We start from the raw sequence: 285,122 nt of genomic DNA, 5'->3' as shown, positions 1-285,122 counted from the left end.
GCTGTGACCTAAGTGACTAGAGGATAAGTGAGATTTTGAATCTCTGCACACACTTTTGGACACTGGACACTTTTGGATTGTGTGAGGCCCACTGATATCTGAGCGCTATGTGACAGGCTCGATGGCACAGCTGTGACCTAAGTGACTAGAGGATAAGTGAGATTTTGAATCTCTGCACACACTTTTGGACACTGGACACTTTTGGATTGTGTGAGGCCCACTGATATCTGAGCGCTATGTGACAGGCTCGATGGCACAGCTGTGACCTAAGTGACTAGAGGATAAGTGAGATTTTGAATCTCTGCACACACTTTTGGACACTGGACACTTTTGGATTGTGTGAGGCCCACTGATATCTGAGCGCTATGTGACAGGCTCGATGGCACAGCTGTGACCTAAGTGACTAGAGGATAAGGGAGATTTTGAATCTCTGCACACACTTTTGGACACTGGACACTTTTGGATTGTGTGAGGCCCAATGAATATCTGAGCACTATGAGACAGGCTCGATGGCACAGCTGTGACCTAAGTGACTAGAGGATAAATGAGATTTTGAATCTCTGCACACACTTTTGGACACTGGACACTTTTGGATTGTGTGAGGCCCAATGAATATCTGAGCGCTATGTGACAGGCTCGATGGCACAGCTGTGACCTAAGTGACTAGAGGATAAGTGAGATTTTGAATCTCTGCACACACTTTTGGACACTGGACACTTTTGGATTGTGTGAGGCCCACTGATATCTGAGCGCTATGTGACAGGCTCGATGGCACAGCTGTGACCTAAGTGACTAGAGGATAAGTGAGATTTTGAATCTCTGCACACACTTTTGGACACTGGACACTTTTGGATTGTGTGAGGCCCACTGATATCTGAGCGCTATGTGACAGGCTCGATGGCACAGCTGTGACCTAAGTGACTAGAGGATAAGTGAGATTTTGAATCTCTGCACACACTTTTGGACACTGGACACTTTTGGATTGTGTGAGGCCCACTGATATCTGAGCGCTATGTGACAGGCTCGATGGCACAGCTGTGACCTAAGTGACTAGAGGATAAGTGAGATTTTGAATCTCTGCACACACTTTTGGACAGTGGACACTTTTTGATTGTGTGAGGCCCACTGATATCTGAGCGCTATGTGACAGGCTCGATGGCACAGCTGTGACCTAAGTGACTAGAGGATAAGTGAGATTTTGAATCTCTGCACACACTTTTGGACACTGGACACTTTTGGATTGTGTGAGGCCCAATGAATATCTGAGCGCTATGTGACAGGCTCGATGGCACAGCTGTGACCTAAGTGACTAGAGGATAAGGGAGATTTTGAATCTCTGCACACACTTTTGGACACTGGACACTTTTGGATTGTGTGAGGCCCAATGAATATCTGAGCACTATGAGACAGGCTCGATGGCACAGCTGTGACCTAAGTGACTAGAGGATAAGGCTGGTTTCACATTAGCGCTTTTTCAGCGCACGCACGGCCGGGGATAGCTCCGCCCCCGAGCCGGCTCTCTGCCCGGCGTGCCCGCCCCTTGCTTGTAGCGCCGCCTACTAGCGGACAGCGGCGCCTGCGATCGGCGCACCCTATCTTTAGCATAGGGTGCGCAGATCGTGCGCAGGCCGTGCGCTAGTTGCGCTTTGACCTGCGCTGCGCACTTTTGACGGTGCGCCGTGCGCGCCAAAATCAAACTTTTCGGATTTTGGCGTGCACGGCGCACCGTCAAAAGTGCGCAGCGCAGGTCAAAGCGCAACTAGCGCACGGCCTGCGCACGATCTGCGCACCCTATGCTAAAGATAGGGTGCGCCGATCGCAGGCGCCGCTGTCCGCTAGTAGGCGGCGCTACAAGCAAGGGACGGGCACGCCGGGCAGAAAGCCGGCTCGGGGGTGGAGCTACCCCCGGCCGTGCGTGCGCTGAAAAAGCGCTAATGTGAAACCAGCCTAAGTGAGATTTTGAATCTCTGCACACACTTTTGGACACTGGACACTTTTGGATTGTGTGAGGCCCACTGATATCTGAGCGCTATGTGACAGGCTCGATGGCACAGCTGTGACCTAAGTGACTAGAGGATAAGTGAGATTTTGAATCTCTGCACACACTTTTGGACACTGGACACTTTTGGATTGTGTGAGGCCCACTGATATCTGAGCGCTATGTGACAGGCTCGATGGCACAGCTGTGACCTAAGTGACTAGAGGATAAGTGAGATTTTGAATCTCTGCACACACTTTTGGACACTGGACACTTTTGGATTGTGTGAGGCCCACTGATATCTGAGCGCTATGTGACAGGCTCGATGGCACAGCTGTGACCTAAGTGACTAGAGGATAAGTGAGATTTTGAATCTCTGCACACACTTTTGGACACTGGACACTTTTGGATTGTGTGAGGCCCACTGATAACTGAGCGCTATGTGACAGGCTCGATGGCACAGCTGTGACCTAAGTGACTAGAGGATAAGTGAGATTTTGAATCTCTGCACACACTTTTGGACACTGGACACTTTTGGATTGTGTGAGGCCCACTGATATCTGAGCGCTATGTGACAGGCTCGATGGCACAGCTGTGACCTAAGTGACTAGAGGATAAGGGAGATTTTGAATCTCTGCACACACTTTTGGACACTGGACACTTTTGGATTGTGTGAGGCCCAATGAATATCTGAGCACTATGAGACAGGCTCGATGGCACAGCTGTGACCTAAGTGACTAGAGGATAAGTGAGATTTTGAATCTCTGCACACACTTTTGGACACTGGACACTTTTGGATTGTGTGAGGCCCAATGAATATCTGAGCGCTATGTGACAGGCTCGATGGCACAGCTGTGACCTAAGTGACTAGAGGATAAGTGAGATTTTGAATCTCTGCACACACTTTTGGACACTGGACACTTTTGGATTGTGTGAGGCCCACTGATATCTGAGCGCTATGTGACAGGCTCGATGGCACAGCTGTGACCTAAGTGACTAGAGGATAAGTGAGATTTTGAATCTCTGCACACACTTTTGGACACTGGACACTTTTGGATTGTGTGAGGCCCACTGATATCTGAGCGCTATGTGACAGGCTCGATGGCACAGCTGTGACCTAAGTGACTAGAGGATAAGTGAGATTTTGAATCTCTGCACACACTTTTGGACACTGGACACTTTTGGATTGTGTGAGGCCCACTGATATCTGAGCGCTATGTGACAGGCTCGATGGCACAGCTGTGACCTAAGTGACTAGAGGATAAGTGAGATTTTGAATCTCTGCACACACTTTTGGACACTGGACACTTTTGTATTGTGTGAGGCCCACTGATATCTGAGCGCTATGTGACAGGCTCGATGGCACAGCTGTGACCTAAGTGACTAGAGGATAAGTGAGATTTTGAATCTCTGCACACACTTTTGGACACTGGACACTTTTGGATTGTGTGAGGCCCACTGATATCTGAGCGCTATGTGACAGGCTCGATGGCACAGCTGTGACCTAAGTGACTAGAGGATAAGTGAGATTTTGAATCTCTGCACACACTTTTGGACACTGGACACTTTTGGATTGTGTGAGGCCCACTGATATCTGAGCGCTATGTGACAGGCTCGATGGCACAGCTGTGACCTAAGTGACTAGAGGATAAGTGAGATTTTGAATCTCTGCACACACTTTTGGACACTGGACACTTTTGGATTGTGTGAGGCCCACTGATAACTGAGCGCTATGTGACAGGCTCGATGGCACAGCTGTGACCTAAGTGACTAGAGGATAAGTGAGATTTTGAATCTCTGCACACACTTTTGGACACTGGACACTTTTGGATTGTGTGAGGCCCACTGATATCTGAGCGCTATGTGACAGGCTCGATGGCACAGCTGTGACCTAAGTGACTAGAGGATAAGGGAGATTTTGAATCTCTGCACACACTTTTGGACACTGGACACTTTTGGATTGTGTGAGGCCCAATGAATATCTGAGCACTATGAGACAGGCTCGATGGCACAGCTGTGACCTAAGTGACTAGAGGATAAGTGAGATTTTGAATCTCTGCACACACTTTTGGACACTGGACACTTTTGGATTGTGTGAGGCCCAATGAATATCTGAGCGCTATGTGACAGGCTCGATGGCACAGCTGTGACCTAAGTGACTAGAGGATAAGTGAGATTTTGAATCTCTGCACACACTTTTGGACACTGGACACTTTTGGATTGTGTGAGGCCCACTGATATCTGAGCGCTATGTGACAGGCTCGATGGCACAGCTGTGACCTAAGTGACTAGAGGATAAGTGAGATTTTGAATCTCTGCACACACTTTTGGACACTGGACACTTTTGGATTGTGTGAGGCCCACTGATAACTGAGCGCTATGTGACAGGCTCGATGGCACAGCTGTGACCTAAGTGACTAGAGGATAAGTGAGATTTTGAATCTCTGCACACACTTTTGGACACTGGACACTTTTGGATTGTGTGAGGCCCACTGATATCTGAGCGCTATGTGACAGGCTCGATGGCACAGCTGTGACCTAAGTGACTAGAGGATAAGGGAGATTTTGAATCTCTGCACACACTTTTGGACACTGGACACTTTTGGATTGTGTGAGGCCCAATGAATATCTGAGCACTATGAGACAGGCTCGATGGCACAGCTGTGACCTAAGTGACTAGAGGATAAGTGAGATTTTGAATCTCTGCACACACTTTTGGACACTGGACACTTTTGGATTGTGTGAGGCCCAATGAATATCTGAGCGCTATGTGACAGGCTCGATGGCACAGCTGTGACCTAAGTGACTAGAGGATAAGTGAGATTTTGAATCTCTGCACACACTTTTGGACACTGGACACTTTTGGATTGTGTGAGGCCCACTGATATCTGAGCGCTATGTGACAGGCTCGATGGCACAGCTGTGACCTAAGTGACTAGAGGATAAGTGAGATTTTGAATCTCTGCACACACTTTTGGACACTGGACACTTTTGGATTGTGTGAGGCCCACTGATATCTGAGCGCTATGTGACAGGCTCGATGGCACAGCTGTGACCTAAGTGACTAGAGGATAAGTGAGATTTTGAATCTCTGCACACACTTTTGGACACTGGACACTTTTGGATTGTGTGAGGCCCACTGATATCTGAGCGCTATGTGACAGGCTCGATGGCACAGCTGTGACCTAAGTGACTAGAGGATAAGTGAGATTTTGAATCTCTGCACACACTTTTGGACACTGGACACTTTTGTATTGTGTGAGGCCCACTGATATCTGAGCGCTATGTGACAGGCTCGATGGCACAGCTGTGACCTAAGTGACTAGAGGATAAGTGAGATTTTGAATCTCTGCACACACTTTTGGACACTGGACACTTTTGGATTGTGTGAGGCCCACTGATATCTGAGCGCTATGTGACAGGCTCGATGGCACAGCTGTGACCTAAGTGACTAGAGGATAAGTGAGATTTTGAATCTCTGCACACACTTTTGGACACTGGACACTTTTGGATTGTGTGAGGCCCACTGATATCTGAGCGCTATGTGACAGGCTCGATGGCACAGCTGTGACCTAAGTGACTAGAGGATAAGTGAGATTTTGAATCTCTGCACACACTTTTGGACACTGGACACTTTTGGATTGTGTGAGGCCCACTGATAACTGAGCGCTATGTGACAGGCTCGATGGCACAGCTGTGACCTAAGTGACTAGAGGATAAGTGAGATTTTGAATCTCTGCACACACTTTTGGACACTGGACACTTTTGGATTGTGTGAGGCCCACTGATATCTGAGCGCTATGTGACAGGCTCGATGGCACAGCTGTGACCTAAGTGACTAGAGGATAAGGGAGATTTTGAATCTCTGCACACACTTTTGGACACTGGACACTTTTGGATTGTGTGAGGCCCAATGAATATCTGAGCACTATGAGACAGGCTCGATGGCACAGCTGTGACCTAAGTGACTAGAGGATAAGTGAGATTTTGAATCTCTGCACACACTTTTGGACACTGGACACTTTTGGATTGTGTGAGGCCCAATGAATATCTGAGCGCTATGTGACAGGCTCGATGGCACAGCTGTGACCTAAGTGACTAGAGGATAAGTGAGATTTTGAATCTCTGCACACACTTTTGGACACTGGACACTTTTGGATTGTGTGAGGCCCACTGATATCTGAGCGCTATGTGACAGGCTCGATGGCACAGCTGTGACCTAAGTGACTAGAGGATAAGTGAGATTTTGAATCTCTGCACACACTTTTGGACACTGGACACTTTTGGATTGTGTGAGGCCCACTGATATCTGAGCGCTATGTGACAGGCTCGATGGCACAGCTGTGACCTAAGTGACTAGAGGATAAGTGAGATTTTGAATCTCTGCACACACTTTTGGACACTGGACACTTTTGGATTGTGTGAGGCCCACTGATATCTGAGCGCTATGTGACAGGCTCGATGGCACAGCTGTGACCTAAGTGACTAGAGGATAAGTGAGATTTTGAATCTCTGCACACACTTTTGGACACTGGACACTTTTGGATTGTGTGAGGCCCACTGATATCTGAGCGCTATGTGACAGGCTCGATGGCACAGCTGTGACCTAAGTGACTAGAGGATAAGTGAGATTTTGAATCTCTGCACACACTTTTGGACACTGGACACTTTTGGATTGTGTGAGGCCCACTGATATCTGAGCGCTATGTGACAGGCTCGATGGCACAGCTGTGACCTAAGTGACTAGAGGATAAGTGAGATTTTGAATCTCTGCACACACTTTTGGACACTGGACACTTTTGGATTGTGTGAGGCCCACTGATATCTGAGCGCTATGTGACAGGCTCGATGGCACAGCTGTGACCTAAGTGACTAGAGGATAAGTGAGATTTTGAATCTCTGCACACACTTTTGGACACTGGACACTTTTGGATTGTGTGAGGCCCACTGATATCTGAGCGCTATGTGACAGGCTCGATGGCACAGCTGTGACCTAAGTGACTAGAGGATAAGTGAGATTTTGAATCTCTGCACACACTTTTGGACACTGGACACTTTTGGATTGTGTGAGGCCCACTGATATCTGAGCGCTATGTGACAGGCTCGATGGCACAGCTGTGACCTAAGTGACTAGAGGATAAGGGAGATTTTGAATCTCTGCACACACTTTTGGACACTGGACACTTTTGGATTGTGTGAGGCCCAATGAATATCTGAGCACTATGAGACAGGCTCGATGGCACAGCTGTGACCTAAGTGACTAGAGGATAAATGAGATTTTGAATCTCTGCACACACTTTTGGACACTGGACACTTTTGGATTGTGTGAGGCCCAATGAATATCTGAGCGCTATGTGACAGGCTCGATGGCACAGCTGTGACCTAAGTGACTAGAGGATAAGTGAGATTTTGAATCTCTGCACACACTTTTGGACACTGGACACTTTTGGATTGTGTGAGGCCCACTGATATCTGAGCGCTATGTGACAGGCTCGATGGCACAGCTGTGACCTAAGTGACTAGAGGATAAGTGAGATTTTGAATCTCTGCACACACTTTTGGACACTGGACACTTTTGGATTGTGTGAGGCCCACTGATATCTGAGCGCTATGTGACAGGCTCGATGGCACAGCTGTGACCTAAGTGACTAGAGGATAAGTGAGATTTTGAATCTCTGCACACACTTTTGGACACTGGACACTTTTGGATTGTGTGAGGCCCACTGATATCTGAGCGCTATGTGACAGGCTCGATGGCACAGCTGTGACCTAAGTGACTAGAGGATAAGTGAGATTTTGAATCTCTGCACACACTTTTGGACAGTGGACACTTTTGGATTGTGTGAGGCCCACTGATATCTGAGCGCTATGTGACAGGCTCGATGGCACAGCTGTGACCTAAGTGACTAGAGGATAAGTGAGATTTTGAATCTCTGCACACACTTTTGGACACTGGACACTTTTGGATTGTGTGAGGCCCACTGATATCTGAGCGCTATGTGACAGGCTCGATGGCACAGCTGTGACCTAAGTGACTAGAGGATAAGTGAGATTTTGAATCTCTGCACACACTTTTGGACACTGGACACTTTTGGATTGTGTGAGGCCCACTGATAACTGAGCGCTATGTGACAGGCTCGATGGCACAGCTGTGACCTAAGTGACTAGAGGATAAGTGAGATTTTGAATCTCTGCACACACTTTTGGACACTGGACACTTTTGGATTGTGTGAGGCCCACTGATATCTGAGCGCTATGTGACAGGCTCGATGGCACAGCTGTGACCTAAGTGACTAGAGGATAAGGGAGATTTTGAATCTCTGCACACACTTTTGGACACTGGACACTTTTGGATTGTGTGAGGCCCAATGAATATCTGAGCACTATGAGACAGGCTCGATGGCACAGCTGTGACCTAAGTGACTAGAGGATAAGTGAGATTTTGAATCTCTGCACACACTTTTGGACACTGGACACTTTTGGATTGTGTGAGGCCCAATGAATATCTGAGCGCTATGTGACAGGCTCGATGGCACAGCTGTGACCTAAGTGACTAGAGGATAAGTGAGATTTTGAATCTCTGCACACACTTTTGGACACTGGACACTTTTGGATTGTGTGAGGCCCACTGATATCTGAGCGCTATGTGACAGGCTCGATGGCACAGCTGTGACCTAAGTGACTAGAGGATAAGTGAGATTTTGAATCTCTGCACACACTTTTGGACACTGGACACTTTTGGATTGTGTGAGGCCCACTGATATCTGAGCGCTATGTGACAGGCTCGATGGCACAGCTGTGACCTAAGTGACTAGAGGATAAGTGAGATTTTGAATCTCTGCACACACTTTTGGACACTGGACACTTTTGGATTGTGTGAGGCCCACTGATATCTGAGCGCTATGTGACAGGCTCGATGGCACAGCTGTGACCTAAGTGACTAGAGGATAAGTGAGATTTTGAATCTCTGCACACACTTTTGGACACTGGACACTTTTGAATTGTGTGAGGCCCACTGATATCTGAGCGCTATGTGACAGGCTCGATGGCACAGCTGTGACCTAAGTGACTAGAGGATAAGTGAGATTTTGAATCTCTGCACACACTTTTGGACACTGGACACTTTTGGATTGTGTGAGGCCCACTGATATCTGAGCGCTATGTGACAGGCTCGATGGCACAGCTGTGACCTAAGTGACTAGAGGATAAGTGAGATTTTGAATCTCTGCACACACTTTTGGACACTGGACACTTTTGGATTGTGTGAGGCCCACTGATATCTGAGCGCTATGTGACAGGCTCGATGGCACAGCTGTGACCTAAGTGACTAGAGGATAAGTGAGATTTTGAATCTCTGCACACACTTTTGGACACTGGACACTTTTGGATTGTGTGAGGCCCACTGATATCTGAGCGCTATGTGACAGGCTCGATGGCACAGCTGTGACCTAAGTGACTAGAGGATAAGTGAGATTTTGAATCTCTGCACACACTTTTGGACACTGGACACTTTTGGATTGTGTGAGGCCCACTGATATCTGAGCGCTATGTGACAGGCTCGATGGCACAGCTGTGACCTAAGTGACTAGAGGATAAGGGAGATTTTGAATCTCTGCACACACTTTTGGACACTGGACACTTTTGGATTGTGTGAGGCCCAATGAATATCTGAGCACTATGAGACAGGCTCGATGGCACAGCTGTGACCTAAGTGACTAGAGGATAAATGAGATTTTGAATCTCTGCACACACTTTTGGACACTGGACACTTTTGGATTGTGTGAGGCCCAATGAATATCTGAGCGCTATGTGACAGGCTCGATGGCACAGCTGTGACCTAAGTGACTAGAGGATAAGTGAGATTTTGAATCTCTGCACACACTTTTGGACACTGGACACTTTTGGATTGTGTGAGGCCCACTGATATCTGAGCGCTATGTGACAGGCTCGATGGCACAGCTGTGACCTAAGTGACTAGAGGATAAGTGAGATTTTGAATCTCTGCACACACTTTTGGACACTGGACACTTTTGGATTGTGTGAGGCCCACTGATATCTGAGCGCTATGTGACAGGCTCGATGGCACAGCTGTGACCTAAGTGACTAGAGGATAAGTGAGATTTTGAATCTCTGCACACACTTTTGGACACTGGACACTTTTGGATTGTGTGAGGCCCACTGATATCTGAGCGCTATGTGACAGGCTCGATGGCACAGCTGTGACCTAAGTGACTAGAGGATAAGTGAGATTTTGAATCTCTGCACACACTTTTGGACAGTGGACACTTTTTGATTGTGTGAGGCCCACTGATATCTGAGCGCTATGTGACAGGCTCGATGGCACAGCTGTGACCTAAGTGACTAGAGGATAAGTGAGATTTTGAATCTCTGCACACACTTTTGGACACTGGACACTTTTGGATTGTGTGAGGCCCAATGAATATCTGAGCGCTATGTGACAGGCTCGATGGCACAGCTGTGACCTAAGTGACTAGAGGATAAGGGAGATTTTGAATCTCTGCACACACTTTTGGACACTGGACACTTTTGGATTGTGTGAGGCCCAATGAATATCTGAGCACTATGAGACAGGCTCGATGGCACAGCTGTGACCTAAGTGACTAGAGGATAAGGCTGGTTTCACATTAGCGCTTTTTCAGCGCACGCACGGCCGGGGATAGCTCCGCCCCCGAGCCGGCTCTCTGCCCGGCGTGCCCGCCCCTTGCTTGTAGCGCCGCCTACTAGCGGACAGCGGCGCCTGCGATCGGCGCACCCTATCTTTAGCATAGGGTGCGCAGATCGTGCGCAGGCCGTGCGCTAGTTGCGCTTTGACCTGCGCTGCGCACTTTTGACGGTGCGCCGTGCGCGCCAAAATCAAACTTTTCGGATTTTGGCGTGCACGGCGCACCGTCAAAAGTGCGCAGCGCAGGTCAAAGCGCAACTAGCGCACGGCCTGCGCACGATCTGCGCACCCTATGCTAAAGATAGGGTGCGCCGATCGCAGGCGCCGCTGTCCGCTAGTAGGCGGCGCTACAAGCAAGGGACGGGCACGCCGGGCAGAAAGCCGGCTCGGGGGTGGAGCTACCCCCGGCCGTGCGTGCGCTGAAAAAGCGCTAATGTGAAACCAGCCTAAGTGAGATTTTGAATCTCTGCACACACTTTTGGACACTGGACACTTTTGGATTGTGTGAGGCCCACTGATATCTGAGCGCTATGTGACAGGCTCGATGGCACAGCTGTGACCTAAGTGACTAGAGGATAAGTGAGATTTTGAATCTCTGCACACACTTTTGGACACTGGACACTTTTGGATTGTGTGAGGCCCACTGATATCTGAGCGCTATGTGACAGGCTCGATGGCACAGCTGTGACCTAAGTGACTAGAGGATAAGTGAGATTTTGAATCTCTGCACACACTTTTGGACACTGGACACTTTTGGATTGTGTGAGGCCCACTGATATCTGAGCGCTATGTGACAGGCTCGATGGCACAGCTGTGACCTAAGTGACTAGAGGATAAGTGAGATTTTGAATCTCTGCACACACTTTTGGACACTGGACACTTTTGGATTGTGTGAGGCCCACTGATAACTGAGCGCTATGTGACAGGCTCGATGGCACAGCTGTGACCTAAGTGACTAGAGGATAAGTGAGATTTTGAATCTCTGCACACACTTTTGGACACTGGACACTTTTGGATTGTGTGAGGCCCACTGATATCTGAGCGCTATGTGACAGGCTCGATGGCACAGCTGTGACCTAAGTGACTAGAGGATAAGGGAGATTTTGAATCTCTGCACACACTTTTGGACACTGGACACTTTTGGATTGTGTGAGGCCCAATGAATATCTGAGCACTATGAGACAGGCTCGATGGCACAGCTGTGACCTAAGTGACTAGAGGATAAGTGAGATTTTGAATCTCTGCACACACTTTTGGACACTGGACACTTTTGGATTGTGTGAGGCCCAATGAATATCTGAGCGCTATGTGACAGGCTCGATGGCACAGCTGTGACCTAAGTGACTAGAGGATAAGTGAGATTTTGAATCTCTGCACACACTTTTGGACACTGGACACTTTTGGATTGTGTGAGGCCCACTGATATCTGAGCGCTATGTGACAGGCTCGATGGCACAGCTGTGACCTAAGTGACTAGAGGATAAGTGAGATTTTGAATCTCTGCACACACTTTTGGACACTGGACACTTTTGGATTGTGTGAGGCCCACTGATATCTGAGCGCTATGTGACAGGCTCGATGGCACAGCTGTGACCTAAGTGACTAGAGGATAAGTGAGATTTTGAATCTCTGCACACACTTTTGGACACTGGACACTTTTGGATTGTGTGAGGCCCACTGATATCTGAGCGCTATGTGACAGGCTCGATGGCACAGCTGTGACCTAAGTGACTAGAGGATAAGTGAGATTTTGAATCTCTGCACACACTTTTGGACACTGGACACTTTTGTATTGTGTGAGGCCCACTGATATCTGAGCGCTATGTGACAGGCTCGATGGCACAGCTGTGACCTAAGTGACTAGAGGATAAGTGAGATTTTGAATCTCTGCACACACTTTTGGACACTGGACACTTTTGGATTGTGTGAGGCCCACTGATATCTGAGCGCTATGTGACAGGCTCGATGGCACAGCTGTGACCTAAGTGACTAGAGGATAAGTGAGATTTTGAATCTCTGCACACACTTTTGGACACTGGACACTTTTGGATTGTGTGAGGCCCACTGATATCTGAGCGCTATGTGACAGGCTCGATGGCACAGCTGTGACCTAAGTGACTAGAGGATAAGTGAGATTTTGAATCTCTGCACACACTTTTGGACACTGGACACTTTTGGATTGTGTGAGGCCCACTGATAACTGAGCGCTATGTGACAGGCTCGATGGCACAGCTGTGACCTAAGTGACTAGAGGATAAGTGAGATTTTGAATCTCTGCACACACTTTTGGACACTGGACACTTTTGGATTGTGTGAGGCCCACTGATATCTGAGCGCTATGTGACAGGCTCCATGGCACAGCTGTGACCTAAGTGACTAGAGGATAAGGGAGATTTTGAATCTCTGCACACACTTTTGGACACTGGACACTTTTGGATTGTGTGAGGCCCAATGAATATCTGAGCACTATGAGACAGGCTCGATGGCACAGCTGTGACCTAAGTGACTAGAGGATAAGTGAGATTTTGAATCTCTGCACACACTTTTGGACACTGGACACTTTTGGATTGTGTGAGGCCCAATGAATATCTGAGCGCTATGTGACAGGCTCGATGGCACAGCTGTGACCTAAGTGACTAGAGGATAAGTGAGATTTTGAATCTCTGCACACACTTTTGGACACTGGACACTTTTGGATTGTGTGAGGCCCACTGATATCTGAGCGCTATGTGACAGGCTCGATGGCACAGCTGTGACCTAAGTGACTAGAGGATAAGTGAGATTTTGAATCTCTGCACACACTTTTGGACACTGGACACTTTTGGATTGTGTGAGGCCCACTGATAACTGAGCGCTATGTGACAGGCTCGATGGCACAGCTGTGACCTAAGTGACTAGAGGATAAGTGAGATTTTGAATCTCTGCACACACTTTTGGACACTGGACACTTTTGGATTGTGTGAGGCCCACTGATATCTGAGCGCTATGTGACAGGCTCGATGGCACAGCTGTGACCTAAGTGACTAGAGGATAAGGGAGATTTTGAATCTCTGCACACACTTTTGGACACTGGACACTTTTGGATTGTGTGAGGCCCAATGAATATCTGAGCACTATGAGACAGGCTCGATGGCACAGCTGTGACCTAAGTGACTAGAGGATAAGTGAGATTTTGAATCTCTGCACACACTTTTGGACACTGGACACTTTTGGATTGTGTGAGGCCCAATGAATATCTGAGCGCTATGTGACAGGCTCGATGGCACAGCTGTGACCTAAGTGACTAGAGGATAAGTGAGATTTTGAATCTCTGCACACACTTTTGGACACTGGACACTTTTGGATTGTGTGAGGCCCACTGATATCTGAGCGCTATGTGACAGGCTCGATGGCACAGCTGTGACCTAAGTGACTAGAGGATAAGTGAGATTTTGAATCTCTGCACACACTTTTGGACACTGGACACTTTTGGATTGTGTGAGGCCCACTGATATCTGAGCGCTATGTGACAGGCTCGATGGCACAGCTGTGACCTAAGTGACTAGAGGATAAGTGAGATTTTGAATCTCTGCATACACTTTTGGACACTGGACACTTTTGGATTGTGTGAGGCCCACTGATATCTGAGCGCTATGTGACAGGCTCGATGGCACAGCTGTGACCTAAGTGACTAGAGGATAAGTGAGATTTTGAATCTCTGCACACACTTTTGGACACTGGACACTTTTGTATTGTGTGAGGCCCACTGATATCTGAGCGCTATGTGACAGGCTCGATGGCACAGCTGTGACCTAAGTGACTAGAGGATAAGTGAGATTTTGAATCTCTGCACACACTTTTGGACACTGGACACTTTTGGATTGTGTGAGGCCCACTGATATCTGAGCGCTATGTGACAGGCTCGATGGCACAGCTGTGACCTAAGTGACTAGAGGATAAGTGAGATTTTGAATCTCTGCACACACTTTTGGACACTGGACACTTTTGGATTGTGTGAGGCCCACTGATATCTGAGCGCTATGTGACAGGCTCGATGGCACAGCTGTGACCTAAGTGACTAGAGGATAAGTGAGATTTTGAATCTCTGCACACACTTTTGGACACTGGACACTTTTGGATTGTGTGAGGCCCACTGATAACTGAGCGCTATGTGACAGGCTCGATGGCACAGCTGTGACCTAAGTGACTAGAGGATAAGTGAGATTTTGAATCTCTGCACACACTTTTGGACACTGGACACTTTTGGATTGTGTGAGGCCCACTGATATCTGAGCGCTATGTGACAGGCTCGATGGCACAGCTGTGACCTAAGTGACTAGAGGATAAGGGAGATTTTGAATCTCTGCACACACTTTTGGACACTGGACACTTTTGGATTGTGTGAGGCCCAATGAATATCTGAGCACTATGAGACAGGCTCGATGGCACAGCTGTGACCTAAGTGACTAGAGGATAAGTGAGATTTTGAATCTCTGCACACACTTTTGGACACTGGACACTTTTGGATTGTGTGAGGCCCAATGAATATCTGAGCGCTATGTGACAGGCTCGATGGCACAGCTGTGACCTAAGTGACTAGAGGATAAGTGAGATTTTGAATCTCTGCACACACTTTTGGACACTGGACACTTTTGGATTGTGTGAGGCCCACTGATATCTGAGCGCTATGTGACAGGCTCGATGGCACAGCTGTGACCTAAGTGACTAGAGGATAAGTGAGATTTTGAATCTCTGCACACACTTTTGGACACTGGACACTTTTGGATTGTGTGAGGCCCACTGATATCTGAGCGCTATGTGACAGGCTCGATGGCACAGCTGTGACCTAAGTGACTAGAGGATAAGTGAGATTTTGAATCTCTGCACACACTTTTGGACACTGGACACTTTTGGATTGTGTGAGGCCCACTGATATCTGAGCGCTATGTGACAGGCTCGATGGCACAGCTGTGACCTAAGTGACTAGAGGATAAGTGAGATTTTGAATCTCTGCACACACTTTTGGACACTGGACACTTTTGGATTGTGTGAGGCCCACTGATATCTGAGCGCTATGTGACAGGCTCGATGGCACAGCTGTGACCTAAGTGACTAGAGGATAAGTGAGATTTTGAATCTCTGCACACACTTTTGGACACTGGACACTTTTGGATTGTGTGAGGCCCACTGATATCTGAGCGCTATGTGACAGGCTCGATGGCACAGCTGTGACCTAAGTGACTAGAGGATAAGTGAGATTTTGAATCTCTGCACACACTTTTGGACACTGGACACTTTTGGATTGTGTGAGGCCCACTGATATCTGAGCGCTATGTGACAGGCTCGATGGCACAGCTGTGACCTAAGTGACTAGAGGATAAGTGAGATTTTGAATCTCTGCACACACTTTTGGACACTGGACACTTTTGGATTGTGTGAGGCCCACTGATATCTGAGCGCTATGTGACAGGCTCGATGGCACAGCTGTGACCTAAGTGACTAGAGGATAAGTGAGATTTTGAATCTCTGCACACACTTTTGGACACTGGACACTTTTGGATTGTGTGAGGCCCACTGATATCTGAGCGCTATGTGACAGGCTCGATGGCACAGCTGTGACCTAAGTGACTAGAGGATAAGGGAGATTTTGAATCTCTGCACACACTTTTGGACACTGGACACTTTTGGATTGTGTGAGGCCCAATGAATATCTGAGCACTATGAGACAGGCTCGATGGCACAGCTGTGACCTAAGTGACTAGAGGATAAATGAGATTTTGAATCTCTGCACACACTTTTGGACACTGGACACTTTTGGATTGTGTGAGGCCCAATGAATATCTGAGCGCTATGTGACAGGCTCGATGGCACAGCTGTGACCTAAGTGACTAGAGGATAAGTGAGATTTTGAATCTCTGCACACACTTTTGGACACTGGACACTTTTGGATTGTGTGAGGCCCACTGATATCTGAGCGCTATGTGACAGGCTCGATGGCACAGCTGTGACCTAAGTGACTAGAGGATAAGTGAGATTTTGAATCTCTGCACACACTTTTGGACACTGGACACTTTTGGATTGTGTGAGGCCCACTGATATCTGAGCGCTATGTGACAGGCTCGATGGCACAGCTGTGACCTAAGTGACTAGAGGATAAGTGAGATTTTGAATCTCTGCACACACTTTTGGACACTGGACACTTTTGGATTGTGTGAGGCCCACTGATATCTGAGCGCTATGTGACAGGCTCGATGGCACAGCTGTGACCTAAGTGACTAGAGGATAAGTGAGATTTTGAATCTCTGCACACACTTTTGGACAGTGGACACTTTTGGATTGTGTGAGGCCCACTGATATCTGAGCGCTATGTGACAGGCTCGATGGCACAGCTGTGACCTAAGTGACTAGAGGATAAGTGAGATTTTGAATCTCTGCACACACTTTTGGACACTGGACACTTTTGGATTGTGTGAGGCCCACTGATATCTGAGCGCTATGTGACAGGCTCGATGGCACAGCTGTGACCTAAGTGACTAGAGGATAAGGGAGATTTTGAATCTCTGCACACACTTTTGGACACTGGACACTTTTGGATTGTGTGAGGCCCAATGAATATCTGAGCACTATGAGACAGGCTCGATGGCACAGCTGTGACCTAAGTGACTAGAGGATAAATGAGATTTTGAATCTCTGCACACACTTTTGGACACTGGACACTTTTGGATTGTGTGAGGCCCAATGAATATCTGAGCGCTATGTGACAGGCTCGATGGCACAGCTGTGACCTAAGTGACTAGAGGATAAGTGAGATTTTGAATCTCTGCACACACTTTTGGACACTGGACACTTTTGGATTGTGTGAGGCCCACTGATATCTGAGCGCTATGTGACAGGCTCGATGGCACAGCTGTGACCTAAGTGACTAGAGGATAAGTGAGATTTTGAATCTCTGCACACACTTTTGGACACTGGACACTTTTGGATTGTGTGAGGCCCACTGATATCTGAGCGCTATGTGACAGGCTCGATGGCACAGCTGTGACCTAAGTGACTAGAGGATAAGTGAGATTTTGAATCTCTGCACACACTTTTGGACACTGGACACTTTTGGATTGTGTGAGGCCCACTGATATCTGAGCGCTATGTGACAGGCTCGATGGCACAGCTGTGACCTAAGTGACTAGAGGATAAGTGAGATTTTGAATCTCTGCACACACTTTTGGACAGTGGACACTTTTGGATTGTGTGAGGCCCACTGATATCTGAGCGCTATGTGACAGGCTCGATGGCACAGCTGTGACCTAAGTGACTAGAGGATAAGTGAGATTTTGAATCTCTGCACACACTTTTGGACACTGGACACTTTTGGATTGTGTGAGGCCCAATGAATATCTGAGCGCTATGTGACAGGCTCGATGGCACAGCTGTGACCTAAGTGACTAGAGGATAAGGGAGATTTTGAATCTCTGCACACACTTTTGGACACTGGACACTTTTGGATTGTGTGAGGCCCAATGAATATCTGAGCACTATGAGACAGGCTCGATGGCACAGCTGTGACCTAAGTGACTAGAGGATAAGGCTGGTTTCACATTAGCGCTTTTTCAGCGCACGCACGGCCGGGGATAGCTCCGCCCCCGAGCCGGCTCTCTGCCCGGCGTGCCCGCCCCTTGCTTGTAGCGCCGCCTACTAGCGGACAGCGGCGCCTGCGATCGGCGCACCCTATCTTTAGCATAGGGTGCGCAGATCGTGCGCAGGCCGTGCGCTAGTTGCGCTTTGACCTGCGCTGCGCACTTTTGACGGTGCGCCGTGCGCGCCAAAATCAAACTTTTCGGATTTTGGCGTGCACGGCGCACCGTCAAAAGTGCGCAGCGCAGGTCAAAGCGCAACTAGCGCACGGCCTGCGCACGATCTGCGCACCCTATGCTAAAGATAGGGTGCGCCGATCGCAGGCGCCGCTGTCCGCTAGTAGGCGGCGCTACAAGCAAGGGACGGGCACGCCGGGCAGAAAGCCGGCTCGGGGGTGGAGCTACCCCCGGCCGTGCGTGCGCTGAAAAAGCGCTAATGTGAAACCAGCCTAAGTGAGATTTTGAATCTCTGCACACACTTTTGGACACTGGACACTTTTGGATTGTGTGAGGCCCACTGATATCTGAGCGCTATGTGACAGGCTCGATGGCACAGCTGTGACCTAAGTGACTAGAGGATAAGTGAGATTTTGAATCTCTGCACACACTTTTGGACACTGGACACTTTTGGATTGTGTGAGGCCCAATGAATATCTGAGCGCTATGTGACAGGCTCGATGGCACAGCTGTGACCTAAGTGACTAGAGGATAAGGGAGATTTTGAATCTCTGCACACACTTTTGGACACTGGACACTTTTGGATTGTGTGAGGCCCAATGAATATCTGAGCACAGTGACTGGTGTGTTGTGCAGGCCAAATTGCTATCAGCAGCAGAAGCAGTTTTTTTTTCTTCTCAGCAGGACAAAAAAAAAAAAAATTGGGCTTGCTTTTAAAAAAGCAGTTTGAGGCCCAATGAATATCTGAGCGCTATGTGACAGGCTCGATGGCGCAGCTGTGACCAAAGTGACTAGAGGATAAGGGAGATTGGATTGCTTTTAAAAAAGCAGTTTGCGGAGCAGTGGGTAAACAGCAATGCCAGCCTGTCAGGAAGCCTTAGAAGGCAGCCCAACAACCAACACCACTGATACACCACTATATAGCCTCCCCTTGCACTGCACACACAGTGACTGGTGTGTTGTGCAGGCCAAATCGCTAGCAGCAGAAGCAGTTTTTCTGTCTTCTTCCCTGCCTAACGCTCTCCCTACAGAATCAGCAGCAACCTCTCCCTATGCTAAGATCGGCAGAAGTAAGATGGCGGTCGGCGTGCACGCCCTTTTATACCCCCTGTGACGCCCACCAAAGCAAGCCAATCACTTGCATGCCCTTCTGAAAGATGGTGGTGACCCGTGCCTATGTCATCACGTTGCCCACAGTGTCCGTGGATCCTGATTGGCTGAAAAAGAGCGCAAAACAAACTTTTGAAACGCGACTTTGGCGCGTAAGTCGCCGACCTCGTGGCCGACCTCATCCTAGGGTCGGGTTTCATTTCATGAAACCCGACTTTGCCAAAAGTCGGCGACTTTTGAATTTTTTCGACCCGTTTCGCTCAACTCTAGCTGGAATATTTAGCGGTTGCCATGTTGCGTTTGGAGAGTCACTGTGTGCCGAAACATTGGAGCACCCCCACAAGTGACCCCATTTTGGAAACTAGACCCCCCAAGGAACTTATCTAGATGCATAGTGAGCACTCCGAACCCCCAGGTGCTTCACAAATAGAGCCATAAATATGAAAAAGTACTTTTTTTCACAAAAATTTTCTTTTAGCCTCAATTTTTTCATTTTCATATGGGCAACAGGATAAAATGGATCCTAAAATTTGTTGGGAAATTTCTCCTGAGTACACCGATACCTCATATGTGGTCATAAACCACTGTTTGGGCGCACGGCAGGGCTCAGAAGGGAAGGAGCGCCATTTGACTTTTTGACTGGAAAATTAGCTCCAATCCTCAGCGTACACCATGTCGCGTTTGGAGAGCCCCTGTGTGCCTAAACAATGGAGCACCCGCACAAATGACCCCATTTTGGAAACTAGACTGCCAAGGAACTTATCTAGATGCATAGTGAGCACTCCGAACCCCCAGGTGCTTCACAAATTGAGCCGTAAATATGAAAAAGTACTTTTTTTTTCACAAAAATTTTCTTTTAGCCTCAATTTTTTCATTTTCACATGGGTAACGGGATAAAGTAGATCCTAAAATTTGTTGGGAAATTTCTCCTGAGTACACTGATACCTCATATGTGGTCATAAACCACTGTTTGGGCGCACGGCAGGGCTCAGAAGGGAAGGAGCGCCATTTGACTTTTTGAATGGAAAATTAGCTCCAATCCTCAGCATACACCATGTCTAGAGTTGAGCGATACCGTCCGATACTTCAAAGTATCGTATCGGATGGTATCGGCCGATCTTTAAAAAAAGTATCGGTATCGCCGATTCCGATACCGGAAGTCCCATTCAAGTCTATGGGACTTCCGGTATCGGAATAAGAAAAACCCTTTCCTGCCCTTGTACAGCCTCTCTGGGGTCTGTACGGGCCTTTCGGGGGGCTGTGCCGGCCTGCCAGGGGGTCTGTGCAGGCTCCGGTGGTCTGTGCCGGCCTGCCGGGGGGCTGTGCAGGCTCCGGGGGGCTGTGCCGGCCTGCCGGGGGGCTGTGCCGGCCTGCCGGGGGGCTGTGCAGGCTCCGGGGGGCTGTGCCGGCCTGCCGGGGGGCTGTGCAGGCTCCGGGGGGCTGTGCCGGCCTGCCGGGGGGCTGTGCCGGCCTGCCGGTGGTCTGTGCCGGCCTGCCGGTGGTCTGTGCAGGCTCCGGGGGTCTGTGCAGGCATCGTCTGATGGGACTACAAGTCCCATCGGGCGATGCCTGCTACCATGACAGTGATTGACACATTAGCCAATGATGGGACAGTAGTAGTCCCATCATCCGGCTAATGTGTTAAATGTAAAAAAAAAAAAAAAAAAAAAATTACATGCTACATACATACAACATGCATACTACATACATGCTACATTCATACTACATACTACATACATGCTACATTCATACTACATAAATACTACATGCAACATACATACTACATATATACTACATGCATGCTACATACATACTGCATGCTACATACATACCACATATATACTACATACATACTACATGCATGCTACATGCTACATACATAACACATATATACTACATGCATGCTACATACATACTACATGCTACATACTACATATATACTACATGCATGCTACATACATACTACATGCTACATACATACTACATATATACTACATGCATGCTACATACTACATGCTACATACATACTGCATATATACTACATGCATGCTACATACATACTACATGCATGCTACATACATACTACATGCTACATACATACCACATACATACTACATATATACTACATGCATGCTACATACATACTGCATGCTACATGCATGCTACATACATACTACATACATACTACATGCTACATACATACCACATATATACTACATACATACAATACATTCATACAATACATACATAGACATACAGTACATATAACATAGAGTAACATACTTACCAATACTTGTCACATTGTTCCCCAAAGCCATTGTCTTTTCCGGAATAAATATTAACATAACAAACCACAAAAATACTCACCCACGATCCGAAGCAGTCAACGAGTGTGTCCCACGACGATCTTGGGTAGAGAACTGCAGCATCAGCTGTTGCTGCCGTTCTCTACGGGCTGCAGGAATCCAATGACGGAAGGTAGGTATCCTTCCGCACTGTATTCCTCCGCCACTTAAAAAAAAAAAAAGTCCCTAGTCTCACTTTATGCCATTGCTGTGTGGGAATTTCCCACGCAGCAATGGCATAAAGTGAGACTAGGGACTTTTTTTTTTTTAAGTGGCGGAGGAATACAGTGCGGAAGGATACCTACCTTCCGTCATTGGATTCCTGCAGCCCGTAGAGAACGGCAGCATCATCTGATGCTGCCGTTCTCTACCCAAGATCGTCGTGGGACACACTCGTGGACTGCTTCGGATCGTGGGTGAGTATTTTTGTGGTTTGTTATGTTAATATTTATTCCGGAAAAGACAATGGCTTCGGGGAACAATGTGACAAGTATTGGTAAGTATGTTACTCTATGTTATATGTACTGTATGTCTATGTATGTATTGTATGAATGTATTGTATGTATGTAGTATATATGTGGTATGTATGTAGCATGTAGTATGTATGTAGTATGTATGTAGCATGCATGTAGCATGTAGTATGTATGTAGCATGCATGTAGTATATATGTAGTATGTATGTAGCATGCATGTAGTATATATGTAGTATGTATGTAGCATGTATGTAGTATGTATGTGGTATGTATGTAGCATGTAGTATGTATGTAGCATGCATGTAGTATATATGTAGTATGTATGTAGCATGTAGTATGTAGTATGTATGTAGTATGTATGTGGCATGTAGTATGTATGTAGCATGCATGTAGTATGTATGTAGCATGCATGTAGTATGTATGTAGTATGTAGCATGTATGTAGTATGTATGTGGTATGTATGTAGCATGTAGTATGTATGTAGCATGCATGTAGTATATATGTAGTATGTAGTATGTATGTAGTATGTATGTGGTATGTATGTAGTATGTATGTGGTATGTATGTAGCATGTAGTATGTAGCATGCATGTAGCATGCATGTAGTATGTATGTAGCATGCATGTAGTATGTATGTAGTATGTATGTAGTATGTATGTAGCATGCAGTATGTATGTAGCATGTATGTAGTATGTATGTAGTATATATGTAGTATGTATGTAGTATATATGTAGTATGTATGTAGTATATATGTAGTATGTATGTAGTATATATGTAGTATGTATGTAGCATGTAGTATGTATGTAGCATGTAGTATGTATGTAGCATGCATGTAGTATGTATGTAGCATGCATGTAGTATGTATGTAGCATGTATATAGTATGTATGTAGTATATATGTAGTATGTATGTAGCATGTAGTATGTATGTAGCATGCATGTAGTATGTATGTAGTATTTTTTTTTTTTTTTTAACATTTAACACATTAGCCGGATGATGGGACTACTACTGTCCCATCATTGGCTAATGTGTCAATCACTGTCATGGTAGCAGGCATCGCCCGATGGGACTTGTAGTCCCATGGGACGATGCTTGCACAGACCCCCGGACATCAGCACAGCCCCCCGGCAGGCCGGCACAGCCCCCCGGCAGGCCGGTACAGACCCCCACAGGGTGCACAGACCACCGGCAGGCCGGCACAGCCCCCCGGCAGGCCGGTACAGACCCCCACAGGGTGCACAGACCACCGGCAGGCCGGCACAGCCCCCCGGCAGGCCGGTACAGACCCCCACAGGGTGCACAGACCACCGGCAGGCCGGCACAGCCCCCCGGCAGGCCGGTACAGACCCCGGGCAGTCCACACAGCCCCCCGGCAGGCCGGCACAGCCCCCCGGCAGGCCGGCAGAGACCCCCGGAAGGCCCGAAATGACGGCGCATCATGATGCTCACACACCGCGCATCATGATGACGTCAGTCTGTCAATCAACTTTGAACTTCCGATTCCGATGCCGAATTCCGATATTGAAAAAATATCGGAAGTCGGTATCGGAATTCCGATACAGCAAGTATCGGCCGATACCCGATACTTGCGGTATCGGAATGCTCAACACTAACCATGTCGCATTTGGAGAGCCCCTGTGTGCCTAAACATTGGAGCTCCCCCACAAATGACCCCATTTTGGAAACTAGACCCCCCAAGGAACTTATCTAGATGCATAGTGAGCACGCCGAACCCCCAGGTGTTTCACAAATTGAGCCGTAAATATGAAAAAAGTACTTTTTTTCACACAAATTTTCTTTTAGCCTCAATTTTTTCATTTTTACATGGGCAACAGGATAAAGTGGATCCTAAAATTTGTTGGGAAATTTCTCCTGAGTACACTGATACCTCATATGTGGTCATAAACCACTGTTTGGGCGCACAGCAGGGCGCAGAAGGGAAGGAGCGCCATATGACTTTTTGAATGGAAAATATGCTGCAATATTTAGTGGTTGCCATGTCCCGTTTGGAGAGTCCCTGTGTACTGAAACATTGGAGCACCCCCACAAGTGACCCCATTTTGGAAACTAGACCCCCCAAGGAACTTATCTAGATGCATAGTGAGCCCTCCGAACCCCCAGGTGCCTCACAAATTGAGCCGTAAATATGAAAAAGTACTTTTTTTTCACAAAAATTTTCTTTTAGCTTCAATTTTTTCATTTTTACATGGGTAACAGGATAAAGTGGATCCTAAACTTTGTTGGGAAATTTCTCCTGAGTACACTGATACCTCATATGTGGGGGGGAACCACTGTTTGGGCGCACGGCAGGGCTCAGAAGGGAAGGAGCGCCATTTGACTTTTTGAATGGAAAATTAGCTCCAATCGTTAGCGGACACCATGTCGCTTATGGAAAGTATGTAGTGTATGTCAGGTTGGTGTGTGATGTAGTATACACCACCCACACACACGACAACAACCTGACGTACACTACACCACACACCAACCTGACGTACACTATGCCACACACACCAACCTGACACTAGGTCAGGTTGGTGTGTGTGTGATGTAGTGTACGTCAGGTTGGTGTGTGGTGTAGTGTACGTCAGGTTGGTGTGTGGTGTAGTGTGCAGCACACATACTCACCAACCTGACGTACACTACGCCACACACACCAACCTGATGTACACTACACCACACACACCAACCTGACACACTACATCAGGTTGGTGTGTGTGGTGTTGTGTAGTGTACAGCACACATACTCACCAACCTGATGTACACTAGGCCACACACACCAACCTGATGTACACTACACCACACACACCAATCTGACACACTACGTCAGGTTTGTGTGTGTGGTGTAGTTTATGTCAGGTTGGCGTGTGTGGTGCAGTGTACGTCAGGTTGGTGTGTGTGGTGTTGTGTATGTTAGCCTAGTGTGGGTGAGTTCTGTCGTGGAATGTCTGGATGTGTTTAGTCCATGGACGTGTGATGAATTCTGAAGCATTCATTCAAACACAGTCCAGGTTTGTCAGGACACGTTTCACATTGGAAACGAGTCGTTTTTCTTGTTCCCCTTTTATAGCACACCCGGCACCTTTTTCTTGTTATCCCCTCACTGGGAAAATGTTGCCCTGGTACCATACGGGAAACTTGAGTTCCAGGGGTGCTGGGGCGCGCTCCGTCCTCCTCTCCAAAAATCATGGCCTTTATCACCACCTCCTGGAACACAAGGAAGGAGTGGTTCTGGCCTGCACATCGTGATAGCACGCATGCATTATACAGTGCCATTTGTACGAGGTACACAGCCAGTTTTTTGTACCACACCTTCGCCTTCCGCATGGCATTATAGGGCTGGAGGACTTGATCAGAAAGATCAACTCCCCCCATGTGATGGTTGTACGCCAGGACACAGTCCGGTTTGTGGACCGGTGCTGGGGTACCTCGAACGGTGGTGGCCGTGGTGCCAGGCCCATGGATTGTGGTCAAGACAAAGACGTCTCTTTTGTCTTTGAACTTGACCACAAGCATGTTGCCGCTACATTGGGCTCGGCTCTCACCCTTTCGGAGAGGCTGCTCAATTAGCGGCAAAGGGAGACCCCTCTGGTTTCTGCGCACGGTACCGCAAGCGACGGTAGCTCTGGCAGAGAGGGAATGAAATAGTGTGATGCTTGTATAAAAGTTATCAACGTACAGATGGTAACCTTTATCAAGCATTGGGTGGACCAAATCCCACACTATTTTCCCACTCACCCCCAAAGCAAGTGGACATTCTGGGGGCTGGATCCTACTGTCCTTTCCTTGGTAAACTCTAAAGCTGAGAGTGTACCCTGAGGAACTCTCACACAGCTTGTAGAGTTTTATCCCGTACCTCGCCCTTTTGCTGGGCAGGTACTGACTGAACTGAAGCCTCCCTTTGTAGTGGACGAGGGATTCATCCACACAAATTTCCCTTTCGGATATGTACACTTCAGCAAGCTTGTTGCTGAAGTGTTCGACGAGCGGCCGAATTTTGAACAGTCTATCAAAATTCGGGTCATCGCGGGGAAGGCTTTCAGTGTTGTCCCTGAAATGGAGAAATTTATGAATCGCCTCAAACCGTTTGTGAAACATAACCATGCCAAATACTGGAGTTTGATATAAAATATCGGTGCTCCAGTATTGGCGAATTTCTGGTTTCTTCACAATCCCCATGTGAAGGACCAGTCCCCAATATTTAATCATTTCTACAGAGTCCACAGGACTCCAAATAGAGAATGAAGAAATTGGGTGTTCCGCTAAAAATTGTTGGGCATGCAAGTTTGTTTGCTCCACCATGAGACTGACAATTGACTCCGAGAAAAAGACTTTGAAAAAGTCTATTTCTCTAAAGTTGGCAGTCTCAAACTGGATTCCTGATTGGGGAACAAAATCAGGAATCCGTGGAGCAAAATTTTCAGGGACGGGGGTCCAGGAGGGAGCACTAGTGCTAGGTTGGGCGTGACTAGCACTAGGTTGGGGGAAACTCACACTTGACTGTGGGACTTCCTCCAAGGTACCCGACTCTTCCTCTAAGGCCTCCGACTCTTCCTCCCTGGGCTCCGGACGATTTCTCGTCCTGCGACATCTTGGTGGTGGCAAGTCTATGTCATTTGAAGAGGAAGAGTGGGAGGTATAGAGAAAGGTGGGGTCCTCCTCACTATCAGTTTCGGAGGCAATAATTTCATATGCCTCCTCAACTGAGTAGACCCTTTGTGACTGGGATGACTGGGAAGAGCGGGACATTGTGTGTGTGCGTGTGTAAAAAAGCTTTATTATAGTGTGCGTGTGTATGTGCGAGTGTTTGGTGAAAAACTTTCTACTGCAGGACGGGGCTGTCAGGTGCGGGTTGTCAGGCGGGGGCTGTCAGGCGCGGGCGGGGGCTGTCAGGCGCGGGAGGGGGATGTCAGGCGCGGGCGAGGGCTGTCAGGCGCGGGCGAGGGCTGTCAGGCGTGGGCGAGGGCTGTCAGGCGCGGGCGAGGGCTGTCAGGCGCAAGCGGGGCAGGAAGGGACTGAGAAGATGCAGCAGCAGATGGAGCCGGCAGTAGCAGCAGGTGATCAGGGGGTGATCAGCGGGGCAGGGGGTGATCAGGGGGAGGATGGGGCTATCAGTTGCTGGGGGGGCAGAAGGGGAGCCGAGGACCAGCTACAGATGGATCCGAAAGCAGCAGGTGATCAGGGGGGCACGGGGTGATCAGGGGGGCACGGGGTGATCAGGGGGCACGGGGTGATCAGGGGGGGTGATCACCAGGGGAGGATGGAGCTGTCAGGCGCTGGGGGGGTAGGAGGGGAGCAGAGGACGAGCTGTAGATGAAGCCGGCAGCAGCAGTAAGTGATCAGGGGGTGATCAGGGAGTGATCAGGGGGGCACAGGGTGATCAGGGAGGCACGGGGTGATTGGGGTGATCACTGGGGGGGTGATCACCAGAGGAGGATGGGGCTGTCAGGTGCGGGGGGGCAGGAGGGTAGCAGAGGACCACCTGTAGATGAAGCCGGCAGCAGATGATCAGGGGGTGATCAGGGGGCAGGGGGTGATCAGGGGGGCAGGGGGTGATTGGAGTGATCACCAGGGGAGGATGGGGCTGTCAGGTGCGGTTGGGGGCAGGAGGGGAGCAGAGAACCAGCAGAAAATGTAGATGGCAGCAGCAGGTGATTGGGGGGGCAGGGGGTGATTAGGGGGTGATCAGGGGGTGATCACAAGGGGAGGAGGAGAGAGATGGAGAAAATGGAGCTGTCAGGCACGGGGGGGGCAGGAGGGAGGAGGGGAGAAAATGGAGCCTGCAGGAGGAGGTGAGAAAATGCAGCAGGTGATTAGGGGGGGCAGGGGGTGATCACCCGTTCAGGTGGTGATCGGAGGGGGGCAGGGGGGAAGGAGCGGAGGTCGGGGGGAGTGGAGGACAGGAGGGGGGAGTACCTGTCCTCAGCGGTGGTGCTAGCAGCGGCGGCGGGCAGCGGCGGCGGTGGCAGCAGTGGTGGCGGCGGCGGGCAGCGGCGGCGATCGCGGGCTCTGGGGGGCAGGTCAGCGGTCGGGCACCTCGCTCCTCGGCTTCCACAGATGGGATGAAGCTGAGGAGCGAGGCAGACATTGTTTTTCTCCGCCCCTCCACATCTGATTGGAGGGCTAGCGTCACATGGACGCTAGCTCCAATCAGATCTGAGGGGGGTGACAAAAAGGTCACCAGGAGTGATCGTAGACCCGGGGGGGCTAAGCCACCCCCCCTGAGGTCAAGTATAGGTCCCCCTGTACCTGCGGGCTGGGTGACCTTTCATTCATCCCGGTCACCCGGCCCGCAGGAGGGCGATCATTTTGTGACACAGGATATGCGTCACAGGTCGGATTGGCACCGACTTTCATGACGCATACGCTGTGTCACAGGTCGGGAACCGGTTAATGAACTTAATGAATTCATAAGGGCCTATATACTTAGGACCCGACTTGAATGATGGAACCTTAAGCTTCATGTCTTTAGTGGACAACTTTACTTTGTGAACAACTTGAAAATGAATGCCAACAAAACATCTTTCATCAGAGGTACAATTTTGTGTCTGAGCTTCCCTCAAATTCTTTTTCCTCACGTTGGATCAGAACAGTTTTAACAAGTTCCCATATCTGCCTACCAATGGAGTGTCAATATCAGAAACTGAAAAGGAACCAAAACTAGGATGATACTAAAGGTTATAGACAAATTGTGAGGCTGAGATTTAACATTGGTGTTGATTGTGAATTGCAAACTTGTCAGAGGAAGATGAGCCAAGTCAGATTGATGATCCCAGACACAACAGAGAAAATGTTCCAGATTCTGATGACATCGTTGATTTTATCCATTGGTTTCTGGATGATATGAGGAGGTGGAGAGTTCACCATAAGGTCTGATACAGAAAGCCTTCCAAAACTTTTGGGAATACCTTCATCAGAAATTATGTTTTTAAGAATGCCACATCATCTTACAATCTCTTTTATAAACAATTTGGACAAGGTCTATGACTTGGTCAGTCAGCATAAATGCATTGGAGCATTTTAGCATATGCACAGACACTACACACAAGAACATAAGCTCTACAATCCCTAGATATTGCGGACCATGAAAAAATGCACTAGAAGTGTCTGGGGTCTATTCCACAGGACTGGCGCATAGTAAATATGGTACCAATATTCAAAAAGGGCTCTAAAAGTGAACCTGGAAATTATAGGCCAGTAAGTCTTACCTCTATGGTTGGTAAAATATTTGAAGGGTTTCTGAGGGATGTTATTCTGGATTATCTCACTGAGGATAACTGTTTAACTCCATATCAGCATGTGTTTATGAGGAATCACTCCTGTCAAACCAATACAATCAGTTTTTATGAAGAGGTAAGCTATAGACTGGACCAAGGTGAGTCATTGGATGTGGTATATCTTGATTTTTCCAAAGTGTTTGATACCGTTCCACACAAGAGGTTGGTACACAAAATGAGAATGCTGGGTCTAGGGGAAAATGTGTGTAAATGGGTAAGTAACTGGCTTAGTGATAGAAAGCAGAGGGTGGTTAGCAATGGTATATTCTATAACTAGGTCACTGTGACCACTGGGGTACCGCAGGGGTCGGTGTTGGGACCTATTCTCTTCAACATATTTAATAACGATCTGATAGAAGGTTTACACTGTAAAATATCGATATTTGCAGATGATGCAAAACTATGTAAAGCCTTCAATACAAGAGAAGATAGTATTCTGCTACAGATGGATCTCGATAAGTTGGAAACTTGAGCCGAAAGGTGGCAGATGCGGTTTAACAATGATAAATGTAAGGTTATACACATGGGAAGAAGGAATCAATATTACCATTACACACTGAACGGGAAACCACTGGGTACATCTGATAAGAAGAAGGACTTGGGGATCCTAGTTAATGATAAACTTACCTGGAGCAGCCAGTGCCAGGCAGCGGCTACCAAGGCAAACAGGATCATGGGGTGCAATAAAAGAGGTCTGGATAGAGATGTTGAGAGCATTGTACTGCCTCTGTACAAATCCCTGGTTATACCGCACATGGAGTACTGTGTATAGTTTTGGGCACCGGTGCTCAGGAAGGATATAATGGAACTAGAGCAAGTACAATGAAGGGCAACAAAATTAATTAAGGGGATGGGGGAACTAGAATACCCAGAGAGATTAGCAAAATATAGGATTATTTAGTCTAGAAAAAAGGCGACTGAGGGGCGATCTAATAACCATGTATAAGTATAAAAGGAGACAATACAAATATCTCTCCGAGGATCTGTTTATACCAAGGAATGTGACGTTCACAAGGGGGCATTCTCTGCATCTGGAAGAGAGAAGGTTTTTCCACTAACATAGAAGAGGATTCTTTACTGTTAGGGCAGTGAGAATCTGGAATTCCTTGCCTGAGGAGGTGGTGATGGCGAACTCAGTTGAGGGGTTCAAGAGAGGCCTGGATGCCTTCCTGGAGCATAACAATATTGTATATTACAGTTATTAGGTTCTTTAGAAGGATGTAGATCTGGGGATTTATTCTGATGAATATAGGCTGAACTGGATGGACTAATGTCTTTTTTCGGCCTTACTAACTATGTTACTATGTTACTAAGTTAAGTTGATTGGTGCATTACAACCCTCGCTAACCAGCAAGTACAGAGGTATGAGCATTGCAGAGTATCAGATCAGTGGTCTGATACTGTACAGTGATGTCCCAATCTAGGACAATGTAAAAAGGTTATTAAAAAGTGTAAAAATATTTTTTTAAAAATCCCCAAATAAAAAACAAGAAAACAAATATTCCAATAAATACATTTATTTATGTAAATAAAAAAATAAACAAAAATGTACCGTATATACTCGAGTATAAGCCGACCCGAGTATAAGCCGACCCCCCTAATTTTGCCACAAAAAACTGGGAAAACTTATTGACTCAAGTATAAGCCTAGGGTGGGAAATGCTCCATAGATTATTCCCCCATATGGTGTCCCCAGAAGAAGCTCCATAGATTATTCCCCCATATGCTGCCCCCATAAGAAGCTCCATAGATTGTTCCCCCATATGCTGCCCCCATAAGAAGCTCCATAGATTGTTCCCCCATATGCTGACCCCAGAAGAAGCTCCAGATTATTCCCCCATATGCTGCCCCCATAAGGAGCTCCATAGATTGTTCCCCCATATGCTGACCCCAGAAGAAGCTCCATAGATTGTTCCCACATATCCTGACCCCAGAAGAAGCTCCATAGATTATTCCCCCATATGCTGCCCCCATGCTGCTGCATGTAAAAATAAAAAAAATGACATACTCACCTCTCCGTCGCTGGGTGTCAGATACTCACCTGTCCTGCGTCCATGGCTGCTCACCGCTATCAGCCATGTCATCAGTCAGTGACGTTCAGACTGCAGGGGGCGCGGCACGCACTAACCACGTCACCGCGCCGTCTGCTGTCTGAAGTCACTGACCGATGACAGACAGCAGGAAGCAGCCATGGACGCAGGACAGGTGAGTATCGCTATACTTACCCATCCTGACGCTGTGTATTGAGCCCCCAGCTTCTCCGCGCTCTCTCTTCCTGCCTTCAGCGGTCATGTGGTACCGCTCATTAAAACTCATGAATATGCGCATATTCATGAGTTTTAATGAGCGGTACCACGTGACCGCTGAAGGCAGGAAGAGAGAGCACGGGGAGAAGCTGGGGGCTCAAGACACAGTGTCAGGACTGGTAAGTATGACCTGACACCCCCGCCCCCCCTCCCCCTCCGACCCCCTTTGTATATGACTCGAATATAAGACGAGAGGGGGACTTTCAGCCCAATTTTTTGGTCTGAAAATCTCGGCTTATAATCGAGTATATATGGTACACATATTTGGTATTGCCGTGTCTGCAACAAACCGCTCTATAAAAATGTCCCACTAGTTAACCCCTTCAGTGAACACCAAAAAAAATGAAAAAGGAGGCAAAAAACAATTCTTTATCATGAAATTTATGAACAAAAAGTACAATAAAACGCAATAAAAAAGACAAATTGTAATAAAAATGGTACCCCTGTAAACATAATCTTGTCCCGCAAAAAAAACAAGCAGCCATAAAGCTCCATCAGCAGAAAAATAGAAAAGTTATAGCTCTCAGAATAAAGCGATTCAATAATAATTATTTTTTCAATAAAAGTTTTTATTATGTAAAAGCGCCAAAACATAAAAAATAAATAAATGGGGTATTGCTGTAATTGTACTGACCCAAAGAATAAAGCTGCCTTATAAATTTTTTCACACACGGAATGGTATAAGAAAAAAAAATCCTGAGTTGAAGGTTATTGTTCATTCTGTCTCCCAAAAATCGGAATAGAAAGTGATTAAAAAATGTCATGTGCCTGTAAATGGTACCAATAAAAACGTCAACTCGTCCCGCCAAAAACAAGCCATCACATGACTCTGTCGGCCGAAATATGGAAAAATTATTGGTCTCAAAATATGGGGATGCAAAAAACTAGTTTTTGCAATAAAAAGTATCTTTTAGGGTGTGACAGCAGCCAAACATAAAAACCCAATATAAATCTGGCATCTCTGTAATCACACTGATTCAAAGAATAAAGTCGTCTAATCACTTATACCGCACGAGGAACAGTGTAAAAAACAAATAAAACCAATTCTTCACCTCAGGAGCAGACACTGACAGCTTGGGGCCCCTGTGCAAGAAATGTGTCTGGGCCCCTTCCTTTTATGGCGACAAAGCTACATATATATATTAGGTACAAAATTCCCTATCACTGGAAAATAGCACAACTCAAATACAATATAATACATCCATATCCTCTAAAGATCACTAAAAGAAGAGAATATCAACAGTTTTTGTAGCTAAAATATCAAATTTTATTCTACATAATTAAGACACAACAGTGCATAAATACTAAATAGATGACACAGGGCAATAATTAATCTACCTTATAAGTCACACTATGAGTTAATAGCACATATATCTCAACCATAATCAGGTGTAAATTTCATATAGTAAAACATAAAAAAAGATTTATAAAGTGCACTCGTGCTATAGTAAACCAAAATTATATGCTAATTATACTTATACTAAATAAAGTGCAAGAAATTCATCCTATTACTGAATACTAAAAAACACACCTGGTTGTGTAGTTCCTGAAATCACTGAAAAAAGTGCATCAGTGCTTTAAGTGCCACAAAGGAACAGGCTGTATGCTTGTTCCAAGCACTAAGAGTGCATTAGTGCCTACAAAATATATAACAGTAAACTGTATTGTCCTATGTAGAGAATCAAAAGTGCTATAACGTATAAGGTGCCATCATAATGTGTAAAACTTGCATGTAATATGAGGTAACGCTGCCCGGGCCTGCCGCCCCTACGCGCGTTATGCGTAGCTTGTTCAGGAGGCGTGAAGAAGCTATGGCGTAATGCGCGTAGGGGTGGCAGGCTGGGGCAGCGTTACCTCATATTACATGTAGTGTGACTTATAAGGTAGATTAATTATTGCCCTGTGTCATCTATGTAGTATTTATGCTCTGTTGTGTCTAATTATGTAGAATTAAATTTGATATTTTAGCTACAAAAACTCTTGATATTCTCTTCTTTTAGTGATCTTTAGAGGATATGGATGTATTATATATATATATATATATATATATAGCCACACACATACATGTATATATATTACATACAGTATTCTCCTTTATTATGTATATTGCTGTCCCTTATACAGTGTCCTCTCTTGTTATGTACAGTACCGTCCCTTACATATTGGATTATATAGAGCCCTGTTTTTAATTACATACCGACCTGTCTTATTAGCTGTATAATGCAATGATGGCTGATGGAGCATGGGAAAGCTTCCTTTCTAATGGAGGAGCTGATGGACTGGTAGAATGGTCACCTGCTCCTCGATCAGCAGTCATTTTATATCTAAAAAGAGAGGGGACTATGTAATAAAAGAGGGCGCTATGAATAACAAAATTAACAATACACTATGTAAGAGACAGCACTATACATAACAGCAGAGGAAACTATATAATAAGAGACGGCACCATATATCACTAGAGAGGATGGTACGTAATAAGAGACATTGTTATACATAATAAAAGAGGAAACTATGTAACTAAGGATGGTGTTATACAGAATTAGTGAGTACACTATATGCTAAGGGACTGTGTTATACATAATAAGTACGTATACTATATGCTAAGGGTGTTATACATAGTGAGTACACTATATACTAAGGGACTGTGTTAGACATAATAAGTGAGTACACTATATACTAAGGGACTGTGTCAGACATAATAAGCGATAATGTCTTCCTCCACCTCACCCTGTTCCTAAGGTCATTATAAGTGCCCCTTCCTCCCATCCCAATCCCCCACACCCCTCATTGTCCTCCTCCCCCAGCATCCCATTATTGTACTCTCCCCCACCCCATCATTGCCCTCTTCGCCACCTCCATCATTTTCTTCTCCCCCACCACTATCTTTGCTTTCTCCCCCACCACTCCCATCATTGCCCATACCACCACCTCCATCATTTCCTCCTCCACCACCCCCATTATTGCCCTTTCCACCACCACCATCATTGCATTCTCCCCCACCACCCACATCATCATTTCTTTTTCCCCCACCATCCCATCATTGCCCTTTCCATCACCTCCATCATTGCCTTCTCCCCTACCACCCCATCATGGCCTTCTCCCCATCACCCCATCACGGCCTTCTCATCACCCCCATCATGGCCTTCTCCCCATCTCCCCATCATGGCATTCTCCCCATCACCCCATCATTGCCTTCTCCACCTACACACACACATGCACACATACATACACATATACACACACATATAGCACCTCTCACCTGTCCGCAGCATTACCGGAGCCCGCGCTTTCTCGCTCTGGCACAGCGGCTAGCTGGCCGCTGAATGATGAAGTCATCCAGCGGCGCTGCTCTCTGTGTCAGAGACAGGAAGCGCTGGCGCCGCCATGCTCCAACCACACCCATTTCACAACTAGTCACACCCATGTCCATGCCCCAACCACACACATTTAGCACTGCTGATCACACTGACTGGTACTGAGGGCACAGTGTCTGGCATTATGGGCACAGTGGCTGGTACTGTGGGCACACTGACTGGTACTGAGGAAAGGAATGAAAGAACAGAGAGAGAGAGAAAAGAAAACAGAAGTAAAGGAGAGAGAAAGAAAGAACAGAGATAGAAAGAGAAAGAAAGAGGGGAAAGAAAGAAAGAAAAAAGAGAGAAACAAACAGAAAGAAAGAAAGAACAGAGAGAGAAAGAAAGGGGACATAAAATAGAACACAGAGCGAAAAAAGAAAGAGGGGAAAGAAAGAACAGAGAGGGAGAAAGAAAGAAAGAAAGAGGGGAAAGAAACAATAGAGAGAGACAAAGAAACAGAGACAGAAAGAAAGATTCTATAAAGATACTATAGCAGCCCGACTCCCATTGTAAAGCTCACCTGAGCCTCCCGGTGAAGGACATACCATGATCCGTTTACATGGCCGACATCCCCGTGTCCAAGGCGATCACGCTGTCTGCGCTGTTGGAGGCAGTCACGGTGATGGATCTGAAGCATTCCCTGAAGTTCCTCCATGGTTCCGTCACAATCTCCTCCCGAAATTACCTCATTTCCGGCCAGCTTCTAGCACGTCACTTCCGGTGGAACGTCATGTGTGAATTTTAAAGTGCTCCTCGGTGTTCCGCCGTGTACTCCTGTGTCCGCGGGAAAAGTAAGCTCCCGGCCGGGGTAGTGGGGAAGACTCTCTCTCAAATTCGGGACTGTCCCACTGGATCTGGGACTGTTGGGAGGTATGAATACTCCCCACCATACACCTTGCATACGCATGGCTCCGCACACCTCATACATGCACGGTTCCTCTTTGTATGCCTCGTACACAAACGGCTCCGCTCCGTACACCTCGCACACACATGGCTCCACTCAGGACTCACCTGTCTCCACTTCGTACACCTCGTACACACGCGGCTCCGCTCCATACACCTCTCCCCTCTGTACACACACGGCTCCGCTCTGTACACCTCATACACACGCGGCTCCGCTCCGTACAATTCATACACACGTGGCTCCGCTTCGTACACACACGGCTCTGCTCTGTACTCCTCATTCACACGCGGCTCCGCTCTGTACACCTCATACACACGCGGCTCCTCTCCGCACACCTCATACACACATGGTTCCACTCTGCACTCCTTGTACACGTGGCTCCGCTCCGCACACCCGATACGCTTGCGGCTCCGCTCCGTACAGCTTGTACACGCGCCGGTCTGCTCCATACACATCATACACGCGTGGCTCTGCTCCGTACACCTCGTACACGTGCGGCTCTGCTTCGTACACCTCATACATGTGCGTCTCTGCTCTGTACACCTTGTACATGCGCAGCTCTGCTCCACTCCGTACACACACGGCTCTGCTCCGTACACCTCGTACACGTGCGGCTCCGCTCCGTACACCTTGTACACGCGCGGCTCTGCACCGTACACCTCGTACACGTGCAGCTCTGCTCCGTACACCTCATACACGCGCGGATCTGCTACGTACACCTCGTACACGCAACGCTCCGTACGCCTTGTACACGTGTGGCTCCGCTCCTTCCAACTTGTACACACACAGCTCTGCTACAGTCACCCTGTAAACCCCTCCTGACCCCACACATAAACTTCCCCTCATCCAGCACCATGACAACCAGCACATCAGAGTCCTGCATACACTGAGGGCTATGTGCACAGGACCTGTGATGAGGTCACAGGAGGGGAGGAGTCAGGGGTCACATGATCAGGGGCCTTGGACAGAGACCCCTGATCATGTGACCCCTGGCTCCTCCCCTCCTATGACTTCTTCACAGGTCCTGTGCGCACAGAGAAGCCCAGCGACGTCATTGCTGGGATTTATCAGTGAGGGGCTGCGGTGGCCGGTGGGTCTCTCTGTGAGGGCGAGGATGCGGTCGGTGCATGGGGGGGGGCGTGGCGGCAATATGTGGAAAATAAGTTCCCGCCTGCGACGGTTGGGAGGTATGCATTAGCCTCCCTGCAGGGGCCCCCCGGAGCCTCTGGCCCCGGTGCAGCTGCACCGGTTGAATCGGCAGTATGTCTGCCCATGCTTCACCTGCTGTTGATTGTTCCATTCAGCTTCCCAAAGATAGCAGTAAGGCTCGGCGCACATGTACCCTGCGCTCTGCATGAACGCTTACACCGGGATTTCTGTGTAAATCTCTGAAATACGTGATTCAGTGAGAACTTCTGGCAGAAGATTCCCTATAATGAGGCAGATCGAGGTACTGTGGATGCTGTCTGACCTGTGATCCAGTGGTGCCCATCTTTTTAGGCAAGCATAAAAATGCAGTCAACCACAGTTGGAGCCCACAGTAACTCTGCTGCCTCATTATACAGTAGTGAGTGGATGCCTCAGGGTTTTCATCTGAATCATGTCAGTCGGATATTTAGATGGAAACTCCAAAGTACATGCTTAGGGTAGAGCGCAGGATAAATGTGACCCCAAACGTTATGTAAAATGTTCCCAATAAAAGCTTCAATTCAATCCACAAAAAAGCAAGTTCCCACTCAGGTCCATCATCTGTTAACAGAAATATAGGGGGCTTCCACATTACTGTTAGTACAAAGGTTCTGGAAAAGCGAAATGGCTCCTCACACCTCAAAAGAAATTCAGCAAATTCCCAAATCCAAATGCCCCCCTCCGTTCTCAGTCCCATTATGTCTAAACCACATATGGCGCCCACATGTTTGGTATTTCTGTAGTTATGAGAGCCCGCCTAATTTATAGGTGCGTGTCTCCAGAAGCATGAGCTGGGCATAACGTACTGGTCACTACAACGTACTGGGCACTACAATGGCAGTTTGCAATTTTCACTCAGCCACATCCACTGCTGCTTGTTTATGGAACACGCCCATGGAGTCAAAATCACCACTACACCTGTAGATAAATTCCCAAAGGGCTATCTATTCTGCTTTTCTAGCAGTTAGTGGCTCTGTGTATGGAGTCCGCAAACTATTCTATGAAAATCTGCGCTCCAGGAGGCAAATAGCGCTCTGTCCCTCCTGAGTCTCTCCTTATGGCTAAGCAGTATTGTACAGCCACATATGGGGTATTTCTGCATTCAGCAGAAATTGTAAGACAAATTTTGGTGCTTTTTACTCATTTCCCAGTATGAAAATGTAAAATTTGGGGCTAACACACAATTTTGGTGGTAAAAATGTAATTATTTTTTCTTCACTGCCCAATGGTATAAAATTCTGTGACACACCTGTGGTGTCATTATGATCGCCGCACCTATACATGAATTCATTGAGAGGTTTAGTTTTAAAATGGGGTTACTTATGGGGGTTCTGCTGTTCTGGCACCTCAGGGGCTCTGCCAATGGGACATGGCACCCTCAAACCAGTGCAGCAAAATCTGCACTATAATATGGCGCGCCTTCCCTTCTGAACCTTGCACTGTGCCTGAAAAGTAGTTTTTGACCACATATGGGGTATCGGTGAACTCAGGAGAAATTGCACAACAAATTTTTGGGTAAATTTTCTTCTGCTACCCTTGTGAAAAATGTGATTTTTTTATTTTCACGGCTCAACGTTATAAATTTCTGTGAAAAAGTTCAAAGTGCTCCCCACACATCAAGATAAGGTCCCTGAGGGGTATAGTTTCCAAAATAGTGTTACTTGTGGGGGGATTCCTCTGTTTAGGCACATCAGGGGCTCTCCAAATGTGACAGGGCATCCACTAACTATTCTAGCAACTTTTACATTTAAAAAAGTCAAATGGCGCTCCTTACCTTCCAAGCCCTGTTGTGTGCCCAAACAGTGGTGGGATATCAGCATGCTCAGGAGAAATGGCACAAGAAATTGTATAGTGTAATTTCTCCAGTTACCCTTATGAAAATCAAAAAACTGGGTCTAAAGTTAAAATTTTTGTGAAAAAAGATATGTTTACTTTTTCCTTCCACTTTCCATTAATTCTTGTGAAGCACCTGAAGGGTTAATAAACTTCTTGAGTGTGGTTTTGAGCACCTTGAGGGGTGCAGTTTTTAGAATGGTGTCACTTTTGGGTATTTTCTGTCATATAGGCCTCTTAAAGTCACTTTAAATGTGAGGTGGTCCGTAAAAAAATGGTTTTGTAAATTTTGTTGTAAAAATGAGAAATCGCTGGTAAACTTTTATTTCTTATAACTTCCTAACAAAAAGTTATGTTTCAAAAATTGCGCTGATGTAAAGTAGCTATGTGGGAAATGTTATTTATTAACTATTTTATGTGACATGACTCTGATTTAAGTGCATATAAATTGAAAGGTTGAAAATTGCAAAATTTTCAAGTTTTTTGCAAAATTTCCAATTTTTTCACAAATAAATGTAAGTCATATCAAATAATTTTTGTCACTATCATGAAGTACAATATTTCACAAAAAGAAATCTCCGAATCAGTGGGATCCATTGAAGCGTTCCAGAGTTATTACCTCATAAAGTGACAGTGATCAGAAATGAAAAAATTGGCCTGGTCAGGAAGGTGAGTCTTCAGAGTGAAGGGGTTAATGTTTATTATATTCTTGCTGTTTATATTTTCTCTTGTTCCATTTTCTCACTATGTAGTACTGTGGATGAGATAAATCTGATTATTGGATATCATATTGAACTATGGACAGTACACTCTATACAGACTAGATAATATACAGTAGAAATATGTTTGCTACTGCATTCTGGACTCTTCATTGTTACATTTGGATCTGAGTCAATTACATTTTAATCACCATAATATTTTTAACTGATTATGACTTAACCAGAGTTATTGGTTACCTCCTACAACCATCTTTATGTACGCTAAATTTGTACAGCACCCGAGCTGCTCTGGTTTTCAATTTTCCTTCGATATGCAAGGCCTTGGGGGCAACCACAGAGTAGCTTCTGAATGGTGGAGTGAGTTGAGCAAGTTGAGGGTAGAATGAGTAGAACCATAGAAATGGGGATAATGACAAAATCAGATACCAGAGACATGATCAAAGGAATAGACTGTCAAATCCAGGAGGTTAGGTCATAATATGAGGCAAAAGAGGTCAAATCTAATCAGGCATCTTAAGGTTTAATCAGCAGTGTAGTGTGTTAAGAACTGAGTCTGGGTATGCCATTGCTCTATTAATGGTCTTTAGCAATTGACGGGTAAAGATGACCTGACATACATGATGGAACAAGGACAGGTTAAATTTTTTTCCACTGATATAGACATTCACTTACATCTCCATTCTTGAGCAATATACTGTTAATAGTAGTGTCAGGACTTATTGACTGTAAATATAGGACTAGAATCAGACTTTTGCTCCATATTTCAGGTAGCAATCCTGAAAGTCAATATCAATCCTTTAGCAAGCCTTGTCACATGACTTAGGAATTTAAACCAATGTCAGAGGCCTCTCCACCATCCAAATCAGACTTTTTGCTTTGCATTGATGAGGCGCAAAGACTACAAAACAAGTGTCTGCAAATCGAGAGTCTGGTTTTGGCTTTTTCTCCTTACTCATGTGGCAAGGCTTCTTAAAGGATCGAAATAAACTTTTAAGATTGCTACCCCCCAGAAGGTGGCTCTAGAATTCTAGTCTTATTCCTTTCTAAAGAGGATATATGCATATTTCAAACCCCGAGGACCATTGCATGGCCTATAAGTCTTAAGCAGGCTTGGCGCTCTCCACAAGGAGAAACGTTCCCTCTAAGATCTCATTGGCAGGAGTGACAGTGTTCATATTCAGTATCTATGTATCTCTATGTATCTATTAGTCAACATAGTGTAATATAAAGAAAACAATAATAACAGACATGCATAGTGTGCAAATATAATGAATATACAGTATATATAAAGCTGATTATAGGATAAATGTACCCTTTTCCCATACATAACACTTTTATATGGGGAAGGAACAAAGCAAAAATTGGGGGAGGGGAGTTTGGCTGCGACCTTACCTGAATTGTAAAATAGGTTCCTTCCTCTCAAAGTACAATAACAAGTGATCAAAAGCATTTTTGGGGGTTGTGGCTGCAACCTTAATTACCTGAATTATGAAATAGCTTCTTTCTGTAATGATGCTGCAGTGCAGTACAGTGCAACCTCCACCAGGGGGTGCTGGTGAGGGAAGAGAGATTGCCCACACAGTGCAGCACCACTGAGCAGAAGCACAGGTGCCACCTGGTGGCGAAAGAGAGGTCAGACGAGCCGAGTCAGAAACTTAGAGGGAACGAAGTACCAGAGGTCACAGCAATACATGTAGTCAAATATAAGCCACATGTCAGAACCAGATGGGAGCAAAGGTAACAGAGACGTGAGACAGTCAAACAGGTCAGAAGACAAGCCGGGTCACATACCAAGAGGTCCAAACACAGGAAGCGAACACTAAGGCAAGTGGGAAGGCAGGAAAGAGGACAAAACATGGTAACAAGGGGTCAGCTGCTCTAGCCTGGGAGCATGAACTATCACTGACATTGGTCTGCAGGCCACAGCAGACTGAGATAGCCCCACAGAACCCAAAACTAGGCAGAGAAGGTTAACTCCCGCAAGACTAGACCGGGGAGAGAATAACAAGAAACAAACCCGGGCCTGGATCATGACACTTTCCTCCCAAAGTTCATAACAAATGATAAAAAAGTCTTATGTACTCTCAAAATGGTTCTGATGAATGAGCAGCAAGGAGACTCAGTGGTTAGCTCTGTTGCTTTTCAGGTCTGGGGTCCTGGGAATAAATCCCACCACAGACAACATCTTCAAGGAATTTATATGTTCTACCCTTGTTTGGGTTTCCTCCCACATTCCATAGACGTACCGACAGGAAATTTTGATTCTTCCCAATGGGACTGTGATGACAATGTCTTAAAATGGTGTGGAATATGATGGCACTATAAAAACATAATAATAAATAATGATGAAGACAACAACATGACCTGTAAAGAAAACACCTCGTAAAGTTATGTTAAATAAAAGAAAAAACATTTTTTATAGCTCTTTGGAATATTTTATATTTATCTCTCAAGAAAAGGAAGGGGCATTGCTGTGGAAACCACTTTCCTGGGAAAGCTAATTTGGGGCGAAACACAAATTATCTCCATATCTGCCAGTGTTGGTCAAATTAAGAGTGATGCATCAGACAAGAACAAACACAGCTATACCTACCAGTGTCTGGTCACAGGTACAAAGTAAGAATAAGTTTTTATTATACCCACAGAAAAAAGGGGAATGGTTTGATAAATTACCAAAAAAGGATCTGTAAGGCTACTTTCACACTAGCGTTTTTTTGTGCTTCGTTTCTTGTGCACCTCAAACGCATGACAAAAACGCATACAAACTCTTGTAAACGCTGCTTTTTTTTGTCGCCTCATAGTGCGCGTTAAGCCCAAAAAACGCAGCTTTTATATGCGTTTTCAAGCGTTTTTCATGCGTGTGCTTCATTTTTGCACAAGAGTTAAGTTTCAAAGTAGGAAAATTCTAGAAAAATGATTGCAACAGACAACACCAATGGGACATGAGGGGGCTTGTGTAATGGTAATTCTTTATATAGACCCTGTGTACAGCTGAATTCTTCACATTTGCTTGCTTTTTCTCTGGACAACATGGATCTGCACTGGAAGTTTTCACTTCAACTTGGATCTGGACATCAGGATGGCTCAGGCTTCTGTAGTTGCTTGCCATCTGTGGTCATGGCAGGTACGAGGGATGCAGTGATGAGGCGCGAGATGGATTATACCTTTAGTAATAACTTTTACGGATTGATGCCGCTAGGTCTATCCTAAGCAACCACACAAAATAACAGAAATTGTCCTCGCAGGGACTCAGTACAAACAAACACTGGTTATAAGAACACGACTACTCTGGCAAAGGTCTGTCACTATAGGGCCGCGGTATGGCCGACTACGGGTCCTTAATTATGTGGTGTCACTTATCCGTCCTGACATCCCTCGGCGTCCTGGACGATGGTGCTTCAGCGTCGCAACCGCTGGGCCCAGCTACTGAGGATCTGGCGTAGTCTTCGGGTGTTCCGAAGCCCAGGTGAAGCAGGGGCATCACAGGCTCTAGAAAGGTTCTTTGGTGGGATGTCCCCCGGCAGAGGCAGCGGGACACAGCCTGGGGGTGGGAGAGTCAAGGCCGCAGCCCCTGTACGAGGGCAGGCAGCGGCAGGGCTGAGTGGCGGTTGGTAGGCCACTAGGGGATCCGCGGCGGGCGATGGCAAGGCCCTTGCCATGGACTGGAGCGAGGCGGTGGCGGCTGCGAGCGGCAATGGACAAGCCGAAGCTGCGGTCGGGAGTGGAGCGGCAGTGGCTGTGTGCAGCAGCGGGCAGGCCGCAGCCGCGAGCTGGAGTGAGGTGGCAGCGGCCACGGGTGACTGCGGGCAGGCCGCAGCCGTGAGCTGGGGTGAGGCGGCAGTGGCCGTGGGTGACTGCAGGCAGGCCGCAGCCGCGAGCCGGAGTCAGGTGGCAACGGCCGGGGGTTGGAGTGAGGCAGCAGTCTTCTGTCGGTCGGCTCGGCGCCGTCTCTCTGCAGTCCACCGTGAGCCTCCCTGTTGTGATTTCATTCTCTGGTTCACCAGTTGTGAGTTCTCCTTCCAGACTCCCTCTGGTGGTAACAGGAGGTAGTGAGGCTGATTTGATCGGTGGAGATCTGCCACCTGAGAATGAGGATGACGATTGGTTCTTAGGAGTCTCAGATTGGATTTAAGACAGTCGACACCCTATTCAGTTGCTGGTGATTCCTTCTGGCTTGTCAGCTCTTGGTTTTCAGCTCTGTTCCAGTCATCTAAAGCTAAGTTTTTCTGCTAATGTTCACACTTGATTTTTGTCATCGGGGAGCTCTGTGCAGCAGGTTAAAATTGTTATCTCCTTGCTGCGCGGCGATCCCGAGGATTGGGCTTTTTCTCTGACACCTGAAAATCCTATTCTGACTAATGTGGATGCATTTTTTCAAGTCTTGGGGTTGTTGTATGATGAACCTAATGCTGTTGATCAAGCTGAGAGAACCCTGTTGGCATTAAACCAGGGTCAGGATTCTGCAGAGTTAAACTGTCAAAAATTCCGAAATTGGGCGGTCCTTACTACATGGAATGATAGTGCATTGGCAGCTCTCTTTCGGAAGGGTTTATCAGAGACCGTAAAAGATGTGATGGTGGGATTTCCTGTTCCCTCTGATCTGGATGATTCAATGTCATTAGCAATTCAAGTTGATCGGCGTTTACGTGAACGTAAAACTACATGGGAGGCGCTGCCACCTTTTGAACAAACGTCTGAACATATGCAATGTGATGGGGTTTTGTCTAGGGCGCAACGTCAGGAGTTTAGAAGGCGTAATAAGCTGTGTTTTTTCTGTGGAGACGCCTCTCATATTATTTCTGTCTGCCCAAAACGAGAGAAACGTTTTGCACACACATTTGCTGTGGGCAGTATACAACCTAAGTTTCTTTTGGCAATTACTCTGATCTGCTCCTCATCCACGTTTTCCACGAAGGCTTTTGTGGATTCAGGAGCAGCGTTGAATCTGATGGATTTGAACTTTGCTAAATGTTGTGGTTTTTCCATGACGCCTCTGCGGATGCCTATTCCTTTGAGGGGTATAGATGCTACTCCTTTGGCGGAGAATAAATCTCAGTTTTGGACCCAGGTCACAATGCGAGTTGCCCCAGACCACCAAGAAAATTGAAAATTTTTGGTGCGGCATAATTTGCATGATACTATTGTTCTGGGTTTTCCTTTTTGCAAGCTCATAATCCAGTTTTGGATTGGAAATCATCTGGGTCTGTGGTGAGTTGGGGTTGTCAGTGTGTTCTTAGGGACGCTCCTGTTTTCTCCACCTCTCCTCAGTCTCATGATATTCCTGATTATTTAGCCGATTTTTCTGATGTATTTAGTGAGAGCAAGTCTGCGTCTTTGCCTCCTCATAGGAGTTATGACTGTGCAATTGAGTTGATGCCTGGGTGTAAATTTCCCAAGGGTCGGCTTTTCAACTTATCAGTACCCGAACATGATGCTATGCAATCCTATATTAAGGAGTCATTGGAGAAGGGTCATATTAGACCATCCTCATCACCTTTAGGTGCTGGGGTTTTTTTTGTGGCCAAGAAAGATGGTTCATTAAGACCGTGTATTGATTATCGTTCCCTTAACAAGATGACGGTTAAATATCAGTACCCGTTACCTCTGATATCTGATTTATTCTCCAGAGTTAAGAGTGCCTGCTGGTTTACTAAGCTTGACCTCAGGGGGGCGTATAATCTTATTCGCATCAAGCACGGGGATGAATGGAAGACGGCGTTTAATACTCCGGAGGGACATTTTGAGTACCTAGTGATGCCTTTTGGGCTCACTAATGCCCCTTCTGTCTTCCAGTCCTTTATGAATTATATTTTCCGTGACTTTGTGGATAAGTTTTTGATCATCTATCTGGATGATATTTTGATCTTTTCTAGTGATTGGGATTCTCATGTGGAACACGTCCGGACTGTGTTCCGGATTTTGAGGGAGAATTCCCTGTTTGTTAAGGGATCGAAATGCCTTTTTGGTGTACAGAGGATTTAATTTTTGGTATTTATCTTATCTCCATCGACTATTGAAATGGACCCGGCCAAGGTACAGGCCATTTATGATTGGGTTCAGCCTACTTCTTTGAAGGCCCTCCAGAAGTTTTTGGGTTTTGCTAATTTCTATCGTAAATTTATAGGTAATTTTTCTGGTATTGTCAAACCACTGACTGATCTGACCAAGAAGGGCGCTGATGTGCTGAATTGGTCTCCTGAGGCTGTCTCAGCATTTCAGGAGCTTAAGCGGAGATTTACTTCAGCTCCGGTTTTACGGCAACCTGATGTCTCACTTCCATTTCAGGTGGAGGTAGATGCCTCTGAGATTGGTGCAGGAGCTGTTTTGTCCCAAAAAGACCCTGTGACTTCTAAGATGAATCCCTGTGCCTTCTTTTCTCGAAAGTTCTCCCCATCTAAACGCAACTATGACGTGGGGAATCGGGAATTGTTGGCCATGAAGTGGGCATTTGAGGAGTGCCAATTTGCTTTTTGTCCCTTATTAGATTGGCCTCTTTTTTGCTCTGTCTCAGAATATTTCAGAGTGCTGATATAGTGGAAGAAGTCTAGTGACTTCAGGGTTAATTTTGTTATCAGAAGTGTTGGACATTTTTTGTAGGGTTTTGGGCAGATTGCAGACAGTGTCTGTCCTTTCCTCTCCTTTCTAGATAGTTTGGGCCCCATCGTTTGCTCAGCCTATTTTCCTACCTGTGTTTGTGTATTCATCTTGTTTCACCATCAATACATGTGTGGGGGCTGTCTATTCCTTTGGGGTCTGCTCTGGGGCAGTTAGTTTTCCCTTTTCTTGCTTTAGGCTTATTTAGTCCTCCGGCTGTGACGAGCCATCTAGGTTCATCGTAAGCACGCTCCACGGCTGCTGCTAGTTGTGTGGTAGGATCAGGGGTCTGCAATCTGCATAGTTACCAACCTCTCTGTTTTTTCTGGGCTTAGCATGTTTAGGTTTTTTCCTCCTCGGTGACCCATTCATAACACCTCCCTCCCGTTGCTGTCCTCCTCTCTGGTTTCTGCTCGTGGCTCTCGCTCCCTGGCGCTCCAACGGTCTCCTGCTCCTTCTCTCCCTTTCTGCTGACTCACCCTGACTGGCGTGCTCCGCCCCCAACCGTTCTGTCAGTCTCAGTGGTCCATCCCCTAACTCTGTTCCCAGAAACAGGCTCCCTAGGAACTGTCCCCTTGGTTCCGGCCCGGACACTCGGCGGGGGTCCTTCCTCCTACACATCAACAAAGGGAGAGAGAGAGACAGCGAAGACGGCAGCGGTGGAGTTTGTGGATACATCTGATTGTTGAACTCCATGAGAGCCATGGAGCGTACCACACCCTCTACAGTGAGCTACAGGCAAATTTAGTGATTACACACGGATGTCCCAACAAAGCTTCATATAAAGAGCGGGCATCTTGTTTTGGCATCATTTTGACAATGTAACAGCGCAGAGAGGCTGCTCCTGAACCTGGTCCTGGGTGCTGTTAGGTTTTAGTTAGTTAGCTAGGCGGTTGTTTCTAAGTTAGATAGTTTAGATAGCTAGTGTCCTGTGTGGCTGTGAAATCAACCTTCCAGAATTTTGTTTGTGCCATTACTGAGGTACACAGACAAAGACAGCAGCGCACATTTCATACAAGTGTGTTGTGCACTGCTTATGTTGTACTCCATGCACGAGTAGAATTTTCTTAATCTTAATTTTTCAGTTGCTAAATGTGATACAGAAAGGCATGTCACCTTGTAATTTAGTGGTAGTGACATTGTTCTGTGATAAGAGCCGTTGGCCAGGAAAAAAAATTGGGTGGGGGGAGGTTGTTGCTACCATGATTCAACATGCCATATCTCACCTTGTCATTTATTGGAGGTGAAATTCAACTATCAGCAAAGCTCATGCAGATTAAAGAAAAAAATGTTTTTCTGTTGCTAAACTTGATACAGCCCACCATATCCAACATTATAATTTTGTGGCTGTGAAATTGTTCTGTGTGTAAAGCTGTTGCACAGTAAAAAAATTTTTTGAGGGCTGTTGCTAATGTGATTCAGCACGCCATCTCCCATGTTGTAGTTTTGTGGCAGTGAAGTTATGCTGTCTGCATAGCTCATGCAGATTAAAAGAAACAATTTTTTTCTGTTGCAAACATGAAACAGCAGGCTAGATCTGAGTTTGAAATTGTTTTGAGCATAAATTCGATTGTATACAGGCCTCATCCACTGTTAAAAAATACTTTCTTCAGTTAGTAACGTTATACAGCAGGCTACATGTCGATTTTAAATTTTTAGGTGCTCATATTGTTTTTCATACAGGGGTATACATGATAAAATCAATTGGTTTTCTTACTACCGTGCTACTAAAAGCAGGCTACATTTCATCTTTTCATTCTTTGGTGCACATATAGTTTTCCATACAAGGGTAACATGGTAAAATATAAATTGGTTCTGTTTCTACTGGGCTCCAAAAAATTGGCCACATCTGAGGTCGTCATTCTTTTGTGTTCAGATTATGCTGTAGCCAAGGCTCATCCACAGTAACAAATCTAATTTTTTCTGTTGCTGCACAAAGCTCAGAAGGGAAGGTGCGCCGTTTGACTTTTTCAATGCAAAATTGGCTGGAATTCAGATCGGACGCCATGTCACGTTTGGAGAGCCCCTGATGTACCTAAACAGCGGAAACCCCCCACAAGTGATCACATTTTGGAAACTAGACCCCCCAAGGAACTTATCTAGATATGTGGTGAGAACTTTGAACCCACAAGGGCTTCACAGAAGTTTATAACGTACAGCGGTACAATTAAAAAATCATATTTTTTCCACAAAAATGATCTTTTCACCCCCAATTTTTATTTTCCCAAGGGTAACAGGACCCTAAAAGTTATTGTGCAATTTGTCCTGAGTATGCTGATACCCCACATGTGGGAGTAAACCACTATTTGGGCGCATGGCAGAGCTCGGAAGGGAAGCAGCGCCATTTGACGTTTTTGGCTGGAATTGAGACCGGACACCATGTCACGATTGGAAAACCCCTGATGTACCAAAACAGTGGAAACCCCCCACAAATGACACCATTTTGGAAAATAGACCCCCCAAGGAACTTATCTAGATGTGTGGTGAGAACTTTGAACCCCAAAGGGCTTCACAGAAGTTTATAACATACAGCCGTACAATTAAAAAATCATATTTTTTCCACAAAAATGATCTTTTCACCCTCAATTCTTATTTTTCCAAGGGTAACAGGACCCTAAAAGTTATTGTGCAATTTGTCCTGAGTACGCTGATACCCCATATGTGGGGGAAGACCACTATTTAGGGGCATGGCAGAGCTCGTAAGGGAAGCAGCGCCATTTGGCTGGAATTGAGATCGGACACCATGTCGCGTTTGGAAAGCCCCTGATGTACCTAAACAGTAGAATCCCCCCACAAGTGACCCTATTTTGGAAACTAGACCCCCTAAGGAACTTATCTAGATGTGTGGTGAGCACTTTGACCCCTCCAGTGCTTCACAGAAGTTTATAACGCCCGGGCGTAAAAATAAAAAAATCGTATTTTTTCCACAAACATGATCTTTAGTCACCAATTTTTTTATTTTCCCAAGGGTACCAGGAGAAATTGGACCCCAAAAGTTGTTGTCCAATTTGTCCTGAGTACACTGATACCCCATATGTGGGAGTAAACTACTGTATGGGCACACGTCGGGTCTCGGAAGGGAAGTAGTGACGTTTTGGAATGCAGACTTTGATGGAATGGTCTGCGGGTGTCATGTTGCTTTTGGAGAGTCCCTGATGTACCTAAATAGTGGAAACCCCCCAGAAGTGACCCCATTTTGGAAACTAGATCCCCTAATGAACTTATCTAGATATGTGGTGAGAACTTTGAACCCCCAAGGGCTTCACAGAAGTTTATAATGCCCGGGCATGAAAATAAAAAAATCGTATTTTTTCCACAAACATGATAAATTAGTCCCCAATTTTTTATTTTCCCAAGGGTAGCAGGAGAAATTGGACCCCAAAAGTTGTTGTCCAATTTGTCCTGAGTACGCTGATACCCCATATGTGGGAGAAAACTACTGTATGGGCACACGTCGGGTCTCGGAAGGGAAGTAGTGACGTTTTGGAATGCAGACTTTGATGGAATGGTCTGCGGGTTTCATGTGCGTTTGGAGAGCCCCTAATGTACCTAAACTATTGAAACTCCCCACAAGTGACCCCATTTTGGAAACTAGACCCCCCACGGAACTTATCTAGATGTGTGGTGAGCACTTTGAACCCCCAAGTGCTTCACAGAAGTTTATAACACCCGGGCGTGAAAATTTTTTATTTTCCTAAGGGTAACAGGAGAAATTGGACCCCAAAAGTTGTTTTGCAATTTGTCCTGAGTAGGCTGATACCCCATATGTGGGGGTTAAACACTGTTTGGGCGCATGGCAGAGCTTGGAATGGAAGGACCACTATTTGACTTTTTCAACTCAGAATTGGCTGGAATTGAGATCAGACGCCATGTTGCATTTGGAGAGCACCTGATGTGCCCAAACAGTGGAAACCCCCCAATTATAACTCCAACCCTAACCCCAACACACCCCTAACCCTAATCTCAGCCCTAACCCTAGCCCTAACCCTAGCCCTAGCCCTAACCCTAGCCCTAGCCCTAACCCTAGCCCTGGCCCTAACCCTAGCCCTAACCCTCACCCTAGCCCTAACCCTAACCCTAATGGGAAAATGGAAATAATTACATTTTCTTTTAATTTTATTATTTTTCCCTAACTAAGGGGGTGATAACGGGGGGTTTGATTTACTATTAATGACGGGTTTTTATGTTTGGCAGCTGTCACACGCTAAAAGACGCTTTTTATTGTAAAAATAGTTTTTGCATCACCACATATTGAGAGCTATAATTTTTCCGTATTTTGACCCACTGAGTCATGAGAGGTCTTATTTTTTGCGGGACGAGTTGACGTTTTTATTGGTACCATTTTCGGGCACATGACATTTTTTGATCGCTTTTTATTCCGATTTTTGGGATGCAGAATGAACAAAAACCAGCGTTTCATGAATTTCTTTTGGGGGGGTGCGTTTACACCGTTCCGCGTGCGATAAAATTGATAAAGCAGCTTTATTCTTCGGGTCAGTATGGTTACAGCGATACCTCATTTATGTCGTTTTTTTATGTTTTGTCGGTTTTATGCAATGAAAACTATTTTATATAAGAAATAATTATTTTTGCATCGCTTTATTCTGTGAGCTATAGCTTTTTTATTTTTTTGCTGATGATGCTGTATGGTGGCTCTTTTTTTGCGGGACAAGATGATATTTTCAGCGGTACCATGAATATTTATATGCGTCTTTTTGATCGCGCATTGTTGCACTTTTTGTTCGGCGTTATGATAATAAATCATTATTTTTGCTTCGTTTTTTATTTTTATTTTTTAAGCGGTTCGCTAAAGGGGTTAACTAATAGGACAGTTTTATAGGGCAGGTCGTTACGGACGCGGCGATACCAAATGTGTGTACTTTTATTGTTTTTTTTTTATTTCCAAAAAATGAATTTATTGGGGGAATATTTTTTTTTCTTTCTAATTTATTTGGCGATTTTTTTAAAAATTAATTATTTTAACACTTTTTTTTTAACTTTATTACATTGTCCCAGGTGGGACATCACTGTCCTGTGACAGATCGCTGATCTGTCACATCACAGATCACTGTGACAGATCAGCAATCTGTCACAGGCACTACACAGGCTTCGTCCTTGCCTGCGCTTTGCAGGCACTGAGGAAACCGGCTCCCTGCAGGCCCCCGAAGGTCCCCGTCGCCATCTTGGATTCGGGGGCCTGCAGGGAAGGAGTCCCTCGCAGCAGCGCTGCACATTGCGCTGCCATGGGGGGGCTCAGGGAAGCACGGAGGGAGCCCCCTCCCTGCCGATGCTTCCCTTTATCCCCCGGTACACCGCGATCGTGTTTGATCGCTGTGTGCAAGGGGTTAACGTGTCGGGGCGGTCCGTGACCACCCCTGACACATTGTGCCGGGTGTCAGCTGTGATAATCAGCTGACACCCGGCCGCAATCAGCGGCGCTTACCACGTGGGCGCCGCTGATCGCTATGACGTACTATCCCGTCCCTGGGAATTAAGTCCCAGGGCACATGGACGGGATAGCACATCATATGGGATTAAGGGGTTAAGGCATAACAAGCTTTATGCCAAACTAGAGAAGTGTGTTTTTGCCGTCCAGGAGATGCAGTTTTTGGGGCACCTGTTGTCATCTTTGGGTTTTCTGTTCCTCAGCCGGTCTCATCTGCATCTGTGGTTCCAGTGTCCCTGCATTGCCTACCTGCATTCTTCATCCCTCCTTTGGCCGTACCAGCCTAACTGCTCTAGGGGGTCAGCTGTCACCCTCTGTAGGTCAGCCCTGGAATATCACCTGGTGTCGCCTCCTTGTCCCTCCTTGGGTCGAGGTTTTTGCCTACTGCTGCTTATCCGTGGTCAGACTTGGTTGTCCACCTAGTTATGTCCCTCCAGGCTTTCTGAGGCTACAGCACAGTGGTTCTACTCTATTGCAATTGATGCCACTTTGATGGTGTCTGCCACAAATTTTTGGAAATGTGTAGACTCCTGATTGGGTCTCCTTCATGTGTGTTGCCTGTAGCAGTAGGCCTCTGAGACCGGCAGGTGACCACGTCATTTGAGTCAACTGCCCGTGTTACCATCCTTAAATTTTTCTGACAATGGTAGTCTGTGAAACTGATATTTGTGTGGCTGAGCATGAAAGCAGGTTGAGCTGTTGCATGTGGTATCAGGGCTCCTAGCACAGCAGGCCTACACCGATTCCTTACCCACACTCGTCTTAATTTGAAGTTCAACTCAAAGCTGTAAATGCTGGCCCAGACCTTGATACTTCATGCATGGCTGATTGCTGCTGTGCCATTCTTAAATTTATACTGTGGGTGAATTGAGGCCACTTTCCTGGTGTCTGCCCCTAATTTGATGTGTTTTGACAGCTTTTGGAAACATTTGAAGATGTGGTGAATGCGTTTGTTTTTGCCTCTCATTGACGCCATTGGCATTCGGCTGTGTTCGGCGAATATTCGACGAACAAATCAGCGAATATTCGACGAACAAATCAGCGAATAGTGCAAATTTGGCGATTGTAATACGAACAAAACATTGAAATATTCGCTCATCTCTAAAAAAGACTTCAACCACATGTGCTTCTCTATTTATACATTATTTGTAAGATACCACTTTCTCATTGAGATTTAGGCCACTGGTTCTGCTACTATTGGAGTATATCAGCATTTAGGTATACTCAATTGACCTTTAGTAATATACAGTGGGGCAAAAAAGTATTTAGTCAGTCAGCAATAGTGCAAGTTCCACCACTTAAAAAGATGAGAGGCGTCTGTAATTTACATCATAGGTAGACCTCAACTATGGGAGACAAACTGAGAAAAAAAAATCCAGAAAGTCACATTGTCTGTTTTTTTTTTCATTTTATTTGCATATTATGGTGGAAAATAAGTATTTGGTCAGAAACAAGCAATCAAGATTTTTGGCTCTCACAGACCTGTAACTTCTTCTTTAAGAGTCTCCTCTTTCCTCCACTCATTACCTGTAGTAATGGCACCTGTTTAAACTTGTTATCAGTATAAAAAGACACCTGTGCACACCCTCAAACAGTCTGACTCCAAACTCCACTATGGTGAAGACCAAAGAGCTGTCAAAGGACACCAGAAACAAAATTGTAGCCCTGCACCAGGCTGGGAAGACTGAATCTGAAATAGCCAACCAGCTTGGAGTGAAGAAATCAACTGTGGGAGCAATAATTAGAAAATGGAAGACATACAAGACCACTGATAATCTCCCTCGATCTGGTGCTCCACGCAAAATCCCACCCCGTGGGGTCAGAATGATCACAAGAACGGTGAGCAAAAATCCCAGAACCACGCGGGGGGACCTAGTGAATGAACTGCAGAGAGCTGGGACCAATGTAACAAGGCCTACCATAAGTAACACACTACGCCACCATGGACTCAGATCCTGCAGTGCCAGACGTGTCCCACTGCTTAAGCCTGTACATGTCCGGGCCCGTCTGAAGTTTGCTAGAGAGCATTTGGATGATCCAGAGGAGTTTTGGGAGAATGTCCTATGGTCTGATGAAACCAAACTGGAACTGTATGGTAGAAACACAACTTGTCGTGTTTGGAGGAAAAAGAATACTGAGTTGCATCCATCAAACACCATACCTACTGTAAAGCATGGTGGTGGAAACATCATGCTTTGGGGCTGTTTCTCTGCAAAGGGGCCAGGACGACTGATCCGGGTACATGAAAGAATGAATGGGGCCATGTATCGTGAGATTTTGAGTGCAAACCTCCTTCCATCAGCAAGGGCATTGAAGATGAAACGTGGCTGGGTCTTTCAACATGACAATGATCCAAAGCACACCGCCAGGGCAACGAAGGAGTGGCTTCGTAAGAAGCATTTCAAGGTCCTGGAGTGGCCTAGCCAGTCTCCAGATCTCAACCCTATAGAAAACCTTTGGAGGGAGTTGAAAGTCCGTGTTGCCAAGCGAAAAGCCAAAAACATCACTGCTCTAGAGAAGATCTGCATGGAGGAATGGGCCAACATACCAACAACAGTGTGTGGCAACCTTGTGTGTGAAGACTTACAGAAAACGTTTGACCTCTGTCATTGCCAACAAAGGATATATCACAAAGTATTGAGATGAAATTTTGTTTCTGACCAAATACTTATTTTCCACCATAATATGCAAATAAAATGAAAAAAAAACAGACAATGTGATTTTCTGGATTTTTTTTTCTCAGTTTGTCTCCCATAGTTGAGGTCTACCTATGGTGTAAATTACAGACGCCTCTCATCTTTTTAAGTGGTGGAACTTGCACTATTGCTGACTGACTAAATACTTTTTTGCCCCACTGTATAATGCACATGGTGAATATCTCACTAATGAGTTTGTTATGTGGGTCGGTGGTGCCATTCTGCGGTTTCACACTTTTGAAATCAGTTTTTAATGCATTTTTTTTATGTCCTACCAATAAAATGTATAGTTCTTTTCATTATATGTGGCTCTTGTGTACATTTTTTTATATATAATCTCACTGAGGAGCTCTGTATATGGAGTCTGCAAACTATTCTAGGAAAATCTGCGCTCCAGGAGGCAAATAGTGCTCTGTCCCTCCCGAGTCTCGCCGTGTGGCTAAAATACTGTACAGACACACATGGGATATTTCCACTTTCAGCACAAATTGTGGGTCAAATTTTGTTGCCATTTTTAATCATTTTTGTGAAAATATAAAATAATGGGCTAAAACAAAATTTTGGTGGCAAAAATGTAATTATTTTTTCTTAACTGCCCAATGGTATAAAATTCTGTGACACACTGCACCCGTAGATGTATTCTTTAAGAGGTATAGTTTATTTGAGGGTTCTGCTCTTCTGGCACCTCCAGGGCTCTCCCAGTGGGTCATGGCACCGACAAACCATAACAGTAAAATCTGCACTATAATATGCATTCCTTCTCTTCTGAGCTTTGCACTGTGCCTGAAAAGTCTTTCCCAATTACATGTAGGGTATTAACGCACTCAGAAAAAAATGTATCTCAGTTTGTTGCACAATTTATTCTTCTAGTCCTTAGAAAAAAATTAAAAACTTGGGGCTAAAACAACATTTTTGTGATAAAAATGTAATTATTTTTTCTTCACTGCCCAATTGTCACCTGCATCTTAAAAACATCTCCAGAATCCGACCTTTTCTCACCTTTGAAACTGCTAAGACTCTTACTGTCGCTCTTATTCATTCTCGCCTGGACTACTGCAACTCTCTTCTGATCGGTCTCCCTCTTACCAAACTTTCTCCTCTCCAATCCATCTTGAATGCGGCAGCCAGGGTCATATTTCTGTCCAGCCGCTTCACCGATGCCTCCATCTTGTGCCAGTCATTACACTGGCTACCTATTCGCTACAGGGTCCAGTATAAACTCATCTCTCTCACCCACAAAGCTCTCCACTGTTCTGCACCGCCTTATATCTCCTCTCTCATCTCTGTCTATCGCCCTACACGTGCCCTCCGTTCTACAAATGACCTAAGACTAACATCCCCCGTAATCCGAACCTCGCACCTCCGCCTCCAAGACTTCTCTCGTGCTGCTCCAGCTCTCTGGAATGCACTTCCCCAGGCGATCAGACTGATACCTAGCCCTGACCTATTCAAGCGCGCTTTGAAAACCCATCTCTTCAAACAAGCCTACCACATCAACTACCCAGCAAGCTAACTTTGCCCTGTTCCCTCCTTCCAAATATTATTCTGAATCTGCACCCTACTATTCATCTGTCTCCACACCCTTCATGCACATGATAACTGCACTTGATACTTGTCTATTGCACTTAAACACACGGGCTGATGACCGGATCATGCAGCTTTATATGAAAATCCCTATTATAATTGCCAGACCTGAATTAACAAGCATTTTTCACCTACTGTGTCCCCCCATTTCCTTGTAGATTGTAAGCTTGCGAGCAGGGACCTCACTCCTAATGTCACTGTTTGAATTGTCTTAACTTGTATTGAATTTATTGTCTGTACATGTCCCCGCTTAATTGTAAAGTGCTGCGGAATATGTTGGCGCTATATAAATAAAAATTATTATTATTATTATTAATGGTTTAAAATTTTGTGAGGCACATGTGGTGTCAGCATTCTCACCACTAGATGAATTCATTGAGGGTGTAGTTTGTAAAATTACATCACTTATGGTGGGGGTTCTGCTGTTCTGGCACTTCAGGGGCTCTGCCAATGTGACATGGCACCCTCAAACCAATCTAGCAAAATCTGAACTCCAATATGGTGCTTCTGAGCTTTGCAGTGTGCCTAAAAAGTAGTTTTTAGACCACATATTGTATATCTGTATAATCAGGAGAAATTGCACAACAAATTTTGGGGTCCATTTTCTCCTATCCTTTTGAAAATTAAAAAATTTGGGACTAAAACAACATTTTTGTTTGAAAAATATTTTTTTTTCATGTGCCCAGTTCAACGTTGTAAAATTCCCTGAAGCACCTGTGGGGGCAAAGTACTCACCACACAGCTAGATAAATTCCTTGAGAGGTTTAGTTCCAAAATGAGGTCACTTGTGGGGGACTTCCGCTGTTTAGGCACATCAGGGACTCTCCATATGAAATATGACACCCCGTAGACCATTCCATCAATGTCTGCACTCCAAAATGTCACTCCTTCGTTTCTGAGCCCTGCCGTGCACTCAAACAGTTTTTCCCCGATGTATGGGGTATCTGCATACTCAGGAAAAATTGCACAACAAATTTTGGGTTCTATTTTGTCCTGTTACTCTCGTGAAAATAAGGAAATGGGGGGCTAAAGAACATTTTTGTGGGAAAAATGTGATTGTTCATTTTCATGGCTTTACGTTATAAACTTCTGAGAAGCACCTTGGAGTACAAGGTGCTCACCAAGCATCTAGATACATTCTTTGAGGGGTCTAGTTTCCAAAATGGGGTCACTTGTAATTTGTCCACTATTTAGGCACATCAGGGGCTCTCCAAACGCAATATCGCGTCTGCTCTCGATTCCAGCCATTTTTGTGTTAAAAAAGTTAAACGGTGTTGCATCTTTTCCGAGTCCTACCATGCCACCTAGCAGTAGTTTTCCCCCTCATATGGGGTATCTGTGTACTCAGGAGAAATTGTACAACAAATTTTGAGATCCAATTTATCATTTTACCCTTGTGAAAATAAAAAATTGGGGTTAAAAAACATTTTTGTGGGAAAAATGTAATTTTTTTTATTTTCACGGCTCTACGTTATAAACTCCTGCAAAGCATCTGGGAGTTCAAGGTGCTCACCACACACATAAATATATTGTATGGTGCAATTTCTCCAGTTACTCTGAAAATGCAAAGTTTCGAGCTAAAAGTAATATTTGTAATAAAGTCAGTACTTTGTAGAGCCTTATTTTGCAGCAATTACAGTTGCAAGTCACTTTGGATAAGTCTCTATGAGCTTTCCACATCTTAGCACTTGGATTTTTGCCTTGTCCACATGGCAAAACTGCTCCAGCTCACTCAAGTTAGATGGTTTCTTTTGATGAACAGCAATCTTCAAGTCTAACCCCAGATTCTCAATTGGATTAAGGTCTGGGCTTTGACTAGGCCATTCCAATACATTTACACATTTCCTCTTAAACCACTCGAGTGTTGCTTTAGCTGTATACTTTGGGTCATGGGCTTATTGGAAGGTGAACCTCTGTTCCAGTCTCAAATCACTGACAGACTGAAACAGGTTTTGCTCTAGAATATCCCTGTATTTTGCACTGTCCATCATCCCCTCGACTCAGACCATTTTCCCTGTCCCTTCTGCCGAAAAACATCACCGCAGCATGATGCTGCCACCACTTTTTTCACTGCAGGCATGGTGTTCTTGGGGACATGAGCTGTGATGGCTTGGCGTCAGATATATCTTTTACTTTAGTGGACAAAAAGTTCAATTTTGGTCTCATCTGAGCACAGCAACTTCTCCCATACATTTGGGTGGTCTCCCACATGACTTTTGGCAACTTACACAGAAAAATTATAAGATTTGTTTTAAGTAAAGTCTTTTTTTCTGCCCACTCTTACATAAAGGCCATCTCTACAGAGTGTACAGTTTATTGTGGTCCTATGGATAGATATTTCAGATGTTTCTGCCAGGGAGCGTTGCAGTTTCTTTAGGGTTAACTTTGGTCTCTGTGCTGCCTCTCTGATTAATGCCCTTCATACTGAAAGCTTTGGTGGGCGTCTCTGTTTTGGCAGATTTGTTGTGGTACCATGTTCTTTGCATTTGATGATAATGGATTTGATTGTGCTCCAGGGGATCATCAGAAATCTGGATTTTTTTTATAACCCAACAGTGATTTGTATTTCTCAACAACTTTATCCCTGATTTGTTTGGAGATCTCCTTGGTCTTCATGGTGTTATTTGGTTAGTGTTGCCTCTTGATTAAAGGTGTTGCAGCCTCTGTGGCCTTTCAAAAAAGGTGACTATATACTGACATGTCATGTGACAGCCAGGTGGACTTCCTTTCACTAAGCATGTGACTTATTAAAGTAATTGCTTGCATCAGAAATTTTTAGGGGCTTCATAGCAAAAGGGGTTAATACATATGCACATGCCAATTTATAGTTATTTGATCCCATAAATTCAACTTATGCCTGTATTTTTCTCACTTCATTTCACTTCACAAACTTAAGACTATTTAGTGCTGATGTATCACACACAAATTGGATTACAAAAATATTTAAACACATGTGGCAATGTAACATAATAGGTAAAAAACCAAGGGGGCGAATACTTTCGTGAGCCACTGTAAATACAGTTAGGTCCATATATATTTGGACAGAGACAACATTTTTTAAATTTTGGTTCTAAACATTACCACAATGAATTTTAAACAAAACAATTCAGATGCAGTTGAAGTTCAGACTTTCAGCTTTCATTTGAGGGTAGCCAGATTAAAATTGGATGAAGGGTTTAGAAGTTTCAGCACCTTAACATGTGCCACCCTGTTTTTAAAGGGACCAAAAGTAATTGGACAGATTAAATAATTGTAAATAAAATGTTCATTTCTAGTACTTGGTTGAAAACCCTTTGTTGGCAATGACTGCCTGAAGTCTTGAACTCATGGACATCACCAGACGCTGTGTTTCCTCCTTTTTGATGCTCTGCCAGGCCTTCACTGCAGTGGTTTTCAGTTGCTGTTTGTGGACCTTTCTGTCTGAAGTTTAGTCTTTAACAAGTGAAATGCATGCTCAATTGGGTTGAGATTCTGGGTTGCTTTGGCTTTATGTTTTGGGTCATTGTCCATCTGCAGTATGAAACGATGACCAATCAGTTTGGCTGCATTTGGCTGGATCTGCGCTCACAGTATGGCTCTGAATACCTCAGAATTCATTTGACTGCTTCTGTACTGTGTCACATCATCAATAAACACTAGTGACCCAATGCCACTGGCAGCCATGCATGCCCAAGCCATCACACTGCCTTCGCCGTGTTTTACAGATGATGTGGTATGCTTTGGATCATGAGCTGTACCACGCCTTCACCATACTTTTCTCTTTCCATCATTCTGGTAGAGATTGATCTTGGTTTCATCTGTCCAAAGAATGTTCTTCCAGAACTGTGCTGGCTTTTTTTAGATGTTTTTTAGCAAAGTCCAGTCTAGCCTTTTTATTCTTGATGCTTATGAGTGGCTTGCACTGTGCAGTGAACACCCTGTATTTACTTTCACGCAGTCTTCTCTTTAAGGTAGATTTGGATATTGATACGCCTACCTCCTGGAGAGTGTTGATCACTTGGTTGGCTGTTGTGAAGGGGTTTCTCTTCACCATGGAGATTATTCTGCAGTCATCCACCACTGCTGTCTTCCGTGGGTGCCCAGGTCTTTTTGCATTGATGAGTTCACCAGTGCTTGCTTTCTTTCTCAGGATGTACCAAACTGAAGATTTTGACACTCCTAATGTCGTAGCAATTTCTCGGATGGGTTTATTCTGTTTGTGCAGCTTAAGGATGGCTTGTTTCACCTGCATGGAGAGCTCCTTTGACCGCTGGTTTCCTTCACAGCAAAACTTTCCAAATGCAAGCACCACACCTCAAATCAACTCCAGGCCTTTTATCTGCTTAATTGAGAATGACATAACGAAGGAATTGCCCACACCTGTCCATGAAATAGCCTTGGAGTCAATTGTCCAATTACTTTAGGTCCCTTTAAAAACAGGGTGGCACATGTTAAGGAGCTGAAACTCCTAAACCCTTCATCCAATTTTAATGTGGATACCCTCAAAAGAAAGCTGCAAGTCTGAACTTCAACTGCATATGAATTGTTTTGTTTAAAATTCATTGTGGTAATGTCTAGAACCAAAATTAGAAAAATGTTGTCTCTGTCCAAATATATATGGACCTAACTGTATATATGGTCTATAGCTACCATTTTCTGAATTCAGGATTACACAAATATATTTACGTTTAGAGCTTCATTAATTAAATGAATACCTTTATTCATTTGCATTTCTGTACCCAGTTTAAATGGATTTCAACCTATTATGTTTTAATCTATAAATGTTGCGTAAGTGTATATATAGATGCATTAATAGATATATTAATGCTGCATGCAGAGGCGTAGCTAGGGTTTTGGTTCAGGGGGGCTAAACTTCTGAGTGGGCCCCTAACCAGAGAACCTAAGCAGATGATCTCGCTGTTGCCAAAAATAATCTATATATAAAAAGACCAATATTGATATTACGTCCCCGCTGTGTGCCGGTCTGACTGCAGCGCAGCTCCTGACATCGGAGCAGAGTCGCCGCCGAAATCAGCGTGGGAGCGAGGAGGAGAGGTAAGTATAGTTTTTTATTTATATAGTGTGTCCTGGTTGCATGATTATGATACCCCATATGAGGGGGCAGCATGATATACCCCGTATGAGGACGGGGCAGCATGATACCCCATATAAGGGGGGTAGTATGATACCCCGCATGAGGGGGGGCAGCATGATACCCCGTATAAGGGGGGCAGCATGATACCCCATATAAGGGAGGGCAGCATGATACCCCATGAGGGGGGCTGCATTATATTCTGAAGGGGCTACATTATAGTCTTGGGGGGGTCTGTATTATACCATATGAAGGGGACTACATTATAGAGAAAGAAAGAAAGAACAGAGAGAGAGAGAAAGAAAGAAAGACCAGAGAGAATGGAAGAACAGAGAGAGAAAGGAAGAACAGAGAGAGAGAAAGAAAGAACAGAGAAAGAAAGATTAGAGAGAGAAAGAAAGAGGGGAAAGAAAGAGAAAGAAAGAACAGAGTGAAAAAAAGAACAGAGGGAGAAAGGAAGAAGGGAAAAAAAAGAAAGAACAGAGAGAAAGAAAGAAAGAAGAGAGAGAAAGAAAGAACAGAGAGAGAAAGAAAATAAAGATTAGAGAGAAAGAACAGAGAGAGAAAGAAAGTAAGAACAGAGTGAGAGAAAGAAACAGAGAGAGAAAGAAAGATTCTATAAAGATACTATAGCAGCCCGGCTCCCATTTTAATGCCCACCTGAGCCTCCGGTGCAGGACATATCATAATCCACTCACATGGCCGACAACCCAGAGTCCAAGGCGATCCCGCTGTCTATGCTAGAGGAGGACACCCCGTACACACGCGGCTCCGTTCCGTACATCTCGTACATACGTGGCTTCACTCCGTACACCTCGTACACACGCGGCTCCGCTCCGTATTCCTCATACACACACGGCTCCGCTCCGTACACACGCGGCTCCGCTCCATACACCTCGCACACACGCGGCTCCGCTCTGTACACCTCCTACACACGCGGCTCCGCTCCGTACACTTTGTACACACGCAGCTCCGCTCCGTACACGTTGCACACATGCGGCTCAGCTTCGTACACTTCGGAGCGGAGCCGCGTGTGTACGAAGTGTACGGAGCGGAGCCGCGTGTGTACAAAGTATACGGAGCGGAGCCGCGTGTGTACGTACACTTTGTACACACGCGGCTCCGCTTCATACACTTTGTACACACGCGGCTCCGCTCTGTACACCTCGTACAGACACACAGCTCCACTCCATTCACCTCGTACACACACAGCTCTGCTACATCCACCCAGTAACCCCCCCTGACCCCACACATAAATTTCTCATCCAGCACCATGACAACCAGCGCAGCAGAGTCCTGCAGACAAGGAGGCCCCTGATCATGTGACCCCCTGACTCCTCCCCTCCTGTGACTTCATCACAGGTCCTGTGCGGCACGCACAGAATAGAACATAGCAGAGCAGGGAGATGATCGATTCTCCCTGCTATGCCGCAGCGTAGCTCCGGCGGGTGGGCCCCCTCAGAGTGCGGGGCCCGGGGCCGCCGCCCCCTCTGCCCCCCCGGTAGCTACGTTACTGGCTGCATGACTCCATCAAAGTGTCATCCAGCATCAAAGCCACAAATCTAAGCGGTTCATATTGTTTTGGAGAGGTTCTTTTCAGCAGGACATTGCTAACATAGAAGAAAGGACAATGTTTCGCACTAAGCGCCAACCTGAAATTACTTGGGCAGTCATCAATATTATTATTTATAGTGGTATTATTTGAGCATTGCATGGCACCATTTTGTTGACAGTACATGGTGTTTATTTTAAGAGCAGTGAAAATAATTTATGGCAGGACGGGTCTGGTATCGATATGTTTAAATTGTATTGTACCATTGTAAAATTATTTGTATGTTTTTAAATCATAAAGTGAGACACCAACTAAGCAAAGTGAAAGTCTAGGGAAGCATGTATTTGTGCTGTGTTTGTTTGTTGGGATTTGTTGGGAAAGGCATCTTACACTAAGGATGGATGGAATGACAATATGACCAATATAACACTTTATTTGAAAAGCTCCGAAATGGCAATGTATTTAAATAAAATAACATTGGAACATTTCCTTGTAGGTTAGAGTATCGGACAATTGATTGTTTAGGATTAGAGATGAGCGAATTTGTTCTTCTGCTGACCCTCTGCTGTTATGCCAACCCATCGGCGTCCTCAGGTCACATGACAGGGGCACCAATGGGTGGGACTTTTGAGGTGCTTCTTCCAGGCGCATGTTAAATTCCACTGTCACTACATTGTGCCCTCTGTGCCGAGCAGTGCAGAGGGTCAGAAGATGTGTTGCAGAAACCAGAGCAGTGGGGAACACTGAACGGGAAAGGTATCTATTTATTTTTAATGTGGGGCCCATAATAGTGTACGGAGGACTATATGAGCTTATAATAATGTATGGAGGATTATGGTACATGGGGCCATAATACTGTATGGAGGACTTTATGAGGTCCAGAATAATGTATGGATGACTACATGGGACTTATAATGATGTATGTTGGATTATGTGGCATCTATAATAAGTTATGGAGGTCTATATGGGGCCAATATTACTGTGTGGAGGACTACATGGGACCCAAATTACTGTATGTAGGACTATATGTGGTCCATAATACTGTATGGATGACTGTATCAGGGGCCCATAATACTGTATGGAAGACTATATAGGGCCCATAATACTGTATGGAGGTCTATGTAGGGCCCAGAATAGTATGGAGGACTATGTGGGACCCATTATAGTTTATGTAGGACTATATAGAGCCCATAATACTGTATTGAGCACTATGTGGGGCCAATAATACTGTTTGGAGGATTATATGGGACCCATAATAATGTATGGAGGATTATGGGGCCTTAATACAAGGAGGACTATCAGAGGGCCATAATAATGTACGGCGAACTACATGGGACCTATAATGGTGTATGTAGGATTTTATGGGGCCTATACTAAGATATGGCGGACTATATGGGAACCATATTACTGTACAGACGACTATAAGGGACCCATAATAATGTATGAAGTAGTATATGGGGCCCATAATACTGTATGGAGGACTGCATTGGACCCAGAATACTGTATATAGGACTATATGTGGCCCATAGTAATGTATGGAGGAATATTTAAGGGGCCCATAATACAGTATGGTAGACTATATAGGGCCCATAATGCTGTATGGAGGACTATGTAGGGCCCATAATACTGTGAAGGACTATGTGGGGCCCATAACGGTATGGATAATTATGTGGGACCCATTATTCTGTATGTAGGACTATATGAAACCCATAATACTGTATGTAGGGCTATATAGGGCCAACAATGCTGTTTGGAGGACTGTCTGGTGCCCATAATACTGTATGGAGGACTGTCTGGGGCCCATTATACTGTATGGAAGAATATGTGAGGCCCATTATACTGTTTAGAGGACTATATGGGGGCATTATACTGTTTGCAGGTATATGTTGGGGTAATTATACTGTTTGCAGGTATATGTGGGATGGCCATTATACTGTTTTCACGACTCTATGGGGGGCCATTATACTGTTTGCAGGACTATGTGAGGGGCAGTATACTGTTTGCAGGCATATGTGGGGTCCATTATACTGTATGCAGGCATATGTGAGTGCTATTATGCTGTTTGCAGAACTACATGGGGGGGCAATATACTGTTTGCAGGGCTTTATGGGGGGCATAATATTATTTGTAGGGCTATGTGGGAACCTTTATGCTGTTTGAAGGGCTATACAGGCTCTGTTATAATTTTTGGAGGGCTATGTGGGGGTCATTATGCAAGCAATTATACAGTGTGAATTTTTTGTAGGGTTCATCATGCTGTGTAGAGGGTTGTGTGCCAATGTGCTATTTGCATTGCTGGGTGGGGGCAATTACACTGTTTGGAGGACTAGTGGGTGCAATTATGCAGTGTGGATGTTATGCTGGAGCCATCATACAAGAGGATGGGCGTGGGGACAGATATACTGTCCATTATAATGTATGGAGGGCTGTTGGGGAATCATACTCTGTGTGGATCACCATACTTTGCCAGGGCAGGGTTGACAGGGAGTGGGGTACAGTACGGTCATCATACCGTGTGTGTCGAGGGTACTATGGAAGAATTCACTGTGGGGGTATCATACTGTGTTTCGAAGGGGATACTATTGTTAACATCATACTTTATGGGTGCAATGAAAGGGCAATCTTGGCTCTTCAGTGTAAGGAAAATTACTTTATAAGGGCTGTAAAGTTGTGAGGTATGCTCTTGTTTTTTTGGGGGGTGGGGTCCATTTAGAACTTCTGCTATAGGGCCCTATGATTTCTATGCTCCTGACTCCATCCAGCTATCGACATTGTGCTTGGTAATATAAGGCTTGCATACAACTGCTCGGCTATGGAAACCCATGTCAGGAAACTTCCAGCTCATACATTTTTATGCTGATGTTGATACTAGAGGAGGTTTTGAACTATGCACTTACTGTGTTAACAGAGTGGTGGCGACTCTTATGCACTACGTGCCTCAGCACTTGGAGACCTTCACTTTGTAAATTTATGTGTCGTCCACTTCATGGCTGAGAAGCTGTGGTTCTTTAAGGCTCACTACTGCAGCTTTGTTTTGTGACCATTTTCAGGTAATGTGGATGAGCTCCTATTGAAGAGAATAGGAGGTGATCTACAGCACCTGTTAGCATCCACTAAACAAGGTATGAAACTGCAGTGTTCCCCTCCATACACTGTATATATCTGGCTGCCTAAGATGATTATAGACGAACATTGGAGGCAGGGGTGGACACTGACAGTGAAGGGCCACTGTGCAGGACTTGTATCAGGGCACCCCTATATATACAGAGGGAAGTGCACTGGTATATAGAGATTTAGCTCTGTGCACCCTTACAATATACCTGTAAAGAAGAATAACATTTAACTCTACATACCACAAAAATCCTACTAAATGTCAGCAAGCAGAGATATTGTAAACTGCGAGGAAATAAAACAGAATTATTTGAGGTGTTTATAACTTTTATTAATATGACGTGCTGAAGAGCCCGGTGTTGCCCGGGCATAGTACCTAACTGTGGGTCCCGCTGTCTTCCTTAACATCCCCACTCTCCACCCACCGTCCCGTTTTATCCCTCCGCAGCCGCGCTCTACATCCATGTCCCGGTGTCCCTCCACAGCCCCGCTCTCTTCTTCCACAGCACCGGTCTCTTCGTCCACAGCCCTGCTCTCCTTCCACAGCCCCGTTCTCTTCCTTCACAGCCCTGCTCTCCCTGTCCAAAGCCCCATTCTCTTCCTTCACAGCCCTGCTCTCCCGCTCTCTCCGTCCACTGCCCCGTTCTCTTCCTTCACAGCCCTGCTCTCCTGCTCTCTCCCTCTACAACAGGAGTCTCAAACTCGGCAGAGTAAATGGGCCGCACATAAAATAAAATTTGAGCTGGGGGGCCGTATTCCTTTTAAACTTAGTACACCCCGTACACGCGCGGCTCCGCACACCTCGTACACACGCGGCTCTGCTTCGTACACCTCTTGAACACAGGGCTCCACTCCGTACACCTCGAACACACAGGACTCCGCTCCGTACACCTCGAACACACAGGACTCCGCTCCGTACACCTCGTACACACTGGGCTCCGCTCCGTACACACACAGGGCTCCGTACACCTCGTACACACAGGGCTCCGCTCCGTACACCTCGTACACACAGGGCTCCGCTCCGTACACCTCGTACACACAGGGCTCCGCTCCGTACACCTTGTACATACAGGGCTTCCCTCCGTACACCTCGTGCACACAGGGCTCCGCTCCGTACACCTCGTACACACAGGGCTCCATACACCTCGTACACACAGGGCTCCGCTCCATTCACCTCCTGCACACGTGGCTCCGCTCCTTACACCTCGTTCACACAGGGCTCCGCTCCATACACCTCGTACACACAGGGCTCCGCTCCATACACCTCGAACACACAGGGCTCTGCTCCATCCACCCTGTAAACCCCTCCTGACCCCACGCATAAACCTACCTTCATTCAGTACCATGACAACCAGCAGACAGACAGCAGCGTCCGTCCTGCACACACTGAGGCCCCTGATCATGTGACCCATGACTCCTCCCCCTCCTGTGACCTCATCACAGGTCCTGTGCAGTGTGTGCACACAGAACAACAATGCCATCGCCACTCCTGAATGTGTGCCTTCCCCCTGCCTCAGGCAGTGAGACATGTGGTGCACCGTGGGCCGCAGATGCCTGCTTTAGGGGCTGTATGCGGCCTGCAGGCCACATGTTTGAGACCCCTGCTCTACAGCCCCGCTGTCTTCCTTCCTCCACAGCCCCGCTCTCCATGAACCACACGTGGTGACGCTGGGACCAGGAGAGAGAGGTGCGCAGATTGTTCGTGTGGGCAGAGCTGGGCGGAGCTAGAGCGGAGCTGCAGTGCATGTGATTGGGCGGCATGCGGTGGGCGTGGCCTAGCGTGGGCGGCCGGAGTGGGTGGAGCTTGACGGAGTGGGCAGAGCTAGAGCGGAGCTGCAGCGCATGTGATTGGGTGGCCTGTGGGGGCATGGCCTAGCGCTGTAGTAGGCCACAGTAGAAGCTGGGGACTAAATTTAGGCCGGGAAGCTGTAGGGGAGAGGGGGGATAGCGCAGTTGGCGACGGGGAGCGCCGACTGAGCCGGGACAGGGCTGGGAGGGTGCCGGCACTGCCTCAGGCAGTGAGACATGTGGTGCACCGCGGGCCGCAGATGCCTGCTTTAGGGGCCGTATGCAGCCTGCGGGCCACGTGTTTGAGACCCCTGCTCTACAGCCCCACTGTCTTCCTTCCTCCACAGCCCCGCTCTCAATGAACCACACGTGGTGACACTGGGACCAGGAGAGAGAGGTGCGCAGATTGTTCGTGTGGGCAGAGCTGGGCGGAGCTAGAGCGGAGCTGCAGCGCATGTGATTGGGTGGCCTGCGGGGGGTGTGGCCTAGCACGGGTGGCCGGAGTTGGTGGAGCTTGACGGAGTGGGCAGAGCTAGAGCGGAGCTGCAGCGCGTGTGATTGGCTGGCCTGCGGGGGCATGGCCTAGCGCTGTAGTAGGCCACAGTAGAAGCCGGGGACTACATTTAGGCCGGGAAGCTGCAGGGGAGAGGGGGGATAGCGCAGTTGGCGACGGGGAGCGCCGACTGAACCAGGACAGGGCTGGGAGGGTGCCGGCACTATTCGGCCCCTGTCCTGTAGACTGTCTTCATCACAGTTCTCCATGCACTGTCTTGCTGTATCCGTCCTCAGCCCTGCTCTCCAACCGCGTCCCACTCTGCTGCTTCGTGATTGGTTGGTGTTCCACTCTGCTGCTTCATGATTGGTTGGTGATATACCCACACACACACACACACCTGCCCTATTTCTTTAAGAAAAGAGTAGCATACAAAATAATAACTGACAAAGAAAAATCACTTTTTCTGAAAAAACACAATTTACATTCAACCATGTTACATTTCAAGGCATTTTTTAAAATATTGATTAAAATTAGTTATATGGATATGCATATTATATACAGTGAGTAAAAAGCTCCATGTTGTAATTCTATTACAGTTCAAAATTAGCAATCAAATTAAAAGTCAGAAAGAAACAGCAAAGAAGAAATAGAATTTTGTAAACCTTCGTTTTTGTCCATCGGTCACCTTTTCATTGGGTCGAAAGAGAAAATAAACAGGGGCTGGTCTGTTTATTATATATACAATCCTCAAGTTTACCCAAAACAGCGAGCCCTGTCTTGGTACAAACCAGAAGCTGAAGATAGAACTGGTTTTCTTCTTTTGTATGACTTAGTTAGTTCTGTAGTCTTAGTCCTTCTCTGCTAGTAAACATGCAGCTTCTGCCTGGGTTTCTCCTATCCTGCGTCTGTGCTTTAGGAGTAAGCTCTTTAAGCCACGTACCTGTCCTTCTATGGTCCACCGAAAGGTGAGTAGTTTGTGAGACGGCGATGTAATAGGTAAAGTGAATCAGTGCTATCCCAATTCCCATAGTAATTATATAGGTGCTAGTTTTCCGATTGATACAGATTGTAGACTATTTGTAGGATTAGAAGATTGTGCCTATCACCTGGTATTTCCCACTTTGCCCTATGAGATCCATTGATTCCTTAAAGATGCTATTCTTTTTGTATTACTGCATGCCAAGAGGAACTATAACCACATTTTTTCATGTTGAACCGGACACACAATGTAATAATGGTTGCAGAGCAGAATAAAACTTTGTTTTTTTATTTCATCTCTCTGTTGCAGATATATTAGGAGTAAGGTATTTGGCACCTAATGAGTTAACTTTTGTTAAGTCTAAGTGGGTGTTAACAGTTGGCGGCATGTGTTTCTAATAACACCTACTTGGCCTTAATAAAACTGAACTCATTAGGTGCCAAATACTTTTATTGCAAATATTTCTGCAACGGAGAGGCTAAACTAAAAGCAGACAAACAAGTTTTATTCCGCTCTACAGCCACTGGTACATTGTGTGTCCAATTCAACATGAAAAATTTGGTGAAAAATTCTTACCTATAACATACCGTATATTGGGGTGATAGATATGTGTAATTCTATAGTATTGTTTAGTTACAAAGAGATTTTTCAGTAAGACCCTATTCACACTGTGTTGTCAGCTGTGCATTTAGGTGATTCCGTCTGAATCCCCCTAAAAATGGCATTCGTATGGACCCCCAACGAGGTTATAGACTGTAATAACTTGATCAGAGTTGATTTTCTTGCGCCCGTTTGTCCTCAACTCAGGTTCTAAAATAACTTGAATGGTTTCAACTAAATTCTGTCGCTCGGTTATTGACATATCCGTATTTTACTCTCAAAAACAGCAACATTTTGTATGAGAAGGGGTCTCTTCAAGGAGTTGAACTCTGACCAGGAATAGTCATTTCAATGGGCTTTTGATATGGAACTTATTCTGATGTTATGGTGCTTGTGACTTCTGCTTTTTTATACAGACAGAACAGATGTAAATATCTAAACTAGTTTTGGTTAAAAGAACACTGAGCAAAGATATTTCCCTTTTCACACATTCATATCTTAGCAATTCTATATTAGAAATGTCTATATTGTTGCATACCTACTAACGCTATTTACACGGAACTTCATTCCACTACATTAGGGATGTGTTGATTTTGTTGGCAAATAGGAGGCATAACCAGCATGTAATCTAGAATATTACATCTACAGTGGGTACGGAAAGTATTCAGACGCCTTTAAATTTTTCACTCTTTGTTTCATTGCAGCAATTTGGTAAATTCAAAAAGTTCATTTTTTAATGTACACTGTGCACCTTAACTTGACTGAAAAAACACAAATGTAGAAATTTTTGCAAATTTATTTTAAAAAAATGAAATACCACATGGTCATAAGTATTCAGACCCTTTGCTCAGACACTCATATTTAAGTCACATGCTGTCCATTTCCTTGTGCTCCTCCTTGAGATGGTTCTACTCCTTCATTGGAGTCCAGCTGTGTTTAATTAAACTGATAGGACTTGATTTGTAAAGGCACACACCTGTCTATATAAGACCTCACAGCTCACAGTGCATGTCAGACCAAATGAGAATGATGAGGTTAAAGGAACTGGCCAAGGAGCTCAGAGACAGAATTGTGGCAAGCACAGATGTGGCCAAGGTTACAAAAGAATTTCTGCAGCACTTACGGTTCCTAAGAGTTATTCTTGAATCATTCTTTTGTAGAAAGACTTGAGTACTTTGGGTCATTCTCTAAAGGAAAATGTCCTGATATTTTCTTTTAAAATTTGTTGGTATGATTCCAACAATAGAAAGCATATTTATAGACTATGCTTTTCTACAGAATCCAATCTCCAGACTATGAATGCCTTCATACAGGAAGTGTGCATGCTTGTTTGCCGAGCTGCGCATTTCTTGATGGTCTATTGCTCGATTAGTTGGGGTTTCAGCCATCAGACCTCCACTGATCTGCAAGTAATTCAAGTGAAAAACCAAGAAGAGAGTTGAGTTATTCTTTAATGGAAATATTGAGAAGGAAAGTTCATAACATACACACGTTGTCAAAACTGTTGGTACCCCTCGGTTAATGACAGAAAAACCCACAATGGTCACAGAAATAACTTGAATCTGACAAAATTAATAATAAATAAAAAATCTATGAAAATGAACAAATGAAAGTCAGACAGTTATTTTCAACCATGCTTCCACAGAATTTAAAAAAAATAAAACTCATGAAACAGGGGTGCCAACAATTTTGACCATGTGTGTAGGTTTGGAAAAAAGAAAACTATGGATGTTGGTGAGGTTTCTTTTTCTACATGCCCAACTATGGTCACTAAGTATCAGATTTGTTGACTGAGAAATGTATAGGGTTTGTATCAAGTTTTAAAGTTATCACCAATCCATTAAATAAATGATGACTTGCTGATCATTCGGGGTTCAACCACTGGGACATCCTCTAATCCTATGCAAGGGGTTCTGTGGAGGCCTCTCTGGAGGGAGCAGCATTCAAGCTTTTCCATTTTTAAGGGACTGCTGGAAATAGTACAGCGTTTTGTTATCTCTGACCACCGCTGCAATCAGATCTTGGGAGAGTTCCTCAATTATCTCCTATCCAAGGAATAAGGGAAAACTTTAATACTTGATACAATCCTTTAAAGGGGTTATTCAGAACTATGTATTTTTTTACTGTGGGCCTGAGAATTAACAGGCAGGTAGTTGCTAGCAATTCTGCGGCTTCCGTTGATGTCACGTCGACAGACCATTGTCTTCTCTTCCGCTCTTCTCTATTGATGGGACGTGACTGCCTGTGAGCTTGCTGTCAATCAGTATCATGTCAGCCCCATTGACAGAGCAGCCCAGAAGAAGAAGAGCTGCTCTGTTGACGTGGAGCTGCTGAATTGCTGGCAGGAGCGGTCAGTGACCGCTTTGAGTTGGCACCAGATAGAACAGGTAGGTAGTTGCTAACTGGTTAGCAACTACCTGTCTGTTATCATTTTTCTCATGGTAAAAAAATAATTTAGTGCTCTGTAAACATTTTTTTATTTATTGGTGTCCTCCATAATAATGTCCTCCAAATATCTACAATTCCTACAATACTTCAAAAATGTTTGTGAGAAAAAGTCTGTTAAAAAAGTATGTATTGCTTTCAACCTTTTTTACATGCACATCACATCGACAATTCCACTAGAGAAACCTAAAAGAGTCTAATAAATGTTGGCTGAGTGATATAATAATCATTCTATTCAGATGTTTTGTGAAAAAGCAGACGGCTTATTGTCATTATTATGGATGTTAAAATAATGAGGTTTAAATTTTAATCCAATTAAAATTAAACTGTTCCTTTTGTTATTGCTTGCGAGATACAAAACAGCAAGGGGTCCAGTATAAAACACATTAGTCCTAGTTGAAGAGACCATCTGGTTACATGTCCAGATCTTTTCTTGTGATGGAGCAGACTTATGAAAAATGTATGGCACAGAATCTCATTCAGATGAATTTTTTATAAGATTTCTGTATTGAAAACGAGACCCAAACTTTATTTGAATGCATTGTAACTATAGAAGGTCATTTGGTATTGAAAAAAGAGAGCCTTAGAATACTAAAACTGGCCTGATCAGAAAAGTGGGAGTTCTTTTTTACATTAAGTGCAGGATTAATAATGAATAATCCCAATGTATAATTGGTCACTTTTAAAGCAAATGTCCAATCCTTAAAGTTTTTTTTTCACTTTATGCAAATAAAGCTTAAAGGGGTTGTGTATACTGCCCCTAGTCTTTGTTGACATGTCTGCAGCAGTGACATCATGACTACTGTTTGTGACTGCTGCGGCCAATCACAGGGTTCATAGGGTTAGTACCATCTATCTCACATGAGCACGTTTCTCCATTGTAAATTAGGAAGCTGGGTACAGGGAGGAGACTGGGGAGAAGCAAGGAGGAGCCGAGGACTGCAAGTGCACTGATGTGCCTACTAGTGCACTTATGTGCCTAATTGATGTAGAAAAGATAATTTTCAGTGCAACTAAGCACTGGAAAGCTATAAAATAGTGATCACTGCAAATGTTCAACCATGCCCTGTCCTAAGCTACTAGTGAAATTCTTACTGACAGGCACCCTTTAATTGTAACACTTCCTGCGTCATTCACTGTAAAGGGGGTTTTACACATAGCGATATTGCTAGCAATACTGCTAAAGCGTCAACGATTTTGTGACGTAGCAGCGATATTGCTAGTGATATCACTATGTGTAATACTTACCTCCGACCGGCTACCCAGCTGTCTGTCGCTGATAGCGCGAGATCGCGCAGCTCCATTTCTCGTCAGGCGCTTTCTGCTGGGCTTCCTGCTAGCGCCGACGAGCGACGCGTGGACGCAGACAGGAGGACGTCAGGACCGCTGTATCGCTGCTGCATCGCTGTGAGCTCTGCCTGTGTGGCAGCTCACTTGCGACCATTTAGCGATGCACCAGCGATCCTGACTGGGTCGTATCGTTGTCAGGATCGCTGGTGCATCGCTAAATGTAAAGGGGCCTTAAGGCTTCAATCCCTCTTACTGTGTAGAAATAAGCAGAATCACAATGTCTAAGACGAATTACTGCAGAGGTAAACCCATAATGTGTGTCAATGCAAGATCCCATACGTAGGAATGTATATGCCGTGTATATTTACATCACTGGCCTTCATATCATAGATCCTAAGTAAATTACCTGTGGCATGTCAAGCTGTGCTATATAGATCAATGAGATCATTACTGAGGAAAGAGCTTAAAGTATGCAGGGGATCTAGATATAGCAAATACTGCTTTAAGGTGGTCTTCTCTTCAGATTTCAGGTGCAATTTAGATTAAAATTTACAGGAAATGAATGAAATTAAAGGAAATTTACAGCTCAGCATTTGTCACCTGAGTGACGACAGTATTTTCTGAGGGATTTTTTTTTCATTTGCATAAACGGATTTGCAGACGTCAAATTTGGATATATACAAGAAAAGTGCTTAAACCAGAAGGTCGTAGAACAGTCTTTACACTAACTTCCTTTAATCTGCTTATTATTAATTCATATCTTGCTCAATATTGATATTGTGCCAGGAACTTTATTAAAAATTCCACTTCCTTATGACATGATCCTTTGTTCAAAAACCAAAAGGGGTCATGTATGTGATATTGTCTGTTTATGGAATAGTCTTTAGCTTCTGCTGATTTTGTCTATATCGTCTTAGTCATCATTACCAAGTATACTCATGTCCATTGTTAAAATGCTAAGACTATTGATTTAATAGGGAAAAGAATAAGAATAATTCTAGAAACATAATAAATATTTAACAAGAGCTGTGGGAGTCACCCCCCCTTAGGGTGTTACTCGCTCCTAATGAGATTTTACAAAAGGTCAGGTTTGCACACCATAGCTAGTCCAAGTAAACAGGGAAATCATATATATTTGTATATATATATATATATATATATATATATATATATATATATATACTGAAGGAAATAATTATTTGACCCCATGCTGATTTTGTAAGTTTGCCCACTGACAAAGACATGAACAGTCTATAATTTTAAGGGTGAATTATTTTTAACTTTGAGAGATAGAATATCAAAAATAAGATCCAGAAAATCACATTGTATAAATTATATAAATTTATCTGCATTTTGCAGTGAGAAATAAGTATTTGATCCCTCTAGCAAACAAGATTTAATACTTGGTGGCAAAACCCTTGTTGGCAAGCACAGCACTCAGACTTTTTTTTGTAGTTGATGAGGTTTGTGCACTTATCAGTGGGAATTTTGGTCCACTCCTCTTTGCAGATCATCTCTAAATCATTAAGATTTTGAGGCTTTGATCCGAAACGTCGCCACATCACTGGGCAATAAAGTCCATTTTTTGAAGTTTTTTTGTGCTGTTTCTTCTTTTTTAACTTGCATATACAGTATATATATATATATGTGTGTGTGTGTGTGTCTGTGTGTGTGTGTTTTCTTATATACACATACTGTATGTATATGCAGTGTGTGTATGCTAGATATATATTTATATATATATACTGTATATACACCACATGAACATGTTCATATGGTATATATATATATATACACAGTATATACTGTTGTGGTCGATTGGTTCACTCGTGTGCACACGGAGGTAGGCAATGTAAAACTGTCTCTTTAAGTCTCTCACTGGATTATTAGTGTTGCTGCATAAGCCAGTGCATAGTTAGCAAAAATAAACAAGGCCTTTCTGGCTTAAGGTAAAACAAAACATAACATACAGCACAGTCTATGTGGTTGCAGGGATCCGCCCATTCAGAAGAAAACAAAATACACAGGTTTAGCTTCTCTGTCAGGACACATAGCACAGGAGTTCCACTCTCCAGGCCTACAGAACAGTAAATGCCTCAGAAGGTCAACTATTTAAACCCCAAACCACACCCTGGCGTGGAGTTAAGGTGAATAACCTCCCACCCGTTCTATGGTTGTCCACAAAAACCCAGCTCTTAAAATGATTGATTATTAATTATACATATTTTGTGTATATATTCACTGTATCTACACATGTGATATATAAATATATAGTAGGGATCAGTTCTTTGCTAGTTGGCAGTGTTTACACAGGCACAAGGTTCTCGTAACAAACAGTGAGCACTTTATAAAATTTCCATAAAACAGTCAGTGCTCAGAACACAAATATAGCTTTTCTTGGCAATAAGACAAAAAGAAAACAAAACAGTTCATATGCCGCAGGCACATTGAAACAGTGTGGGCTCACCTGAACAACAATAGCCTAAACATTTCTGACTCTCCTGCCTCTGGCCTAGACTGATCAGCAGAACACAGTAGTAAGAGGTCTTTCCACCTCTCATACCCAGAGAAGGAATAAAGCAGCTGACCTGTCTTTAATTTTGTAGTTCAACTTCCAGGGTGAATAGATGGGAGCAGCCTGACCCGCCCATCTCTTTCTGACTGCTCCAGAAAATCCGGACGCATTCTGCCCTCTGAAAAAACTCTCAAATAAATGTGCTGGAGCCTGCTTTCTGCTCATTGAGTCTAACCACCTTGGTGGCACATATCTTCCATCACGGACCTGAGCGCTTGCCATCCTACAATATACATACAGTATACAATGGCATATAAAAGTTTGGGCACCCCTAGCCAAAATTGTCATTGTTGTGATCAGTTAAGCAAGTTAAAAATTAAATGATCTCTAAAAAGCCTAAAGTTAATGATGACACATTTTCTTTGAATTTTAGGCAAAAAAAAAATATTTTCATAGTTTACATTTCAAAATTTGCAAAAAGGAAAATGGACCAATGCAAAAGTTTGGGCACTCTGCATGATTAGTACCTAGTAGGACCCCCTTTTGCAAGTATCACAACTTGTAAACACTTTTTGTAGGCGGCCAACAGTCTTTCAATTCTTGATTGAGGGATTTTCATCCATTCTTCCTCTAAAAATTCTTCCAGTTCTGTGAGACTCCTGGGTTGTTTGGCATGCACTGCTACTTTGAGGTCTAGCCACAGATTTTCAATTGTGTTGACATCAGCGGACTGAGAGGGCCATTGTAAAACCTTCAGCTTGTACCTTTTGAGGTAGTCTATTGTGGATTTTGAAGTGGGTTTAGGATCATTATCTATTTGTAGAAGTCATCCTCTTTTCAACTTCAGCTTTTTTACAGATGGTGTTATGTTTGCATCAAGGATTTGTTACAATTTAGTGGAATCCGTTCTTCTGTCTACCCATTAAATGTTCCCTGTGCTATTGCCTGCAACATAACCACAAAGCATGATTGATCTACCTCCATGCTTAGTGGTTGTCGAGATGTTCTTTTCCTGAAATTCTGTGCCCATTTTCTCCACACATACCTTTGATCATTGTGTCCAAAGAGTTCTATTTTAATCTCATCTATCCACAGGACTTGTTTCCAAAATGCACCAGACTTGTTTAGATGTTATTTTGCATTCTTCTTATGCTGATTTTTATGATGAGTATGCAGGAGAGGTTTTCTTCTGATGACTCTTCCATGAGGGCCATATTTCTGCAGGTGTCTGTGAACAGTAGAACAATGTGCCACAACTTCAGAGTCTACTATATCTTTCTGAAGGTCTTTTGCAGTCAAGTGGGGGTTCTGTTGTGTCTATCTATCAAACCTATGAGCAGCTCTCACTGAAATCTTGCTTGGTTTTCCAGAACTTATCTTAACCTCCACTGTTCCTGTTAACTTCCATTTATTAATTACATTTCAAACTGAAGATTGGTAAACTTTAAAATGCTTTGCCATCTTCTTATAGCCTTGTCCTGCTTTGTAGGCCTCCACCATTTTAATTTTCAGAGTGCTAAGCAGTTGCTGAGAAGAACCCATGGCAGCTATTTTTTGGCACAAGGTTAGAGAAGGCTAGGTTTTTATAAATCTGAGAAATTAGCATTACCTGACCTTTCCTAACAATGATAGTGAACAAGCCGTAACCCTAACAGGACTTTTAGAAATCATTTAATCTTCAAATTGCTTAACTGTTCACAATAATAGTAATTTTGACCATATATACATATACAGTACATATATAGTATGTCACAAAAGTGAGTCTATCCTTCACTTGTTTGTAAATATTTTATTATATCTCTTCATGGGCTAACAATGAAGATACGACACTTTGATTCAATGCAAAATAGTCAGTGTACAGCTGGTATAACAGTGTATGATTGTTATTTGTTAAATTTTACCTGAAGAAATGTTGTTATATCTAATATTGCTCATATTCATCATCTGCAGGCTGCAGCCTAAGGCTACATTTATACATCTATGTCTATTTTTACATGCTTGTCAAACAAATCTGTTTTCTCTCATGTATCATGTTTTGTCTTCATTTTGCATTTATTTTTTCTCATCTGTTTTTAAGATCAGAAGCAAGTAGGCTGTCCCAAGTTTTATTTATCCATTGACTCTTAACAATGGATCAGTGAAAATGGTATGACACAAGGATGAAACTTTGAAGTACAAAGTATGGTCTCCATCCATTAAGACAGGCATAGTGGAGTCAGACGCTCCTGATTCATGAGGAGGTACATGCCTCTTCATGAACCAGGAGTGTCTGACAAGCAGCGTGCGCCTCTGTATGCCATGCCAGCCTTACCAGAAATTTTTCACCCGTCCCTGAAAGATGTAAGATTTCTGTCAAAGGGAACATCTCAGCTCATCATGGATTAGACAAGCTATGGCGTCATGCCAAGCCCAGCTCTACCAAACCACTCCCATTTTTGGTGTAGTTGGGAGAAAATGCAGTGAAAAACACAAAAGCCCCAAAATTGTGGAGCAACTTTGAGCTGAGCCAAAATTTTGTGACCTTTCAAGGCAATTTTTGGCAAAATTCTCTTGAAATTGCTTTGATGAATCGGGGCTTATGTCTTCCATTTTACATCTGTGTCTAACAAATTTCCATGAACTTGAATGGCTGTGTCTGATCTGCAAAATGGATGAGAATAGGACATGACCTGAGTCTCAAAAATCATATATAAGGATCAAGTAGTTCAAAATGGATGGGTGTACTGAAACTCTGTGTGTCAGTGTGCTGCCTTTTTAAAAAATGGCCCGCACACAGATGAGTACAACGGATGAGTGAATTTAGCCCAACATGTATGGGCATCTTGGGACTTCAGAATAATTAACACTATAATAATATTGCATTATGTAAAATCAAATCACAGTCTAAAAGCAATTTCCTAACAAAATTGAAAAATTGGCATTATATGCATACCATATAGTTTTCTATAGTGCACCAGCTAGGTTATCTACTCTGAGGCAACGATATGTCATAGATGTCAGCTGTCAGGAGCAGTTGTGTATGGATATACAGTATACAGTACATCCTAATAAATATAAAAATAAACATTTTAATCTAAGAACAATGTTCTTTTGTTTTAAAAACAAAAAGCCAGTGTGACCCTAGTAATGTGGCTCAGCTCCATTCACTTCACTAGAGCAGCCCCACAATACTCCTACAATCATACAATACCAGACACAAACCATGCACAACAATGGCATGGTTTTAAATGACGCAGACCTTTTATTTCAATCCTAGACAACCCTTTTAGGGTATTTTAAACTTCTGTAACTTTTTTTTTTACATGTTTAGGCCATTTTTATTCTCTTCGGATCTTGAGGCTCATACCAATTGCTCAAAAGTCATTTTAGGCTATGTTCCTACGATGAGTATTAGGTGATTTTGTGATGTTTCAGATTTTCTGCAGCATTCCTGCACCTATTAGGTAAATTTCATTGCAATTTGGTGTGCATTTTTTACAAGCGTTATTGAAGCTGTGTTTTTTGCAGTTTAATACTATATGATTTCATTCTTTAAATAAAGCTGCATTGTTTTTGATACTTCTTGTTTTTTGGCTTTGTCAAAAATTTACTGATATAGTCATATGAGGATTACTTGAGCTTTAATGCGTTTCTGCAAAAGGAACTCACTCATTTTTTTTTTTTGCATCTAGTATATTTTTAGAAAATGATTCAAGTCTAGGTGAAGATGAATGGTGTGAAATACAGGGATATTCTCAAGCAAAACCTGTTTCAGTCCGTTAGTGGTTTGAGACTGGGATAGAGCCGAGGTTATCGCAGTTCACAGCTGTCCGGATCACACAGAGGTTACTGTGAGAATCGCCGGCTGTGACCTGCAGTAACCTTAATTACGTCAGTGCTCTACTCTCAGTGTGTTTCAGTGGCCATGGTGAGCAGTCACGTTACTGATGTCTCCGCTAATCACAGCCTCCGGATGTAGCAGAGTCAGGGATCATCATGGAACATCGATTTGGATTATCATGGACCTGTGGGGGCGTTTTTTGAGGAAATAAATGGGTGAAAGAGGGTGTCTGGGTTTTTATTTTAAAATAAAGCACTTTTTTGTGTATGTGTTAATTACCATATATACTCGAGTATAAGCCGAGGCCCCTAATTTTGCCACAAAAAACTGGGAAAACTTATTGACACGAGTATAAGCCTAGGGTGGGAAATGCAGCAGCTACTGGTAAATTTCAAAAATAAAAATAGATACCAATAAAAGTAAAATTAATTGAGACATCAGTAGGGTAAATGTTTTTGAATATCCATATTGAATCAGGAGCCCCATATAATGTTCCTTACAGATCATGATGTGCCCCATAAGATGCGCCATACAAAATATGCTCCATATAATGCTCCATACAGATCATGATGGGCCCCATAAGATGCTCCATACAAAAAATATGCCCCATGTAATGCTGCACAAAGGTTAATAATGGTGCCAAAAGTTGCCCCATAGAATAATATGCCCCATATGCTGCTCCATAAAGGTTGATGGCCCCATAAGATGCTTCATAGAATAATATGCCCCATGTGCTGCTCCATAAATGTTGATGGCCCCATAAGATGCTCCATAGAAATATATGCCCCATATGCTGTTCCATAAAGGTTGATGGCCCCATAAGATGCCCCATATAACGCTGCATAAAGGTTGATGGCCCCATAAGATGCTACATAGATATATATGCCCCATATGCTGCTCCATAAAGATTGATGGCCCCAGAAGATGCTCCAAAGAATAATATGCCCCATATGCTGCTCCATAAAGGTTGATGGCCCCATAAGATGCCCCATATAATGCTGCATAAAGGTTATGGCCCATAAGATGCTCCATAGATATATATGCCCCATATGCTGCTGCTGCGATAAAAAGAAAATGACATACTCACCTATGGGGGCCAGGTGACGGTGTCGCAGCTGGTTCAGGCCCCCGGCAACTGCAATATTCACCTGTCCCCGTTCCACCGCCGTGCACTCTCTGTCTTCCGGGTCTCTGCAGTGACTGTGCAGGCAGAGGGCGAGCACTTACCTCGTCATCGCGCCCTCTGACTTGAATGTCACAGCCAGAGGACATGGAAGACAGAGCAGCGTGCGGCAGTGGAATGGGAACACGTGAATATTGCATGTCTTCCCCTGTCCTCCCCGTCATACTCACCCCCTCCTGGCGCGTCTCTACACTTGCTTCTCTGATGGTCTCGAGCATCGGCAGCTCCTTCCAGTGTTCAGCAATCATGTGGTAACGCTCATTAAAGTCATGAATATGCGCTCCATGCCTATGGGAGTGGAGTGGTGTGCATATTCATTACTTTAATGAGTGGTACCACATGACCGCTGAACACAGGAAGAGCTGCGGTACCGGAGACCGTCTGAGAAGCAGGGAAGTGCAGAGACCGTGCCAGGAGGGGGTGACTATGATCTGACAGCCACTCCCCCTCCCCCGCCTACCCCCTGGGACAATGACTCGAGTATAAGCCGAGAGGGGCACTGAAAATCTCGGCTTATACTCGAATATATATGGTACCTCTCCATTACTAACCCCAAGGTTTGATGGCAGCTGTGATTTTTGACATATCGCAGCTGTCATCAGCCCCATATATTGCTCTGCTTACCTTCGCACTATGGCAGGTAAAGCGCAGGAATTGGCGCATCTAATATGATGTGCCAGTTTCTGGGCAGCTGCGGGCTTCTTTTTTTAAGGCTTGGGAAGGGCCATTAACGACGGAACATCCCAGCCTGACAATAGAAGCCTGCAGCTGTCTGGACCCCTCTATTCTTGATAACCAGCCTTGCTGAAGCTGACAGCAGAGGATTGCAGCCCCCAGCTGTGATTTTTGCCTGGCTGGTTACCAGAAATACAGGGGAACCCACACAGGTTTTTTTTAAATTAGTTATTTACAGCGCAGGAGCGGCTGATGAATACTTCGATCCAGCCCTCCTGCTCTCACTGTTATTAGCTGTAGCAGGTGTCAGCTGATGGGAGCTGTAGTCCAATCAGCTGACACCAGTGACCAGAGGTAACCTCAATGATGTCACCGCCGGTCACTGACGCTGCGCTCGCAGCAGTTAAGTCACCAGTGGTTCTCAGCCTGGACGGTTGGATATTGGCACTGTCCAGGTTGAAAATCATATATCTCCCAGACATGGATTACGGCATGGAAGATGGACAAGTGAGGGATATTGTTGTTTTTTTATTTTAGTTTTATTACAGGAGAATGAGGGCTTCGGTAGAATAGGCGTTAGGTGAATATAACTGTTTGTTATTTTTAAATAAAAAAGGAAAACTGTGTTTAGTCTTATTTCTAATAAAGGACTTTATTCTGGCTGTGTCTTTATTTACCATATAACTATAAGATTAGTAATGGATAGATGTCTTATAGACGCCTCTGCATTAGTAATCTGTGGGCTTGATGTCACCAGACAATACAAAGACATACTGGTAGGGAATTTAGATTGTGAGCCCCATTTGGGACAGTGATGATAATGTGTGCAAAACTGTAAATAAAGATTATTATTATTATTATCAATCAAACAAATATGAACCCCACTTGTCACCGCAACAGTGCAAGTGGGAAGATCTGGGCAAAGCGCCAGATTTGTGCATCTAATAGATGCCCCTTTCTGGGCAGCTGCGGTCTGCTATTTTTAGGCTGGGGGGGCTATATGCATGGAAGTTTACCAGCCTGAGAATACCAGCCCCCAACTTTCTGTTTTAGCAAGGCTGGTTGTCAAAAATGGGGGGGACCCCATGCCATTTTTTTTAAATTATTTATTTAAATAATTAAAAATAAGGCGTGGGGACCCCTCCTTTCTTAATAACCAGCCTTGCTGAAGCTGACAGCTGAGGTTTGCAGCCCCCAGCTATGAGTTTTGCCTGGAAGTGACTGATGAATACTTCCAACAGCAGCTCATGCTCTCGCTGTCATTAGCGGCAGCAGGCGGCAGCTGATGCAAGCTGTAGCCCCATCAGCTGACACCAGTGACTGGAGGTAAACTTTATACCTCTAATCACAGCTGAGCGCTCACGCTGTCTTTTGACAGTGTGGGAACCGCGGCTCTGATGGGTGGGGATGATTTCACCGCAGATCAGAAGTGCTATGCCGGTGTTTCCCACGCTGTTACACAAATTCGGTGATCGTGAGCCGAGCTGAATATTGATATATTCGCTCATCTCTAAACTAGACCTTAGAAGTCGAAAATTATGTAACGTCATTTTTGGCTAAAAATGTGCTACATTTTTACTCCCCTATCACCACTTTTGAAGGGGTTGGTGGAAACACAGGCTTGTCTAGCTATGAGAATAAACTATAAGCCAGATTTATGAATTGCAACTTTTTGAAAGATTGTAAAAAACTGACACATATGTTTGATTTTGTCATGCTGGTTTGTTGGAAATAAAAGCTGTCATAGGTATCTAGCTTTATTGACTAATGGTCCTAATAAAACAGAGATATGTCCAGTTTTGGTTTGACTTATGAACCAAAAACTCACCGATTCATGTGGATGGTAAAAACAGCAGACAGCATGTGGATGCCATCGAACTTGCTGTATACTAGGAGAAACTTGGGAAACAGCCAGGATCTTTTTTCTTTTGCATATGTAGGGAAGGTGACCTGACGGACGGACGGACTAGTCAGAGTGAAGAAAGATAGGTTTGCACAGTGTAGGTAGGAGACAGTGATTACAGTGGGGAAACAACTAGAAAAGTGTAGTGGACGTGCAGTACCTTGGGATGACCATTAGATGGCAGGGTGGAGTGTGAGTAAAGGACTTTACAGCAGCTTAGGGCTTTAGAAACCGTTGGTCATGGGGGGCGTGGTGACAGTTAGTGACAGTTTCAAGGAACCGGGGAAGTTATAAATTCTGAGGGAGGGTTCCAGAAGGTTCCAGTCCCCAGGGGGAGCCCAGGTGACAGGAGGACTTCGCCAGTCTGTGTGCCCTGAGGAGAATCCGACCAAGGGGACTGAGGAGAGGAAACGTCAGGGGGTGGTCCTGACAGAAAGATACCGCAGAAGAGACGAGGCAGTGAGTGCCATATACCGTATTTGACACGACGACTGACCAGTGAAAGCGCTGTTGGTTATTGGGCCTAGGGCGGCCACAGTGGCGGACCTGTCAGGAGCGTTGAACAAGTGAAGGAGGGACAGTACGCATATGTACGTCCCTATTGTAAAAGTACGGTGTGTAAACGGCTCTGGAAACGGAGGGCCGATAAGTGAAGAAACGAGCGGTGTGCTGCGGAGGCCGTCAGGCGGACGGCAAGTAATGAAATAAACTTGGACCTGTTGCACCCAGAATCTGCCTCATCGAGTCTCTGTTATCATCTCTGCGCGGTACAAAAGTAGGACCACCCCCCCCCCCAGCTCGGCACCCCACCACCGACACTACATTTGGCGTAGTCGGCAGGATAGACGCCGCTAATACGCTATCTTCTGCGGCAGGCCTGCAACTGAAGGACTGAGGAAAACTTGGACTGCTCTATTTCGGATTATAAACACCTGTGGACTACCAATTACTGACCTGTGGATTACAAATTGGGACGCTGTGTCGGATCTGTGTTGCTTGCAGAGGATCCAAGGCAGTAGCTGATTCTGCCCAAGATGGCGGTATTACTTCAGCGCAGAGGAGAGGTCCGGGTGTTTGCAGTTGTTCAGAATGGACTGGGACCCCCTCCAACGTACCCCAAAAGGAAGCAATATATGCCCGGAGACCGACGTTTCCATATATTGGACCCTGGCAGATGGATGGAAAGGTCTGCCAACTCCCCACCCAGCAGGAGGAGTGGCACAGAAGAAAAACTTGGCTGCGGCTGTCTGACGCCATTCGAGTGCTGCCCAACGGACGGTATGAGATGCTGCGGGTGTCGGGGCATCGGCCGCCTAGAGTGGCAATGGCGGCGAGAGATGGAGCTGCATCAGAAGTCATCTTCAGATTTACGGGCAGGCAGCGGGATGCTGAGCCGGGGAGCGGAGCCTGAGGGGAGTCAGCGAGAACGGCTGCCACCAATACCAGCAGAGGACTTCTCAGCGGAGCCCCCGAGTCCGGAGGGAAGGCCCGCAGGACAGTGGAGCAAGGAACGGAGGCTGTGGGGGAAACTGCGTGATGATGAAACGGAGGCCGCAGCGCCGGGGAAGGTGAGAGTACCCCCGGCCCTACCAGTGCCTCCGCAAGCGGCCCCCACCATTCTGCTGCAGCACGCGGCCCCCTGCGCACCGGAAGGCCTAGTTACCACGGGCCCCGTGGTGTATGCAGAGCTGAGCGAGGTCCCCGCTCATGTCCCCGAACTACCCCGCCCGGAGTCACCAGTGCAGAGCTCACCCAAAGAAGATGCTGCTGCGCTTTCCCTGCTAATAGCAGCTGCATTGTTGAAATCGGCCGTTACTCCGACTCCGTTGGAAGTAGTGGATGCGGCCTGTCCTGAGGCCGCGGTTATGCCGCTGCTGGAGTTGGCTGCGACCGATTTAGCGGGCCCTGTGATTCCAGCCCCCGAGGACCCGGTTCTCCCCATTTGCCACCTGACCCCAGCGGCTGCTGGGCCACAGAAATCTTCGGCCGTTTCTGTCTTGCGGTCTTTTTCAGCGGAGTCCCGCCCACCGGACTCCAGGGCCCGTGCTGTTCCCTCCGTGTGGGAAGCGGAGGTGATCAGGAAGAAAAAGGCCCAGGAGCAGGAAGTGTGGAACCTGCTCCACACTGAAGGAGAGGCCGTCATGGAAAAGAAGAGGACTTGAATGGACACCCTCAGTATCCCCGTGGAGCCCTCACCTCTGTCCATTGAGAGTGGTATAGACTGTCAGGAGTTCGATGCACCGTTGTGCAGATTATAAGGACAGTTGCATTTAGAAAAAAAGTTTTGTTGTTGTTTAACTGATGCAACTATTTTCTCTCTCTTTCTTTCTTCTTTCTATGTTCTTTATATACGAAAATATGTTTACCTGACAGAACGGGGATACGGAAAAGTGGAGGAGTGTCCAGGTCCAAGGAAGGGGGGGGGAGGAAAGAAGACATGCAATGTTATGTTATATTTTGGTTTTAAAAGCAAAAAAAAAAAAAATTATAAAAATGGGTACTTGTGATATTGTAAAGTTGTTTTGGTGTACAATATGCACAAGTAAAATGCAACAGGTCCGGGTAAGGGAAGGTCTGCGGGACCAAAGGAAAGTGTGAGATCCGGTAGGGATCTAAGAGTTGAGGAGGTCTGGGAGACCGGGACGCCGACCATGACATGTAATTGAAAGAAGGAAAATGAGTTGGAAGACGTGAGAAAGACAGCCGTCCTAGGTCAGGTCCCCAACACCACGGACACCCCTGAAGAAGGAAAGGCGGGCGCCGGCAATGATCTGGTAGGTGAGTGGCCTCGATCATGGCGTACCGGATAGTGAAAGGTAACAGTAGGGGAGAGTAGGGGAAAGATACACACCGTAGAGAGAATACGGGTGTACCTTGCCCAATTTGAAAGACGTTGTCATGTGGCGTGCGCGCTGGTGAGTAGCAGTAGGCAGCTCAGAGCATAGTGCTCCCAGTATGGTTCGGCCCCCGCAGATAGTGGGTTTGGCTCAACTTCTGGTCCGACAACAGAATGTAGGTGTAGATTCAGAACGACGAAGGCAGGGATGACGATTGTCGAGGACGACAATGGACAAAGGAAGGGGGAGTGTAGGGAAGGTGACCTGACGGACGGACGGACTAGTCAGAGTGAAGAAAGATAGGTTTGCACAGTGTAGGTAGGAGACAGTGATTACAGTGGGGAAACAACTAGAAAAGTGTAGTGGACGTGCAGTACCTTGGGATGACCATTAGATGGCAGGGTGGAGTGTGAGTAAAGGACTTTACAGCAGCTTAGGGCTTTAGAAACCGTTGGTCATGGGGGGCGTGGTGACAGTTAGTGACAGTTTCAAGGAACCGGGGAAGTTATAAATTCTGAGGGAGGGTTCCAGAAGGTTCCAGTCCCCAGGGGGAGCCCAGGTGACAGGAGGACTTCGCCAGTCTGTGTGCCCTGAGGAGAATCCGACCAAGGGGACTGAGGAGAGGAAACGTCAGGGGGTGGTCCTGACAGAAAGATACCGCAGAAGAGACGAGGCAGTGAGTGCCATATACCGTATTTGACACGACGACTGACCAGTGAAAGCGCTGTTGGTTATTGGGCCTAGGGCGGCCACAGTGGCGGACCTGTCAGGAGCGTCGAACAAGTGAAGGAGGGACAGTACGCATATGTACGTCCCTATTGTAAAAGTACGGTGTGTAAACGGCTCTGGAAACGGAGGGCCGATAAGTGAAGAAACGTGCGGTGTGCTGCGGAGGCCGTCAGGCGGACGGCAAGTAATGAAATAAACTTGGACCTGTTGCACCCAGAATCTGCCTCATCGAGTCTCTGTTATCATCTCTGCGCGGTACAAAAGTAGGACCACCCCCCCCCAGCTCGGCACCCCACCACCGACACTACACATATGTGGAAAAGTGATAGTATATTGATGTTAAGAAATAGATGAAAAACTGATCCAGCAGAATAATGAAGAATGATCCTTTTTAAATAACAAAAAAGTGTTTATACAGGCTGAGGCAATAAAGCAGATAGCTAAACCAGCATAACTTTACAGTAAACTCAGTTTTGACCTTTCACCATAATATTCTAAGTGACAATGTGATTCATTAACTTAATTCATTATTTATTCACTTTCTTTAGTTGAAGAACTTTCATTCATTACAAATGTATTAAATCACTGATAAATGATCCCCAAATCACAAAATCACTGTACACATAAGTCCTCATTCAGACGTCCATGAGCCACATCAGTGTTCTGTGATTTTAGTCTTTGGCGCTGTTCACTTGCTTGTGAGATGTCCGTTTTTTTTAATCTAAGTTAGGCTGGGATCACACGTGCAAGAAACACGGCCGAGTCTCGCATGTTAATACCCGGCACTGCCGCCGCCACTTGGTTCGGAGCGATACATGGAGCCGCAGGTTCCGCTCCCGAGTGCCGGCGGCAGTGCCGGGTATTGACATGCAAGTATTGGCCGTGTTTCTCGCATGTGTGATCCTGGCTTTACTGGTCAAAATCACCTATATAAGTCTATGGTTATGTGAAAATCACAGACAACACACACACGGATGCCATCAGTATATCTGAGTGCTGTCCTTGATTAACATTGACGTGAATAGGAGAAGCTTTGCAATTTATTTTTTCATCAGTGCAAATGCTGTATTGGTATTAATCCCTCTCTATATCGCATGTACAGTGCTGTGGATGTTTATGGTGTTACATAATTAATAATCCTATTAGATACTATTTGAAAGCATAAAATGCTGAAAATGAGGCTCAGAATAATCTACGGTATATGTCTGAACATCTCATTTTTGACAATGATACGTAGTACTTTTATCATTTGTTGCATTCACATTGTTTAGAAATTAAAATTGTAATAATAATCTGCGCTTATGAAATTCATTACACTTTATGAAGCTAAATACTTGCTAACATCATGGACTAATACCAGAAAGTCCGTTTGCATTTTATGTCTCAATAATAAGTTGTACTTTAGGAAAACAAACCCTCTAGAGGATAAAAGTGGTTGTTCGTGTTTTTCAACCAACGTGCAGTGAATACAGAAAGTGCGTCTAGAAAACAGGAGCTCATTGTAGGTAGCTCATTCCAGCCCTAGACACCATTTACATGTCAACAGGGGCGGTATTGTGAACCTGGTGTACACATGGTGGAGAGCAGTCATGGCAGGAGTAGCTGCTAGCAGTAACTGGGGAAAGCCTAGGTAACTGCATCTGTACATTGAAGGAACTACATCTACTCTAGACGCCATCTAGAGTCACCAATTGTAGTGTTATTTCATCATTAGTGTTAATTTTATAATTCTTCAATTTTATTACATAACTTAAGGCCCCGTCACACTAAGCGATCTCGGTAGCGAGATCGCTGCTGAGTCACAACTTTTGTGATGTAACAGCGATCTCACCAGTGAGATCGCTGTGTGTGACGGCGATCAGCGAGCGGCCCCCCTGCCGGTATCGCTGATCGCTGGAAGAAACCTCTGGACATTTCTTTGGTCGCTGGTCTCCCGCTGGCCAGCATGCATCGCTGTGTGTGACAGGCGGGAGACCAGCGATCAGGTGTAAAAAATAATAAAAAAAAATAAAAAATATAGTTATTCTCACCTTCCGACGTCCCGTTCAGCCATCCTGCCTCTCTCCACGCTCCGGTCCCAGTGATCCTTTGCACGAATGACCGCGAGACTTTGTTATCCCTCGAGACCGTGACATCTCACGGTCATTCTCGCAAAAGATCACTGGGATCGGAGCGTGGAGAGAGGCAGGATTGCTGAACGGGATGTCGGAAGGTGAGAATAACTATATTTTTTATTTTGATTCTATTTTTTACAGCGATGGCAAGCTCACCAGCGATCACATAACGACTTACTAGCGATCCTGACACCTTGATATCGCTTAGTGTGACGGGGCCTTTACAGAACAGATGTGTTTTCCTTAGACTGTCAGTGCTATCCGTGAAAAATACAGATCGCACTCACACGTGAAAAACTGATGTGTGAACGAGCTCTTAGACATACATGCCTACTGGAACAAGCCCTCTAGCTTTCTGTGTAAAGCCATGTTCACATGTTCAGTATTTGGTCAGTATTTTACCTCCGTATTTGTAAGCCAAAATCAGGAGTGGAACAATCAGAGGAAAAGTATAATAGAAACACATCCCCACTTCTGTATTTATCACCAACTCCTGGTTTTGGCTTACAAATACTGAGGTAAAAAACTCAAAACTCACCAAATACTGATAGTGTGCACGTGGCCTAATACTGCTTACTTGCCAAACATGCATTTCCTTACTGTTGCCTGATGGGGGATACTGTGCTGTTGATTAGATGACTGACCAGTGACCACCAGTAATATTTCAGATTACGAAGGACTGACTATACTTTTTTCACACTATATATGACATCATGAGGGATTGCAACCAATATTAAATGGTTAAACGTATTATATTAAAGTAAAAACAAGAAACATTGCAATTTACTTAGAAATCCTGTAAGTTCTCAAAAATGGCGATATTTTTAGTTTTATTACTTAATGCTCATTGCTTATGTTTAGGTTACCAACCACCGCTGCAGTCTTTCTGTTCTTTTAAGTATGATCTTTTAGGCAAGAAGCACAGTGTGTTCAAGTTCTTTTCTACAGAAACTGTAAGCACTGCTCTGCACATGGGCAGATCGATGTGTCCTGTCAGCTTTGGTTCCCGCGCTTCTCCGATGCTACAGAGGCCAAGCTGCCTCTGCTTGCAGCATCAGAGTGCCACTGGTCCAAACTGTCAATCAGTTAACGGGGAACACCATCAGTCAGGAAGTCAGGAGGAAGGTAGCAGTGATTTCTTAATGATAGGATTGTGAGACAACCCTATAACTAGGGATGAGCGAACCCGTGGATGTTCGGGTTCACCATGTTCGGCCGAACTAGAGTTGAAAGTTCGGTTCAGTATCCGAACTTGACCTGGCACCTAATAGAAGTCAATGGGGACCCGAACTTTGGTCCTTTAAAATGGCTGTAAAATAGTCATAGTAAGGGCTAGGGCCTGCAAAAGGAGGCTAAATGGAGGTAAAAGCAGGACAATTGCCCTGCAAGCAAATGTGGGTAGGGAAATGACTTAAATAACAGAATAAAAACAAAAAAAAAATCTTATAATCTTGAACCAGGAGGCAGAAGTCCAAGTGGGGGAGGAGGTTGAGGAGGAGGTGGCGGTCTAGATGGAAGAGGTGAAGGAGGAGGAGATAGCCAACACTATTTTTGTTTTGCTTTTTTTGTTTTTTAATGATTTTTTTGGGGGTATACTATGAAAGCAGGCAGTGTAATAATCTGCTGGCCACTCTCTTTCTCTGTATACAGACCATGTGATAATTTACACTCTTTTAGGATGAAACTAATGAGAAGAGCATCAAATAGGGGTTGTGGCCGTGGTGGTGGTGTAGGTGCTGCAGAGAGAAAGAGCCTGTGGTCGTTCTGTGCCTGATACGCACCCAAATGAAACACCTTCCTCTGGTTGAAGCAGCCGAGATGACATTCTATGTAATTTCGTAGGCCTGAGTACCTCTGGATGAATGGTAAGGGCAGAACAAGTAGAGGTTTTTTAGATTGGTTGACTGAAAGTGCCTTCTTCTCCTTTGCTTTGTTTTCTTCTCGGTCCCCTGCTGAAAGGGTAGATTTTGCACCTACAGTCTATGGGCATGTATCTTCCACCTCACCCCTTTGCAAATCAGTCAAGCAGCTTGAGTCCCAAGTCATACAGCAGTCACTTCTGGTTTTAGATGATTCTGCTGGCTTTGGTTCCGTGGGCCGTCCTCATGGCCATGCCCCACAATTGGGAGAGACTGAGTGCCCAACCACTGTTGGAGGATGAGTACATGGGAGGGGTAGTGCAAACGGTGAGCAGACCACCGTAACAATCTCTTATAATGATGAAACACAGGTGGCAACTGCTGCAGCTTTCTGAGGAGGATTATTATTATTAATAATTTTTTTTAGAGCACTATTGATTCCATGGTTCTGTACAAGAGGAGAGGTCACTTACAAGACTCAAATAGAAATTACAATGAGCAAACTAGTAGTGATAAACAGGTACAGAGGGGAGAGGACACTAGGCTTGCAGTCTTACATTCTAAAGGATAATGGGGAAGAAGACAGTAGGTTTGGGTGCTTCAGCAGATCTGGTGTTGTTGAGTTGGCAGGCTGTAATCTGTTCTGAAGACAGGGGTTTTCAAGTTTCCCTTCAAAGTTCTGAATGTAGGGGATAATCTGATGTGATGTGCCACAGAATTCTACAGGATGCAGGATACTTGGGAGAAGTCTTGCAGATGAATGGATGAGGAACGTACGATTCTGGAGGCAAGAAGGAGGTTTTGCGAGGACCAGAGATTATGTGGTGGGAGATATCTGGAGATAAGTTCAGAGATATATGGAGGAGACAGATTATGGACGGCTTTGGAGGTTAGTGTTAGTAGTTTGACGTGGATACCTTGTGGAAATGGAAGACAATGAAGGGATTTGCAGAAGGGAGAAGCGGAGGAGTAGCGAGGACAAAAGTGCAGCAGAGTTACCGACAGACTGGATAGGTGTGATGATGCAATGGGGGATGATGAGGTCCTACACCCTACATGAAGTCAAGACCATCCAAGTTACGTCATCAGTTTGGAGGAAGAGGGGGTCATGCTGCCCCAGCTACACAGCAAAAGAGGGAGCAGGGTGAAAAAGTGCAGAGGACGGCCCCTAGCCATTAAATTGACTGCTGCTGTGCACCGCGACTGGTCCCTAGCCTTTTCTCAGTCCATATCTCCTACTCTGTTTCCTCCACCATCTCCAAATCTGGTAAGAAACTGTGGGCTATTGCTTTTGGTGTTCTCACTTTGTTGCTGAACTTCTGTCTGTGGTGCAGCATCGCTTCTACATTCCTGATCCCTGCCTCATATGCAACATACCCACAAGGTGGACCTCCTCCTTGCATATGATGGAGAGACTGTGTGAGCAGCAGCACACGATAGTGGAGTTTCAGCTGCAGCATGCACGGGTGAGTCGCACTGTGGAACAACAGTACTTCAAGCCCAATGAGTGGGCCACCATGTGGGACGTGTGTGCCATGTTGTGCTGCTTCGAGTACTCCACGAACATGGCCAGCACTGTTGACACCAACATCAGCGTTACTATCCCACTTCTATGTTTCCTTGAAAAAACATTTCAGGCGATGATGGATCAGGTGATTGCACAGGAGGAAAAGGAGGAGGTGGTAGATTAGTTCAGAGATATATGGGGAGACAGATTATGGATGGCTTTGTAGGTCAGTGTTACTAGCTTGAAGTGGATACTTTGTGGAATTGGAAGACAATGAAGGAATTTGCAGAGGGGAGAGGTGGAGGAGCATTGAGGACATAAGTGAATTACTAGGGCAGCAGAGTTAAGGACAGTGTCACGACTCAGCTGTCGGGTGACCTGGGACCAGGGGCTCCTTCCCTGTTCCTAACACTAGGGTGCTCCCTAGCTCACCCTATTCCTCTGGATACTTCTGAAGATGACGGGGCCACCAACCTTGCCTTATTTCCTGAATCCGCCCTCCATTTGTTCCCATCCCCCACCCAGGGAAGAGGGGAGCTGCCATGCACCGCAGTACACCCACCAGACAAACAAGGCAACATGAACAAGGGGAACTGAAAATACCAGGCATACAAATAATCACTCACATATAACAGAGGAATGCACCGGGCAGTGGAGAATAGGGAAAAACCAAAGTAAGAGGAGGAAGGAATTATCATACTTACAAACCCAAGCAACAGCCACGGATAAATCCACCAAACCCCTTCTCATATAACCACCAAAGCCATGCAGCATAAGCTAACTCTGACAATGTGTTTCAGTCAGGACCTTGTTTATATATGGGATAGGAGTAGCTAACTGAGCTCAGCTGAGAGCTTAGACTCCCAGAGATCCCAACATGGCCGATTAACCCCTATTCTGCCAAAAGAAATTAACACCATTTAAAAAGAAGGTGAAGTGCTTCTTTTCAGCGCAGGAGTAGGAGCATTCAGATGCTGCAGTCTTCTGGCTCCTCTCTGCTACGGTAACCCTGTAGCAGACAGACTAGAGAGGTGTGATGATGGAATGGAGGATGAAGCAGTCCTAGACCCCACATAGAGTTAAAGGACATCCGAGTGACTTGGGCAGTTTGGAGGTAGAGGTGGTGGCCATGTTACCCTAGCTGCACATCCAAAGAGGGAGCAGGGTGCAAAGGCACAGTGGGCAGCCCCAATCCAGTGCATCAGCTGCTACTGGATACCACGGGGACGAACTGAACACATCAAAGCTAACTCAAAGGAACTCCCTATTAATACACAAGTGGCTTGCACGCTGTGCCATCAGATATTCAAATGAGGCATTAATGATCTTAACTTGAGCACCACCTGCTGATTGGGCGCTGGCATCATGTGTCACAACAACCGCATGTGAGCCTTGGGACCGTGAGTGCTGACACCGCAGGAACAGCGCTGGCACGAGTGAGTATAGGCTTTATTATTTCATGTGGGCCAAACATTTTGATCAAGAAGGGGTTGTCCTAGTAGCGGATAACCCTTTTATATGCACAGTACTCCCACATGCAGGGGTGCAGAGTACACAAATAGGTTTAAAGCACAGTTATTTTGTTAGGCACAGCCACAAGTCGTACAGATACAGCGGTAGAGTAGAATTATTCGCAAAGAGATGGTTGCAAAGTAGAATCATCTTTTGGGCACACTATTCGTGTAGACACAGCAGTAGAGTAAAATTATTTTGCTGGTCCAGTACTCATAAAAACACAGAGGTAGAATAAAATTATTTTTTGGCCTACAAATGGAAAAGAGATGGCTGCAGCGTAGAATCATTTTTTTTGGCACACTACTTGCATAGATGCGTCGGAAGAATAAAATATTTTTTTTCATACATCGGAAAGAGACGAATGCAGAGTACAATTATTTTTTAGACACATTATTCTCAAAAAAACAGCAATAGAGTAGAATTTTTGGGGGGCACACTACTCATATAGACACACTGGTAGAATAAAAAATGTTTTGGGCCCACAAACGAGAAAGAGACAGCTGCAGATTAGAATTATTTTTTAGACACACTATATCATGGGTTTACCTCGACAGATAAGAGCCATAAGACCATAGCTTCTGATTTCTCCTACTCAAGCACTGATTAGAAGCACTTCACTTTCATATTAAATAGTGTAAATTTCTTTTAGCAGTGCAGGGGTTAAACTGCTCATTTGAGATCTCCTGGAAGCTTTAAGGCTCTATGCTGTGCATTGTTAGCCACTCCCAAATCCTATATAATCTGGACCCTGGCTAGAACTCATTGTCAGACATAGTTAATGCTACATGGCTGGAGGTTGTTGTTTGTTGTTATTATTGGAGAAGGTGTTTGGTGTATTTATCTGTGACTGTTGCTAGGTTTTGAGTGTGTGATAATTCCTTTTCTTCTACTTTGGTTTAACCCCATCCTCCACTCCTCGGTGTTTACCTCTGTTTTTTATGTGTGTATATTTATATGATTGGTATTTTCCTTTATCCCTGTTCATATTACCTTGTTAGTCTGGTTGGTGTACACTACTACTCCCCTCTTCTCTGGGTGGGGGAAGGGTACAGACTGAGGGAAGATTCAGGAGCTTCAGCAAAGTACATGGCCACGGCATCTTCTTCATCAGAAGTAATCTGGGAAACAGGGTGAGCTAGGGTGCCCCTAGCTTTAGGGACAGTGAAGGAGTCTATGGTCCTGGGACACCCAAACAACACTACTCTCAAAATGATGGCTGCAGGGAAGAATTATTTTTTGGCACATTATTCATATAGACGCAGTGGTATAGTAAAATAATTTTTTGGCCCACAAATGGGAAGAGAAGGCTGCATAGTAGAAATATTTTTTGCACCCTACTTCTTCTATAAACACAGTATAAACACAGCGGTAGAATAAAATTATTTTTTTGGCATGCTATTCGCAGACACAGCGGTAGAATAAAATTAATTTTTTGGCACACAAATGGGAAAGAGATGCTGCATAGTAGAAATATATACTGCTCAAAAAAATAAAGGGAAGACTAAACAATTAGTCTTCCCTTTATTTTTTTGAACAGTATATTTTGCACACTACTTGTTTAAACACAGCGATAGAATAAAATTATTTTTTGGTCCACAAATGGCGAAAAGACAACTGCAGAGTAAAATTTGTTTTTAGACACACTACTTGCAAAAAGATGACTGCAGATTATAATTATTTTTTGGCACACTACTCATATGGACACAACAGTAAAATAAAATGTGTTTTTGGCCCACAAATAGGAAAGAAACAGCTGCAGTGTAGAATTATTTTTTAGATTCACTACTCTCAAAATGACAGCTGTAGAGTACACAGAGGCTTTTTGGAACAGTACTCCCACAGGCAGGGGTGCAGAGTACACACAGAGGTTTAAAGGCATAGTACTCCCACATGTGGGGTTGCAGAGTACATACAGAGGCTTAAAGGCACAGTGCTCTCACAGGCAGGATTGCAAAGTACACACAGAGGTTTTTTTGCAGAGTGCACTGTATAATTCTGTCCCTCACTCCATCTGTGCCCTGACCTTACACTAATCAGAGCAGAATGGCGTTTGCACTTATACATTTATATGCACTGCAGCTTTTCAACAAACTTTATTAGGCATCTGAACTCGAATAGATACCCGGACATTCTGTTAAACGTCCATGTTTGGGGTTTAGGGTCTGGTACATACTCCGAACCTTACAGTTTGGGTTCTCTGTCAAAGAATGTGAGAGAGAGAGTAGCTTGACATGAGTGATATGAGATAGATTGATAGAACCTTTGGTAATCCTAAGATTTCATGATGCCTTGAACATAATTCAGGCACCCAGTGCCAGAGGCAGCAAAACAACCTCAAAACATCTTCAAACCTCCACCATGTTTGACTGTAGGTACTGTGTTCTTTTCTTTGTATGACTCATTCTATTTGTGTTAATCAGTAGAATGATGTGCTTTTCCAAAAAGCTCCATCTTGGTCTCATCGGTCTACAAGACGCTTTCCCAGAAGGATTTTAGCTTATGTACATTTTGGTAAACAGCAGTTTAGCTTTTTATGTCTCTGTGTCTGCAGTGGGGTCCCCCTGGTCTTCTGCCATAGCATTTCATTACATTCAAATGTCCGTGCTGACACTGATGTTCCCTGAGTCTGCAGGACATCTTGAATTTCTTTGGAATTTGAAAGGGGTTGCTTATCCACAATCTGGGCTATCTTGCGTAGCCACTTTTCATCAATTTTTCCTTGCTGTCCACATCCAGGGAGATTAGCTACAGGGCCATGGGTTGTAAACTTCTTGATTATGTTGCGCACTGTGGATCAAAGAACATCAAGCTCTCTGGAGATTAATTAGCAATCTTGAGATTGTTGATATTTTTCAACAATTTTGGTTATCAGGTCGTCAGACAGCTCTCTTCTCCTCTATCTGTTTTCCATGGTTAGTGTGGCACACACAGACACACAATGCAAAGATTGAGTGAACTTTCCCCTTTTTATCTAATTTCAGGTGTGATTATCACCTGTTACTTGCCACAGGTGACTTTGAACAAGCACCACATGCTTGAAGCAAAGTTGTTTACCCACAATTTTTGAAAGGTGCCAACGATCTTGTCCTGCCCTTTTTGAGGTTTTGTATGAAATTATATCTAATTTTCCTTTCTATCTCTATTTTTTGTGTTGTTTCAGTACACAGAAATTAAAAAAAAATGTGCATAACAAAACGTGTAATTGGAATAATTTTCTGGGTTAAATACTTCATTTTCTGGAACAATTTCAAGGGTGCCCACACATTTGGCCATGACTGTAGATGTTGTAGAGCACAACATTTAGTTTATTTCAATGTAAGCATGAGAAATGCAGTATAGCAGTGAATTTTTTTCTATTTTTAAACCTTGTCAGATATGTGTCACTACTAAGGATGTCAGGGATCACATTTTTTTCCTAGGGACAAATATTCTAAAATCACATTTGATGACAGAAATTGGACGGACATCAGAAGTCTTATTTATCTCAAGACAAGTGGTCCTCTCGTAAACAAGCACATTGTTTGGCACAGTGGGAGAGCATGCTGTGTTGTCAGCAAGGAGAATTTGCCAGCTTATTTACAGTATCAGGAACATATCCAATATGCTTTAGGCTTCCCTACTTCAAAACCAACTCATAAAGCTCACCATGCTTTTAGTTTGCTTTGATAATTATATAATTATCACACATCATATAAGTTTACGAGCAGGTGGAGGGAGGGGTAATGTCTACAATGTCATACTATGCCTTGGTTAAAAATGATATTACTGCATTGTAAATTATTTCAAAGATTCTTTTTGTTGCTTTAAATTATTGAATTTTAATTTTTCTTGCTTTTTTTTTACAATATTATTATGACATACTGTATCTTAAACAAGAATAATAAGAGTTTTAGTTTCTCTGAAGTTTAAACTTTCAACAAGAGAAGAATACTGCCAGCAGGACTCATTTATAATTCATATACTTGCCTATTCAGTTTTCCACCTCATATTTTAAAGAAGTGGTTGAACAAAGGAATGGTTGTTAAATTGACCACTTTCAACACACACACACACGCATGCACGTTGAAAGTGATAATTTTATTATTAGGCTACAGTCACACTATCAGTATTTGGTCAGCTTTTTCCATCAGTATTTATAAGCCAAAACCAGGAGTGGGTAATAAATGCAGAAGTGGTGACGTGCTTTTATTATACTTTTCCTCTGACTGTTTCTCACCTGATTTTGGCTAAAAATTACTGAAGTAAAATACTGACCAAATACTGATAGTGTGAGTGTGAACGTAGCCTTACAATGTATACAATGAACACAAGTGAGCTGCGCTGCTTGATCGGGCAGGAGTGCTGGCGGACACAATCTCAGAACAGTCTTATTGTGCAATTGTGCCTACATAGCATTTTATGACATGGAGGAATAAGAGTTTCTAAAAGTGAGAAAAGGTTAAAAAAAAACTCCTAACAAGTAAAGATTTAATATAGCTGCGCCCTAGAGCACAATAATGAGTCCTTTGGTCTACCAGAGTTGAGTAATCCAGAAGTCGAGTGCAGAGGAGGGGAGTCTTGGAGCTGTCACAAAATCAGTCCATATATCCAAATTAGTTGAGCCACGGAAATACAGCAGGTGGGTGCACGTCCAGGCTAATAAGCATAGCAAATGCAGAAAGAAGAGGGTGACGGCACACCAAAAATAAAATTAATAACCTTCATTGCGGCAAATCAAGCCATATTAAAAACAAGTAGCCTGATGCGTTTCGAGTGCATTCATTGCACCCTTAGTTATAGGATCCAAGACATAAAATAGAACAACCTTATATACAAAGAGAAGACCAATCAGAACATAACAATCATTAATTATACATGCACAAGGTGTGGTTGCAAAACTCAGGAAAGAAACCAACGTTAGTAAATATAAAACAAATTGTTTCTTGAATTCATACCTTGAGGAAATTTGGTATCTAATTTTAGAATCCAATAGGCTTCACAAGTGAATAACATTCTTTGTTTGTTGCCACCTCGAATCAGATGAAAATGTCTTTTAAAAGCAAAAAAAGCAAAATGGGAGGTTTCTCCCTGATGTGTAGAGTTGAGCGACTTTTGGTTTTTTAGGGTCGCGTTTCGTTTCGTGAAACCCGACTTTTCCAAAAGTCGGGTCGAGCAAGATCGTCCGATTATAGGGAAAAGTCGGGGTCGTCCCGAAACACGAAACCCAATGTAAGTCAATGGGGAATAAAAGTCGGCAGTGAGAGGAGGACAGGAAACACACCTACAGTGCCCATTTGAATGCCAAAAGCATCAATTCTTCTTACTTAAGCTTGTCAACCTTAATTAACTTCATAATACAAGTTACGCACTGAAAAATGGGGGTTATTTAGCTAAAGTTGTGGGGGGGGGGGCTGGCTCCAGGTTTTCATGTGCCCTGGGCGAAAGAGCGCCCCTTTAACTCATACCAAAACTCATCATGCTCCGATACGGCAGAGAAATAGCGGTATAGTACAATGAAAAATACTTCACTTTTTACATCTCATGACGAGGCCCATCTATTTCTCCATACAGAATCATTGGTCCCATATAATGTTTGAAACAGTATATGATGAGCTCCACATAATGCTACAGTATATGTTGGTCCCCATGGATGAAGCTCCACTGTCTTATGGGCCCAAATAATGCTCCAAACATAATGGGCCCCATTTCTAATGCTCTAGTGTATAATGGGCCCTGTAAATGCTGCTCCAGTGTCTGATGTCCACCTTTGGAATGTTCCAGTGTATGGTGGGCCCCATCTATCATTCTCCAGAGTAACGTGCTCCCCAAAAATTGCTGTCCCAACATTGAAAACAATCAAATAAGTCTCCTCGCTAGGGAATCCCTGTACTAGTCTGGACTCCTCGTTGTCCCCATCTTCCATCTCACTGCACAGTATTTCAACCTTGCAAGTGCTGTGATCCTGAGCAAGCAGGGGGGGCCCACTCATTGGCGACGGCACTGGCACAGGGCCCCTGATAGTACGGTGGTGTGTCTGATGGCGGGTGGGCCGAACCTGCACTTTCATCTGCAGCTTCCTCTTTGTCACCGTGTAAGATGGAACTGTATATGGGAAGGGTAACCTGAGTTTCATCAGGGTCAGATTCAGGCCGTGTAGCGTGCGAGGGGAATGTAGTGGTCTGGGTCAATGTACCAGCAGATTCATCGAGCTGTGGCTGGGCATCAGTGCACTTGTGTCGCCCCCAGGAGTACGGTCGCCACAGTGGCAATACCTTCCTCCTAGGGAGTGTGATGTCATGCTTGGGAGCAACGAAGGATCTCTCTAGCAGGTTAACTGATTGGGCGGCGTTATTCCCACGAGTCATGACCCTCCAAACAGCGTTCATGAAGGCAAATTGTTTGTTTTACGTGGGCAGTATGGTTGCAAAGCTGAACCTTAAAGGAATGTCCAGAAGGGCACCACCGGGAGTGGAGCCTACGGTTAAATTCGACTCCACCTGGGAAACCTCAACCATGCCAGCTACAGAACAGATGCACACATTGCAAGCTTAATTCCGTTAACGAACGAGACTCCGTCATGCCCCGCGGTCCGAGTCCGGCTTACTAGAGGGACACGTGAGGCTCTGGAACATGAGATTGGCCAATAACTGGTGTGTCATGCCCTTACATGTCCGTGGCTGCATGTGTGCTACACTGAAAAGGCCAGCGTTTGTCGCTTACAGGTGCAGATAACCCGCTGAACAACGTTAGTGATGGGGATCACTGATTACAATTATTACCCGCGAACAATGATTTCCCAGTAAGTGCAGGTCAACTGCAGTTCCGGAATTAGGCCTAACCGTCATTCCTGAAAAAATGAAAAACTTACGTGTGCAAACCACAGGTGCTGTAGCTTGCTTAACAGCTCGCCAGCCGTTCTCACGCCCAGTATGGATTACACGTGATTGCACAAAGGTTAGAAAGGGTACCGTATCCCCAGATAACATGTATGGATAGCGTACACATTCAAAATATATGTCTCAGGAGGCAGGCTCAGACGGTGTTAGGCCCAGTATGGATTGCACGTGATTGCACAAAGGTTAGAAAGGGTACCGTATCCCCGGATAACATGTATGGATAGCGTACACATTCAAAATATATGTCTCAGGAGGCAGGCTCAGACGGTGTTAGGCCCAGTATGGATTGCACGTGATTGCACAAAGGTTAGAAAGGGTACCGTATCCCCGGATAACATGTATGGATAGCGTACACATTCAAAATATATGTCTCAGGAGGCAGGCTCAGACGGTGTTAGGCCCAGTATGGATTGCACGTGATTGCACAAAGGTTAGAAAGGGTACCGTATCCCCGGATAACATGTATGGATAGCGTACACATTCAAAATATATGTCTCAGGAGGCAGGCTCAGACGGTGTTAGGCCCAGTATGGATTGCACGTGATTGCACAAAGGTTAGAAAGGGTACCGTATCCCCGGATAACATGTATGGATAGCGTACACATTCAAAATATATGTCTCAGGAGGCAGGCTCAGACGGTGTTAGGCCCAGTATGGATTGCACGTGATTGCACAAAGGTTAGAAAGGGTACCGTATCCCCGGATAACATGTATGGATAGCGTACACATTCAAAATATATGTCTCAGGAGGCAGGCTCAGACGGTGTTAGGCCCAGTATGGATTGCACGTGATTGCGCAAAGGTTAGAAAGGGTACCGTATCCCCGGATAACATGTATGGATAGCGTACACATTCAAAATATATGTCTCAGGAGGCAGGCTCAGACGGTGTTAGGCCCAGTATGGATTGCACGTGATTGCACAAAGGTTAGAAAGGGTACCGTATCCCCGGATAACATGTATGGATAGCGTACACATTCAAAATATATGTCTCAGGAGGCAGGCTCAGACGGTGTTAGGCCCAGTATGGATTGCACGTGATTGCACAAAGGTTAGAAAGGGTACCGTATCCCCGGATAACATGTATGGATAGCGTACACATTCAAAATATATGTCTCAGGAGGCAGGCTCAGACGGTGTTAGGCCCAGTATGGATTGCACGTGATTGCACAAAGGTTAGAAAGGGTACCGTATCCCCGGATAACATGTATGGATAGCGTACACATTCAAAATATATGTCTCAGGAGGCAGGCTCAGACGGTGTTAGGCCCAGTATGGATTGCACGTGATTGCACAAAGGTTAGAAAGGGTACCGTATCCCCGGATAACATGTATGGATAGCGTACACATTCAAAATATATGTCTCAGGAGGCAGGCTCAGACGGTGTTAGGCCCAGTATGGATTGCACGTGTTTGCGCAAAGGTTAGAAAGGGTACCGTATCCCCGGATAACATGTATGGATAGCGTACACATTCAAAATATATGTCTCAGGAGGCAGGCTCAGACGGTGTTAGGCCCAGTATGGATTGCACGTGATTGCACAAAGGTTAGAAAGGGTACCGTATCCCCGGATAACATGTATGGATAGCGTACACATTCAAAATATATGTCTCAGGAGGCAGGCTCAGACGGTGTTAGGCCCAGTATGGATTGCACGTGATTGCACAAAGGTTAGAAAGGGTACCGTATCCCCGGATAACATGTATGGATAGCGTACACATTCAAAATATATGTCTCAGGAGGCAGGCTCAGACGGTGTTAGGCCCAGTATGGATTGCACGTGATTGCACAAAGGTTAGAAAGGGTACCGTATCCCCGGATAACATGTATGGATAGCGTACACATTCAAAATATATGTCTCAGGAGGCAGGCTCAGACGGTGTTAGGCCCAGTATGGATTGCACGTGATTGCACAAAGGTTAGAAAGGGTACCGTATCCCCGGATAACATGTATGGATAGCGTACACATTCAAAATATATGTCTCAGGAGGCAGGCTCAGACGGTGTCAGGCACAGTATGGATTTGATGGCCCAGATTACACAGCGGAGGAGCAGGGAGAGGTAATGATTGCAAATGCTGGGGCCCTGCCCAAGCAAGGGGGGCCCACTCGTGGGCGTCGGTACTGGCACTGGGCCCCTCATAGTACAGCGGTGTGTCTGACGGCGGGTGTGCACCACCACCGTCAGAGACACTTGATTGCACTATGAGGGACCCTGTGCCAGTGCCCGTGCCCAAGAGTCGGCCTACCCACCTGTCCAGGGCAACGGCACTCGCACGGTGTCGTGCGCTAGGTGGTGACCCCGGCCATGGGGGGGGAGGCAGCACAGTTAGGGAGTTTTAGAAAGTGGCATATGTTGATGTTGGACATTCAGCTGATGCAAAAGGCGAAATAGGTCAAGTCCCAGGAAGAGGTGGACCAAAGCAAGCCATTTTTCTGTCACCCTATGTGTCATCAGGGGAAGGTGGGACAAAATCCTTGGAAACCCATGCATGGTTCATTTTAATGAAGGTTAGATCATCCACATTTTGGGTTGACAGACGGGTCCTTTTTTCTGTCTGGATTGATCCAGCTGCACTGAAGACTCTTTCCGATAGCACACTTGCAGCTGGGCAAGCGAGCTCCTGTAAGGCATATTGGGCCAATTCAGGCCAGGTGTCCAGTTTAGCGGCCCAATAGTCAAAGGGGAATGACCTGTGTGGGAGAACATCGATATGGGAGGAAAAGTAGTTTGTAACCATGGTTGACAACTGCTGTCTCCTGTCACTTTCCATCGATGCAGTATTACCAGTTGTGTGAGCGGTATTTGAAAAATCAGTCCACTACATTGTCATGAAACCCCTGTCTCCAACGCCACTTCTGCTGTGTGCACCACGAACACCTCTGCCAAGCTGCCCCCGGCCCGTACGGCTCGTGTGAGAACCATCACCGCTGCTGTGTGCGGGGAATGCCTCAAGCAACCGATTTACCAGAGTTGCTTGTTTATTAGCCAGTATTAGGTCAAGGTTCTCCTGTGGCATGATGTTTTGTAATTTGCCTTTATAGCGTGGATCCAGGATGCTGGCCAACCAGTAGTCGTCATCGTTCATCATTTTGGCAATGCGGGGGTCCCTTTTTAGGATCCGCAAGGCATAATCTGACATGTGGGCCAATGTTCCCAGTGTCAATGATGCACTGCGAGTGCTGGTTGGAGGAGCACTTTCTGGCAAATCCACATCCCTCCAGTCACGCACAAACCCTGTACCAGACCTTGCCACGCCAACATTTTCACTTGCCCCACGAGATGCATCCTCCTCCCCTAAGTAATCATCCCCATCATCATCCTCCTCCTCCTCTTCTTCCTCCACCTCGTCCAGGAGAGGTCCCTGAGCAGACAATGGCTGAATGTCATCAAGGATTCCCTCCTCCTCTTCCTCCTCATCAACATTGGCTGCAGACGCCTGCTCCTTAAGGTGCGTCAAAGTTTGCATGAGCAGACGCATAAGTGGGATGCTCATGCTTAGGATGGCGTCGTCTGCGCTTACCAGCCGTGTGCATTCCTCAAAACACTGAAGGACTTTACAGAGGTCTTTCAGCTTCGACCACTGCACACCTGTCAACTCCATGTCTGCTCTCAAAGTGCCTGGCCGTGTATCCTCCCACAAATGCATTATGGCCTGCCTCTGCTCGCACAGCCGCTCCACCATGTGCAGGGTGGAGTTCCACCTTGTTGCAATGTCGATAATGAGGCGGTGGTTGGGAAGGTGGAGCAATCGCTGCAGCTTCTGCATACGAACGGAGTGTACAGGCGACCGGCGGATGTGCGCGCACAGTCTTTGCACCTTCTGGAGCAGGGCTGTTAACTCCGGATAATTTTTGAGGAAGCACTGCACCACCAGGTTCAAGGTGTGAGCCAAGCAAGGTATGTGGCTGAATTTTGAAAGGGCTATGGCTGCCACAAAATTACGGCCGTTATCACTAACTACCTTGCCTGCCTCAAGATGTACACTGCCCAGCCATGACTCAGTTTGTCGCTTCAAGTACTCGGCCAGCACCTCGGCGGTATGTCTGTCGCCCAAACACATCATCTGCAACACAGCCTGCTGACGCTTTCCACTAGCTGCTCGATAGGGGGACACATCGTGTGCAACAGTGGCAGCTGCAGATGGAGTGCTCGTACGACTGCGCTCTGTGGACGAGCTGTCGCTTCTGGAGGAGGAGGAGGAGGAGGAGGAGGGTGGAACGCCTACAGCCAACTGTTTCCTATACCATGGGCTAGGCAGCACTGTCCCACCACCGCTGTCCCCTGTGGACCCTGCATCCACCACATTAACCCAGTGCGCAGTGATGGACACGTAACGGCCCTGGCCATGCCGACTGGACCATGCATCAGTAGTGAGGTGCACCTTTCCGCTCACTGACTGCTTGAGTGCATGGACAATGCGGTCTTTCACATGATGGTGGAGGGCTGGGATGGCTTTGCGAGAGAAGAAGTGGCGACTGGGTAGGTCATAGCGTGGTACTGCATAGGCCATGAGTTCGCGGAAAGCTGTGCTTTCCACCAACCGAAAGGGCATCATCTCAAACGAGATTAGTTTGGCAATGTGGGCGTTCAAACCCAGTGTACGCGGATGAGAGACTGAGTACTTTCTTGACCTACTCATAGTGTCTGGGAGGGTGAGCTGGACTTGAGAGCTGCATATGGTGGAAGTAGCGGTGGACAGGGCGGACTGAGAGAGGGTTGATGATGGTGATGGAGTTGGTGTTCTTTCTGATGGCCTAGAATCAGTCTTTCGTTGATATAACAGTGGGATTCCCTGACTGCTGTGGCCTTGCAACGACACCTCAACATTTGCTGCTGTTCTAACCGGTGGGCTTACAGTGGGGGAAACAATGTAGCGTTGCTGACTACCTTCGTTGTGATCAGTTGCACATGTGGCACTTGAGGTTTGGTGTTGTGTCCACGCTTGCAAGTGCATGCTGGTTAAATGTCTAAGCATGCAACTGGTATTCAAATTTTTCAGATTTTTCCCTCGGCTAAAGGTCTTTGCGCACTTCTTACAGATAACCTTGGCCTGATCATGAGGATTTTGTTCAAAAAAGTGCCACACTGCACTCTTCCTACTTTGGCAGACATTTTGCAGCCTAGCACGCTGTGATCTTTTGACCCTCTGGACAAGCTGTCCAGCAACTCTTTTGATGTTTGGAACCTGTCTTTGGAGTGCTCCGGGCCTGCCAGATAACAGCTGTTGCGATGTCGATGTCTGCTGTGGATGCTCCTCATCTGAGCTATTGGAAGCAGCACCCTCTTCCCCCAATGGATGCCAATCTGGGTCAACAACTGGGTCATCCATCACCTCCTCTTCTATGTCATGTGCACCTTCCTCTGTGTCACCGTGTATGGTGGTATAGTGTGCGGGAAGGGGCACCTGAGTCTCATCAGGGTCAGAATCTGGCTCTGTACACTGCGAGGACAATGTAGTGCTCTGAGTGAATGTACCAGCAGAATCATCCATCAGCGGCTGTGCATCAGTGCACTCCATGTCAGATTCATCTTGGCCTGGGTAATTCACCATTTCACTTGATAATCCAGGCATGGTATGTGAAAACAGCTCCATGGAGTAATCAGTAGTATGGCCTGCGTCATCCTTCAATCTTGGTTGGGGTGACGGACACAAGGAAAGGTGTGGTTCATGAACATGAGCCTCCAATGACGACTCAGTGCTTTTACTTTTTACAACTGAAGAAGAGGAGGCGATAGAGCTGGAGGCTGAGTAAGCAATGTAAGACAAAACTTTTTCCTGATGCTCTGGCTTTAAAAGCGGTTTGCCAACTCCTAGAAAACTAAGCGTTCGAGGCCTTATGTAGCCAGACGATGACGCAGGCTCAACACCTCCTGCATTCGGTCCTATTTTGCTCTTGCCACTACCATCAGATCCACCACCAACACCATCATTACCAGCTGCCAACCCCCACCCAATTCCACGGCCTCTTCCACCAGCCTTCCTCATTTTTGGTAGAAATGTAGACAAAATCCAACAAACTATATAGTATGTAAAACAAGGTACAAGGTGTCTATAGGACAGGGGAGATTTTGAATTTCTGCACACACTTTTGGACACTGGACACTTTTGGATTGTGTGAGGCCCAATGAATATCTGAGCGCTATGTGACAGGCTCGATGGCACAGCTGTGACCTAAGTGACTAGAGGATAAGGGAGATTTTGAATCTCTGCACACACTTTTGGTTTGGACACTGGACACTTTTGGATTGTGTGAGGCCCAATGAATATCTGAGCACTATGAGACAGGCTCGATGGCACAGCTGTGACCTAAGTGACTAGAGGATAAGTGAGATTTTGAATCTCTGCACAAACTTTTGGACACTGGACACTTTTGGATTGTGTGAGGCCCACTGATATCTGAGCGCTATGTGACAGGCTCGATGGCACAGCTGTGACCTAAGTGACTAGAGGATAAGTGAGATTTTGAATCTCTGCACACACTTTTGGACACTGGACACTTTTGGATTGTGTGAGGCCCACTGATATCTGAGCGCTATGTGACAGGCTCGATGGCACAGCTGTGACCTAAGTGACTAGAGGATAAGTGAGATTTTGAATCTCTGCACACACTTTTGGACACTGGACACTTTTGGATTGTGTGAGGCCCAATGAATATCTGAGCGCTATGTGACAGGCTCGATGGCACAGCTGTGACCTAAGTGACTAGAGGATAATGGAGATTTTGAATCTCTGCACACACTTTTGGACACTGGACACTTTTGGATTGTGTGAGGCCCAATGAATATCTGAGCACTATGAGACAGGCTCGATGGCACAGCTGTGACCTAAGTGACTAGAGGATAAGTGAGATTTTGAATCTCTGCACACACTTTTGGACACTGGACACTTTTGGATTGTGTGAGGCCCAATGAATATCTGAGCGCTATGTGACAGGCTCGATGGCACAGCTGTGACCTAAGTGACTAGAGGATAAGTGAGATTTTGAATCTCTGCACACACTTTTGGACACTGGACACTTTTGGATTGTGTGAGGCCCACTGATATCTGAGTGCTATGTGACAGGCTCGATGGCACAGCTGTGACCTAAGTGACTAGAGGATAAGTGAGATTTTGAATCTCTGCACACACTTTTGGACACTGGACACTTTTGGATTGTGTGAGGCCCACTGATATCTGAGCGCTATGTGACAGGCTCGATGGCACAGCTGTGACCTAAGTGACTAGAGGATAAGTGAGATTTTGAATCTCTGCACACACTTTTGGACACTGGACACTTTTGGATTGTGTGAGGCCCAATGAATATCTGAGCGCTATGTGACAGGCTCGATGGCACAGCTGTGACCTAAGTGACTAGAGGATAAGTGAGATTTTGAATCTCTGCACACACTTTTGGACACTGGACACTTTTGGATTGTGTGAGGCCCAATGAATATCTGAGCGCTATGTGACAGGCTCGATGGCACAGCTGTGACCTAAGTGACTAGAGGATAAGGGAGATTTTGAATCTCTGCACACACTTTTGGACACTGGACACTTTTGGATTGTGTGAGGCCCAATGAATATCTGAGCACTATGAGACAGGCTCGATGGCACAGCTGTGACCTAAGTGACTAGAGGATAAGTGAGATTTTGAATCTCTGCACACACTTTTGGACACTGGACACTTTTGGATTGTGTGAGGCCCAATGAATATCTGAGCGCTATGTGACAGGCTCGATGGCACAGCTGTGACCTAAGTGACTAGAGGATAAGTGAGATTTTGAATCTCTGCACACACTTTTGGACACTGGACACTTTTGGATTGTGTGAGGCCCAATGAATATCTGAGCACTATGAGACAGGCTTGATGGCACAGCTGTGACCTAAGTGACTAGAGGATAAGTGAGATTTTGAATCTCTGCACACACTTTTGGACACTGGACACTTTTGGATTGTGTGAGGCCCAATGAATATCTGAGCGCTATGTGACAGGCTCGATGGCACAGCTGTGACCAAAGTGACTAGAGGATAAGGGAGATTGGATTGCTTTTAAAAAAGCAGTGGGTAAACAGCAATGCCAGCCTGTCAGGAAGCCTTAAAAGGCAGCCCAACAACCAACACTACTGATACACCACAATATAGCCTCCCCTTGCACTGCACACACAGTGACTGGTGTGTTGTGCAGGCCAAATTGCTATCAGCAGCAGAAGCAGTTTTTTTTTCTTCTCAGCAGGACAAAAAAAAAATTGGGCTTGCTTTTAAAAAAGCAGTTTGAGGCCCAATGAATATCTGAGCGCTATGTGACAGGCTCGATGGCGCAGCTGTGACCAAAGTGACTAGAGGATAAGGGAGATTGGATTGCTTTTAAAAAAGCAGTTTGCGGAGCAGTGGGTAAACAGCAATGCCAGCCTGTCAGGAAGCCTTAGAAGGCAGCCCAACAACCAACACCACTGATACACCACTATATAGCCTCCCCTTGCACTGCACACACAGTGACTGGTGTGTTGTGCAGGCCAAATCGCTAGCAGCAGAAGCAGTTTTTCTGTCTTCTTCCCTGCCTAACGCTCTCCCTACAGAATCAGCAGCAACCTCTCCCTATGCTAAGATCGGCAGAAGTAAGATGGCGGTCGGCGTGCACGCCCTTTTATACCCCCTGTGACGCCCACCAAAGCAAGCCAATCACTTGCATGCCCTTCTGAAAGATGGTGGTGACCCGTGCCTATGTCATCACGTTGCCCACAGTGTCCGTGGATCCTGATTGGCTGAAAAAGAGCGCAAAACAAACTTTTGAAACGCGACTTTGGCACGTAAGTCGCCGACCTCGTGGCCGACCTCATCCTAGGGTCGGGTTTCGTTTCATGAAACCCGACTTTGCCAAAAGTCGGCGACTTTTGAATTTTTTCGACCCGTTTCGCTCAACTCTACTGATGTGTATTCACAAAATGTTTCGCTGCATCTGAATAACTGGCATTTTTATTTGAAACTAGCTGAAGAGCCCGGTGTTGCCTGGGCATAGTAACCAACTGTGGTTAGGTATAACAAATTATAATGATTATATTGCACATAAAAACATTTCACATCATATATTCAACACAACAGATTTGCAACACAAATTAACTAAACGATTACCCAAGTATTGATAGTATTTTATTTTCAACTCATTTGAGAGCCTTTTGATAAACCACACGTGTATCTGTGTATCTAACCCTATCCTGTGTGATAATGTCTGCTGAGCTGTGTACCTAATCCTCTCCTGTGTGATACTTTCTGCTGAGCCGTGTGTCTAATCCTATTATGTGTTACTGACTGCTCAGTCATGTATCTAATCCTATCCTGTGTGATACTGACTGCTGAGCAGTGTATCTAATCCTATCCTGTGTGATACTGTCTGCTGAGCCGTGTATCTAACCCTATCCTGTGTGATACTGACTGCTGAGCCGTGTACCTAATCCTATCCTGTGTGTTACTAACTGCTCAGCCATGTATCTAATCCTAGCCTGTGTGATACTGACTGCTGAGCCATGTATCTAATCCTATCCTGTGTGATACTGTCTGCTGAGCCGTGTATCTATTCCTATCCTGTGTGATACTGACTGCAGAGCTGTGTATCTAATCCTATCCTTTGTGATACTGTCTGCTGAGCCGTGTATCTATTCCTATCCTGTGTGATACTGACTGCTGAGCCGTGTATCTAATCCTATCCTGTGTGATACTGACTGCTGAGTCGTGTATCTAATCCTATCCTGTGTGATACTGAATGCTGAGCTGTGTATCTAATCCTATCCTGTGTGATACTGTCTGCTGAGCCGTGTATCTATTCCTATCCTGTGTGATACTGACTGCTGAGCCATGTATCTAATCCTATCCTGTGTGATACTGACTGCTGAGCTGTGTATCTAATCCTATCCTGTGTGATACTGACTGCTGAGCCATGTGTCTAATCCTCTCCTGTGTCATACTGACTGCTGAGCTGTGTATCTAATCCTATCCTGTGTGATACTGACTACTGAGCCGTGTATCTAATCCTATCCTGTGTGATACTCACTGCTGAGCCGTGTATCTATTCCTATTCTGTGTGATACTGTCTGCTGAGCCTTGTATCTAATACTATTCTGTGTGATACTGTGTGCTGACCCGTGTATCTAATCCTATCCTGTGTGATACTGTCTGCTGAGCCGTGTATATATTCCTATCCTCTGTGATACTGACTGCAGAGCTGTGTATCTAATCCTATCTTTGTGATACTGTCTGCTGAGCCGTGTATCTATTCCTATCCTGTGTGATACTGACTGCTGAGCCGTGTATCTAATCCTATCCTGTGTGATACTGACTGCTGAGTCGTGTATCTAATCCTATCCTGTGTGATACTGAATGCTGAGCTGTGTATCTAATCCTATCCTGTGTGATACTGTCTGCTGAGCCGTGTATCTATTCCTATCCTGTGTGATACTGACTGCTGAGCCATGTATCTAATCCTATCCTGTGTGATGCTGACTGCTGAGCTGTGTATCTAATCCTATCCTGTGTGATACTGACTGCTGAGCCATGTGTCTAATCCTCTCCTGTGTCATACTGACTGCTGAGCTGTGTATCTAATCCTATCCTGTGTGATACTGACTACTGAGCCGTGTATCTAATCCTATCCTGTGTGATACTCACTGCTGAGCCGTGTATCTATTCCTATTCTGTGTGATACTGTCTGCTGAGCCTTGTATCTAATACTATTCTGTGTGATACTGTGTGCTGAGCCGTGTATCTAATCCTATCCTGTGTGATACTGTCTGCTGAGCCGTGTATATATTCCTATCCTCTGTGATACTGACTGCTGAGCTGTGTATCTAATTCTATCCTGTGTGATACTGACTGCTGAGCTGTGTATCTAATCCTATTCTGTGTGATACTGTCTGCTGAACCGTGTATCTAATACTATTCTGTGTGATACTGTGTGCTGAGCTGTGTATCTAATCCTACCCTGTGTGATACTGTCTGCTGAGCCGTGTATCTATTCCTAGCCTGTGTGATACTGCCTGCTGAGCTGTGTATCTAATCCTATCCTGTGTGATACTGACTGCTGAGCTGTGTATCTAATCCTATCCTGTGTGATACTGACTGCTGAGCCATGTGTCTAATCCTCTCCTGTGTGATACTGACTGCTGAGCTGTGTATCTAATCTTATCCTGTGTGATACTCACTGCTGAACCGTGTATCTAGTCCTATCCTGTGTGATACTGACTGCTGAGCAGTGTATCTAATCCTATCCTGTGTGATACCATCTGCTGAGCCATGTATCTAATCCTGTCCTGTGTGATACTGACTGCTGAGATATGTCTCTAATTCTCTCCTGTGTGATACTGACTGCTGAGCTGTGTATCTAATCCTATCCTGTGTGATACTGACTGCTGAGCTGTGTATCTAATCCTATCCTGTGTGATACTGGGCTCCCCCTGCAGTCTGTGTCAGAGGGTGGTCTGTGTTGGCACGGTAATAAATTCTGTTATTTCCAGCTTTACAGAAGGACGATAACACCATAGAAATGATAAGAATAATAGGCCAAATTGTTTGGTGAATTGGAACGCGCGGGTTAAAATTTTGCCTCACAACATAGCCTATGATACTCTCGGGGTCCAGACGTGTGACTGTGCCAAATTTTGTGGCTGTAGCTGCGACGGTGCAGATGCCAATCCCGGACATACACACATACATACACTTTTTCCCCATTATGTTCCTAGGGGCAAAATTGTTTGGTGAATTGGAACGCGCGGGGTTAAAATTTTGCCTCACAACATAGCCTATGACGCTCTCGGGGTACAGACGTGTGACTGCAACATTTTGTGGCTGTAGCTGCGACTGTGCAGATGCCAATCCGGGACATACACACATACATACACACACATTGAGCTTTATATATTAGATGTTGGTAAGGTGCTCTGCGATGCGTTTTTTTATTTTACGGGTAGTACATCCAATATATTGTTTTTTGCTCTCTACACAGCAAATGCAATAAATGACAAACTGTGAATTGCAATTAATAAAGGAGGATATCTTATAAGAAAAAGCAGGAGCAGAAAAAGAAAAAACTTCTTTAGTTTTGTCCAAGGCAAAAACGCATGCGGTACAACGATTTCCAGCACATTTATAAAAACCCTCCATGGACATCCATGATTTAGAAACAGAATCATATTTCAATAAGCTTGGTGAGAGGGAATTGCCAAGACTAAATCCTTTTCTCGCCACATAGCGACATCCATTGCCAATAATTGCACTTACTGTAATTTTTCATCCTGGTTTAAGATCGGCAAATATTTCTTAACAATTGCTTTTATAGAGTTAAACTGGGGGCTATAGGGTGTAGAAAAGTTATATGTGCGTTTTGATTACCAGAAGCGTCAGATCTACCCGAAAAAAATCTAGGTTGGTTGGAAATCCTAACCAGTGCCTGTTTTACATCATACTGTTTGTATCCAAAAGACGCTGCATAACAATGCGGCTTTCCTTCAAAAAGGACTCCTGGTCAGAACAAAGCCGTCTGATTCTGTTAAACTCTCCGTATGGAATTGCTTTAATTGTATGTCTATCATGTGGTGTTGAGGATAAAAGATTTGCATTGCCAGAAATACTTTTTCTGTATACAGAAGTATGTATTTTCCGAGTAAAGGAATCACCTAACAACCAAATATCCAAAAAAGGTACTTCATTACCGATATTGCTGATGGTAAAAGATAAATTAAGATTATTAGGCTGGTTTCACACTTGCGTTTTTTTTGCACTGCGTTTTTGCACATGCCTTTTTTCTTCCTATACTTAACATGCGTGCGCATTAGCATGCGTTTGTACACCTTTGTATGCGCATGCGTTTTTTCTGTAGTGTGCACCCAGGCGCACAAAATGCATCCTGTTGCATTTTTTGTGCATCCGACCTGTCTCAAAAAAAAGTATGCGCACGCAATGCGCACAAAAATCACCCAAAAACACATTAAAGTCTATGGGAACGCTGACATGCGCATGGTCATGCGCACATCAGTGCAAAAAGCGCATGCGCAAAAAACAAGAAAACGCATAAAAACCGCATGATGCGCGTTTGCAAAAAAACACGTTTGAAAGTTGCCTTAGAACTCAAAAACGCATGAAACCTGTCTAAATCTGAATGGGGACCTTTCCAAATGAATATCAGATCATCCACATACCTGCCGAACCAGTGGATGTAATGGGAAAAATGATTAAAATCAGAAAAAGGAAAGATAGGTCCCCGTTCAGAATCAGACAGCTTTGTTCTGACTAATGAATGTCAACAGTGGAGGAGGTGCTTGAGGGTCCTAACTGACATGCCAGTTCACCAGTAGAGTATTCTGATATTTGTAGTATTCAGTAAATATTGGTGTGCACAGCACTGAAACAATGTTTGCAGTGCCAAGATTGTAGGAAGTAAAGAAAAAAGTTCTCAACACATAGGGAAAAGATAATGGGCAGCATGGTGGCTCAGTGGTTAACACTGCAGCGCTGGAGTCCTGGGTTCAAATCCCACCAAGGACAACATCTGCAAGGAGTTTGTATGTTATCCCCGTGTTTGTGTGGGTTTCCTCTGGGTACTCCGGTTTCCTCCCACATTCCAAAGATATACTGATAGGGAATTCGGATTGTGAGCCCCATTGGGGACAGTGATGATAATGTGTGCAAACTGTAAAGCGCTGTGGAATATGCTAGCGCTATATAAAAATAAAGATTATTATTATAATAATCAAGAAAAAAACAAGATAGAGACTACATGAGATAGAGCAAGAAAATAAATCAAGGCATGATCCAAAAAGGCCTAAAGGAGCAAAACCCCAACTACAAATTACCCTTCTTTAGCTGGCCAATAAAATTTAGCATTTACATTATAATAGTTATTAGATGGGTTAATGAATTAAAATGACAATTCTAATTTGCCATATGTAGATTAGATTATTCAATATATGTGTATAATCTAATCTATTCATGGCAAATTAAGATTGTCATTTTAATCCACTACCCCATAAAATAATAATCTCTAGTGGGGCTTTGCCCCTTTAGACCTTTTTGGATTAGATAACATACTCTTCCCAGGTCATTCCTCTCCATATGTGGTTATTTAAAACTGTAAGGAAAAAGACCGGGCTGTGAGTACTGACAGAGCACTGGGTCCGGAACTGCTGGGGCCATGCCCATTGTTGCAGGAGGGAAGGAAATTGAGGACGGGGAGGACCCATGACTTACAGAGAGGGGGTGGGTAAGCGAGGGAGGAAAAAGGAGTTTTGCGCCAGAGAAAGTTCCCGCCATAGAGTAGCGAGATTGCAGACCTGCTGTGCACCGCAGGTAGCTTTAGTCTGCATGGTAGTAAGAGACGAGGCGTGCAGGAAGGACCGGAGGAATGCCACTGAGCGTGCAGGACAAAGCATGTCAAGCGGGAGATTGTTGTGCAAGATTCCTGACTGCAGAGCATGTCAAGTGGGAGACTGAGGTACGGGACTCCTGACTGCAGAGCACGCTGAGTGGGAGATTGTTGTGAAAGGCTCACAGCTGCGGAGGGTAGTGTGATAGATTATGGGCTCAGTTGGTGAGACCCAATGACCGCTCATTGCCGCCAGAAGAGTTCAAACGGATCTGTTGGACGGGGAAGCCTGAAGACCTCAACCCCTGCATCAGCCAGCTTTCAGCTTTCTTCTTTGAAGAAGTGACCAGCAATGGGCTGACGCTAAGTGAAAAAGATATACGCATAAACTTTTGCCTTAAGTTACCCTGTTCTTTGTAGTCCTAGCTTAAAATCTGATTTACCCCTGTTGCTTCCTGCGAGGAGATTCCTCCCTGTAATAATTAAACCACACCCCTGTTAATCCTTGCTCTGTGCCTCTGTGTTCCTGCATCCAATTACCTCCATTACAACTGTATAAAACCATTGCATGAGCACACCAGCTCATTAGCATACCTGTCCCCAGCTTGTGAAGGAGAAAGAGGGCAGTAGGCGCTGTGCGCACTGAGATGTATGGAAGTGTACAAGGGAGAGATGTAAGGAAAAGGGAAGGAAACGTCCACGTTAGGTGAATGACGATCAGAAAGTGCGTTATAGCTGGAGAGCGCATTACTATAGGGCATGTTGTAAAAAGCTTTAGACTAACAGGGACTGTGCCAGACTGGAAACACAGGATTTCTAGTGTTAGTGGTTCATGTGTAGTCTGCTGGCAGGCCCGCTCTAGTCGACATTTGGTATTTTCTTAAGGGCCAAAAATAATTACGCTGTGGTTCAGTTTTGGACCACGGGCCTGAGTTTCTCATGTATGGAGTAGTGGATGGCCACCATGTCTCAACAAGGCTGCGATATCATCAGAAAGGTGGTGGGGTCATATTTTGTTCTACAATCTTGGGGAGAGAGGAACTAGGCCCCTTTAGGGTTCCTGAAGGTGTAAAAATGACCTCAATAAAGTATATAGAGTTTTTGACAGACTACTTTCTTCCATGGTACAAAAAGAAGAACTGTGCCATCTTCATGAAGGACAACAATGCACCATCTCATGCTGCAAAGAATATCTTATATCCTGCAAAGAAATTCATGACTATTGAAAAAGTCACAAGTTCAATGAATACAAGAATTGTGAAGGTGATATCAAAGAAGGGATCCTTTGTCAACATATAACTTGGCCTGTTAAAAAGTGTTTGATTGAAACCGCTTTTGGTTCAGTAAATGTGACCTCTTAATGCTGCAAATTCAACAAATGTCCATCGTCCACTTTTAAAACCAATAAAATGTTTGGAAACTCTGTTGTGCATAATAATTTGAAATGGTGCATTTTGTGTTTTTATAGTTTTAAAAAAATACTGTTATCATTGAGACGCTTGTCCAATAACATTAGATTTATACTCTAACGGTTGATGATTTGAATATTGTACTGACTCATTTGCATTGACCATTTAGAAAAATTAGAGAAAAATACATGGAATATGTACGTGGAACGCAGATGTCTGAATGAGGCCTAAGGGTCTATATGATAGATGGACCAGTCTATGGCAATAGGTCAGGGCCAACGCTCCATTCTGACAGGGCAGTATAGAGGCATGTTCTCAGGATTGGAGGGGTTCCCAGTGGTTGGAGCCCTTCCCTACCTGAGAGTTCTGGATGTATAAAAAATATTTTAGATAATGCCTTTAATACGTAAATTACTTGGGTAATTTTCTTACCCTAAAATACCATGATTTTCCATAGACTTACCAGCTTATCATAGAAACATCAAAATTTTGCTCCTTAGCCTAGTTTCACATGTGCGTCTTTGTGCACAGCGCATCATGCGCAAGTAGAAACGCATGCAAAAATGCTTGCAAACGCATCGTTTTTATACCCCTCAGCCTACGCATGACTACAAAAAACGCAGCGTTTGCATGCATTTTTGCATGTGTTTGCGTTTTTTATGCGCATGCGTTCTCTAGGTGTCACATTTCACAGGAGGAAAATCCTTGAAAAATCCTTGAAACAGACTCTACCAATTGGACACCAGTGTGCGTGTGTCATGGGAATACTTTATATAGACCCTGTTACAGCTGAATTCTTCAGATTTTGCTGCTGTTTCCTGTGTCACCGTGGATCTGCTTTGGGAGAGTTTTCGTTTCAACTTGGATCTGGACATCGTGCTGTCTCAGGCTTTTGCATTTGCTTGTCAGCAAGAAAGGCAGAGAGAGAGAGACAGTGAAGACGACAGCGGTGGCGTTTTTGGAGACATCCGATTATTGAAGTCTGGGAGAGCTGTGGAGCGTACCACACCCTCTACAGCGAGCTCCAGGCAAACCCAACGAAATTTATTGACTATACCTAGATGTCCCAAGAAAGCTTCATGTATTTTCTTTCTTCGTGTTCAAGGAGCCATCTGGAGACAGGACACACAGCTCTGTCGTGCCATTCCTCCTGAGGAACGGCTCATGGTCACATTACGGTACATAATATTTAAAAACCAATGCCTGCATAATTGTTTTTGTTCGGCCATGTACTAATCAAAAGCCTGCATAATTATTGTTCTACCATGTAGTAAACAATAGCCTGCAGGATTATTGTTATGCCATGTACTCATATTTTTTTCATTTCAGTGTTTTGCAAAACCCTAGACATAAGTATTATTTTTTTCTTTCTCTGTTTGGCAGATTCCTGGCTACTGGAGAGAGTCTGTCATCACTCCACTTCCAGTACCGGCTTGGAATCTCCACCTTGTCTGGAATAGTTGCGGACACCTGCCGGGCTTTGTGGGTGCTCTCTGTCCAGAATTTATGCCCTTGCCCACTGCGGAAAAGTGGATTGAAATAGCAGAACAATTCTTGACAGTCTGCAGTTTCCCTAACTGGTTGGGAGCGGTGGATGGGAAACACATCAGGATAACCAAACCTGGAAGAAGCTGATCAGAGTACTATAACTATAAAAAGTACTTTTCTACAGTACTCATGGCCATTGCAGATGCAGACTGTCAGTTTGTTGTGGTGGACATTGGGGCATTTGGCCGGGGCAATGACTCCCAGACTTTTAAGAACTTGGACATGGGCCGTAGGTTGTATGGCAACCATTTTAATTTCCCCCTGCCACAGCCTCATCCCCACACCGAAGGTCCGCCACTGCCATTTGTAATGGTTGGGGATGAGGCCTTTCAAATGTGCCAAAACCTGCTGAAACCCTACTCCAGCGGGGACTTGGACCACACGAGAAAAATATTTAATTACAGACTCACAAGGGCACGAAGAACTGTAGAGTGTGCCTTTGGGATTGATGTGTCCAGATGGCGCATTCTCGGCATAGCCATTAATCTTAAACTGGAAACAGTGGATGAGGTGGTGAAAGCGTGTGTGGTTCTTCACAATTTTGTTATGGCTAAAGAGCGCCCTAACTTTGAACTAGATGAGCCAGCTGCCAACCCATTGCCTGATTTCACTCAGCACCCTCTCAGGTCATCAGTTGAAGTTGGCCAAATGAGGGACCAATTTGCTGCGTATTTTATCTCTGATGTAGGACGTGTGGCATGGCGAGATCAAATAGTGTAAAATTGCTTTCTTGTGTGTATGTAAATAAAAAACCTGTTTTGATACCTGTACCGAGTTCACTCTGTCTTGATACACTCCAATACAATAATCACCTGCCCAGGTGTCCAGTGAATTCAGAATGCTGTGTTTTGTGCATCCTGACTTTACTAGGACTCCTGACCAGGTGAGTCTAGATGTAAAAGTTGTATGACCTTAATCATCTCTCCAGTCTGTGTTCAATAAGGCAGATTGCAGCGACGGTAGAGATAATACAACTAATATCTATATCACATGGCCTGATGATACAAATAGTGATTTTGGGATGCATCCTTCACTCTTTATGACACCTGACCATGTGAGTATAAATATTAGTTGTAGTATCTCCACTGTCGCTTCAGTATGCACGCAGACTGGAGAGATGATAATGGTTTATACAAGTTCTACAATCGCCTGGCCTGGTGTCATGCTGAAGTGAGGATCCCCAAAAAACTGCATCTTGACTTCAGAATTTTATGACACCTGGGCAGGTAAATGCACATATGAGTTAACCTCCAACATCTCTCCAGTCTGCGTGCAATAGATAATGCAGACTGAAGCAATGCTGCAGATGACAACTCATAGGTATATTCACCAGGCCAGGTGTGCTAAATAGTTATGATACCAGGCCAGGGTACTGTAGATATGACATGTATTTTCTCCATCATCTCTTCAGTCTATTCACCACATACTGAATAGATGATGTAGTAATTAAAAGGTACAGTATATCTAGAATCCCCTGGCCTTGTGTCACAAAGAGTTAAATGTTGATGGCCAAGACACACCATCCTCAATTCATTCTTTATGATACCTATCAAGGTGAGAATAGATATGCTTTGCACTCACCACCATCCTCTATTTAGTCTGACCAATATTAGCAGACTGAAGAGACTGGTGGTGAAAATACAAGTCATATATTTGTGTTTTTGACAACACATAGCTCCAGGACTGACACAAGAAACATTTGTCAGTACTGGAGCTATGTGGTGGCAAAAACACATAGTGTACGGCGTAATGTGTGTAGGTGGCGAAAGACACAATAAACCAAACAGTATTAGGGGAAACCAAATGACATTTGTTTAAAACAAAGCAAAAAAATTACTGGGAGCGACGTTTGGGGGAAGATGGTGGCAACTTGGGGGCGTGGAGGGACAAGGAATGGCTTAAAGGCGAGAAAGGGGTTCTAGGGGAAGGGGCGACGAAAGTAGTGGGGGAAGGGAGCTCAGGGATGGGACTTGAGGCATGGGGCAGGTCAGGCACAGTGGGAGGTGAGGGGGGAGGGAGTGTGAGAGTCATTTTTTGTGGCCACTTTTATGGCTTCTGTGGCCCGTTGGCGTTGTGTCCTGCCTGGAGCGCCTGATGCTGATGGACACCCTGGAGCTGGTGGACTTCCTTGTGCTCAGTGACCGCCTTGGAACTGGGGGACCTCCTGGAGCTGGGGGACCTCCTGGCAGGATCCTCTAGCTGCTGCGGCATGCTGGTGGCGGTCCAGCCAGGGTCCGTGGTGGTGAATAACGAATGTGGGTCCCCCAGCTGCTGCTGCTGCTGCTCAGTGGTGGTGGTAGTGGTGGCGATCCATGCAGTGGTGATGCTGGCGGTGGTGGTGGAGGTTCAAGCAGGAGCAGTGCTTGGTATGGTGGTGGCAGGGGAGTGTCCAGCTGCACTCGACCTTGGGGTGGTTGTTGTGAGTTCATTTTCCCCTTCATTACTGAGGCCCGAGGAACTCCCTCTTCTGGTAAAGAAAGGTAGTGAGCCTGATTATCAAACACCTGAGGCTGATGATGATGACTGGCTGAGTGGAGTTACTGACTGGATATAAGGCTGCCGACGCCCTTCTGCCCTGCGGGTGATTTCTCTGTGGGATCCTTGGAGACCAGTCTGAATTCCTGCTCCTCTAAAGCTAAGTTTGCTGCTCGGCCTTTTGCTTTGTGCTTTGACTTTGTTTTGCTTTGTTTTTCTGGATTTCTGCCATTCCCTGCTGGGGTGTGCTGAATTCCTTTAGCTCTGTCTTCTGAAAATACCTGAGTGCTGATTTAGTTTTTGAAGCCTAGCTGCTTCAGGGCCTTTTTCATATCAGCTTGTTGGCTTATGTGTTTGATAGGGTTTTGGCAGATTGCAGACAGCAGCCTTCCTGTCCTTTCCGATCTAGGTAGTTTTGGGGCCCCGTCTTTGCTCAGTCTATCTTTCTGTCTGTGTTAGTGTTTTCATCTTGCTTCTCCGTCATTGTGTGTTGGGGGCTGCCTATTGCTTTGGGGTCTGCTCTGGGGCAGTTTAGATTTCCCCTTTCTTTCTTTAGGCCTATTTAATTCTCCGGCTGTGATCGAGGGGTCTAGGGCATCGTAGGAACCCCCCACGGCTACTGCTAGTTGTGTTGATAGGTTCAGGGGTCTGCAATCTGATAGTTGCCAACTTCTCTGGTTTTCTGGACTTAGCTTGTATTTCTGTTTTTGCCTCCTACGGTGACTCATTCATAACAGAATCACCCGCCATACCGCAGATCCTAGGGTACTCAGTAGCAGGAAAGAATTGTAAAAAAAAAAAAAAATGTGTGTATATTTTTTCCTCTATATCTCTGAGGCCGTAGGGGGAATTTTTTTTCTCTCAATGGAGATAAAGCAATTGTCTGATCGTGTGGAGCAGCTCGCTGCGGAAGTGCGGGGAATTTCCGCCTACCTTGCTCATTCACATGCTGCTGAACCAAAGATTCCTACACCTGATGTATTTTTTGGGGATCGGTCTAAATTTTTGAATTTCAAAAATAATTGTAAATTATTTTTTGCCTTGAAGCCTAACTCGTCAGGGAGCTCCGCGCAGCAGGTTAAAATTGTCATCTCTTTGCTGCGTGGCGATCCCCAGGATTGGGCGTTTTCTTTGAAACCAGATGATCCTATTCTGACTAATGTGAACGCATTTTTTCAGGCCTTGGGGTTATTGTATGACGAACCTAATGCCATTGATCAGGCTGAAAAGACCCTGCTGGCATTGAACCAGGGTCGCGATTCTGCAGAATTGTACTGTCAAAAATTCCGAAAGTGGGCAGTACTTTCTACCTGGAATGATAATGCCTTGGCTGCTCTCTTTCGGAAGGGATTGTCAGAAGCCGTAAAAGATACTATGGTGGGATTTCCTGTTCCCTCTGGTCTTGACGATTCTATGTCATTAGCCATTCAGGTTGATCGGCGTTTGCGCGAACGCAAAGCTGCACGAGAGGTGTTGCCACCTGTTGAACAAATGTCTGAACCTATGCAATGTGATAGAGTTTTTTCCAGAGAGCAGCGTCAGGAGTTCAGAAGGCGTAATAAGTTGTGTTTTTTCTGTGGAGATGCCTCGCATATTATTTCTGTCTGTCCTAAACGAGAGAAACGCTTTGCACACACGTTTTCTGTTGGGGGTGTTCAACCCAAGTTTCTTCTGGCTATTACTCTGATCTGCTCCCTGTCCACATTTTCCACCAAGGCTTTTGTGGATTCGGGAGCAGCCCTAAACCTAATGGACTTGGATTTTGCTAAACGTTGTGGATTTCCGATGACACCTCTGCAGACGCCTATCCCTTTGAGGGGGATTGATGCTACTCCTTTGGCTAAAAATAAACCTCAGTTTTGGACCCAGGTGGTAATGCGGGTCGACCCAGACATCAAGAAAATTGCAGATTTTTGGTGTTGCATAATCTGCATGATACTATTGTTCTGGGGTTTCCCTGGTTCCAAATTCATAATCCAGTTTTGGATTGGAAATCTGTGTCTGTGGTGAGTTGGGGTTGTCGGTGTGCCTTTAGAGAGGCTCCGGTCTTTTCCACCTCTCCTCAGTCGCATGATGTTCCTGATTATTTGGCGGACTTTTATGATGTATTTAGTGAGAATGAGTCTGCGTCTCTGCCTCCTCATAGGAGTTATGACTGTGCAATTGAACTGAGCCCGGGGTGTAAATTTCCCAAGGGTCGGCTCTTCAATTTATCTGTACCCGAGCACGAGGCTATGCGATCCTATATTAAGGAGGCGTTGGAGAAGGGTCATATTAGACCATCCTCGTCACCCTTAGGTGCCGGTTTTTTTTTTGTAGCCAAAAAGGATGGATCATTAAGACCTTGTATCGATTATCGTGCCCTCAACAAAATTACTGTTAAATATCAGTATCCGTTACCCCTGATTTCTGATCTATTCTCCAGAGTTAAAGGTGCTTGCTGGTTTACCAAGCTTGACCTCAGGGGGGCGTATAATCTTATTCGCATTAAGCATGGGGATGAATGGAAGACGGCGTTTAATACTCCAGAGGGACATTTTGAGTACCTGGTGATGCCTTTTGGGCTCACTAATGCCCCTTCTGTCTTCCAGTGCTTCATGAACGATATTTTCCGAGATTTTGTCGATAAATTTTTGATTATCTATCTGGATGATATTTTGATCTTCTCCAAGGATTGGGATTCTCATGTGGAACATATTCGGACTGTGTTCCGGATCTTGAGGGAGAATTCCCTGTATGTCAAAGGATCTAAATGCCTTTTTGGAGTACAGAGGATTTCTTTTTTGGGATTTATTTTGTCCCCGTCAACTATTGAAATGGACCCGGCCAGGGTACAGGCCATTTACGATTGGGTTCAGCCCACTTCTTTGAAGGCCCTCCAGAAGTTTTTGGGTTTTGCTAATTTTTATCGGAAATTTATAGCAAAATTTTCTAGTATTGCCAAGCCATTTACTGATTTGACTAAGAAGGGTGCTGATGTGTTAAATTGGTCTCCGGAGGCTGTTTCTTCCTTTCAGGAGCTGAAGCGAAGATTCACCTCCGCCCCGGTTTTGCGGCAACCTGATGTCTCACTTCCATTCCAGGTAGAGGTGGATGCTTCTGAGATTGGTGCAGGAGCTGTTTTATCCCAAAAGGATCCTGTAACATCTAAAATGAATCCCTGTGCTTTCTTTTCCCGAAAGTTCTCTCCATCTGAACGTAACTATGATGTGGCGAATAGGGAACTGTTGGCCATGAAATGGGCATTTGAGGAGTGGAGACATTGGTTGGAGGGAGCTAGGCATCAAGTCGTGTTGTTCCTCACTGACCACAAGAATTTGATTTACCTAGAGTCGGCTAAGCGCTTGAACCCTAGACAGGCTAGGTGGGCCTTGTTTTTTACACGTTTTGATTTTGTGGTTTCTTTTCTTCCTGGAACGAAGAATGTCAAGGCAGACGCCCTCTCTAGGAGCTTCTTTGCTGATTCTCCTGTGGTGACCAAGCCTGCTACCATCTTAGGCGAAGGGGTAGTTCTTTCTGCCATCTCGCCCGATTTGAGACGTGCTCTGGAAGAGTTCCAGGAGGACAAACCTGAGCGTTGTCCCAGTGGAAAGTTGTATGTTCCTGACCAGTGGAAGAAGAGAGTGATGTCTGAAGTTCATTGCTCTGCTTTGGCTGGTCATCCAAGTATTTTTGGTACTAGAGATCTGGTGAGTCGGTTTTTTTGGTGGCCCTCCTTGTCTCGTGATGTCAGGATTTTTGTGCAGTCCTGTGGGACGTGCTCCCGGTCTAAATCGTGTTCTCGCTCTAGTGGGTTGTTGATGCCTTTGCCTGTCCCCAAGAGGCCATGGACCCATATTTCAATGGATTTCATCTCTGATATGCCTGTCTCTCAAAGGATGATTGTTATTTGGGTGATTTGTGATAGGTTCTCTAAGATGGTTCATCTTGTACCACTCCCTAAGTTGCCGTTTTCCTCTGAGTTGGTGCCCCTGTTTTTACAACAGGTGGTTCGTTTGCACGGGATTCCTGAGAACATTGTATCTGACAGAGGAGTCCAGTTTGTGTCTAGATTTTGGAGAACTTTCTGTTCCAGGCTGGGAATTCAGTTGTTCTTCTCCTCTGCTTTTCACCCTCAGACCAATGGGCAGATGGAGAGAACAAACCAGACCTTGGAGTCGTATTTGAGATGTTTTATTTCTGCTGATCAGGATGATTGGGTTTCATTTTTGCCCTTGGCCGAATTTGCTTTAAATAATAGAGCTAGTTCTGCCACTTTGATGTCACCTTTTTTTTGTAACTTTGGGTTTCATCCTCGATTTTCTTCAGGGCAGGTGGAGCCTTCTGCCTGCCCAGGTGTTGACACTGTGGTGGAGAGAATGCACCAGATCTGGGACCAAGTGGTGGATAAGTTATCTCTCTCCCAGGAAAAGGCCCAGCGGTTTTCCAACCGACATAGGACCATTGGTCCCCTGTTTAAGGTTGGTGATATGGTGTGGTTATCATCAAAAAATATTGCCATGAAGGTGGCTTCTCCTAAGTTTAAGCCTAGATTTATTGGACCTTACAAGATTGTGGAGATTATTAATCCGGTCTCTTTTCGTTTGGCTCTTCCTGTCACATTTAAAATCCATAAGGTGTTCCATAAATCTTTGTTGAAGAGGTTTGTTGAACCTGTTGTTTCGGGGGTGGCACCCCCAGACCCTGTATTGGTTGAAGGTAACATGGAATATGAGGTAGAGAAAGTACTGGATTCCCGTCTGGCTAGATGGAGACTCCAGTATTTGGTTAAGTGGAAGGGTTATGGTCAGGAGGATAATTCCTGGGTCTCTGCCTCTGATATTCATGCCAAAAGATTGGTGCGTGCCTTTCATCGGGCTCACCCTGATCGCCCTAGTGGCGTAGTTGAGGGTTCGGTGACCCCTCCTCAAGGGGGAGGTACTGTTGTGAGTTCATTTTCCCCTTCATTACTGAGGCCCGAGGAACTCCCTCTTCTGGTAAAGAAAGGTAGTGAACCTGATTATCAAACACCTGAGGCTGATGATGATGACTGGCTGAGTGGAGTTACTGACTGGATATAAGGCTGCCGACGCCCTTCTGCCCTGCGAGTGATTTCTCTGTGGGATCCTGGGAGACCAGTCTGAATTCCTGCTCCTCTAAAACTAAGTTTGCTGCTCGGCCTTTTGCTTTGTGCTTTGACTTTGTTTTGCTTTGTTTTTCTGGATTTCTGCCATTCCCTGCTGGGGTGTGCTGATACCTGAGTGCTGATTTAGTTTTTGAAGCCTAGCTGCTTCAGGGCCTTTTTCATATCAGCTTGTTGGCTTATGTGTTTGATAGGGTTTTGGCAGATTGCAGACAGCAGCCTTCCTGTCCTTTCCGATCTAGGTAGTTTTGGGGCCCCGTCTTTGCTCAGTCTATCTTTCTGTCTGTGTTAGTGTTTTCATCTTGCTTCTCCGTCATTGTGTGTTGGGGGCTGCCTATTGCTTTGGGGTCTGCTCTGGGGCAGTTTAGATTTCCCCTTTCTTTCTTTAGGCCTATTTAATTCTCCGGCTGTGATCGAGGGGTCTAGGGCATCGTAGGAACCCCCCACAGCTACCGCTAGTTGTGTTGATAGGTTCAGGGGTCTGCAATCTGATAGTTGCCAACTTCTCTGGTTTTCTGGACTTAGCTTGTATTTCTGTTTTTGCCTCCTACGGTGACTCATTCATAACAGGTGGTGTAGTGGTGTCCGGCATGGCTTGGAATGCAGGTGGCCGTGTAGTGGTATGCAGCAGAAGTCAGTAGTGAGGTGAAGTGAGTCAGTGGTGGCACAGTTGGAAATGCCACCACTGACTGCTGAACGTACCGACTCTGCTGCATAGCCTGCATGTAAGCACTGTTGCAGGCCTACATCACATTCAGCTGGAGCTCAGGACTAGATTTGAGCAAATTTGGTCGGAGGGGGTTTCATGAAACAAAATTTGTTTCAGATGAAACTGGTCTGACTGGGGCAAAACAAGTTGGAGTTTCCCAACCCCAATGCAAGTCAATGGGAAATAAAAGTCGGCATTGAGCGGATGACCTTCATCCACCCAAAGCCGACTTTTATTCCCCATTGACTTGCATTGAGGTCAGGTTTCGGACGAAACTCTGACTTTTTTTGCCCTAGTCAGACCAGTTTCATCTGAAACAAATTTTGTTTCAGGAAACCTGATCCGACTAAAGTCGCTCAACTCTACTCAGGACTAAGGTGTTCCACCATGCCCCGTTCAATTTGAGTGAAGAAATGGTGCGCTAGTCTGTTGAGGTCGGTTTCCAAACGGTCAAGGAGACGGTCAACAGCCTGGAAGTGTGTTTCCATTAGGGCGAAACCGCTTTCCAGTCTGTCTGTCAGCGCCTTGAGGCCATTCTGAAAGACCGATCTCAAGTGAAGGAACTCGGGCTTAACGGTCCTGTCTGAGGCCTTCTGCCCCTGGCGGGAAGTGCCCGCAAAACCAGTGGCAGAGACCTGGGACAGGGGAACACCTGATGGACCAGCTTTCTGGTCTCCAGCTGTCTGTGGTGCCGAACCGCAAGCTGCTTCTTGGCTGTTGGATGGCTGGGACGGGTCCAAGGCAGCTTGAGGAAGGACCGCTCCAGGACCAGGTTGCAGGGTGCTGCTCCAGGTGCTCTGAAAAGAAAAGAAAAACATTAGTATCATGCATTTACATTAGTCAAAGCACCAACTCCTGTGGAATAGAAAAACACAGAGTAAAACACAATACAAAACAACATCAAAATACTTACGATTTGGTGGCCAGGACCGGTCTTAGAAGGCCAACACCCGATGGTAGCAGTATTTTGCTGAGGTCCTTGCCACAGCACCACTGCAGACCTTGCCCTCTTGGCGGACATCCCTGTTTAAGCGGTCCTTCATCTAGCGCCAACGGGTTCTGACTTTGTTCACTGTGGAGAAAAAAAAATTAGACAATGCACTGTAGGCCGGGATAACACAAATGTGTGTGATTCTAGAAACTCGCAGGAGTTGCTAGCATCACACACAGTTGTGTGATCCCGGCCAAGGTCACTGCCGCATCACACAGCATTGAAATATTTATGAAATTCTTTGCGGACCCGTGGAGAGGCGTTGTCCCAGTCATCCATCAGCGCTGCGGCCACCTCATTCCAGAGCCGCCGGATCACCACGTTGTCCGAGTGCAGTGGATCACGGCTGTCCCACAATGGGACTTGCTCCTGGACCAAACAGATGGGGGTGTCATAGTCCATGGCAAGTTCTTCATGCCGTTGTAGAGCCTAGAAAAGAAAGAAAAACATTAATCTTGGAAAGATTTGGAAATGAAAAAGATAGAAAACAAGACAGAAAAGAAGCAAGATTGAAGAGGAAAAACAGGCCAGAAAAAAGTCAGGGAAAAAAAAAAAGAGTACAATCAGTCAGTCTATACTTACATGCTGTCTCCCAGCCCGCACTTGCACTGGCTGCTCATGCTCTTCCTCCGCTGCCGTGGACGATGAGGTCTGAAAAAGAAAAAAATAAATTTGCCACATGTGTATATGTGACAGCGAATACTTACCAATCAGTAGGGAAGGAAGGTACTCACTTCTCTCACAGCTTGTGCCAGTTCCCCAGTCCCAGGTACATACTCATCTGATGAAGAACACATGCTGCAATAAAAAAAGAAAAGAGACATTCGTACATAATTTAAATTGAGAAAAAAGTACAGTCAGACATTAGGTTTTTATACTTACATTTCAAAGATTCTTGTTTTTCTCCTTGCAGTTTTGTGGCTTGATCCTAGGATGTAGAGAAGTGGACTGACTGCCAGTTCCAACACCTTCTTTTATATGTTTCTTTGTGTAGGGGGTGGTTTAAACCAGTGTCTAGACATGTTTACTCTTAAAACACATGCATACGCAAACGCAGGCGTACGCATGTCCATGCGAACGCCTGCGTTCCCATAGACTGTAATGCATTGCTTTGACGCATTCCGTGTGCAAGGGTTCGCATGTGTTTTTTTTACGCCTTTGGGCGGACCAAAAAATGCAACATGTTGAGTCCGGCGCGTCTAGACGCACACCTGGTAAAAACGCATGCGTACGAAAACGCAGACAAACGCAATACCATGTGTACGCCATGTTAAACATAGGTACGCATGACACATGCGGACGGATGCGCACAAAAACGCTAATGTGAAACCAGCCTTAGCCCTCTAGTTTTGTTAAGTAGCAATTAACATTAAACAGTGAATAAGATAGTTTGCCAAACCATTCTTACCTTACAAAGCTCCCAGGGTGGTCATTTTACTGAATAATTATATTTGAAAGACTTGAAGGAATATAAATAGTTAAGAAGAAAATTGTTTTAGTATACCGTAATTACTGCTAATACTGTGCCGGCTAAGCCTGTAACCGTATGTTAATGTAAGAATTCATTAGAGAATGCCTCTGTCTTATTAACCTTACTATTCATTCCCAGCTGCACAGGAAAGGTTGTGGTAAACTATGGAAATGTGAAGAAATGTTGTACAAATGCCAATTTTTCACTTGTTATGACAATAAAGTATTATTTATGCAATAAAAGCCATGGTAATAACACTTGCATGAGCTAGCATGTTCAGATAGCCCCCATTTAGTATGCTGGTGACAGGGGCGGACATAACAGTTGTGCAACTCGGGCCCCCAGAGGTTGGGGGGGGGGCTCACTTTTACCTTCAAAGCAGATGGAATTGTGCATTATGGTAAGCTGTTGGACTACAAAGGGCCCTTATATTGCTCTGATACAGGGGCCCTTGTCTGTCTGTGTCAGCTGCTGACTGCTGAGCTACAACTATTTCTATGAACTCTTGCAAGAAATGGTAGTTTCTTATGATGAACACAAGCCTCTGTTGATTATACTGAAGTCAGTATGGTTTCCTTTGGGGGTGTCTAATTTTACCAGAAAAAAGTGCACTATGCCGCGCTTCCGCTTCTGGTAAAAATGACTGATATTAACCTAACTTAACACAGGGTCCAATGTATGTGTGAATTTAGCTGTAGGAAGAATGAAATCAGGAAAGATTTTACATTCATCCATCCATGCATTCATCCAAAAACTGAAAAACTGCACAAAATGTAACGTGGGCCTTATTCACACTTTAGTATTTTTGGTCGGTGTTTCAACAGTATTTAGGCCATTTGTACACAATGAGTATTTGGTGAGATTTTTACTTCAGTATTTTTAAGCCAAAACCAGGAATGGCTCCAAAACACAGAAAAAGTGTGGCTCTAGTAAGTATAGTTACTGTTCCACTCCTGATTTTGGCTTAAAAATGCTGATGTACACTAAGGCCATGTTCACACGTTCAGTATTTGATTAGAAGCTTACATCAGTATTGATAAGCCAAAATCAGGAGAGGAACAATCAGAGGAAAAGTATAATAGAAACACGTCACCACATCTGTATTTATCACCCACGCCTGGTTTTGGCTTACACATACGGAGGTAAATACTGACCAAATACTGAATGTGTGAGCGTGGCCTAACATAAATACCGATAGTGATACATAATAGTGACTAAGATGCTGACGTGAATAAGGCAGATGTCAGAGTATATACCTGTGCACAGAAAACCAATATATGAATTTTATCGATGTAAAATATGATAGGTCATTTCAAAGTTATTTGCTTAATAGCGTTATTGTTTGACACAAGAATTTTCTAATTTCAGCTCTACATGGAGTACGACACCAACCAGGAGTGGCGGCCATATAACTTCAAGCCATGAATTTTATCAGTTATTGCAACAAGATGATAGAAAAACCAGGTTCCTCGTCATGTTTCTCCAAGACACTGTAAGTAACTTCAGTAAAGAAACAGTGAAGGTGGAAATAGTCCTGCACCGTGTTGATGCTTTGTGTAAGTGTTCTTCAATCTTTACAGCATAAGTGTAAGAAAACCATGTCACTCAGCAAACTGATGCAATGAGGATACATTTATTAGAGATCTAGTAATAAAAAGGTTTTTCAGGAGTAACATAAATTTCTGCTGTCAGTGTAGATGTGTCTGCAGATTGTTGAATCCTGACAGTGTGCAATGTGCTCACTGCCAGGATTCCCCTGTATGGCCGGGGTCACACTAGAGAGAAATACGGACGAGTGAGAGGCGTAAAAACCACGCATTGCACACGGACCAATGATTCTCTATGAGGTTGTTCCCATCAGCCGTATATTTCTTGCACATATTTTACGGTCCGTGCCAATCACAGCATGCTGCGATTGTCAGGGTACTACGCCCGTAGTACGCCAATGCAAGTCTATGGGTGCGCAAAAACAACGCATAACAAACGGACCAGATGTGTGACTTGCGAGAAATACGCACCCAGTGTCCTTTAGAAAAGCCAGCAATTCAGTGCGCGATACAGTAAAATCACACTGACATGTTTAATAAAGAATAGAAAGAATAGATATATATACATATATATATTGGTTGTCATGCCCAAGATTCCCAGCCCCGCAGTGTGAGTAAATCATAAGCGACTGCGGGGCAGGATCTGTGGCCGCGCAATATGAAGGCCGGGATGTGATCTGAGAGCACGGGAAGCACTGACTGCGCATTCCCAAGAAAATATAGTACAGCGCAGGTGCCGCATTTCAAAAGAAAACTGAGGAGGCGGCGCCAAATATGAAATGAGTGATGGATGCGAGGCGTCTGTCAGAGGGGGAAAGAACTAATTACCGTGGGAAAAAAGTCAGAAACTTTCCCACTGTAATTAGTTCATCTCAGGGCAGCCAGGGAGGCTGCGCAGAGCTGAACTAATTCATTCTGCAGTAGTTTACAGTGGGGCTGGTCGCATTAGCACGGGTCCTCATTGAAAACTATTTAACCCCTTGTGAAGGATTACAGCGTGGGACATGACTGAACGGCGGAGAGATAAGGATATTGTTGATTTTTTATGTTTTTTTGCAGATCATGGTTTATTTTTGGAATAGCAGAGTAATAAAAATTTGTCAAAATCTTGGTGTATTAATTTCATTAAAAGACTTTTTAATTAATGTCTGTGTGTGGTTTTTAACCCTTTCATAGTCTGGGGTTAATAATGGATCAGTGTCTTATTGACACCTCTCCATTATTAATCGGCTTAATGTCACCTTACAATCGAATGGTGACATTAACCCTTTGTTATTAACCCATTCGCCACCACTACAGGGCAATGGGAATAGAGAGGATAAGTGCCAGAAAAGGCGCATCTTATAGATGCGCCATTTCTGGGGTGTCTGGGGCAGAGTTTTGTAGCCGGGGGGCCAAAAACAATTGTCCCTCTCATGGCTATTAAAATATGCCCTCAATCACCTGCTTTACATCTCTGGTTCCCAAATTACTGCGGGAGCCCACGCAATTTTTTAGAATGAATTAACCCTTTAAATTAACACCTACACCTCCCAAATTTTACACACAAATCCTCATCTAATTACTAGTGAAAGACATATAAAAAAAATGAAATGAAATGGTTTACTGTATGTAAACCATGTGTCATTTCATGTTGGGTTGGGGAATGATTTTACAGAAGCCGGCAAATGTTTTAGCGGCTATTTGGCTATGTAGCACTACATGAAATATAAATATATACGTATATATATATGTGCCTCTATGACATATATATATATATACAATATATATATATGCATTCTATGTGTCAATATCTATTCTTTCATTTGTGTTTGAAAACCTGTCATAGGGCTCCATTATATGTCCATTTTGCAAGCCTGTGAGAAAATCTCGGCATACGGATGCCATACGGATTACATACAGATGGTTACATGCGCAAAATACGCGACCACACCTTGATTACGGATGACATATGGAGCACTATTTAGGGGACATTTCTCCATATTACGCATGTAAACTACGGACCGTATTTTCATAGAATCATAGAATCATAGAATCGTAGAGTTGGAAGGGACCTCCTGGGCCATCTGGTCCAACCCCCTGCTCAAAGCAGGATTCGCTAAATCATCCCAGTCAGATGTCTGTCCAGCCTCTGTTTGAAGACTTCCATTGAAGGAGAACTCACCACTTCTCGTGGCAGCCTGTTCCACTCATTGATCACTCTAACTGTCAAAAAGTTTTTTCTAATATCTAATCTGTGTCTCCTCCCATTCAGTTTCATCCCATTGCTTCTAGTCTTTCCTTGTGCAAATGAGAATAAAGTTGATCCTTCTACAATGTGACAGCCCTTTAGATATTTGTAGACAGCAATTAAGTCTCCTCTCAGTCTTCTCTTTTGCAAACTAAACATTCCCAAATCCTGCAACCTTTCCTCATAAGACAGGGTTTGCAGACCGGTCACCATTCTGGTCGCTCTTTTCTGAACTTGCTCCAGTTTGTTGATGTCTTTTTTAAAATGTGGTGCCCAAAACTGGACACAATATTCCAGATGAGGTCTGACCAAAGAGGAGTAGAGGGAAATAATGACTTCACGTGATCTAGACTGTATGCTTCTGTTAATACATCCTAGAACTGCATTTGCCTTTTTTGCTGCTGCATCACACTGTTGACTCATATTCAGTCTGTGATCTATTAGTATACCCAAGTCTTTTTCACATGTGCTGTCACTTAGCCCTATTCCTCCCATTCTATATATGCTTTTTTCATTTTTATTGCCCAGATGTAGTACTTTGCATTTCTCCCTGTTAAAAACCATTCTGTTAGTTACTGCCCACTTCTCCAGTTTATTTAAATCTTTTTGAATCCTCTCTCTCTTCTCTAGTATTAGCTATCCCTCCTAGCTTTGTGTCATCAGCAAATTTAATCAGTTTACCCTCAATTCCTTCATCTAAATCGTTGATAAAGATGTTGAACAATACAGGGCCCAGGACAGAGCCCTGTGGTACCCCACTTGAGACATTCTTCCAACTGGATGTGCAGCCATTTACGACCACTCTTTGGGTCCGATCACTAAGCCAGCTATGAATCCACCTAACAGTTGCCTTGTCCATTCCATACTTAGTCATTTTTTCAATAAGGATTGTATGAGAGACTTTGTCAAATGCTTTGCTGAAGTCAAGATATACTATATCTACAGCATTTCCTTGATCCACCCAATCAGTGATACCGTCATAGAAGGAAATTAAGTTAGTCTGACATGACTTATTAGTTACAAACCCATGCTGACTCTGTTTGATCACTTCATTCTTATCCAGGTATTGACTTACATGTTGTTTAATAATTTGTTCAAAGATCTTTCCTGGTATAGAAGTCAGACTCACCGGCCTATAGTTGCCTGGGTCCACCTTCTTCCCCTTTTTGAAGATAGGAACAACATTTGCTCTTCTCCAGTCTTCTGGCACTTCTCCTGTTCTCCAAGAATTTTCAAAGATTATGGAGAGTGGTTCAGAAATTTCTTCTGCTATCTCCTTCAGTACTCTGGGGTGTAATTCATCTGGACCTGGAGACTTGAATTCATTTAGGTTAGCTAAGTGTTTCCTCACTATCTTTCTGTTTATAGATATCCTGGATTCTTCTATTCCCTTAATAGGACAGTGAATAACAGTTGGTGTTACATTTCCTTTCTGAGAGAAAACAGATGCAAAATAGGAATTTAAAAGTTCAGCCTTCTCAACATCCTGTCTTACCATTTCATCATTTTCATCCTGTAAAAATCCTATAGCATCTTTGACTTTTCTTTTACTTTTGACATATCCCCAAAATCCTTTATTATTGCTTTTGACATCTCTTGCAAGCCTCAATTCATTTTCAGCTTTAGATAATCTGATTTGTGCCCTGCAGATTCTGCAGACAGCATTATATTCTTCTTTAGATATGCCTCCCTCTTTCCATTTTATAAACATTTTTTTCTTCCTTTTTAGCATGTGCTTAAGTTCTGTGTTCACCCATCCTGGTTTCCTTAAATGCTTCCTATTTTTCCCTCTTTTCGGAATTGTTAACAACTGTGCTTTGAGAATTTCATTTTTCAAGATTTCCCATCCTTCCTGGACATTTTTGTCTTTAAGTATATCCAGCCATTGGATCCCTCCAATTATCTTTCTGAATCCCTTAAAATCTGCCTTTCTGAAATCTAACCTTGACGTCTGAGTCTTCACAGGTCTTCCGCCTCTAGTTATCCAAAATTCTAAAATAGCATGGTCGCTACCTCCTAGGGTTCCAGCCACTTTTACCTCCTCAACCATTTCCTCCTTGTTTATAAGGATTAGATCCAAGGTAGCAGTTCCCCTTGTTTTCTCCCCTACCTTTTGGAAGATAAAGTTGTCAGCAAGAGAGGATAAGAATTTCCTTGACCTGTTAGTTTTGCCTGAGAGAGATTCCCAACAAATGTCTGGATAGTTGAAATCTCCCATGACAACTATGTCATATTTTTTGGAGAACTTGGCCATTTGATGCATAAAGAGTTCATCCATATCTTCAGCTTGCACAGGCGGCCTGTAGTAAATGCCTACAATGGTGTCCTTTCCATTGTTCTGTCCTTGTATTCTTACCCAAACAGTTTCCACAGAACTCCCAGTCTCTGAAGCTTCAATCTCTGTGCAGATATATGCGTTTCTAACATACAATGCAACACCCCCTCCTCGTTTATCAAGTCTGTTTCTTGCAAATAAGTTGTATCCTTCTAGTCTTGTATTCCAATCATGTGTATCGTCCCACCAAGTTTCAGTGATTCCAATGACATCATATTTCTTTTCCTGTGTTAGTAGTTCCAATTCTCCTTGTTTGTTGCCCATGCTTTGTGCATTAGTATAGAAACATTTTAGTTTGTGATTGGTTTCTCTTTCTCCAATATTTTTATTAATTAGATTCTTTCGTCTTTGTTCTTTCTTTCCACTTCTATTAGCAGAGTTCTCAATAGCATTTGTCAGGTGTATGGCTTTTTCTGGTCTTTTGCTTCCCTTCCCATGTTGTTCTAGTTTAAAGCTCTCCTTACAAGTGTAGCAAGGCGACTTCCAAATACATGCTTTCCAGTCTTCATAAGGTGCACCCCATCTCTAGCAAGTAGTCCATCGTATAAGTAGTTCACTCCGTGATCCAGAAATCCAAATCGTTGCTGACGGCACCATCGACGTAGCCAGTTGTTCACCTGCAGAATCTTATTCCACCTCCTTGTTCCATGGCCATCCACTGGGAGGATGGAAGAGAAGACCACCTGCGCTCCCAGTTCTTTCACTTTCTTGCCTAAGTCTTCAAAGTCTCTGCAGATGGTTTCCAGGTCGTTTCTTGCGGTGTCATTTGTCCCCACATGTAGTAGCAGGAATGGGTAGTCATCTGTAGGTCTGAAGAGTCCTGATATCCTGTCAGACACATCTTTAATTTTTGCACCTGGAAGACAGCACATTTCTCTTGAAGTTATATCCGGTCTGCAGATAGCAGCCTCTGTTCCTCTCAACAGGGAATCCCCCATGACCACCACTCTCCGTTTCTTCTTCACAACATTTTTCTTTCTCCATCCAGGAGGACTCTGAAGGCGTACAAGGTTGCTGTTTGTTGGCAAAGTCTTATCCTGATGTATTTCTTCATCATTTTCCTGCGTGAGAGCCTGGTACTGGTTTCTGAGCAGTATGGGTGCTGACTGCCTCCTGATCCTCCTGCTTCTCTGGGTCACATGTCTCCATTCCTCTGTTTCTTCAGGTGCACTTCGAATTTCTTCTCTTTCTGTAACATGAAGAGATAATTCTGCTCTGTCCAAGAACTCTTCACCTTCCTTAATGATCTTCAACGTAGCCAACCTCTCTTCGAGATTTTGCAACTTTTCCTCCAACAGGGACACAAGCTTGCATTTGTGGCATGTGAAGTTTGGCTTTTCCACTGGTAAGTCTGTGAACATGTAGCAAGAAATGCAGCTCACCAAATGGCTCCTGGCCTCTTCCATCTTGAGATTTCTTAAAAACGATGAAAGATGAGCCAAAATTCGCGCGCCTATCGGCGCGCGGTTTTTCCGATTTCCTCTTTTCAGCTGCAACGGCCAAAACCCAGCGATCGTTGAGCTCGCAGAGACTCTTCACTTATCCCAGAAGGCACTGGGAATATGCAAATGATCTCCTCAAGACTCTTCCCCTGGTTTTCCGATTTCCTCTTTTCAGCTGCAACGGCCAAAACCCAGTGATCGTTGAGCTCGCGGAGACTCTTCACTTATCCCAGAAGGCACTGGGAATATGCAAATGATCTCCTCAAGACTCTTCCCCTGGTTTTCCGATTTCCTCTTTTCAGCTGCAACGGCCAAAACCCAGTGATCGTTGAGCTCGCGGAGACTCTTCACTTATCCCAGAAGGCACTGGGAATATGCAAATGATCTCCTCAAGACTCTTCCCCTGGTTTTCCGATTTCCTCTTTTCAGCTGCAACGGCCAAAACCCAGTGATCGTTGAGCTCGCGGAGACTCTTCACTTATCCCAGAAGGCACTGGGAATATGCAAATGATCTCCTCAAGACTCTTCCCCTGGTTTTCCGATTTCCTCTTTTCAGCTGCAATGGCCAAAACCCAGTGATCGTTGAGCTCGCGGAGACTCTTCACTTATCCCAGAAGGCACTGGGAATATGCAAATGATCTCCTCAAGACTCTTCCCCTGGTTTAGTGTTTGCATCGGTTAGTGTGACCCCGGCCTATTACTGTCACGCTGTCACTGTTTGTAATCACCTTGCAGTGACTGAATGCAATACAGAAGGCACGAGGCAGGAACAGTCAATGAACTGTTTAATTCTTTCAAATACAGAAGGAATTTATTGCACATTAGGCTCAGATTGGGAATTACCTCACAGTGATCCCTATACTATTTTGTGTACTATTATGTGTGGTATATTCTCATAACATAGGGGACACTTCACATGCTTCATACTTTTTGCAACCTTTTTTTGCCAATCATTCTTATTTGCACATTATTAACCCTATCAATGCACTCAGCACTTTATAACAGTATTGTTTGAATACTCATTGTGGGTTCAAGTATATACATACATCACCCGTGTGAATTTTTTATGCAAGAAATTCAGGTACTCTTATATTCTTGTGGGTTTACAAATATATGCATATATCTTATTGTTCATTTTTTGTGCAAAAAATTGAAGTACTTACCACATGTCCCTTGATCCGTGTCCTTCGATTTGTGGTTTTCATTTCTTGATGTGATTTTTATGGATACAAAGAAAAAATTTTTTTCATTTATAATAAAGATTATCTTTAGTACTATTTTTGCTCCAGTCATCTTTTTTTCTCCATTCATTTTTTTGGAATTTGTGTTTAATATTTATTTAATAAAGTAACAGTTCAGGCAAATCATTTACATTTTGTTATGCCTGGTACCGGATTGTGGGGCCAGTGAACTGCCCCATTATGTCCTGTGCAATGTATCAGTTTCACTTGGAGTATTCTTTTTAACCACACAGATATTGAATTTATTTGCTTTGTATCCATTGGTTTGGTGTTTTCTGAGTTTCAATATTTTCTCTAATTTTCAGATGAGCATTGAAGATTTCACATACTATAGCACAGCGTATGGTGAGGAAAACCCAATGAACGATGTTCAGGTAAGTGTCCATGTGTATTTGTGAGTATTACATCAATCATTTTTATCTGTATTGGCTTGCTTTGTAAGTTTTGGATTATGTAAAGAGTGGTCGCAGGATTTTCAGTCACCTACTTGCATTATCCTATTGTAGAATTTTGGTGCGTGTAATATTGCAAGAGGTCTGAGACATCTTTTCTTGTCATCTTGTCATTTACTGAATATTAACTAATGAAAATCAGACAATGTTTTTGAATTGTAGTTCAACAGAAAAAAACCTAATGAAAATGTTCTTGACAAAAATGATGGTAACCCTAGAAAAGATTGAAAATGATTTGACCATAGGGACATGTGAAACTAAGGTGTCTTCTGAAATTAGCATCAAAGTTGTCTGCAAACTTGTAATCAGTCAGGCTGCCTATTTAAGGGGTGAAAAGTAGTCAATGTGGTGTTTGGTGTCATAGTGTGTGCCACGTTTCACATGGATCACAGAAAACTAAGAAGAGAGTTGTCGCAGGAGATTAGAAAGAAAATTATAGATAGACAACATGTTTAAGGTAAAGGCTATATGACCATCTCAAAAACAGCTTGATGTTTCTGTTACTACTATTGCACACATTATTCAGATGTTTAACCCCTTAATCACAGCCAATACGTGTTTTTCTGACCTAAGATGTAAGAGAATGGCATCTTTATACAGGTGACAATCCAGCAGCTGTCAGTTGTACGCTATAGCTGACAACTTGCTGTATCGGCCACGATCAGTGCTGGCACCATCCATATCTGCTTAACCCCTTAGACGCTGCTATCAATAGTGACTATAACATATAAATTGCTAACAAAGTATGGGGGCTTCCTCTTTAACCCCATGGAAACACTGACATCATGATTGTGTGGTCCTGATGTTTGCCATGGCCAAATAGTGGCCTTAGAGTCTGCCGGCTATAGTAACTTGTTCATAAGTTAGCAACATTTAGGTGGTAAAAATACACTTTTTCCTTCCTGCCTCTTTGCATTAATTCCTGAAAATCACCTGAAGGGTTAATAAACTACTTGACAGCAGTTTTCAATATGTCGGGGGTGCCCTTTTTAAAATGGTATCACTTTTGGAAATTTTCCAAAATGCAGGACCCCCAAAGTCACTTAAAACCTGAATAGGTCCCTAAAAAAATAAATTTGATAAATTTCCTTGAAAAAAAAAAATATGACTGCTACACTTTTAAACCTCCTAAAAGGCTAACAAAATAAAATAACATTTTACAAATGGTGCTGAGGTAAAGCAGACATGTGGGAAATGTTATTTATTATTTTTTTTTGTGATATGACTATTTGGATTAAAGGCATAATCATTCAGAGTTTGAAAATTGCAAAGTTTTTTTTACATTTTTATCAAATTTTTTATTTTTTTTATAAATAAACACAAACCATATCAACCTAAATTCACCATTATCATAAATTATAATGTGCCACAAAAAAATCTCAAAATCACTGAGATTTGTTGAAGTGCTCCAGAGTTATTACCACATAGAGTGACATTGGTCAGATTTAAAAATTTTGGCATGGCCACTAAGGGGTTAAGGTGTATGGGACTGTAGCTGATCTGCTTGAATGTGGCCACAAAAGGAAAACATAACAAATTGAAGAGATGTAACCAAAGAGCCCAGAGCAATTTCAAAAGAGATTAGAAAATACATGAGTTTCAGATTGCACCATTTGTTCCTGTCTTAGCCAAAGTGGACTTCATGTAACGTGACCAAAAAGGAACCACAGTTGACAGCAAATCATAAAAAAGCAAGAATTGGCCAAAATGCATATTGACAAGCTACACAGCTTATGGGAAAATATCCTTTGGACAGATTAGACAGAACAGGAGCTTTTTGGAGAGTCACATAAGCTCTATGTTCACAGACACAAATGTGAAGAAAACAAGGAAAAGAATATTGTACCTACTATGGAACATGGTGGAGACTCGGATATGTTTAGAGCTGTTTTGCTGAATTTGCCATGGGGTGTGTTGAATCTGAGCAGGTTACAATAAAATAACAAGACTATCAAGTCATTTTGAAGCCAAATATACTATCCAGTGTTGGAAAGTGTGATGTGAGTCGCAGTTCATGGCTACTCCAACAGGATAATGACCCAAAACACACAGCTAAAAATATCTAAAAATGGATAAGAGCAAAATATTGGACTCTTCTAAAGTGGCCTTCTATGAACCTTGATCTGAATCCTGTTGAACATCATAGAAGGAGCTGTAACATGCAGTCTGGAGAAGTCACCCTTTAACCCCTTTCCTACATTGGACGTAATATTCCGTCCATGTGACCTGGGCCCTAAGTCCCATGGACGGACTATTACGTCATAGCTTTCAGCGGCGCTCACGTGGTGAGCGCCGCTGATCGCGGCCGGGTGTCAGCTGATTATCACAGCTGACACCAGGCACAATGTGTCAGGAGCGGTCACGGACCGCCCCCGACATGTTAACCCCTTGCACACCGCGATCAAACACGATCGCGGTGTACCGGGGTTAAAGGGAAGCATCAGCAGGGAGGGGGCTCCCTCCTTGCTTCCATGAGCCCCCCACGGCAGCGCAATGTGCAGCGCTGCTGCAGGGGTCTCTTTCCCTACAGGTCCCCGGATCCAAGATGGCGACGGGGACCTTCGGGGCCTGTAGGGAGCCGACTTCCAGTGCCTGCAAAGCGCAGGCATGAGGAAGTCTGCGTCTATGCCTGTGACAGATTGCTGATCTGTCACAGTGATCTGTGATGTGATAGATCAGCGATCTGTCACAGGACAGTGATGTCCCCCCTGGGACAACCTAATAAAGTTAAAAAATAAGTGTAAAAATAATTTTAAAAAAATCGCTAAATAAATTAGAAAAAAAAATATTACCAAATAAATTCATTTTTTGGAAATAAAAAACAAACAAACAATAAAAGTACACATATTTGGTATCGCCGCGTCCGTAACGACCTGCCCTATAAAACTGTCCCATTAGTTAACCCCTTTAGAGAACCCCTTAAAAATTAAAAATAAAAAAACAAAGCAAAAAATAATGATTTATTATCATACCGCCGAACAAAAAGTGCAATAACGCGCGATCAAAAAGACGCATATAAATATCCCTTCCAAGCCCCGACGTGTGCCCATACAGTAGTTTTCTCCCACATATGAGGTATCAGCGTACTCAGGACAAATTGGACAACAACTTTTGGGGTCCAATTTCTCCTGGTACCATTGGGAAAATAAAAAAATTGGTGACTAATTGATCATGTTTGTGGAAAAAGTACGATTTTTTTATTTTCACGCCTAGGCATTATAAACTTCTGTGAAGCACTGGGGGGTTCAAAGTTCTCACCACACATCTAGATAAGTTCCATCAAAGTCTGCATTCCAAAACGTCACTACTTCCCTTCCAAGCCCCAACGTGTGCCCATACAGTAGTTTTCTCCCACATATGAGGTATCAGCGTACTCAGGATAAATTGGACAACAACTTTTGGGGCACAATTTCTCCTGGTACCCTTGGGAAAATAAAAAAATTGGGGACTAATTGATCATGTTTGTGGAAAAAATACGATTTTTTTATTTTCATGCCCGGGCATTATAAACTTCTGTGAAGCCCTTGGGGGTTCAAAGTGCTCACCACTCATCTAGATAAGTTCCTTAGTGGACCTAGTTTCCAAAATGGGGTAACTTGTGGGTGGTTTCCACTGTTTAGGTACATCAGGGGCTCTCCAAATGCGACATGGTGTCCGATCTGAATTCCAGTCAATTTTGCATTGAAAAAGTCAAACAGCGCTCCTTCCCTTCTGAGCTCTGCCATGCGCCGAAACAGTGGTTCCCTTCCACATATTAGGTATCAGCACACTCAGGGCAAATTGCACAATAAGTTTTGCAGTCCAATTTCTCCTGTTACCCTTGGTAAAATAAAAAAAATTGAACCTGAAGTATTTTTTTTTGTGAAGAAAAGTTAAATTTTCATTTTTTTTAAATATTCAAAAAATTCCTGTGACGCAACTAAAGGGTTAATAAACTTCTTGAATGTGGTTTTGAGCACCTTAAGGGGTGCAGTTTTTAGAATGGTGTCACTTTTGGGTATTTTCTATCATATAGACCCCGCAAAGTGGCTTCAAATATGATGTGGTCCGTAAAAATAAAATGGTGTTGCAAAAATGAGAAATCGCTGGTCAATTTTTAACGCTTATAACTTCCTAACAAAAAAAAATTTTGGTTCCAAAATTGTGGTGATGTAAAGTAAACATGTGGGAAATGTTACTTATCAAGTTTTTTGTGTGCTGTATCTCTGTGATTTAAGGGCATAAAAATTCAAAGTTGGAAAATTGCGAAATTTTAAAAATTGTCGCCAAATTTCCATTTTTTTCACAAATAAACGCAAGTTATTTCAATGAAATTTTACCACTATCATGAAGTACAATATGTCACGAGAAAACTTTGTCAAAATCACCGGGATCCATGGAAGCATTTCAGAGTTATTACCTCATAAAGGGACAGTGGTCAGAATTGTAAAAATTGGCCCGGGAGTTAACGTGCAAACCACCCTTGGTAGTGAAGGAGCTAAACCTGAGAAAACTGGAGCAGTTAGCTTATGACAAGTGGGCCAAAATACCTGTGGACAGGTGCAGAAGTCTCAATAAGAGCTACAGAAATTATTTTTTGCAGTGCCTGCCTCAAAAGGTTGTCAGTTTTAAAGTATTACATTGACAATTGAGAGTTTGAAGGGTACCAGCAATGTTTTCTGTCCATGTCTGTATATAAAATACCTTAAACAAACTGTGACAGACTGGTACAGAGGGAGAGAGGACCCTGCCTTCACTGGCTTACACTATACAAGATATTGGGAAAGAAATCAGTAGCTTCGTTGGCAGTTAGTTGGCAGCTGGATTATTTCAGGCTATAGACTTTCCTGATGAGTTTTTGGGATACATATGACAATACTTTATATAAACTAGTAAACATAAAGCTCTATGTTCTACCTATGACCCTTGTCAAATAAGCTATAATCTGGGAAGGTATCTGATTGATTAGAGGTTTATTTTTCCTTGAATGCAGCCTATATTCTATTCTTGCCATCTTTTTTTTACCTTTTCTGTTGAGACAATAAACATATTTTTTTGGTCTCACAAAGATTTTATTTTATGTTCAGAAAAATTCCAGCTTTACTACTTGCGATAGAAGGAAACAATCAATAACAGCACCATTACACTTCCCCAATGTCAGCAGAACATTGTCCTAAAAGTAAAGGTAATGTTACCAGTTACCTTCAACAGTTCACCAGCTACCTTCTACCATTTTGTTAATCAATTCTCCATTCTTAAGCAACGAGCAGCTGCAGACGGCTCCCTTCTCATTTAGTGTCTTTGGATTATGTCAGGCGGACTATTTATACAAGTTCCCATGGATCCCTTGCAAGCAGACTAAGATATATTCCTTGCCAGGCTATCATTTATGTATCATTGACTGTGTTCCTGACTTGATCTTGACCCCAGCCATGTGATCTGTCTCACCCTGTGCATTAATTGACTGGTTCCTGTGATTATATTGCTAGTATTGACTCCTGGCCTTTACTGTGACAACACTTTCACTGCCGCATTTAAATTATGTGATTGGAGGTGAGAGTGTGCACTGGCTCCCATTGGCCGCCCTTGACGTGATCATTGGGAATCGATGTGTTGCCATGGCTGCAGGTCGACCTGCTGAACACCCAAGGTGTTGCCATATTAGTCCCTTTTTGATCCAATTTTATCTGTTTTCAAACCTCTGAATTTTTTTTACCACGTAAATAAAAGAAAAAACTGCCCAAAACTGACATTGACGTATTCATACTGATCTGGAGAGTCATGCAAACTGTTCTATAAACACTGTTAACACCAAATGCAAAAATAAAATGATGGCAGAATTGCATTTTTTCACCATTTCATTTCACTTAGATTTTTGTTTCTCATCTTTGAGTTCATTTTATGGTAAGATGAATGCCGTCATTCAAAACCACCGCTCATCTCCCCCGCCAAAAAAGCGATCACTCATTTGTCTATGTCAACAGAAAAATAAATAAATGATGGCTCTTGGAATAAGATGAGGGGAAAAAAACGAAAGAGAAAAAATGATGAATTGTCAGGTCCTGAAGAGGTTAATTGCTGGTTAAATTCTGTATGCTTTGCCTGATAACCTAGAACATGAGATTATGTAATGAATTCCAATCTGCGTATAATTACATTGTGAGCAGTGAAGTCCTTTTCTGTCACTTGTATGTTTATGTGCCATGCATAATTTATGGCACTTGCACTTTGCTGCTGCTCTCCCTGACAGCTGACCTTTATATAAAGTTATTTGCTTTATTTGCTAGGCACAGCTCTGGTTCTACAGGATGATACTTTGCTGTTTATCATGTGCTACATAAATCTTCCACTGCTGATACATTGAGTTGCAGTAGGGTAATCATAAATTTGCTGAAGCTGTAAAATACCCTATGCATCTTTTACAGGACATTTTGGATTCATCACCAGCCTCCTTAATTCTGCCCTGTGTAGAGAAGAAGACAGTAAATAATTTGCCAAGTTACCTACAACAGCAAGATGACTGGAACATAGCCGTTGTGGACAATTTCAATGTATCCTGCTTGGAAATAGATTACAATAAACCAACCCTGATTATAATAACACTAGAAGCTATACCTAGGTACAGTAAATACTAGAATGAACATTTTAGTTTAAAGGTAACCTGACCGTGGATACATGCTGCCTGGTCCAGAGACAGAATGTATCAGACACTTGCTGTATGATTTCAGCCATGTATGTTTGACTCTGAAATGCTGCAGCACATTATTTTGAAAGCCCGCTGGGGATCAAGCCGTATGAGTGACTAGTCGGAAAGGCGGCTCCCCGTTGGCTTCTCTTCGCTCTCTACCACTGACTGACAGGTCTGTTATGATTGAGTCACCGAGGAGGAAAAAACAAAACACAAACTCAGCCCAGAAAATCAGAGAGGTTGGAAACTAGCAGATTGCAGAGCCCTAATCCTATCACACAACTAGCAGTAGCCGTGGAGTGTTCCTACGGTGATTCTAGACACCTCATCACAGCCGGAGATCTAAATAAGCCTAAAGAGAGAAAAGGGAAAAACTGACTGCCCCAGAGCAGACCCCAAAGCAAAAGGCAGCCCCCAACATATAATAACGGTGAAACAAGATGAAAACACTAACACAGATAGAAAGATAGGTTGAGCAAACGATGGGGCCCAAGCTAACTAAAAAGGACAGGACAGAAGAGCTGCTGTCTGCAATCCGAGAAAACCCTGCTAAAAATATTACCAACACAACTGATAAGCAAAAAGGACCCTGAAGTCACTAGACTTCAAACCCTATATCAGCACTCAGAATATTCTGAAAGTAGAGCAAAAGAGAACACTGATCAAGGAAAAAGAATCCAGCACACCCCCGGCCGGGGATGGCTGAACTAAAAAAACAAGGTAAACAAAACCAAAACTAATAAGTTCAATAGCAGAGCAAAAACTTATCTTTGGGAAGCAGGAATCAGACTGGTCTCCAAGAATCCAGCAGATAAATCACCAGCCACTCAGAAGGGCGTCGGCTGCCCTATATCCAGTCTGAAGTTCCTGTTACCCAGTCACAGTCCACCTGATCAGGTGTTTGGTTTCTTTCATCCAAATCAGTCTCACTACCTTCCTTCACCAGAAGAGGGAGATCCTCGGACACAAAAGGTGAATGAACAGATGAGCTCACAACACAGGTCTGTCCCTATACATGCATGCAAGGAGAGACCTGTCACTCAACTGGAGTGAGTGGAGAGCAGCTGCCGAGGACAGGCCTTTTTGACTAGTAGTTACCCATACATCTCCGTCCCCAGTGGCTCATAAAGTATATTTTTCTGTGAAAGTTATAACATCAAACATATATGGCTAGTGTCTGATATATGCTTCTGTGGTTAGGGCGGTATGTATCTACTGTCAGGTGTCTTTTTATTTTTGTTGGGGCTTGAATAAATTATAAAAATAATATGATGATCAAGGTGTGGACTACAATTGTGACAACTTTCATTATGTGGGAGAGAGAGGAGAAAAGTAGGAAAAAGATGTGAAATATTGTACAAATTTAGTGAGTGCCATCATTTTGAATAATTAATGCCAGTTTTCTGGTGTATAGCAATTGTCTTACTGCATAGATCATAAGCAGGTATGAACAGCAATGGATGCAATTATACTGAAGTTTCATGTCTATACATATAGTTTACATGGGGTAGTTGTAGCAAAAATGCTATTTATGCATATTTATTATTATTATTATTGTTCGTTATTAAATAAAAATGGGAATTTATTGTTTCAGGTTATTTCTGCTTTAATTTCATTCATAAAAGTATTCGTATGTATGATTGCTTTGATATAATGAAATATTCATTTTCTTTACTCCATAGGGCAAATAAAAACTCTGCTGCTCTGGTCTTTGCTGAAAATGGTAAGACAAATCTAAGATGAAATTATTATATACAGTGTATATAAAAAAATCATCCTCTTGTTTGATATGTACTGCTGCAGTGCAGGATTTCCAACATTTTTAGAGATAAACCAACTAACAGAAGTCTCTGTGACTGACGTTAAAGGGGTTATCCAATAAAAAGCATTTATCAGCCATTCATAGGATAAATAATAAATGTTTGTATGATCACGTGGAGTCAGACCAATTAGACCCGCACCACCACCAAAGCGGAGGTCCTACAAGCTGCCTGTGGGAATCACAGTGTTGCGTATGTGAACACCAATCCATTCCCTTCTATAGGTCTCACAGAGGTAGAGCAAAATGCTGTTTTAGTCAGTCCAATAGAAGTGTATAGAGAGGAGGTCACACATGCAGACTACCATCCCATTCACACAAAGAAACTCAGGGATCCCAGTTCTGCTAATTGGTCTATGTCACAGTGGTTGGACCCCCATCAATGGATAAGACATGCTTTTTGCCAGTTGACCTCCTTAATCTTTAATTAGTCGCTTGTGGTCCATTGGACCCCAAGCAAGTTTGTTTTCATTATATTGCTGCAGGTATGGAAGGTGAATAACCTTCTGTTTCGGTAGCTTCCTCGCCCTGGCGCTTCTCCCTACTCAGGACATCGTGAGACGCGTTGTTGGCTAAATGTGCTACAGTCTAAATATTTTGGCTCAACTAAGTGAAGGTTAAGGAAACAAAATGAATATTTGTATATTATTTGTATAAATAGCACAACAGATATTCTAATTTTTTTTAAGTCTATTAAATTGTAAATAAGGATTGCCAAGATTGTCAATATATCTATGGTAGTGATACAATTGGTTTGTTTTCACCAACAAAACAATAGTTTCAATGATATACCGTATATGATTTCCTACTTGAAAAAAAACAAACTAATAACTCCCATTTACTATATGTATGCCCTATCTATGACTATAGATTTCACAGGAAATATATATGTCCAAATCACATATATTTACTCATTCTTTATACCTTCTGTATAGGAAAAATGTTACTCTATATAACAAACTAAAGTGGAAATAACTATTGCTTTTAGCTAGGTGCAAATGACTACATGATAGCCTATATTTTAATAAAAGTGAGGTTGATCTTTGAAGCAGGGATCGGTGACATTTTCGGTAGCTATAGCTACACTTGTTGCCTTTCTCCATAGCGTACTAAATAATGTATCTTTGTCTCTTACGGTACTGTCACACTTAGCGATGTACCAGCGATCCCGACCAGCGATATGACGCAGTCAGGATCACTGGTGCATCGCTAAGTGGTCGCTAGTGAGCTGCCAAACAGGCAGATCTCACCAGCGACATCGCTGGGGACGGGGGTCGCTACTTACCTGTCAGACGAAGCGATCCTGACGTCTTCCCGCCCGCGTCCATGCGTCCCTCGTCGTCACAGCAGGAAGCCCCAGCAGGAAGCTGACGACGAGAAACAGTCCAGGACGTTCTCGCGCGATCAGCGATAACCAGCGGGGGAGCGGTCGGAGGTAAGTATCAAACACAGCGATATCGCTAGCAATATCGCTATAACGTCACAAAAACCAGTGACGTTATAGCGATATTACTAGCAATATCGCTTAGTGTGACAGGCCCTTTAGGGCATCAGAATGCTTTAATGAGAAGGACACATGTCTGGAACATGCTTCAGAGTACTTTTTACCCAAGATTAAAAAAGAAAACAGAAATAGAATTGATATTCAGTAAATGAGACCAGTAGCAAATTGTTACATCTTTAACTAGCAAAAATTCAACTACCAACATTATTCACCTGTGCATTCAACACGTAGCAGTATGACATCAATAAAAATACATTCCACCTATGATTGTCAGAAGTTCTTTCCTATAATAATGATGGCGTTTGCTGTATTTCCAAATACTTTGTTGTGAATTCAACTCGAGGACATTTTGGATTGAAATATTATTTTATTTCTTTCCTCTCATAAAGTGCGTGAGTCTATAACAGTTATGAGCACATCGAAAAAGAGACTTAAGTTTGGGGCCCTTATAAATAATATCTTAAAGGCTAGCCATAATGCCATATATTTTTCATATATCGATATTTCAAGCTAAGATAAGAAATTATGTAATATCTGACATTAGAGAAATCAACTTCTTACCCTGCCTCTCCTTCTCCTCCAGACTGATCATTCACTTTATCTATCAGTGAAGAGAGGTTTTCATATTACTGAGATGGGAGATGATAGCTTCTGATTATAACATTCTATGGAGGAGGAGGGGGAGGAGAAGCAGTGAGGAGTTAGAGGCAGACACAGGCATTTTGCTGCAAGTTTCAGGAAATAACAATTTAAATGATATTATAAAGGGGTTATTTGACAAATTAAAAAATAAGTACATCTCTGGAATAATCTACCATATTTTTAGGAATATAGGTTGCACATTTTGCCCCCACATTTGGGAGTAAAATGGGGGTGCCACTTGTAGTCCAAATATACCAGTGGAGGTGCGGCGGTGGGTTTAATGGGTGTGGCGGCTGTGGAGCGGGGACACAGGAGGCAGGGTTGCTGCTGCTAGAAGCCTGTGGCGATCCTGTGTGTCCGCTATTAAAGAGAATGAATATTCACTGCTCTTCACTCCCATAATCCTGCCCACCTCTTGGCACTGAGGTCAATGATAGTAAACGACTGAAGATTTTTACTATTATGCATGGGGAGTAGTGAATATTCATTTTCCTTTAATAGGGAAATTAATACTCACTGCTCCTGCCACTGCCAGCTTCCTACAGCGGCGACTTTGCTCTTGCCTTCAGCACCTGTGACTTGGGGTACATGACAGTGACGTCATGTGCTGCCTGTCACTTACACAGTTGCCGGCATCATAAGAGTACACCGCGAGCATGGAGAGCGGAGGGAAGGTGAGAAGAATCTTTTTTATGTGTGCGGCATAACGGGATGGATATATACTAGGATGGTCCCATGATAGGGGACATAAATGCCAGGATGAATGACATATATACTAGGATGGGGAACATATATACCAGGATGAGTGACATATATACCAAAAAGGGACTCAGGATGGGGAACATATATACCATGATGAGTGACATATATACTAGGATGGGGGGACATACAGTATATACCAGGATGAGGGACATACAGTATATACCAGGATACAGGACATATATGTGCTGCCCAGGCTGGGCCGCTGCGGTAACAGTACTGGGTCATGGCGGTTCCGAGTACTGATTGAATCTGACCCGAGGCGCGTGCCAGTATTTGTCAATTGTGGGGTTAATAATCTAATATATAAATCTCAATGTGTGTGTGTATGTTTGTATGTATGTCCGGGATTGGCATCTGCACCGTCGCAGCTACAGCCACAAAATTTGGCACAGTCACACTTCTGGACCCCGAGAGCATCATAGGCTATGTTGTGAGGCGAAATTTTAACCCCGCACGTTCCAATTCACCAAACAATTTTGCCTATTATTCTTTTCATTTCTATGGTGTTATCGTCCTTCTGTAAAGCTGGAAATAACAGAATTTATTACCGTGCCAACACAGACCACCCTCTGACACAGACTGCAGGGGGAGCCCAATATCACACAGGATAGGATTAGATACACGGCTCAGCAGTCAGTATCACACAGGATAGGATTAGATACACGGGTCAGCAGACAGTATCAAACAGGAGAGGATTAGATACATGGCTCAGCAGACAGTATCACACAGGAAAGGATTAGATACACAGGTCAGCAGACAGTATCACACAGGAGAGGATTAGATACACGGCTCAGCAGACAGTATCACACAGAATAGGATTAGATACATGGCTCAGCAGTCAGTATCACACAGGATAGGATTAGATACACGGCTGAACAGTCAGTAACACACATGATAGGATTAGGTACACGGCTCAGCAGTCAGTATCACACAGGATAGGGTTAGATACACGGCTCAGCAGACGGTATCACACAGGATAGGATTAGATACACTGCTCAGCAGTCAGTATCACACAGGATAGGGTTAAATACACGGCTGAGCAGTCAGTAACACACGATAGGATTAGATACACAGCTCAGCAGAAAGTATCACACAGGAGATGATTAGGTACACAGCTCAGCAGACATTATCACACAGGTTAGGGTTAGATACACAGCTCAGAAACAGGATGTGCCAAAGGAGAGGACATTTTCATTCCAAGAATTCCACTCATTCCATCTGATTTGTTTTTTGATTTTAAACGCCTCCAGTTTCCAGTTCATCTGCTATTTGCAATTTACATTAACAATACTCAGGGACAGTCCTTGAAAGAAGTAGGGATCAATTTAAGTAGTAGGGATTGATTTGCAATCTCCATGCTTTTCTCATTGTCAACTTTATGTGATCTGTTCAAGAGTTGGAACTGCCAAAAATCTGTTCATCTTTGCACTGAAAGGAAAAACCAAAAATGTTGTTTATCAAAAGGCTCTTGAATGAGTGGAAAATAAAATACTATCAATACTTGGGTAATTGTTTAGTTAATTTGTGTTGCAAATCTGTAGTGTTGAATATATGATGTGAAATGTTTTTATGTGCAATATAATCATTATAATTTGTTATAACTAACCACAGTTGGTTACTATGCCCAGGCAACGCCGGGCTCTTCAGCTAGTAATATTAATAAAAAGGTTTGTCATGCTAGTTCTGATGTTCAGCCTGGTATGACAGGGCACTCATGTGGGTCCCTGGGAGTTACAAGGTGATGGACAGTGCCAGATGATTAACCCCTTTCAATCTAGGGCTGGCTCCCAGGGGAGTTGGAGCAGGAATGGTGCAGCAGACAATAATTACCATTACATAGGGTAAGGCTATGTGCATACGTTGCGGATTCTGCTGCAGATTCGCAGCGTTTTTGGCCCTGCGAGTCCGCAGCAGATTCCGCTGTGTTGTACAGTACCATTGTAAGCAATGGAAATTAAAAAACGCTGTGTACACGGTGCGGAATTTTCTGCGCGGATTTGCTGCGGTTTCAAAACCGCACCATGTCAATTCTTTGTGCGGATTCTGCAGCGGTTTAGCACCTGATCAATGACAAGTGTCAAACAGCAGGGGAAAACTGCAGGCTAAACCGCAGAAAATCTGCAGATAAACCGCAGGTATTTTGACCTTCGGATTTTCCAAAATCCGTGCGGAAAAATCTGCAGCACCTTCCACTACGTGTGCACATAGCCTAATGATCAGTTGATACCTTTTAGTGAAGTTCTGCAAACAGTTCCAGAAGCTTCCATACAATTCACAAACAGGGTTTTGGTCAGACCCGCAAGATGAGAGTTCAGTTTCTCTGCTGTGATGTATTGTAGCCCTCCTGCTGCTAATTATACCTCTGGTAAATGATTCCTTGGATCCCCAGCGTTCCAAGGTAAACAGTTACTGAATCCGTGATCACAGAGAGCAGGCAACGTGAATCCTATCGGAACACTTACCGTATTTTCCGCTTTGTAAGACGCACTTTTTTTCCCCCAAACTTGGGGGGAAAATGGGGGTGCGTTTTACAAAGAGGATATACATTACCGGGTGTAGGCCGCAGGGGTGTCCGGCTGTCCGTCGCCGCTGTGGGTGTCTCTGGGTACCCAGCGGTGTCTCCAAGTGCCCAGCGGTGTCTCCAGTTCCAATCCCGGGGTTCTGGCAACATTTTGCGACAGGCCAGAGCCCCGGGGCTCCCTCTTGGTTCCCTCTGTTTTTACTTCGGCAATATGGCGGCCGCCGCCGGGAGCGGCGCATGCGCTGATGGTGATCTCGGGACTGAGATCTCGAGAGATGAGATTTCAGCGCTGAGATCTCATCTCTCGAGATCTGTCCCGAGATCACCATCAGCTCAGACGGACTGACACCCAGCACAGACCCCCCTGGCAGCAGTACAGCCCCCTGGCAGCAGCGCAAGCCCCCCCTGGTATCAGCATGAGCCCCCCTGGCAGCAGTACAGCCCCCTGGCAGCAGCGCAAGCCCCCCTGGTAGCAGCATGAGTCCCCCTTGGTAGCAGCACGAACCCCCCTGGCAGCAGCATGAGCCCCCTGGTAGCAGCATGAGCCCCCCCTGGCAGCAGTACAGACCCCCCTGGCAGCAGTATAGCCCCCCTGGCAGCAGCGCAAGCCCCCCTGGTAGCAGCACGAGCCCCCCTGGTAGCAGCACGAGCCCCCCTGCCAGCGCGCTGCACATCGGAGCACCCTCTCATCCCTTCCTGCAGCCTGCAGTATCACCCCACTCCTGCCTCCTCCAGCAGCGACCCTGGGACCCCACTTCACTGCAGCCACCAGCTCCGGTAAGCAATAAGACACCTGGATTATAAGAGGCACCACCATTTTATTAAAAAAGTTTTTTCCTATTTTTGTCCTCAAAATTTGTGGTGCGTCTTATAATCCGGAGCATCTTATAAAGCGAAAAATACGGTACTTCTTCTTACAACAGTGTCCCTGATTCCATGCAGTTGCTGAACTCCTGGCAAAAGCGCACTACTGCTTGTTATATGAAACCCCAGTAGTGTTTCAGTTTAGCACAGACTCTGTAAGTCTATGTGCTCCAGGGACTGGTACCCTGCCTTATGCAGCTGTCCTTGCAGAGAACATGCTACTTTTCTCTACATGCAGGACCTCCATCATGCTACTTCTTCCTAAAAAAAACAACTTTTCAAGCACCACTTCCAATCTGAAGGATCGTGCACACTTCCAGGTTCAAGCAAAAGTGTACAATCTTCCAGTAAGGGATCAGGTAACAATGTGTGGATGCCATTATAACAGCATAGAACTTAGTCCTCACCATAGCTGGTAATACAGAAAAAAGTATCACAAATGTAGGCACTTTGTGGCGCTGCAGACACGGGCGCCACTTACATTCCCACCTAGTGAAGAGTAACACATCCTCGGGCTACTAAGCAGATGGTCAGTCCATAATAAAACAAAATAGCATTAACCTGAATATATATATATAAACAATTGTATTAATCTAGTTGTGGATTACAGCCCAAAACCACTCCGAATCGTCCCAGAGTGCAGCTGCGGGGCACACAGACCATAATATACAATTCACTGCACTGGCTGTTTTGGATGGCTCATTGAAAAAAGCACAATGTACCATGCTCCTTTCCAGTTCGTAAGTCCTTACAAGAGTTCTTGTACTGGAATAAAGCACATTGGTTGCTGAAATCTCACATTAGTCCATGTGGGCACATCTTTTTCAACATTTTCGGTAAAGTTACATAAAGCATAGTTCAACATAAGTACAAATCAAATCTACCTATTGATCTTCCTTGCTCTGGTGGCATCCTCTTCTGCTGGTGCCATGGAAGTTCATCCGGGCAGGAGGCGAATTGGATCCTCTCTATGGGGGAACATGCCTGGAGAGTCTGCACAGTTTTACATAAAGCAGCCACACTCTTAGTCAGTTCCTGTAGTTGTAGCAATTTTCAAGATTGACATTGGCTGACCTTCATGTCTTTAGGTAATAATTTTCTCTTTACTTACTTGAGTAGTTCTTGCTATATTCTGACTTATTACACGATTCCATACAGAGCTGAGCCCTATTCCACAACTGTTCTAACAATGTCTCTGCAAAACACACCTGATGATCACAAACAAGAGAACTGTTGGTGAGGCATTCCTGTACTCTGAAATCAATTCTAGGTGTTATCAGAATAAGTAAAAGGAGTAATATAAGGTTTAATACATATTCTGGATTGCTTCACACATGTTTCTTTACACCTTGTATCCATATGTGTTACTTCATGGTTTTGCCACTTTCAATCTGCGTCTAAAATGTAGTGTTGTGTAGTGACCACTGTGTCCGCTAGGGGGCGCTGTGTGGATGTCCGAGGAGAGAGGATGAATGGCAGAGTCATGAATGGCCATTATGTATCTCAAGGTGGGTGGCCTTGAGATGGAGACTGATGTGTGTGTTGATCAGCAGTGATACTGCTGGCATGTTGTGTCAATGTGTCAGGGAGAAGTCTCCAGGTAGCTGGGGAGATGGGCGGACCCAGTTACCTACAAATCCACCCAGGGCGTGTGTTTAAGAACGCTGTTGCAAAGTGTGTGTGAAGGGTTGAAGGACCTGTGATGAGGTCATAGCCATGTGACCCGATGGGCGTGGCTACAGACCATATAAGGTGGCCAGGGTAGGTCACATGTGTGAATGCAGTGACCCGGTTGGTCCGTTGTTGAAGGTCCTGTTGGGAGATGGGGCTTCCTGGCTAACAGCATGTGAAGTGGCTGTGTATGATGGCTGCCAGCATCTGAGAGTTCCCAGGGGAACGAATGAACGTCTGGAGTATGAAGCAGCCATGAGGAGACCCTGACAGGGTGAGATAGCTTGGTGGCTAGAAAGCCTGCATATTGAACATTGCATAACATGTATGACTACAGGGTAACAGAGAGGAGCTCTGGCATGGACGCTATGCTGTTTAAATGAACTTTGTTATGGCTGTGGGTTTATGGTGCCTGAATAAACCGCATGGAGTTATTGTTTTATGGAAAACCCGTGCCGGACGTGATTATTTTGGCTGCCAAGCGAGTGATCCCCTATGTGAATGACAGCGCTACCTCACAGTACACATTTCTTTTTTTCTTCATAAATCCTTTTTTATTAAGCTTTCAAATAAAGACAAAACATATAAGTACAAAAATCAAACATTAGTAGTGCATCTCATAAGTAGCTTTACAAATACCCGCTTAATATGAACACTACAGAATTGCTGGTAGAAATTACCAAATATCATAACATTGTAACTCTCTTCTCCTCCCCCCTTCCCTCTAGTTTATTCATTTAATGCTTTCTGAATCATAAATGAACTTTGCATATCTCGACCTGGTTCTCCCTCTACTTTTTCTGCCCCCTGTTTCATTACTGCGGATCTACCCCCAATCTCAAGCCACCCAACGTGCCCTGCAGGTCCTCTAGGTTGTACCAGGAAGTGTTCCTGAAGGGTGAAACCAGGGCATGAATGTCCTCTCTGGAGAGTTGTTGAAGAATGAAATCCTTCCATTTTGAAAAAAATTTTGTTGTCTTACTGTCTTTGTCGCTCTCTGCTTCTACTTTCTCTAGAGTCATTACCCTCTTTAATTCCACCAACAGCTGACGGAGACCCGATGTGCTCCCCTCCACCCATTGTCTTAAAATAAGTCTTTTGAACAAGATTGCAACCGTATGCAATAGCTGGGTGTTTGACTTGGTCAGCCTTAAATCAGTGCACTTATGGAAAATCCACAATGACTTGTCTAGTGGGAAGTGTATGTTCATCAAGCCACCGCCCAATTCCTAATTTCCTCCCACTGAGTGTGTACGAGATCGCATTCCCATATACCATGGAACATATCTGTCCTGGGGGTGTCACATTTTGGGCAAGCCTGTCGCCTCTCCTTGTGAGTTTGTGTAACTGGTAGATTAAATCCTAATATGGCTCTGTGCATCATTCGGAAGTGAGTATTCCTCCATCTTTCATTGCTTACATGCTTACGCAGTTCATTCCATCCAGACAGAATCGATTCCCCCACCCCCGGTTCCTGCAGTCTAGTTTCCCAACTCTTGAACAGCTCTTGTGTGCCCGATGGCAGTAAGGTCCTCCCCATGGTCCGGTAGATGGTTGAGATATTCACATCAGATATGTGTCTTGAGAGAACATTGTCAAGTTCAGAAGAACAACATTCTTTATGTATGTCCCGTAATTTGGGGAATAAGTGATGTCGCAGCTGAGCATATTGTAAGATATGGGAAGGGTCAAGTCCCCACCCGGAAAAAATCTCATCTGCCGTTAACCATCTATTCTCTGTAATCTGCATCAGGTCCCCCATACTGTAGTTCTAATTCCTTTTTCCCTCCATATTTTAAACAGAGCATTATCTTTTCCCTGACGAAAGTCAGGATGTCCCCAAGGTGTCAAATATTTAGATATCCTTCATGACATGCCTAGTTTGCATCCTCTGGCTTTCCAAGCCACCCTAGTGTCCCGAAAGATCACTGAGTTCCTCACCCTCGGGTCTAATGTCGCGCTTGAGGAGTGCAAAATCGCTGTGAGGTCCCAGGGCTTACACCACTCGGACTCCAATGTGTAGTTTGAATGTTTGCTAGTGTATCTTATCCAGTCAAGAATGTGCCTGGCGATGCAGGCCAGATTGTACCCTCTAATGTTGGGCAATGCTATTCCCCCTCCTCCCTCGGTAGCATCAATGTACGTTTGCTAATTCTACTTTTTCTCCCTCTCCATAGAAAGTCAGAAAAGGCTTTGTTGAGCTTATTTATATCTACGTGTCTTAAAAGGAGGGGCAGTGTTTGCAGGGGATATAGTAGGCGGGAAAAGCTGATCATCTTGATCAAATAGTTCCTTCCCATGAGCGACAATGGCAAATCTTTCCCTCTTGTTAGTTCTTGTATTATTTTATATATAATGGGGGCAAAGTTGAGTCTATAGATGTGTCTAGTGTCTTTTCCCAAAAAGATCCCCAAGTATTTCATCGTCCTGCTTGCTATTGGTATGCCATGTATGGAAGCATGTCCCCGTTCTAGCTGACCAATTCCTTGAGGCCTATGAGTAAGGAATAAAGCCTCGCATTTAGTTTTTATCAAGCCTAAACTCTGATATCTCTCTGAAGGTATCCAGCTCCCTCATCATCTAGGAAGGTCTCTATTTGGGTCTGCCATATACAGGACAATATCGTCCACAAAGAAACTAGATTTTATCTCTCTTTCGCCCACTTTAATCCCCTGGAAGCTGGGGCCCGCGTTAATAAACTTGGCAAGTGGTTCAATGGCCAAATTAAACAGTAGTGGCGAAAGGGGGCAGCCCTGTCTCGTGCCTCTCCCCAATGATATTGTGTCTGACAGAAACCCCGGTGTGTGAACTCGGGCTTTGGGATTAGAGTAGATCGATGACAAGAAGCTTCTGAAACCTCCCTGCACGCCAAACTTGTCCAGCACTTGCTCCAACCATGGCCACCCCACACTATCAAATGCTTTCTCTGCATCTAGCATGACCGTGGCGGGAGCTCCTCCCTGTTGGCCTCCCAACCTCACTGCCTCCAGCACCATCATTGAGCGTCTTATGTTCCCTACCGCCGATTTTCCCCTCACAAATCCCGCTTGTTCAGGTCCCAATAGTTTAGGAAGAATCCCTGCCAGTCTGTCTGCCATAATTTTTGCCACGATTTTTAGATCCTGGTTGATCAAAGAGATAGGGCAAAAGTTGGCTGGGTTATCCATGGGTTTATCGCCCTTTGGGATGAGTTTAATATAAGCTGTGTTCATATGATCAGAAATGGTTCGGCCTCTTAGAAAATCATTGTATAGATTTTTCAAATGCAGAGCAATCTGGCCCTTCAAAATTTTATCGAGGCTGGCGTCAAACCCGTCTGGCCCAGGGGCCTTATGGATATTTAGATCCCTGATAACCCTAGAAATCTCTTCCTCCATTATTTCCCTATTTAACTCTGATATATCAGTTTCAGAGATCGACGGAAGTTCAGTACCCTCCAGCCATCTTCTTCCTTGCACCTGATCAGACCGTCGGGGCTTGTACAGAGAAGCGTAAATCTCCCCAAAATGCTGTTTATTTCTCGCGGGCTAGTCATTATGGAGTTATCCTGTCTTTTAAGTGCTGCTATTTGAGTCCCTGGGCGTCTACCTTTGGCTAGGTTAGCCATCATGCGTTCAGCTTTGTCACCAAACCTATGGAACTCAGCATCCCTCAATGACTTCCCCAACATCTCCTTCTTTCTAGCCCACGTGTCAAATTCTGAATTCGCTTCCAACCAAGCTCTTTTACTGACCTCAATGGGGTGCTCTTGGAACTTATTGTACGCTTGTCTGACAAAGTTACTTGTCTTAATATATTAGTCAGTCACTCTCCTCTTAATCACTAAAGTGTGTGCTATGATTTTACCTCTGAGAATAGCTTTAGCCGCCTCCCAGAGTAGTGTGTGGTCCGTTGTAGATTGGTGGTTGTGGTGCAAGTACTCTGACCACGACTCTCCCAACAGTTTGGCGAAGTCTTTGTCTTTTTTTAAGAAATGAGGGAAACTCCATATTATGTCCGAGCCTTTTGGGTGCATATCGAATAAAGTCAGGACAACAGGGGCATGATCGGAAATGACTAGATCACCTATCTCAGTCTCTTTAACCTTGGCATTTAGACTCTCACTAACCAGGAACATGTCAATATGGGACCATGAGTTGTGCGGGTGTGAATAGTGGGTGTATTGCCACTCGACCGGGTGTTGTTGCCTCCATACATCTCTGGTCATTAGGTCAGTTGCAAAATTGCACAGAAGAGAGCTCCCCCCCATGTTAGAGCTACTTCCACCCTTCCCACATCTCGATCTATCCTCCAAATCCAGCATGACCTCATTCATGTCTCCTCCAATTATCAAGTTATGCGTGCCAGAAGTCATAATTGAGGTGCAAAGGGCCTGGAAAACCACATCCCTAGCCGAGTTGGGGGCATAAACATTGTGAATGTCTAATGTACCGCTAGGAGTTTCTAGGACCACTCTGACATGCCTTCCCTGATCATCATGTTGATATGTTACCAATTTGTGTGGAGGAGTTTTATTGACCAGAATGATCACCCCCGCCTGTCTTACCTTGGCTCCCGACTCATAAACTTCACCCACCCAAAGTCTGTTCATGCGGAACATGTCATGTTGAGGCAAATGTGTCTCCTGGAGCAGGACTATGTCACTACGTAACCTTATCAGGTGCCTGAGTACCAAGGACCTTTTTTATGGGGTCTTAAGACCCTTATAATTTCATGTTATGATCTTTATTGTCTCTCGCTGGGTTCCCTCCAGGCGGGCCCACTCTGTGTGCTCTTTCAACCCTGCACTTATCTTGTACACCTAGGGCTGTAGGCAGTTCTTGTTCAAAAATGTCAATGAGTTGTTGATATGTGACAGATTCGGGCAGCCCCACTAACCGCAAGTTATTTCTTCGGGACCTATTTTCTAGGTCCTCAAGTTCGTCCCTCAGCCATGAGCCTTGTTTTCGGGACGCTTCCAGCTCCTGTTCAAGCTGAATTGTCCTATCTTCCATGTCCGACACCCTCTTCTCCAAGTGTTCCAGCCTACTGGCATGCTGCGCTGATATTTCATGAATCTCTTCTAAAGTGCCTTTTACTGCCTCCTTCACTGCGATTTTTATATCCCCCGTGAGATATCTGGCCACCTCTTGTTATGAGTAGCAAGAGTGGACCCTCTGGGTCACGGTACCGGTACGGGCGAGCTGGCCAGGTGGTGCCGACCCCTATACAGGGACTGTTAGGAGCAGACCCGAAGGAGTCGAATACCGTGACAGCTGGTACCAAGAGGGGCGGCTCAGGTGCGGGTGAGACAGACAAGGCAGAGGGTCAGGAGAGACCGGAGTCAGGAGAGACCGGAGTCAGGAGTGACCGGAGTCAGGAGCAACAGGGGTCAGGAGCAACAGGAGTAACCAGAGTCAGGAGCGACTGGAGTCAGGAGAGACAGGGGTCAGGAGAGACAGGGGTCAGGAGAGACAGGGGTCAGGAGCGACAGGGGTCAAGAGCGACAGGGGTCAGGAGCGACTGGAGTCAGGAGCGACTGGAGTCAGGAGTGACCAGACGAGGCCAGAGTACCGTACGGAAGGCACACGATAATCAGGCGCCTCCATGAGGGAGGAGCCGCCTGATATACCCTGTGCTGGAGCTTGATTGGCAAGTGCTCCACAGGGAAGGTGCAGAAGGGGTTAAGAGAGGGGAAGAGCGTGCACCCGTGGCCTAAGGCGCATGCCCGGGACAGGAGCAGAGGAAGAGGAGGAAGCCCTGTGCAGAGCTGCAGGACGGAAGACCGGGGGTGCCGTGCGCCGGCTGGAGCGGTGAGCGGGGAGCCGGGGGGAGACCCAGGGAGCAGGAGCAGGCAGAGCGGGGCCCGGCAAGACAGGTGATGCCGGCCCCGACCTGACAGGCGGCGCTGGTACCGACCTGACAGGTGGCGCCGGCGTGACACCTCTCTTGCCAGCTCCCTGCGGTCTCCCTGGATAAGTGTTCCTGTCACAGGGCCTTCCCCGCCCTGTGATTCCGGACGGCGATCTCCTTTGGGGCTAATGCGGGTTCCCCCTGTCTCTCCTCACTCTGATCTGGTTGTTTTCAACTGCGCCTCCGGGTTTCCCTTACCCCTGTGCTTCCCGCTTTGTGGCGCTGCTGCGGCCACCGCCATCTTGGTGATTTCTCCTGCCATCTCATGTGCTCCCGCGGCTCTGCTCTCGCCGCCCATGCTTCAGAGCCAGCGGTCCACGGTGCCTACGATAAGCGGTGATGTCAGCGGTCACCTTTCCTGTGAGTAGCGCGGGCCGTTGGTCTAATTACAGTAAGTCGCTCTTTGTCAGGCTGAAGAGCGGAGCTCCCTCACCCCGCTGCTGCCACGTTAGCACTGGAACCGGAAGTAAAAAATGTACACATTTCAATAAGAGCAAGGAAAACTACAGAATGAACATAAATGTACTTCTTTTCATATGTACTTATGATCCTTATGCTCAATTTTCTGCCCTATTGCTGACTACGCTAGATCCTACTGTACTTGCTTTCACACCTGCACCTATGTGAAAGTAAAGTCTTACTCTGGCTCACGCTGATGTCGCAGATGCTCTAAAAGTGGTCCATAATGCTGTATTGCTCTTGGTGCTCTGCTTTCCTGGTTGGACAAAATTATATCCATCACTCATGAACATAGGCAAGGGCTTATGGAGCCTTTTATGCAGAATGCAGACAGCACTTTTACTTTAGAGTCCATCTTCACATTCATGCTGCTGCTGAAACAGCCTAAAAAATGTTTTGTGTTTTAATTTCAAACGTTTTGCACATTCACAACTGCTGTCACACTCCCTTTATGGTCAACATATAATGAATTGTCATGCAACTGGTTATACAGTTATACTCAGGCCATATGTTTTATAACAACTAGAACAAAGTGTTCCCCAGATTATGTAACAAAACACATTTCCATCTAACTGTATCTAACTGTATCTGGAACCCCTCAATGGCTGCCTGTCATGGTACTGTTGCAGGATATCCCAGGGCTAGAGGCTCCTTCCCTATCCCTAAAGCTAGGGGCGCCCTTTGCTATCCCTGCTCCCTGGATTACTTCTGGTGGTGAAGATGCCAGGGCCAAAAGCTTTGCTGAGTTCCTAAACCGGTCCTTATCTGTCCACTCCTTCACCCAGGGATGTGGGAAGTTGTAGTATGTAAGAATACACAAACCAGACTAACAAGGGAAGATGTACAAGGATCAATGAAAATACCAATCATACAAATATGCACTCACAAACAACAGAGTGGAACAACGGGAAGTAAAGAAAGGAAAAAAAAATAGGAGAGGATGAGGATATGTACACAGACAAATTACCACGCAACAGTCTTCTGTACAACACTCCAAACACCTCCTCAAAAAACCAACACCTCCAATTCCAGAGCCTGGCAGCATGAAACTAGCACTGGCAATCCACTGAACAGCTGAGACCATCAAAGCAGGAAACTCCAAGAGCTCTCAACTGAACAGATTAACCCCTGCACTGCTAGCAGATACCTGCACTGTTTAAAATAATGGTGAAATGCTTCTAGTCAGTGCAGGAGTATGTGTAAACAGACACCACCGTCTTCTGGCCCTTCTCTGTCACAGTGAACCCATGCGTTGCATGTATCATCATGCTCTGGAGCAACATAGGTTCAGTCTTTCCTCCACAAAACACAAACCACTGGAGAATCCTCTCTCCAGTCTTGCTGACCAAAGACTGCCTCTAGAGCCCAGTTATTTTAACCTCAGACCATGTGACTCTTTCCATCATGTGACTGACCACATGATTGTGACCTCACACAGGTCCTGTCGTTACTCACAGATGTGCCATGTGGAGATAAAGTGGACATCTCCCCACCCACTCTATAGATGTCCACAAAAAAACAGCCCACGTATGAAACTTTAACTTAACCCTCACAACACGTAGAGTGTTTATGACATCACATTACATACTATATACAGGTTAATCAATATATTAACATTACCCTATAGAGACAACCTTTCAATCCATCCTGCAAAGGTCCAAAACACGTTTGGACATAGTATCATTATTTTTATAAACAGCAGAGACATACAGCAACTATAGGGGAGCAGTAGAAGCAGACTCACTACCTGAAGCCCAAAGCCCCCTCTACCACAAAGGAAGACACCATTTTTATAAATTACACAGAATAGATGGGGACATTTTACATATTTCAAGTTATATATATAGTAATTATTTTATTATTTGTTAGACTAATTACTTTAATATTTTATTCAATACAGAAACCACACATAACCACTAATATCTTTTTTCATTTACAGCCAAGCACATTGGGAGGATCACAAGGGAACTGAAGAACAGAGGATTTCACTTTACTGCAATCTACACAGGAATGAAGCCATCCCAAGTAAATACAAAAACTTACAAGCTTTAAAAGCCTTTGAATACAGGATCATGAAGCATAATACTCTATAGGCAGTGCATGTGGAATCAAACAAGACACAGTATTATTATAGTATATTATGTTCACTTTTGTAAATATTTTATATATGTATTACAAATTCTTTTTTATTCAATGGCTTACCAGTTATCCACTTTGACTAAGCAAAAACAATATTGCAGTCATTGTAAACAACATTTTATTTCAGAACATAATACAGAACAGCTAAGTTACGTTTTCCAAGATGGTATTATCATGTCATCTCTGAAATGTCCAAAGCAGGTAATGAAAATATGATGAATATCACTGGTTGGCTGCATATTAGAATATCATCCTTGCCAATATTTGCTGCTAATAAATTGATGGTTTGGGATTTGTGAGAGGATTGGTTGATATATTACTCCTGATCCAAATTACATTGAGATGTGTGACAGCTCAGTACAAATTATACAATAACAATTTGAGATTGTACACCTTAGATTTACAATAGCATCTCAGATGAATTTTGTTATACAATGATTCTTATTATACTGTATAACTTGCCAAAATAGCATAAAGTTTTCCACAGCTTGGATGCCATACTCCTTCTGATAAAGTCTGTAGTAGATGTTCCACTATTCCTTCTTTGCCAAACCTGCATATGCAGCCAAATGCATTTCTTTTGTCCTTATAAGCAGCACTTTCTAGTAATTTGCAATTAATCAGCGCCACATAGACTACTATTGGCCAAACAATTGCAGTAACAAGCAGCTTCTACATATACTCAATAGCGTCCATAGACTTCTGTGGGCTCTTTTGACTTCAATGGACCCCCTAAAAATCTATAATGATTTTGGCATGTAGCGCAGAATTAGTGGCATCCATAGCTTGGAAGTATTGATTAGATTAGAAGCCAAGCATTTGCAAATTGAGACTGGGTGCTGCTCAGAAAGTTACGGTAATCAGGAACGTGCAGGGTGCAGACTTGACCTGCACTAGACAAAACAACTGAATTTTCACAGACAACACAATACTGTTAATTGAAATAAATTACAAAGTTGTTTTATTTTTAAAACTGGACCTCATTAAAAACATTTTAAGTAATGGGAAAAAACCCTTTAAGGTGAATTAACATATGCAGTGCATTTATATGCTAGCCTTTGACTATAATGCAGTAAATAGTAATTTTGAAGTAAAACTGGTAAAGAAGAAAACATCATCAGTATGGGAATGAATCTAAGAAGCATGTAAATGGTATATCTATTTGACACACCATAAATGTCTTACATATGGAGTTGTGACTAGGGTTGAGCAAAACGGGTCGGTCAAATTGATAAGTCGCCGACTTTCGCTAAAGTCGGGTTTCGCCGATCGAAACCCGACCATAGCGTGAGGTCGGCCATGAGGTCGCCGACCCGCGCGCCAAAGTCGCGTTTTCCATGATGCTTCCAGCGCCTTTTCTCATCCAATCATCAAGGACGCACACTGTGGGCAACGCGATGACATCGGCAGCGGCCACCACCATCTTAGAGAAGGGCATTCGTGTGATTGGCTTGCTTTGTGTGGCGTCACAGTGGCTATAAAAGCCCTGACCACCAACCGCCATTTTACTTCTGCCGATCTTAGCATAGGGAGAGCTTGCTGCTGCTGATTCTCAATAGGGCGAGCGTTAGGCAACAAAGAAAAAAAAAACTGTGATAGCGATTTCAACTGTACAGTTAGTGTGCAGTGACAGGGGAGGATTTTTGTGTGTGCAGCAGCGCTGGTGGTTATTAGGCTGCCTTATAAGGCTACCTGATAGCTGCATTGCTGTGTGCACACTACTGTGCAGACTGCTTTTTTAAAAGCAAAAAAACATTTATTCTGATTTTCTGCACAGTTACAGAGCGTTCATTTTTTCACACACCGTATAGAGGTGTACACTCCTCACACACCACCGTGTACCGGCTGGTATCACGGACGTATACATGCTATCTGTGTGTGACTCCGTAAAAAAATAGACGGAGATTTAAAATTTTCCATACATACACCGTATAGAGCTTTCCGCTTGTCAAACAGTATCATATATCTGCTGTTTGATAACGGTCAAATCTATACAGAGACAGCGTGTGTGTGACTCCGTAAAAAAATAGACGGAGATTTAAAAATTTCCATACATACACCATATAGAGCTGTACGCTCCTCACACACTACCGTGTACCAGCTGGTATCACAGACAAATACATGCTATCAGGTGTTTGACTCTGTAAAAAAACAGACGGAGAGTTAAAATTTTCCATACATACTCCATATACAGCTGTCCGCTTGTCAAACAGTATAGTATATCTGCTGTTTGGATTACGGTCCAATCTATACAGAGACAGCGCGTGTGTGTGAGTGCGTAAAAACATAGACGGACATTTCCATTTTTCCATACACCGTATAGAGCTGACTGCTTCTCTGACAGAATCGCATATCTGCTATTGACTCCGTCAAAAAATAGACAGAGATTTAAAATTTTCCATACATACACCGTATAGAGCTGTACGCTCCTCACACACTACCGTGTACCGGCTGGTATCACAGTCAAATACATGCTATCTGGGTGTGACTCCATTAAAAAATTAGACGGAGATTTTCATTTTTCCATACATACACCGTATAGGGGTCGGACAGCGGGCATTAAGAAACCAGGACACACATCTATGTAGGTAATGACATGTTCTTTAGCTTTGGTTTTCTTAGGCACTTAAGCACTTTATTTACAGGCTGGGACATAGCTATTCATCCTGAATGGATATCATCGCAACACATTGGCATTATGCACATTTAAATTGCTTTATTTCTGTGGATATCTAATAATAGCTTCAGCCATTTATACAAAGTAACCTTTGCTATAGTACTGTTACCACTACTGTTTTTTTTTCTCATTGTCCTCTTTTTTCATTCCTGTTGAGAGATTCCTTGGAAATTGTACTGTGAAATCTATAAATAAATATTTAAATTTTATTCCATGTTTGCCTATGCCTTTCATCCAATGGCTTTGAACGCCTACATTGCCAAACTGATCTCATTATAGATGATGCCCTTCCATTTGGTTGAAAGCGAAGCTTTCTGAGAGCTCATGGCCTACGCTGTCCCACGCTATGACCTACCCAGTCGGCACTTCTTTTCTCAAAAAGCCATCCCTGCCCTCCACCTGCATGTGAAAGACCGCATTGTCCATGCACTCAAACAATCAGTGAGTGGAAAGGTGCACCTCACAACTGATGCATGGTCCAGTAGGTATGGCCAGGGCCGTTACGTGTCCATCACTGCGCACTGGGTTAATGTGGTGGATGCAGGCTCCACAGGAGACAGCGGCAGTGGAACAGTGCTGCCTAGCCCACGGTATAGGAAACAGTTGGCTGTAGGCGTTTGACCCTCCTCCTCCTCCTCCAGAAGCGAAAGATCGTCAACAGAGCGCAGTCGCACGAGGACTCCATCCGCAGCTGCCAGTGTTGCACACAAGGTGTCCCACTATCGAACAGCTATTGGTAAGTGGCAGCAGGCTGTTTTAAAGATGATGTCTTTGGGCGACAACAGACACACCGCGGAGGTACTGGCTGACTACTTGCAGCAACAAACTGAGTCATGGCTGGGCAGTCTACATCTTGAGCCAGGCAAGGTAGTCAGTGATAACGGCTGGAATTTTGTGGCAGCCATAGCCCTTGCAAAGTTCACACACATACCTTGCCTGACTCACACTTTGAACCTGGTGGTGCAGTGCTTCCTAAATTAATTATCCGGAGTTAACAGCCCTGCTCCAAAAGGTGCGAAGACTGTGCTCGCACATCCGTCGCTCGCCTGTACACTCCAGTCGTTTGCAGAAGCTACAGCGATTGCTCCACCTCCCCAAGCACCGCCTAATCATAGACGTTGCAACAAGGTGGAACTCCACCTTGCACATGGTTGAGAGGCTGTGCGAACAGAGGCAGGCTGTAATGCATTTGTGGGAAGATACATGGGCAGGCAGTTTGAGGGCAGACATGGAGTTGTCGGGTGTGCAGTGGTCAAAGCTGAAAACCTCTGTAAAGTCCTTCAGTGTTTTGAGGAATGCACATGGCTGGTAAGAGCAGACGATGCCATCATAAGCATGAGCATCCCACTTATGCGTCTGCTCATGCAAAGTTTGACGCACATTAAGGATCAGGCGTCTGCAGCGGAGGAGGAACAGGAGGAGGAGGAGGAGGGAAGCCTTGATGACAGTCAGCCATTGTCTGGTCAGGGAACTGTCCTGGATGAGGTGGAGGAAGAAGAGGAAGAGGAGGAGGAGGAGGATGAGGGGGATGATTATTTTGGGGAGGAGGATGCTTCTCTGGGGGGTAAGAGAAAATGTTGGCTTGGCAAGGTCAGGTACAGGGTTTGTGCATGACAGGAGGGATGTGGATTTTCGAGAAAGTGCTCCTCCACCCACCACTGCCAGTGCATCATTGACACCTGGAACATTGGCCCACATGTGTGATTATGCCTTGCAGATCCTAAAAAGGGTCCCCCGCATTGCCAAAATGATGAAGGATGACGACTACTGGCTGGCCAGCATCCTCGATTCACGCTATAAAGGCAAATTACACAACATCTTGCCACAGGAGAACTTAGAGATAATATTGGCTAACAAACAAGCAACTCTGGTGAACCGTTTGAGGCATTTCCAACACACAGCAGCGGTGCTGGTTCTCCCATGAGCCGAAGTGGGCAAAATGAAAGAGGTGTTCGTGGCGCACACAGCCGAAGAGGCGTTGGAGACAGGGGTTTTATGACCATGTTGTGGACTGATTTCTCAAGTACCGCTCACACGACTGGTAATACTGCATCAATTGCAACTGACAGGAGACAGCAGTTGTCAACTATGGTTACAAACTACTTTTCCTCCCATATCGATGTTCTCCCTCACAGGTCATTCCCCTTTGACTAATGGGCCTGTAAACTGGACACCTGGCCTGAATTGGCACAATATGCCTTACAGGAGCTTGCTTGCCCTGCTGCTAGTGTGCTATCTGAAAGAGTCTTCAGTGCTGCTGGATCAATCCTGACAGAAAAAAGGACCCGTCTGTCGACCCAAAATGTTGATGATCTATCCTTCATTAAAATGAACCATGTATGGGTTTCAAAGGATTTTGTCCCACCTTCCCCTGATGATGACACATAGGTTGCCAGAAGTTTGGCTCGCTTTTGTCCTTCTCTTCCTCGGACTTGTCAAATTCCTCCATTTGCAGCCTACACATGAACATATACCATTTTGTAAACCTCCCAAACAGGGCTGCCCCCCCCAGAGGCTGGGGTCACCACCTGGCGCACCCGGGCAAGTGCTATTGCTCTGAACAGGTGGGTGGGCCCACTCTTGACCGACGGCACAGGCACAGGGCCCCTCATAGTACAATACAGTGTCTTTGACGGTGAGGGGGCCCACTCGCCGTCAGACACACTGGCGTACTATGAGGGGCCCTGTGTCAGTACCGTCGCCCACGAGTGGGCCCCCCTGCTTGCTCATGGCCACAGCACTTGCAAGTTGCAATACTTACCTCTCCCTGCTCCACCACTGTGTACTGTAGTCTGGGCAGTTAAATCCTTCACAGGGATGGCCACTACAAATTTGGTGAACTGATCAATGATGGTTAAGATGTAGCTATGGCCTGTCCTTCTGGCCTCTACCTTCAGATGATCAATGGCTACCATTTGTAATGGACGTCAACTCACAATCGGATGCAGTGGTGCTTTATGATCAGCTTTCACAGTTTTCCCAGTCACAGACATGTGACATTCCTGCCACCATTTTTCAATGTCTCGTCTCATGCCAATCCAATAGAATCGCCTACGGCCTGTGGCTTCTGTCTTTTGCACTCCAAAGTAACCAGACGCATCATGATAGGCAGTGAGGACCATGTCTACATCTCTCCCTGTGATCACAATTTGATGGAGACGAGTAATGGTGATGGGATTCACGCTACTGCGAAACAGCAATCCTTTTTTCACAAATAACCGTTTTCGCTGTCTCCACAGACAAAGTAATTGAGGGTCAGCATCGCCTCTGCAAAATCTACTGGGAGGTTTTCCCGTGATCAGTAATTCCCAAATTTCTGCAAACACTCGACTTTCCGTCTGTACTTGTATCCATCTAGTTTCCAGTAGCGGAGAGTCTGGACTGGCTTACTGAGACTGAAATATATACGAAGATTTAAAAGTACCCCAACAATGTATACTGGTGTACGCTTCGAATACATTTCCCTTTTTCTACTTTTTAAATTCTGGTGTAATCCATACTGAGCTTGTGAGTGTCTGTGTCTGACTACGGAAAAATAGACGGAAATTTACAATTACCTCTAGACTGGATACACCAGGTATCTGCTGATACAGTACCTTTGTTCTAAATTTTTTATTACGGTATAATCCATACTGAGTGAGCGTGTGTGGTTTCCTCCTTCTATATATACAGAGATAAAAATTTTACCCTATACAATATACAGCTTCTATCTTGTTATACAGTACCTTTGTTCGACATTTAGTATTACGGTCAAATACATACTGAGTGAGCGTCTGAGGGTGACTACGGGAATATCTATACGGAGATTTAAATTGTACCATATAATTTATATACTTGCTATCTTGTTATCCAGTACCTTTTTTTCAACATTTTGTATTATGGTCAAATCCAGACTGAGTGAGCGTCTGAGGGTGACTCTGGAAATATATACCGAGATTTCAAATTTGCCCAACACTGTATACAGCTCTACGCTTCTGATACAGTACCCTTTTTTGCTATTTTGATTCTGGTGTAATCCATAATGAGCCTGTAAACGTCTGTCTGTTACTCCGGAAATATAGTTTGAGATTTAAGATTACACCCACACTGTATACAGCTTTACGCTTGTGATACATTACCCATTTACTGCTTTTTATATTCTTGTCTAATCCATACTGGGCCTGAGAGCATTTGTGTCTGCCTCTTGAAATATATACGGAGATTCAGAATGTTTAAACTATACTATATATACCTTGTATCTGGTGATACTGTACCCTTTTTCAACTTTTTATATTATTGTGTAATCCATACTGAGCCTGTGAGCATCTGTGTATGACTCATGAAATATATACGGAGATTTACAATTATCCCTAGACTGTATAGAGCTGTACGCTTCTGATAAAGTACCATATATCTGCTGGTATTTTGGGTACATTTTCACAAAAATTAGTAAGTATAGTGGAAGAGGCTGTGGACGTGGGCATGGGGGGCCAGCTGGTACTGATGGTGGTGGTGGTGCATCTGCTGGTAGTGCCAAAAGCACAATAGCAGCTAAGGCAGGAGGTGTTGAGCCTGCGTCATGGTCTGGCTCCAGAAGGCCTGTAAGGCTCCCTTTTCTGGGAGTAGGTAAACTGCTTTTAAAGCCGGAGCATCAGTAACTGGTTTTGCCTTACATTGCTGAAACAGCCTCCAGCTCTATCGCCTCCTCTTCTGAAGTTTCAAAAAATTCAAGCACTGAGTCATCAGTGCAGGCTTCAGGTCAGGAGCATCCCCTTTCCTTGGGTCCTTCACCCACACCAAAAGTGTGGGTGAAGGAACCAAGGGCCCACACTTCAGATTACTCCATGGAGCTCTTTTCACATACCATGCCTAGGTTCATTCTAAATGGGGCACATTATATATGGAGCATTATTTGGGACCATAAGACACTGGAGCATCATCCATGAGGCCCATCATATACTGGAGCATTCCAAATGGGGCAGATCAGACACTGGAGCAGCATCTATGGGGCACATGATGCACTGGAGCTTTAGAAATGGGTCCCATTATATATGGAGCATAATTAGGGCCCATAAGACACTGGAGCATCATCCATGAGGCCCATCATATACTGGAGCATTCCAAATGGGGGACATCAGACACTGGAGCAGCATTTACGGGGCCCATTATACACTGGAGCATTAGAAATGGGGCCCATTATATATGGAGCATTATTTGGGCCCATAAGACACTGGAGCAACATCTATGGGGCCCATCATATACTGGAGCATTCTAAATGGGGCAGATCAGATAGTGGAGCAGCATCTATGGGGCCCATTATATATGGAGCATTATTTGGGCCCATAACACAATGGAGCATCATCCATGGGGCCCATCATATACTGGAGCATTCTAAATGGGGCAGGTTATATATGGAGCATTACTTGGGCCCATTATACACTGGAGCATCATCCATGAGGCCCATCATATACTGGAGCATTCCAAATGGGGGACATCAGACACTAGAGCAGCATTTACGGGGCCCATTATACAATGGAGCATTAGAAATGGGGCTCATTATATATGGAGCATTATTTGGGCCCATCATTCACTGGAGCATCATCCATGAGGCCCATCATATACTGGAGCATTCCAAATGGGGGACATCAGACACTGGAGCAGCATCTACGGGGCCCATTATACACTGGAGCATTAGAAATGGGGCCCATTATATATGGAGCATTAGTTGGGCCCATAACACACTGGAGCATCATCCATGGAGACCATCATATACTGTAGCATTATGTGGAGCTCATCATATACTCTATGGAACATTATATGGGACCAATTATTCTGTATGGAGAAATATATGGGGCTCATTATTCTGTATGGCGCACCATGTGGTGGCCATAATACTGTATGGAGTAATATACTTTGAGCTATTGTAGAATTTAAAATAGATATATCAGTCATGTCATGTAAGAAGTAAAGTATTTTTCATTGTACTATACATATATTTCTGTGCCGTATCGGAGCATCATGAATTGTGGTATGTGTTAAAGGGGCGCATTGACACTCTTTAGCCCGGGGCACACGAAAACCTGGAGACAGCCCTACCCCCCCACAACTTTAGCAAAATAACACCCAGTTTTCAATGCGTAACTATTATTATAAAGTAAATTAAGGCTGACAAGCTTAAATAATAAGAATTGATGTTGTTGGCATTGAAATGGGCACTGTAGGTGTGTTCACTGTCCTCCACTCCCTGCCGACTTTGCTTCCCCATTGACTTGCATTGGGTTTCGTGTTTCAGTTGGACCCCCGACTTTTCCCTATAGCCGGCTGATTTTGTTCGACTCGACTTTTGAGAAAATCGGGTTTCATGAAACCCGACTTAACCCTAAAAAAGGTAAAGTCGCTCATCTCTAGTTGTGACTGCTGGGGGACCACTATTACAAAGAACAGGGTTGTCCCATTCTAGATCCTTAGTGAAGAGTTGGCTGGAAGATTGCAGTTACTCTCCAACAAACTCCATATGAGATGCACGAACAGCTAAGTCAACTGGTACCGTGTTCTTGACATATTGGCTTTCCTGATAACCATATTAAGATGTCATAAAGATTCATTATGGGACAACCTCTGGTTCATTTTATTTTCTTTACTTAGGCTGGGTTCACATTGCGTTTGTGGGCAGCGTTTAACGCATCTGTTACATAGCGGCATTAACGCTATGTAATGGATGCGTTAACGCACCCTTAGACTGCAATAGGCGAGCGCATTGCCAACGTATGTCATAATCGGCATACATTCGCGATGTGCCGTCATTCTGTGATGGACTGTCAGACGCGGGCTGCAGCATTCGGGGGTCCGTCACCGGTAGCACAAACAGGGAAGCTGCGCTAAACGCCATCACAAAATGACAGTAACGTTAACGCAGTCCGACAACGCTATGCGCAATGTGAACCTAGCCTTAGGGATACTCCCGATCTAAGGCCCCCTGAACATATGTCGGGTGCTGAAATCTGTAGTCTTTACTTCCAATGTTTAGCTAAAATGCTGGATGGCAATAGATGAAGGAACAAATCCTATTGTTTGCACATCGGTTGTTGTGCCGTACAGCTGCAGGCACTGGTTTGGAGGTAGGACCAGAAAGTTTCATGTAACATTTTGATCCAGACCTGACCTGGATCAGCTCCTGTGAGTAAAATGATGACGAAGCCTAATGGCAACTGATTTTTTGCATTAGTTTTCCATCAGTTTTGATCAGCTGAGATGCATCAGACTCAAAAAAATGAAACTGAGGCCATGGATATTTGATAATCCACCCTAACTCAGCCCAAATTAATTTGACTGCCTCCTGCTTTGTTCTTAAGGGCTTTACCAAGTATGCAAGTTTGTTTGATTATGATGGTATTCTTGAAAAGACATCTGGCTTCTTTGCCTGGTAACTGGGCAAGTGCATTCATTGATAGTTTTCTTTTCTTGAAGAACATTTCAAGAAAACAAGAACATTTCAATATATGCCATCCAGTGCACGTCTTGCCGCATGTATGAAATCCATGAACAGCCGGTCAAGGGTGCATACTGCTGTGCGAGATGTGAGCACATTGTGCATTTGGAAGCCCAGATACTGGATCTAAATGTGCAGCTGGCAACACTGAGATCCAGAGAAAATATGGAAAGGAGTCTTCTGCTCACTGAGCAGATGCTAAATGGGATAGATGAGGGGGGGATGCTAGGTTGGAGCTGCAGGACAATGAAGCAGCTAGCTGGGTGACAGTTAGAAGGCGGGGTAGAGGGAAGAGCACCAGGGAGGCTAGTCCTGATCTGGCGTACCCCAATAAGTTTGCTAAGTTGGCAGATGAGGGGAGTGTTAGTGCAGGAGTAGCACTGCTGCAGCAAGGCATGTCCTCTGAAAGCCGGAGGAGTGTCTGCTCCAGTAAGGGGGGAAATAGGAGAGCAGGACAGACCAGACAGGTTCTGGTAGTGGGAGACTCAATTATTAGGGGAACAGATAGGGCAATCTGTCACAAAGTCAGGGATCCTCGAACGGTGTGCTGCCTACCTGGCGCTCGAGTCCGACACATCGCTGATCGGGTTGACAGATTACTGGGAGGGGCTGGTGAGGATCCAGCGGTCATGGTGCACATTGGCACAAATGACAAAATTAGAGGTAGGTGGAAGGTCCTTAAAGATGATTTCAGGGAATTAGGCTGTAAGCTTAAAGCAAGGACCTCCAAGGTGGTATTTTTGGAAATACTTCCTGTACCACGTGAACGCCAGAGAGGCAACGGGAGATTAGGGAGGTTAATAAGTGGCTCAGGAATTGGTGTAGGAAGGAGGAGTTTGGGTTCCTGCAGAACTGGACCGACTTCTCAGTTGGCTACAGGTTCTACGCTAGGGACGGGCTGCACCTCAATGGGGAGGGTGCAGCTGTGCTGGGGGAGAAAATGGCTAGAAGGTTGGCGGAGTGTTTAAACTAGAGACGGGGGGAGGGTATTCCTTTTATAGGAGGGGAAGACAGTGCAGATAGAGACCTGGGCACAAATAATGAAATTGGGGGTGGGGTTAGAACAGTTAATAATTTAAGGAAGAATAGAGGTACAGAGAGATACATAAAGTGCATGTATACTTATGCCAGAAGCCTCACCAACAAGATGGAGGAATTGGAGTTAATGTTGTTGGAACATAATTATGACATGGTGGGGATATCTGAGACATGGCTGGACGAGAGCCATGACTGGGCGGTTAATTTACAGGGCTATAGTCTGTTCAGAAATGACCAAACAAATAAGCGAGGGGGAGGCGTGTGTTCATATGTAAAATCATCCTTAAAACCCATCCTTCGTGATTAGGGATGAGTGATATTGCCCGATATCGTATCGGAATTCCGATTTCCGATATTGAAAAAATATCGGATATCGGAATTTCCAATTTCCGATATCAATGCAAGTCAATGGGAGAAAAAAATCGGAATTACAAAATGACCACTACAGTGCTATATAATGGATAAAATGGAGGGGAAACACCTCAGGATAATGGGGAAGGAGTTTGCAGAGGCAGAGGAGCAAAAAAAAAAATCGCTAGAAAAATGCACAGAGAGAAAGCTGTAGCAGGAAAACATCTTCTTAACAGCGGTGTTTTTTCTTTGGGTTAGGATTAGTTGGGGTAGGGTTAGGGTTTATGGTTAGTAGGGTAAGGGTTAGGGGTTAGGGATAGTTAGGGTTAGGGTTAGTGATTTTACATTATTAAATTAAAACTGCCGGCGGTGGTGTCAATATGCCCTTTGACTGACATGTGTCCGCGTTCAGCTCACCTTGTTTTCCAGGGAGTTTCCAGAAGCACCACGTGGAGGAACGGATACACTCCCTTTAAACCATGCTTAGTCTTCTTCTGCTGATTATATTACTGTTATTCAGTAATTCTGCATATTGATATTCTGCTTTTGGTTCATGTACATCTGCTCCTACTGCTTCCTAAACCTCTGTCTATGGTTATCCTGCTATTGGCTGGTCGCAGAATGTCCCAAACCCAGAGGAAATACGCAGAAGTAACAGTAGGCACAGGAACTTGAGAGAACCAGCTGGTAAGTCTGGAACCCGTATAGGCAGCAGAAATCAGCATAAGAGCCAATGGAACTAACGGGCACAAGCTGACGTTACCGGAGGCCAGATAACTAAGCAGGAGGTAACCTTTGCCAGAATGCACTACCAAGGACCAGCAGATGTTACTGGAACTCGGATACCACAAAGGAGGGACCTAAGCCATTGACTCTACTGAGAACCAGCTGACGTTACTGGAACACAGATAAGCAGCAGAAGGTAAAAGTGCCAGTGGCTGTACTGGGCAACAGCTGACATTACTACAGCCCGGATACCACAATGTAGAAGTGACATAAGCCAAAAGCACTGGCGAGAAACCAAAAAACCCCCCACAAAGACGCAAGTTCAAGAGCAAAAAGACAGGAGTCCGGGGACATCTCCATCTGTCTTCTTGTCTTGGGTCTTCTGCATCTGTCCTCCTGTCTTGGGTCTTCTGCATCTGTCTTCCTGTCTTGGGTCTTCTACCGGAGTAAATGTCTTCTCGGCAGAAGGTGCAAGAGCCACATTTGCCCCCGCAACCCGGACACAGTCTTCTTTACTCCGCAGTCGCAGCAGGGGAGGAGGAGGGCCTATTGGCACTGTCGAGACCAGCCTTGAGCGCCAGGTCCCGGAGTCCACGTAGGGGGCTCCTACACTGCCGACACCACAAATAACAGCAAACTGAGCCGGAATGATATATGGCGGGGGCGTGGAACAGTGCGGCGGACACAACCGTGTAACGACGAGCGTTGTCGAAACACGGTTTGGAGCAGGAGGTACCCGTGCCCTTGGGCACTCCCGAGAACCAGCTGGCGATGCTGGAACTCGGTTTACCCCTCGGGGGAGGCACCTGTGTCCGCACTTCACTGCCAGGAAACAGCCGGCGTGGCTGGATGCCGCCTCTTGTGCTTCTGCCTATAGGTGTTTGGCATGTGTCATCCTTTTTTTCCACTTTGGTCTAACAAGGTACAGCTGGCGTTACTGTTGCCCAGAAACACAGCATGCTGTGAAAGTGGCAGTCACGGAAATGGGCACTAGCTGGCGGTACTAGAGCCCAGAAACACAGCATCCTGTGAAATCAGCAGTCACGGAAATAGGCACTTGCTGGCAGTACTAGAGCCCAGAATCACGGCATGCTGTGAAAGTGGCAGTCACAGAAATGGGCACTAGCTGGCGGTAATAGAGCCCAGAAACACGGCATGCTGTGAAATCAGCAGTCATGGAAATGGGCACTAGCATGGCTAGAGCCCATGGAAAACAGTATGAGGTGAAAGATTCAGTCACAGAACCAGGAGCTAGATGTTGGTAGTAGAGGCCAGAGCACTGGCATAACAGATGACGCTGTGTGCAACATAGGCACATGACAGAGCATGCATACTGCTATCAACTATGCATGTAACCTGTCTACTCTGGCCCAGGGCAGCAAAAGTCACCAGAAATCCAGGCCTGGTTCATTTTTAGGAATGTAAGCTGGTCCACATTTGCAGCGGATAGTCTGGTACGTTGGTCTGTTAGTACATTGCCAGCTGCACTAAAGACACGTTCAGAAATCACACTGGCACCAGGACAAGCCAGGTCCTCCAATGCATACTGGCTAAGCTCGGGCCATGTATCCAACTTGGAGACCCAAAACTTGAAGGGAGCAGATCCATCCTGAAGCACACTGACAGGGGTGGAGAGGTATTGTGCCACCATGTCATGGTAACGTTGCCTCCTAGTGCGTTGCACTGTCTGTGCTGATGGTGCCCGAACTGTTTGCGGGTTCAGAAACCGTTGGAACAGGTTGGGTATACTGAACCTGTCAGTAGCAGATGTACTGCTTCTGCTACCGGCTTCGGAACGGATTCCGCTGGGCCCAGGACGCACTGAGGTGCCAGCTAGTGCACGCGCGTCACTGCTATGTGGTGGAAAAGTGTACATGAGTGAATTAACCAGTGCATCTTGGTACTCCTGCATTTTACGCGCCCGGTTCAACGGTGTAATTAGGCTTTGAAGGCTGTCCCGGTAACGTGGATCTAAGAGGGTGGCCACCCAGTAGTTATTTGTGTGGAGAATACGAGCCACACGTGAGTAGTTTCTCAGACACTGCAGCATGAAGTATGAAGTCACTCATGTGCTGAAGGCTGCCAACTGGCCATGCATTGCTGTCACCAGCTGGAGGAATGTGCTCTGGCTGCTCTGCATCACCCCATCCATGCTCTATCTGGTGACTACTAGTAGAGCGCTGTGTACTTTCCTCCTCTGGCTCATCCTCATAGTCCTCCTCATCCTCCTTGCTTGCTGTGTCCTGCCTGGACCTTTGTGAGGCACCCACAGATCTTTGTACCAACCGGGCCGATGAAGATTGCCTGGTTGGTGCAAGTGTCTCATCATACTCCTCCTCCAGAGAAACCTCATCCCTTAGTCCTTTAAGTGATGATTCTATAAGGCATATAAGGGGAATAGTCAGGCTGATTAGGGCAGCATCTGCGATCACCATCAGAGTGGAGTCCTCGAAGCACTTCAAAATGGTGCATATGTCCTTCATGGATGCCCACTCTGTGGTTGTAAAGTGGGAGGGCTGAGATGTGTGTCGCCTACTTTGCGCCTGCTGCAGCTGCAACTCCATAATTGCAGGTTGCTGCTCACACAACCTCCGCAGTATATGCAAAGTCGAATTCCACCTGGTGGGGAGGTCAACAATGATGCGGTGCTCGGGCAGGCCCAAAAAGCGCTGCCTGGCTGAAAGGCGCGATGCAGCCATGCTTGAATGCCGCAAATGAGAGCACTCGTATCAGACTTTGTGCAGCAGCTCCTCAAGGTCAGGATAGTAACTAAGGAAACTCTGCACCACCAAGTTTAGGACATGGGCAAGGCATGGAATGTGAGTCAGACCACCTAGGCCGAGAGCCGTGACCAGGTTTCGGCCGGTGTCACACACCACCATACCTGGCTGGAGGTTGAGCGGCGCAAGCCACATGTCGCTCTGCTCCTTGAGCGTGTTCCACAGCTCGGTTGCGGTGTGGCTAACATCACCCAGATAAACCATTTTCAACACGACCTGTTGATGTTTGGCAGATGCAGTGCTGAAATGGGTTGTTTTGGTACGTCTGGGTGCAGGCGAGTCTGACGAGGAGTATGAGGAGGAGTCAATTTGTACAGAGGAGAGGCCTGCAATCCGTGGAGTTGGCAGGACCCGCGCACTTGCACTGTCTACTTCAGTTCCAGGCTCAACTACATTTACTCAATGGGCGGTGATGGAAATGTAGCGTCCCTGGCCATGCTGACTGGTCCACGCGTCGGTGGTCAGGTGGACCTTGCTACTAACTGCATTTTGTAGCGCATGCTTAATTTTACGCTCCACATGCTGTTGCAGGGCGGGGTCGGTTTGCCTGCTGAAGTAGAAGCAGCTGGGAACGCTGTATTGTGGGATTGCAGACCCCAACATATCGATAAAGGCTGGCTTGCTCACCATTCAGAATGGTATCATTTCCACGGCAAGCAGTTTGGCAATGCGAGAATTCATGCCCTGTGCTCGTGTGTGGTTTGCCGAGTACGGGCGCCTTTTCTCCCATACCTGTGTGACAGATGGCTGCACACTGGATTGGGAGTGTGAGGATGCCGGCGATTGGGATGCTGATGAAGTACAGACAGTGTGCCGCTGTACAACACTGCCTGCAGATGCACCCTGGCATTCTGGCGAGGAAGCGGGAGCATCTGTTTGCGAGCTGGAGTAAGAGGTGGACGCTGTGGCTGAAGAGGTGGAAGGTGGGGAACCAGCTGCAGGTGGCGAATCATCTTGGGTGTGATGCTGCCACTCCACAGGGTGCCTCTTCCTGACATGCGTCAACATATTGGTGGTATTAAGGTTGCTGACGTTCTTCCCTCTCCACACAGTTTGTCGACAAAGCTTGCATCTGACTACTGTAACGTCATCTGCAACTTGGTCGAAAAAGGCCCATGCACCACAACTCTTGGGCGCACCCTGTTATGAATGAGTCACCGTCGGAGGCAAAAACAGAAATACTAGCTAAGTCCAGAAAACCAGAGAAGTTGGCAGCTATCGGATTGCAGACCCCTGAACCTAACAACAACAACTAGCAGTAGCCGTGGGGGGTTCCTACGGTGCCCTAGACCCCTCAATCACAGCCGGAGAACTACATAGCCTAAAGACAGAAAGGGAAATCTAAACTGCCCCAGAGCAGACCCCAAAGCAATAGGCAGCCCCCAACATATAATGACGGTGAAGCAAGGTGAAAAAACACTCACACAGATAGAAAGATAGGCTGAGCAAATGATGGGGCCCAAGCTAACTAAATAGGACAGAATAGAAAAGCTGCTGTCTGCAATCCGCCAAAACCCTCTCAAAACAAGAGCCAACAGACTGATAGGGAAAAAAGCCCTGAAGACGCTTGGCTTCAAAAAGACTATATCAGTACTCAGGTATTTTCTGAAGACAGAGCAAAAAGGAATTCAGCTCACCCAGCAGGGGAAGGCAGAAATCCAGAAAAACAAGGCAAAACAAAACCAAAACACAAATGCAAAAAGCAGAGCAGAAAACTTAGCTTTTGAGGAGCAGGAATCAGACTGGTCTCCTAGAATCCCTCAGAGAAATCACCCGCAAGGCAGAAGGGCGCCGGCTGCCTTATATCCAGTCAGCAATTCCAGTCACCCAGTCATCATCATTCTGCTCAGGTGCTTTGTAATCAGCCTCACTACCTTCCTTCACCAGAAGAGGGAGTTCATCAGACCTCAATGGTGAAGGGGAAAATGAACTCACAACAGTACCTCCCCCTTGAGGAGGGGTCACCGAACCCTCATCCACGCCACCAGGGCGATCAGGGTGAGCCCGATGAAAGGCACGCACCAATCTTTTAGCATGAATATCAGAGGCAGAGACCCAGGAATTATCCTCCTGACCATAACCCTTCCACTTAACCAAATACTGGAGTCTCCGTCTAGCCAGACGGGAATCCAGTATCTTCTCTACCTCATATTCCATGGTACCTTCAACTAATACAGGGTCCGGAGGTGCCACCCCAGGAACAACTGGTTCAACAAACCTCTTCAACAAGGACTTATGAAACACATTATGAATTTTAAATGTGACAGGAAGAGCCAAACGAAAATAGACCGGATTAATAATCTCCAAAATCTTGTAAGGTCCAATAAATCTAGGCTTAAACTTAGGAGAAGCCACCTTCATAGCGATATTTTTTGATGATAACCAAACCATATCACCAACCTTAAACTGGGGACCAATGGTCTTATGTCGGTTGGAAAACCGCTGGGCCTTTTCCTGGGAGAGAGATAACTTATCCACCACTTGGTCCCAGACCTGGTGCATTCTCTCCACCACAGTATCAACACCTAGGCAGGCAGAAGGCTCCACCTGCCCTGAAGAAAATCGAGGATGAAACCCAAAGTTACAAAAAAAAGGTGACATCAAAGTGGCAGAACTAGCTCTATTATTTAAAGCAAATTCGGCCAAGGGCAAAAATGAAACCCAATCATCCTGATCAGCGGAAATAAAACATCTCAAATACGACTCCAAGGTCTGGTTTGTTCTCTCCATCTGCCCATTGGTCTGAGGGTGAAAAGCAGAGGAGAAGGACAACTGAATTCCCAGCTTGGAACAGAAAGTCCTCCAAAATCTAGACACAAACTGAACTCCTCTGTCAGATACAATGTTCTCAGGAAACCCGTGCAAGCGAACCACCTGTTGCAAAAACAGGGGCACCAACTCAGAGGAAGATGGCAACTTAGGGAGTGGTACAAGATGAACCATCTTAGAGAACCTATCACAAATCACCCAAATAACAGTCATTCTCTGAGAGACAGGCATATCAGAGATGAAATCCATTGAAATATGGGTCCATGGCCTCCTGGGGACCGGCAAAGGCATCAATAACCCACTAGAGCGAGAACAAGGTTTAGACCGGGAGCAAGTCCCACAGTACTGCACAAAATTCCTGACATCACGAGACAAGGCGGGCCACCAAAAAGACCGACTCACCAGATCTCTAGTACCAAAAATACTTGGATGACCAGCCAATGCAGTGCAATGAACTTCAGACATCACTCTCTTCTTCCACTGGTCAGGAACATACGACTTTCCACTGGGACAGTGCTCAGGTTTGTCCTCCTGGAACTCTTCCAGAGCACGTCTCAAATCGGGCGAGATGGCAGAAAGAACTACCCCTTCGCCTAAGATGGTAGCAGGCTTGGTCACCACAGGAGAATCAGCAAAGAAGCTCCTAGAGAGGACGCCTGCCTTGACATTCTTAGTGCCAGGAAGAAAAGAGACCACAAAATCAAAACGTGTAAAAAACAAGGCCCACCTAGCCTGTCTAGGGTTCAAGCGTTTGGCCGACTCCAGGTAAATCAAATTCTTGTGGTCAGTGAGGACCACGACTTGATGTTTAGCTCCCTCCAACCAATGTCTCCACTCCTCAAATGCCCATTTCATGGCTAACAGTTCCCGATTCCCCACATCATAGTTACGTTCAGATGGAGAGAACTTTCGGGAAAAGAAAGCACAGGGATTCATTTTAGATGTTACAGGATCCTTTTGGGACAAAACAGCTCCTGCACCAATCTCAGAAGCGTCCACCTCTACCTGGAACGGGAGTGAGACATCAGGTTGCCGCAAAACCGGGGCAGAAGTGAATCTTCGCTTCAGCTCCTGAAAGGAAGAAACAGCCTCCGGAGACCAATTCAACACATCAGCACCCTTCTTAGTCAGATCAGTCAATGGCTTGGCAATACTAGAAAATTTTGCTATAAATTTCCGATAAAAATTAGCAAAACCCAAAAACTTCTGGAGGGCCTTCAAAGAAGTGGGCTGAACCCAATCATAAATGGCCTGTACTTTGGCCGGGTCCATTTCAATAGTTGATGGAGACAAAATGAATCCCAAAAATGAAATCCTCTGTACCCCAAAAAGGCATTTCGATCCTTTGACATACAGGGAATTCTCCCTCAAGATCCGGAACACAGTCCGAACATGTTCCACATGAGAATCCCAATCCTTGGAGAAGATCAAAATATCATCCAGATAGATAATCAAAAATTTATCCACAAAGTCTCGGAAAATGTCGTTCATGAAGCACTGGAAGACAGAAGGGGCATTAGTGAGCCCAAAAGGCATCACCAGGTACTCAAAAGGTCCCTCCGGAGTATTAAACACCGTTTTCCATTCATCCCCATGCTTAATGCGGATAAGATTATACGCCTCCCTGAGGTCAAGCTTGGTAAACCAGCAAGCACCTTTAACTCTAGAGAATAGATCCGAAATCAGGGGTAACGGATACAGATATTTAATAGTAATTTTGTTGAGGGCACGATAATCAATACAAGGCCTAAGGCTGGTTTCACATTTGCGTTTTTTAGCGCTGGAAAAAAACGCTAACCTGCGCATGCGTTTTTTCCCCTATCTTTAACATGGGTGCGCATACTTGCGCACTTGTAAGCGCATGTATGCGATTTTCATGCGCTGCGTTTTTTTGGGGTGTGCGATTGGATTTTCCAGACGCATCATGTTGCATTTTTTGGCCCTGCAAAAAAGCGCATGCGCACATATGCGCACGTTTTGCGCTAAAAAGGGCCATTATAGCCTATGGATGCGCATATGTGCGCACTGGCATGCTCATGTAAGCGTTTTTTTGCATATGCGTTTTTTTTTTTTAACCATGGAATTTAGGGGTTTGAGTTAGAGTTAGGGTTAGTTAAGGGGGTTTAGGGTTAGGGTTAGGGTCAGGGTCAGGGTTAGGGTTGGGTTTTGGGTCAGGGTTAGGGTTTAGTATGGTTTGGTTAAGGGTTAGGGTCAGGGTTAGGGTCAGGATTAGGGTTAAGTATGGTTTTGTTAAGGGTTAGGGTCAGGGTTAGGGTTAGGGTTAGGGTTAGGGTCAGGGTTAGGGTTAGGGTTAGGGTCAGGGTTAGGGTTAGGGTCAGGGTTAGGGTTAAGTATGGTTTTGTTAAGGATTAGGGTCAGGGTTAGGGTCAGGATTAGGGTTAAGTATGGTTTTGTTAAGGATTAGGGTCAGGGTTAGGGTTAGGGTTAGGGTTAGGGTTAGGGTCAGGGTTAGGGTTAGGGTCAGGGTTAGGGTTAGGGTCAGGGTTAGGGTTAAGTATGGTTTTGTTAAGGATTAGGGTCAGGGTTAGGGTCAGGATTAGGGTTAAGTATGGTTTTGTTAAGGATTAGGGTCAGGGTTAGGGTTAGGGTTAGGGTCAGGGTTAGGGTTAGGGTTAGGGTTAGGGTCAGGGTTAGGGTCAGGGTTAGGGTTAGGGTCAGGGTTAGGGTTAGGGTTAGGGTTAGTTAGGGTTTAGGGTTTGGGTTAGGGTTAAGTATGATTTGGTTAAGGGTTAGGGTCAGGGTTAGGGTTAGGGTTAGGGTCAGGGTTAGGGTTAGGGTTAGGGTCAGGGTTAGGGTTAGTAAAGTCATGGTTTGGGTAGTGTGAGGGGCCACCTAAAAATGTTGGAAAAAAACGCAAACGCGGTAAAAACGCGCTAAAAACGCATACAAACGCATAAAAACGCTGCGTTTTTTTCATGCATGCTCATAAAAATGCTTGAAAAAAACGCAGCAGTTGTATGCTTATGTATGCGTTTTTTCAATGCGTTTTTTTGCGGGAAAAACGCGCTGCAAAAAAAAGCAAGTGTGAAACTAGCCTTAATGAACCATCCTTTTTGGCCACGAAAAAAAAACCCGGCACCTAAGGGTAAAGAGGATGGTCTAATATGACCCTTCTCCAACGCCTCCTTAATATAGGATCGCATAGCCTCGTGCTCGGGTACAGATAAATTGATGAGCCGACCCTTGGGAAATTTACACCCCGGGCTCAGTTCAATTGCACAGTCATAAGTCTTATGAGGAGGCAAAGACGCAGACTCATTCTCACTAAATACATCATAAAAGTCCGCCAAATAGTCAGGAACATCATGCGACTGAGGAAAGGTGGAAAAAAATGGAGCCTCACTAAGGGCACACCGACAACCCCAACTCACCACAGACACAGATTTCCAATCCAAAACTGAATTATGAATTTGCAACCAGGGAAACCCCAGAACAATGGTATCATGCAGATTATGCAACACCAAAAATCTGCAGTTTTCTTGATGGTCTGGGGCGACCTGCGTTACCACCTGGGTCCAAAACTGAGGTTTATTTTTCGCCAAAGGAGTAGCATCAATCCCCCTCAAAGGGATAGGCGTCTGCAGAGATGTCATCGGAAATCCACAACGTTTAGCAAAATCCAAATCCATTAGGTTCAGGGCTGCTCCCGAATCCACAAAAGCCTTGGCGGAAAATGTGGACAGGGAGCAGATCAGAGTAATTGCCAGAAGAAACTTAGGTTGAACACCACCCACAGAAAACGTGTGTGCAAAACGTTTCTCTCGTTTAGGACAGACAGAAATAATATGCGAGGCATCTCCACAAAAAAACCACAGCTTATTACGCCTTCTGAACTCCTGACGTCGCTCCCTGAACAAAACTCTATCATATTGCATAGGTTCAGACACTTGTTCAACAGGTGGCAACACCTCTCGTGCAGTCCTGCGTTCACGTAAACGCCGATCAACCTGAATGGCTAATGACATAGAATCGTCAAGACCAGAGGGAACAGGAAATCCCACCATAGTATCTTTTACGGCTTCTGACAAACCCTTCCGAAAGAGAGCTGCCAAGGCATTATCATTCCAGGTAGTAAGGACCGCCCACTTTCGGAATTTTTGACAGTACAATTCTGCAGAATCTCGACCCTGGCTCAATGCCAACAGGGTCTTTTCAGCCTGATCAATAGCATTAGGTTCGTCATGCAACAACCCCAAGGCTTGAAAAAATGCGTTCACATTAGACAGAATCATCTGGTTTCAAAGAAAACGCCCAATCCTGGGGATCGCCACGCAGCAAAGAGATGACAATTTTAACCTGCTGCGCGGAGCTCCCTGACAAGTTAGGCTTCAAGGCAAAAAATAATTTACAATTATTTTTGAAATTCAAAAATTTAGACCGACCCCCAAAAAACACATCAGGAGTAGGGATCTTTGGTTCAGCAGCATGTGAATGAGCAAGGTAGGCGGAAATTCCCCGCACTTCTGCAGCGAGCTGCTCCATACGATCAGACAATTGCTTTATCTCCATTGAGAGAAAAAAAAAATTCCCCCTACGGCCTCAGAGATATAGAGGAAAAAAATATACACACTTTTTTTAAAATTCTTTTTACAATTCTTTCCTGCTATTGAGTACCCTAGGATCTGCGGTATGGCGGGTGATTCTATTATGAATGAGTCCCCGTAGGAGGCAAAAACAGAAATACTAGCTAAGTCCAGAAAACCAGAGATGTTGGCAGCTATCGGATTGCAGACCCCTGAACCTAACAACAATAACTAGCAGTATCCGTGGGGGGTGCCTACGGTGCCCTAGACCCCTCGATCACAGCAGGAGAACTACATAGCCTAAAGACAGAAAGGGAAATCTAAACTGCCCCAGAGCAGACCCCAAAGCAATAGGCAGCCCCCAACATATAATGACGGTGAAGCAAGATGAAAAAACACTCACACAGATAGAAAGATAGGCTGAGCAAATGATGGGGCCCAAGCTAACTAAATAGGACAGAATAGAAAAGCTGCTGTCTGCAGTCCGCCAAAACCCTCTCAAAACAAGAGCCAACAGACTGATAGGGAAAAAAGCCCTGAAGACGCTTGGCTTCAAAAAGACTATATCAGTACTCAGGTATTTTCTGAAGACAGAGCAAAAAGGAATTCAGCTCACCCAGCAGGGGAAGGCAGAAATCCAGAAAAACAAGGCAAAACAAAACCAAAACACAAATGCAAAAAGCAGCGCAGAAAACTTAGCTTTTAAGGAGCAGGAATCAGACTGGTCTCCTAGAATCCCTCAGAGATATCACCCGCAAGGCAGAAGGGTGTCGGCTGCCTTATATCCAGTCAGCAATTCCAGTCACCCAGTCATCATCATTCTGCTCAGGTGCTTTGTAATCAGCCTCACTACCTTCCTTCACCAGAAGAGGGAGTTCATCAGACCTCAATGGTGAAGGGGAAAATGAACTCACAACAGCACCCCTTGTGTTCTTTAAAAGAGCCCTGCTCCTAACGGGTGCTGAAGTTGAGGGAGCCGACAACCAATTTTTCCCTCTTCCTCTCCCACGTGGATTGCCATGCTGTGCCACAACTGCAAGCTCTTCCTCTGAGCTATCCCCACTTGCTTGCTGCCCCTCAGCATGCCATGATGGGTCAAGGACCTCGTCATCCAATACACTTTCGTCAGCAGAAACTGGCAGCTGAGTTTCATCATCATCTGCTGACTGGGGTCTGGTCACTGTGGGCACTGGCCTCCACTTCTTCCTCAGACGGACACAGTGGTTGCGCATCTGTGCACACTGCCTCTTCTTTAGCTGCATAATGATGTCTGGCTGGCACACAGATTCCAAACTAACAGATTCTGAGAAGAGGATTAAGGTTGGCTCTTGGCCCTCTGAATGTCTGGGCAATTTAGTGGGCGGTGAAGAAGCAGATGGGTGCTTCTCTTCAGTGGTCTGACCCGATGTGGTGGAGAGGTCCTGGGAGGATGCTGCGCTCATTGAGGTGGATTCCTCAGCTGCCATCCAACCAACAACGGTTTCTACTTGATCCTCTCTTATCAGCCTATGGCCCTGCGCTCCTAACAAGCTGCGCATAAATGACTGCTGCCGGGTGAAAGTAGGTGCTGAGTGACTTGGGCCTGCTGCTTGCTCTAGATGTGCACCATGTCTAGCTGCTGATGCACCTCTTCAGCGGCCGCCGCGGGGACGTCCCTTACTCTCTGCCTTCTTCATCTCTATTGATGGATTCAGAATGGCAAGAAAGTAATTATTAGGAATTAGTGTGCTTATTCCTGTAGGACTACAAACAGGTATAAGAAACACTAATGGCACTGTATGATGATGGTGTGTCTGCTACACTTTATTTGAATCTAGTGTGGTCTACACAAATAGTAACGTGTGTTTGTGGTATTGGTGTACACATTATGGTCGGATGTCACAGCGCAGTAAATGACACTGCTGTGATACCAAAAAAAAAGGATTCTCCGGGACTGGGCCAGGTGCTGTGTGGCACCAGCCACAGAGGTTGCTTGGGTCCCTCACAGCACAATCCCTATATAGTGTTTAACTTTTAGGAAAAAATAGGGGAAGGGGATTTAAGGGATGAAAAGAAAAGGCAGTGAGACACACACCACACAGTGCTGCAACAAGAGGAGCTGCAGCAGCTGCAGTGAATGTACTCTGCACTGTCTCACTAAGCACCTCACTGAGAGCCTGCACAGCACAAAAAATGAAACTGAGCGGGGTCAGTGAGGAAAAAGACTGCTTCTGTAACACACAGGGGCTGCTACAGTTGCTGAAAAACAATTTCTATCGCTATTAGATACGAGATCTCTCCCTATCTCCAACAGCAACCTATCCCTATCTGCTTTCACAGTAGAGTGAAGCTAAAATGGCAGGCGCAGCCTTTTATACTGCCTGATCACACCATCCAGCCAGCCAATTGCAGAGCAGCCGCTAGCTAGCAAGTTTGGACTCCTCCTACCAAGCTTAGGGGAGTTACACAAAGTTGTCAGCAATTCTTCAGCTTCTGATTGGCTCCACGGAGTGCTCAGAGGCTGAAGGATTATGGGATTTCCGATTTCTGATGTGAAAAAAAATATCGGAATCGGAAATCGGAATTCCGATATCGCAAATATCGGGCCGATTTCCAATATTTCAATATCGGAAAGCTCATCCCTATTCGTGATAATATACAGTATATGAATCAAATGAAAATGTAGAGTCCCTGTGGGTAGAGATAAGGGGAGGGGGGAAAAATAATAAATTACTGATAGGGGTTTGTTATAAGTCTCCAAAACTAATGGAAGCAACAGAGAATATCCTCATAAAGCAAATAGATGAAGCTGCGACTCAAGGAGAAGTCATTATTATGGGGGACTTCAACTACCCCGAAATACATTGGGGAACCGAAACCTGCAGTTCCAGCAAAGGTAATGGGTTTTTGACAACTATGAGAGACAATTACCTTTCACAACTGGTTCAGGACCCAACAAGAGGTTGGGCACTGCTAGACCTAATATTAACCAACAGGCCAGGCAGCATATCAAATGTAATGGTTGAGGGTCACTTGGGTAATAGTGATCACAAATTAATAAGTTTTCATGTATCCTTTAATAAGATGTGTAGTAGAGGGGTTACAATAACACTAAACTTCAGGAAGGCAAATTTCCAACGGATGAGAGATGATCTTGGTGCAATTAACTGGGACGATATCCTGAGACATAAAAATACACAAATAAAATGGGAGACGTTTATTAGCATCCTGAATAGGACCTGTGCACAATATATACCATATGGGAATAAACATGCTAGAAATAGGAGGAAACCACTATGGCTAAATAGAGCTGTAAGGGGCGCAATAAGTGACAAAAATAAAGCATTTAGAGAATTAAAGCAAGTAGGTAGTGATGAGGCATTAAATAAATACAGAAAATTAAATAAATTCTGTAAAAAGCAAATCAAGACAGCAAAGATTGAGACAGAGAGACTCATTGCCAGAGAAAGTAAAAATAATCCCAAAATATTCTTTAACTACATAAATAGTAAGAAGCTAAAAAATGATAGTGTTGGCCCCCTTAAAAATAGTCTGGGTGAAATGGTGGATGAGGAAAAAGCCAATATGCTAAATGACTTTTTTTCAACAGTATTTACACAAGAAAATCCCATGACGGATAACATGATCAGGGATAAAAATTCTCCATTAAATGTCACCTGCTTAACCCAGCAGGAAGTACGGCGGCGTCTAAAAATCACTAAAATTGACAAATCCCCGGGCCCAGATGGTATACACCCCCGAGTACTGCAGGAATTAAGCACAGTCATAGATAGACCATTATTTTTAATCTTTAAAGATTCCATAATAACAGGTTTTGTACCACAGGACTGGCGTATAGCAAATGTGGTGCCAATATTCAAAAAGGGGACAAAAACTGAACTTGGAAATTATAGGCCAGTGAGCTTAACCTCAACTGTGGGTAAAATCCTGGAGGGTTTTCTAAGAGATACTATACTGGAGTATCTGGAGAAGTATAACCTTATGACCCAATATCAACATGGGTTTACAAGGGACCGTTCCTGTCAGACTAATCTGATAAGCTTTTATGAAGAGGTAAGTTCCAGACTGGACCAAGGGAATGCAGTGGACGTGGTGTACATGGACTTTTCAAAAGCTTTTGATATGGTGCCACACAAAAGGTTGATACATAAAATGAGAACAATGGGGATAGGGGAAAATATGTGTAGGTGGGTTAAGAGCTGGCTCAGGGATAGGAAACAAAGGGTGGTTATTAATGGAGCACACTCTGACTGGGTCACGGTTAGCAGTGGGGTACCACAGGGGTCAGTTTTGGGCCCGCTTCTTTTTAACATATTTATTAATGACCTTGTAGGGGGCATAGAGAGTAGAATTTCAATATTTGCAGATGACACTAAACTCTGCAGGGTAATCAATACAAAGGAGGACAATTTTATATTACAGGAGGATTTATGTAAACTAGAAGCTTGGGCAGATAAATGGCAAATAAGCTTTAATGGGGATAAATGCACTTGGGTAGAGCGAACAAGATGTATAATTATGTGCTTAACTGTAAAACACTGGGCAAAACTGTCACTGAAAAAGACCTGATTGTATGGGTGGACGACAAATTCACATTTAGTGGTCAGTGTTAGGCAGCTGCTGCAAAGGCAAATAAAATAATGGGATGCATTAAAAGAGGCATAGATGCTCATGAGGAGAACATCATTTTACCTCTATATAGGTCACTAGTGCGACCACACTTAGAATACTGCATACAGTTCTGGTCTCCGGTGTATAAGAAAGACATAGCTGAACTGGAGCAGGTGCAGAGAAGAGCGACCAAGGTTATTAGGGAACTAGGGGGTCAGCAATACCAAGACAGGTTATTACACTTGGGGTTATTTAGTTTGGAAAATCGAAGGCTTAGGCGTGATCTTATTACAATGTATAAATATATGCGGGGACAATTCCAAGACCTTTCTAATGATCTTTTTACTCTTAGACCTGTGACAGGGACAAGGGGGCATCCTCTACGTCTGGAGGAAAGAAGGTTTAAGCATACTCACAGACGCGGATTCTTTACTGTAAGAGCAGTGAGACTATGGAACTCTCTGCCATATGATGTTGTAATGAGTGATTCCCTAATAAAATTTAAGAAGGGACTGGATGCCTTTCTTGAAAAGTATAATATTACAGGGTATATACACTAGTTTCTTTAATATTGCGTTGATCCAGGGAGCTAGTCTGATTGCCGTATGTGGAGTCGGGAAGGAATTTTTTTCCCCAATGTGAAGCTTACTGTTTGCCACATGGGTTTTTTTTTGCCTTCCTCTGGATCAACATGTTAGGGCAAGTTAGGATAGGATATGGGTTGAACTAGATGGACTTAAAGTCTTCCTTCAACCTTAATAACTATTTTACTATGTTACTATGTTAAATCCATTGATGAAAATGGACATAACTGGACATCCACACTGAGGCCTGAAGAGCTGAGCCCACTTCACATGCAGCAGGTGCCAGTTGTGTTATACAGCCAGCATCTGCGTATAGCAGCAGAGACAGGAGCTTCCTGCTATTTAACCATTTAGATCCTGCTGTTATTCAGTGGCATCGGCTTTCATATGGAGCGATTATCACTATGCATGTTTCCTGGATGTCATTGGTATGCTGTATCTTGATCACAAGGAACCAATGGGTTCCATGGCAGCCAGGATCCTGCTAAAGGCCTCCTGTCTACCATTTTGGTGCTCCTGTGAAGATCAGCCATATGCTTTGTAGAAGACCATAATTTAACCTATATATTGCAGTACTACATCAAATGAGCAATGGATTTCAAGTTCATGTCCTGCAATTAATTTTATACAAAAAAGGTGGTTTAAAATTCTATAAAATATCAAAAATTGTAATTAATCCTTTTTTCCCCAGTTTAAAACAAACATTTGATATCACCATACTCATAAAAAATGAACTATTAAATATAAATGTAACTAAGCCGCATGCTAAACGCTTTAAGGCAAAACATACAAAACAGCAGAATTGTTGGTTTTTAGTTGCTGCATGTCTCACAAGAAATTCAATAATTAGTGATGAAAATGTTTGTAACGCTGATGGATGTAGCTCCACTGTGCCACGGGCCGGGCTTACCCTGTAGGGCCATGACTGAGTGCCTATCAGGTATTTACTAGATTCTATGGTGGTGAGGAAAGGCTGGGCTGCCGGTAGACACCAGGTATCACTCCAGTGAAGTCACCGATACTGCAGTAGCTGACCGGAGGGTCAGAGACTCAGGTATGGGGTACAGCTGGACGAGAAAAAAGTGTCCAGGGTCGGGGCAGGCAAAATACCATATCTATACTTGTGTCCTCTCCATCTGCCTGTGTTCTGCACTCTTGCAGTTCTGCCTGTGCTCCGCACTCTAGCAGTTCTGCCTGTGCTCCGCACTCTTGTGGCTCTGTTGTGCTCCGCACTTTTGCGGCCCTGCCTGTGCTCTGCTTCTGCTGCTGCAAAACCTCTTGCGGCAGCTCCTCTCCGCATACCTTGCGGTTCTACTCTATTTCCCTTCTGTAGCTCCTGCTGCTGCAGAACCTCTTGCTGCAAACTGCAGAGCCTCTCCGTAGTCTTGCAGTTCTACCCTGCTCCGCTCCTTGCACTTCTTCTTTGCTCTGCAGCCCTGTGGTTCTGCTCTGTTTCCGTTCCGTATTCCATGGATCCTTGTCCTACCCGTCTGTACTGGTTCCTGAATCAGTTCCTGCATCTTCTGTGTGAACAGCTCTCTACCAGTTCCCTCATACCCTTCATACCTGCCTATGTTCCCGTCCTTCCTGAACCAGTTCCTGCACCACCAGTGTGAACAGCCCTTTACTTGTTCACATAAACTACTTGTCCCAGTCCAAGTCTCTGTCCTGTCACTACCGAGTCAGTTCCTGTCCTTCTGCCTCAGCTGTGCCTACCTGCCAGTGCCTCATCTGTGCCCGCCTGCCTGCCAGTGCTTCAGCCATGCCCGCCTGCCTGCCAGTACCTCAGCCATGCCCGCCTGCCTGCCAGTACCTCCGCCGTGCCGCCTGCCTGCCAGTACCTCAGCCGTGCCTGCCTGCCAGTATCTCAAGCTGTGCCTGCTAGAGTACCCATCGTGTCCGCTTGCACTAGTCCACACCTGCTCGCAGTATCCAGTCCCTCAGTGGGATCAGCAGCCACAGCCAGACACCACCCTGGAGTGGCACCTGACAGCTACCTGCCACACAAGCCTGACCTCACCATCAGAGGCTCCAGTGAACACCAAGATAGCTGCTTAGTCACGCCCCTTCCAGGGTAGTCTGGTTTGTGGTCCAGTGGGGCCACACCCCCATGCTCGTGCCAACCAGTCAGGGTGCAAGCGTTACAGGCGGCGTTAGAGGGAACGGGTATTGCTCCAGCTGCTATTCAGAAGTGCATGTATAGAAAGTGCTTACATGTCAGCCAGAATATGCCGGACAGCCGCCCCTTGTCCCCCAGGCTGCCGTCATCCTTCTTGGTGCAGAGGCTGAAGACCGGGAAGCCAATGGGGGTGGCGGGAAGAGTGGCGGCGTCATCTTGTACAGCACACCGCAGGAGCTCTTTTTTGTTACCAGGATTAGCGGGAAACTGCGAGCCACCTACTCATTGTCCCCTCACAGGCTCTTGACTGGTCCATACCACTACAATGCACTGTTCCAAGTTGTCACTTCCTCTCCATTGTGCCCTCAGAGCTTCCAGTGGCATGACCTCATCGCTTCCTTGCAGAAGAGAAATAAGCTATATTCTCGCTGCAAGAACCCATATGTCAGTAAGACTAGGGGCTGTCTAATACAGTATAATACAATATCGACAAAGCAGAAACCATAATAGTTCAATATTAAAGACAGTCCTATGACAATATATCGTTACTGTTACAGACAATAGATATGGATACTCCAATCAAGGATACATACAGAATAAATTGAGTATATAATCCAAAATAGAGTACAAAAAAAGACTTTAATTCATAATTATATATACAGGATGGGCCATTTATATGGTTACACCTAAATAAAATGGGAATGGTTGGTGATATCAACTTCCTGTTTGTGGCACATTAGTATATGGGAGGGGGGAAACGTTTCAAGATGGGTGCTGACCATGGCGGTCATTTTGAAGTAGGCCATTTTAGATCCAACTTTATTTTTTTAAAGGGAAGAGGGTCATGTGACACATCAAACTTATTGAGAACTTCACAAGAAAAACAATGGTGTGCAGGCTTCCATTATCCGTTGTTTCAGATGCTGCACATCTCGTATTTTCACAGCATAGACAATTGCCTTCAGATGACCACAAAGATAAAAGTCTAAGGGGGTCAGATTGGGAGACCTTGGTGGCCATTCAACTGGCCCACAACGACCAATCCACTTTCCAGAAAACTGTTCATGTAGGAATGCTCGGAGTTGACACGCATAATTGATGGTATGGTGTGGTATATGGGGTACAAATATAGTGGGGCCATTCTTCATCAATGGAAACCTCAATGCCACTGGATATCTGAAATTGCTACATGATGATGTGTTGCCCTCTTTATGCACTGAAGATGGCACGTTCCCTGAGTTTTTCCAGCAACATGGTGCACCACCACATTATGGGTGTCGGGTCCAAGCATTCCTACAAGGAATCTGACCCCCTTAGACTAGCATTTCTTCTGCGGTGTTGCTATCAGTGTGTCAAGAGTGGGAGAAGAGGGTTGCATTGACAATCGAACACAATGGGCAGCACATTGAACACATGTCGTAAGTGGTCATAAACTTGTAAATAAAATTATGTTAGCACACCATTGTTTTTCTTGTGAAATTCTCAATAAGTTTGATGTGTCACATGACCCTCTTTCCATTGAAAAAATACTGCGTTCAACAGACATCAACACAATTTCTATTCGCTCCTCAAGTGTTAACTTCTGTGACATGTCAATGGCTGCAAACAAAGAGAATCTTGTAAATAACTCATGAAAGAATAAAGTTATGTTATAACCAAGCACAACATTGTTTTTCTTGTGAAACTCTCAATAGGTTTGATGTATTACATGACCCTCTTCCCATTGAAAAAAAATAAAGTTGGATCCAAAATGACCGACTTCAAAATGGCCATCATGGTCAGCACCCATCTTGAAAAGTTTTCCCCCTCCCATATACTAATGTGCCGCAAACAGGAAGTTGATATCACAAACCATTCCCATTTTATTTAGGTGTATCCATGTAAATGGCCTACCCTGTGTATGTGTGTGTATATATATATATATATATATATATATATATATGAAAAAAAGAATTTTTTGGCACAGCCAGCTCACCGCTTTGAAGAAAACCAGGAGTAAGTCCAGCCTGTGGTTGCAGTTCGAATGGAAAACGGATTGGGATAGATCCTTACATGTAAATGAAATAGTATTGTTTCTCCAGTGATCAGTCCAATGGTAGAGTAAAATATAACTTTTATTTTTCCATTAAAAAGGTTCCATGTTTCTTCAGTAACAATTTTGCATATAGTCAATCCCCTTTGGATGACATGTTTCGACCCTACATGTGTCTTCCTCCAGGTAACATGATAAAATCCCCATAATAGCAAAAAAGCATATCTGACATGCACTAAATAAAGTGCAAAGTGGGCAATGCAAAGATGTACAGTGTCATCACACGGTATAGTGCACAGAGCTGGGTACATATATAGAGAGGGAAATGAAAACACTGGTAAGGCCAGGCAGCCATGATCATGCTGAGGCTGGAATTGCAGTAAGCCAAAGATGCGTAGTATATAGGCATATAATAATGTTAACATGCAATACAGTAAAGATTACGCATTAGAGACATATGCACTTGAGTTACAACAAAGCAAACTGTGAACCAGTAGGGATATGTATTATGTAAACAATAGTACAATAATTTGACACAATATAATACAATAAGAGTATGTACTATAGTCACAGTAGACCACTATATATTCAGATAGGTCAGGTTGCCCCCCAGGGAAAGATCAAGAAACCCGGCAATGTGTCACATGTACAATGAGTCAGGGGTTGTCATGGAATAGCCCTAAAAAATGACCCAGAATAAGGCCTGTAGATCAAGCAATAAAAGAGTAGAAATAGATAACTGACAATGGCGAAAAGTAACCAAAGATAATCTGAGAAATCGCTATAATCATGGTTGCCAATTGGCTGTAAATTGAAAGGTAATATCACCCATGGGCAAAGCCCAAAGAGCAGATCTGCACCCAAACACCCCACTCATATTGCTGTCAGTTACAGATTCATCATTGAACATGTGAGTGGAAAGAGAAGATGCTCAAATAAAATGTTTTTGCATTATTTATGTGTGCACATTATAGTGTATTTCAGTTCTTGTGTGGTGTCTCGTATTGATACATGATGAGGCACCCTGGTATGATATAGTGGGTCTGCATCCATACTGCTTTTAGAGAGAAAAAGGAAGCTCGAAGTAAAGCAGTGCATGCACTGTAATATTCATCCATAATACCAGAAAATATGATGAACTCAGAAACCCATCCTGGAAGCTGGCACAAGCGTACCTGCCGCCGGGAAATGACATCTAGATGACAGATGCCGGTCACTAAGGATGCTATTGACTTCCTCCATGAACATCTCCTAGTAACAGCTATCAGGAAATGATCTCATAATAACATAGTGCAGGTTTTAGAGGATGCAGTTGTGTTCCTCCCTTAGCAACCCCTGGGAACGCAGATGCGTCTCTTACGGAGAATCACAAGGCTTTTGACAGTAATGAAAACTGTAGCAGTGCCCAGGAATGCTGTCACATAGCCTGAGAGAGCCAATGCCATCTGGTGGAAAGAATGTATTGCCACTAGAGCTGGGCGGACACATGGATGTTAGGGTCCGGCGGGTTCGGCCGAACAGTTACAAAAAGTTTGTGTCGGGTACCAGAACAGTACCTGGACCTGGACCCCATTCACTTGAATGAGGGGGCCAAACATCCAGTGTTTGCCATACTTTCATGTGGATGACAGCATGGCAAACACCACTTCTTCTCGGCGGTAAAATCAACACCGCCAGTCAGACAGCCACAGTTCCCATGGAGACAAAATGTGAGCGCACAGATATGATAGGCAGTATAAAGTTTACCTTTGGTCATTGGTGTCAGTAGATTGGACTACTACAGGACAAGCGGCTGATGGGAGTATTCATCAGCTGGCTCCTGTGCTGTAAACAAAGTATTTTTGATAACAAATCAGGCAAAACTCACAGCTGGGGGCTGCAACCCTCAGCTGTCAGCTTCAGCAAGGCTGGTTATCTAGAGTAGAGGGGTCCCCATGGTATAATTTTTAATTATTTAAATAAATAATTTAAAAAATGGCATGAGTTCCCCCCTCATTTTTGACAACCAGCCAAGCTAAAGCAGACACCTGAGGGCTGATATTCTCAGGCTGGTAAGGGGCCATCCCCCCAACCTAAAAATAGCAGCTCACAACTGTCCAGAAAAGGCGCATCTATTAGATGTGCCAATTCTGGCACTTTGCCCAGCTCTTCCAACTTGCTGTATAGCGGTGTCAATTGGGGTTCATATTGGTGGGGTTGATGTCACCTTTGTATTGTCAGATGACATCAAGCCCACAGATTAGTAATGGAGAGGCATCTATAAAACACCTATCCATTACTAATCTTATAGTTATATGGTAAATAAAGACACAGCCAGAATAAAGTCTTTTATTCGAAATAAAGCAAAACACACTTAATTTTTATTTAAAAATAACAAACATTTATACTCACCTAATGCCTAATTCCACTGAATCTCTCATCTCCTGTAATAAAACAAAAATAAAAAAGCAATATCCCTTACCTGCCCGTCGTACTATGCCACATCATAATCCATGTCTGGGGGATAAAAAGTTTTCAACCTGGACGATGCCAAGGTGCGACCGTCCAGGCTGAGAACCATGGGGGAATGAGCTGCTGTGAGCGTAGAGTCAATGACTAGTGGTGATGTCATAGAGGTTACTGCAAATCACTGAAGCCTATAGATGCTACTGCGCAAGCAACACCGGTGCTATTTTGCTAGAAAGAAAAAAATTTGCCTGCTGTAAAATGATGTAGGCAGTGGTGCTTTCGCAGTAGCATCTATTGGAACGCGACAGATTCTATTGCCCATGCGCCCTTGCCGGCCCTGTTTTGATGAAGGTCATTTGTTTTTTTACCTGACAATATTATAGGTATACTGCTATACACGCTTTTGCATAGGCGCTGCCAGCGCCATTTTGCACAATTATTTTTTTTTTCTAAACGCACCATAGGATATGCAGTATGTAAAATAGGGGGCTCACAGACAGGGAAAAAAGGACTTAACCCCTTCACTACCAAGGGTGGTTTGCACGTTAACTCCCGGGCCAATTTTTACAATTCTGACCACTGTCCCTTTATGAGGTAATAACTCTGAAACGCTTCCATGGATCCCGGTGATTCTGACATTGTTTTCTCGTGACATATTGTACTTCATGTTAGTGGCAAAATTTCATTCAAATAACTTGCGTTTATTTGTGAGAAAAACGGAAATTTGGCGAAAATTTTGAAAATTTCGCAATTTTCCAACTTTGAATTTTTATGCCCTTAAATCACAGAGATACAGCACACAAAAATCTTGATAACTAACATTTCCCACATGTTTACTTTACATCAGCACAATTTTGGAACCAAAATTTTTTTTTGTTAGGAAGTTATAAGGGTTAAAAGTTGACCAGCGATTTCTCATTTTTACAACACCATTTTATTTTTAGGACCACATCACATTTGAAGCCACTTTGAGGGGTCTATATGATAGAAAATACCCAAAAGTGACACCATTCTAAAAACTGCACCCCTCAAGGTGCTCAAAACCACATTCAAGAAGTTTATTAACCCTTTAGGTGCGTCACAGGAATTTTTTTGAATATTTAAAAAAAAATGAACATCTAACTTTTTTTCACAAAAAAAATACTTCAGGTTCAATTTTTTTTATTTTACCAAGGGTAACAGGAGAAATTGGACTGCAAAAGTTATTGTGCAATTTGTCCTGAGTACGGTGATACCTGATATGTGGGGGGAAGGACTGTTTCGGCGCATGGCAGAGCTCAGAATGGAAGGAGCGCCGTTTGACTTTTTCAATGCATATTGGCTGGAATTCAGATCGGACGCCATGTCACGTTTGGAGAGTCCCTGATGTACCTAAACAGTGGAAACCCCCTACAAGTGACCCCATTTTGGAAACTAGACCCCCCAAGGAACTTATCTAGATATGTGGTGAGAACTTTGAACCCACAAGGGCTTTACAGAAGTTTATAACGTACAGCGGTACAATTAAAAAATCATATTTTTTCCACAAAAATGATCTTTTCACCCCAATTTTTATTTTCCCAAGGGTAACAGGACCCTAAAAGTTATTGTGCAATTTGTCCTGAGTACGCTGATACCCCACATGTGTAGGTAAACCACTATTTGGGCGCATGGCAGAGCTCGGAAGGGAAGCAGCGCCATTTGACGTTTTTGGCTGGAATTGAGATCGGACATCATGTCGCGATTGGAAAACCCCTGATGTACCAAAACAGTGGAAACCCCCCACAAATGACACCATTTTGGAAACTAGACCCCCTAAGGAACTTATCTAGATGTGTGGTGAGAACTTTGAACCCCCAAGTGCTTCACAGAAGTTTATAACGCCCAGGCATGAAAATCAAAAAAATTTTTTTTCCACAAAAATGATATTTTTGCCCCCAAATTTTTATTTTCCTAAGGGTAACAGGAGAAATAGAACCCCAAAAGTTGTTTTGCAAATTGTCCTGAGTAGGCTGATACCCCACATGAGGGGGTAAAACACTGTTTGGGTGCATGGCAGAGCTTGGAAGGGAAGGAGCACCATTTGACTTTTTCAACGCAGAATTGGCTGGAATTGAGATCAGACGCCATGTTGCGTTTGGAGAGCACCTGATGTGCGCAAATAGTGGAAACCCCCAATTCTAACCCTAACCCTAGCCCTAACCCTAACCCTAACCCTAGCCCTAACCCTAACCCTAGCCCTAACCCTAGCCCAAACCCTAACCCTAGCCCTAACCCTAATGGGAAAATGGAAATAAATACATTTTTTTAATTTTATTATTTTTCCCTAACTAACGGGGTGATAACGGGGGGTTTGATTTACTATTTATGGCGGTTTTTATGTTTGGCGGCTGTCGCACGCTAAAAGGCGCTTTTTATTGTAAAAATAGTTTTTGCATCACCACATATTGAGAGCTATAATTTTTCCATATTTTGACCCACCGAGTCATGTGAGGTCTTATTTTTTGCGGGACGAGTTGACGCTTTTATTGGTATCATGTTCGGGCATGTGACATTTTTTGATCGCTTTTTATTTCGTTTTTTGGGACGCAGAATTTACAAAAACCAGCGTTTCATGAATTTCTTTTGGGTGGGGTGTTTACGCCGTTCCGGGTGCGGTAAAATTTATAAGGCGGTTTTATTCTTTGGGTCAGTACAGTTACAGCGATACCTCATTTGGTCTTTTTTTATGTTTTGGCGCTTTTATGCAATGAAATATAAAAAATAATTATTTTTCCATCACTTTATTCTGTGAGCTATAACTTTTTTATTTTTTCGCTGATGATGCTGTATGGCAGCTCGTTTTTCGCGGGACAAGATGACGTTTTCAGCGGTACCATGGATATTTATATGCGTCTTTTTGATTGCGCGTTATTGCACTTTTTGTTCGGCGGTATGATAATAAATCATTATTTTTTGCTTCGTTTTTTATTTTTATTTTTTAAGGGGTTCGCTTAAGGGGTTAACTATTGGGACAGTTTTATAGGGCGGGTCGTTACGGACGCGGCGATACCAAATATGTGTACTTTTATTGTGTTTTTTTTTTTTATTTCCAAAAAATGAATTTATTGGGGAATATTTTTTTTTTTTTTTAATTAATTTAGCGATTTTTTTAAAAATTATTTTTACACTTTTTTTTTTTTTTACTTTATTACAATGTCCCAGGGGGGACATAACTGTCCTGTGACAGATCGCTGATCTGTCACATCACAGATCGCTGTGACAGATCAGCGATCTGTCACAGGCACTGCACAGATCTTCCTCATGCCTGCGCTTTGCAGGCACTGAGGAAGCCAGCTTCCTGGAGGCCCCCGGAGGTCCCCGTCGCCATATTGGATCCGGGGACCTGCAGGAAAGGAGTCCCCTGCAGCAGCGCTGCACATTGCGCTGTCGTGGGGGGCTCATGGAAGCAAGGAGGGAGCCCCCTCCCTGCTGATGCTTCCCTTTAACCCCGGTACACCGCGATCGTGTTTGATCGCGGTGTGCAAGGGGTTAACGTGTCGGGGGCGGTCCATGACTGCCCCTGACACATTGTGCCGGGTGTCAGCTATGATAATAAGCTGACACTCGGCCGCGATCAGCGGCGCTCACCACGTGGGCGCCGCTGATCGCGGTGACGTAATATTCCGTCCATGGTAATTAGGTCCAGGGTCACATGGACGGAATATTACGTCAATTGTAGGTAAGGGGTTAAAAATCCTGTAAATTTTAGCAAAAACACATCATAGAAAATAGCCTCACCAAAACCTTGTCCAATGACAAATGCACTAGCAGGATGCATCAGGCTCCCAAAGATAAAGGCTGGAGCAGCACAGGTGCCCACAACTGATGAGAACAGCCACACTATCACTATAAAAGTGATGATGAAGGTGTTAGCTGCCTAGTGGAAAAAAGCACACAGATCAAGCTTGCTTAGGACATAAGTCACAAAGGAAAGTGTGATGCACAGTGTCTGGATGACAGCCTATTTAAAAATGCCTATAATGGAAAGTGGGCTGTTCAGCACTATTTATGCATCACACAGAAAAACCAGCCATTAAATAGAAGCCAAACTGCATCCTGCAAAAAATGATAAAAAGTGCAATAAAAAGATACAAAAAAATGCATATAATAAATGCATTCAATGAAGTATTGGTTACTATTTTGGCCAGAACAGCTAAGCTCGCAATCCAACATCAAGGATCCCCATTTTATCTTTGGGAGCCTGCTGCATCCTGCTAGTGCATTTGTCATTAGACAAGTTTTTGGTGAGGCTATTTTCTATGATGTGTTTATGTAAAATAGGGGGCCGGTCACTGAAGGGTCAGTGACCTGTCATAGGTCAATACAGATGAATGTAACAATGTTTTGAACTTTTGACTTTCAGGCTCTAAATCTCACCATCAACTACTGCTTTGATCATGAGACTACCATCATTTTATAGACAATCATCTTGGCTATTTCATACATAAATTTCAAAAAACAAGTGCAATAGAGATCTGCACTGCTGCAGCACCAATGTCCAAAACCTTTTATAGGTATCCAGACCGCCATTGGGCTTCCTAGCCCAGAGCTCACGGGTGCCAACCCAATAAAAAAAACAGAGCAATGGATATATGCTCATACATAAATTTGACTTGCAACTTTTTAGCATGTGATCAGCTATGCAGTCTTGTCATATCACTGCATTTTTACTGTTTTGCATCTGGTGGTGGAAAACTACTTTTTTTTTTCCTGTATACTACAAAATACAATCTGTTCTCACATTCTCTAATATATCAGTGTATTGTTAGGTTGATTCCAAAGTGGAAGGTCATTGGTTAGAATCGAGGAGCAGTCATGAAGATGATTCGGCAAGAAAAGAGAAACCGCATCATCCATCTCATCAATAATGGTCCCTTGGCCAAGAAAATTGCCAACTGCATCATGTGAGTGCTATGAGAGTGCCATGACAGTTGGAAGAATACGAAATTACGAAATGAAGTCCGTCCATCCAATCAGACGCTAAAAGGTAGATATCTAGGCAAAATATCAGAGTCAACAAGTCAGCTCATCCCAAGGTTTATCAGTTATGGAGTGACAAACACCGCAGTGGAAGTGGATCGTATTCTTCATAATAGTGAGATCACAAGAATGGATGCAAGCACCATGCGATGCACATTACACAAGTATGGGATGGTGGCCTGAAAAAAGGTGAAGAAGCTTCAATTTCAATATTGTCATAAGAAGCATCAGTTTGAGTTTGCAAACAAGTGTGAAAAGTTGATATTTAAAGATTTGAAATGAGTGATTTGGAGCGATGACATGAAAGTCAACAGACTAGACTTTAATAGGTGCAAATGGATCTGAAAGAAACAAAAGAAAAAGGGCTAACAAATAGAGAAATTGAAGGAAATGTCACGTTCGCTGGAGGAAGCCTAATGATACAGGGTTGTTTCACAGCAACAGGCATCGGATACTTGACCAGGATCGATTGCGGTTTCAGTGCTGAGCTATATGTAAGTATCATACAAGATAAGTTACTTCGGACACTCAAGTTCCATGGGTATGAAAGTGGGTAGTGTTCCAACAGGATGTAACATCGGCGGCCGCATCTTCTGCAGCGGCGCCTGCCGCCGCCTCCCCTTACCGGCGTCTCCGCCGCAGCACGCACTCCCGTCCTGCCTCCAGCACTGCGGCGCTCCTGCGCCCCTTCCTTAGGCCGCGGGCGCGCGCCAGTGCTTCCTCTTCTGCTGGCGGTGGGCGGCATTGAGGGCGGCGCTTGTCCTCTTCCTTCCGGTCCCTAAGGTATTTCAGGCGTCCTCTCTGTTAGATTTTTGTGCTAAACCCACGTCTTCCTGGCCGCTCTAGCCTCTATAAGTTACTCTTGTTATTTCTGCTGCTTCCTCCTGTCAGCTCCCGTGTTGTCCCGCCTTCCTCCCTCGTTCTCCTGCTCCCCTGTTTTCCCTCTCCTCCAGCCTATCACCACCCTTTCCTCCCCTGGCGTCTTCCTCGTTTGCATACCTCCTGCCCCCGTGGCTACTCCTGCTCTCCCCACTAGCCTCTGCCGCCTGGGTGTTCCCCGTTTCCTATAACCTGCTCGGGCACTCCTGTCTCTCTCCTGTGACCTAGCCGCCTTCTGGTTTCTTGTCCTTGAGCCGTCCCTCCTGGTACCGGCTGTCGCGGTTCTGTCCTCTGCGGTTTTGCCCCTAACGATCCCTGTATAGGGGTCGGTCATCACCTGGCGCGCTCGACCCAGGGGCTCCAGATCCGCGACCCAAAGGGTCCACTCTTGGACGTAGTCCATCCCCGGAATGTTACACAGGACAACAACACGAAGCACACGTTGAGATTGGCAAAGAAATGGTTCAATGACAATGAAGTAGAGGTGCTAGAATGGCCCCCACAGTCCCCAGACCTCAATCCAATCAAACACTTGTGGGTAGAAATGAAGAAAAAAGTGTATACATACCCAAGTGAGTCGACCAGTATGCACCAACTTTGGGAACGTGTAAGGAGACCGAAGATTAAATTTCTGTCAACATATGTTTGAATATGATAAAGAGCATGCCCAGAAGGATTCAGGGAGTTTTGAAAACCAAAAGTGGATTTTCAAAATAATTACAAAATAATAAAAATAAAAATGTAGAACTTTAGGAGCAAAACCGTAACACTAGGTGACATGACAAGAATGTGCCTAAATAATCATATGCTAAATAGTTGCAAGTTAAATTTAAGTATGAGATATCCAAAATTGTCTATAAAATGATTTTAGTCAAGTTCAAAGCAGTAGTAAATGGTGAAATATGAAGCGTGAAACTCAAAAGTTCAAAACATTGTTACCCTTTTGCTCTTCACTGTGCACTATTTACATACTAAGGTTCCCTACTAGTTCACAGTTTGGCTTGCTGTAAGTCCAGTGCATATGTCTGTAGTGCATAATTTTTACCGTATTGCATGTTGATTTATTATATGCCTATATACTATGCATCTAGTATACTATGCATCTTTATTAGCTCACAGATTAGCTTGCTGCAATTCCAACCTCAGTATAATCATGGCTAAACAGCCTTACCATTGTTTTCACGTCCCTCTATATACATTTACCCGACTCTGTGCAATATGCTGTGTGATCACACTGCATTGTATGTCAAGTTTTTATGGTGATTTTATAATGTAACTTATTATCTTTGTTTAATAAAATAATTTTTGCGTTATTTAAGCAGGTGCATTAATAGTGTATGTCTGTTCTTGTATGGTTGAACATGTCCTTGATGTCCTCCGAGGAGTGCGCCAGGTCATTGGAGGTGATGGGGTTGCTGAGCTGCAGGTGCCACCTCCAGCTGTTGAAGTTGGCAGAAGTGGGCCCCGTTTGTCTAGCACTTGCTCAGGTGCGCCGGGTGCTGAAGCTGACCCTGCCCGTGATACTCAGTGCATACCAGAGCACCCTAGGCAAACTCAAGTAACAAGTGCTTGTGGTCATCATTATTAGTAATGTATCTTAAATAAACTTAAATTCACATTTCTGATACCTAGCATGCTGAAAACTTTGAAAAACTAGCTACTGTATGTGAAAGATTGCTAGTGTTACACTATTCCAGCTTTCTATAGGTAAATTACTGAAGTGGAACACAGTGACTAAACTTTGACAGCTATTTGTATAATTATTAAACATGTGTACAGTTAATAATAATACATTAGCACTTCATCTCATATAAAGGAGTCTACATCTCATAGTTGGAAAGAATAGTAGTGTTCTTAAAGCTGTCCTAAGGTATCACCAAATTCTTCTATGCCCCTTTAAGTCACTGGGTAGCTGACCTACAATTCATGAGTAAATAGGTATCAAGAACCCTGCTGCAGACTTACAGCAGGAGTCGGTGCACGTGTTACAGAAGGACATAGAGTGTGTGAGGAGCGCTGCAGTGAGGTTACCTGCTGGAGCGCAGGACCTGAGACACGTGACCACTGGAGGAGTGGCCGGAGGCGGAGCCAGACGCCGAGTGGCGGCGGTGACCGGCGAAGCTGGAGAGTAGTCTGAACGTGCTGAAGTTTAGCCGAGAGGTCAATAAAGTGCCAAAGAGTGAGACACTAAGAGTGGTCAGGACGTAGCAAAAAGGTCAGAAAGCTGGAGATAGCCGTGCAGTACAAACGGGGCAGACAGGTGGGAAGTTAGAGTACCAAGCCGAAGGTCAGAGCCAGAAACAGACAAGCACAGAGTCACAAGGCAATGCACAGAATTAGAAAATAGACCGGGTAATACACAAGAAAGCAATCGGACTAAACAGTATACAAGCATACCAGGGAGTCAGACAAACAGCCAAGACAGATGTATCACTGACAAGGATCCCCATACGAAGGCGGGTAAATATAGCCATACCAAAACCAAAAGGAGGCCATGCAAAATTAACCCTGAGAGGACAGGGAAGGAACCCTGTCCACAACCATGACAATAGGTTTTGTGTTTACTTTTGTTTGCATTCTAATTCGGTGTATTTCTGGAGTACAAAAATTTTAAAATTGACCCAAACCTGCACCGTACGTAAGGTTGGAGTATATTGATAACTGTAGGCAGAGCATGAATGAGAACATCTGTACCTGCAGGTAGAGTGTCATGTACAGCTAATGAGGTCACAGTATATGTTTTTCATTATTTCTTCACATGTCTCAGCACACCTATGAAGTAGAACATTCATAGTGTTGCATAAGCAGCGAGGCAATGATAAAACTTTTAACTGTCTGGCAGTGCACATATCCTGATTGTGCATTTTGCTTTAGAAATGATTGCCCAGACATAGTTAAGCATTTTTCTGTAGTTGATAGCAAAGTTTTGTAGTGTCAAAGTTCAACCACCAAAAAATAATACAAACGTCTAGAACGACATGTACTTTTATATAATGTCTCGATGTTAATAGCAAACAATTATGTATTATTCCTGACACTCACATGGAACAAATCTTAAATCACCAAGGGTCACCATGATCATTAGGATAGGTGGCTCAGGAACTGGGGTTTGGATAGTTTTGGCACAGTAGTTAACCTATTGTTCATTCACAGGAGTTTAAGAATCTTTGTATATATTTACATTTGAGAAGGTTAATGATATAGACAGTTTGTATTTGGGATCTTTAAAAGAGAATAAAGCTGTGATATAGTGTATCTATATATGATGTTAAATACAACCATTTCAGGCAGAGAAGAACTTGTTGTAGTGTTCTTTAATGGTATTACCCAGAACATTGTGACAATCATATTTTGAATAATACATGTATTGATCTTTGGTTATCATTACCAAGTTCAATATTTGGAAGAGCGCTGTATGTTTTAGACCAGTGCTGCCCAATCTCCAGTCTTCATGGACCTCCATAGGCCATGTGCTCAGGATTTCCATAGTATTGCACAGGTGAGAGAATTTGTTATGCCCTGATGATACTTCCACCACCTGGGAAATACTAAGGAAATCTGAAGAACATGACGTCAAATAGATTCTCAGATCTAATTGTCTTTCCATGATCATGATTTAGTGTGAGATGTATTGGAGGCCCTTGACATTCTCCTTGCTCCACTCATCTAGGTACAAAGTCAAAAGAAAATGTTTTCCCAATTTTTTTGGGGGGGATATTAAAACTACTACCACCATTGTGTCACATTTATCTAGTCATTTCAATGAACTGTTACTTTAGTGCTTTCAATTTATTCAGGTAGAACCAATTTGTCATTGGAATATAAAAACACTATAAAAAAGTATTATAATAGTTGGTTTTTATTCAATGCTACACGCTTGAGAGCTGGTCTAGACCAGCTATGAAACACATAGCATTAAATAGAAAACAACTTTTATAATACATTTGGTGGCATCATAACCTTACCGGCAGTTCTATACCCAGTCACTCTTTCTTTTCCCTGGATTATAAAAAAATTGTAGAATTTCCTTGGTGTGTGACAGTTTCACAAACGAGTCTCGCAATAACAGGATAAATAATACTTTGCAATTGATATTATTTACAAATTGCACTGCCACAGACATTTCCTATAACAGCCATTGCTATTCTTTACTCAAATAATATCTAGTAGTTTTATTGTGGCTTAAAATAGAATGATATTATCTACTATATGAATAAAAGTTATGTTTTGAATTAGCTACCTATTTGTAAATGTTGTTCCTATATGAGACTAAAAGCGGTAAATTCTACAAAAAATAAATATATATATATATATATACACACACACACATACTGTATTTACACATGTAAATATATACATATATATCTGGGGTTCTGCATTCATATCCCACCAAGGACAACATCTGCAAGGAGTTTGTATGTTTTCCCCATGCTTGCATGTGTTTCCTCCTGGTTCTCCAGTTTCCTCCTATACTACAACGACATACTCATAGGGAATTTAGGAGACAGTTTTGATAATGTTTGTAAAGCGTTGAGAAATATGATGGCACGATACAAGCAAAGCATAATAATATACCGTATGAATATAATTATGCAGGTTCACCATGTTACATCATATAATCTGTTCCTCACCTGGTGGAGAACAGTCCAGGAAAACCCATTTCTGCTGTCAAGACTAATTCATCGAAAAGCAAAAAACACGGAAACACTGCTAAATCATACTATTTTCATTACCAAGTTCCTGAAAGCTTAAAAACAACCCTTCACATTTTGCAGGATTGGTCATTACAAGGAAAGACTTTGAACCCTTATAATTTTGTTGTGCTAATTTCATAAATTATTTTTCATAAACTTCTTCTCTAGCATGAATTCCTCCTTCAGTGTTCTCTAGGTTTTCCGCTGTTTTTCTGGAATACATTTTATCCTTTGTGTGAATATAAGAATGTGTGGAATTGTAACTTCCTTAATTGATCAGTTTATAAAACAATTTTCTTGCGCTTGCTGCATTTCCATTTGTTTCTCTTGTCAGTAGAGCTCTCTTCCTGCATGTAACAGTGTAGTTGTAGAAAGTTAATGGATGAATTTCCTATAGTATTTAGTGCATAGGTATCTCAAGTTTTTTATTAGCTTAATGGGCTAAAGGAAAGACAACACATGTCAGAGTTCAATGGAAATCTTTCACCTACCTTTACACTAGTAAATGAAGCAAGTTTAAGACAAAACTATGTTTACGTAATCCATGGCCAAAGCTGCAGGAATGGAGCTGGGGTTACCAGGTTCTACTTTACAATATATTATAGTTTATTATTTGACAGCATGTCCAGCAAAGGTGCAGAAAAAAGGATGATTATGGGAAAAAGTTACAAAACGGAGCTTAATTAAAGAGTGCAAGTCAACAGGTGAAAAGTAGCCAGTTTTTGCTTTTAATTTATTCCTGATACTTTCTGGAGTATTTTTTTTTTTTAATTTTATTTATGTCTGCCATACAATTCCAGAGATTTGGGATTTTTTAATTATTGCGTCCAATATGCCAATTATCATGGTCTTTACCAAGGGTGTTTTGCTCTCAAAATTGTTTTGTGTAATAATGAGAAATGACACAGGCAAATAGTATTGAGCACGCTTACTGAAATGTATTTAATACGTCGTATGAAAGCCTTTGTTGGTGATGACAGTTTTAAGATGCCTCCTGCATTGAGAAACTAGTCGCATGCATTGCTCAGGTGTGATTTTGTCCCATTCTTGCACACAAACACTGTTCAAACTCTGAAGGTTCCATGGGCTCCTTCCATCTGAGCTTCAGTTGTTTAATACTTATTTCACCTGCTGTATGTAATGCATTTCATTACATTTGTTTGAAGCAAATGACTAGAGTGACACTCTGAAACTGCTTAAGAATAGTATTGATACAGTTAGGTCCATATATATTTGGACAGAGACATTTTTCTAATTTTGGTTCTAGACATTACAACAATGAATTTTAAACAAAACACTTCAGATGCAGTTGAAGTTCAGACTTTCAGCTTTCATTTGAGGGTATCCACATTAAAATTGGAAGAAGGGTTTAGGAGTTTCAGCTCCTTAACACCTGCCACCCTGTTTTTAAAGGGACCAAAAGTAATAAGACAATTGACTCCAAGGCTATTTCATGGACAGGTGTGGGCAATCCCTTTGTTATGTCATTCTCAATTAAGCAGATAAAAGGCCTGGAGTTGATTTGAGGTGTGGTGCTTGCATTTGTAAGGTTTTGTTGTGAAGGAAACATGTGGTCAAAGGAGCTCTCCTGCAGGTGAAACAAGCCATCGTTAAGCAGCAAAAACAGAAAAAACTCATCCGAGAAATTGCTACAACATTAGGAGTGGCAAAATCTACAGTTTGGTACATCCTGAGAAAGAAAGAAAGCACTGGTGAACTCATCAATGCAAAAAGACCTGGGCGTTCACGGAAGACAACATTGGTGGATGATCGCAGAATAAGCTCCATGGTGAAGAGAAACCCCTTCACAACAGCAAACCAAGTGAACAACACTCTCCAGGAGGTAGGCGTATCAATATCCAAATCTACCATAAAGAGAAGACTGCATGAAAGTAAATACAGAGGGTTCACTGCACAGTGCAAGCCACTCATAAGCATCAAGAATAAAAAGGCTAGACTGGACTTTGCTAAAAACATCTAAAAAAGCCAGCACAGTTTTGGAAGAACATTCTTTGGACAGATAAAACCAAGATCAACCTCTACCAGAATGATGGAAAGAGAAAAGTATGGCGAAGGCGTGGTACAGCTCATAATCCAAAGCATACCACATCATCTATAAAACACGGTGGAGGCAGTGTGATGGCTTTGGCATGCATGGCTGCCAGTGGCACTGGGTCTCTAGTGTTTAGTGATGATGTGACACAGGACAGAAGCAGCTGAATGAATTCTGAGGTATTCAGAGCCATACTGTGTGCTCAGATCCAGCCAAATGCAGCCAAACTGATTGGTCGTCGTTTCATACTACAGATGGACAATGACCCAAAACACAAAGCCAAAGTAACCCAGGAGTTTATTAAAGCAAAGAAGTGGAATATTCTTGGATGGCCAAGTCAGTCACCTGATCTCAACCCAATTGAGGATGCATTTCACTTGTTAAAGACTAAACTTCAGACAGAGAGGCCCACAAACAAACAGCAACTGAAAACCACCGCAGTGAAAGCCTGGCAGAGCATCAAAAAGGAGGAAACACAGCGTCTGGTGATGTCCATGAGTTCAAGACTTCAGGCAGTCATTGCCAACAAAGGGTTTTCAACCAAGTGCTAGAAATGAACATTTTATTTACAATTATTTAATCTGTCCAATTACTTTTGGTCCCTTTAAAAACAGGGTGGCACGTGTTAAGGAGCTGAAACTCCTAAACCCTTCATTCAATTTTAATGTGGATACCCTCAAATGAAAGCTGAAAGTCTGAACTTCAACTGCATCTGAATTGCTTTGTTTAAAATTCATTGTGGTAATGTCTAGAACCAAAATTAGAAAAATGTTGTCTCTGTCCAAATGTATATGGACCTAACTGTATCTACCGGTTAGTAATAAGACCTCTGACTCTTGTAAATCTGTCCAAAGCTATACAAGGCCCGAAATCTTTTTATTGATCAAAAAGTTTAGGATGTCAATTCTTTCCTTGGTAGTTGAGCAAATAGAATAATTTATAAAAAGCAAAAAAAATATGGCAATATAGTGGAAAACATTCATTTCAACATTTCAGCTTGAGTCATTAGCAATTACTGTCATGTAACTAAATTAAGAATTTTGTAATAGAAAATGAAATTATTTGAAAAATATTGAAGTGTAAAAAAGGTGTATGAACAAAATGTTGTGATTACATCACATTTATTTTCTAGTGTGCTTCTCTTTGTAATCATTAGAATTGTAGTTGTGATGGAAAGATTTGTTAACGTTTTATCTAGATTAGATTTGTAATTTGTTAACCTTTTTGCTATGTACAGTACTTTCGAGGAACTTAAGTCAGCACATAGCTATTATTTTATTAACGCCAGGATGCCATGTGGATCTTAATGTTCAATGTCTGTGACCTCATGTACCACTAACATTGTGGCTATTCAGTGACAGATGGACAGTATGGTCTGGAACAGAACAAATGTTTAGAAACTCAGGAGAAGCTTGTTGACTATTATTCCATATGAGATGAGTAAACTATTTTTGCTCAGCCCCTTCATTGATCCTTCACTTTCTTCAGCTAAAATTGCCTCTTGGGACATTTTTGTGGCCAACCACAAATGGGTATATAGTAAAACATAACGCAAACACAGAGTCAGTTGATGCACATTTATCCCATTCTGCCATACATGTTCGTCGTAGTGATGTGTTATTTAGCGCACAATGTCATGTGTATAACACAACCCAGGTATGGTAGCCAACTCTTACATACAACTGGGCACCCACTACAATAGGATTACAGATGTGGGAGATCCCGGCTGTTTAACTAATTGCATGCTACAGTTCTTAATGACAGAGCATGTAAAAAGTATTACAATGGAAAAGAGCTCTCTCTGTCAACCCATGAGTACCTCCACAGCATTGCAGCTGGAGGCCTAACAATGGCCTCCAGGTCTGCCATTTCCCTCACCTTATCACATCCCACTGGAGACTGGGTCTGAAAGGCTACCTGGCAGCCAAACAATAACAGGTTAGATAATGAGTTGTACAACATAAGTTGTATAGTGTTTTATCAACGCGATCAAAGGATCGCATGTTCAAGTCCCCTTGTGGGACTAATAAATGTTGTTAAGAAAAAAACATTATTGTAATAAAATTAAAATGTAAAACGGTGAACGTTCCAATTTAAACAATAAAAAATAGTTTATTTTGAAAAAATAAATAAGCAAAACAAATACTCTTTAAAGAAAACAAATGTAGAAAATTGTCTACAAAGGGTTAAAGAGTGCTTTTCAATTCCTTAATAAATTGAGTTGAATACCTTGTACAAATCCCTGAGCTCCCCTGATTCTGGCACTTTGTTGCATTTTGCACTGTGTAATTTCATTGCGGAAATATTCATTTTTGTTTCCTTTGCAGCATAGTATGTGAAATCTCTGCTTGCAGACCAACTGAGCATTTCTTCTAAATCTTCTCTGGGGGCAAGTAGTTTTACCCCTCCTGTGTAGTTGCTTCCAAATACAGCTTGGCAGCTGATTTAACAGTATAGCTGTCTCAAGCTCTGTTAATCAGTCTTTCACAACATACAGTATTATAAGGATTGTTGAAAGTGCATGCCACCAGAGTAAACCTTGAATTCACATACTGGGCTCCTAAAGCAACAAATGGGAATATCTCTGCAATGGAGCGACGAAGCGCATTAAGGAAAAAGTGGCAGAATCGGGGAGCTTTGTGTGAAATTACGTCTAATTTGCCTTTTTTTTCTTTGTTTTTTTATGTTATTCCAATACACACAAAGGAAATAAACATGTGTATAAAAAAAAACTTGTGTAAGTGCAATAATTTTCTGGAAGAAATACTTCATTTTCCAGAACAATTTCAAGAGGATTTTTACAGGTATTGCCTCAATTTTTTGAGCCAGTAACAGATCTTCTTTACGTAGCTGTAGTAAGTTCCCCATAGTAAGGCGATCTTTCTAAAACCCTCTACCACATCACATCTCCTCTCCCCTTGACCTCCCTAAATTTTCATTAGTTTCTTGAACAAACAGCAATGGATATTTTGATGTTCATGACGTTGACTTTTGGACACACAACTCCAGAGTAAAAAAATAAATACATTATTGTTTTATGTATATGTTTGTGGTTGTTGTCATTGTAGCTACAAATTGATGAAAAAAATACATTTTTCTTACTATAGGTTGTCAAAAGTTTTGACATGGTTTCTAAAAAAGGACGAGAGCTTCTAGCAACTGATACTACAATTTCTTATTCTCCACTAACTGTGACATATGGCTCAAACGTCACTTGCATCTTGATTTATGCTACAGCATTTGTTATCAAAGCTAACAATTCCGTGGTGTTTGATTTGACAAATGCAACATTTGAAGTACCCTCAGCAAACACAAGTTCATCTGAATGCTCTGACACAAACACCACGTAAGTATATACTCAAGTTCAAGCGAACGTGTCATTGCTGGTAACTTCTAAGAATAAACTGTCATGTGTGTACCATAGAAATAACCCCATGCCTGGCCACTATATGACTTGAATCCTTCATCTTTTTGCTAGTTTTACTTTCTGTGGGCTCAGTCTCCAATTTTCAGTTCTCTCTGAAATAGTGGGTGATGACTAGCTGCTTTGGTGTCTCTGATACATAGTACACAGAAACAGGGATTCCTGCCCTTTATTCTCTGAAACACATGAGACAGAAATAGCAACAGCTGGAAGAAACTACTGAGCAGTTTGGCTCTAAAATCAGCTATGTACTAAGCTAAATAAGGCTGGATTCACATTTGCGTTCCTCAGAGCTGCGGAGGGCTGCGGACTTCCTCCATGAAGCTCCGCCCACTGCCGCACCTCCTTCGGTCAGCTCCGCCTACGTCCAAATACTTCTGCATGCGGCTTGCGTACCCTATCTTTAACATTGGGTACACAGGTCAGGAGGATGTGTGCAGATGCCTCCGCATTAGTCATTTTGACGATGCGGCGACCTGCATTGAACGCAACATGTTGGAATTTGAAAACGACGCATGCGGAGGCATCCGCACGACCTGCGTACCCAATGTTAAAGATAGGGTACGCAGGCCGCATGCAGAAGTTTGTGGACGTAGGCGGAGCTGATTGGAGGAGGTGCAGCAGTGGGCGGAGCTTCACGGAGGAAGTCTGCAGCCCTCCGCAGATCCTCCATACGCAAATGTGAACTTAGCCTAATTCACTCTCAGCTGCATGCTCTGCCTCTCTCTACCTCTGATTGCTTCACTCTCATCTTCCCTTCCATAGACTAACATATAGTTGTAATCTGAGATCTCATGATACTGAATGTCCCTCTTGTTTTGCCTAAATTTGATGGAGTTGAGCTGTTTTTCAAAGTAAATGATGAGTTCAGGAGGCAGGAGGGAAATGGCTTATACATTCATGGCCGAAAGTGTTGGCACCCTTGAAATTGTTTCAGAAAATGAAGCATTTCTCCCAGACACTTATTGCAATTACACATGTCTTGTTATACACATGTTTATTTCCTTTCTGTGTATTGGAGAAACACAAAAAAACAGAGAAAAAAGTCAAATTGGACAAAACTTTACACTAAACCCCAAACATGGTCAAGACAAAATTGTTGGCACCTTCAACTTAATATTTGGTTGAACACCCTTTGGAATAAATAACTGCAATCAATCACTTCCTATAACCATCAACGAGCTTCTTACACCTCTCAACTGGACTTTTGGACCATTCTTCTTTCTCTCATATTTTATGGGTGCCTTCCCCCACCTGCATGCCTGTAAATGGAGAAAGAAATATATTTCTCTGATAAGATATATCACAATGTTTCTTATATTTGTCTTTACTGCTCATTTATGCAAAGCTTGTTGAAATGACGCTGATCATTTAAATGACGTTTCATATTTAATTAGCTATTGAAGCTTTGCTTTTTTGTTGATTTAAGACAATATTAGTAGACCTAATGTTCCCTGGAAACTTTAAACAAGGACAAGTAAAATACTTTGATTTATTCTGTATAATGCTAGAATTATGGTGAACAGATTTGCACCAGCTTGAGGGAGATCTCTACATTTCTAGACATTTGTCTTGAGTTCTGGCAGCCAGTAGTGATGCAGGACATGTCATACTCCATATATTATACTGCACTGTGACTTTGTGTCAACCCATATTTACCAATGTTTTCTGAGACTTTGTAGAAACCTAGTAGAAGACAAATAAAGTTATCTCCACACAATTGAAGTCGCACTTTAGGCGTTTTCTGACCAAAGGACTATGAGTCCAACATTTCATCCCCACTGGCTCCTTTCTAAATTTAGTCAGGCAGAGAAAAATGTGATAAGCAAAGAGGTGAAAACCATTATGTCAATGGACTTATGTAATATACTTCTATCTGTTATATTCTAAGTGCATCTTCTGAATAATAAGATTATATTTCTAATTTAGGTTGTCATTAGTATATTCATTTATAAGAAGAGAACTTAGCAGCCTTGAAATAAGGTAAGCCTGACTAAAGTGTATGGGAATATTCCAGCTTTCTTTTTTGCCTTACCAGTTCAATGTTAGAATCTCTGTTAAGGCCACATTATATGCTCCATTTATCAGCTTCCTTTTCCTTTTTATGAATTATCTGCTTTCGGCATTTAAATATGGTGGATTTTTTTGTGAATATCCCACTTTGAAAATTTGAAAAAAAAAACCTAATAATATAAGTGAATGGGGATTTCTGAAGCCTTCACACATTGCTGAAAAACTCATTATGGATTCGAGTGCAGGTTAACCTATTCAGGCAGCTCAAGCTGGGAAGATTTGAAAATGAAAATGTCATTGCATTGAAATAGGGTATCCATTTACAGCCATCAGCAATATTAGTATATCACCTGTACATGCATAACCATATAGGAACATTTTCATTGCTTCCACATCATTTTAATGTAAAAGTCCATTTTAAAGCTGGACAGTGTGGAGAAAAATAATGTAAATTTGCCAATTTATTCAGTTCTAATGTGTGTAGTATGCTTCAGATTTCACCCACAGCAGACGGCAAGAGAATTAAAGGGAACCTGTCATGTTGTACATGTGGTTTGATCTGTGTATAGCATAGAATAGAGGAAGAGAAGCTGAGCAGCATGGTCTATGGTTTTGTTCAAAACGATATAGTATAACGTATTATGTAATATATGTTATTCATTGAAATCCCTAGTGTTTGTGTGTATATGAGTCCAGTAGGTGGTCCAACTAATGATTGACAGCTATCTCTGTATGCATGCGTAGAGTAGATGGTCTTATTCAGTGATTGACAGTCTTCTCTGAATAACTATGCATGCAAACATCAGGGATTTCAATGAACAGAATGCAAGGTTAACTGAAACTTTCATGACAAAAATGTATCTCCATCTGATCAGCTCCTCCTGCTCTTTAAAGGGGTTGTCCAGTTTAAAATGATAAGTCTGCAGTCACTCTGTGTGACTGTAGACTTATGAATCCCCCCAGCTGCCTCACTGTGCACTGCGAGGATTCATCGGTTTCTGAGCCGGACCAGTGATGATGTATGCGATATGCATACTCCTGGGCAGTAGTCATCTAGGGGCGCGGCCTTGTTCCATACAAGTGTATGGAGAGAGGGTGTGGCTGTCTAGAGGGCACGGCTGTCCAGTGAGTGTTGTCGCCTAATGGGTGTTTCAGTCTAATGGGTGTTTCCGCTTAATGGGCACGGCCTCGCTCAGTACTCTAGACAGCTTCTGCCTGGGAGTATGCATATCACAATGTGTGTGCTGGTGGAAATGCAAAAGTCTGCAGTCACACAGAGTAACTGCAGACTTATCATTTTAGACCACATAACTGTTCGACAGCCTTCTTGCAGTTCGGCATTTAAAAAAAAACAACAAATCAATCTTTTTACATGAACAACAGAATTATATTCTCATTTTGGTCATACTCGCTAAATTGGAGGTTTCCAGATCAGTGTGATAACTAAAAAAGAAAATTAAGAATTTAATTTTAACAGGACACATAAACAGAGAAATTGGTAGGACACGTATTGCAAAAAACTGACAAATAAAAAATGTATGAACCAAAAATGACATGTAGCATCTACGTTAAGAAGTTTTTTTCATCATTACATCTTGATTAATCATTACTTTTTGATTTAATAAAGGTATAATGGATTGGGGTCTGGCTGCTACTTCCCCAACCAATCGCAATCACTGGGGTGAATGGAGCAGTAGTATGTTGTAGTACGTATGTATAACTGCTGTTCCATTCAGCTTTATTGGAATGACTGATCCTGCCTTTTTGGACAGTTCCAGTTGATAATAGATCAATAGAGGAAAAGGTAATAGATGACTGAACATGAAAAAAGCCAAGGCTGAGAGAGATATTAATACTACTAGTCTTAATACGGTAATAATACATGAATATACTGATTTATGCAAATGCCTAAATCTGTAAATTTGTGAATCAGGTAAGATTTCTCAATACCTAGAAATATGTGAAAATTAGTTTTGGTTTATGCCCTCATTGAACAATTATGACATTATTTTTACATTGGTCCATTGGTAATATATTCAGTCTTTTTTCCTTTTGTAGATTCTATATGAGTAATATGTTTTACCCCGGATCTGCTAGAAACTGGTTCAAATTAGAATCTGTGATGATAATCCCGAATGGTGATATGCTGAGGAATGCTTCATTTAATACAACATACGCCTCAACCCCTGCAGAGTACTCCTATCGCTGCCAGCAAATAGGGACAAGCTCGTTGTATGGGGAGAGGCTAGTTCCTACCAATAATGAGGCAAATAACTGGGAGATATTCATTTCTGAGTTTCAGGTGAGAATAAACTTAATAATCAAAAGCAACTAAAACACCGCATGACCTTATATATTCTACTAACATAGCACAACGTCTTTATCCTTCATAGATATGTGTGACCATAGAATCATAGAATCATAGAATCATAGAATCGTAGAGTTGGAAGGGACCTCCTGGGCCATCTGGTCCAACCCCCTGCTCAAAGCAGGATTCGCTAAATCATCCCAGTTAGATGTCTGTCCAGCCTCTGTTTGAAGACTTCCATTGAAGGAGAACTCACCACTTCTCGTGGCAGCCTGTTCCACTCATTGATCACTCTAACTGTCAAAAAGTTTTTTCTAATATCTAATCTGTGTCTCCTCCCATTCAGCTTCATCCCATTGCTTCTAGTCTTTCCTTGTGCAAATGAGAATAAAGTTGATCCTTCTACAATGTGACAGCCCTTTAGATATTTGTAGACAGCTATTAAGTCTCCTCTCAGTCTTCTCTTTTGCAAACTAAACATTCCCAAATCCTGCAACCTTTCCTCATAAGACAGGGTTTGCAGACCGGTCACCATTCTGGTCGCTCTTTTCTGAACTTGCTCCAGTTTGTTGATGTCTTTTTTAAAATGTGGTGCCCAAAATTGGACACAATATTCCAGATGAGGTCTGACCAAAGAGGAGTAGAGGGAAATAATTACTTCACGTGATCTAGACTGTATGCTTCTGTTAATACATCCTAGAATTGCATTTGCCTTTTTTGCTGCTGCATCACACTGTTGACTCATATTCAGTCTGTGATCTATTAGTATACCCAAGTCTTTTTCACATGTGCTGTCACTTAGCCCTATTCCTCCCATTCTATATATGCTTTTTTCATTTTTATTGCCCAGATGTAGTACTTTGCATTTCTCCCTGTTAAAAACCATTCTGTTAGTTGCTGCCCACTTCTCCAGTTTATTTAAATCTTTTTGAATCCTCTCTCTCTCTTCTCTAGTATTAGCTATCCCTCCTAGCTTTGTGTCATCAGCAAATTTAATCAGTTTACCCTCAATTCCTTCATCTAAATCGTTGATAAAGATGTTGAACAATACAGGGCCCAGGACAGAGCCCTGTGGTACCCCACTTGAGACATTCTTCCAACTGGATGTGCAGCCATTTACGACCACTCTTTGGGTCCGATCACTAAGCCAGTTATGAATCCACCTAACAGTTGCCTTGTCCATTCCATACTTAGTCATTTTTTCAATAAGGATTGTATGAGAGACTTTGTCAAATGCTTTGCTGAAGTCAAGATATACTATATCTACAGCATTTCCTTGATCCACCCAATCAGTAATACCATCATAGAAGGAAATTAAATTAGTCTGACATGACTTATTAGTTACAAACCCATGCTGACTCTGTTTAATCACTTCATTCTTATCCAGGTATTGACATACATGTTGTTTAATAATTTGTTCAAAGATCTTTCCTGGTATAGAAGTCAGACTCACCGGCCTATAGTTGCTTGGGTCCACCTTCTTCCCCTTTTTGAAGATAGGAACAACATTTGCTCTTCTCCAGTCTTCTGGCACTTCTCCTGTTCTCCAAGAATTTTCAAAGATTATGGAGAGGGGTTCAAAAATTTCTTCTGCTATCTCCTTCAGTACTCTGGGGTGTAATTCATCTGGACCTGGAGACTTGAATACATTTAGGTTAGCTAAGTGTTTCCTCACTATCTTTCTGTTTATAGATATCCTGGATTCTTCTATTCCCTTAATAGGACAGTGAATAACAGTTGATGTTACATTTCCTTTCTGAGAGAAAACAGATGCAAAATAGGAATTTAAAAGTTCAGCCTTCTCAACATCCTGTCTTACCATTTCATCATTTTCATCCTGTAAAAATCCTATAGCATCTTTGACTTTTCTTTTACTTTTGACATATCCCCAAAATCCTTTATTATTGCTTTTGACATCTCTTGCAAGCCTCAATTCATTTTCAGCTTTAGATAATCTGATTTGTGCCTTGCAGGTTCTGCAGACAGCATTATATTCTTCTTTAGATATGCCTCCTTCTTTCCATTTTATAAACATTTTTTGCTTCCTTTTTAGCATGTGCTTAAGTTCTGTGTTCATCCATCCTGGTTTCCTTAAATGCTTCCTATTCTTCCCTCTTTTCGGAATTGTTAACAACTGTGCTTTGAGAATTTCATTTTTCAAGATTTCCCATCCTTCCTGGACATTTTTGTCTTTAAGGATATCCAGCCATTGGATCCCTCCAATTCTCTTTCTGAATCCCTTAAAATCTGCCTTTCTGAAATCTAACCTTGACGTCTGAGTCTTCACAGGTCTTCCGCCTCTAGTTATCCAAAATTCTAAAATAGCATGGTCGCTACCTCCTAGGGTCCCAGCCACTTTTACCTCCTCAACCATTTCCTCCCTGTTTATAAGGATTAGATCCAAGGTAAGTACAGTGTACAGTGTTACATTGACTTTCTTCCTTGTTCATCATGACAATGCATTTCTAAGTGCATAGTTACTACTATAGCTATTTATCAATATTTATTGAATCTGTGCATGGAAACAGGTCCACAAATAAAAATGGACAGCTAAGCAGTTAATAAATCCTACAGAACATGGGACATATTAATAACCATGCTTAAAATAATACACAAAAATTAATACCTTTAAGCCACATGTTTTGCCGAACATTTTGAGAATTGTACATAATTAGCTATGCTTTTTTACCGATTTTGAAGTGCAACCTTCAAAACGCACAAATTTAATATTGATATTAAAAATTATATGTAATATATATAATATAATATTGGTATCCTGCATAAACAAAAAAAACCCCCAAACTTCTAGTGTTATAGCATTTAGGCCGAATTAGGTTCAGTAACAACTGTCAAATGTTATTTTAGTGTATAAGCTATATAACATTTTATGCAGTTTTTTAAGTGAGCTGATATATTTCTAATATTGTAATATGATTAATTTAATACATAAAAATGCAATACAGCTTTCAAAAAATATCATCTATAAGTGCCATGTAATTACAGCACATACAAAAGATATAATAAATATCAAATAGGCAGGGTTTCCTTTCTAAGATTCTTCTCAAAAGATGTGGCTCAGTAGTTAGCACTGTGTTGCAGCCTTGGGGTCCTGGGCTCCAATCCGAACAAGGACAAAATCTCCATCTGCAAGGAGTTTGTATGTTCTCCTAGTGTTTATGTGGGTTTCCTCCAAAGACATACGGAAAGGGAATTTGCATTGTGAGCCCCAATGGGGACAATGATGATGATGTCTGTAAAGCATTAGTGTGTATGCAGCTTTCTTAATGGATGTTTTTTAAAGTTTCCCTGACACACAGAAAGGCCGCCTTATTAGGCGCACCCATATAGTAGCACATTGGACCTCCTTTGACCTTCAGAACCACAGAAATTTGTTCAGACATAGATTCCACTAGGTGTTAAAATTGTTTGTCAGTAATACTCATGTAGACACAATAGCTTCATGCAGTTATATAAAAAGGCAATGCTACCTTCCATTCTACATCATGCCAGAGATGCACCAAAGGATAAAAATCTGGAGACTGTACAAGCCAAGGGAACCAATAAAAACTCAGTTTTAAATTTCTGAAACCAATTCATGTCTGTGGGACCCTCAGCTTTGTGCATTGTCCTGCTGAATGTGTCCTGCCATAGAATAAACACCTACCACAATCGGATAAACTGTAGGTAAGTACAATTGTCAAAGTGCTCATCCACCGGTATCAGAGCGCTCAATGTGTGCCAAGAAAACATGCCCTATGTATCTGCCCCCAGCATCTACTGTGGTGTATGCGCCCCCTTGATCTCCTGTGATGTATGTGCCCCCAGCCCCCTATAATATATATGCCCCCAGTCCCTCCTGCGATGTATATTCCCCCAGCGTCTCCTGTGATGTATGCACCCGTCGTCTCCTGTGATGTACATACCCCCAGTCCCTCCTGTGATGTATGCACCTGGTGTCTCCTGTGATGTATATGCTCCCAGTCCCTGCTGTGGGGTATGTACCCCTAGTGTTTCCTGTGATGTATGTGTCCACAGGATCCCTAATAATGAATATGCCCCTGTGTCTCTTGTGATGTATATGCCCCAGAGCATCCTGTGATGTATGTGCCCCGGCATCTCCTGTAATGTATGTGCCCCAGCCCTTCCCATATGTATGTGTACAGTGATGTACAGTGGGGAAAAAAAGTATTTAGTCAGTCAGCAATAGAGCAAGTTCCACCACTTAAAAAGATGAGAGGCGTCTGTAATTTACATCATAGGTAGACCTCAACTATGGGAGACAAACTGAGAAAAAAAAATCCAGAAAATCACATTGTCTGTTTTTTTTTCATTTTATTTGCATATTATGGTGGAAAATAAGTATTTGGTCAGAAACAAGCAATCAAGATTTCTGGCTCTCACAGACCTGTAACTTCTTCTTTAAGAGTCTCCTCTTTCCTCCACTCATTACCTGTAGTAATGGCACCTGTTTAAACTTGTTATCAGTATAAAAAGATACCTGTGCACACCCTCAAACAGTCTGACTCCAAACTCCACTATGGTGAAGACCAAAGAGCCGTCAAAGGACACCAGAAACAAAATTGTAGCCCTGCACCAGGCTGGGAAGACTGAATCTGCAATAGCCAACCAGCTTGGAGTGAAGAAATCAACTGTGGGAGCAATAATTAGAAAATGGAAGACATACAAGACCACTGATAATTTCCCTCGATCTGGTGCTCCATGCAAAATCCCACCCCGTGGGGTCAGAATGTTCACAAGAACGGTGAGCAAAAATCCCAGAACCACGCGGGGGGACCTAGTGAATGAACTGCAGAGAGCTGGGACCAATGTAACAAGGCCTACCATAAGTAACACACTACGCCACCATGGACTCAGATCCTGCAGTGCCAGACGTGTCCCACTGCTTAAGCCTGTACATGTCCGGGCCCGTCTGAAGTTTGCTAGAGAGCATTTGGATGATCCAGAGGAGTTTTGGGAGAATGTCCTATGGTCTGATGAAACCAAACTGGAACTGTTTGGTAGAAACACAACTTGTCGTGTTTGGAGGAAAAAGAATACTGAGTTGCATCCATCAAACACCATACCTACTGTAAAGCATGGTGGTGGAAACATCATGCTTTGGGGCTGTTTCTCTGCAAAGGGGCCAGGACGACTGATCCGGGTACATGAAAGAATGAATGGGGCCATGTATCGTGAGATTTTGAGTGCAAACCTCCTTCCATCAGCAAGGGCATTGAAGATGAAACGTGGCTGGGTCTTTCAACATGACAATGATCCAAAGCACACCGCCAGGGCAACGAAGTAGTGGCTTCGTAAGAAGCATTTCAAGGTCCTGGAGTGGCCTAGCCAGTCTCCAGATCTTAACCCTATAGAAAACCTTTGGAGGGAGTTGAAAGTCCGTGTTGCCAAGCGAAAAGCCAAAAACATCACTGCTCTAGAGGAGATCTGCATGGAGGAATGGGCCAACATACCAACAACAGTATGTGGCAACCTTGTGAAGACTTACAGAAAACGTTTGACCTCTGTCATTGCCAACAAAGGATATATCACAAAGTATTGAGATGAAATTTTGTTTCTGACCAAATACTTATTTTCCACCATAATATGCAAATAAAATGTAAAAAAAACCAGACAATGTGATTTTCTGGATTTTTTTTTCTCAGTTTGTCTCCCATAGTTGAGGTCTACCTATGATGTAAATTACAGACGCCTCTCATCTTTTTAAGTGGTGGAACTTGCACTATTGCTGACTGACTAAATACTTTTTTTCCCCACTGTATATGCCCCCAGCGTCTCCTGTGATGTGTGTGCCGCAGAATCTCAAGTGATGTATATGCCCCTGCGTTTCCTGTGATGTATTTGCCCCAGTGTACCCTATGTGATGTATATGTTGCAGTCCCAGTATCTCCTCTATATACATCACATAAAAGTCTCTGTGTCTCCTACGTGATGCATATGCTGTAGGTCCCCCATTGCTTGCATTGTATAAATGAAATGTGAGTAGTGATTTTGCCCTGTGAGGAGACCTGCCATGTACTATGCATCTGTGTTCAGAACTTACTGCATTGAGCTATTTTCAAAATTCATCTCAAAGAGTTGACTGCACTCCAGACCGACACAAATCTGGAAAAGCAGTTGCAAGCAGCAACATCATTAATACCACTTAATATCACAGCTGCACCAAAGAGAAAGTGTTCCAGCTATCACATTTGGGGCGAGTTAATTAAATGTTTTGCAAATATAGCAGGATAAATTTCAAGCTGATAATTTTGTATGGTCCCCAAGTGATGATCTAAATATCCAAATGGCACCTGGCAGAAAAACAGTTCCCCACTCCTGCACTCCATTACTCCACTTGCATCATTCTTAACTATTGACACTTCACCTATTCATGCTACTTGTGCCAAGCTCTGACCATGTTGTTATCATGGTGCATCAGTAATCTGGACACAAGGTTTTCAGATTTTGATATATTAGTCTAGCATGGATAATCATTCTTCATTTAAGGATGCTTATATTTATTTATTTTCTCATTGTGATGTGGATTTACACTGAAACTGATCAAAGCTCACTTGATTTTTTTTGCTGCACCCCAGGGTAACCAGTCCCAATGCCATACAGTAAAGCTCTAATCATTAAAGGGCAGAAGTCTTTAGTAAAGTAAATCAACATGGGAAAAGGGGGAAAAAGGATTTTCACAGTGCTCACCAGAGTATCACAGGACCACGGGTGCCAGGTTCAATGTGGCTGGAGGCCACTTGTAAATGCAGGCAAAAAAGTGAAAACCAGCACCAGGTGATTTCCATAAAAGTTCATCGGATGCCTATGAGTAAGCTCTTAAAGTCCGAAACGCGTCAGGCGTGCGAGGGATGTTTGCCCCTTGACATTCTATGACATGTATGTTTTTAACTTTTTCCAAATAATGCATCAAATAAAAGATAAAATTTGAACTTTTATAGAAATCATCTGGTGCTGTTTTTTTTTTTTCCTTTTTTGCCTGTCTTTAGTAAAGTGCCCATTTAGTGTATTCCCAGTATATATGTCCATAGATATTTCTGCTATTTATAATATTTTATCATTTGAAGCACCAAAATGAAATAGAAACCTAAAAAAGAAGACAACATAAAAACAAAGTGTCAATAAAAGATCTAAAAATCAAATGACTATTACAACATACCACACAGAAGCTTGTGTGCACTTAGATATCAAAATACTCCTGGCATTAGTCTCATTTTTACTCACAATAAAATTGATTGTGTAGACTTCACTGTACAAAATGTGCATAAAAACTAATTTTATCCTGGATTAGTGTAAGTTAATATGCTTTAGCTGTGTTACTCCTGATTTAACATTGTGACATTACAGGAATATTTTGTTTTATGTAAATAATATAAGTATTCCGATCTTAGTCACTTATGGGTCCTATCTCATGACCTCATGGGCATACACCTCAAAAATAGGCCACTCATCTCACAGCCCTGTTAATCAAGACATGGCCACAGAGCCTATAGATTTGTCATTTATGTCTGAGATTGGAATATTCTTTACTTTTTTGTGTAAGGAAAACTTCTGAAGCTAGACACAATGTTGCAGGAAGAAGAATCAATATAGTATAGTGTTGGATTTTTTTTTTAAAGCAATTTGATTTAACAGTTTTTGTGGGGCTACTATAAAATTCACAAATAGACCCATGTAGACTGATGTTAACTAAAAGCTTGTGTACTTTCTCAGAAGTTTAGTCTATTATAAGCTAACATTTCCTGCTTACTGCTGCTCAGTTATCAGCTTTGCTGACAAGTCACAACAATGTATCAAACGCTTGCTTTTCCTACACGTGGATCTGTATATAAGGCCGGGATCAGACATGCGAGAAATACGGCTGAATCTCGCATGTTAATAACCGGCATTGCCGCCACCACTCGGATCGGAGCGTGCGGACACTTAGCAATGCATGCAGCAGCACACTCCGTTCCCGAGTGCCAGTGGCAGTGCGTGGTATTAACATGCGAGACTAGGCCGTATTTCTCGCATGTGTGATCCCGGCCTCTTATTTAGAAGGATTTCACTTTATTTAATCTACAATTATCTTCCAGCATAATAATTTACTACATGCTTCTCTTGCAGATTCAAGGATTCAACATTATAAACAGCCAGTTCTCTTATGCAAGTGACTGCACATCTTTCTTCACTCCTGCAATCTGGATGGGACTTGTGTCCTCTATTATCCTCTTGTGGATTTTGACTTATGGAATTTACATGATTATGCAGCTAACCACAAATGATAAATTTGACGACCCCAAGAGCCAACAGCTGTCTGTTCCTCAAGGAGAATAGAAAAAAAGACTTGAAGATTAAGAAATACTTCAAGTTCCTTGAAAATCTATACTTTACGTGACGGAGATCTTCCCAGCATAGAGAGGCAGCAGAGGGCTCTTAAAAAAGAACCAACAAGCTAAGAACAAAATACTTGTTTTGTCTCTATTTTTTTAAGTTAAAATACAAGTTATGGAACAATATATAATATAGAACATTGTTCACCATTTATCATGCTAATTAAAAAAATCTATACGTTTAATGACTTTGCCATCTAAATTGCATTTACAATTTTATGCTTTAAAGATAATTTATTCAATTTCTTGTACTCTGTTCATGACTGCTTAGATAATGCAGTTAATTTAAAGCACAAATAGGTCATTTAACAATATTGCATAACTGTTTTGCTAAATGGTGTCAACATTCAGTCTCATGCAGTGGAGAAAATAAGTATTTGATACACTGTCGATTTTGCAAGTTTTCCCACCTACAAAGAATGGAGAGGTCTGTAATTTTTATCGTAGGTACACTTTAACTGTGAGAGACAGAATCTAAGGAAATCTAAGGATAAAAAACAAAAAATCACATTGTATGATTTTTACAGAATTATATTGTATTTTATTGCATGAAATAAGTATTTAATCACCTACCAACCAGCAAGAATTCTGGCTCTGACAGACTTGTTAGTTTTTCTTTAAGAAACCCTCCTACTCTGCACTCATTACCTGCATTTATTGCACCTTTTTAACATGTTTCCTGTATAAAAGACACCTGTCCACACAATCAATCACACTCCAACCACTTCACCTCAGCCAAGACCAAAACGTTGTGTAAGGACACACCAGAGACAAAATTGTAGACCCACACAAGGCAGCTTGATAAGAAGGCAACAACTGTTGGCACAATTATTAGAAAATGGAAAAAGCACAAGATGATCGTCAATCTTCCTCTGTCTGGGGTACCATGCAAGATCTCGCCTCACGGGGTAAGTATGATTATGACAAAGGTCGGGAATCAGCCCAGAACTACACTGGAGGACCTGGTCAATGACTTGAAGAGAGCTTTACTAGCATTACCATTAGTAACACACATGCCGTCATGGATTAATATCCTACAGGGCACCCAAGGTTCCCCTGCTCATGCCAGCACATGGCCAATGGCCAGACCCATTTGAAGTTCACCAGTGACCATCTTGAAGATCCAGAGGAGTTACGGGAGAAGGTCATGTGGTCAAATGAGACCAAAGTAGAACTTTTTAGTTTAAACTCCACTTGCCGTGTTTGGAGGAAGAGGAAGGATGAGAACAACCCCAAGAACACCGTCCCAAACATAAAGCATGGTGGGAGAAACATTCTACTTTGGGGGTGCCTTTCTGCAAATGGGACAGGACGACTGCATCATATTGAAGGTAGTATGGATGGGGTCATGCATTGTGAGATTTTGTCTAACAATCTCCTTCCCTCAGTAAGCACATTCAAGATGGGTTGTGGCTGGGTCATCCAGCATAAAAATGACCTGAAACACACAGCCAGGGCAACTAATGAGTGGCTCCGTAAGAAACATTTGAAGGTCCTGGAGTGGCCTAGTCAGTCTCCAGACCTTAACCTAATAGAAAGTCTTTGGAGAAAGCTGAAACTCAATGTTGCCCAATGACAGCCCTGAAACCTGAAAGATCTGGAGAAGATTTGTATGGAGGAGTGGGCCAAAATCCCTGCGGCAGTGTGTGCAAACTTGGTCAAGCACTACAGGAAGAGTCTGACCTCTGTAATTGCAAACAAGGGTTTCTGTACCAAATATTAAGATCTGCTTTTCTACTGTATCAAATACTTATTTCTTGCAATAAAATGCAAACGAATTATGTAAAAATCATACAATGTGAGTTTTTTTTTTTTTTTAAGATTCTGTCTGCCTACGATAAAAATAACAGACTTCGCCATTCTTTGTTGGTTGCAAAACTTGAAAAATTGTCAGTGTATCATATACTTATTTTCCCCACTGTATACGAACCAAAGTCATCTGTCACTTGAATATTATGCTGTTACTTTATAAAAAGAATATGCTTCTGTTTTCTCTTTTTCTAATCTGTTTCACAAATAAAATACATTAATGATTATGAAATCACAACTAAGAGAAACATATCCTGGAATATGAATAATAAAGCATAGCAGGAAAGTTTTGATTACTGTGAGAACCATCTATCATTACGGTCAATAGTGGGTTTGTTGTTTGTTTTGTTTAAACCCAGCATGAACATTTTACCGCTAGTAACATAGTAACATAGTAACATAGTTAGTAAGGCCGAAAAAAGACATTAGTCCATCCAGTTCAGCCTATAAAATTCTGTCAGAATAAATACCCAGATCTAGTGATTTCGAGAAGAGTATATACATGTCACTTATGCCTATGTATCGGCATATAGGTTTACAAAGTCATCAAGGTCATGAAGTCAATAAATGGTTCATGTGATGATTCACGTTACTGCTTGTCTTCTTCCTCTTTCAATAAAAAATGACCCCTTGTTTGTCACAATCAGAGCATTATGAAAAATAGTTATATGCTTCTCTTCTGGATCTTTTTTCCTGATGTCACTTGCAGCTTCCCCTTCTCACACCTTTATAGAACGGAACCAGGATGTAAAAAATTTCCCCTCCCAATAAGGCTTGCAATGCCTGCTACACCCCACATTTTGCAGTTGAAACGTTTGACTCTGGTGTCACTTGAAAGCTCTACCCTTCATGCTTTATCTGAGCAAGTGTTCAAAGTCATGACATATAACATACAGTTAATATAAAGATAAAAAAATGAGAAGTTTTTCCAGCTCACAAATGTGCAGTAAATCCCTCCAGCAGTGCAAGGAAGATTAGGCAGCAGAATGGAGCAAATGGAGGTAGGTATCCAGCAGCAATTCCATGGAAAATTGTTTAACCCTTTAATAACCGCTGATGTGCCTTTTCAATTCGGCTGTTAAGGGGCCTTATTGCTCAGCGCAGCTTTTTATAAGTGTATAGCGCCACCCAGCATCGGAAAGTCACGAAGAACATTATTCAGGTCGATTTTTACCGAAACCTGTCACATGATTGCCGTTTTTTACTGAATAATGTGGATCACAAAAAAAGTCTTATTTTCCATTCATTTCTCTCTTCTGATATGATATAGTATACTAGAGGAGAGAGAAATGGGGTCCCTCAAGCTCCCCGGTACCTCCGCCATCCCCGGATCATCCTGCTCTATCCCCCGACCCGCCACGTCATCTACCCGGAAAAAAATGGCGGGTGCATGCGCAGTGCTCCCGCCAAGAACTGCTGGCCGGTACCCAGCAACAATAGATTTTTCCTATTGGTTCATTTTGGTCACAGTGCTAGGCCCTATCACAGTGATAAAAATATAAAAAAATAAATCAATCTCCCCTTTTTACCCCATTAGTTAAAAATAATAAAATAAAAAAATTGTAATTTTTTTTCCATTCTTTGCAGTTAGGGTTAGGGTTAGAGCTGGGGTTAGGGTTGTGTTGGGGTTGGGGTTAGGGTTGTGTAAGGAGTTAGGGTTGTGTTAGGATTTAGGGTCGTGTTAAGGTATAGAGTTGTGTTGGAGTTAGGGTTGTGGTTAGGGTTAGGGTGTGGTTACGGCTTAGGGTAGGGCTGGGTTTAGGGCTGGGTTAGGGTTGAAATTAGAATTGGGTAGTTTACACTGTTTGGGAACCTCAAGGGGTCTCCTAAAATGACATGGTGCCCGCCATCAATTCCAGCCAGTTTTGCATTCAAAAAGTCAAACTGTGCTCCCTCCCTTCTGAACCCTGCCGTGCGCGCAATCAGTGGATTTACTCCACATGTGGGGCATCGGTGTACTCAGGAGAAATTTCACAACAAATTTTGTGGTCCACCATTTTCTCCTGTTAGCCTTGTGAAAATAAAAAAGTTTGGGTCTAAAGTATAGTTTTTGTGAAAAAGTTAAATTTTAATTTTTTTCCTTCCACATTCTTTTAGTTCTCATGAAGCACCTGAAGGATTACTAAACTTCTTGAATGTGGTTTTGAGCACCTTGAGGGGTGCAGTTTTTAGAATGGTGTCACTTTTGGGTATTTTTTGTCATATAGACCCCTCAAAGTCACTAAAAATGTGATGTGGTACCTAAAGAAATGGTTATGTAAATTTTGTTGGAAAAACGAGACATTGCTGGTCAACTGTTAACCCTTATAACTTTCTATAAAAAATATGTTTCCAAAATTGTGCTGATGTAAAGTAGATATGTGGGAAATATTATTTATTAACTATTTTGAGTGACATGACTCTGATTTAAGAGCACAATAATTCAAGTTTGAAAATTGCAAAATTTTAAAAATTTTTTTGCCAAATTTCCATTTTTTTCATAAATAAATGCAAAGTCTTATTGAAGAAATTTTATCACTATCATAAAGTACAATAGGTCACGAAAAAACATTCTCAGAATCAGTGGGATACAATGAAGCGTTCCAGAGCTATAACCTCATAAAGTGACATTGGTCAAAATTGTAAACATTGGCATGGCCATTAAGGTCAAAATTAGCTCGGTAACTAAGGGGTTAACACAATGCTTTTATTTACAATTTATTTAATTTCTTAGTGACCACCAATACATTTTTATACTGACCTGAGATATAAAAGAGTAACCATACAGGTGACAATCCAGCTGCTGTCGGCTGTACACTATAGCTGGCAACTTGCTGTATCAGCCATGATCAGTGTTAGCACTGTCAATATCTGTTTAGCCCATTAGATGCTACTATGAATAGTGACTACATCATATAAATGGTTAACAGAGTGTGGGGGCTTCCTTTTTATCTCCATCAGCACCCTGAGATCATAATTGTATGGTCGTGAAGTTTGCCGTGGCAATTCATGGTCAAATAGTGACCTTAGGGTCCCATTTCACTTAGCGATGCACCAGCGATCCCGACAACGATACAACCTGGTAAGGATCACTGGTGCGTTGCTAAATGGTCACTAGTAAGCTGCCAAACAGGCAGATCTCTTCAGCGATGCAGCAACCATCCAGCGGTCAGCTTTTCTGAGCGATTCTAGCCTGCGTCCCTGAGTTCTGCATCGCCAATGAGGTCGCTCGTCGGGTCAAACACAGCAATGCGCCCTGGCCAGCGGGGCACCGACGATGAAAAAATGTCCCAGGACATTCGAGCACGATCAGCGATATCCAGCGGGGGGGTGGTGGTCGCCGCTGGTTGTCACATGTAGCGAGATCGCTGGAAAAGGTCGCTGTTGCGTTACAAAATCGGTGATGCTTCAGCGATCTCTCTACCAATCTCGATATGTGAGATGGGGCTTTAGAGCTTGCTTTCAACAGTAGCCTGTTCAGAAGTCAAAGTGACATTGGTCAGATTTTGGCCTGGCCACTAAATGGTTAAAAGGGCAAAAAAAATGCAAAAAAAGAAAAGGATAGCAATTCCCTGGAATATGCCTGTCTGTCTTACCCGCTTCAAACTCTCATGTTCTTAATCATAGTCTGGCATAGTTCCCTGACACAGGTGAATGCTTTAAGTAGTAAGGAGAGGAAGTCACATACCAGAGAAATATGAGTATTCAGAAAAAGAAAGAATATATGGAAATAAAAAAAATAGCTATTGCAATGAAAAAATAATTATTGTACAGTATATACATGAGTCTGTTCTAATATTTAAACCCTTTGGTGTTATATAATCTAATTTAACCCCTTTCTACCATCAGACGAACTATCCCGTCCATGTGCCCTGGGACTTAATTCCCAGGGACGTGATAGTACGTCATAGCGATCAGCGGCGCTCACGTGGTGAGCGCCGCTGATCGCGGCCGGGTGTCAGCTGATTATCACAGCTGACACCCGGCACAATGTGTCAGGGGCGGTCACAGTCACACGATCGCGGTGTACCGGGGGTTAAAGGGAAGCATCGGCAGGGAGGGGGCTCCTTCCGTGCTTCCCTGAGCCCCCCATGGCAGCGCAATGTGCAGCGCTGCTGCGGGGGGCTCTTTCCCTACAGGCCCCCGGATCCAAGATGGCAACGGGGACCTTCAGGGGCCTGTAGGGAGCTGACTTCCTCACTGCCTGCAAAGCGCAGGCATGAGGAAGTCTGCAGCAGTGCCTGTGACAGATCGCTGATCTGTCACAGTGATCTGTGATGTGACAGATCAGCAATCTGTCATAGGACAGTGATGTCCCACCTGGGACAATGTAATAAAGTTTAAAAAAAAAAAAAGTGTAAAAACAATTTTTAAAAAATCGCTAAATAAATTAGTAAAAAAAAAAAATATTCCCCAATAAATTCATTTTTTGAAAATAAAAAAAAACAACTGTCCCATTAATTAACCCCTTTAACGAACCCCTTAAAAAATAAAAATAAAAAACGAAGCAAAAAATAATGATTTATTATCATACCACCGAACAAAAGGTGCAATAACGCGTGATCAAAAAGACGCATATAAATATCCATGGTACCGCTGAAAACGTCAGCTTGTCCCGCAAAAAATGAGCCACCATACAGCGTCATCCGCAAAAAATAAAAAAGTTATAGCTCGCAGAATAAAGCAATGCAAAAATAATTATTTTTTATATAAAATAGTTTTCATTGCATAAAACCGACAAAACATAAAAAAACGACCTAAATGAGGTATCGCTGTAACCGTACTGACCCGAAGAATAAAATGGTCTTTATCAATTTTACCACACGTGGAACGGTGTAAACGCACCCCCCCAAAAGAAATTCATGAAATGCTGGTTTTTGTTCATTCTGCGTCCCAAAAATCGGAATAAAAAGCGATCAAAAAATGTCACGTGCCCGAAAATGGTACCAATAAAAACGTCAACTCATCCCGCAAAAAATAAGACCTAACATGACTCGGTGGGTCAAAATACGGAAAAATTATAGCTCTCAATATGGGGTGAAGCAAAAACTATTTTTAAAATAAAAAGCGTCTTTTAGTGTGTGACAGCTGCCAAACATAAAAACCGCCATAAATAGTAAATCAAACCCCCCGTTATCACCCCCTTAGTTAGGGAAAAATAATAAAATAAAAAAGTATTTATTTCCATTTTCCCATTAGGGCTAGGGTTAGGGTTAGGGCTAGGGCTAGAGTTAGGGCTAGGGTTAGGGTTAGGGCTAGGGTTAGAGCTGAGATTAGGGTTAGGGGTGTGTTGGGGTTAGGGTTGGAGTTATAATTGGGGGGTTTCCACTGTTTGGGCACATCAGGTGCTGTCCACATGCAACATGGCGTCTGATCTCAATTCCAGCCAATTCTGCGTTGAAAAAGTCAAATGGTGCTCCTTCCCTTCCAAGCTCTGCCATGCGCCCAAACAGTGTTTTACCCCCACATATAGGGTATCATCATACTCAGGACAAATTGCAAAACAACTTTTGGGGTCCAATTTCTCCTGTTACCCTTAGGAAAATAAAAAATTGGGGGCAAAAATATCATTTTTGTGGAAAAAAATGATTTTTTTATTTTCACGCCCAGGCGTTATAAACTTCTGTGAAGCACTTGGGGGTTCAAAGTGCTCACCACACATCTAGATAAGTTCCGTGGGGGGTCTAGTTTCCAAAATGGGGTCACTTGTGGGGAGTTTCAATAGTTTAGGTACATCAGGGGCTCTCCAAACACACATGACACCCACAGACCAATCCATCAAAGTCTGCATTCCAAAACGTCACTACTTCACTTCCGAGCCTCGACGTGTGCCCATACAGTAGTTTTCTCCCACATATGGGGTATCAGTGTACTCAGGACAAATTGGACAACAACTTTTGGGGTCCAATTTCTCCTGTTACCCTTGGGAAAATAAAAAAATGGGGACTAAAAGATGATGTTTGTTGAAAAAATACGATATTTTTATTTTCACGCCCGGTCGTTATAAACTTCTGTGAAGCACTGGGGGGTTCAAAGTGCTCCCCACACATTTAGATAAGTTCCTTAGGGGGTCTAGTTTCCAAAATGGGGTCATTTGTGGGGGGTTTCCACTGTTTAGGTACATTAGGGGCTCTCCAAAGGCAACATGACACCTGCAGACCATTCCATCAAAATCTGCATTCCAAAACGTCACTACTTCCCTTCCGAGCCCCGAAGTGTGCACATACAGTAGTTTTCTCCCACATATGGGGTGTCAGCGTACTCAGGACAAATTGGACAACAACTTTTGGGGTCCAATTTCTCCTGTTACCCTTGGGAAAATAAAAAAAAGGGGACTAAAAGATGATGTTTGTTGAAAAAATACAATTTTTTTATTTTCACGCCCGGGCGTTATAAACTTCTGTGAAGCACTGGGGGGTTCAAGGTGCTCACCACACATCTAGATAAGTTCCTGGGGGAGTCTAGTTTCCAAAATGGTGTCATTTGTGGGGGGTTTCTACTCTTTTGGTACATCAGGGGCTTTCCAAACGCGACATGGTGTCCGATCTCAATTTCAGCCAAAAACGTCAAATGGCGCTGCTTCCCTTCCGAGCTCTGCCATGCGCACAAATAGTGGTTTACCATCACATGTGGGGTATCAGCGCACTCAGGACAAATTGCACAATATCTTTTAGGGTCCTGTTACCCTTGGAAAAAAAGAATTGAGGGTGAAAAGATCATTTTTGAGGAAAAAATATGATTTTTTAATTGTACGGCTGTATGCTATAAACTTCTGTGAAGCCCTTGGGGGTTCAAAGTTCTCACCACACATCTAGATAAGTTCCTTGGGGGGTCTAGTTTCCAAAATGGTGTCATTTGTGGGGGGTTTCCACTGTTTTGGTACATCAGGGGTTTCCAATCACGACATGGTGTCCGATCTCAATTCCAGCCAAAAATGTCAAATGGCCCTGCTTCCCTTCCGAGCTCTGCCATGCACCCAAATAGTCATTTTCACCCACATATGGGGTATCAGCGTACTCAGGACAAATTGCACAATAACTTTTAGGGTCCTGTTACCCTTGGAAAAATAAAAATTGGGGGTGAAAAGATCATTTTTGTGGAAAAAATATGATTTTTTAATTGTACCGCTGTACGTTATAAACCGCTGTGAAGCCCTTGTGGGTTCAAAGTTCTCACCACATATCTAGATAAGTTCCTTGGGGGGTCTAGTTATCAAAATGGGGTCACTTGTGGGGGGTTTCCACTGTTTAGGTACATCAGGGACTCTCCAAACGCGACATGGTGTTCGATCTGAATTCCAGCCAATTTTGCATTGAAAAAGTCAAACTGCGCTCCTTCCCTTCTGAGGTCTGCCATGCGCCGAAACAGTGGTTCCCCCCACATATCAGGTATCAGTGTACTCAGGACAAATTGCACAATAACTTTTCTCCTGTTACCCTTGGTAAAATAAAAAAAATTGAACCTGAATTATTTTTTTTGCGAAAAAAAGTTAAATGTTCATTTTTTTTTAAATTTTCAAAAAATTCCTGTGACGCACCTAAAGGGTTAATAAACTTCTTGAATGTGGTTTTGAGCACCTTAAGGGGTGCAGTTTTTAGAATGGTGTCACTTTTGGGTATTTTCTATCATATAGACCCCTCAAAGTGGCTTCAAATGTGATGTGGTCCGTAAAAATAAAATGGCGTTGCAAAAATGAGAAATCACTGGTCAATTTTTAACCCTTATAACTTCCTAACAAAAAAAAATTTTGGTTCCAAAATTGTGCTGATGTAAAGTAAACATGTGGGAAATGTTATTTATTAAGTTTTTTGTGTGCCGTATCTCTGTGATTTAAGGGCATAAAAATACAAATTTGGAAAATTGCTAAATTTTCTAAATATTCGCCAAATTTCCATTTTTTTCACAAATAAACGCAAGTTATATGAATGAAATTTGACCACTAACATGAAGTACAATATGTCATGATGAGAAAACACCAGGATCCATGGTAGCGTTTCAGAGTTGAAACCTCATAAAGGGACAGTGGTCAGAATTGTAAAAATTGGCCCGGTCATGAACGTGCAAACCACCCTTGGGGCTTAAGGGGTTAATATTATTATATAATATACAAGGCAAATAAATTCTATTGATATTCAAGATCTGATAATAATTTGTACTCTAACAGGTAGAAAAAATGACTGGTTTGTCATCCACTCAGGTCAAAAGTTTAGGGAATTGGCTCACTAGCGGAGAACTTTTATGAATGTCTCGATGAGTGACTCCAACCACTAATACAAATTTCACCCAGCTATGTCCATGATAATGAACTTATTCTCAGCTTGAATAATGTACAGTGGGCATGGAAAGTATTCAGACCCCTTTCATTGCAGCCATTTGGTAAATTCAAAAAAAGTTCATTTTTTCTCATTAAGGTACACGTTGACTGCACCCCATCTTGACTACAAAAAAAAACAGAAATGTAGAAATGTTTGCAAATTTATTTAAAAAATCCTGAAATATCACATGGTCAAAAGTATTCAGTCCCTTTGCTCAGACACTCATATTTAAGTCACATGTTGTCCATTTCCTTGTGATCCTCCTTGAGATGATTCTACTCCTTCATTGGAGTCCAGCTGTGTTTAATTAAACTGATAGGACTTTATTTGTAAAGGCATACACATGTCTATATAAGACCTCACAGCTCACAGTGCATGTCAGATCAAATGAGAATCATGAGGTCAAAGGAACTGACCAAGGAGCTCACAGACAGAATTGTGGCAAGGCACAGATCTGGCCAAGGTAACAAAATAATTTCTGCAGTATTCAGGGTTCCTAAGAGCATAGTGGCCTCCATAATCCTTAAAGTTTGGGACCACCAGAAGCCTTCCTAGAACTGTCCGTCCAGCCAAACTGAGCAATCGTTGGAGAAGAGCCTTGGTGAGAAAAGTAAAGAAGAACCCAAAGATCACTGTGGCTGAGCTCCAGAGATGCAGTAGGGAGATGGGAGAAAGTTCCACAAAGTCAACTATCACTGCAGCCCTCCAGCAGTTGGGCATTTAGGGAAAAGTGGTCCAACGGAAGCCTCTCGTCAGTGTCAGACATATGAAAGCGTGCATAGAGTTTGACATGTCCGCCATGTCTGCCATGTCTGTCATGCCGCAAGATGCCTGGAGCAGTGTGCACGTGTGCCTTACCTCATGGCTGCACGTTGTTGGTGGGTAACCATCCGTCTCTGTCTGACTCTGCAATCCGCTGTATTCCTGGAAACCCCTGATCATGTGACCCTTCCTATGTTCCAGTTCTGCTCTGATTATGCAATCCGCTGTATTCCTGGAAACCCCTGATCATGTGACCCTTCCTGTGTTCCAGTCCTGCTCTGATTCTGCAATCCGCTGTATTCCTGGAAACCCCTGATCATGTGACCCTTCCTTTGTTCCAGTCCTGCTCTGATTCTGCAATCCGCTGTATTCCTGGAAACCCCTGATCATTAGACCTCCTCTATGGTTCTACCCAGGCTGTTCTAGCGATGCTCTCTATGATCCTGGAGGATCTGAACCCAAAGTCCCTCCCTGGTCCTGACCCGGAAGCACTGGTGCTATGGTGCTATATCAGACTGCCCCTCCCTATGGTCAGGGCCTGAGTATCGTGTTGCTTCCCTGCATGGCTGCTTGGCCTGCTGGGTCGCTCCTGTATTCTGTGCCCCTGCACTTTGCTCTGTCATGCGTCTCTGCATGCACTCTGTGCTTGTACTCCGTCTCTTGTCCCGTGCCTTGTCTTATGTTTGTCTGTTGTGCTATGTTCGTCCTTGTCCTGCTTGGACTTGTTGTCCTTCTGGTGTTCTCTGCCTTGCCCGTTTCTGCCATGTCTTGCCTTAGAATCATAGAATCATAGAATCGTAGAGTTGGAAGGGACCTCCTGGGCCATCTGGTCCAACCCCCTGCTCAAAGCAGGATTCGCTAAATCATCCCTGTCAGATGTCTGTCCAGCCTCTGTTTGAAGACTTCCATTGAAGGAGAACTCACCACTAGAGTTGAGCGACTTTTGCTTTTTTAGGGTCGCGTTTCGTTTCGTGAAACCCGACTTTTCCAAAAGTCGGGTCGAGCAAGATCGTCCGATTATAGGGAAAAGTCGGGGTCGTCCCGAAACACAAAACCCAATGTAAGTCAATGGGGAATAAAAGTCGGCAGTGAGAGGAGGACAGGAAACACACCTACAGTGCCCATTTGAATGCCAAAAGCATCAATTCTTCTTACTTAAGCTTGTCAACCTTAATTAACTTCATAATACAAGTTACGCACTGAAAAATGGGGGTTATTTGGCTAAATTTGTGGGGGGGGAGGGCTGGCTGCAGGTTTTCATGTGCCCTGGGCGAAAGAGCGCCCCTTTAACACATACCACAACTCATCATGCTCCGATACGGCAGAGAAATAGCGGTATAGTACAATGAAAAATACCTCACTTTTTACATCTCATGACGAGGCCCATCTATTTCTCCATACAAAATCATTGGTCCCATATAATGTTTGAAACAGTATATGATGAGCTCCACATAATGCTACAGTATATGTTGGTCCCCATGGATGAAGCTCCACTGTCTTATGGGCCCAAATAATGCTCCAAACATAATGGGCCCCATTTCTAATGCTCTAGTGTATAATGGGCCCTGTAAATGCTGCTCCAGTGTCTGATGTCCACCTTTGGAATGTTCCAGTGTATGGTGGGCCCCATCTATCATTCTCCAGAGTATAGTGCTCCCCAAAAATTGCTGTCCCAACATAGAAAACAATCAAATAAGTCTCCTCGCCAGCCGTTCTCACGCCCAGTATGGATTGCACGTGATTGCACAAAGGTTAGAAAGGGTACCGTATCCCTGGATAACATGTATGGATAGCGTACACATTCAAAATATATGTCTATACAGCATGAGGCAGGCTCAGACAGTGTTAGGCCCAGTATGGATTGCACGTCATTGCACAAAGGTTAGAAGGGGTACTGTATCCCCGGATAACATGTATGGATAGCGTACACATTCAAAATATATGTCTATACAGCATGAGGCAGGCTCAGACGGTGTTAGGCCCAGTATGGATTGCACGTCATTGCACAAAGGTTAGAAGGGGTACCGTATCCCCGGATAACATGTATGGATAGCGTACACATTCAAAATATATGTCTATACAGCATGAGGCAGGCTCAGACGGTGTTAGGCCCAGTATGGATTGCACGTCATTGCACAAAGGTTAGAAAGGGTACCGTATCCCTGGATAACATGTATGGACAGCGTACACATTCAAAATATATGTCTATACAGCATGAGGCAGGCTCAGACGGTGTTAGGCCCAGTATGGATTGCACGTCATTGCACAAAGGTTAGAAAGGGTACCGTATCCCTGGATAACATGTATGGATAGCGTACACATTCAAAATATATGTCTATACAGCATGAGGCAGGCTCAGACGGTGTTAGGCCCAGTATGGATTGCACGTCATTGCACAAAGGTTAGAAGGGGTACCGTATCCCCGGATAACATGTATGGATAGCGTACACATTCAAAATATATGTCTATACAGCATGAGGCAGGCTCAGACGGTGTTAGGCCCAGTATGGATTGCACGTCATTGCACAAAGGTTAGAAGGGGTACCGTATCCCCGGATAACATGTATGGATAGCGTACACATTCAAATTATATGTCTATACAGCATGAGGCAGGCTCAGACGGTGTTAGGCCCAGTATGGATTGCACGTCATTGCACAAAGGTTAGAAGGGGTACCGTATCCCCGGATAACATGTATGGATAGCGTACACATTCAAAATATATGTCTATACAGCATGAGGCAGGCTCAGACGGTGTTAGGCCCAGTATGGATTGCACGTCATTGCACAAAGGTTAGAAGGGGTACCGTATCCCCGGATAACATGTATGGATAGCGTACACATTCAAAATATATGTCTATACAGCATGAGGCAGGCTCAGACGGTGTTAGGCCCAGTATGGATTGCACGTCATTGCACAAAGGTTAGAAGGGGTACCGTATCCCCGGATAACATGTATGGATAGCGTACACATTCAAAATATATGTCTATACAGCATGAGGCAGGCTCAGACGGTGTTAGGCCCAGTATGGATTGCACGTCATTGCACAAAGGTTAGAAGGGGTACCGTATCCCCGGATAACATGTATGGATAGCGTACACATTCAAAATATATGTCTATACAGCATGAGGCAGGCTCAGACGGTGTTAGGCCCAGTATGGATTGCAAGTCATTGCACAAAGGTTAGAAGGGGTACCGTATCCCCGGATAACATGTATGGATAGCGTACACATTCAAAATATATGTCTATACAGCATGAGGCAGGCTCAGACGGTGTTAGGCCCAGTATGGATTGCACGTGATTGCACAAAGGTTAGAAAGGGTACCGTATCCCTGGATAACATGTATGGATAGCGTACACATTCAAAATATATGTCTATACAGCATGAGGCAGGCTCAGACGGTGTTAGGCCCAGTATGGATTGCACGTCATTGCACAAAGGTTAGAAGGGGTACCGTATCCCCGGATAACATGTATGGATAGCGTACACATTCAAAATATATGTCTATACAGCATGAGGCAGGCTCAGATGGTGTTAGGCCCAGTATGGATTGCACGTCATTGCACAAAGGTTAGAAGGGGTACCGTATCCCCGGATAACATGTATGGATAGCGTACACATTCAAAATATATGTCTATACAGCATGAGGCAGGCTCAGACGGTGTTAGGCCCAGTATGGATTGCACGTCATTGCACAAAGGTTAGAAAGTGTACCGTATCCCTGGATCACATGTATGGATAGCGTACACATTCAAAATATATGTCTATACAGCATGAGGCAGGCTCAGACGGTGTTAGGCCCAGTATGGATTGCACGTGATTGCACAAAGGTTAGAAATGGTACCGTATCCCTGGATAACATGTATGGATAGCGTACACATTCAAAATATATGTCTATACAGCATGAGGCAGGCTCAGACGGTGTTAGGCCCAGTATGGATTGCACGTCATTGCACAAAGGTTAGGAGGGGTACCGTATCCCCGGATAACATGTATGGATAGCGTACACATTCAAAATATATGTCTATACAGCATGAGGCAGGCTCAGACGGTGTTAGGCCCAGTATGGATTGCACGTCATTGCACAAAGGTTAGAAGGGGTACCGTATCCCCGGATAACATGTATGGATAGCGTACACATTCAAAATATATGTCTATACAGCATGAGGCAGGCTCAGACGGTGTTAGGCCCAGTATGGATTGCACGTCATTGCACAAAGGTTAGAAGGGGTACCGTATCCCCGGATAACATGTATGGATAGCGTACACATTCAAAATATATGTCTATACAGCATGAGGCAGGCTCAGACGGTGTTAGGCCCAGTATGGATTGCACGTCATTGTACAAAGGTTAGAAAGGGTACCGTATCCCTGGATAACATGTATGGATAGCGTACACATTCAAAATATATGTCTATACAACATGAGGCAGGCTCAGACGGTGTTAGGCCCAGTATGGATTGCACGTCATTGCACAAAGGTTAGAAAGGGTACCGTATCCCTGGATAACATGTATGGATAGCGTACACATTCAAAATATATGTCTATACAGCATGAGGCAGGCTCAGACGGTGTTAGGCCCAGTATGGATTGCACGTCATTGCACAAAGGTTAGAAGGGGTACCGTATCCCCGGATAACATGTATGGATAGCGTACACATTCAAAATATATGTCTATTCAGCATGAGGCAGGCTCAGACGGTGTTAGGCCCAGTATGGATTGCACGTCATTGCACAAAGGTTAGAAGGGGTACCGTATCCCCGGATAACATGTATGGATAGCGTACACATTCAAAATATATGTCTATACAGCATGAGGCAGGCTCAGACGGTGTTAGGCCCAGTATGGATTGCACGTCATTGCACAAAGGTTAGAAAGGGTACCGTATCCCTGGATAACATGTATGGATAGCGTACACATTCAAAATATATGTCTATACAGCATGAGGCAGGCTCAGACGGTGTTAGGCCCAGTATGGATTGCACGTCATTGCACAAAGGTTAGAAGGGGTACCGTATCCCCGGATAACATGTATGGATAGCGTACACATTCAAAATATATGTCTATACAGCATGAGGCAGGCTCAGACGGTGTTAGGCCCAGTATGGATTGCACGTCATTGCACAAAGGTTAGAAGGGGTACCGTATCCCCGGATAACATGTATGGATAGCGTACACATTCAAAATATATGTCTATACAGCATGAGGCAGGCTCAGACGGTGTTAGGCCCAGTATGGATTGCACGTGATTGCACAAAGGTTAGAAAGGGTACCGTATCCCTGGATAACATGTATGGATAGCGTACACATTCAAAATATATGTCTATACAGCATGAGGCAGGCTCAGACGGTGTTTGGCCCAGTATGGATTGCACGTCATTGCACAAAGGTTAGAAGGGGTACCGTATCCCCGGATAACATGTATGGATAGCGTACACATTCAAAATATATGTCTATACAGCATGAGGCAGGCTCAGACAGTGTTAGGCCCAGTATGGATTGCACGTCATTGCACAAAGGTTAGAAGGGGTACCGTATCCCCGGATAACATGTATGGATAGCGTACACATTCAAAATATATGTCTATACAGCATGAGGCAGGCTCAGACGGTGTTAGGCCCAGTATGGATTGCACGTCATTGCACAAAGGTTAGAAGGGGTACCGTATCCCCGGATAACATGTATGGATAGCGTACACATTCAAAATATATGTCTATACAGCATGAGGCAGGCTCAGACGGTGTTAGGCCCAGTATGGATTGCACGTCATTGCACAAAGGTTAGAAGGGGTACCGTATCCCCGGATAACATGTATGGATAGCGTACACATTCAAAATATATGTCTATACAGCATGAGGCAGGCTCAGACGGTGTTAGGCCCAGTATGGATTGCACGTCATTGCACAAAGGTTAGAAGGGGTACCGTATCCCCGGATAACATGTATGGATAGCGTACACATTCAAAATATATGTCTATACAGCATGAGGCAGGCTCAGACGGTGTTAGGCCCAGTATGGATTGCACGTCATTGCACAAAGGTTAGAAGGGGTACCGTATCCCCGGATAACATGTATGGATAGCGTACACATTCAAAATATATGTCTATACAGCATGAGGCAGGCTCAGACGGTGTTAGGCCCAGTATGGATTGCATGTGATTGCACAAAGGTTAGAAAGGGTACCGTATCCCTGGATAACATGTATGGATAGCGTACACATTCAAAATATATGTCTATACAGCATGAGGCAGGCTCAGACGGTGTTAGGCCCAGTATGGATTGCACGTCATTGCACAAAGGTTAGAAGGGGTACCGTATCCCCGGATAACATGTATGGATAGCGTACACATTCAAAATATATGTCTATACAGCATGAGGCAGGCTCAGACGGTGTTAGGCCCAGTATGGATTGCACGTCATTGCACAAAGGTTAGAAGGGGTACCGTATCCCCGGATAACATGTATGGATAGCGTACACATTTAAAATATATGTCTATACATCAGGAGGCAGGCTCAGACGGTGTCAGGCACAGTATGGATTTGACGGCCCAGATTACACAGCGGAGGAGCAGGGAGAGGTAAAGATTGCAAATGCTGGGGCCCTGGCCAAGCAAGGGGGGCCCACTCGTGGGCGTCGGTACTGGCACTGGGCCCCTCATAGTACAGCGGTGTGTCTGACGGCGGGTGTGCACCACCACCGTCAGAGACACTTGATTGCACTATGAGGGACCCTGTGCCAGTGCCCGCGCCCAAGAGTCGGCCTACCCACCTGTCCAGGGCAACGGCACTCGCACGGTGTCGTGCGCTAGGTGGTGACCCCGGCCATGGGGGGGGAGGCAGCACAGTTAGGGAGTTTTAGAAAGTGGCATATGTTGATGTTGGACATTCAACTGATGCAAAAGGCGAAATAGGTGAAGTACCAGGAAGAGGTGGACCAAAGCAAGCCATTTTTCTGTCACCCTATGTGTCATCAGGGGAAGGTGGGACAAAATCCTTGGAAACCCATGCGTGGTTCATTTTAATGAAGGTTAGATCATCCACATTTTGGGTTGACAGACGGGTCCTTTTTTCTGTCAGGATTGATCCAGCTGCACTGAAGACTCTTTCCGATAGCACACTTGCAGCTGGGCAAGCGAGCTCCTGTAAGGCATATTGGGCCAATTCAGGCCATGTGTCCAGTTTAGCGGCCCAATAGTCAAAGGGGAATGACCTGTGTGGGAGAACATCGATATGGGAGGAAAAGTAGTTTGTAACCATAGTTGACAACTGCTGTCTCCTGTCACTTTCCATCGATGCAGTATTACCAGTTGTGTGAGCGGTATTTGAAAAATCAGTCCACAACATTGTCATGAAACCCCTGTCTCCAACGCCACTTCTGCTGTGTGCACCACGAACACCTCTGCCTATCTGCCCCCGGCCCGTACGGCTCGTGTGAGAACCATCACCGCTGCTGTGTGCTGGGAATGCCTCAAGCAACCGATTTACCAGAGTTGCTTGTTTATTAGCCAATATTAGGTCAAGGTTCTCCTGTGGCATGATGTTTTGTAATTTGCCTTTATAGCGTGGATCCAGGATGCTGGCCAACCAGTAGTCGTCATCGTTCATCATTTTGGCAATGCGGGGGTCCTCCCACAAATGCATTATGGCCTGCCTCTGCTCGCACAGCCGCTCCACCATGTGCAGGGTGGAGTTCCACCTTGTTGCAATGTCGATAATGAGGCGGTGGTTGGGAAGGTGGAGCAATCGCTGCAGCTTCTGCATACGAACGGAGTGTACAGGCGACCGGCGGATGTGCGCGCACAGTCTTCGCACCTTCTGGAGCAGGGCTGTTAACTCCGGATAATTTTTGAGGAAGCACTGCACCACCAGGTTCAAGGTGTGAGCCAAGCAAGGTATGTTGCTGAGTTTTGAATGGGCTATGGCTGCCACAAAATTACGGCCGTTATCACTAACTACCTTGCCTGCCTCAAGATGTACACTGCCCAGCCATGACTTAGTTTGTCGCTTCAAGTACTCGGCCAGCACCTCGGCGGTGTGTCTGTCGCCCAAACACATCATCTGCAACACAGCCTGCTGACGCTTTCCACTAGCTGCTCGATAGGGGGACACATCGTGTGCAACAGTGGCAGCTGCAGATGGAGTGCTCGTACGACTGCGCTCTGTGGACGAGCTGTCGCTTCTGGAGGAGGAGGAGGAGGGTCGAACGCCTACAGCCAACTGTTTCCTAGACCGTGGGCTAGGCAGCACTGTCCCACCACCGCTGTCCCCTGTGGACCCTGCATCCACCACATTAACCCAGTGCGCAGTGATGGACACGTAACGGCCCTGGCCATGCCGACTGGACCATGCATCAGTTGTGAGGTGCACCTTTCCACTCACTGACTGCTTGAGTGCATGGACAATGCGGTCTTTCACATGATGGTGGAGGGCTGGGATGGCTTTGCGAGAGAAGAAGTGGCGACTGGGTAGGTCATAGCGTGGTACTGCATAGGCCATGAGTTCGCGGAAAGCTGTGCTTTCCACCAACCGAAAGGGCATCATCTCAAACGAGATTAGTTTGGCAATGTCGGCGTTCAAACCCAGTGTACGCGGATGAGAGACTGAGTACTTTCTTGACCTACTCATAGTGTCTGGGAGGGTGAGCTGGACTTGAGAGCTGCATATGGTGGAAGTAGCGGTGGACAGGGCGGACTGAGAGAGGGTTGATGATGGTGATGGAGTTGGTGTTCTTTCTGATGGCCTAGAATCAGTCTTTCGTTGATATAACAGTGGGATTCCCTGACTGCTGTGGCCTTGCAACGACACCTCAACATTTGCTGCTGTGCTAACCGGTGTGCTTACAGTGGGGGAAACAATGTAGCGTTGCTGACTACCTTCGTTGTGATCAGTTGCACATGTGGCACTTGAGGTTTGGTGTTGTGTCCACGCTTGCAAGTGCATGCTGGTTAAATGTCTAAGCATGCATCTGGTATTCAAATTTTTCAGATTTTTCCCTCGGCTAAAGGTCTTTGCGCACTTCTTACAGATAACCTTGGCCTGATCATGAGGATTTTGTTCAAAAAACTGCCACACTGCACTCTTCCTACTTTGGCAGACATTTTGCGGCCTAGCACGCTGTGATCTTTTGACCCTCTGGACAAGCTGTCCAGCAACTCTTTTGATGTTTGGAACCTGTCTTTGGAGTGCTCCGGGCCTGCCAGATAACAGCTGTTGCGATGTCGATGTCTGCTGTGGATGCTCCTCATCTTAGCTATTGGAAGCAGCACCCTCTTCCCCCAATGGATGCCAATCTGGGTCAACAACTGGGTCATCCATCACCTCCTCTTCTATGTCATGTGCACCTTTCTCTGTGTCACCGTGTATGGTGGTATAGTGTGCGGGAAGGGGCACCTGAGTCTCATCAGGGTCAAAATCTGGCTCTGTACACTGTGAGGACAATGTAGTGCTCTGAGTGAATGTACCAGCAGAATCATCCATCAGCGGCTGTGCATCAGTGCACTCCATGTCAGATTCATCTTGGCCTGGGTAATTCACCATTTGACTTGATAATCCAGGCATGGTATGTGAAAACAGCTCCATGGAGTAATCAGTAGTATGGCCTGCGTCATCCTTCAATCTTGGTTGGGGTGAAGGACACAAGGAAAGGTGTGGTTCATGAACATGAGCCTCCAATGACGACTCAGTGCTTTTACTTTTTACAACTGAAGAAGAGGAGGCGATAGAGCTGGAGGCTGAGTCAGCAATGTAAGACAAAACTTTTTCCTGATGCTCTGCCTTTAAAAGAGGTTTGCCAACTCCTAGAAAACTAAGCGTTCGAGGCCTTATGTAGACAGACGATGACGCAGGGTCAGCACCTCCTGCATTTGGTCCTATTTTGCTCTTGCCACTACCATCAGATCCACCACCAACACCATCATTACCAGCCTTCCTCATTTTTGGTAGAAATGTAGACAAAATCCAACAAACTATATAGTAATGTAAAACAAGGTACAAGGTGTCTAAAGGACAGGGGAGTTTTAGAATTTCTGCACACACTTGTGGACAGTGGACACTTGTGGATTGTGTGCGGCCCACTGATATCTGAGCGCTATGTGACACGCTCGATGGCACAGCTGCCTGTGACCAAAGTGACGAGAGGATAATGGAGATTTTGAATCTCTGCGTACACTTGTGGACAGTGGACACTTGTGGATTGTGTGTGGCCCACTGATATCTGAGCGCTATGTGACACGCTCGATGGCACAGCTGCCTGTGACCAAAGTAACGAGAGGATAATGGAGATTTTGAATCTCTGCGTACACTTTTGGACACTGGACACTTGTGGATTGTGTGCGGCCCACTGATATCTGAGCGCTATGTGACACGCTCGATGGCACAGCTGCCTGTGACCAAAGTGACGAGAGGATAATGGAGATTTTGAATCTCTGCGTACACTTTTGGACACTGGACACTTGTGGATTGTGTGCGGCCCACTGATATCTGAGCGCTATGTGACACGCTCGATGGCACAGCTGCCTGTGACCAAAGTGACGAGAGGATAATGGAGATTTTGAATCTCTGCGTACACTTTTGGACACTGGACACTTGTGGATTGTGTGCGGCCCACTGATATCTGAGCGCTATGTGACACGCTCGATGGCACAGCTGCCTGTGACCAAAGTGACGAGAGGATAATGGAGATTTTGAATCTCTGCGTACACTTGTGGACAGTGGACACTTGTGGATTGTGTGCGGCCCACTGATATCTGAGCGCTATGTGACACGCTCGATGGCACAGCTGCCTGTGACCAAAGTGACGAGAGGATAATGGAGATTTTGAATCTCTGCGTACACTTGTGGACAGTGGACACTTGTGGATTGTGTGCGACCCACTGATATCTGAGCACTATGTGACACGCTCGATGGCACAGCTGCCTGTGACCAAAGTGACGAGAGGATAATGGAGATTTTGAATCTTTGCGTACACTTGTGGACAGTGGACACTTGTGGATTGTGTGCGGCCCACTGATATCTGAGCGCTATGTGACACGCTCGATGGCACAGCTGCCTGTGACCAAAGTGACGAGAGGATAATGGAGATTTTGAATCTCTGCGTACACTTTTGGACACTGGACACTTGTGGATTGTGTGCGGCCCACTGATATCTGAGCGCTATGTGACACGCTCGATGGCACAGCTGCCTGTGACCAAAGTGACGAGAGGATAATGGAGATTTTGAATCTCTGCGTACACTTTTGGACACTGGACACTTGTGGATTGTGTGCGGCCCACTGATATCTGAGCGCTATGTGACACGCTCGATGGCACAGCTGCCTGTGACCAAAGTGACGAGAGGATAATGGAGATTTTGAATCTCTGCGTACACTTTTGGACACTGGACACTTGTGGATTGTGTGCGGCCCACTGATATCTGAGCGCTATGTGACACGCTCGATGGCACAGCTGCCTGTGACCAAAGTGACGAGAGGATAATGGAGATTTTGAATCTCTGCGTACACTTGTGGACAGTGGACACTTGTGGATTGTGTGCGGCCCACTGATATCTGAGCGCTATGTGACACGCTCAATGGCACAGCTACCTGTGACCAAAGTGACGAGAGGATAATGGAGATTTTGAATCTCTGCGTACACTTTTGGACACTGGACACTTGTGGATTGTGTGCGGCCCACTGATATCTGAGCGCTATGTGACACGCTCGATGGCACAGCTGCCTGTGACCAAAGTGACGAGAGGATAATGGAGATTTTGAATCTCTGCGTACACTTTTGGACACTGGACACTTGTGGATTGTGTGCGGCCCACTGATATCTGAGCGCTATGTGACACGCTCGATGGCACAGCTGCCTGTGACCAAAGTGACGAGAGGATAAGGGAGATTGGATTGCTTTTAAAAAAGCAGTTTGCGGAGCAGTGGGTAAACAGCAATGCCAGCGTGTCAGGAAGCCTTAGAAGGCAGCCCAACAACCAACACCACTGATACACCACAATATAGCCTCCCCTTGCACTGCACACACAGTGACTTGTGTGTTGTGCAGGCCAAATCGCTAGCAGCAGAAGCAGTTTTTTTGTCTTCTTCCCTGCCCAACGCTCTCCCTACAGAATCAGCAGCAACCTCTCCCTATACTAAGATCGGCAGAAGTAAGATGGCGGTCGGCGTGCACGCCCTTTTATACCCCCTGTGACGACCACCAAAGCAAGCCAATCACTTGCATGCCCTTCTGAAAGATGGTGGTGACCCGTGCCTATGTCATCACGTTGCCCACAGTGTCCGTGGATCCTGATTGGCTGAAAAAGAGCGCAAAACAAACTTTTGAAACGCGACTTTGGCGCGTAAGTCGCCGACCTCGTGGCCGACCTCATCCTAGGGTCGGGTTTCGTTTCATGAAACCCAACTTTGCCAAAAGTCGTCGACTTTTGAATTTTTTCGACCCGTTTCGCTCAACTCTACTCACCACTTCTCGTGGCAGCCTGTTCCACTCATTGATCACTCTAACTGTCAAAAAGTTTTTTCTAATATCTAATCTGTGTCTCCTCCCATTCAGTTTCATCCCATTGCTTCTAGTCTTTCCTTGTGCAAATGAGAATTAAGTTGATCCTTCTACAATGTGACAGCCCTTTAGATATTTGTAGACAGCTATTAAGTCTCCTCTCAGTCTTCTCTTTTGCAAACTAAACATTCCCAAATCCTGCAACCTTTCCTCATAAGACAGGGTTTGCAGACCGGTCACCATTCTGGTCGCTCTTTTCTGAACTTGCTCCAGTTTGTTGATGTCTTTTTTAAAATGTGGTGCCCAAAACTGGACACAATATTCCAGATGAGGTCTGACCAAAGAGGAGTAGAGGGAAATAATGACTTCACGTGATCTAGACTGTATGCTTCTGTTAATACATCCTAGAATTGCATTTGCCTTTTTTGCTGCTGCATCACACTGTTGACTCATATTCAGTCTGTGATCTATTAGTATACCCAAGTCTTTTTCACATGTGCTGTCACTTAGCCCTATTCCTCCCATTCTATATATGCCTTTTTCATTTTTATTGCCCAGATGTAGTACTTTGCATTTCTCCCTGTTAAAAACCATTCTGTTAGTTGCTGCCCACTTCTCCAGTTTATTTAAATCTTTTTGAATCCTCTCTCTCTCTTCTCTAGTATTAGCTATCCCTCCTAGCTTTGTGTCATCAGCAAATTTAATCAGTTTACCCTCAATTCCTTCATCTAAATCATTGATAAAGATGTTGAACAATACAGGGCCCAGGACAGAGCCCTGTGGTACCCCACTTGAGACATTCTTCCAACTGGATGTGCAGCCATTTACGACCACTCTTTAGATCCGATCACTAAGCCAGTTATGAATCCACCTAACAGTTGCCTTGTCCATTCCATACTTAGTCATTTTTTCAATAAGGATTATGTGAGATACTTTGTCAAATGCTTTGCTGAAGTCAAGATATACTATATTTACAGCATTTCCTTGATCCACCCAATCAGTGATACCGTCATAGAAGGAAATTAAGTTAGTCTGACATGACTTATTAGTTACAAACCCATGCTGACTCTGTTTAATCACTTCATTCTTATCCAGGTATTGACATACATGTTGTTTAATAATTTGTTCAAAGATCTTTCCTGGTATAGAAGTCAGACTCACCGGCCTATAGCTAGGTTAGCTAAGTGTTTCCTCACTATCGTTCTGTTTATAGATATCCTGGATTCTTCTATTCCCTTAATAGGACAGTGAAGAACAGTTGATGTTACATTTCCTTTCTGAGAGAAAACAGATGCAAAATAGGAATTTAAAAGTTCAGCCTTCTCAACATCCTGTCTTACCATTTTATCATTTTCATCCTGTAAAAATCCTATAGCATCTTTGACTTTTCTTTTACTTTTGACATATCCCCAAAATCCTTTATTATTGCTTTTGACATCTCTTGCAAGCCTCAATTCATTTTCAGCTTTAGAAAATCTGATTTGTGCCCTGCAGGTTCTGCAGACAGCATTATATTCTTCTTTAGATTTGCCTCCCTCTTTCCATTTTATAAACATTTTTTTCTTCCTTTTTAGCATGTGCTTAAGTTCTATGTTCATCCATCCTGGTTTCCTTAAATGCTTCCTATTCTTCCCTCTTTTCGGAATTGTTAACAACTGTGCTTTGAGAATTTCATTTTTCAAGATTTCCCATCCTTCCTGGACATTTTTGTCTTTAAGGATATCCAGCCATTGGATCCCTCCAATTCTCTTTCTGAATCCCTTAAAATCTGCCTTTCTGAAATCTAACCTTGACGTCTGCGTCTTCACAGGTCTTCCGCCTCTAGTTATCCAAAATTCTAAAATAGCATGGTCGCTACCTCCTAGGGTCCCAGCCACTTTTACCTCCTCAACCATTTCCTCCCTGTTTATAAGGATTAGATCCAAGGTAGCAGTTCCCCTTGTTTTCTCCCTTACCTTTTGGAAGATAAAGTTGTCAGCAAGAGAGGATAAGAATTTCCTTGACCTGTTAGTTTTGCCTGAGAGAGATTCCCAACAAATGTCTGGATAGTTGAAATCTCCCATGACAACTATGTCATATTTTTTGGAGAACTTGGCCATTTGATGCATAAAGAGTTCATCCATATCTTCAGCTTGCACAGGCGGCCTGTAGTAAATGCCTACAATGGTGTCCTTTCCATTGTTCTGTCCTTGTATTCTTACCCAAACAGTTTCCACAGAACTCCCAGTCTCTGAAGCTTCAATCTCTGTGCAGATATACGCGTTTCTAATATACAATGCGACACCCCCTCCTCGTTTATCAAGTCTGTTTCTTGCAAATAAGTTGTATCCTTCTAGTCTTGTATTCCAATCATGTGTATTGTCCCACCAAGTTTCAGTGATTCCAATGACATCATATTTCTTTTCCTGTGTTAGTAGTTCCAATTCTCCTTGTTTGTTGCCCATGCTTTGTGCATTAGTATAGAAACATTTTAGTTTGTGATTGGTTTCTCTTTCTACAATATTTTTATTAATTAGATTCTTTCGTCCTTGTTCTTCCTTTACACTTCTAATAGCAGAGTTCTCAATAGCATTTGTCAGGTGTATGGCTTTTTCTGGTCTTTTGCTTCCCTTCCCATGTTGTTCTAGTTTAAAGCTCTCCTTACAAGTGTAGCAAGGCGACTTCCAAATACATGCTTTCCAGTCTTCGTAAGGTGCACCCCATCTCTAGCAAGTAGTCCATCGTATAAGTAGTTCACTCCGTGATCCAGAAATCCAAATCGTTGCTGACGGCACCATCGACGTAGCCAGTTGTTCACCTGCAGAATCTTATTCCACCTCCTTGTTCCATGGCCATCCACTGGGAGGATGGAAGAGAAGACCACCTGTGCTCCCAGTTCTTTCACTTTCTTGCCTAAGTCTTCAAAGTCTCTGCAGATGGTTTCCAGGTCGTTTCTTGCGGTGTCATTTGTCCCCACATGTAGTAGCAGGAATGGGTAGTCATCTGTAGGTCTGAAGAGTCCTGATATCCTATCAGACACATCTTTAATTTTTGCACCTGGAAGACAGCACATTTCTCTTGAAGTTATATCCGGTCTGCAGATAGCGGCCTCTGTTCCTCTCAACAGGGAATCCCCCATGACCACCACTCTCCGTTTCTTCTTCACAACATTTTTCTTTCTCCATCCAGGAGGACTCTGAAGGCGTACAAGGTTGCTGTTTGTTGGCAAAGTCTTATCCTGATGTATTTCTTCATCGTTTTCCTGCGTGAGAGCCTGGTACTGGTTTCTGAGCAGTATGGGTGCTGACTGCCTCCTGATCCTCCTGCTTCTCTGGGTCACATGTCTCCATTCCTCTGTTTCTTCAGGTGCACTTCGAATTTCTTCTCTTTCTGTAACATGAAGAGATAATTCTGCTCTGTCCAAGAACTCTTCACCTTCCTTAATGATCTTCAACGTAGCTAACCTCTCTTCGAGATTTTGCAACTTTTCCTCCAACAGGGACACAAGCTTGCATTTGTGGCATGTGAAGTTTGGCTTTTCCACTGGTAAATCTGTGAACATGTAGCAAGAAATGCAGCTCACCAAATGGCTCCTGGCCTCTTCCATCTTGAGATTTCTTAAAAACGATGAAAGATGAGCCAAAATTCGCGCGCCTATCGGCGCGCGGTTTTTCCGATTTCCTCTTTTCAGCTGCAACGGCCAAAACCCAGTGATTGTTGAGCTCGCGGAGACTCTTCACTTATCCCAGAAGGCACTGGGAATATGCAAATGATCTCCTCAAGACTCTTCATTTTGCTCAGTCTTGTGTTCCCTCCTCTGTTCTCTGTTCTTGCCTGTTCTCCCTTGCTCTGATCTATGGTGCCCTGTTGTGCCACCTGGCTCACGCACCATTCCTGTTCTCTGATCGATGGTGCTCTCTAGCACGTTCTCTGACTAGTCCCAAGGCTCTGCCTTGGTCCGGCTCTGGGCTCCAGCCTATGCTCCGCTGCTAGCTCTGTTCTCGCTCTGATCTGACTCTGTGTCTCTGCCTAAGTTTCCGCTCCGTGTTCCGTACCTGCCTAGCTCTGCCTTGTTTTCTTGTCTTGCTTTGCTTCGTGTGCCCTTTGCATGTGCCTGGCCTTCCTAGCCTCCTGCTTGTGCCTCAGCCGTGCCCGCCCTAGCCGTGCCCGCCTGCTTGAGCCTCAGCCATGCTTGTGGGTCAGTGACAGCTGTGTCGCCTGCTATGCCTCAGCCGGGTTCGCTGGAGTCTTGCCCGCCTGTTAGTGACTGATCAGCTAGCCAGTGCCCCAGCCATGCTCTCTGTGCTTCCTTGCACTTCACGCTGTTTCTGCACTGTGCTCTATGTGCTCTCTATAGCACACGCAGGTCCTCGCCTGCCCTTGGCATACCTCCCCATGCTTCTATAAAAGTACGTGCAGGTTTTGCCATGTTCCCTAGTGTGTCCCTCTACACGCGCAGGCCTCCGTCCTTGTACCTCTCCCTGGCATGCCCTCTGCTCGCGCAGGACACTGTCCTTGAACCTGACCCTGGCGTGTTCCTTTGCACGTGCAGGACTCTGCTCTGAACCTGTCCCTGGCGTGTCCCTCTACACGCGCAGGCCTCCGTCCTTGTACCGGTCCCTGGCATGCCCCTCGGCATGCACAGGCCTCCATCCTTGAACCTGATCCTGGCGTGTCTCCTAGCAGGCACCCTGCCTCGAACCCTGGTGTGGCTCCTAGAACACACCCTGCCTCGTCTCCTGGTTTGTCTGCCGGATTCCCGAAGCCTGCCGACCACTACCAGAGGTCTGGAACCAGATAACTGCATCCTGATGCCTGGATCCTGTCAGTCCTTGCCAGTCTTCCGAAGTCCGATACCTTCGCACCTGTTTTGGACCCTGGCGTGTCTTCTTGCACTCACTCTGCCTTGGACTCTGGCGAGTCTCCGAGCACGCACCTTGTCTTGGACTCTAGCGTGTCCTAGCACGCATCCCTCCTAGCAACTCTGGTGCGACCCCTAACACGTACCCTGACCTGGACTCCGGTATGTTTTCTGCACGTGTTAGGTCTGGAACATTTGGCGAGCCCTTGCATGCACCTTGCCGTGTTTCACCATTGGTGCCCTGCATCTGATTCTCTGTTTTTGCCTTGTATCTGATTAAAGTATGTAACCACGTTTGCTGAAGAAATCCTGTGACTTCGCTTTATGTTTCGTATCCTGGCGTCCTGTTGGCTGACACTCAATAGTGTTTCCCTGAGCCGGCCGTCTGGTCCAGCTGCCGTGGTGGCTCACCCGCTTGGTCTTGCCCCTGACACTCCCTGTACATGGGGTGGGTTCTCACTAGGTTCGCTCGCCTTAGGTGGGTGCCACGGCCCAGAGGGTCCACTCTAAAAGGAAAAACAACTCAGCATAAGCTGACGCTCGTCACAGAGTTAATTGACTAGCGGTGAATGCCGCGTCACTGGAGGACACATATGCGAGCCATCTGAGGATACCATTTATCAAGGGCAACTCCTGCTGGACTGCACAATTCTTATACTTAAGTGGATTCCTACTTGTCATGGTTCAAGTCCCCATTTTCTCTATCTACCATACTAGACCGAAACGTCTTGTTTATTACTGGGACTGCATTAAATTATCTTCTTCTACACAAGTTGAGTGCCAAGTCTATTTTATGCATACAGAATAATGGCTTCTCAACACTGTATAACGGCCCCCCACACAGCCCTGCACACAGTATGATTTCCCCATAAAAACTTTCACACTGTATAATTGCTTGCATACAGTATAAAGGCTCCCAAATAGCCCTTCAAATATTATTCTGCACACCCCATAGGCCTCCATATGGTATACTGCACTCACCATAGTCCTCCATATAGTATACTGGACTCTCCATAGTCCTTCATATAGTATACTGCACTCCCCATATGCCTCCATATGGTATACTGCACTCACCATAGTCCTCCATATAGTATACTGTACTCTCCATAGTCCTTCATATAGTATACTGCACTCCCCATATGCCTCTATATCGTATACTGCACTCCCCATAGTCCTCCATATAGTATACTGGACTCTCCATAGTCCATCATATATTATACTGCACTCCCCAGAGACCTCAATATAGTATAATGCACTCCCCATAAACCTCAATATAGTATAATGCACTCCCTCTTGTCTTGCATGTAGTATAATGCACTCCTTAAAGTTCTCCATATAGTATAATGCACTCCCCATAGTCCTCCATATAGTATAATGCACTCCCCATAGTCCTCCATATAGTATAATGCACTCCCCATAGTCCTCCATATAGTATACTGCACTCCCTATAGTCCTCCATATAGTATAATGCACTCTCCATAGCCCTCCATACAATATAATGCACTCCCCGTAGCCCTCCATATAGTATAATGCACCCCATAGTCCTCCATGGAGTATTCTGGCCACCACAAAGTTCTCACTGAGTAAACACAAACAAGTAATAATAATAAATAAAATACTCACCTCTCCTATTTGTTCCCATGTATTGACATCATCGTGTCCAATGCGCTGAGACTTCAGACACAAAGGAAGAATGATGGCTGATGCTCCCTCTTTCATCATTGTGTTCAATTGTATCAGCATCCAGGATGCCGATACAGTTGAACTTGCAATGACTGGTGTGGGGCCTGGTGCTGACACTAGGCTCCCTGGCTCACAGGCCCCATAGTAGCCATGTAGCCTGTCGCCAATGGTGGTACGCCACAGTTTTCGAAGTCCATTGCTGCCTTTGCGATAACAGGACAATAGAAGTGGTATTGTGCAGTGTATACATACAGAATAATACAGATACTGAGGATTATACCCAGTATAAAGGACAGGAGAAGTGGTACTTTGCAGTATGTAAATACAGAACAGGACAAGTGGTATTATGCAGTGTATATATACAGAATAATACAGATAGTAAAAATTACACCCAGTGTGCAGGACAGGAGAAGTGGTATTATACAGTATACACATTTGAAACCAGAAGTTTACATACACTATATACAATGACTATATAAAAAATTTACATATACTAAGATTACTATGCCTTTAAACAATTCTGGACTGCCCATATGATGATGTCATATGTTTGGAAGCTTCCATCCAAAGCGCTGCCGTCTTTTGAACCCAGGTGATTCTGCATGTGTTCATTGAACCGTGCAGAATCACAACGTCCTATACATTGTATGGGTGACTTTATCTTGCGGAGACGGAGCGTCTCCACAAGATAAATAGACATGCTGCTGTCTGGAAAGACGCGCCGCATGTCCGGTAACGCAGGGAAGCCGGAGGCATCCCTGCACGCATAGTGGAAATGGGATTTCATGAAATCCCCTCCACTATGCTGTAACATCTGGCCACTGTGGGTTGGACGCTGCGGCTGTCAGTGTTTACTGACCGTGGAAACATACCCTTAGCGGATGCCATGTCAAGTTTGGAGAGCCCCTAATGTGCCTAAACAGTGGAAACCCCCACAAATGACACCATTTTGGAAACTAGACCCTTTTGAGACCTTATCTAGATATGTGTTGAGCAACTTGAACCCCCAAGTGCATAGTGGAGATGGTATTTCATGAAATCCCCTCCAATATGCTGTAACATCTGGCCACTGCGGTTTGGACGCTGCGGCTGTCAGTGTTTACTGACAGTGGAAACATACCCTTAGCAGATGCCATGTCAAGTTTGGAGAGCCCCTGATGTGCCTAAACAGTGGAAACCCCCCACAAATGACACCATTTTGGAAACTAGACCCTTTTGAGACCTTATCTAGATATGTGTTGAGCACATTGAACCCCCAAGTGCTTTACAGAAGTTTATAATGTTAAGCTGTGAAAATAAAAAAAAATCACATTTTTCCCACAACATTTTTTTTTAGCTAGAAATTTTGTATTTTCAGAAGGGCAAAAGTAGAAAATGCACTCCAAAGTTTGTTGTGCAATTTCGACTGAGTTCACCAATACCCCATATGTGGTAGAAAACTACTTTTGAGGCACAGTACAAAGCTCAGAAGGGAAGTAGCACCATATTACAGTGCAGCTTTTGCTGCAATTCTTTGAGGGTGCCATGTTACATTGGCAGAGCCCCTGAATTGCCAGAAGAGCAGGACCCCCATAAGTTATTCCATTTTAATTAAACCTCTCGATGAATTCATCTAGAGGTGCAGTGATTATATTGACACCACAGATTTGTCACAGACTTTTATATCATTGGGCAGTGAAGAAAAAATAATTTACATTTTAACCATGAAGATTGTGTGAAAACCCTAAGTTTTACATTTTAACACTGGGAAATGGGTAAAATGGCACCAAAATTTGTCCTACACTTTCTACTGAATGTGGCAATACCCCATATGTGGCTGTACAGTACTACTTTGCCATACGGAGAGACTCGGGATGGACGGAGCGCTATTTGACTCCTGGAGCGCAGATTTTCCTAGACTAGTTTGCGGATTCCATATAAAGAGCCTCTAAGTGCTAGAAAAGCAGAATCCCCCCTCAAGTGACCACATTTTGCTTCTGCCTCCTCCACCTCCTTTAGGGCATCCTCCTGCACCTTCAACCTCTGTCTTAGTGAGACACATGTTCCAACACTGAAGAGAATCCTCCTCACCTCCGTACTGCGCATATAGGGCTCACCGCAATCAGGCAATGTTTAATTGCCTTGGAGATTGCAGTCACACAGATCAAGAGTTGTGGACAGCTATCTATGCAGAGTTTGATCAATGGCTGTCTCCACTGAACCTGGAGATGGGGAATGCTGTTCACGATAATGGTGCAAACCTGGTGGCAGCCCTATGTTGGGGCAACATCACACACGTGCCTTGCATGGCTCATATCCTCATTCTGATGGTACAGCAATTCCTCCACCACTGTCCCAGCCTGGATGCGCAGAAACCACTGTCATTGTAAGCTTACTTCTACCATTCCAATTAAGTTGGTATAGAGATCTTTCAGCCTACTGGTTAACCAGTTGATATGAAATGTGACTACACCATGTAATTCAACTCTGCACATGTTGCAGCGTCTGTGGCAGCAGCGCTGAGACTTGATGCAGTATGACATTTTGCATAGCTTGGCCCAATGCAGTATGGACATGGTGCAGTTCACACTTGATGAGTAGACACAGATGAAGTACCTCTGCACCCTTCTGCACATTTTAAAAATGGCTGCTAAGATAGTTAGTGGTGACAATGCCATCATCAGTATCACTATTACTGTCATCTTCATGCTGAAGCACACTTTAAATAGTCTGGGTGAGGAGGTGGTGGTGGTCCCGGGGAAAGATGAGGAAGCAGAGGAAGATGCCTTTAGGGTTAACAATATCTATAAGCTCAGGACTGTCGTCTCACAGGCGGTTGCCATGGGAGGAACAAATGGAGAAGGATGAGGAGAAGAATGTGGAGGAAGAGGTAATGGACGCGCAACAGTTAGCAGATGAAGAGCATAAAGATTTCGACCCTGTTGACCATGGTTGCCAGGAGGAGACTGAGGAAGCAAGCTTGAGTTCTCCCACCGCCAACACACTATGGACTTGCACCTCAAGAAAGAGACCGACTCATGAAAGCCTTCTTGCAGCACTATCTGCAACAAGATTGTTGCCCATATTGTTAGGATTCAAAATAGCGTTGACTTCTGGGTTGCCAGTCTGTTTTATACACAATACAAAAGTACATTTTGCCAGTCACTTCCCTGCTGGAAAGGGACGCACCCATGCTGCAGTATCAAAACATGATTGAAGAGAATCTTGACAGTGGTTTTCCCCAAGACAGCAGTGAGGCACACAGTGTGCATTGCTGTGATAGGCTTCCAACCCAGGGAATGTTGAGTCATCAACGCAAAAATAGTAGCAGCTTTGACCATTTGCAAAGAGTTTGCATGTTCTCCCCGTGATTGCGAGCGTTTTGTCCGAGTACTCATTTTTCTTCCCACACTCCAAAGACCTACTGAAAGGACATTTAGATTGTGAGTCCCAATGAGGACAGTGCCACTAACGTCTGTAAAGCGCTGTGGAATTATTGGTGCTGTATAAGTGAGTAAAAAAAATAAACAAACAGAAATTGATGCCACTTTTTAGTGGTATCTGCTGTGGTAAAGTAAAGGGTGTTTTACTGGATGTGAGATACATTTCTCCCAGCAGGTTTATGTTTGGCCAGGTTTTTCCCTAAAGACAGGACCTGCAATGATGTCATGGTCACGTGATCAGCCCATGTGATGTTTACCTCACTTGTAGGAGGGGTTATGGGCTATGTCATGGAGGTTGGTGTTTGGCACATGGTGAGTGTGTGTCTGGAAGTTACAGGAACTTGGCTGGACTTAGCCTGAACTTGCATACAGGATCCCCGTGCTGCAGGACTATAGCAGCAAGACTCTCAATAACCCTGGGAATAGCACCTGGCGGATGCCGCGGACCTGGCAGCCACTTAGTTAAGCCCGTCCTGTGCAAGGGGTGAGTCTGGGACCACTGGTTCTTCAAGCTGGAGTATATTTATGTTTTTCCTTACTTTCTGTTAACCGGCTGTTTCAAACGTGACATTAAACCACTGAAATTGGAATTTAAGCCTGTGGTTTGCCTCGTTACTGCAGCCCTGCCATTACCTACCAGAGCGAATCCCTACAATTGGTGGAGAATGCGGGCAAATGCAGTGAGGCCAGGCTGTTTTTGCTTATTTTTGATCTGTACCCCTGCCTATGTCCTGGGTGAAACAAGTGGCACAGACCCAGGCGGGGAACTTTCCAGAAATGGAGGCCACGGTAAAAATGTTCATAGAGGCCATGCGACAGCAGCAGCAGGAGGCCATGCGACAGCAGGCTATGCAGCAGCAGGCTATGCAGCAACAGCAGGAAACCAATCAGCTGTTGATACAGCATATCATGACAGCGCAGACAAAAGGAACTAACCAGGGAATCCATGATGTCCGGAAAGCGGTTCGAACAGCGGTTCCCAAAATGGAGAAGTCGGATGATGTGGAGGCATACCTGGAGATGTTCGAAGGGGTCGCTGAGAGAGAGAAGCTACCCCGGGACCAGTGGGCACAAATCATTGCTCCGTTTCTGGCCCCAGGACCTTTGAAAGCATATCAGGACCTACCCACGGAGCAAAGGGCAGACTACACGGTCGTCAAGGGTGAGATACTGGCACATCTTGGGGTAAATGTGTTAGTTCTGGCCCAGCGGGTACACCAGTGGGAGTTTACCCCCTCCAAGCTTGCTCGGTTCCAGTATTATGACCTGATGCACCTGTTACGAAAGTGGTTGCAGCCTGAGGTGTTGTCCCCCATGGCCATGCTGGACCGCATAGTGACTGATAAGTTTTGGAGGGCTTTGCCCCCCTCCCTCCAGACATACTTTAGGTCGGACAGTCATCCCCTACTAATGCCATGCAGATGATAGACCTCATAGAAGGGTATGGGGCTACCAAAGAGCTACAGGGAGGGACTCCCCGGAAGGTAGCAGGAAGGTTCCCTAAGACTCCACCCCTGGTTTGGCGAGCAGAGCACAGGAAAGCCGCTCAGGACTTATCTGGGGAAGTAAGGAGCCCCATAATCTGCTGGCGGTGCCCGGAACCAGGTCATATGAGAGCTGATTGCCCCCAACTGGCTGAGCCCATGGACACAAACTTTGGGTACTGCCAGTCTCACTATGCCAAACCAATGTGTGCAATGGGCACTCCGAAAGGTCCTAATATGGAACATTTGTGTTGGGTTGAAGTGGAAGGCACCCCGGCTGTGGCCCTATTGGACTCAGGGAGTCTTGTAACCCTAGTACAAGCCAGCAGGATACAAATCAGTGAGTATACGGGTCAGAAAATAGGGGTGTTGTGTATACATAGGGACTTGAAAGACTATCACACTGCATTAGTGGTGATAAACACGCCAGTGGGAAGGCAGTGCCACGAGGTAGGGGTTGTGACTAATTTGCATTATGAGGTGATAATTGGAAGAGACTTTCCTTTATTTTCTGTGCTGTGGCCATCTGTTGTCCCACCCATGGAGCAACTGCCGACACCAGAGGCAACCAGGTTACATTCTCCAGAAGTAGAGCATGAACTTGGTGGTCCGGATGAAGAAGTGCTGGCGGTAGGGGTAACCTTCCCTTCGGTGGAGGAGGGGAAGAATTCTCCCATAGAAGTATTGGCTGGAGAGGTGGAAGACTTGCCGCCGGGACCCGAGTTTTCAGACTTGAATGTATCAGGTGACAATTTTGGTACAGCGCAACTCCGAGACCCTACTTTGGCCCGGGTGAGAGAAAATGTACTGGTTGCTAATGGGGAACCCCAACAACCTTGGGCAGCTACAGTGTTGCCACGCTTTGAGCTGAACCAAGATTTGTTGTACCGAGTGGAGAAAATACGTGGGGAAATGGTGGAACAGTTACTGGTACCTCAGGCATATCGTAGGCTGGTAATGGACTTTGCGCATGCGCATGTACTTGGGGGGCATTTGGGCCAAAAGAAAACCTTAGACCGAATTCTGCAGCGGTTCTACTGGCTAGGGGTCCATGAAGAAGTTAAACGGTACTGTAATTCCTGTCCAGTGTGCCAGGTAACCAGTCCCCAGCCTCATTTTCGGAGTCCCTAGGTGCCTTTACCAATCATAGAGGTACCCTTCGAGAGAGTGGCAATGGATCTGGTAGGGCCTCTCAATAAGTCGGCAAGGGGACACCAACACATCTTGGTAGTTCTAGATTATGCTACCCGATATCCTGAGGCCATTCCTCTGTACCACACGTTAGCTAAGCTTATAGCAAAGGAACTCATGGGTATGTTTTCACGGGTGGGAATTCCTCAAGATATTTTAACAGACCAGGGAACCCCCTTTATGTCAAAAATTATGAAGGAACTCTGCCGTTTGCTAAATGTTAAACAGTTGCGCACATCGGTCTATCATCCCCAAACAGATGGTCTGGTAGAAAGATTCAATAAGACACTGAAGAACATGTTAAAAAAGGCAGTTTCCAAAGAAGGGAAGGGCTGGGATCTCTTATTGCTATATTTGTTGTTTGCAGTGCGGGAGGTGCCTCAGGCATCTACGGGGTTCTCGCCCTTTGAACTATTGTTCGGCAGACATCCACGGGGTTTACTCGATATAGCCAAAGAGGCGTGTGAGAACCAACCTACCCCCCACAAAAGTGTGATAGAACATGTTGCAAAAATGCAAGAAAGAATGGAGACAGTCCTACCCTTAGTCCGGGAACATATGGAGGCAGCACAACAGTCACTGAGTTGGGTCTACAACCAGGGGGCTCGGGTAAGAACCTTCAGCCCTGAGGATCGGGTGTTGGTACTTGTGCCTACCGTAGATAGCAAATTTCTTGCAAGGTGGCAGGGACCCTACGAGATCATGGAAAAGGTGGGGCCAGTAGACTACAAGGTACACCAGCCAGGACGAAGAAAGCCAGAACAGGTTTACCATGTTAACTTGCTTAACCCATGGAAAGATAGAGAAGACCTTGGTGGGGATAGTCCACTGCCTGAGTTTCAGATGGAGAAGGCTCCATCACCTCGGGGTGAGGCATGAGAAGCCCAACCCGCAGTCAAAATTGTAGACACTTTGTCTGCTAGACAGGTTCCGGAGGTCCGGGAATTTGTTAGCCAAAACACAGATGTTTTTTTGGAGCTCCCTGGACGCACCTACCTAATCCAACATGACATTGTCAAGGAGCCACAGGCCAAAGTCCGACTAAAGCCATATCGGGTGCCTGAGGCCCGGCGACAAGCCATCTTGGAAGAGGTAAAAAGTATGCTACAGTTAGGGGTCATAGAAGAGTCCTAAAGTGAGTGGGCCAGCTCAATAGTCCTAATACCCAAGCCTGATGGGTCTCTAAGATTCTGTAATGATTTTAGAAAACTTAATGACATTTCAAAGTTTGACGCATACCCTATGCCCTGTTTGATGAGTTAATAGAGCGATTTGGGCAGGCACGGTATTTTACAACTCTGGACCTCACAAACGGTTATTGGCAGGTACCCCTAACAGAGGCGGTGAAGGAAAAAACGGCTTTTGTAACACCTGAGGGGCTGTTCCAGTATAAGGTGTTACCCTTTGGGTTGCATGGCGCACCAGCAACGTTCCAGCGATTAATGGATATTATTCTCCGTCCCCATCGCCGCTATGCCTCAGCCTATCTAGACGATATTATTGTGTACAGCACCGACTGGGAAAGTCACTTAGCAAAAGTACAGGCAGTGATAGACTCTCTGCGACAAGCAGGGCTAACTGCCAACCCAAATAAGTGTTCCATAGGGTTGGAGGAAGCTCAGTACTTGGGTTACGTCATTGGGAGTTCTCAAGCCTCAAGTAAACAAAGTGGAAGCAATTCAGAACTGGCCCCGTTCTCTCACAACAAAACAGGTAAAAGCCTTTTTAGGTTTGGTGCGATATTACAGGCGGTTCATTCCCAACTTTGCAACCCTGTCTGCGCCTTAAAAGGGAGGAAATCTGTGATGGTCCACTGGAATGATCAGTTAGAGGAGGCCTTTACAAAGTTAAAAGGGGTACTGTGTGGTACACCAGTCCTGATCACTCCAAATTTCAAAAAAGAGTTCATTGTGCAGACGGATGCCTCTGAGATAGGGCTCGGGGCCGTGCTGTCTCAGGAGGTTAACGAGGAAGAGCATCCCATTAGTTTCCTAAGCCGAAAGCTTACCCCAGCTGAAACCAGGTACAGTATTGTGGAGAGAGAGTGCCTGGCCATCAAGTGGGCACTGGAGTCATTGCACTACTATTTGCTGGGGAGAACATTTCGGTTGGTGACAGATCATTCCCCTCTTACATGGATGAGTCAGGTTAAGGAGAGGAATGCCCGAGTCACCAGGTGGTTCCTGTCCCTGCAAAATTTTAAATTTTCAGTAGAACATTGGGCAGGCAGACTACAGGGGAATTCAGATGCCCTGTCTCGAGTTCACTGTATGTCATGTGTCCACCCCCTTAGGGTTGAACATAGGAGGGAGGTATGTGGTACAGTAAAGGGTGTTTTACTGGATGGAAAATACATTTCTCCCAGCAGGTTAATGTTTGGCCCGGTTTTTCCCTAAAGACAGGACCTGCGATGATGTCATGGTCACGTGATCAGCCCATGTGATGTTTACTTCACTTGTAGGAGGGGTTATGGGCTATGTCATGGAGGTTGGTGTTTGGCACATGGTGAGTGTGTGTCTGGAAGTTACAGGAATTTGGCTGGACTTAGCCTGAACTTGTATACAGGATCCCCGTGCTGCAGGACTATAGCAGCAAGACTCTCAACAACCCTGGGAATGGCACCTGGCGGATGCCGCGGACCTGGCAGCTGCTTAGTTAAGCCCGTCCTGTGCAAGGGGTGAGTCTGGGACCAGTGGTTCTCCAAGCTGGAGTATATTTATGTTTTTCCTTACTTTCTCTTAACTGGCTGTTTGCAACGTGACATTAAACCACTGAAATTGGATTTTATGCCTGTAGGTTTCCTCATTACTGCAGCCCTGCCATTACCTACCAGAGCGAATCCCTACAATGCACATAATAATTTTTTGAATTTTTGGCATCCAAGTTAGGTCTCCTTCATTTGTGTTGCCTGAATTTGGCACAGCTCTCAGAGCACAAGGCCTACACCTGTCACTTATCCACCAGTTACTGAACAAACTTTAAGGAAGAAATACTGCTCCAAGCCCTGTCCAAAGCGGCATGGCTTAGGGACCACGCTATTAGCACAAAGAATTCATATTGAGAAATGTGGACTCCTGGCTGGAGCACAATACCAGCCCAAAATAATTAAGAGATAAAAGTGGCCTGCTTTATGTAGCACGGTAGTAGCAGAAAAAATAGATTTCTACTGTGGACAACATGGGCGGACATACCGCCGGTTCCAACCGATGCATTGCATGGGGGCCCAGAGGCTCCAGGGGGCCCCTGCAGGGGGGCTAATGATGAGGGCAATCTGACCGGTTTCTCTGGGCCCTAGGCTCCAGGGGGCCCCTGGCCAGATTGCCCTCATGTGTAGAGGCGGGCAGGGAGAGATCCCAAAGGCTCCGCTGCCTGCAAGAGAAAACAGCAGGAGCGGAGCTGCAAGAATCCTTCCTGCCTGGCGCCAGCGCTTTCTGTGTCTCTCTGACACAGAGAGGAGCGCGCCGCTGAATGACGTCATCATTCAGAGGCGCGGCTGCTGTGCCATAGACACAGGAAGCAGCCGGAGGGCGGAGGCAGTGATGCTGAGGAGCGGACATCATGTGAGGTACTGTCCTGCCTGTCACTGCTGCTGTGTGTGACTGTGTATGTGTGTGTATGTATGTAGTGTGATGGGGAGTGATGGGAGAAGGCAATGATGTAGTATGTGTGTGTATGTATGTATCGTGTATATGTGTGTGTCTGTGGATCGATGTGTATGTGTGTGTGTGTAGGTGGAGAAGGCCATGATGGGGTGATTGGGAGAAGGCCATGATGGGGTGAAGGCCATGATAGGGTGATGGGGAGAAGGCCATGATGGAGGTGATGGGGAGAAGGCCATGATGGCGGTGATGGGGAGAAGGCCTTGATGGAGGTGATGGGGAGAAGGCCATGATAGAGGTGATGGAGAAAAGACCATGATGGAGGTCATGGTAAGAAGGCCATGATGGAAGTGATGGGGAGAAGGCCTTGATGGAGGTGATGGGGAGAAGGCCATGTTGGAGGTGATGGGGAGAAGGCCTTGATGGAGGTGATGGGGAAAAGGCCATGATGGAGTTGATGGGAAGAAGGCCATGATAGTTATATATGGTGCCATCCCTTATTATATAGCTTCCTCCGCTGTTATGTATAGTGCTGTCTCTTACATAGTGTATTCTTTTTAATTTTGTTATTAACAGTGCCCTCTTTTATTACAAAGTCCCCTCTCTTTTTAGATATAAAATGACTGCTAATGGAGGAGCCGGTGACTAGACTACCAGTCCATCATCTCCTCCATTAGAAAGGAAGCTTTCCCAGCCATCATTGCATTATACAGCTAACAAGACAGGATGGTATGTAATAAAAAACAGGGCTCTATATAATCCAATATGTAGGGAACGGTGCTGTACATAGCAAGAGAGGGCACTGCATAATAAGGGATGGCACTATACATAATAAAGGAGACCATGTAATATATACATGTATGTGTGTGGCGCAATATATATATATAGCTTTATCGCCATATAAGGAAGGGGGCACAGACACATTTCTTGCACAGGGGCCTCAAGCTGTCAGTGTCTGCCCCTGGTGGACGACCCTTGGATACAGCAGAATCTGAGCACAAAAGAATTACAACCTCAGATGTGGCCAAATTTCTGGAACACCGTAGTAACAGAACAAATTTATATTTTATCATGTGTCCCCCTTGTGAAGGGTTGACTCACTCAGCTGCTTACCACGGTAGGTACAGGAACGCTTCTTGTGGCAAATCACCTGCTAGTTATTGTGGAACAGCATAAACCATAGCAGGGTTCAGCAAAGTAAACATGGCCTTTCCAGTATAACAGCAAAACAAAAAGATAATGTATAGCAAAGTACTGTACATTTGTCTGAGGGATTCGTCCCCTAAGACCACCATGCGTCTTCAGCTCCACCGGGAGCCACCATTTGGAGTCTTTACTCTCCAAATACAACACACAGACTGCCTCTCAAGTCCATCCATTTAAACCCAGACCATGTGACTGATGACAGGAATGTGATGTCACACAGGTCCTGTTCGCACACGGCTGTGCCACCTCTGCAGGTGGAGAAATGGCAAACATCTTCCCATCCACTCTATAGATGTCCACCTAAAATTAGCCCATATATGTAACTTTAATTTAACCCTCACAACACGTAGTGTGCTGGAGGAAACTACTCTGGTTTCACATCACTGATGCTACTATGCGCAGTGACACTTATCTCCCCTCATATACCGTGCCAGTGACCCTGTCATACCCTGTATGGAGAACAATATTTACCCAAAGAATGAAAAGTTGAAATGTTGCCTGCTTTAGGTGGCACAATAGTAAGAAAATCAATTTTGCCAATTCTAGATGCCATCATGATAGATTTCTTCCCAAAATGACTGAATGCTCTCATAAATTCAAATGATAAAGATCTGAGGGGACTGCTATACTATGTTATAAAAGGTTTGGGTGCTATGTTTGGCAATGATGCCTCATTCATGCAGCCACTTGCAGTGTTTTTGCTTCTTGACAGATCACTTTGTTATGCTTATGTTGTGCTTGGCATTTTTTTGGCACTAACTGATATTACCTGATTAACTTCATGCCAGTAAATGTTTACAATGAAATTAAGTCATGCAGAATAAGCACTGGATATGCAAACTGTGCATAAAAATGCTGTTTGATTTCCATATTTTATAAATTATAATCCAAATGAAAAGCCTATTACAAAAGCAGTGATCGATTCTCTTAAAATTTCATTTCTCTGTGTTTATGATATAGTATTCAATAATTTTATTTAATCTTAAATATTCATCTTTAAAGCTATTAATAAAATCTACACCTATAATCCAGTCCAACGAGGGCATGGACGCTTTTCTTGATGCATATAATATCATAGGTAAGATTCTGTAATAAGATGTTGTTCAAGGGAACTAGTCTGAATTGTGCTATTTAGTTTGTTTTTGAAAAAAAGCTCAGTGTGAGCATGAAGCGCATAAAAATAAAAAAGCATAAAAATAAAAACTATGAAATTACTTTTCCATTCTGGAACTGCTTCCTTACTACAGGTTAGTGTACTCCTACACCTCAATCTCCTTTTTCTACTAGTCAATGTGCAAAAGAGTGTTAACTTCATTTGCCAACAGGACTGCAGCAGCTGTAATATTCATGGGCATTTATTGGAGCTGTGACAATCAAAACCCTTGCAGGTGAGTAGCGCCATAACTCCCTTCTCATCTGTACCTTTCAGTATCACTCTATGTGTGCTTGTCTCCCCCAATTATATTCTCTAAAACATCAATACTATATAAGCTCAATCAAAAGGACCAAAAAAGAGTAGCCATAAACCACCAATAAACAGTAAAAAAAATAATTTATTAGAACATTACGTTATTACATTATTATTAGATACCTCCTCTTGAGAAAGTAACACACAAAACACGCATCGGGGCAGCTCTGGTGGGCCTCACTGAACCTCCATAATTATGTGTAAGCAATTTTCACCTAACCAATTTTTCCCTTGTCTCTGTGTGTGGCCACTTGGCTGACCTTATAGTGTATTTATATACAGAGACTGGGTATCTTGGTACTTTGCACATTATATGTTGTTTTACATAAAGGATTTCAATGTAAGCCCTCCATCTTTCAGTCATCCTGATTAGACTCATTTTTTGCATTTAATGGGAATGATTAAAAGAAATAAATGTTTTAACGTAATGTTTTAATATATTATCTTGTTTACTGTTTATTGGTGGTTTCTGGCCACTCTTTTTCGATTCTTTTGCTTTAGTGTGTATATAGTTTGGTGTACTTCACCACTTTATTGCTTAATGACATACCAAAAGGGGACATTAAACTCTACCTCTATTCCTTAAATTATGGTATGTGCTGTCTGAATTTTGTTTTGTTGAACCTTAACCCTTTAACGACCAGGGGTATTTTTGGTTTTGCATTTTCATTTTTCCCTCCCCTTCTTTCCAGAGCCATAAGTTTTTTATTGGCCATGTGAGGGCTTAATTTTTGCGGGACGAGTTGTACTTTTAAATGACACCATTGGTTTTACCATGTCGTGTAGTCGAAAACGGGAAAAAAATTCCAAGTGCGGTGAAATTGCAAAAAAAGTGCAATCCCACACTTGTTTTTTTGCTTGGCTTTTTTGCTAGGTTCACTAGATGCTAAAACTGACCTGCCATTATGATTCTCCAGGTCATTACGAGTTCATAGACACCAAACATGTCTATGTCCTCTTTTATCTAAGTGGTGAAAAAAAATTACAAAGTTTGTTAAAAAAAAAAAAAAATTGCGCAATTTTCCGAGACCCGTAGCGTCTCCATTTTTCATGACCTGGGGTCGGGTGAGGGCTTATTTTTTCCGTGCCAGGCTGACATTTTTAATGATACCACTTTTGTGCAGATATATTCTTTTGATCGCCCGTCTTTGCATTTTAATGCAATGTCTTGGCGACCAAAAAAACGTAATTCTGGCGTTTTGAATTTTTTTGTCGCTACACCATTTAGCGATTGGGTTAATGCCTTTTTTATTGATAGATCGGGCGATTCTGAATGCGGCGATACCTAATATGTGTATGTGGGATTTTTTTTTACTGTTTTATTTTGATTGGGGCGAAAGGGGGGTGATTTGAACTTTTAGGTTTTTTTAATTTTTTTATTTTTAAACATTTTTTTTAGCTTTGGCATGCTTCAATAGCCTCCATAGGAGGCTAGAAGCATGCGCAACCTGATCGGCTCTGCTACATATGGGCGATGAGCAGATCGCCCATATATAGCAGTTTTACTGCTGTGCTTTCAGCGCTGACCACCGGGTGGCGCTGAAAGCTATCAGCCTGGAACAACCATAGAGGTCTCTATGAGACCTCTGGTTGCCCAGGCAACATGACGCCAACCCCCGATCACGTGACGGGGGTCGGCGATGACGTCATTTCCGGCCTGGCGGACGGAAATGCTATTTAAATGCCCGCTGTCAGCTTTGACAGCGGGATTTAACTAGTTAATAGGCACGGGAGGACGGCGATTCTGCTCACGCCTATTGCGGGCACATGTCAGCTGTTCATAACAGCTGACATGTCCCGGCTTTGATGCGGGCTCAGCGCCGGAGCCCTCATCAAAGCAGGGGGGATGTCTGATGATGGACTATGTCCATCATTAGACATTAAGGGGTTAAAACTATGACCAGCAAAGAACGTAACATGTTTAGGATGTGGTTTCATTGAGCCCTGCAATCTGCTTCTCAGGAAACCCATTGCAAAATTGGTACTGTTGATAAGTATGCATGTTCTAAAAGATCTTTTTATTGAAAGATAAAGAGGAAGGACACAAATTTGCGACTATCCCCTAATATGTAAATTAGATTGACGCTATAAAGACTTGTTGACTCAGTCCAACCATGTATTTGATCCTTCAGTTTCAGCAGCCAAACTTGCACATATAAACTAAGGCAGAGTTAGAGATTTCCAATTAGGACAACCTTGTTAAGTGGTATAAAGGGGTTCTTAAATTTCTTCATGTGTAAAAGTTGTCTGAATCTGCTCAGTTTGTGACTATCCACCATTTTCTTGTAGTGTTCGGGCGGCTGGTCTATTTCCCCTGGTGCTGGGTTGTCTTTGGTCAGGTGATTATATCACCCTTCATTAACCTGCACCTGTCTCCCATTCCTTGCTGGACAACAGTGTTAATCCCCTTGAATTCTGACTTGGAACCTTACTTTGCCTTCTGTGTATTTAACTAGTGCAGTTCTGGCACCTCTGGTTCTGCTAGTCTTAGTTTTTGTTTTCAGTTTGTTTCTGCAGCCTTCTCTTTGTTTTCTATTAGGAGGTGATCCGTTTTTGTACCCAGTCGTTAGATCTTTCAGGGATCCCCTTCCCCCATCTATAGGTCTTCGTCTGAGATTAGCTTAGGATCGTCAGTGGGTCTATTCACAAGGAATGGGTCATCCACTCCATTGTAGGGTATCAGCCTAATCACAGTGCAGGGTCAATTTTCCCCCTCCTATCCTAGTCCTGTGCTGTAGTACCGTGACAGTTTGTCCAGCCTGGGAAAGTATAAAAAAAAAAACCCTCACAGATTTCAGCAATATGAACAGCGTTCAAAATCTCGCTCAACGCCTGCAACAATTAAAGTTGGAAGTTTCCAGCTTACAACAGTACGTGAGTAATTGCCCAGGGGTCCGTCCTGAAGAGCCTAAGGTGAGTTTGCCTGAATATTTTTCTTGTAAACGGCAGTAATTTTTTTAATTTAAAAATGCATGTTTACTTTATTTTCGGCTTAGACCCAGGTCTTCAGGGGCTGAATTACAGCGTGTGGGGATTGTTATGTCCTTATTGCTAGGGGAGCCGCAAGTTTGGACATTTTCATTGCGTCCAGATAACCCTTGTTTGGTGTCAGTAGAAGCGTTTTTTTCTGCTATGGGGTTAATTTATGACGATCCGGATCGGGTCACTACAGCCGAGGCTAACCTCAGACGGCTGACAAGGGTTCTGTTGACGCTGAGGGATATTACACCCAGTTCAGACGATGGTCTGCAGAAGTCAGCTGGAATGATCCAGCACTCAAAAGTCAGTTTTTAGCAGGCTTGAATGACAGGGTTAAAGATTTACTCATTGCATACCCTGCACCTGCTACACTTGAATCTGCAATGCAGTTAGCCATCAGGGAGGATAGAAGATTGAGAGACAGGCAGAATGAGAAGAAGGCTTTAATTCTGCTGGGTCCTGTCTCTCAAGAGACCCCTGTGGACTATGCGGAACCAATGCAACTTGGCACAATGTCCTCTCGTTCCCAGGAAAGGGAGAGAAAGTTCTCTGAGGGGCTATGCCTTTATTGTGGTAAGGCTAGTTTCACACGAACGTATTTTTCACGCAGCGCTCGGCGCCGCTAAGCCCTGCCCCCTGCCGGCTCCCTGCCCGCCCCATCCGGTCATCGCCGCCTACTATCGCACACGGCTGCATGCGATCTGTGCACCCTATCTTTGGCATAGGGTGCGCAGACCATGCGCTGGCCATGCACTAGTAGGATTTTAGCGTGCGCTGCGCACGTTTGAAGGTGCGCCGAGCGCGCCAAAATGCAACATGGTGCGTTCGGCACACACCGGTGCACCTTCAAAAGTGTGCAGCGCACGCTAAAATCCTACTAGCGCACAGCCAGCGCATGGTATGCGCACCCTATGCCAAAGATAGGGTGCGCAGATCGCATGCAGCCGTGTGCGATAGTAGGCGGCGATGACTGGATGGGGCGGGCAGGGAGCCGGCAGGGGGTGGGGCTTAGCGGCACCGAGTGCTGCGTGGAAAATATGCTAGTGTGAAACTAGCCAAAGACTGGCCATTTTATCAAGCAATGTGAAGGTTGCATAAATCAGGAAAAGAAAAAAAGGGGTCAGAGTAACTCTCCCGTTCGTATTGCATTTTTACGGTCCGCAGGAGTTTCTTTTTCTGGTAGTTCTATCTGTCATGGTCATACTATGGATTTTCAAGTGATGGTGGACTGTGGGTCTGCACTAAATTTGATCGATCAACAATTTCTTGACAAGTATAATATTGAGTCTGTACCTTTGTCATCCCCTTTTCCTGTAGTGGCGATTGATAACACTCCGCTAGAGCATGGGTGCGTTTCCCGAAAAGTCACCGGGTTTCCACCCACTGTGAATATGGAGCACAAGGAATATTTAGATTTGTTTGTACTTTGTTACCCTGGCTAAAAGTGCACAATCCTGTACTGGACTCGTCATCAAATACTATAAGATCCTGGGGTCAGGGCTGTTATGGGAAATGTTGTGATGTACACATCACTGCTGTGGTGAAAAATGAGCTACCTGAACCCATTCAGGAATTCTGGAAAGTATTTTCTGAAGTTGAGTCAGAAGCTCTACCCCTGCATAGAGATTACGATTGCGCTACTGAGTTCATCGCAGGTGCTACTCTCCCTAAGTCGTTTATTTAATCTTATGATCCCCGAGAGGGAGGCCTTAAAGGAATACCTGCAGACTAGTCTTGCTACAGGTCATATAAGACCCTCCAAATCCTCTGTTGCTGTAGGATTCTTTTTTGTCAAAAAGAAAGATGGGGGTCTTAGGCCGTGTTTGGATTTCAGGGAGATAAACAAGGTCACTGTGCGCAATCCTTACCCCTTGCCGATAATTCCAGATTTGTTTAACCAATTAGTTGGAGCCAAGTGGTTCTCTAAGATTGATCTCAGTGGGGCATATAATTTGCTGTGAATTAAAGAAGGCAATGAATGGAAGGCAGCCTTTAATACAACAGAAGGTCATTTTGAGTGTCTAGTATGCCTTTCGGCCTTACAAATGCCCTGGCATTCTTTCAAAATTTCATCAATTACATTCTGACGCCGTTGATCGGTAGGAGTGTTATCGTTTATTTGGATGATATTTTGATCTACTCGCCCGATCTGGAATCGCATTGGCAGAGAGTCCTCGAGGTTCTGCAGATTCTGAGAGAAAACACACTCTTTGCTAAACTGGAGAAATGTGAGTTTGCTGTACAGAAAATCAACTTTTTGGGGTACAATGTTTCCAGTGATGGGTTTGAGATGGACCAGGTGAAGGTTCAGGCAGTTTTGGAGTGGCCAAGACCTGAATGCTTGAAGTCAATTCCGAGATTCTTGGGGTTTGCTAATTATTACAGAAAATTCATAAAGAATTTTTCTGTTATCGCCAAACCCCTTACTGATCTGACAAAGAAGGGTGCCAGTACCGTCCAATAGTCCCCTGAGGCTGTCAAGGCCTTTGAGCATCTCAAGGAGAGGTTTAGCTCTGCTCAGTTTTGATCCAGACAGAAGAGAAAAATCCATTTCTGGTAGAGGTGGATGCCTCACATCAGTAGGAGTGGGGGCTGTTCTGTAACAGGAGGGAGAAGATGGGGTACATCCCTGTGGGTTCTTTGCCAATAAATTTTTGGAGGCGGAGTTCAACTACGATGTTGGGAACCAAGAATTGCTGGCTATTAAGCTTGCATTTGAGCATTGGTGACATTTCTTGGAGGGCGCTAGACATCCTATACAAGTCTTTACTGATCATAAGAATCTGATCTATCTGGATGCTGCTAAACGTTTGAATGCTCGTCAAGCTAGGTGGGCATTGCTTTTTGCCTGGTTCCATTTTTCTGTGACATATATCTCTGGGACAAAGAATGTTAAAGCTGATGCTTTTTCTCAAAGTTTCTCCCCAGCGGTTAATACTAAAAAGGAGGAATCTATTCTGCAGAGAGCGGTGGTGGTGTCAGCTTTAGGTTCTGAGTTGGAAAATAGCATTCTTAAAGCCCAGGATGCAGCACCAACCAACACTTCGTATGGGAAATTATTTGTGCCTAAAGCCCGGAGGAGAGCTTTGTTTGCGGAATGTCATGAGTCTTGTTTGGCGGGTCATCCAGGGATTGCCGAAACTGGAAAGTCAATCGGTCGGAATTTCTAGTGGCTGGGGTGGCTATGTGAGATTGTCAAGTGGGTGTGTCAGTGTACCGTATGCGCTAGGTCTAAGACTTCTCATGCTCCAGCGGCAGGGTTGCTGTGCCCATTAGAGGCTTCTAGTTCCCCATGGACACATCTTGCAATAGATTTTATCAGCGACCTGCCGGTCTCTGAGGGTTTTTCTGTTATCTGAGTTGTGGTAGACCGGTTTAGTAAGATGCGTCATCTGGTCCCGTTCAATAAATTACCCTGCACTAAGACACTTGCCAGGGCGTTTGCGAAAGAGATTGTCAGACTCCATGGTGTCGCCATGGACATTGTCTCCGATAGGGGACCGCAGTTTGTGGCTCGATTTTGGCGTGCCTTTTGTGACAGACTTAAGGTTCACTTATCATTTTCATTGGGTTATCATCCGGAGTCCAATGGACAGACCGAGAGGAAGAACCAGGACGTTGAGCAGTTTTTGAGATGTTTTGTAGCAGACAATCAAGAGATGTGGTCGGAATATCTACCATTAGCTGAGTTTGCTCTCAATAATCATACATCTTCTTCAGCGGGGTGTTCCCCTTTTTTTGTTGTACTGGGAAACATCCATCTTTTGGTCCTTTTTCAAGGATTGGGGCAGCGGTGCCTGAGGAATTTTTCTGGAAATTTGGAAAGGGTTTGGACCAGAGTGCGCCTTAATCTGAATCAGGCTAATAGGATGTCTAAGAAATATTTTGACAAGAAAAGAAGGGAGGCGAGGTTTGTTGTTGGGGACATGGTATGGCTGTCCTCTAAGAATCTGCATTTAAAAATCCCTTCTAAAAAGTTGGGGCCTAAGTTTGTAGGACCCTTCAAAGTGGTTCAGATTGTCAACTCGGCAGTGGTCAGATTGGACATTCCTTCATCCTGGAAAATTAATTCAGTTTTTCATGTATCCTTGCTGAAGAAAGTTGACACGCCAGATAAGGTGGCTATGCCGTCTGCTCCTCCAATTGAAGAGGACTGTGAGTTTGAGATTTCACGCATTCTTGATTCTAGGTGGGTGGCACCATAATAACACCCCGGCAGCAGGCACGCTGTCTGGGTGTTATGTTTGACACCAACCTCTCCTTCAAATCCCATATACAATGTCTTGCCCGCTCTTGCCGCCTACACCTAAAGAACATCTCCAGAATTCGCCCGTTTCTCACCATGGAAACAACAAAAGCCCTCACTGTAGCATTGATCTACTCCCGCCTGGATTACTGCAACGCTGTATTAATTGGCCTCCCCGCTACTTGACTTTCCCCTCTCCAGTCCATACTTAATGCAGCAGCCAGGGTCATCTACCTGGCTAATCGGTACTCGGACGCGTCCACTCTTCGCCAGTCCTTACATTGGCTGCCCATTCATTATAGGGTCCAATTCAAAGTACTTGTTCTCACCCACAAAGCTCTCCACAATGCAGCACCCCCCTACATCTCCTCCCTCATTTCTGTCTATTGGCCTAGCCCACCGCTGCGCTCTGCAAAAGACTCACCTCTGCACTAATCCGCACCTCCCACTCCCGACTCCAAGACTTTTCCCGCGCTGCGCCAATCCTCTGGAATGCTCTACCCCAAGAAATTAGGACTATCCACAATTTGCAGTTTTAGGTGCTCTCTCAAAACACATCTATTCAGAGCAGCCTATCACGTTCACTAATCAGTCATTTCATGTGCAAGTGTGAGTATGTAGCCCCTTCACTATCTCTGTCCCCCACCTTCTCAAGATGGCTGGACCATCATTGTAAATACATCATTGTATATACACACCTGTACTTTGTATCTCCCCCACCTCATTGTAGATTGTAAGCTCTCACGAGCAGGGTCGTCTTGTTTTACTTTAATTACTGTATTGTTAACGTTGTTACTTATGACTTGTGTTTTGAAACTGTTAAACTGTAAAGCACTGCGGAATATGTTGGCGCTATATGAATAAAGATTATTATTATTATATTATTTCGTGGCACAGTGGAGGCTTACAGTAAAAATTAAAGATGTGTCTGACAGGATATCAGGACTCTTCAGACCTACAGATGACTACCCATTCCTGCTACTACATGTGGGGACAAATGACACCGCAAGAAACGACCTGGAAACCATCTGCAGAGACTTTGAAGACTTAGGCAAGAAAGTGAAAGAACTGGGAGCGCAGGTGGTCTTCTCTTCCATCCTCCCAGTGGATGGCCATGGAACAAGGAGGTGGAATAAGATTCTGCAGGTGAACAACTGGCTACGTCGATGGTGCCGTCAGCAACGATTTGGATTTCTGGATCACGGAGTGAACTACTTATACGATGGACTACTTGCTAGAGATGGGGTGCACCTTACGAAGACTGGAAAACATGTATTTGGAAGTTGCCTTGCTACACTTGTAAGGAGAGCTTTAAACTAGAACAACATTGGAAGGGAAGCAAAAGACCAGAAAAAGCCATACACCTGACAAATGCTATTGAGAACTCTGCTATTAGAAGTGGAAAGGAAGAACAAAGACAAAATAATCTAATTAATAAAAATATTGGAGAAAGAGAAACCAATCACAAACTAAAGTGTTTCTATACTAATGCACAAAGCATGGGCAACAAACAAGGAGAACTGGAACTACTAACACAGGAAAAGAAATATGATGTCATTGGAATCACTGAAACTTGGTGGGACAATACACATGATTGGAATACAAGACTAGAAGGATACAACTTATTTGCAAGAAACAGACTTGATAAACGAGGAGGGGGTGTCGCATTGTATGTTAGAAACGCGTATATCTGCACAGAGATTGAAGCTTCAGAGACTGGGAGTTCTGTGGAAACTGTTTGGGTAAGAATACAAGGACAGAACAATGGAAAGGACACCATTGTAGGCATTTACTACAGGCCGCCTGTGCAAGCTGAAGATATGGATGAACTCTTTATGCATCAAATGGCCAAGTTCTCCAAAAAATATGACATAGTTGTCATGGGAGATTTCAACTATCCAGACATTTGTTGGGAATCTCTCTCAGGCAAAACAAACAGGTCAAGGAAATTCTTATCCTCTCTTGCTGACAACTTTATCTTCCAAAAGGTAGGGGAGAAAACAAGGGGAACTGCTACCTTGGATCTAATCCTTATAAACAGGGAGGAAATGGTTGAGGAGGTAAAAGTGGCTGGGACCCTAGGAGGTAGCGACCATGCTATTTTAGAATTTTGGATAACTAGAGGCGGAAGACCTGTGAAGACTCAGACGTCAAGGTTAGATTTCAGAAAGGCAGATTTTAAGGGATTCAGAAAGAGAATTGGAGGGATCCAATGGATGGATATCCTTAAAGACAAAAATGTCCAGGAAGGATGGGAAATCTTGAAAAATGAAATTCTCAAAGCACAGTTGTTAACAATTCCGAAAAGAGGGAAGGATAGGAAGCATTTAAGGAAACCAGGATGGATGAACACAGAACTTAAGCACATGCTAAAAAGGAAGAAAAAAATGTTTATAAAATGGAAAGAGGGAGGCATATCTAAAGAAGAATATAATGCTGTCTGCAGAACCTGCAGGGCACAAATCAGATTAGCTAAAGCTGAAAATGAATTGAGGCTTGCAAGAGATGTCAAAAGCAATAATAAAGGATTTTGGGGATATGTCAAAAGTAAAAGAAAAGTCAAAGATGCTATAGGATTTTTACAGGATGAAAATGATGAAATGGTAAGACAGGATGTTGAGAAGGCTGAACTTTTAAATTCCTATTTTGCATCTGTTTTCTCTCAGAAAGGAAATGTAACATCAACTGTTATTCTCTGTCCTATTAAGGGAATAGAAGAATCCAGGATATCTATAAACAGAAAGATAGTGAGGAAACACTTAGCTAACCTAAATGAATTCAAGTCTCCAGGTCCAGATGAATTACACCCCAGAGTACTGAAGGAGATAGCAGAAGAAATTTTTGAACCCCTCTCCATAATCTTTGAAAATTCTTGGAGAACAGGAGAAGTGCCAGAAGACTGGAGAAGAGCAAATGTTGTTCCTATCTTCAAAAAGGGGAAGAAGGTGGACCCAGGCAACTATAGGCCGGTGAGTCTGACTTCTATACCAGGAAAGATCTTTGAACAAATTATTAAACAACATGTATGTCAATACCTGGATAAGAATGAAGTGATTAAACAGAGTCAGCATGGGTTTGTAACTAATAAGTCATGTCAGACTAACTTAATTTCCTTCTATGACGGTATCACTGATTGGGTGGATCAAGGAAATGCTGTAGATATAGTATATCTTGACTTCAGCAAAGCATTTGACAAAGTCTCTCATACAATCCTTATTGAAAAAATGACTAAGTATGGAATGGACAAGGCAACTGTTAGGTGGATTCATAACTGGCTTAGTGATCGGACACAAAGAGTGGTCGTAAATGGCTGCACATCCAGTTGGAAGAATGTCTCAAGTGGGGTACCACAGGGCTCTGTCCTGGGCCCTGTATTGTTCAACATCTTTATCAACGATTTAGATGAAGGAATTGAGGGTAAACTGATTAAATTTGCTGATGACACAAAGCTAGGAGGGATAGCTAATACTAGAGAAGAGAGAGAGAGGATTCAAAAAGATTTAAATAAACTGGAGAAGTGGGCAGCAACTAACAGAATGGTTTTTAACAGGGAGAAATGCAAAGTACTACATCTGGGCAATAAAAATGAAAAAAGCATATATAGAATGGGAGGAATAGGGCTAAGTGACAGCACATGTGAAAAAGACTTGGGTATACTAATAGATCACAGACTGAATATGAGTCAGCAGTGTGATGCAGCAGCAAAAAAGGCAAATGCAATTCTAGGATGTATTAACAGAAGCATACAGTCTAGATCACGTGAAGTCATTATTTCCCTCTACTCCTCTTTGGTCAGACCTCATCTGGAATATTGTGTCCAGTTTTGGGCACCACATTTTAAAAAAGACATCAACAAACTGGAGCAAGTTCAGAAAAGAGCGACCAGAATGGTGACCGGTCTGCAAACCCTGTCTTATGAGGAAAGGTTGCAGGATTTGGGAATGTTTAGTTTGCAAAAGAGAAGACTGAGAGGAGACTTAATAGCTGTCTACAAATATCTAAAGGGCTGTCACATTGTAGAAGGATCAACTTTATTCTCATTTGCACAAGGAAAGACTAGAAGCAATGGGATGAAACTGAATGGGAGGAGACACAGATTAGATATTAGAAAAAACTTTTTGACAGTTAGAGTGATCAATGAGTGGAACAGGCTGCCACGAGAAGTGGTGAGTTCTCCTTCAATGGAAGTCTTCAAACAGAGGCTGGACAAACATCTGACTGGGATGATTTAGCGAATCCTGCTTTGAGCAGGGGGTTGGACCAGATGGCCCAGGAGGTCCCTTCCAACTCTACGATTCTATGATTCTATGATTCTATGATTCTATCTCATGTCCTGGAAGGGTTTCGGTCCCGAGGACAATTCCTGGGTGAATGCTGTGGACGTCTCAACCTCAAGATTAATTAAGGCTTTTCACAGGAGATTTTCGAATAAGGCTCGGCCTAGAGGATCCAGAGGATCCTCGTTAAAGGGGAGGTACTGTTAGAATCTGTTCAGTTTGTGACTATCCACCATTTTCCTGTAGTGTTCGGGCGTCTGGTCTTTTTCCCCTGGTGCTGGGTTATCTTTGGTCAGGTGATTGCATCACCCTTTATTAACCTGCACCTGTCTCCCATTCTTTGCTGGACAACAGTGTTAATCCGCTTGGAGTCTTGCTTTGCCTTCTGTGTGTTTAATTAGTGCAGTTCTGGGACCTCTGGTTCTGTTAGTCTTAGTTTCTGATTTCTGTTTGTTTCTGCAGCCTTCTCTTTGTTTTCTATTAGGAGGTGACCCGTTTTTACCCAGTCCTTAGATCTTTCAGGGATCCCCTTCCCCCTATCTATAGGTCTTCACCTTAGATTAGCCTAGGATCGTCAGTAGGTCTATTCACAAGGAATGGGTCGCCCACTCCATCATAGGGTATCAGCCTAGTCGCAGTGCAGGGTCAGTTTTCCCCCTCCTATCCTAGTTCTGTGCTGCAGTGCCGTAACAAAAGTAATTTTAGATTAAGTCTAACCATAGACTTTCACAGTAATATACATTAAATGAAAAAGACAGTGTAAATCATAGTTACAACCTCCCCTATCTGTAAGTGAAAGGAGATGAATTCTCTAATATTGCCCAATTCATTAATATTAGCATTTGTATGCTAGTCTTAATGAGGGGCATACAGAAGTAAGATGTACCAGATTCATTAAGTGGCGTGTGCCTCTTAATGAAATTGTCACATCTTACTCCAGCTCGATGCCACATTAATAATTACATAAGAAACACCAGTCTTAATGAATCAGGTTTGAATGAAATTTCTTAAGGAAATAATTCATTAAATGACTGAAATGATTCATTAAATTCAACCAAAAGTGGAGTTAAAACACCAAAAGCACTTGGCCTATGTCTTAGAAACAATTACTTATTTAAGAAGCATTATTTAATCCTTGCCACGCAATTTTATCATAACAGAAAACGGTCAAAGTTCATTGATTTAGGGTTAAAATTTAAACAGTGAATCTTGGAAGTTAGAAAGTTAATATTACATCCTACGTTTACACTCGGCATCAGTACAAATTACAAGTTGTAGCATGTATTTTTATTTAGAACACTTTGTTTTCTTATTTCGGGCACATTTGCAAACTGTCCATCTTTGGCTGCAAACTTAGGGACTAAGATCCTAAGGTAGCCTTGTAATTATGGAGCATTGCTAAGCACTTCAGGAATTAAGCAATGTGCATGCATTCAGTTATTCAGGTTATTATTGGCTTTAAGGCTTTAGATTATTTGTAAAATAATTTCCTGTAAATATCAAGAAGTATTTGCAAAACATTCATGTTTTTCAGTTTTCAAGACAGATTAGTCAGAGAAAATTATTGAGAAAATATGTCAAAATTATAGCATGCAGTAATCAGTTATCATAGAGATGAGCGACCTTGCCTTTTTTAGGGTCGAGTCGGGTTTCATGAAACCCGACTTTCTCAAAAGTCGGGTGGAACGAAATCGGCCGATTATCATGAAAAGTCGAAGGCCGACTGAAACACGAAACCCAATGCAAGTCAATGGGGAAGCAAAGTCGGCAGGGAGTGGAGGACAGGAAACACACCTACAGTGCCCATTTGAATGGCAAAAACATCAATTTTTATTACTGAAGCTTGTCAACCATAATTTACTTCATAATAATAGTTACGCAGTGAAAACTGGGGGTTATTTGGCTAAAGTTGTGGGGAGGAAGGACTGGCTCCAGGTTTTCATGTGCCCTGGGCCAAAGAGCATCCCTTTAACACATACCACAACTCATGATGCTCCGATACTGCACAGAAATAGCGGTATAGTACAATGAAAAATACTTCACTTTTTAAAGTCATGACTGATATCGATTTTAAATTCTCCAATAGCTCCAAAAATGGAGAGTATATAACTCCATACAGTATGATGGGCACCGCATAGTGCGCTATACAGAGTAATGAGGCCCATATATTTCTCCATACAGAATCATTGGTAACATATAATGTTTGAAATAGTATATGATGAGCTCCACATAATGCTACAGTATATGTTGGTCCCCATGGATGAAGCTCCACTGTCTTATGGGCCCAAATAATGCTCCATATATAATGGACCCCATTTCTAATGCTCCAGTGCATAATGGGCCCTGTAAATGCTGCTCCAGTGTCTGATGTCCACCTTTGGAATGCTCCAGTGTATGGTGGGCCCCATATATCATTCTCCAGAGTATAGTGCTCCCCAAAAATTGCTGTCCCAACATTGAAAACAATTAAATAAGTCTCCTCGCTAGGGAATCCCTGTACTAGTCTGGACTCCTCGTTGTCCCCATCTTCCATCTCACTGCACTTGGCTGTTTAGGCAGAGGGCGTACAGACGTGATGTCATTGCGCTCTCTGATCAGAATATCACTGTCAGGACACGCGGAAGACGTCATGGCGGTGGAGCAGGGAGAGGTAAGTATTTCAACTTTGCAAGTGCTGTGATCCGGAGCAAGCAGGGGGCCCACTCGTTGGCGATGGCACTGGCACAGGGCCCCTCATAGTACAGCGGTGTGTGGCGGTGAGTCTGACGGCGGGTGGGCCCTCACGCCGGCAGAGACACTTTTGCATACTATGAGGGGCCCTGTGCCAGTACCGTCACCCATGAGTATACCCCCCCACCAGCTCAAGGAACCTGCACTTTCATCTGCACCTTCCTCTTTGTCACCGTGTAAGGTGGTATAGTATGCGTGAAGGGGAACCTGAGTTTCCTCAGGGTCAGATTCTGGCTGTGTAGAGTGTGAGGGGAATGTAGTTGTCTGGGTCAATGTACCAGCAGGATCATCTAGCAGTGGCTGGTCATCAGTGCACTTGTGGCGTCCTCAGGAGTCCGGTCGCCACAGTGGCATTACCTTCCTCCTAGGGAGTGTGATGTCATGCTTGGGAGCAACGAAGGATCTCTCTAGCAGTTCAACCAACACACAACACATTTCCCACTCCAGGCCAGCAGGGAGACCTCTGAACCTGACTGCTGAGGAGCTGCTCTCTGTGGTCGGGAGGAGGTAAGTTAGGGCACTCTGTGCAGGGAAGGGGAAGTGTGTGGACGTGAGAAGGGGAGCTGGAGAATGAGCAGAGTTAAGGCTCACTCCTAGCTGGAGCGCATGGTCCGGATTCTGGTCTCCGAGTTTGTAGGGACACTGATGTTCCTGCAGCAGAAACCGGAGGAAGTAGCAGCTGTAAATGCTCTGTACCCAACTAAGGCTCGGAGGCTCCAGCATCGATGTGTGGGAGCCTGAAGGAAAAGGCTACGGCTGCCTGCCATACGAGAAAGTTCGAAAAGAGAGTCAACAGGGGGAACTTCATTGAACTCAGCACTGCGAGTACCTCAGATAAGCGCTAGAACGGAGGCCACACTACCTATCTGCAGAGAGAGAATTCGAAATTGGCTTCCAGCCTGACCAACTCCTTCTCCATCTGTACTCTGGGTCCTGGATGGCACTTACCAAGTACAGGTAAAGGAACTGCACAACTGTGTCTGTCATCTTTCTCCTGCGCCTGGCACATGGCTCTGCTACATCCTGCACTGCACACCATCTACCAACTCTTTCATCTGCCCTGCGACTACGGCCCTACCTGTGCAGGGCTTCTACATCTTAGCTGCACCACAACATCTGTCCCTGAGAAGCGACACTGCAGCGCTGGTCAATCTAATCAGAAACCACAGGTGGCGTCACGTATCATTCACCTATAAACGTAATTCACCCCTTTGCATGGACGCCCAGGGCCACGGAACGGGTCACCACCACCGTGACACATCCCTGTGAGACACTGTCCCGGTACCGATTAACCCCACTGCCCTGGCTGGCCACCCACACTCCATGTCAGATTCATCTTGGACTTGGGAATTCACGATTTGACTTGATAACCCAGGCATGGTATGATAGAAAGAGCTACATGGACTAATGTGAAGTGTGGCCTGCTGCATCATTTACTTTTGGTGGGGTTGAAGAACACAAGGAAAGGGGTTCTTCCTGACCAGGAGCCAGCACTTGACGACTCAGTGCTTGCATTTTTTTGAAACTTCAGAAGAGGAGGGCATATTTGCTGGAGTCTCTTTCGGCAATGTAAGCCAAAACCAGTTCCTCATGCTCCGCCTTTAAAAGCGGTTAACCTACTCCCAGAAAAGGTAGCCTTCCAGGTGTTCCGGAGCCAGACCATGATGCAGGCTCAACACCTCCTGCCTTAGCTGCTATTGTGCTTTTGCCACTACCAGCAGATGCACCACCACCATCAGCACCAGCTGGCCCCCCCACGCCCACGTCCGCGACCTCTTCCACCAAACTTCAAAATTTTGCAGAAAATAGACCCAAAATAACATCAGATATATGGCACTGTATCAGAAGCGCACACCTCTATTCAGTCAAAGGATAATTGTCCCTATATCTTCCATCAGTCACACAGAGATGCTCACAGGCTCAGTATGGATTAGACAAGAATATAAAAATGAGACAAAGTGTACAGTATGATCAGATAGCAGGTATATATAGTATAGTTTAAACATTCTAAATCTCCGTAGATATTTGAGGAGGCATACACAGACACTCTCAGGCTCAGTATTGGATTACAACACAATCTAAAAAGCCGTAAAACGGTAATGGATCTCAAGAGTACAGCTGTACACAGTGTAGGTGTCATTGTTGTCAATCTCAGTATTTATTTCCACAGTCAGAAAATAACTCTCACTTGGTCAGTTTGGATTAGACCAGAATATAACAAGCAGTAAATGGGTAATGTATCACAAGCGTAGAGCTGTATACAGTGTTGGTGTAATTTTTAAATGTACATCTAAATTGCAGGAGTAACCCATAGACACTCTCACACTCAGGATGGAACACACCACAATATAACAAGAC

General features: G+C 44.2%; 1 protein-coding gene across 1 annotated transcript; it reads left to right on the top strand.

Annotated features, from left to right (window-relative positions):
- The first annotated feature begins 69,098 nt into the window (after positions 1–69,098).
- Positions 69,099–228,735, top strand: LOC141087691 (V-type proton ATPase subunit S1-like). The gene is made up of 10 exons (XM_073573406.1): positions 69,099–69,251; positions 130,556–130,679; positions 138,288–138,356; positions 144,839–145,032; positions 146,784–146,824; positions 163,175–163,260; positions 213,256–213,494; positions 215,502–215,555; positions 217,644–217,887; positions 226,018–228,735. Exons 1-10 carry the CDS (start codon positions 69,157–69,159, stop codon positions 226,225–226,227), a joined length of 1,356 nt encoding a protein of 451 aa, XP_073429507.1. The 5' UTR covers positions 69,099–69,156; the 3' UTR covers positions 226,228–228,735.
- The last annotated feature ends 56,387 nt before the right edge of the window (positions 228,736–285,122 follow it).

The sequence above is a fragment of the Dendrobates tinctorius genome, unplaced genomic scaffold (genome assembly GCF_039654945.1).
Source record: "Dendrobates tinctorius isolate UK_male_01 unplaced genomic scaffold, ASM3965494v1 ptg000035l, whole genome shotgun sequence".
Lineage (NCBI taxonomy): Eukaryota > Metazoa > Chordata > Amphibia > Anura > Dendrobatidae > Dendrobates > Dendrobates tinctorius.
Note: the sequence above shows the minus strand (reverse complement) of the source record. Positions and strands in the feature narration are given on the sequence as shown.

Excerpts from the sequence above, each read along its gene's own strand:
- LOC141087691 (XM_073573406.1), top strand. The coding sequence starts at position 69,157 with ATGCAGCTTCTGCCTGGGTTTCTCCTATCCTGCGTCTGTGCTTTAGGA. Across the intron at positions 130,680-138,287 it reads TCATGTTTCTCCAAGACACT|ATGAGCATTGAAGATTTCAC; the intron begins GTAAGTAACTTC and ends TCTAATTTTCAG. Across the intron at positions 163,261-213,255 it reads CAGGAATGAAGCCATCCCAA|GTTGTCAAAAGTTTTGACAT; the intron begins GTAAATACAAAA and ends TTCTTACTATAG.